This window comes from Dreissena polymorpha, chromosome 1, assembly GCF_020536995.1.
Source record: "Dreissena polymorpha isolate Duluth1 chromosome 1, UMN_Dpol_1.0, whole genome shotgun sequence".
Lineage (NCBI taxonomy): Eukaryota > Metazoa > Mollusca > Bivalvia > Myida > Dreissenidae > Dreissena > Dreissena polymorpha.
This window is the reverse complement of record NC_068355.1, coordinates 134,453,699-134,723,673: the sequence shown is the minus strand read 5'-3', so window position 1 is coordinate 134,723,673 and position 269,975 is coordinate 134,453,699. Positions and strand designations below refer to the sequence as shown.

At 35.3% G+C, this 269,975-nt stretch overlaps 2 protein-coding genes across 2 annotated transcripts; one reads left to right on the top strand and one right to left on the bottom strand.

The window, feature by feature from the left end:
• Positions 1-65,416: 65,416 nt before the first annotated feature.
• On the bottom strand, positions 65,417-202,838 carry LOC127850870 (MAP kinase-activating death domain protein-like). The gene is made up of 38 exons (XM_052384223.1): positions 202,707-202,838; positions 200,463-201,253; positions 180,056-180,197; positions 174,884-175,042; positions 167,356-167,487; positions 163,830-163,943; positions 153,187-153,273; positions 150,751-150,921; positions 149,043-149,201; positions 148,462-148,509; positions 144,468-144,684; positions 143,313-143,423; positions 141,883-142,115; positions 138,664-138,728; positions 133,760-133,939; positions 133,083-133,320; positions 130,465-130,606; positions 127,185-127,205; positions 125,228-125,444; positions 124,334-124,520; positions 123,132-123,326; positions 121,904-122,012; positions 120,608-120,718; positions 117,251-117,504; positions 116,906-116,998; positions 116,385-116,513; positions 110,636-110,795; positions 109,972-110,092; positions 108,620-108,836; positions 105,868-105,975; positions 104,752-104,916; positions 99,658-99,730; positions 95,591-95,614; positions 89,824-89,930; positions 81,825-81,897; positions 77,380-77,426; positions 73,940-74,042; positions 65,417-69,300 (listed from the first exon to the last, which is right to left on the bottom strand). The coding sequence occupies exons 2-38, from the start codon at positions 201,110-201,112 to the stop codon at positions 69,296-69,298; spliced, it is 5,367 nt and encodes a 1,788-aa protein (XP_052240183.1). The 5' UTR covers positions 201,113-201,253; positions 202,707-202,838; the 3' UTR covers positions 65,417-69,295.
• An 8,213-nt stretch (positions 202,839-211,051) lies between these two features.
• Positions 211,052-229,869, top strand: LOC127850865 (transmembrane protein 237-like). Its single transcript, XM_052384208.1, has 6 exons — positions 211,052-211,348; positions 212,495-212,852; positions 218,628-218,913; positions 220,243-220,558; positions 221,487-221,661; positions 225,558-229,869. The coding sequence occupies exons 2-6, from the start codon at positions 212,526-212,528 to the stop codon at positions 225,753-225,755; spliced, it is 1,302 nt and encodes a 433-aa protein (XP_052240168.1). The 5' UTR covers positions 211,052-211,348; positions 212,495-212,525; the 3' UTR covers positions 225,756-229,869.
• The last annotated feature ends 40,106 nt before the right edge of the window (positions 229,870-269,975 follow it).

Genomic DNA, 269,975 nt, shown 5'->3' with positions numbered 1-269,975 from the left:
TGGAATCCTAATAATACTTTCTTATTTTTACATAAATGAAATTCAATTTAATGGTCTTATGAACAATACTGGGTATAACTTGGTATCTGTGTTTTATCTGATTTACATTTTATTAACAAAAATATTATTTTTCTAAAAATATGATATATGTAACAAAATGGTATTTATGCAGAAAAAGGGAAATAGGTAGAGACATGAGGGATTATACATGCTTTGTTAGCGTTTCCGATCGCCAAAGGCGATTGAATCTTGCAGCTGGCGATTAAAGTTTAAAATAAGAATGAAAATGGCGATTGCAAAAAAACCTGATATTTCTCTATAAGTATATAATATTCCCTGCTTTTAAAGAGAACTCGGTACCGATATCCAAATGTAATCACCATAAAAGCTCCAGGTGGTCATAGATAGTCCATTGATAAGAGATAACCGGATGCCCGTATTGTATATTCAAGCCACATAACACAGTCATGTATGCTGACAGATGCATCACGGGAAATTTTCGGGTAACTTTCCAGTCGCCAAACTGTGATATTTAACGTCCAATCGGTTACGAGAATGCTTATGGAGGCGGAGTTATATAGCGATTATTATTTTTGATTGACGTGTGTCACAGAGTAAGCGTTTATCGCAGGTTTATTAACAATGAATCACAGTTGTAGCATTAATACGTGATATAAAACCGGTAAATAAAGCTTTACATTAAAGGCGGTTTCGGGCATCATCATCACAATTATTAACCGTACTGTATAAAACAATCATTAATTATGAGAAGTTAATTTCAATTGGTGAGCAGTGTAAAATTACTTACGGCGAGTAAGTTGTTAAAAACAAAACCCGTTAATAATTTAATGCGGTTACAAATTAAATCCAGTGCATGTATATTTTATCATGTCTATTTGTAAAACTGATTTACACAGTTTTTCTACAGCCACGTGATAATAACTATTCACTATGCACTAATACCGGTATGCCATGTAAAACCCGTGTTATAAGAAAGAGCGCGAAATTATTGCTGTCGTCTGCAATGCAAAGCATGCTTTTTTAATAACAGACGATGTGTAACTAAATATAGCCTAGCCGCTCAGTACATGCAGTATTTAAGACTTACAAATTTACCGGTACGTTTGAATAAATTATCTATTGCAACTTTGGAAAAATATGTCAATTCAACAATACATTGCAGTAAATGTATGTTTCAAGAATCAAGAAGCACCAGACTACGGCAAAAATTATTAGGAGAAGGGGGGAGGGGGGTGGCGAATAGGAGTTACGCAAGACCCACGCAATCAAAGACCGGGGCATATCTGAAAGTTCTAACATTGTATACCGTTTATGCCAGTGCATGAAAATAAATATAAATGAAAAATAAAAAAAACATGAAATTATTTGATTTCAGGTAACAAATGATTTATTTAAATGTGACTTCATTGATAATTTAATACAGTCATTGTTGATACCTATAGATTCATGATAATGATTTTGTCGTTCATTGAGCAAATAAGGTTATAATGTGGGTCGTTATCGTAGTGCTGAAATTTGGCTACTATTTTTTTTCCTTAGCGCCAACCTAGTACATGTAATATATATTTTTGTTATCATTCAAATAATTAAGTTGATCTTATGTTGCATTAAGACTCATGCCCCAATTTAGTGTTTTAAATCATTGACGCAGTTTTGTATCATTTATGAAACACAGTTTGTAAAACTAAACAGTAACACTGGGCCACTTAGATAAACATTGGACCTATTTGGGCCACATTAGGGCCAGACAAAGACCCTCTAACTGTTTATTAGGGGCCATAAAAGATACACAGACTAGTGCCAATTAGAGCCCTCCCATAAATTGTGAAAACATGCTTTGATTGCTACAGTAAGTGACAGATTCCTGTTAATTGTGTTTCAATATAAATAAGTATTTCTTCAATGATCCCTCATTATCAATTCTGACTTTAAAGTTTAATGATATTGTAATTAATGAACTTTGAAGTCTGCAGTAAAATTTTATATATCATACAGTGACAATATGTTTTATTATTAAGAATTATTTCTTATAGCTTTAAAGATTTTTTTTACAATAAATTACTTTAAAAAAACGCATCAATTACAGAATAATGAATGATTTAATATCGTATTTAATTAAAATCTTCTTTTGTGATGTTTAAATGCTATAATGTTCAAACAACCAGTATTGATCAGTAATACCCAGTATGTGACCGGAAGATTTTTGATGCCTGGAGTAAGTATGAGGCCAAAGAGCTCACTGCATCGGGACTCTTGAGATTAGTGAGTAGGTTGTACGGTGCGGCTGAATATAAAGTATAGAAATTGTCTAGAATTGTGAAAACTCACTAGCAGGACGTGTATATACTGTTCAAAGTGAGATGGGATTTCTTGGCAATATTATTTTAGTTTTCTTTTTAATCAATCATAATTTGTATTTTATTTTCAAAGTTATTTCTGTCTGTATATTTCTGAAAAAAGTATTAATGATTTACATGCATATTATTACATTTTGGTGAAATAAAAAGAAATGTATAAATTTAAGATTGTGTTTTGTATATTCTACATGTAAATATTTTTTTTATTTATCATTATTTTTATTTTATTTTCAAAGTTATTTCTGTCTGTATATCCCTGAAAAAAAGTATTAATGATTTAGATGCATATTATTACATTTTGGTGAAATAAAAAGAAATGTATAAATTTAAGATTGTGTTTTGTTTATTCTATAAAAAAAAATATTTATCATTATTTTTAATTTTTTTTTTAAGTTTTTTCTGTCTGTATATTCTTGAAAAAAGTATTTATGATTAAGATGCATATTATAACATTATGGTGAAATAAAAATAAATGTATATGAATTAAGATTGTGTTTTGTTTATTCTAATAATTATTGTATTTATCATTATTTTATTTTGTTTTCAAAGTTTTTTCTGTCTGTATATTCTTGAAAAAAATATTTATGATTTAGATGCTTATTATTACATAATGGTGAAATGAAAATAAATGTATATGAATTAAGATTGTGTTTTGTTTATTCTAAATATTTATTTTATTTATCTTTATTTATATTTCTTCAAGTTTTTTCTGTCTGTATATTCTTGAAAAAAAGTATTTATGATTTAGATGCATATTGTTACAGTCATTCTGGTGAAATAAAAATTAATGTTTTAAATGATGGCTGCTCAATTAAATCATTTGAGCAACCATTAATCTCATCAGTGTCATCTTACATGACAAATCCAATTAGTGGTTCATAAGTTGATTACACCTTAGTTTCTAATCTAATCAATATCTTGGTGGGTGTAATGTCAAGGCTTAGAGGGTGTAAAGACCAGGGGTGTAACGTCCAGGGGGTGTAATGACTGGACACCTGTGTGGGTATACGTCAGGTCAGTGACAAAGCTCTAGTTTATTTGGGGTTGGGTCGGTTATATTGCGTTTTCGACGTATCGCTCAGAATAATGGTGTGTTTCTCTGTTCATTTTGATGTAATTTTTAAACTTAAATTTACTTAATATAAAATGTTCTTAAATAATTTTTAAACTAGTGCAACACTATCTCACAGTTCAAATAAATCAGCAAACATGTATATGCAGAAAATGCACACGACAACAGTGTTCATTTGGTCAAGAAAGCCTGTGGCTGATGCAGTTGCTTGCTTTGGTAACCAGAAGACCTGTTTTCGAGACACTCGCTCCGATTGCACGGATGTCGATGGCAGGGCCAAAAGCTTCCGGGCCACATGCGCAATTGTTGGTAAACGTTGTTTATTTTCACACCACTATGTAAACAGGTCATCATCGGGTCGACAATGCACGCGAATGTGTTAACGTACTGTTTAAAGCACTTGCACAAATACAATATATATATTTTTTTAAATAACTTTTTCATTGATGTTTATTAATTAAATGAGTTTAATTGCTTTCTTAAATAAAACTTGCAGCAGACAGGCGTGGTTGCATCATTGGTGATGTAAATTACTACGTATCGTATTAATTTCTGATAAAACAAATATGAGATTAACTCCATACGTTTTAAACTACAAATTCAATTATTGATACAATTGTTTTTCAAATACTTTATTTTCGTGAGCAATCAGTGTTGAGTATTATTAACAAAACTTCAAAATAAGCCGTCCAATGCCTCAACTGATTTTTATCGCGAGTTAGATAGATGTGTCACTTACATGTACGTCTTCGCTAAAAGCCCCCACTCCCCACAGTTCGATAGCTAAATTATCGCAATTAAATACAAAAAATAGCGCTAATTATCAAAACGTACCCCTTGTTTGAAAACACAGAGTACTGATTTATTGCTGCATGACTTTGTTTGTGGACCCGTTAATACACGTTATTTATTAACGTTAATGGTGCTGCATGTTGTTCTAGCTAGTCGGTAGTGCACAGAAAGTCCGAAACTATCAATATAAAATTGCAGTATTTGTGTGCAAGTACTTCACAACTCAAGGATATTTACTAAGTTAGCCTTAATAAAAATGTAATTGGTGTAAAATGGTTATGTTATATGTTTATCATTTTATTAAAGATGGTTCAACATGATCATGAATCATGTATAAATTAACAACATGTTCATAACAATTAAAAAACTGTATACAAACTATTGAAATAAATCAGGTAGTTAAATAAAATACTGATCTAGAGTGATAAGGCATTCACTCTATAGTAACACATATTAAGAACCTTAAGTGTTAATTGTCTTTTGTGACACTAAAATAATATTCACACCAAAAGAACGAGTTATATGTTAGTGCTCAAATAGTCATTAGCTAACCTGAGCACATTGTGCTCATGGTGAGCTTTTCTGATTGCCTTTTTTCTGGCGTGCGGCATCAACAGTTGTCTTGTTAACACTCTATTTGCCATATCTGTTGTCCGATCTTCATGAAACTTTGTCACAAGATTTGTCTCAAATATATCATGGACAAGTTTGAAAAAGGTTTCGGTGAGTTGATAAACATGGCCGCCAGGGGGTAAGGGATTTTTCGAAAATCGCTATTATTAAAGCTTGTTTACCTTCTAGGGGCCACATTTATGTCCGATCTTCATGAAACTTGCTTAAAACATTCATCCTAATGGTATCTTTGACAAGTTTGAAAATGGTTCCGTTTGGTATAAAATCATGGCCACCAGGGGATGGGGAATTTTCCCATATATGGCCGAAGTAAAACCCTGTTCACACTATAGAGGCATTATTTATTGTCCGATCTACATAAAACATGGTCAGAACATTTTTCCATTTATGGCTGTAGTAAAACCTTGTTCACTATGGCTATAGTAAAAATTTGTTAACACTCACAAATTTTTTATAATATAATCCTATCTTTTTTAAACTAAGTCAGAAGATTTGTCCCAACAATACCATGGATCAGTTAAAAAATGGCTTCGGTTGGTTGAAAAACTTGTCCCCAAGGGAACTTAAAAAATGTCCATATATGGCTGCAGTAAAACCTTGTTCACACGCTAGAGACAACATTTATTTCCGATCTTCATAAAACTTGGTAAAACATTTATCTGAATGATATCCTTAAATGGCTACTGTAAAACCTTGTATAAATCACATTGAATATACAATCTACATGAAACTTTGTCAGAACATTTGTTCTAATGACATCGTGAATGAGTTTGAAAATTGTTCCAGGTTTTTGAAACCATGGTCGATAGGTGGGGGTATTATTCTTATATGGCTTAAGTAAAACCTTGCAAACACTTTAAACGTCAAATGCATATTCTAGTCTTAATTGAAATTGGTTTGAACATTTTTTGTAATTATATCTTGGGTTAGTTCGAAAATGGCTTTCGTCGGTTGAAAAGCTAAGCCGCAATGGGATGCGGCATTTTTCCTACTATCGCTATAGTACAAACTCGTTAACACTCTAAAAGTCAATTTTTTAGTTCAATCGTCATGAAACTTGATCCGAACATTTGTTCTAATATCTTGGGCTGCACATAACAGGTCAGTTCTTTTGTATCTCAGGTGAGCGACTTTGGGCCTTTCAGGTCCTCTTGTTTAAATATAGTATACTATTTTTTATGAATGTTATGTTCTGCTTTGAAATAAAATAATGTTTACAAAACTTTTGTTTTGTTGTCTGAAAATTACTCAATACCTTTGGACCGTTCAACACAGAAATGTGCTTGTATTTGATTCGGCAGTCATAATTTACACATTTTATATTTAGTCAAAGGTAAATTTGCAGATTTGACAATTGACTGACTATGAACTTAACTGTGATCCTATATTTCCATTCCTGTCCCCTACCGGTGAAACCGGAGGGGACTTATGGTTTGCGCTCTGTCTTTCAGTCTGTCTGTCACACTTTTCTGGATCCTGCGATAACTTTAAAAGTTCTTCATATTTTTTCATGAAACTTGAAACATGGATAAATGGCAACATGGAGATTATGCACGTCATTGCATTTTGTTCCTACGTCCAGAATTCTGGTTGCTATGGCAACAAATAGTCTAGAAATATTGCTGAAAATAGAAATATTGCTGAAAATGGTTGATCCTTCGATAACTTTAAAAGTTCTTCATATTTTTTCATGAAACATGAAACATGTATAGATTGCAATATGGATATTATGCACGTCATTTCATTTTTGTCCTACGTCAAAACATCTAGTTGCTATGGCAACAAATATTTTTTTTAATGACAATGGTGGAGTTTCACCGGTAGGAAACCATATTTCTTGACAATCTCTTGTTTAATATATATCACAAATTTAACTGCTTTTCTTGAAGTCTGACGACAGTAATCATCTGAAATTTAACGTCGGTAGACCAGTCTGAATGTCGTTTTACCAGTTTGTTTCCGATCCACAACTCGTCAACGAATTGACCGATTAGCTTGATACTTCACATGTTCGTTGGCCTAAGACAGTAGATGACCACTATTGAAATTGAGGTCACTAGGTCATAAGTCAATGTCACTATCACATTAAGTTTGATTATTGTTTCCGATCAATAACTCGTCAATGAATCGATGGGTTGGTTTGATACTTCAAATGTGAATTTACCTTAGACAGTAGATGACCCCTACTTAAATTGGGGTCACTAGGTCAAAGGTCAGGGTCACTATCACACTTAGTGTTAAAAGCGTTTCCGATGAATAACTCGTCCACAAATTCACCGATTGGCTTGATACTTCACATTTGCATTGGCCTTGGAAAGTAGATGACCCCTATTGATATTGGGCTGACTAGGTCAAAGGTCAAGGTTACTATCACACTAAGTTTGAAAATCGTTTCCGATGAATAACTCGTCAACAATTTACAGATTGGCTTGATACTTCGCATGTGCATTGGCCTTAGACAGTAGATGACCCCTTTTGAAATTTAGGTCACTGTATCAAATGTCAAGGTCACAATCACTCTAAGTGGTTTCCATTCAATAACTCGCCAACGAATTGACCGATAAACTTGATACTTCACATGCGGATTGGCCTTGGAGGTAGATGACCCCTAAACAAATTGAGGTCACTAATTCAAAGCTCAAGGTCACTTTCACTCTTAGTGTGAAAATCTTTTCCGATCAATTTCTCGTCAACCAATGGACCGATTGGTTTGATACTGCACATGTGCTTTCGCCTTGGAAAGTAGATGACCCCTATCGAAATTAGGGTCACTAGGTCAAAGGTCAAGGTGTCTATCAAACTAAGTTTGAAAATCGTTTCTGATCAATAACTCGTCAACGAATCGACCGTTTGGTTTGATACTTCACATGTGCATAGGCCTTGGATAGTAGAATAACCCTATTGAAATTGGGGTCACTAGGTCAAAAGTCAAGTTCACTATCACACTAAGTGTGAAAATTGTTCCATTCAATAATGTGTCAACCAATGACCGATTGGCTTGATACTTCACATGTGTATTGGCCTTTAAAGGGGCATATCAACTGTAGTAATTGTAATTCTTGACATTTGAGAAAATTATTTCTGTATGTGAATACAAACGTAGATTTTAATTTTACTGAAAACGCTAATAATTCATAAAGTGTATCGAGGTCATTTAATAGTAGGTTAATACAGTATCCAGCTAAAACAGAGATGTGTATCATACACTTAAAAGGTATATCAACGGTATGTATTTTTTCTGAACATGACTCGGCAAATTCACGGAATGCGTGATCCGACATTTTTGTATAAACATATTTATTTGCAAAAACATATTACTGGAATGAGTAAGAAAATGTAACCGGTTTACGAAAAACAATTATATACGCACAGACAATAAAAGAAAGATACAAACATCATGCAACAAAAGTAATTTATTTTCATGAAAACTTATACAAACCGGTACTTCAAAAACGTGTGCATGAGAAAACAGATACTGCAGATGACAAAGCCGACATATATGTTTAACATTTAATCACTACATATGTGAACTTCGTTATATATGATTAGTTTTTGGAAAGTATAATAGTCTATTATTTTGTGATACGCCTCTGTTTGTATATAAATAAATAAATCTTGAAATTTTAAATATATATTGACTCACATTTTTAGACGTTTTAATAAGTTTTTAGTATTTGTTTGTTACTCATAGGATATTAAAATCGTTGGTTATTTGCTATAGCTCAATGTTACCGCTACTAAAATTAAACACAATCGAGGATCGTCAATGTTGTTTATCTGTCATTGGGATTTATATAATAAGACTATTTCAATTTGTGGGTTTCTTATTTTCAAGTAAGATTTGCTTATAAGTCCTCTACCTGTGGAACCGGAGAGGGACTAATGGTTTGCGCTCTGTGTGTCTGTCAATTTGTCACAATTTTCTGGACCTTGCGATAACTTTAAGAGTTCTTCATATTTTTTTATGATACTCGAACATGGACAGATGGAGATTATGCTGGTAATTTCATTTTGTTCCTACGTAAAAAATTCTGGTTTGTATGGCAATAAATAGACTAGAAATATTGCTGAAAATGGTGGATCCTGCGATAACTTTAATTCTTCATATTTTTTCATGAAATTATAAACATTGATAGATGGCTATATGGAGATTATGCACATCATTTCATTTTGTTCCTACGTCAAGAATTTTGGTTGATATGGCAACAAATAAACTACAAATATTGCTGAAAATAGTGGATCCTGCGTAGGTAGGGGACTTTGATTGATTAGTAATAGTCTTGTTCAGTATAGTCGTATTCGATAAGAGGGTATAATGCCCCAATTGTCTCGATAAATCTAAACGAGGGCATATGTCTTCGTCATTATATATGATGTGCACATTGTAAGTAAACATCGCAACACAGAAGAAATCGCAGGTTCGTATGTAATTTCAGGTCAATATCGTTATTTATCATAACATATTAACTTTCGGTTTAAAACATACTATTCGGATACAGTGCTATTTCAAGTTATGCTAGGTGGGGCATTGTTATTGTAGATAATGTTTACTTTCCTTTGTAAAAATATTAATTACTTCTTGGAAGGAAAATAAATCATTAACGCACCTAAGCAGAATGTGACTGACTCTTGACACTTCTTTCATAAGACGGAAGTGTTCAATGGGTCTTAATTGAATAATTGTCATAAATCTAAATCCCCCAAACAGTGGAGTGAAATATACCGTTAAACGATAAACTCGTATATGATTCCGTAAATTAAAAAGCATTGTAAAGAGTGTTGTAGTGTTGTTTTTTTTTCTAGTCCTTTTTGTTGTTAAAACGATTGCAATAATTTTGTAAGTATTTACACAGCTAATAAAAAATCTTTATTAGAGTTACAATTATCAGTATATATATTATGTATATCAAATAGTGGTTGCATGGTTCAAAATTATTTCATATATTTGAAATCGCTACTTAAAGCTCTGGTACTGACGATTTGCACTTTATAACTTTTCATAAGAGCGAAATTCTCGATACATTTTCAGAAGGAAATACTTGTTTACATCCGCTTATCTTTTAATCAATGTAACGGATCAACTGCTTATTTAATCCATGACAACACAAAGTTTACACTCTTTGGGTAGTACTAAAAAACTGAATTCGAAACTTGGGTTTTTCCAAGGACACAAGCGGATGTGACGCCGCTCAGAATTTGTAATGATTCGCCACATACCGATTCACCTTAGTTAATAACGATTCGTCACAGGCTGGTAAAAATGTGTCACAAGCGTTGATAATAAAGAAAACATATGTCTTACATTTTTTGATAAAAACACTATGAAACTTCGATCTCGTTCTTAATTTTGTCAAGATAAACGTTCTAACCGAATTTCATATTAAGCGTTTTCTCCCATAAAATCTATTAATTATCGATTACAGCGACGAGTAAGTCGCTTCAGGTTTGACCACTCATGTATTAATGTATTCATACGCTAGTTTATAAAACAGCTGATTCGCTCGTTTTGGGTCACAGTAGTGTTTGACACGATACATCTATTTTTGATCAGAAATGTTTGTAGACAGTTTGCGGTCTTAGCTGTGTGCATTTTGAAAATTGCTGAGTGTATTGAATTTAATTTTTCTTTGAATTTATGGACTAAAATTTAAAGGACTATTTTGGAGTTTCCCAGTGGGGGAATTCTGCGTTTGTGCGTCGATTTCAAGTGATTCGTAATAGCTCTACATGCCAGCTAAAGAGACATCTTCGAGGAAGTACATAGACTATAAAAAATGGCTTCAACGGGTTTTAGCGGCGGCATCGCAGAGAAAGATGCGGGAACTGGTGACGGGTCGAATACGGCTGATCCCGCTGGAGCCCCAGCGACACCGGCGAAATCTGATAAGGTGAAAAGTGAGGTGACACCGGGTAAAAGTGGCACAATTTCGGATGATGTTGTAAAAATGGAAAAGAGGAAAAGAAACTGTAAATTTATCAGTGGGTGGAGTCAGATAAGAAGGAAGAGCGTTTTTAGGGAGCAAAAAGAGCTGCAGATCTTACGTAAACAGGTGCAGGAGCGTGAGACGCATATTCGTGACCTGGAGAAGGATATCTCCGAAACGGCGACGAGCTCGAGTAGTGTCAGTTAATCAGTTTCAAATTCAAAGAGTGCACATAAAGGGGAGTCCAAGTCACAGAAGACGAAGATAAGGTTGAAAGCTAATCTGGTAGGTCCAGTGACACCATCTACTCCTGGTGCCAGTCAGGGAAAGATGACAGCTTCAGCACCGGCCGGGGAAACAGGTATGCCTTTGTTAGAAATTAACGCTATGCGGCATATGAACGACTTAAGAAAAAAGGCAAAGAAAGAACTATCAAAAATTGGTTAGTCATAGCCGATTCGTCCGACACAGATTCCTCATCTGATTCAGATTTTTCATCACAGGAAAGTAGTGATACTGATAGTGCGTCTGGAGGTTCGAAAGTGCATGATCGTGTTAAAAGAGCAAAGACACTTTAGAAACATAAAACTAAATCTGGAAATAAATCTAAATCATCTGACTCTGTTGAGAATAAACAAATATATCCGCATGCAAATCTGAGGTCTTTTACTTTGTGAGTAAGAACATTTTGTTTGATAACATATAATTCAATATGTTCATAGAGGGAGAATTAGAGATTATTATGTCTACAAAAACTGGAAAAAAAGGAAGCTAGGTTACACTTGTTAAAAAAAACTTATGTATATGATCAGTTCATATGATTGTGTGGTCATTAAAGCTTTATATGATGCCATTTAAAGAGAAATAGAGTTTTGTTGTGGTAGATGGGGCGACGATTTCCACTATGATGAATAAACTGTTTTGGCAAGGCACAACGTCCGTTATTCCAAGAACGAGTCCGTACAGTTGCCCCCAAAGCCCACTTTTGACATCCCCCAGGAAAGAGTGAGTACTGGTTATAATGAAGAGGTCAAGGTGTGGTTTTGCAGTAAATTACCGAGAAATAAATGCTCGAATACTTCATCTCATGCTGTGGCAGCAAAAGGGGTACAACTCGTTTTGCAAAACCCATTTGTGCTACGTGTTGGCAGACAGATAAGAAAGAGTTAACTCATCCCGAATGCTCAAGTGCCTATCCTCATGTCAATTCATGACCCTTTAGGAATTAAGGGGTTCAACAGGATAGGTAAAATTCAAGGTAGTGGATATTTTTTTGCCAGAATTCTGTAAGAAAAACATGGTTAATTCTTCGGTTATCACATTCATTAAGGAAAACATAGAAGTTAGTCGCAAGGTTAAAGCTTCTAGGAAATACAATTTTTAGTGATGTAGAATTCTATTGAATGAGCGGATATATACTGAGTGTATGCATAGGATGCTTAGTGGTTATTGTGACACTTCAGTGTGTGATTTACTGAAGTTTGGTTTTCCTTTTTAAATAGAGTTAAGAGACTAAAGAGTTTTTGTTTTACAAGTCCTTCAGTATTTAAAATCATTACGGAGCTCTTGCCTCTCCGGAGCATATGTTGAAATATTTACAGAAGGAGGCATTACATGAAGCCATCATTCGTCCTTTTGCTTCATAACCTTTTGAAAGGGGAATGGTCATTTCAACTTTGAATACGGTTCCCAAGTCAAAACCTGAGGAGAGAAGGGTTATCCTAGATTTAAGCTTCCCAAAAGATGGCACTGGCGTTAATGATTTTGTTTCCAAAGATACATATTTGGGCATTAAGGTAGATTTAATCTTTGCAAGGATTGATGATTTTGTGGCTCTAATTAAGGCTTAGGGACCAGGATGTATGATTTAACTTGATCTGAGGCGTGCATATAGACAGATTAGTATTTGCCCTTCCAGTTGGTTGGTTTCAATTGGAAAAGTCACATATTTGTTTAACTGTTTTGGACATGGATTTAAGATCATCAGCTCAATTTTTTCAAAGGGTTACGAATGCCTTTATGATGTTTAAGTGTGGGTTTTGTGTGTGTAATAATCTTGACGATTTTTGTGGGTTGAGAAGTAAGATATGGCTAATTATGCTTTCATGTTGATGAGGGAACTGTTCGTTAGAAGTTTATCGAGGAGGCTTTAGAGAAAGCTTGTCCACTTTCAGAAGTAATGGTTGTCTTGGGTGTTTTGTTTAATAGTCATACGATGGCAATGGAGGTCACAAAAGAGAGACTTGATGAGATCAAATTGTTGGTTACTTCCTGGTTAGATAGAGATATGGCATCATTGAAGGAGATTCAACAGTTATTAGGAAAGTTAAATTTTGTAGGGGCATGCGTTAGATCTAGACGGATTTCCGTTAACCAAATTCTTAACTGGTTGCGATAACGTTATGCTGACACTGGAAATTGTTTTATGATTCCACTTGAGGTTAGGAAAGATCTTTACTGGTGGCATTCATTTTGCCTTCATTTCAGGGTAGAGCTTTGATAGATTACGGAGACTGGTTACCAGTGGATTCGGTATTCAGTTCTGATAGCTGTTAAACTGGTTGTGGAGGTATTTGAAGAAATAAATTTTTCCCAGTACCTTTCCAGGATTTTTTCTAGATCAGAACGTGAGTATTACACGTTTGTAAATGCTTACAGTAGTAGTGTCTTTGAAGATATGGAGTAAGGAATTAAAAGGTAAAAGGGATGTTATATTTGGTGATAATCAAGAGTTTGTATAGTCATTAATTCAGGGTAGGCTGGTATTGTTACAGCAATAGTTACGTGAAATATGTTTCATTGCTGCTGTCAATGAGTTCCAGATCAAGGCTGAGCACCTTAGTTCGATTGACAATCGTATTTCAGATTGCTTAACCAAGTGGGATTTGGATGTGATGTATAGAAGGGAGTTTTTTTATCAGGTCTCTTATGTCTCTCCTCTGGTGGATGTAACTGTCTCTGAAGATGTGTTTAGATTACATGCTGACTGGTAGTTTAATATTTTTCAGAGTCACAGTTGGGCGTATTAAGACAGGAGCTCACCAAAGCTGTTGCTGATGGAACAAACCAGAATTTGCGAATACAGTAGAAGACTTATTTTATTCTGTCTATATTTTAAATTTTGTTTTTTACCGGCGTCCACTGCAACCTTACAGCTGTACTGTAAATTTCTCAGCAGATCATTCAAGTCAATTGATAGTATAAGGAGTTATGTCAGTGGATTGAAAACAATGCATTTGTATCTAGGATATAATATTGATCAAATTAATGGTTATTTACTTTATTTATCATTTAGGGGTTTATCTAGATTAAATCCTTGGACCGTGAAACGTGCTAAACCTATGACGCTAGAGATTTTATTACGTATATTTATCTAATCTAGTCCCAACTTCCTCATCTGATATTGAATCGGGGAATTTTTTAAGCTCGGTGAGTATTCAGTTTCATGAAGATAACATTTTAGTACATTGATTTTAACTGGTCAAAGACTATTCAGTTTGGTGAAAGGGAGATAATTACTCCTTTTCTGAGATTAGAAGATAAAAGATCGAGTCACAGATATGGCCCCTAGATTGTAAAATTGATTTTTATAAGATGATACACTGGTTACATTGTCTTTGACTTGCGTAACCCAGACACTGCAATGAAGCCTCTTGTGTGGTTACAAAGTCTTTCTTAGATTTGGACTGGTGACCGACTATTTGAACGCACGTGACCTACATTCGAACTAAGCCTAGACAATGTCAAGAAAACCAATCAGACCAGGTTTCATATTGATTGACTAACAAAGGTGGCTTCTATAGTGATTTTAAGGTATCACCTGGTGACTTTGATTTTTTAAGGATCTTGACTCAGATTCAAACTCGGCATATATATTGTTCATATAAACAAAGTTTCATCAAGATTGAATAAAAAGTGGCTTCTAGAGTAGTAACAAGCTAAACATGACGACACACACCGCCTACTGCACGACGCCGAACGCCGAACATAGTGTGATCAGAATAGATCAGCTCCATTACTTCCTTCCAAGGTGAGCTGACAAAAACAAAAACACTGAGGAAAAGCAACATATTGACCAAACATCAGGCAAATTAAAACTCAGATTTGGAAAACGAAAAATCAACGAATTCAATACGCTTATAAATGAAAATGTTCTCACTTACAACTTATTATTTGATGAAAATTAGTATGATTACCGAATACCTACCAAAATCAATTTAATTTGTATTCAGTTAAATCATACAAGAAACGAAAATAAAAGCCGAGCAGTACAAAACAGAGTGTAAAATCGCAAAAGCAGAGTTTAACCATGGTAAAACAGTTTCACAGATTAACCAAAGTATATAAGATCAACTTTTATTTACATATAAAAAATAGCATTCGCCGAAAAGTGACAAAACAAAAGGATAGACATTTTGAATGGTATTGCCAAAAGACAGCCACGAAAGTTTTGCAAAACAACAAATACAGAAAACCATGCATTAACGATACGGTATATGCACGATCACTTGAATAATATGTTTAACAATTATAACAAGATATACGCGCCTATACGCTCATGGACACGTTTGAAAATATAATCCCTAATTTAACAAATGATACACCTGTCCGCACAGCATACTGGAAAATCATGAGGACCTGATAATATAACCACTGAAATAACGAAAAGTGCATATACAGAGAATATGGCCTGATAATGGGCCGGGCAAATATTTCGTAAAAACACTTAATTTTGCTGTTTGAACTTCATAACTTCTATTCAAGCATCCACATATCAACTATATAGTGAGGTACTGCCCTTATCAAAACAGTTGAAGCTGATACCAAGCTATACTGTATGAAAATCAGTTATTCATCAGTAGCCAATAAAACACGTTGGGTGTGTCTGTATTTACAATAACATTGACAAATGAGAGGGGACAACTGATTGGATCTTTGTTTTTAAGTGTTTGGTATTACAATGGAAGGGGGAGGAATCGCTATCATAACTAACATATGGACCTTTTTATACGAATTCAAACGTAGAAATAATGTGTTTTTATCAATGTAAAAGAAACCAATCACCAGATTTGACAATTGTATCCTATATATAGAAAAATAGAGATTACATGAACACACTATTTTAAAATATGCAAAACATTAAACGAGTTCGAAAGCTTAATGCAAACCTTAATAAAAGAGACGCTTTAAACAAAGGAAAACATATTTTAAACGCAAATAAAATACGAAACATTTAATATTATGTGAAATCATCAAATCATTCATAAAATATGTATTTTTTCCGGGTTTGTTAACTTCTATCTTTACAATCATATATCTTTAGATATTACGTAATATGTAAATAATACAATATCATGTGGCACACAAGTATTGTATCTTTCGTATGTGCTGATAAATTTTCCTGTTGTTTGCCCTGTGTGTAGATTGATTAGCATTTTCTTCCGTTATGATTGAAAACGATGTAAAAAAAACAACGAAATGAAATTCTTACGTCTCTCTTTAACCTCGTTTACATGAAAAACGCATTTTATCCGTGGTTTCGAGCATATTGATACACATCAGTCAGCGCCAATAAACAATCGTACAAACACCTATGTATAGTTGTTTTACACCGTGTTAGATCATAATGAACCTATCAAGAATCGCAATCCAACTGTAGCGAAATGTTATTTGGCGGATCATAATAGTGGCGAATCGTTTTAAACCGACGGTCTCGAATCACTAGTTCCAACAAAAATGAAAATCAAGCTCTTGCAATCGGTTTAAATGTGTCCTCACACCACGGAAAGTATAAACACACAGTTTGCTGTAAGAGTTCTCCGTAATCACTTGGTCCGAATAAACGTTGACATGCTCGTCAACATGTTGTGAAGTGTGGATTAAAGTCTCTATCATGTATGCGGTACATGCTTTCTTTTCTTTGGCGAATATGAAGAAATACTTTAGATACGTCCATGGTCTGATAAGATTATTGATTGTGCTCTGGTCTGACACGGACAGTCTTTCACATATTTTTGTACAAAACAGGTTTGCCTTATTAAGTTATTATGTACATGCATCATGGGCCTATAACCGATCAAATTTACTTATAATTACACGTAATAGAGACACTACGACCTTACACTAGTACAGTATGGTAATCATTTAACAACAAATTAGGTATAGATCGCTTGCGCTAGTCCATTTTTAGCATAGGTGCGTTTACGCACCTATGCTTATGGTATATACCACATTTCAAAAATCCACATCGCTCGGTTACCCATTATGAAGCCTTACCTGATCAAAAATCAGACGAAATATCTATTTAATTTAGTATATGGTCATTCTTACAAAAAAAAATTGGAAACGTTTTTCTAACGTTTTCTTCCAAGAATATTGCTGACACCGTTTTTAGTGAATTTTTCTAAGACCGTTTTATGTCAAAAAATCTTATAACCTAAAACAAATTTCGTTCGTAAAACAATTCTATATGCACTATAAATCTCAATCTCCTACGCAGTGGCCTCCCTTATACTAGAAGTTACTGACCGGGCGAAGCAAGGGAAGTAACTGCTTTGAGGAGTTTCTATAAAAATCTGCATTCAGAAATCTGTATTCAGAACTCAATCTGTTGTGCACCTCTGCATCTAACGCTAAGTTTTACGACAAATTCTTGACGCAGACGAATAGGGTAGCGTCTATTTTCATTTGTGAAAAGATACAGATCTGTCCGTGCTTAAATTTTGAAAGGCTTGGGTAATTATTTTTCATAAGCGTTTCAAACACTGATGTTAATGGAAAGATTATCTATTTAAATAGTCGGTAATTGTTTGAAATTATTGATTTGAGAAATTCGCGGATGGCGATATCGAACTACATTATACCACGTGACGCCATTCTTCCCTGTATCTTGCACCTATGCTTTTAACGCCATCGGCGCTCTCGTTTAGACTTGTTTTCAAGATGTGTGTCTTTATAAAGACTTGTTTTCAAGATGTGTGTTGCTTATCTTTCTGTTCAGTTTCGTTGTTAGATGGTGAGAGGCTCAGCGCTTCACTCCACATCGCTACTAAATCAATTCACTTCTAAACTGGTGTATGTTTCAAGTAAATAGTTAAGTCATTCAAATGACTTAGTAAAGGCACATGTGTGCAATTATTTGAATAAATATTAGTATATGTTTACTTAACTTGACAATGTAGTTGAAAACTCAGTCAGGTAAGAATCAGAATTGTCTGGCATATGGTCGCGCAGAGCACTTTTGGGGGAGGTGTAAGAGATGTAAGAGCTCCGCCTCTCGTGTGATACGTCATCACACAAGCCACTCGAGTGATACAAACTCTTGGAACAATTGACTAGCGTAATATTCAGTATGTATTTAATATTACTTACAGTCACAGGACATGAAGTTCGACTTTTAAACGTAGGCCAATCGAACAGCCACGAAAAATGCAAACACTAATGTCATTTACTTTTAATTGTCTACAGTATTGAGATTTTACAAAAACATCAAGGAGGAAATTGACATTGATTTACAATCTCTCATTATTTTATACAGTATTCACAGAAAATCCGCTTTTGATTACAAAGATGTAAAAAGATATTCAACGTATATCTACGTCGGCGCTAGGAAAAAAAGTAGTAGCCATTTTTCAGCGTTACGATGACGACCCATTTCATAAGCTAATTTGCTCTATGCATGAGTGTACCTGTGTCGCTTGGTGTGAGTTTAACAAAGAATGAACCACAACATGATTAGAAAATTAAATGTATCGGTATCAACGAGCATTGTATTTAATTCGTAAGCAAACCACATTCAAAATATTAAATTATTTGTCGCCTGAAATAAAATGGTCAATTTAATTTATTTCCATTTCATTTTCATTCATTTTCATGTACTGACAGTTACGTGTTACTCCTTTACTCTCCCCCCCCCCCCCAAGCCTGAAAATGAGGTATATGTTCAAAAGTTTTACTGTGTCAGTACTTTCTAATCGTGTGCATTTATAATGCCCCCCTTCGAAGAAGAGGGGGTATATTGCTTTGCTCATGTCGGTCTGTCTGTCGGTCCGTCCACCAGGTGGTTTCCGGATGATAACTCAAGAACGCTTGGGCCTAGGATCATGAAACTTCATAGGTACATTGATCATGACTCGCAGATGACCCCTATTGATTTTGAGGTCACTAGGTCAAAGGTCACAGGTGAAGGGTATATTGCTTTGCTCATGTCGGTCTGTCTGTCTGTCTGTCGGTCCGTCCACCAGGTGGTTTCCGGATGATAACTCAAGAACGCTTGGGCCTAGGATCATGAAACTTCATAGGTACATTGATCATGACGTGCAGATGACCCCTATTGATTTTGAGGTCACTAGGTCAAAGGTCAAGGTCACAGGTGAAGGTCACAGTTACTGGAAATAGGCATTTTAAGGATTTAGCATGGTTCAAACAAGGGAAACAACTACCGTATTTGCATGTTCTTTTTGTTACAGCATTTGCCTCCCTTGTAATATATTTAAATTTTACCAAATGTAAGGCTAACTGCATTTTTGTAATGCATACTACTGCTACTACTACTACTGCTGCTGCTGCTGCTGCTGCTGCTGCTACTTCTACTTCTGCTACTACTACTACTACTACTGCTACTACTACTACAACTACTACTACTACTACTACTACTACTACTACTACTACTACTACTACTACTACTACTACTACTACTACTTCTACACCACCACCACCACCACCACCGTTCACAGTGACAAAAAACGTATTCACACAATGGCTGCTACTACAACTTATAGCCCATATAGGGGGGCATGCATGTTTTACAAACAGCCCTTGTTACGATGTAAAATTTGCATCCTAAAATACTTCATGTACTGAGTGGCACGTAACGTTTTGTTATAGCATCTGGTCTGTTGCGATACGCAAGCTTTTCATGCGTGGAACATTGACAGACGACTGCAACAACTTTTCGCTCTTATTAAAACACAGGTTTTACATGTCTTACATGTATAGTGAATGGTGTACCCTGTAGATGCATACGAAGGGACTTAAATTGCTACCGCGCAAATTGTTTAAAGATTATTTCTTTCAGAACTTACTATCCATAAGGATTCCATTGCTCACCATTTGCTTTTAGTTTTTCATAAGTACTTATTGTTTACAGTTGAAAGGTATTAAGATGATTCCCGATATTGCCTTCAATAAATTGTATTAATTACCGTATTAAATTACGAAAATAGTACAACTGTACTAATTTGTTAATCTATCTGCGGTAAACGCTTACTTCGTTGGCCGAGGTCAATCAAAAATAATAGTCGCCAGTTAACCCCTCCCTCATATGCATTTTCCAAACCGATTCGACGGCGAACGTCAAAGGTTAGCGACTAGAAAGTTATCTGAGCATTTCTCGTGACGCATCTGTGTCAGCACAAATGACTGTGTAATGTTGCTTGAATATTCTTTTGGCAGGTCATGCTATCTCTTATCAGTGGACTATATATAACCCCATGGAATGTTTATGAAGATTACTCGTTAAAAAATGTACATAGTGATCCTTTAAAGTGTGTGTGTAATTCGGAAGTTCATTTATAGTTCATTGCCGAGTCTTTTCGACGACATTATGTGCAGACCTGCCCCTGTAATCTTTCAGGGTAAAATATTTCATTTTGAGCCAAAGTAGGTCAAATTTACCCGGGCTGTCCGTGTATTCGCCAAAGAAATAAATTTGATCCATGAAGACCAGTGCACGGTGGCCAATGAGACCTTAATGTGCACTGTTAGACAATTAACAGACAACTCATGTCGGGTTGCCTGTAGTGCTGAACATAATAAATTATTACAATGTTATGTTATGTATAGCCAAACGTATTGTATTACCATATTTTAAAGTGTATTTCACTTTTTGAAAAATACACATTTCCAGAAAACTAGTATGCTTGGTTGCATTTAAAAAGTATTTTTTCGAATTCATCACCGATAATGCACTTTTTGTAAAAAAAAAAACAAAAGAAGAAAAAAAGTACAGAAAAATTTAATTACAACATTAAATACAGTGTTGTAGGCATATTATTGCCTATAGGTATTTATGAGCAATTTAAACTAGTAATATGCTGTTTTACTTAGTGTATGTATACATTTAGACAAAATATATGTAAAAAATACACTAGCATATACAAATTAATTTAACATAAACACTAGATGTTTAATTGGATTTTTTAAATCCTCAACAAAAGAAACCACGTCAATGTGTTCATGAAGTTTACAAATGCAATCATAATGCCAAAACATGAAAAAGTCACGAAAACAGCTTATTGTCCTACAAGTATAGACAGATATTACAAAATACTTTCAAAACACAAATTGTAAAGTTTTGTTTTAGGAAATGGCCGAAACTTAAGCGTAAGGCATTGTCAAATTCCAGTCAATATTATATTTGTTCTTGCACCTTGATGAAGAAAGCATGTTAAGCTGGGTTCCCACTGCCGATCCGATCAACTCGATCAAGCCCGACCAAGCGGTCGGGTACTGGTCTGGTTCTGTCGGCATGAGTGGTCGGGTAGGTCGGCATTTGTCGGGCTTCCTACCCGATATTTTTTTACATGTCAAAAAATATCTAGTACCGGTCGAGTAGGAAATGGATCGAGAAGCGCTCGAGCAGTGGTCGTGTATTAGTCGAGTAGAAGATCGAGTCGATCGTGAAGCAATCTTGTGGCGATCGGATTGACATCTTTTACACGATCTGTACCCGATCCGCTCGACCTCTACCCGAGTTATTTTAGATCGCAACACGATCCACTCGACCTCTATTCGATTTGATGTACAGATTTACTAGACTGCTACCTGACGGCTTCTCGACCGTACACGTTCACTTCCCGATTGCTATTCGACCATACACGAGCTCTGTGACCGATCCGCTCGACCTCTACCCGAGTTATTTTATATCGCTTTGTACGACTGTAGTACGACCATCACGATCTGGTCGTGTAAAGATCTGGTGGCGATCGAGCTGAGGTCCACTTGGTCGAGCTGAGATCGTATAGGGCTCGCGTATAGGTCGAGATGATCGAGCGGAAATCGGATAGATGGTTGAGTGGACGTCGTGAATGAGTCGTGTGGGGGTCGTGTGTTATCGACGAGAGGTCGAGAAGAAGTCGTGTATAACCTTTTTAGTCGAGCTTGGTCGGGTTTGGTTGGGAAATTTCGGTGGTCGGGATGATTGAGTTGATCGGATTGGCAGTGGGAACCCACCTTTTCGTTCTTATCACGCTTGAATTGTCATATTTTCAAACCTGAATGCCACCTATTATAGATCAAATGCATGATGCGCCTTAAAAACAATGGAATGTACAAAATATGCGTTATTAAACCTAAAATGTATATATAATATACTCAATAACAACACCTGTCGGATCAAAATACATCTTATCGCTTCACCGTATTATAATTTTTAAAAATGTGTTTCAGAAAAATGATCTGAAGACAGTGTCAACAACGCAAATTGCTATGGCGGGGAACTTGGAAAACAATGCTGACATATTGAGTAAGTATCCGAATATTTGTAACATGTTAACATTGTATACATAACTTTTATTTCATAGTGGACAAATACAATATTTTGATAGCTTATTATTCGTGTTAATATGCCCATCCATCGTGCATTTGTTTAGGAAGTACTGAAAATTCTTAAAACAAACTGACTGTTTATAAAATTAAAATTAATGAAAGATCAAGAGAAAATTAGCTGACCGGTCAACACACACATATGTTTATGTGACTTCACTTGCATTAATTATGACCAAACATACATGGCCAAATTATTTTTATCTTTGATCTATTTAAACAAATAAGTATTTTTTCAGTAAAGTGCAACCGCGCGTTTTAACGTTTAGAAAAATGTCGGATCAGTGTGAGGAAATTATATTACAAACGCGCGGTTGTACTTTACTGAAAAAATACTTATTTGTTTGAAAAGATCATGATACCTATAGAACACTCTCTCGAATGAGCAGGCTCTCCACTCTATCCCATTAAAAAAGTTGAAATATTTACAAAGACATCATTAAAAATGTTAACAGGGTCGCGTTTTATTCTCCCAACAAAGATCTTAAAAAGTCACGGAGTATAGACACCGTGTTGTTCGCTACGAACAAACTCTCGATTGTTGACTCTTGGTTTCAAATAAAATTGCAAACTGCATAATTGTTTCTATAAGATGTCATTTTTATTTTCCCATAACTTCAACGCTTTTTGTATTATACCAAATCAAATCAGAAGCATACAGTTGTCTAGAGTTCACCGAAGAAATAATATAAAAGCATACTGCCCGTTTAATTTAGTTTATCGAGTATATTTAGTATAAAACGCTGATCTTTTCCCTTAGCCCATAAAAAGCTTCTATGGTTGGATTGAAGCTGTGTTGAAAGAAATCAATGTAGCGGAAGCGCAAAAGACAATAAAAATGGGAGCAGCTAGAAATGTATGTGTATACTTTGTCTTAACCTTTCTTTCGAATTAATTACACACCATCGAGAATATTGTTATTAATACATATATAATACAAATGCATTTACGAGCATATCATTGCTTGAAATACTGGATTATGCATAGAGAAAAATGTTAATGGACATTGTAGTTAGTGTTGGAAAGATTGTCATGAAACTTTGTTTTTTATTAGCATCTAGCTAAACGGTAATATTTTTTTCAATCGGCATAACGCACATAACCGACTTTAAATAACAATTGTACAATGTTATATTGCCCGTGTATACCACTAATTAACCAATTGATAACTGGTTAGACGGACTGATGCATTGGATGATTAAAACTGAATTTGTTATATTGTCATTCATTTAAAGACGTCATAGATAAGACTGTCTATTTAAGTGATGAGTTTATATTTCATAGGAAATTATAGCTTCACGACTTTTGCACTTCGCTATCGTTCCCCTCTTGGAATTTCACAACGAGGGCAGGTAAATATTGATTCATGTTTGTTTCGCTTAAAGTAACACGCAAGAGTCTGCGTGTTTTTTTTTTCACGAAGATGTAACATAAAAATCATTATCATAAATAAAATATATAGAGGATATTTGTTCATGTCAGTGTGAGGTCGTTTGTTATCTCACGAGTGCTCATGGAAAATATATTTTTACGAGTGGCGCAGCCAAGAGTGAAAATGTTATGTTTCTATGATCACGAGTGAAATAACAAACGATCTTACACTTACATGAACACATTTTCTGTTTGTTTTATGCCCATTTTTCAAGAAAATAATTAACATCTGTTTCCCTTTCGCTGAAAAGTTATCCTTTCTCCCGTGGCGTGCCTCAATACACAAAATGACGTCATTATTCCAGCGAAATTCTCCAGTTAAGCTCTTTTACAATGTAAATTAACGGTGTAAAAAGCATTAAATAACAAGAAACGTTGTTGGATTTGGTGGAATACCGATTTTAATTCACTCGTGATCATAAACAAAATATGATAATCTTGATATTATAATCTAAAAAAAGTATTTCCGAAATTTATTTTCACTGCTGTTATTCCACTGCAGAAATGTCATATTTCATCATTAGGTATAAAATAAATCTCAATTTTAATACAATAAATGGAAGTGCTTAAGTTTTGCATGGATTATATTGTTTAAATTATCTGTCCTAGTCTCAAGAATAAAATTGTCTGTCTGTTGGTCTGTGTGTCGGTCCGTATTAAGTGTCCGCTCTGTAATTCAAGTTGTTTTCATCTGATCTCCACCAAACTTGGTCAGATGTTGTATCTAGATGATGTCTAGGTCAAGTTCGAATATGGATCATTCCGTGTCAAAAACTGTTTCACTGGGTCATTTAGTGCGTTTAAACATTGAGAATGGTGTCCGCTCTCTAATTCAAGTAGTTTTCAACCGAGCTTCACCACACTTAATCATAGGTTGTATCTAGATGATGTGTAAGTCAAGTTCGAACATGGGCCATGCCGGGTCAAAAACTATGTCACGGGGTCACTTTGTGCGTTTTAAATATTGAGCATGGTGTCCGCTTTTTTTGTGAAGACAGCGTGCAAAATATTCTGTGTCAATGCGGCATGTGGGGGTATTCATCACGTCTGTGACAAAGCTCTAGTTATATGATCTGCTATATTCATTACATTCAATCGTAATCATTTTCACCTTTAATGAAATCATAGCAAATTGAAAATTATCATGTATGTCAGTTAAATTCCCAAATCATACTTTAAATATAAAAAACGTAAATGTTAATTTAGATGTAATAATGTTTCTTATAAATGCTCTATTTATTCTTAGAAGCGTCGGTATATTTGTTAAATAGATACAATTATGTTCCTTTGATATGCGTTTTCAACTTAACATGTCATCGATAAACAAGTGATGTGCAAGTTAAAAGTTCGGTTGAATTTATTTTAACGATTAAAAAGGTCATAACGAATTTGTTATGATTAAAAGGTTTTTAAGTTTACAATTCAAAACTTGAACAATGTGAACTTGTATTAGTATGGCTAGATGACAGAATAAACGTATTGGAGTCAAGGTATTTTACATATTGTAGACCATATCCATCAATCAAACCGCAACTTTTAAGGGTACCTATCCCAATTGGAAGCTCCTAATCTTTGTATAGTGTATGGTGTGCATTTTAATGTCATAAATACGTTACCTGCTATATAATAGCTACTTCCTCCGAAGGTTGGGAATATCATCCGGAAAAATTCTGGAGATGGGAGCAAGCACCTACATACGTAAATTAGACTAGGTCGGAGCATAGTGTAATGTAACCCAGACCAGACGCATGATTTCGAAATCGCCATACGAACCCCAATCGTGATACATCGGCTATCTCGGATTCCTCCGTAAGATAGGCCTCGTGGCTAACGGTCGCCATATTGCCTTGTATTACTACTTTACTACCCAAAAGGTTGTCAGTCTATTGTTACGAGGCTGTATACGATGCGCGTTGAACTAGCGCCAAACTTTTTACCGAAACTTTGATATAAATAGCACTATTAACGTTCATTTGTGTTGCATTTTGACCTATTATCCAAGTGATTTACTTTTCCATTATTATTTAATCACCCTATCATCTAATTTTTAAGATGAAATTACGTTGTTTACAAAACCAACCAAACCGAAAGTGAAACTAGATGCATTCCGTTTCGCGATGTTATCATTAAATATTTGTTCAGTTTGAGGTAGCGAATCGATAATAGACGTTGGAATATGTATGCAATACAGACTATCATTGCCGATTGTAGTACTGGCTAAAAAATACCTTTTATGTATACCTATTAGCCCTAGGCCTAATGGTTATGGACAAGATTTTTTTTAAGCTATCACAAAATAGGCATTATATAAGCATATGTTCAATTTTGTGACCCCCGGGGCAGGGTCAAATTTGACCCAAGGGATTAAATTTGAACAAATTTGGTAGAGGACTATTAGATGTCACTATATACCAAATTTGATAGCCCTAGGCCGGATTGTTATGGACAAGAATTTTTTTGAAGTTTTCACAAAATAGGCCTTATATAAGTTTATGTTCAATTTTGTGACCCTCGGGTAGGGTCAAACTTGACCCCAGGGGCATAATTTGAACAAATTTGGTAGAGGACTATAAGATGCCACTACATACCAAATTTGGTAGCCCTAGGCCCAATGGTTATGGACGAGAAGATTTGTAAAGTTTTCACAAAATATACCCTATATAAGCATATGTTCAATTTTGTGACCCCCGGGGCAGGGTCAAATTTGTCCCCAGGGGTATAATTTGAACAAATTTGGTAGAGGACTATTAGATGTGTCTACATACCAAATTTGATAGCCCTAGGCCCAATGGTTATGGACGGGAGATTTTGAAAGTTTTCACAAAATAGGCCTTATTTATGCAAATTTTCAATTTTGTGACCCCCAGGGCAGAGTCAAATTTGACCCCAGGGGCATAATTTGAACAAATTTGAAAGAGGTTCACCCCAGGAACATTCTTAAGAAATTTCATCAGAATTGGACCAGTAGTTTAGGAGAAGATGTTTAAAGGAAAAGTTTATGCATGGATGCACGATGGACACAGGACCTTTGGCCAGTGGAGCTAAAAATCAAATTAAACATTTAGTTTTGATGTAAAATCAGTTTTTATATGCAAGTGTCTATTTCACTTATAAATTAAAACAGCATATTATTCATTATTGAAAAGATTATTCCAAGCTTGATGTCATATTTCAACTTTGCATAGTGTAGTTAATTGAACATTGTATTGAACTGTATGGGCAGCTATATTTTTTAATTTATGTATGTTGTATTATACAAAATGCATTATTTCTACCACAAGTAGACCATATAAGGCCTACTGCTACTAAATAGGCACTGGTATGAATTTGACACTGTTTTTGATGCTCATACAAAACTTTAATTATTACTACACTTTAGTATATTAAATATGTTCAAGTTTTGGTCAACATTTTTTGCAAAAGAAAAGAGTGTCTTAATGCATTTGAAAATATACTTAAAACAAACTAAAAATGCATTTTAACATACCTTTTTCCTGGTAAAGTGTATTTGGGATGATAAAAAATACACTTGAAGAGTATTAATGCTGGAAAAATGCAGAAAAAAATACATTTGTTTCTGTTAGAAGTGTGTCTTGTCTGCATTTTTAAGTGTATTAATGCACATCAAATGCATACAATGCCAATACTGTTACATGTATTGTAATGGACATAAAATGCACTTGTTCTTGTAATTAAATGATTTAGTGAATTGAAATAACCTTTTATAACGTTTTAACAATTGATAATACCTTTTTATATAAATTTTCTTTTGAAATGTGACACTTAAATGATTTTTGCACCACTAGTAAGAGGTATAATTTGTGCTCATAATGCTTTATCATTACACTATATAATATCATTTGTTGTATGAAAATTGCCCGTAAAATTCATGTGAAAGCTCAAGAGATCAATAGCAGCGTGCTATACCCAGCTCCTTTTTACATGACTTGATGGTATTTAGTCCCCAATTCTACATGGCTAAGGGAAAATTAATGTGCAGATTTGACAAATAAGTCTTAACTGGGATCCAATAGGCAGACTTTCATATTACTTGTATTTAATTTAAATCATGATCTGAATTGCTCTTTGGCAAATCTTTGTTGGTCAAAGTATTCAACTGAATTTTGTTCACTTTGTAGTGATTATATTTTCTATATTTATCAGACAACATCTTTCTTCAAAAGTTTAACATGATTGCTTGGTTAATTTAGAAACAAGATCAATGCATCATAACATAAAATGAAAATATGTGTTATAGATAAAATGGCAGCAAAAAAGCACTAGATTATCTGCCTTAAATCTGAGACGATATGTTGATGTATTGGAATTTCTCATAAATAATGTGTTCCATAGTTGTATAATTGTATAGTCGCATGCATGAGTGGTGTCAATGTCACAATACCAATTAAAGCCTATAATTTACTAAAACAATTTGAAGTTTGATGTGTGTTTTTTTCAAGATCTGTTATATATAATTATATATACATGTATATATATATTGTTGAAAAGTTAACATGCAATAAGTTTACTGTAATTAAGTGACAAATAGTTTTACTGATTTGGTTGGATGCATATATGCAGATATATCATGGTTAATGTGCAGAGGACAGTAGCAAAAACAAGAGCTGTCTCCGTAGGATGACATATGCCCTGATAAACGCTTTAATAGAAGTTATGAGCATTTTTCAAAACCTAAACGCCGACCCTAAGTTCAAGGTCAAAGGGGTCAAAATTTGTGTGTGTATGGGAAGGCCTTGTCCATATACACATGCATACCAAATATGAATGTTACATCTGAAGCAACATAGAAGTTATGAGCATTTTTTCGAAACCTAAATGCAAAGTGTGACGGATAGACAGACGGACAGTGCGATCACTATATGCCCTCCTTTGGGGGCATAAAAATGTGTTTCTCATTGTTTTGGTAAATTAGTAATGTAGTTAAAAGAACAGAATCATCAATTATAAAGTTATTGATTATAAAGTGTTGCTGGCATATTTGATGCATTCATCTAGCTATAAGGAGGTCCCTGTTTTATCCCCACTGGCACCGAGTGAGGGTTCTCAAAATCTTTAAACAATATGAATAACTACATATAGGGTCAAAAGCCTTGTTGATATGGGGGCTAAACACCTGAAATCAAAGCGACCCAGGTTAAAGGCCGAGGCCAAATAAATAAACCAGAGGCCGCATGAGCCTGCTATACTCTAAACAAGTATTGTTTCTTCTCAGAAAACTGGCTTAAGTGTCTTACTAAGCTTTAGACTTTGAGTTTCAGTGCAATCAATCTAAAATAAATTGGTCAAATTAAATAATAATTTGCAAAAAATAAACATTCTGCACAAATTCAATTATTTACTTTACCTGTATGCATGAATCCTTTCAGTCTTGATGGTTAGTGAACTATGTCAAAAGCACCATATCTATGAAACACTTGTATTTTGAATAGTGCAATGTTCCACAGAAATGATGCTGATGATAATTCTACACGATGATGAATTATTAGATATATTTCTACTCCTATAAATATGAGGTCGATTTACATCGACCTCATATCGTTTAACGTTATTTTGCAATAGCATCGTTCCGACATGAATTCATGTCGGAAGCTTTAACGGCATCAAATTCATATAACAGCACAGAATAATCATGCAATAAATTATTAAACATAAAATATAAACATTATTTTACTAATTGCATTAGAAAAATGTTTATACAAACTTACAAGTTATGATAGTCCAGACCTTAAAACACTACCACTGTTCAAATTCCATATTGTTGCCATATAGCACTGTGTAAATTGAAAGTTGCATAATGTTACCTCATTGGTCGGTTATAAATACATTGTTTCTCTATATATAGTATTCGATTTAGACGAAAATAATAATTTACGTGGAATGTCATGTTAGTTTTCCATTAAAACTTTGATCTTGCCGTGTGTGTTTATGGACGTTATTAATTATGTTATACTTATTTTTGTATTTCATTAAGAATTAGAACGTGAAGCCCTTTTTGTTAACTGTTTTTAGGAAACCATTCGCGGCTTAATAAGACACGGAAAATAGTTAAAGCGACACTTTCATTTAAAGGTTTAATGTGAACATTATTAAATGAAACCTTTTTTTGGTATTAATATATTTTATTGACATGTTAACTTCGATACTTGAAAAGGTGTTTAGTCTTTAAAAAGATGTCGCTGATATTGTTAATTTCAATAACTGTTAATATGCTTAATGTTGTATAAGAAATTGAATAGTTTCACTGAGTTGTATTCCCGCCTAAAATACGATATCGTAAAACGCGCAACGGTTAAGAATAAGGTCTGAATAAGTTTAGATATTCAGATCCGAATATCAGCAGCTGTGCCAGCTGGGAAGCCCCGTTTTGGCTTTAACAACCGCAAGCGAAACAACATACTTTTTTAAGTCTTGCACTAAGACTCCATGATCACAAGTATAGGTCCCTGCTGTGGCGTATGACACCATAGTGTTTTTCGGCGTTAGCTGAATAAGCCAGCTTTTCACCCTGACTTGACCTTTGTAAGTGTCCAATAATACTCAAATAAAATTTCCCGCGGCTAGGTACGAATGAATACACTTCATTTATTCCATTGGCTGATTTGAGTATAACACAAGAACATTGGAAACATATCCGCGTCTTTGTTACACTGTTTTACTGCATGAAACAATTTTATCTCTAATGAAAAGGCTCAATAGATAGAACAGTTTTACAATCAATTTTCGACATAAATACAGTTTGTGCGTTCACCTTTTATTTTCAGAGAATTACCAGCGCAAAAGCGTTTATACTAGTAGCTATGTTGTCATATTTAGTACTTACTTGCATTGCATTTCAACCCGCGAGGTTTCGGGTCAACTCCCGGCCATTTGTGAAAGTCAGAGTTTATATACAGTTCATCACCGGAGTTCGCAGAAGGGGTTGCGATCATTGTGTTACACCGGTCTTACTGACAATAACGTACTGACTGTAATGCATTGCATTCCAATCCGCAAGGTATCAAGGTCAGTTTGCGGTCAGTTGCAGAAATCTTTATATAAACGCCGTCTCGTAAACTTTGTGCACTTGAAGTCTGTTTTGATCAGAAAGATACTAAATAAAGATATTCGGCGATATTATTGTGGTATGTCAATCATCGATTTTTAATATGGTTTTAACATTTGCATGATAAGGACCAATTTTATAAAAATAATTAGAAATATTTATCCATTTAGACCAGTTTATTAAGCGTGAGCACAATAATTCACTATACTATAATTATGCAATTAAATAAGATTCGAGTATTGCCGGCTGACCTATATGCAATCGTTTATTTTCATGTTTCTTGTGTTTTTCTATTCTGTAAATATAGATATCTGAGTAATAATATCACATAAAGCAAAATAAGCCACGAAATCTGGCGCAACACCCCGTAATTGATTTGCTTATGATGTAGCTAAGAACTGCGCAGAAAAAAGGCATCCGCTACTTTTATCTCATAGAGATAACTTTTGATCGTTCATAAACATCGACCACAATCAACGCCGTATATCTTTTTAAAAGATATTTCTTGTTTAGTATTGGTCGGCACAGTATCGGATCATAAAGAGATAATTGGTTTGTGCTGAACACAGGGGCAATAAAACCACAGATCTATCAATAAACAAGATTATTGAGATATCTTTTATTGAACACCGCGATAAAAATGCTCAAACCACGGACTCTAGATTACACGGATAAGAAACATGGCAACATTCTCAGAATCAATACTGCTATATGCGTAATCACCTAACAATTCGTCTAAAAATAATTTATATATTTGAGTTGAAGACGATGTACTGTTGTATAAGTCTGAATAAACTATCTGTCTGCCTGTCTAAATCTAAGCCGTCATCGTCCCAGTGAAAAAAAATCTGATTTTGAATAGTTGGACATGATGCCCTGATGTCAAAATACGAAATGACCCGCGTAACACCGATCGTGATTTTCAAGAATCTTTAATTAATTGATAATTTAAGGTAAATAACATTTCATATAATTATACAAAATTCCCTCGTTGATAATTAACAGCAAACGATGAATGTTTTTGACACCCATTTTATTTCAAGTATGCATTCAAAGCCGAATAAAATCGAGAGGGTCCGCTATATACGCTGTTTCATCATAAATTTATCACCCTTTCTGTGTTATAAACAAGAGCTGAAATCGTTAATTTATTAAGATTTATTTATAATAAGCTTTATTGATATGTTTCGTGAACAAAATACCACAATATATTCCATAAAAAATATAATAATCATGGCAAAGGAAATTCAATGGCCGGTTTCTAAACAAAAGCATAATCGCCAAGACCGTAGCATCAGTTCAGTGCGTTAAGAACGCGCGCTACTGTCTTCCGCCTTCATTCCTTAATTACTTTCGTTTTTAAACAATTTTTTTCTATCGTATACAGAATTCTATTCTACTAAGCAAGATGTAATTTTTAAAACTGAACTCCAAATATAAACGCTACAAATTGGTATTAAGTACGAACATGTCAACCGTAAATCTAGATTCTAAAACTCCAAAACGGTATAATATTTGCAAAAGTTAAAGTTATAACTCGCCGGGCTGTCGAAATCAGAAGAACGCTACAAATTGGCATTAAGTACGAACATGTCAACCGTAAATCTAGATTCTAAAACTCCAATACGGTATGATATTTGCAAAAGTTAAAGTTATAACTCGCCGGGCTGTCGAAATCAGAAGAAAAACTTAATATATGTTTATATATCTGTTTACTTCGTAACGTAAGCTTTCTAATGATATATAATTTGTCAAAATCGGCCGAGAAATGAAACTTTAATTCAACAAAAGACGTGAGTGGGTACATCAAAATGTATAACCTCGGCGCTTCGCTGTACGCTAATTGTACAAGATCGATAGCCACAACACGGTAAAACGTGCCGTGGTAAAACATAAAATGTGTATTTCTTGTGTTTATCTCGCTATAAATCCATTAATAACAACGGGAGTATACTAAAACGTATATTTTTTGAAAGAGGAATTAATAAGCAACAAGATAACGTATAAACCAATAAAATCGGATGAATAGTTTTTGCATAAGATTGAATTTACTACAGTAAGGGTCAAATACTCGATTCATCTCCTATCAATATACACTCCGTGTTACAACTGGTAGTTTTAACACACACATATAGGTTTCATTTAATTAAAAAGTACAGAAAGCTAAAAAGTGATGTTGTTTGTTGTACAACAACAATTGGTTATGTGTAACCTATTCAAAAAATAATTTCGTTCAAGATAATTCAATGTAATTCTATAAACGTCAAACACACTTCGTGTGTTGTGTATGTTTATTTTTAAAAATGTACATAAGTGGTTTAAAAGCACAATTTTTACACATTTAAGAGGTAATCGCTCACACTTATGTCTAATTAATGATAATTTTATGCATTAGCAAAGATTTAACGAGAAAAACTGAAGTTTAAGTTGAACTCAATTTGCTATAGGAAAACGACGGTAGCCGTTTAGACGTAAGCGGGGTAGCTTACGTCTAATTATTTGGACTAATATATTTCTAAATTCCATTTCCACCAACAATTCGGTTATTCCACTACCAGTTCACATGCTTCATACACAGTTGAAAATAACACTATTTCACTCAACAACCGTGACACATGTACTCAATTTTTTAACATTTCGCAATTAAACTTGTCTTCTACTGTTATTGTTGTTGTTGTACTTTTTAAATTAGTTCGAAAGATGGCGACCATTAACCCAGAGATTGATTTATGAAATAAATCGTCTGCTGATCCAGAGTGATACGAACCCATGCGTCAATCTCCACGCAGAGTTGTCGTTCCTTGCTCTCACATACACTGTAACCGTCGTGCAAGAGATTGCCCATGCGTATGATGAAAATTTGTGCAGTACGCAGGGCACCTTGAGGCCGACGCGCACTCATCTCACGGTCGACTTTCGTTTGTTGATTTAAAAAAACGAATGGTTTTTTTAAGCTAACATACGATTCTTTTAAATCAATACAAATCAATAACAAAACTATTGCAAATACGCTACAACAATAAGACTCACATTTTAAAATAACTTAAGATAGTAATGCGCAATAGTCGTTATGTTTAAAGGAGAAACACAAATGACTCAACAATGTAAAGCGTGTATTTATACTATTTTTGAGTGACCTCGAACAGTGAAATAGCTTTTTAATAACACTATATTATTCACAAGGTTTTAATGAAGATTATTAAATTGGGTTAAGGCAGGTTGGAGGAATCGAACAAACAGATTTCCGTAAATAACTTTCTATTTTTTGTACCAACGTTGATGAAAACAATTTATAAAGCAAGCTTGGATTCAAACCTATCTGAGGCTTGCATTTTGGGCTTAAACACTACATACTGAAGTTTGATAAACCTTGTTCCGTTCAATTACTTTTGCTTGGATTGATGTATTGCGGTACAATTGTATGTGCAGGAAGTTTTAAGCGTGTGTGCTGGGGATGGCACAATTATGTTAATGAAATTAATAACTACAACTTTGATAATCGGTTTTTGTGGCGTTGCATTGATGTTTGAAGATCGAAGGAAGACAGTGAATGGTTCCACATCGTTATTCCACTGAAATGTTAACGCAATAATAATTATAATCAGTAAATGAGCATTTTCACGCTCTTTTGTTGCTGTTTGTGCTGTTGTTAAAAGTGTGCGTTATATGAGAATATGATAATTATATCGTTTTACTCTTTTTTCAGTGAAGTTTAAATTCTAATTTGTTGTCCATAGTAAGTACTATCTGTTAACGCCTCATCTGGAGAACGGTGACCTGCATGAGGCCATCAAAGATGACTTTAAATTTATGTCAGGAAAAGACCTTACTAAGTTGAAAATGAATTGCAATACAAGAGTTAAAGTAATGTATCTCAATGCGTCAGCTATCGATTACATGCATAATGGGAACACATACAGGTACGGTGATGTAATTTTATTTAAATAAGTCGTATCTGGTGTGGTCTATATTTAGACAAAGACAGGGTTTTCAGCAATTATCATATTAATATATTCTATACATAAGCGATGACGTATTACAAATTAATTATACATCTCGCTCAAAAACTGACGCAATAGGATCAATATTACATTATTTATTTTCGTTCACCAGGAGACGAATATTGCACCAGGATATTAAATCGAAGAACATAGTTCTTGACCAACACTTCAATGCAAGGTTGATTGATTTTGGTCTGGCAAGGGAGTTGAAAGAAAATAAAACTTTATTAAAGACCACAACCTCGGAAACGATCCGAACGACGCTAGACGATTATTGCCAATTTCGAAAAGGCAAGTGTAATTACTCTAGTTAACAGTTAATCCGTTAGGTTATATGCCCTCGGTATACGTTTGCAAAAAATACTTTTGCCTGAATGAAGTGCAAGTTGCACAGATCGGTCATTTTGTTTTAACCTAGTCCAGTTCTTAAAGATGTGTAAATGCTTGTTCACTTAAAGCTGATAATTAAAAACAAATGTATGTTATGAAACAAACCTATATTTATTTTTGTTAGTGTTACTCGAGTTGATAGTCAATGAATATTATACTCCTCAAAAGATAACACATGCTGAAGAATACAAAGAATACATAACTGATGACCTTTTATTGGAAAACATTCAGGTAAAAGCAGTTTTTCTTTGAAGATTGAATATAAATATACGTATAAATAGATAATGTTATATCAAATACAATTATGAAACATTTAATCTTCTGTATAATTTGAATTAAAACCAATACACTTTTTGCCAACCAGCTTGCATTTCTATGTTCCAATATTACAGACATGTGTTTTATGGTGATCATAATATACCTGACACATTATTAGCTTTATTTTGTTGTAAGATAACTTATGCAACATGTTCCTTTTAGAGAATTAAAAACATGAGGTGTTTGTAATCGCAGTACGGTAACGGTTTTGAATAGTTCAATTCATAAGCAAGAGTCAAAATTTGCCAGCCTTTATTTGGAAAAAAAATAACGTTAATGAATTAGTTTAAATAAAAGTTTTCTTTAAGGCAACTTAATATTATAGCGAGTTTTGTTTAATTCTGGTAATACTGTTAAATTATATAGTGTATGGGTTGTTCTCTTATTCCCTGACATTATTTCTTATTCGTTAATTGATGCAAGTAATTGTTTTCTTATTTAGGAAGACGTCTGGAACAACTCCGATATCAAAGACATAGGGGGCATCGCTCTAAAGTGTATTAAACATATGCATTTAGACTACTCCGACTCATCTGAGGGACTCGTTACGAAGTTCAAGGTTAATTAATATTACCTTATTTACCCAAATTACGTTATAAAATTTTTTGCTTTTCTTTAGTGATGAAAGAATGCAATTGTTTAAGTTGTTGTAAAACAATAAACGTTTCGGATTAATTAAATCAGTCTTAAAACATGTTTTTAACCAACATTGACACTAAATATTGACTTATAATAGATTTATATGTAGTATGACGTTAATAGCGCAACTCGCATGTATAAACAGAAATATGGTTATATTGTGTGATGGTTTTCTGAATCCGGCCTTCTTGCTCAGTTGGTAGAACAATGGACTGCCAATTCAATAAGTTGTGTCCGATTTCCCGGCCCGATCACATAATTTGAATTGGGATTTGCATGAAATCATTTCTACAATCACTTTCCCCCTACCGCTGGTTCATGTTGGGCAGTTTTCAATAACTGGAATGTACCTTTTAGTAGTCTCACTCGCAATCCGATTTGCCCGGTATTCAAAAGCATTGCTGCTATATTGAATTTTCACAGCCACTTTCTTTTGCTTCCATTAATTGGAAAGCTTTGTTTACACTTATGAACATTTTTATCCAGCCCAAAGTGAGGAAATGTTCGGCGCTGTGGAAACCTGTCTGCGATAAGAAATGTGAAATATGTTTAGTGAATGATCAATTAGATGGTAAGTTGTTGTTGTTTTTCAAATACTATCATACTTATGTATGATTGTATGTGTTTTGTTATCTCCCCTAAGCAAAACGTGCTCATGTTGAGCTTTTGTTAATACCTTAATTCCTTTCGTTGTTGCAAGTCGTCAAACTCTAGAGGCTGCATTTATTGTCCTTCGTTAAACTTGGTTAGAACTTTTTTCCCAATGATATCTGACATATAATATATGAAGTGAAAAAAGGTCACTGAGTCTTATTAAACAAACAACTTATTAACACTCTAGAAGTAGCAATTATAGTGCAATCTTCATGAAACTTGGTCAAAATAGTTGTTCTTAAAATACCTCAGTTCAAAAATGGGACCGGTCCGTTGTAAAACATGGCGAGACAGTTTTGCTTATTTGGCTTTAGTGACACCTAGGTTGTCCAATCTGCATATTTTTTTTAATCAGAACATTGGTTCTAATGATATCTTGGCTGCGTTTGAAAATGGTTTTGGTTCCTGAAAAACATGGCCGCTGGAAGCGGGTCAGTTTTCCCTTATATGGCTATTATAAAACCTTGTATATACTGTAAATCAAATTTTAAGTCTTATCTTCATGCAAATTGGTCAGCACATTAGTTCTATGGATATCTGAGCAGAGTTCGAAAATGATTCCTGTCCATTGAAAAACATGGCCGCCAATGGGCGGTACAGGTTTCCTAATATGGTTTTAATAAAACATTGATAACACTCTTAAAGCTACATTTCATTTTTTCTAATAGTATCTTGGCTGAATTTTAAAAAAAGGTTCCGGTTCCTTAAAAAATTGCACGCCAGGGGGCGGTGCAATTTTCTTATATGGCTATATCGAAACCTTTTTTTACGCTCCCATGTATTGGTACATCTTCATGAAACGTGGTCAAAACATTTACCCAATGAAATCTCGGGTCACGTGAGCTCCAAAAATAGGTAACTAGGTCAAATACAAAAATGCGTATACTCATAGAAGCCATTTTCTTTGTTAAACTTCAATGAAGCTCGGTCAACATTTGTTCTAATCATATTGTAGCCGAGTTCAAAAGTAAAAATAGGTATGCTTCATGAAGTACTTTCATTATTTTGAACTTCACCTTGTCAGAATAGTTAAATTCCTTAGTGTCTCGGGTGAGCGCCTTAGGTCCTATTGTTCCCTGTTATTGATACATCAATGTCTTCCCCTTGGTAATCACTGCTTTAAACAGTTATCAATAAGAACAATATCAAATATATTAGCTGGTTCATTGTAAACACGATTTTTTTCTGGTTTGGTATAAATCAAGTAAATACAAGACATCGTCAACGATGCCAGACTCAACATTTGTTCAATGACGTCATTTTTGGGGGATCATGACGTTCATAATTTCACAATACATGTATTTCCAGTTAAACCCTTTATAATGCTAGCATTAATTTAAAAAAAAACTAGTTGATTTCCGTAGATTACCAAACAATACACCAATGATAACATACATAGTCACCCATGAATTAAATCGATAATATACCGAATGTAAAACAAAACCACTATCAAAAGTACATTAAATGAATATTTAAAACAAAAGTATAAAGCATAAATATGTACTTGTATTACACTTTACCATTAGAAATAAAAATTGATTCGACATTACTTTAGTTAACTCTAAATAATTTAATATTTCAGGTAGAGTCGATTGTCATGATGTTCACTGCTCATTACAACGACATTGCTCAGAAAAAAAATCAAAATATGTTGCACATGTATGAGAAACTCGTACATCAATCCAATCATACGCTCACATGTGGAGAGACTATCAAACCATTCATAAGTAGGATTTTTTTGTGTTTTTATTTCGATTTTTAGAATTTAATATTGGTGCTGATTTGTTTGAAACGTCTCATATGTAGAATAATAGATCTATTAAATCGCTATGTTTACGTATAACCAATTTATTTAGTCACGCTTGCACCACATCTTGTATAGCCTGATTATCAATCTTCAACGTTGTAATATGTCTTTATTTATATGTATATATATGTGAATGAAAACCAAAATATTGCATTCAGACTCCGATTTTGGTGCCATTTTGGTCGCTGACTATGAAAAAACCACAGAAAGTGTGTTCAAAAAAGATATCATGAAATTCAAAGAAATTATAACGTCAAAAGTCCTTCCTACGATGTGTCTAAGGTATCCACATTATTTCAATAGTTTTTTATTGAAATATCGGCAAAACGCCTTTGACTATGTACCTACAAACTAATTAAAATCAAAGTGCATCCGTACAATACAAAAACAAAAATGTTCATAAACATAAATGGCAATGAAGTGTTCAAACTTAATGTAAACAAGTTAGTGTATTAACATCACGGTAAAAAGAAACACGTAATAAATAGTCAACTTTTGTATGGCCCCATACAATATTAATTTAAGAAGCAGAAAATTCTTCTATTTTTTCCCATGGAGTTTTATTTCATCACTGACGAATGTGGAAAAATTGTTTATTTCTATAGTATTTTGACAATATAGTATGTGTTTAAATTTAACTTTGTTGGGCCAGTTCGAATACAAAATTAAATATTATCCGGATGCCATTGTTATTTTTTTTACCATTTTGTTGCATGAATGCATGTATAGGCAAGCGTATACAATCACAAATTGAGCAATGTCAGCATTATAGTTACCAAACATAAGTAGTCGTAGATAAACCGTAATTTTTGAATTGCAATAGTATTTATTTCAGCCCAGAAAATGTGATAGTTGTTGCAGAAACAGGAATTGCAGAATATAACTCACCTGTTAAACAGTTAGATGAAGCATTTGAAAATCTTGCCATAAAGAAAATAAAGACTTTGTTGTTTGTTAACTCAGGTAATAAAGGCAAGATGCAAGGATGTCATATTGGTAAAACTCTATTTTTCACCATTGATAACCTCGGAAAAGCAATTGAAAAGTGCAAAATGAAACATTAAAGAAAGTGATTGTCTTTCTTGATTGTTGCAAACCAGATTACTTGTATCTGGATGAAAAAAAAATGTCTCTAAAGCTAATTCAGTTAAATTCTACTGGACCAAGCAAAGAAGCACGTGCATCTTAAGACGGAAGTCAGTTTCTGAAATATGTAATGCACGCATTCACCTCACGTGCTAATGGAGGAACATGCAAAGATCTTTACTATAAATGTGGTGATCTGCATAACGGCGATTTTATTACCATTTATGACTTGTGCATTTATTTAAACACACACACACCAAGAGCAACTGCTTGGAAGGTACTTCGCTGCATCAGAAATCACACGACATTAACGACGAAGATATAATTTTATATTTCAACTACAAACATCCAGTGAAATTTGAATTCACGCTGGCGTGGTCCGGTAGTTTGGAACTTTCAGTCACTGCCGTGTTTCCAGAGGAATTCAAAGGCGACTTCGCTCAATTGAAACGCGTGTTGACTACAACATTTATGGGTGAGACTTTTTTATACATTAATACGCTAATGATGTATTTTCTTTTAACACTCTGTTTATATATGACATTATTTCCTATGCATGGACAAAACATATGAACTACTCCTCGCAATTCATTGCAGTGTCTGAAATTTACGATTATTTCTCTGAGTTGATATTGGTTTGTATTTTTGTTTTACAACGCCATCTTTTTATACTTTTTATACGACAAATGAAATGCATAGTAATTTTACGGAATTATAATGTAATTATCGTATGGCAGTTGAAGAACGCATTTCTAGCATTCGGTCAAGCGACAAAAATTGCGATATCATCGATGCTACAATGTGCATAGAGACCAATACTGTGCCAAAGGAACGGGACGTCGAAGAGATTAATGACCTTCCGGGAATGTTGTTCGCATGGAACTCGAAGCGACTGTTGTGATACAAACCTCGTCTTGTTAGCAACAACGAGGAGAACAAGCTAGTAGGATGGTGGTTTAGGAATAACGACTCGGCTTTTCATAAAGAATGCAACATACACGTAATTAAACAATCAAATAAATATTATAATTATGCATGACGAACACGCATGTTCTTGTACTCTTATTGTATTTAATATTAAATATGATTAGAATACCAAGATATATAAAAAACTTAGTCGAAGTTACTCAATACAAAGAAATATCAGTGGTGACTGAGATGTGAAATTGTACATATCAACTTGGATTAAGTAAGTATATGAATTGCGCAAAAATAACATGGTTGCTGCTGTTGTTTATATGAGACATAGAGTTGTAAAATGGTAAATACATAGAATATATATTATCTTATTATAAACCGCAAACGAAGTTAGATAGTGGTTATGTTTGAGTCACGCTGTCGGTTGGTCGGTTTGTTTTCCGGACGTAGTTGGTCTGTCTGTCCGAATACATTATTCTAAGCTCATGGAGCAAACTACTTCTACATCTTTCAATCAATCGGAATGAAACTTAATATGTCTTCAATTAGATGTGTAGATTTGCAAGGCACAATTGTATGCAACACACAATGTTTTAGCGCAGTGATTAATTTATTTCCGAGTTATGTGACAATGGCATTGTTGCATATTTTTTTCGAAAGTTCACATTTAATGATAGTTGTTGTTGTTGTATTTCTTTTGACATTGCGGTCAAGGATAACCCATAAAAGTGCAAGCACTTATTTCCAATGGGGTCCTTTGGTTATTTTATTTTTTTGCTGAAGAGACAGCAAGCAGAAGAGACAGTATTGAGATACAAGGAATCCGGGTGCGATACCCTAGCTCTTTGCGAATAGATCCCTTGGTTCTTTTACGTGCTCAGTGTATAGCACCGATACACGCGAGAATTACCTGGGTTTCATACCAGTACATCTCTAGTTGGGTGGGAAACACTTGAAGCATTTCTGAAATTTCCAGTGCCCCGGCCAGGAATTGAACCAGGGACCTCTGGAATGGTAGACCAGTGTGTTACCACTAGACCGCCGTACCACCAACTAGACCACCGCACCACCATAGTCATGCATGTAATTGTGTTTCATGTTCTAAACCAATTCACATACTGATATTCTTGTCGTATTAATACATCTGAATCAATATTTTTACCATTAAGCAAATGGAATTTCTCTCTTAAATATACCGTCTTCATCAGTTAGAATTTTATAGAAACAACGATATTGTTTTTATTGTATATGTCGTTTTAGTGTACTGCCACTTATTTGTCTTTGTTTAAAGCTAACGCCAAATACCGAATTACTGAAAGCAATATTACTGAAAATACTGGATGACAATAGACAATTAAAAGAAGAACTACGAAAATATCTCCGAACAGAAGGCGTGCATGTGTTGATCGGAAAGGTTAAAGCGAACGAGGTTCGTTGTTAATAATAGTAATAAAAAATATAATAATAATAATACAAAAATCTATGTAGGTTTATTGTAAGTTGTGTTATCTGATTTATGGGAATATATATTATAAGTTCACACCCGGTTTTAAAGGAGGGAATCATAGGTTTATCATCCGTTCGTCCGTCCGTCACCAAAATATTTGTCCGAAAACTTTGGTCGCTCGAGTTCTCAGAAAGTACTAGAGTTGACTAGATGAAACCTGTTATTCTTATTTAGAGAACTATGATGATAATGCACCACCACTTGTACGCAAAGGTAAAAGGCCAGGTCGCTGTTACTAATAATACAACAAAGGTTCAAATTGTATTAACCCAACTAGTACAAAAGATAGTATACACATTCAGGTTGAGGCTTTCCATAGGACGATGCCTTCTCTTTTCATCCATCCAATTGTTTGTCAGTTCGCAAAATTGAAATCAGAGGAAAAGTACATATATCTACATTCCTAAAAAATTGTCTCAGAAAATAGTAAGGAATCATGGAAGTAACTTGACATGCTTATAAATACCATGCAAAGCATTCCAGTTTTCAAGAGCGGTCAACTGTCATGTCAATGTGCCCGAAAAAGTACAAAACTAAATAGTATGATCACACAAAAACAATATACAATATGATTATGCATTGGGTATACAAATGAGGTTATATGTGTGCCTGTTGTCGGGTTGTATTCCCTATTTCTGTTCACCCATTTTTCCGTCCGAACAAATAATTCAATCAGAACATACAAAATGATCAAGAAACTTACTAAACATAAAACGAAATTATTAGAATATTATGCGTGTCCATTAATTGCTGCAGATGTCAAATGGTAGGTGAATTTTAATTCCATAGAATTTCTGAAAATAATGCAATTTAAGGAAACACACATGTGTGCGTGCGTGCGTGTGTCCGTAGACAGTAGAGGTCACAGTTTTCATCCAATCTTTATGAAATTTGGTCAGAATGTTTATCTTGATAAAATCTGGGTTGGGATTGTATTTGGGTCATCTGGGGGTCAAAAACTTTGTCACTAGGTCAAATAATTGAAAAACCTTGTGTAAACAATAGAGGTCACATATTTCATCCAATCTTTATGAAATTTGGTCAGAATGTTTATCTTGATGAAATCTGGGTTGGGATTGTTTTTGGGTCATCTGGGGTCAAAAACTAGGTCACTAGGTCAAATAATAGAAAAACCTTGTGTAGACAATAGAGGTCACAGTTTTCATTCAATCTTTATGAAATTTGGTCAGAATGTGTATCTTGATGAAATCTGGGTTGGGATTGTATTTGGGTCATTTGGGGTCAAAAACTTGGTTACTAGGTCTAATAATAGAAAAGCCTTGTGAAGACAATAGAGGTCACAGTTTTCATCCAGTCTTTATAAAATTTAGTCAGAATGTTTATCTTGATGAATTTTGGGTTGAGATTGTATTTGGGTCATCTGGGATCAAAAACTAGGTCACTAGGTCAAATAATAGAAAAATCTTGTGTAGACAAAAGAGGTCACAGTTTTCATTCAATGTTTATGAAATTTTGTCAGAATGTTAATCTTGATGAAATCTGGGTTGGGATTGTATTTTGGTCATCTTGGGCCAAAAACTAGGTCAGTAGGTCAAATAAAAGAAAAACCTTGTGTAGACAATAGAGGTCACATATTTCATCCGATCTTAAAGAACTTTGGTCAGAATGTTTATCTTGATGTAATTTGGGTTGGGAGTGTATTCGGGTTATCTGGGATTAACAACTAGGTCACTAGGTCAAATAAAAGAAAAAAACTTGTGTAGACAATAGAGGTCACAGTTTTCATTCAATCTTTATGAAATTTGGTCAAAATGTTTATCTTGATGAAATCTGGGTTGGGATTGTATTTAGGTCATCTGGGTTCAAAAACTAGGCCACAAGGTCAAATAATAGAAAAACCGTCAACAATTGTTTGTGTGGACAGTAGAGGTCACAGTTTTCATCTAATCTTTATGAAATTTGGTCAGAATGTGTATCTTGATAAAATCTGGGTTGGGATTGTATTTTGGTCATCTGGGATCAAAAACTAGGCCACTAGGTCAAAAACTAGGTCACTAGGTCACATAATAGAAAAACCTTGTATAGACAATAGAGGTCACAGTTTTCATCCAATCTTTATGAAATTTGGTCAAAATGTTTATCTTGAATAAATCTGTGATGGGATTGTATTCTGGTCATCTGGGGTCAAAAACTAGGTCACTAGGTCAAATAATAGAAAAACCTTGTGTAGACAATAGATGTCACAGTTTTCATCCAATCTTTATAAAATTTAGTCAGAATGTTTATCTTGATGAAATTTGGGTTGAGATTGTATTTTGGGTCATCTGGGATCAAAAACTAGGTCACTAGGTCATATAATAGAAAAACCTTGTGTAGACAAAAGAGGTCACAGTTTCTATCCAATCTTTATGAAATTTGGTCAGAATGTTTATCTTGGTGAAATCTGGGTTGGTATTGTATTTGGATCATCTTGGGTTCAAAAACTAGGTCACTAGGTCAAATAATAGAAAAACCTTGTGTAGACAATAGAGGTCACAGTTTTCATCCAATCTTTATAAAATTTAGTCAGAATGTTTATCTTGATGAAATTTGGGTTGAGATTGTATTTTGGGTCATCTGGGATCAAAAACTAGGTCACTAGGTCATATAATTGAAAAACCTTGTGTAGACAAAAGAGGTCACAGTTTCTATCCAATCTTTATGAAATTTGGTCAGAATGTTTATCTTGATAAAATCTGGGTTGAAATTGTATTTTGGTCATCTGGGGTCAAAAACTAGGTCACTAGGTCAAATAAAAGAAAAACCTTGTGTAGACAATAGAGGTCACATATTTCATCCAATCTTAAAGAACCTGGTCAGAATGTTTATCTTGATGTAATTTGGGTTCGGATTGTATTAGGGTTATCTAGGATCAACAACTAGGTCAATAGGTCAAATAAAAGAAAAAAAACTTGTGTAGACAATAGAGGTCACAGTTTTCATCCAATCTTTATGAAATTTGGTCAGAATGTTAATCTTAATGAAATTTGGGTTGGGATTGTATTAGAGTCATCTGGGGTCAAAAACTAGGTCACTAAGTCAAATAATAGGAAAAAAAACTTGTGTAGACAATATAGGTCACAGTCTTTATCCAATCTTTATGAAATTTGGTCAGAATGTATATCTTGATGAAATCTGGATTGGGATTGTATTTGGGTCATCTGGGGTTAAAATCTAGATCACTAGATCAAGTAATAGAAAAACCTTGTGTAGATTAAAGAGGTCACAGTTTTCATCAAATCTTTATGAAATTTGGTCAAAATGTTTATCTTGATGAAATCTGGGTTGGTTGGGATTGTTTTTGGGTCAACTGGGGTCAAAACCTAGGTCACTAGGTTAAATAATAGAAAACCCTTGTGTAGACAATAGAGGTCACAGTTTTCATCCAATCTTTATGAAATTTGGTCAGAATGTTTATCTTGATACGAAATCTGGGTACGGATAGTATTTGGTCCATCTTAGGTCAAAACCTAGGTCACTAGGTCAAATAATTGACAAAACCTTGTGTAGACAATAGAGGTCACAGTTTTCATCAGATCTTAATGAAATATGGTCAGAATGTTTGTCTTGTTAAAATCTGGGTTAGTATTGAATTTGGGTCATCTAAGGTCAAAAACCAGGTCACTATATCAAGGTTTAAAAAGACTTTTGTAGACAGTAGATGTCGCAGTTTTCATCCAATCTTTTTGATGTTTGGCCAAAATGTTAATCTTGATAAAATCTGGAATGTGATTGTATTTGGGTCATCTGGGGTCAAAAACTAGGTCACTAGGTCAAGTCATAGAAAAACCTTGTGTAGACAATAGAGGTCATAGTTTTTATCTGATCTTAATGAAATTTGGTCAGAATGTTTATCTTGATAATATCTGATTTCGGATCGTGTATGGGTCATCTGGGGTGAAAAATTAGGTCACCGGGCCAATTCTAGTAAAACCTTGTGTAGATGAAAGAGGTCACAGTTTTCATCACGTCTTAATGAAATTTTGACAGAATTTATTAATTAATGAAAGCTGGCTTGGGATTGTATATGGGTCTGATAGAATTTAAGTTGATGTAGCAAGATAAATCAGGTGAGCGATTCAGGACATCATGGCCCTCTTGTTTCTTAGAAGCGTCTGTATATTCGTTACAATACATAAAATGTATGTTCCCTATGTATGCGTGTTCAACTTAACATTTCATAAATAAACAAGTGATGTGCAAGTTTAAATTTCGGTTCATTTTTTACCAATTATAAAGGAATTATAAACGAATTTGTTATGATTAAAAGGTTCTTAAGTTTTCAATTCAAAACTTGAACAATGTGAACTTGCACCAGTATGGCTAGATTACAGAATTAACGTATTAGAGTCAAAGTATTTTACATATTGTAGACCGTATCCATAAATAAAACCGCAACTATTTAGGGTACCTTTCCCTATTGGAGGCTCCTAATGGCTTTATAGTGTATGGTGTGCATTTTAAAGTCGCATTAACAACCCGTTGCTTTCGTCACAGACCGAAGACCAGACACATTATTTTGAAATCGCCATACGAACCCATGCGTATGAAATAAATGTGTGCAGTACGCAATGGCACCTTAAGGCCGACGCGCACTCACCTCACGGTTGACTTTCGTTAATTCATTTTAAAAACGAATCGATTGTTAAAGATATCATATGATTCTATAAAATCAATAAAATAAGCATGGAGTCAAAACTATTGCAAATACGCTACAACAATATATAAGACCAACATTTTAAAATAACTTAAACTAGTAATTCGCAATAGTCTTTATGTTTACAAGGAGTAATACCAATGACTCAACATTGTAAAGCGTGTATTAATACTATTTTGAGTGACCTCGAGCAGTAAAATAGCTTTTGAATAACACTATATTATTCACCAGGTTTCAATGAAGATTATTAAATTGCGTTAAAACAGGCGCGGGGAATCGAACAAATGGATTCGAGTAAACAACTTTTCTTTTTTTGGACCAACTTTGATGAAAACAATTTATAAAGCATGCTGGGAGTCAAACCTATCTGAGACTTGTATTTCGGGCTTAAACTATTTACTTAAGTTAGATAAACCTTGTCCCGTTCAATTTCTTTTGTTTGGATGGATGTTTTGCGGTAAAGTTGTGTGTGCATGAAGCTTTAAGCGTGTCTGGCTGGGGATGGCACAATTATTTTAAATAAATTAGTAACTTAAATTTTGATAATCAAGTTTTGTGGCGTTGCATACATGTTTTAAGATCGAATGAAGAAAATGAATGGTTTTACATCGTTATTCCACTGAAATGTCAACGCAATAATAATTATAATCAATAGATGAGCACTTTCATGCATTTATGTTGCTGTGTGTGCTGTTGTTCAAATCGTGCGTTATATGAGAATATGATAATTATATATTTTTACTCTTTGACAGTGAAGTTTAAACTGTATTTTTTTGTCCACAGTAAGTACTATCTGTTAACGCCATATCTGAAGAACGGTGACCTGCATGAGTCCATCAAAGATGACTTTAAATGTATGTCAGAATGATACCTTACTAAGTTGAAAATGAATTGCGATACAAGAATTAAAGTAATGTATCACATTGCGTCAGCTATCGACTACATGCAAACTGGGAACAAATACAGGTACGGTGATGTAATTTTATTTTAATAAGTTGTATTCGATGTTGTGTATTTTTTGGCGAAGACAAGCTATTAAGCAATTATCATATTTATATATTATATACATTAACGTTTACGTATAACAAATCAATTATACAACTCGCTCAAAAACTGTCGCCATAGGATCAATATAACATTTTTATTTTTGTTCATCAGGAGACGAATATTGCACCAGGATATTAAATCAAAGAACATAGTTCATGACCAACACTCCAATGCAAGGTTGGTTGAATTTGGACTGGCACGGGAATTGAAAGAAAATGAAACTTCATACAAGACCAAAACCTCGGAAACGATCCAAACGACGCAAGACGATTATTGTCGATTTGGAGAAGGCAAGTGTAATTAATCTAGTTAACAGTTAATCCGTTAGGTTATATGCCCTCGGTATACGTTTGAAAATACATTTGCCGGAATGTAGTGCAAGTTGCACAGATCGGTCATTTTGTTTAAACCTAGTCCAGTTCTTAACGATATGTTAATGCTTGTTCACTTAAAGCTAATTATTACAAACAAATGTATGTTATGAAACAAACCTATATTTATTTTGGTTAGTGTTACTCGAGTTGATAGTCATTGAAGATTGTACTGCTCAAAAGAGAACACTTGCTAAATAATAAATAACTGAGGACTTTTTATTGGAAAACATTCAGGTAAAAGCATTTTTACTTTGAAGATTGAATATAAATATACGTATTAATAGATAGTGTTATATCAAATACAATTATGAAGAATGTAATCTTCTGAACTATTTGAATAAAAACCAATGCACTTTTTGCCAAACAGCTTACATTTCTTTGTACAATTAGATACAGTGTAAAACCCGTACGAAGTTAAGAATTATTCTATTGACTGTATTTGATCGTAAAGTCAGCAAACAAGTAGGTTATATATATTTATTTTTTTTTGGTATGATAATTTAAGTTGTGTACATATGATTCAAATTTATTGAAAAGGTTTATGCCTAGCTTGTGTGTTCTTGACGTATAATATCATTGTCATTTTGTTTATTTATTGATGGCATTTGTATTATGTCTAATATTAGTAATATGCGTTTAATGTTGCTCATGATATATCTGACACATTATTAGCTTTATTTTGTTTGTAACATAACTTATGCAACATGATCCTTTTAGAGAATTAAAAACATGATGCGTTTTTAATCGCATTACCGTAACGGTTTTGAATTTATATTGTAAGCAAGAGTCAAAATTTTCCAGCCTTTGTTTGGAAAGAAAATAACGTGAATGACTAAGTTTAAATAAAGGTTTTCTTTTTGGCAACTAAATACTATAGCGAGTTTTGTTTAATGATGGTTTAATATAAAATAATATAGTGTTTGGGTTGTTCTCTAGTCTCCCTGACATAATTTCTTTTTCGTCAATTGATGCAAATAATTATTTAAAGTATTTTCTTATTAAGGAAGACGTCTGGAACACCTCCGATATCAAAGACACAGTAGGCATCGCTCATAAGTGTATTTAACAGCCTGTAGACCACTCCGACTCATCTGAAGGACTCGTTACGAAATTCAAGGTTCATACATGTTCATTAATTTACCCAACTTACGTAATAACTCTTGTTTGCTTTTCTTTCGTGATGAAAGAATGCAATCGTTTAAGCTTTTGTAAAACAATAAACATTTCGGATTAATTAAATCAGTTTTAAAACAAGTTCTTAAACAACAAAGGCACCAAATATTAACTGATAATACATTTATGTTATAACGTTAAAAGCCCAACTCGCATGTATGAACAGAAATAGGATTATATTTTGTGATGGTATTCTGAATTCGGTCTTCTTGCTCAGTTGGTAGAACGATGAACTTCCATTTTAAATAAATTGTGTTTTATTCCCGGCCCGGTAACATAATTTGGATTGGAATTTTGCATGAAATCATTTCTACGATCACTTTCCTCCACCTCTGATGCATGTGGGGCAGTTTTCAATTACTGGAATATATCATTTGTTAGTCACATTAGCAATCCAATTTGCTCGGTATTCAAAAGCATCGCTGCTATATTAAATTTTCACGGCAACTTCCATTGGCTTCCATTTATTGAAGAGCTTTGCATACACTTATTAACATTTATTTTCCCAGCTCAAAGCTAGAAAAAGTTCGGCGCTGTGGAATCCTGTTTGCGATAAGAAATGTGAAATATGTTTAGTGAATGATCAATTAGATGGTAAGTTGTTGTTTATTATTGATTATAAACAAAATTTGTTGATTTCCGTAGATTACCGATCTTCTATACACCCATAATGGCATGTGTAGTCAGTCACTCATGAATTAAATCAATAATATACCGACTGTATAACAAAACGACTATTTAATGTACCTTAAATAAATATTTATAACAAAAGTGTCAAGCATAAATGCTGTACTTGTAGTACTCTTTACCATAAGACATAAACAGTGATCAGACATTACTACAGTTAAATTTAAATAATTTAATATTTCAGATACAGTCGATTGTCATGATGTTGACTGCTTACCACAGCGAGTTTGCTCAGACAAAATCAAAATATGTTGCCAATGTATGAGAAACTCGTACATCAATCCAATCATATGCCACACATGTGGATGGAATATCAAACCATTCATGAGTATGATTTTTTTCATTTTCATTTCGATTTTTTTAGAAGTTAGTAGTGTTGCTGATATGTTTGAAACGTCGCCTTTGAAAAATACTATATATAATGAATCGCTGTGTGTTTACGTATAAACAATTAACTTAGTCACGATTTTACCACATCTTTCATATCCTGATTCTTAATCTTGACAGTGTTAATATGTCTTTATTTATATTTATCTATGTGAATGAAAACAAATACTTTGCATTTAGACTCGGATTTTTGTGCCATTTTGGTCGCTGGCTATGAAAATCCCACAGAAAGTGTATTCAAAGAAGATATCAGAAAATTCAAAGAAGTTGCAACGTCAAAAATCCTACCTACAATGTGTCTAAGGTATCCACATGATTTCAATAGTGATTTTTTTTAATTGAAACATCGGCAAAACGTCTTGACTATTTACATACAGATTAACTAATTCAAGTCAAAGTGCATCCGTACAAAACAAAAACAAAAATGTTCATAAACATAAATTACAATGAAGTATTCAAACATAATGTACTAAAGTTAGTGTATTAACATCACGTTAAGAAGAAACACGTATTAAATAGACAATGTTTGTAGGGTTCCATACAATATTAATTTAAGAAGCAGCACATTCTTCTTTTTTTTCTCACGGAGTTTCATTTAATCAGTAATGAATCACCAAATATTGTTAAATTCAATAGTATTTTGACAATATAGCATGTTTTTAAATTAAACTTGGTTTGGCCAGTTGGGTCGAATACAATATTTTTACAAGATCTTTATAAATTGAGCAAGTTAAAACTAAATGTTATTCGGATGCCACTGTTAATTGTATTACCATTTGGTTGCAATAGTGCATGTATAGGCAAGAGTATAAACTAACAAATTGTGTAATGTCAGCATTTTAATTACCCAACAAAAGTAGTCGTAGATATGCCGATTCGCCAATAAATGATGATGATAAACCGTAATTTTTAAATTGCAATAGTATTTCTTTCAGCCCATAAATTGTGATAGTTGTTGCAGAAACAGGCAATGCAGAAAATAACTCAGCTGTTAAACAGTTAGATGAAGCATTTAAACATCTTACCAGAAAAAAAATAAAGACTTTGTTGTTCGTTTACTCTGGTCATAAAAGTGAGAAGCAAGGATGTCATATTGGTAAAGACGAATTTTTCACAATTGATTACCTCGGGGAAAAAAATGGAAAATGTTAAGCACAAAATGAAACATTGAACAAGGTGATTATCTTTCTTGATTGTTGCTATCCAGAGTACGTGCATCTGGATTAAACTTTGTCTCTAAAGCTAATTCAGTAACACGTAAAGCGAGGAAGCACGCGCATTTATCAGCGGAAGTCAGTTTCTGAAATATGTTATGCAGGCATTCACCTTACGTGCTAATGGAGGAAAATGCAAAGATCTAAACTCTAAATGTGGTGAGCTGCTTAACGGCGATTTTATTACCCTTGATGACTTGCGCAGTTATATTTACACACATATCAAGAGCAAAAGATTGGCAGGCACGCTGCTGCATCAGAAATAACACGACGTAACGAAAAAGATATAATTTTATGTTTCAACTTCAAACATCCAGTGAAATTTGAATTAACGCTGGCATGGTCAGGTAGTTTGGAACTTACAGTCACAAGCGTTTTTTCCAGAGGAATTCAAAGGCGACTTCACTCAATTGAAACGTTCGTTGACTTCAATACTTATGGGTGAGACTATTTTAGACATTAATAAGCTAATGTATTATCTTTAAACACTCTTTTTACATTATTTCCTAATGTATTTATGGGAAAAATGTATGAACTACTTCTCGCAATTAAATTCAGTCTCTGAAATGTACGATTATTGCTCTGAATCGATATCGATTTATATTTTTGTTTTGCAAAGCCATCTATTTATACGATGAATCAAAGGCATATTACGGTCTTATAATTAAATTATGGTAGTTGCAGAACGCGCTTCGAGCATTAGACCAAGCGACAAAGATCGCGATATCATCGCTGCTACAATGTGTATTGAAACCAATACTGGACCAAAGGAAGGGGACGTCGAAGAGATTAATGACCTTACGGAAATGTTGTTAGCGTGAAACTCGAAGCGACTGCTGCGATTTAAACCACGTTTTGTAAGCAACATCGAGGAGAACAAGCCAGTAGGATGGTGGTTTAGGAATATCGAATCGGCCTTATATCCAGGAAGCAAAATACATGTAATTAAACAATCACATACATATTATAATTATGCACGACGTAAACGCATTTTCTTGTTCTTGTATTGTATTGAATATTTAATATGATTCGAATACCAATTTATGGAAATAAAGTAGTCTAAGCTCAATACAAGGCAACATCAGTGTTGACTATGATGTGAAATTGTATATATCATCTGAAATGAATTACGTTTATGACTTGCGCAAAATAACGGTTGCTGCTGTTGTTTATATGAGACATAGAATTGTTAAAAGGGTAAATACATTGAATATGTATTAGTTAGACAGTTGGTATGCTGGAGACGCGCTGTCGGTTGGTTTACTGGACGATTAGTCGGTCCGTCTGTCCGAATTAATTAATCTAAGCTCATGGAGCAAACTTCTTCTACAGCTCTCAAGCAATTGGAATGAAACTTAAATATGTCATCAATTTGAAGTGTAGATGTGCAAGGCACAATTGTGTGCAAGACACACACTTTTTTAAGCGCAGTGATTAGTTTATTTTTGAGTTATGTGATATTGAGTTTGGTTGCATAAAAGTACACATTTAATGATGCTCTTGCATGTAATTGTGTTTTATTTTTTTAAACAATTCACATAAAGAAAGATATTCTTGTCGTATGTATAAATGTGATTCCATATCCTTCCCATTAAGCAAATGGAAATTCTGTCTTAAATAAATTGTGTTCACTAGTTTGATTTTTTTTATTGTATGTGTCGTTTTAGTATACTGTAAGTATACTTATTTGATATCTTGTTTGTAAGCTTTCGTAACATACTGAATCAATGAAAAAGAGCTACAGAATATACTGACAAACAATAGACTAGTTAAAGATCATTTAAGAAAATATCTCCAAACAGAGGTGCATGTGTTGATCGGAAAGGTTCAAATGAACAAGGTTCGTTGTTAATAATAGTAATAAAAGTCATAATAATAAAAATATAATCTATGTCAGTTTATTGTAAGATTTGCTGTCTGATTTATTGGAATATACATTAAAAGTCCACGCCCGGTTTCAAAGGAGGTGATTACAGGTTTATTCTTCGTTCGTTCGTCCGTCATCAATATATTCGTCCGTAATATTTTTTGGTCCTTCGAGTTCTCAAAAAGTACTATAGTTGACTGCATGAAACTTGGTATTCTTATGTAGAGAATGGTGATTATGCACCAATCCTTTTTAGCATGCATAAAGTACATGTATGTACATTTCCTGAAAAAAAATGTCTCAGAAAAAAGTAAGGAATCACGGACGTAATTTGACCTGCTTATATAACCATGCAAAGCATTTCATTTTTCAAAAGAGGTGAAATGTCAGGTCACTGTACCTAAAAAAGTAAACATCTAAATAGTATAATCACACAAAAACTATATACAATATATATATATATATACAAATTAGGCTATATGTGTGCCTTTTGTCTGGTTTTATTCCCTTATTCTGTTCACCCATTTTTCCGTCCGAACAAATAATTCAATCAGAACATACAAAATGATAATGAAACGTCTTACTAAATAAATAAACTTTACGAGAATGTTATGTGTGCCCTTTAATTGCTGCAAATGTCAAACGGTAGGTGAAATTTAATTCCATAGAATTTCTGAAAATAATGCAATTTATCGAAACAGACATAAGAAACAAGACTTTGGCAATATTGAACGTAGTTGAAAGCCACTATCGATTAAAAATTGGCATTTACTTTATATAATCCTGTATCCATACACTTGTAATGTTTCAAAATTAAGATGTTTGTGTCAACGTTGACAGATAATTGACCTGTCATAAGATGATCATGGTTTATAATGTGTATACCGGATTCATTATTATAATATGGACATGACGGACGGAGGATAAACGTAAAGTGTCCTCCGATTTACCTCTTCGCAGAAAAATAAAAATAATTAGAACTTCTGTACACATCAAAAACAGTGTGACGGTTATATGCACAACCAATATTCATAAGAGACTTATCGCTTGGTCATGGCAAAATTAATATTGCTGTGTTAATTTTTATAATTGACGCTATTGTATTCCCTAAAAAAGTTAAATTTAACTTAAGACCTTTGTTTCTAGATTCAAGTTTTAAATGCTCAATTTTCAACCCTAAGATACTAACGAGCAGGGAACAGCATAAACCTGAACAGACTGCGAGTTACTTTTAGACTGTTCTGGTTTTATGCTGTTTTTACATAGCCATTTTCACTTTACTTCTGAGTGGGAAAGAAATAAAGCAAACAATACAGCATTATTTCATCCAATGCCACTATGTATGACATATGATAATATATTTAATTTCAAAATCTAAATACATGTACATTATTTTGTGTACATATATCATGTATTATTAACAATAGGGCGTTCGCTTCAAGAAGGTAAGCACATATAACATACAAAATAATATATCATCATATGTTAAAAATAGTCTTCAAATATAAAAGCTTGCAGTGAAACTAGATCTATATATATATATATATATATATATATATATATATATATATATATATATATATATATATATATATATATATATATATATATATATATATATTTATTTATTTCTTATATAATCAAATAGAACTAATAATCAAATATATTTTATTAATATCATATAATCAAATTATATAAATTATATAATCAAATAGAATTTAATATATATAATATATATATACTAGATATATATATATATATATATATATATATATATATATATATATATATATATATATATATATATATATATATATATATATATATATATATAATCAAATAGATGTATTATTGTGTTTCCTGTTAAAGTTTGCTATACTGATGCGCTTCCTATAAGACTTTAGTTTGGTTTATATTGAAATATGATCAGACTATGTGAATGAATGTAATGGACGACCCTCGTGCATTATTCTAACCATTACCCGATTATCTTGAACCATTTGTTTTTGTTTTTTACAGAAATGTGTTTGGAAATAAAGTTCTTCAATCTCACTCCAGATGTTAAGGTTTGTTATTTCAATTTGGTACCAACAGGCGGAATACAGGAAACGAGATAAAAATGATAAAATAAAATACAAAAGCGACGGAAATGCGTTTTTTCGTCAAATGTTGGTCAAACACATTTACATGGAATCGATCGGAAAATTGTGTGCACGGTATCACGCAAATACTTTGTGAATAAATCTATATATATAATCATGTATTTTATGACAATTGTTCGTTTTGGAAATGCGGTGTACTTGATATTAAGTCATTCACATGTATATTAATGTATTACTGTTTCTTAAATTGCGTTGGAAGTTATCGATAAATAGAGTTTCCACAACTGCATGCATTTTAAGATGACTCAAGATCTCTAACCTGAGTAAAGTTTTAAAGATAGACAGATAATAATTATTTTTTCCTTAAAGTTTATATAAACCATGTGAACCCAGGGATGACAGTTTTGACCCAAGGGACAATATTTGAGCCATATTTGGAAAGGCCTCAAAATAGTGTATGCCAAAAATGAAGCTAGTTTCCATGCAGATACAAACATGTCCATTTGGATGTTAATATACTTATAAGGGTCTATTGTACGTATGATCCACGGGGCCGTGGTCAGTGTTAACCCCAAGAGAGTATGGCTTACCAGGTTTAAACCCCCAATGCTTTGCATTGACCGTTCCAAGGCGGTGACCCCAGCTCTATTCATATTTTGTGTTTATGTTGGTTTGTATTGTGCTGTATTGTGCTGTTTTGTACTGTTTGGGCAATCGGTCACTTGCCTTAAATAAAGGACCAACTAATTGTTTTTAATAAAAATTCAATACTGCTCCAGCAGCTGGAGTTTCACTTCTTTATATTGTTCAATTATGTAGATTACTTTTGATGTAATGACCCGCATATCAAAGTCATGGGCAAAGTGTGTTCAGGAGAACTATTTTTAAATTGTTTGGGTTTTTGATGCAAATAGTTTTTTTGAAAAGTTACAAAACTAATATTGTAAATAATGAAGTGAAACGCACTCGGTTGAAAAACAGGTTATCGCTACATACCTTGATTTATTGATTATCATGAAAGATAAAATTTCAAAGCAGGTGTTTGTAATGTTGTAACCGTTTGGTATTTCTTGTATGATTTTTAGTTAATGATATTAAATGTAATGTTCAATTCGATTTTGGACAAGTCTTATTATGTTAACTCAAGTATATTTCTTCTTAATTGATATTTGACGATAAATGTAATGTTTATATAGAGTTTATCTGTGTAGGTATATTATTCCATGTAAAGGTATTTTAGCCACCGCGTTGTCCGTCCGTTATGGACGGCCATGTTTGGCCATCTGTTCAATTTCTCAGCAACAATTGAGTGTAAGTTATTGAAACAGTGCTTACTTTTGGATAACAATTAAGAGTAGAAAGATGTTCCACGTCAGAGTAATGTGACGTCTTGTTCAATTATGAAAGAGAACAACAATTCTTAACTTGGTCTCCTAAACTCGTCTCTCAGTCTCGACCATTGCAGTTTTGCAAAGTAAGTGTAAAGTAAATTTATGAAGGAAACTTTACAAAATATTACTGGAAACCTCAGCATATACATCTTCATACTCAGCAAAATGTTTGATTGGATTGAAGTTACCTTTTATATGCTGTATTGCTGAGAGAATATTTTCATATTCTCAAAACGGTCTGGTCCAGTGATTATCTACTATTATATATAACTCGCATAATTATACAATGTTTGCAATGTTGTGGTGCTGATACTCAGCAAATACTTGTCGTAAGTCGTTAAAATTTTGGTAGCTTCGTTAAAATTTAAACACATGCGTTTTCCTTGGATACTCTGCTTTTAAAGAATTCGGAAGTCACTGTTTGAAGGAAATTTGAAAACCTTCAAATAGAGCTTCATTATCAAGCGAAGTTTTGCATAATGCCCGAGCGGATTATGGCAGTGTTAATTTTTATAGGGATCGAAATACTTCAATTGTGTCATATATACCCCATGGGGTATGTAAAACGTTCAGTTTATTATCCTATAACTTCGATATTTATCATTTCCATTGTTATCGACATATTTATATATTGTTGTTGTTTTTTGCGCACAGTTTAAATGTCATATACTGTCCTTTAGTTTTAGCTTTTAATCGATTTTGTTAGTTCCTTTTCTCATTACATTTGCTTGGCGTAGTTTATTGGGAAGCATCTCCAAATGTTGAACTGATAATCATCCGTAGAAATGTTCGTCTATGAATATATATGTTTACAATCGTGTATACTGTTTTGCATGTGTTTTCCGTAATAAGCATACTTAAATAAAAGTTAAGAAATAGTTTCTTTAAGGATTCTTTATGTAAATAAGGCTTTTAATTATCATTAGATTTTCTTTTTATTATTTACCATGTTCACTGTTTCAAGCATATTTTTCTATTAAATGATTCTTATTGAGTAGTTCAAAACATCAATAAAATTGATATAAACCAGTAAAGAACGTTTAAGTAAGCATAAGTGAATACGAATTTGGAATGGATTTAAAACCTTTTTTATTTATACTTATATGTAAGTCACATTTCCACATTCTTGAATTAAAACTTGATTTAAAAATAAAAGTGTTTACATGTTGATAAAATGATTGTTTGCTTTGAAAAAATGTTTCAATTCGATTTATTTCTGTGTGTTTTTAATTAAAAAATGTTATGGTCATTTTTATCATAATTAAGCCCAAACCTGTATTCAGGAACAGATAGCAGAAAATGATTTTAAAAATCTACTTGATACCAAATCTAAGCAAAATTAAATGACACAAAAGTCAAACATTTTAAAGGTAAGCAAACTTGACTATGCATTATAAAGAAACAATGAAAATATAGAAGATGTGTTTTCCTCTAGTATTTTATTTGAGGCAAATAAACAACTTCCTGTACAATAAAGTACAATTTTTACGATACGCACTTAACATACAAGAATTATTAAAGCTGGGGCCACCCCCTTGTAACCGTACATGCAAATATTCAGGTAACATGCACATATTATTCTGTATAATTCGTCGCCCTCCAATGGCAGAGGTGTGGTCTGCGGATGTCCTTTTCGGATGTCTGCGCTTTTCCATTGCTATCTAATTTTAAGCCGGATTTAAAGCAAAGACCAAACGTCTGGGCGATGGTGCATGCAGGTGGGCTCTTGGGCGGGCGGGCGAGCGTGTGGGCGTCGTTAATAAATTTGTTTTTTAATTTAATAGCTGCTATATTTTCTTAAGCTTTCTATTATCCTTTAAAAATTAATTAAACGTTGGAGAGTCCATTTCCAAACATTCGCATATGGTTCTTCATTGCACAATACGGCTGCCATTTTGCTTACCTATGTTTAGATTTATGAATAATTTCAAGCAAATGTTTGTTAGGTGGACCGCCTCTATACTTATTGAAAACGTTTCAATCTATTGCACACAAAATGGCCAAGTGAGCAAAAAATGAATTGTGCATTTAAGTTGTTTTCATTTGACACATGTTCTAAATTCTAGTGCAATCTTTGAGAAAATTTACACGAATTTTAAATTTTATACCTAAGATGAACATATGGTTCCGCTTCACTGAACGATATGGCCGCAAGAAAATGTACACACAGATTTTTTTAATACAAATATTTCATAGGTGCTGGTCTGCAAGAGTCATTGATGGGTTCCGCTTCATTGCGCAAAATGGCCATTTGTTATAAGAATACAACTCGCGTTGAAGTTTTGTATATTTGGCATATTTTAGCAAGTTCTTGGCTACTCTCCATGAAAATGTACACAAATATTCTTTGGATGGCATTTAACATAACTTTGTGCGCATCGTTCCGCTTCATTGTAAAAGATGGCCACCGTTGTTAAAAATAGAAAATCGAATGGAAGACATTTTCTTTTACATATGTACCCTTATAAGCAACATAAAAATACTTTAATGCTGTTCTTCATTTTTCGTGTTAATTAATAGTAAATCAAACATGAAACACTTACGACATCTCCATCCTGTGTTATGCGAATTTTAGTTGTAGTTTATGTCATTTCTATGTTGGTGTGAGTACAATAAATACGGATTTCGTATGCAATTATTCTATGTTTAACAATGTATTGGACATGTATGGTTACTCGTTGACAGATATATAGTTTTTGTGGATATTTTTGCATTATTCGCACGTGTGTGATTTTTTTAAAATTATTCACACATGTAAATCTTATTTTTTCACGTTTTCTGTTAAGTCTGTAGCTCGATTATTCACCGAAAAGTCCGAGCTATACTACTCACTCGAATGTTAGCGTCGGCATATGTTTTATGCTCTGGTTAAGCTAAATGTGACCTTCAATTTAGCTACATTTCACCTTTTTTGTTCTGCAAAATGGTTGAGGTTTTCATGGCTCAGTTTCCGTTAAAGTTCTTTAACTGAAACTTCACACGTGTGTTACGGGTCATTGAGTGAGATAAGGTAATAAGAGCAATCAACTCTGACCAGCAATTATGTAGAACTATGCACCATTTTATGATTAAATAAAATAATCCGTTCAAACACGTTACTTTTGTTTATTAAATCTAGAAAGTTCATGCAAAGAAACATTTTGGATACATAAATTAACAAGAGCACCGCATAACGGGTGCCAACGCTCGGCTGCGGGTGCAGTTTTGAATAAATGAAAGCTTGTCAGAAGTTTTTTAAGAGGTCACAGTGACCTTGACCTTTGACCTAGTAACCCAAACATGGGTGTGGCGTGTAGAACTCATTAAGGTGCATCTACATATGAAGTTTCAAAGTTGTAGGTGGAAGCACTGTGATTTAAGAGCCTATGTTAAAGTTTTATATTAGAGGTCACAGTGATCTTGACCTTTGACCTAGTGACCCAAAAATGGTAATGGTTTGTAGAACTCATCAAAGTGCATGTACATATGAAGTTTCAAAGTTGTAGGTGGAAGCACTTTGATTTTAGAGCGAATGTTAAGGTTTACGTTAAAGTTTTATATTAGAGGTCACAGTGACCTTAACCTTTGACCTAGTGACCCAAAAAAATGGTGTGGCGTGTATACTCATCAAGGTACATGCTCATATGAAGTTTCAAAGATGTAATTGGAAGCACTTTGATTTTAGAGCGAATGTTAAGGTTCTGTCTAAGTTTTATATTAGAGGTCACAGTGACCTTGACCTTTGACCTAGTGACCCAAAAATGGTAGTGGCGTGTAGAACTCATCACGGTGCATCTACATATGAAGTTTCAATGTTGTAGGTGGAAGCACTTTGATTTGAGAGCCTATGTTAAATTTTTTATTAGAGGTCACAGTGACCTTGACCTTTGACATAGAGACCCAAAAATGGGTGTGGCGTGTAGAACTTGTCAAGGTGCATGTACATATGAAGTTTCAAATTTGTAGGTGGAAGCACTTTGATTTTAGAGCTAATGATAAGGTTTATGTTAAGTTTTATATTAGAGGTCATAGTGACCTTGACCTTTGACCTAGTGACCACAAAATGGGTGTGGCGTGTAGATCTCATCAAGGTGCATCAACGTATAAAGTTTAAAAGTTGTAGGTGGAAGCACTTTAATTTTAGAGCCTATGTTAAAGTTTTATATTAGAGGTCACAGTGACCTTGACCTTTGACCTAGTAACCCAAAAATGTGTGTGGCGTATAGAACTCATCAAGGTGCATCTACATACTAAGTTTCAATGTTGTAGGTGGAAGCACTTATATGTTCAAAACCTTAACAAAATGTTAAGGTTTAAGCAGACGACAACGGACACGACGACGGACACGATCAGCTGGCTATGACAATACCTCGGGTTTTCTCCAAAAGCAGCCGAGCTAAAAACTATTAGTCCTAACAGTCTTAATAATAAACTGCTTTATTACATATAGAACATAAGCATAATTCACATATACATTTGATGTTTGCCTATTACAATGTCTTTATCCATTTTATAATTATTTTTAAAGCGATTTCCGTTTAACGCTTGTGTGTAACTTCTTGATAAATTTATATCCGCAACTGATATTAAAATAAAACTTTAAATTTGTGTCCAGTGTCTTTATGCACATTCACTGACGAAGACTGGTTATCAGAACCTGCTTTTTGTAAGTGTATGTCCTCATCTGTAAATCTAAAAATCCGTTAAAGGTTTGCTTGCAAGATCAAATGTAGATTAAGGTTTGCGTTCAACAAGTACATATACATGTAACAACTACAGATATTCAATTGAAAATTCACTCATGTTTTGTTGGTACCCATACGGTATTCCAGCGATCTGCAAATGGTAGTTGCCGACCTCTAGAACAATACAGCTTCTGTTCGAAAGGACCACTTAAACTTTGGTATACATGTACATACGCATTATCATTGAATGATCAAGTAGATACCATAACAACTCGAGTATATACTATTTTATTATAAACACATCTTAACAATATTGCACAAGGCTATATACATGTCAATAAACTAACCCTTGTGGCTTTCTACAAAGGAACAAAACTCCTCGTCAACACCAAAACATAAAATACACGATGTAAAGACAAAGGATTTCGAACTCTAAAGCAATATCGACATTAATTTCATTAAAAATCAAGATGCCTTCTAAATAACCTCTTGTAAGTTATTGAAGTGCTTTCAAAAATAAATGGCAGTAAATTATTTAAAGAAAAACAAGCCAGTGACTTAATTAAGTTTTGATTGTGTTTAATGTCACAATAAATTTACTTATTTTATACATCATCAAGTATTCTTTTACGTAAACGGTAACTCATTTGTTTGCGGTCAACAAGACTGACTATAAGAAATGTGCTTTTATATTCTAATCAGTTTTATAATCTAAATAATTATTGTTAATATCTTATATAATAACGATTTACCCTATTAAAAGAAAAAGAACCAATTATTGTACCATTCTTTAACAAGAGTTCCGCGGTCGGAGATGACCGCATTGAAGCCGGATTTTTGATTTAAATGACAGGAAAGTACCTTTCGTGTTTTTGTCAATGCAATACTTAAATTACTGAAATATTGTTCAAAGGTCAAAATGAAATGTAAGTACTTTTCAAGGCATGAGCAAACCTTGTGTTTTGTTTTGAATGCATGCATAAACATGAACAACAATAACATTTAAGGTCACAAATATGAACTTGAATTGACAATTAGGAAAGTTTGATCTCAATTTTTTTATTAGCAAATTAGTAACATATTGTTTGAAGTTTCCATCAATTTCATTATCAAATGTAAGAAAATAAACTTAGATGAAATAATACTATTTATTGTTTTGCTTTCACATACCTACACAGAAATCCAGACATTTTTACATTCAAGGTCACAGTGACCTTGACCTTAGAATGAATGACCTTGAAATGACCAGTGGTCATCTAAGTGTGCTTGCAAACCTTCATGTCAAGTTTGAAGACTCTATGTCCAAGCATACCAAAGTTATAACAATTTTAACATTTTAACATTTAAGGTCACAGTGACCTTGACCTTCAAATGAATGACATTGAAATGACCAGTGGTCATCTTCTAGTACTGGCCAATCTTTATTTCAAGTTTGAAGACTCTAGGTACAAGCATACCAAAGTTATAACATGAAATAAGAACTTTAACATTTTTACATTCAAGGTCACAGTGACCTTGACCTTCAAATGAATGACCTTGAAATGTCCAGTGGTTACTTACTAGTTCTGGCCAACCTTCATGTCAAGTTTCAAGACTCTAGGTCCAAGCATACCAAAGTTATAACAACTTTAACATTTTTACATTCAAGGTCACAGTGACCTTGACCTTCAAATGAATGACCTTGAAATGTCCAGTGGTTACTTACTAGTTCTGGCCAACCTTCATGTCAAGTTTCAAGACTCTAGGTCCAAGCATACCAAAGTTATAACAACTTTAACATTTTTATATTGAAGGTCACAGTGACCTTCACCTTCAAATGAATGACCTTGAAATGACCAGTGGTCATCTGTTAATCCTGGCCAACCTTCATGTCAAGTTTGAAGACTCTAGGTCCAAGCATACCAAAGTTATACCATGAAATAAGAACTTTAACATTTTTACATTCAAGGTCACAGTGACCTTGACCTTCAAATGAATGACCTTGAAATGACCAGTGGTTACTAACTAGTTATGGCCAACCTTCATGTCAAGTTTCAAGACTCTAGGTCCAAGCATACCAAAGTTATAACAACTTTAACATTTTTTATATTGAAGGTCACAGTGACCTTGACCTTCAAATGAATGACCTTGAAATGACCAGTGGTCATCTGTTAATCCTGGCCAACCTTCATGTCAAGTTTGAAGACTCTAGGTCCAAGCATACCAAAGTTATACCATGAAATAAGAACTTTAACATTTTCGAGCACGCCGCCCGCCCGCCCCCCCCGCCCGCCCGCCCGCCCGCCCGACAACATCAATCTATAAGCCGAGATTTTTTCGAAAAAAATCCGGCTAATTAACCAGCGCATGCATTTACTAAGATTACTATGTTCACAAACGAATTGCGTAGTATTGTGTAGTCTTTATTGCACTTTTCAATAGTGTAAAATAATGTTTTAAACCTCAGTAAGCATACGCATGCCTGCAAAATAACTATAATAACTTTAGCATGAATACTAAATAATCGTTGCAATAAATGATTTAATACACATTCAAAAATGTCAGATCATAAACATAATGTTTACACAACAAAGTTCAAATTGTACATAATTAAAACTAATTGTGTATTATTTCAATGCTATGGATTTCGTATTTAAAGAGATTCTGCGTAAAACGCAACAATAAAATTACCAATATTGCCGAACACAACTGCAAAAGCAGTTATAAAAACACATAAAGCAACAAACATGTAAGTACATGAATAATAGGAATGTGGATTCGAAATTATAACAACTAGTTCTTAAGACCAAACACTTAATGATATCATTATAATAATTTTACTAAACAAAACTAACAAAATTTAATGTCAACTTATTTATGAATACCTCTTGATGTCGAATGTTGTAAAATGCAGCTAGTGGTTTGTTGAAAAAGGGGCATACTTTCTGCAAGTTTGTAACCTGGTATTATTAAAATTGCAGAGTATGGGAGTTGTATTGCACACGTTGTCTTGTCATGGGGAATAATAGTCTTGAATATTGAAATCATCCCATCCTTTCACCCTTTATCAATTAGATACATATTTTGACCTAATTGTAGTCCCTAAAAAAGTTAAATTCTATTAAAGACGTTTCTTAATAGATTCAAGTTTTTAAGGCTTCATCTCCAACCATTACATACTGATGAGCAGCAAACAGCATAAAACCTGAACAGGCTGTGAGTTACTTGCAGGCTGTTCTGATTTTATGCTGTTTGCATATAGCCATTTTCACTTTGCTTCTGAGAGGGAAAAAGAGTTAGCAAAGATGTGTTCGTCAGAAACACAATGCCCCCTATTGCGCCGCTTTGATTTTTTATAAAAAAAATGTTTACCTTTGACCTTGAAGGATGACCTTGACCTTGAACTTCCACCACTCAAAATGTGCAGCTTCATGAGAACGCTGCTTTGAATTTAAAAAAAAATAAATTGACCTTTGACCTTGAAGGATGACCTTGACCTTGAACTTCCACCACTCAAAATGTGCGGCTTCATGAGAACGCCGCTTTGATTTTATTTTTTTTACCTTTGAACTTGAAGGATGACCTTGACCTTGAACTTCCACCACTCAAAATGTGCAGCTTCATGAGAATGCCACTTTGAAATTTAAAAAAAAAATGACCTTTGACCTTGAAGGATAACCTTGACCTTGAACTTCCACCACTCAAAATGTGCAGCTTCATGAGATACACATGCATGCCAAATATCAAGTTGCTATCTTCAATATTGAAAATGTTATGGCCAATGTTAAAGTTTTCGGACGGACAGACGCAATATATTTGACATTTGACCTTGAAGGATTATCTTGACCTTCACCTTTCACCACTCAAAATGTTCAGCTCCATGAGATACACATGCATGCCAAATATCAAGTTGCTATCTTCAATAGTGAAAAAGTTATGGCCAATGTTAATGTTTTTGGACGGACATACAGACGCCATATATTAGACATTTGACCTTGAAGGATGACCTTCACCTTTCACCACTCAAAATGTTTAGCGCCATGAGTTACACATGCATGCCAAATATCAAGTTGCTATCTTCAAAAGTGAAAAATGTATGGCCGCCATGAGATACACATGCATGCCAAATATCAAGTTGCTATCTTCAATAGTGAAAAATGTATGGCCAATGTTAAAGTTTTTTTCGGACGGACGTACAGACTGACTGACGGACAGTTCAACTACTATATGCCATCCTACAGGGGGGCATAAAAAGTTACAGGACAGAAACGAATAATTCATAGCAAAGGAGCCCGGGCATTGTACACATTGTATGTTCATGAGAAAGATGAATGAAAAAAAATATTACTCAATATATTAAAATCATCATAGGCATTAATAAACAGAGCAGAAACAAAAACTGGATGGACGAAACGCAAAATACGGCGTGACTACTACAATGCCATCCTTTCAGAGCAATATCTAAAATACATTCTATAATGAAACACATAAACAAGGGCTGTTCGTAAAACATGCATGCCCCCCATATGGGCTTTCCGTTGTAGTGGCAGCCATTGTGTGAATACGATTTTTGTCACTGTGACCTTGACCTTTGACCTAGTGACCTGAAAATCAATAGGGGTCATCTGCGAGTCACAATCAATGTACCTATGAAGTGTCATGATCCTAGGCAAAAGCGTTCTTGAGTTATCATCGAAAATCATTTTACTATTTCGGGTCACCGTGACCTTGACCTTTGACCTTGTGACCTCAAAATCAATAGGGGTCATCTGCAAGTCATGATCTATCTACCTATGAAGGTTCATGTACCTAGGCTTATGCGTTCTTGAGTTATCATCCGAAAACCATTTTTCTATTTCGGGTCACCGTGACATTGACCTTTGACCTAGTGACCTCAAAATCAATAGGGGTCATCTGCGAGTCATGATCAATCTACCCATGAAGTTTCATGATCCTAGGCGTATACGTTCTTGAGTTATCATCCGGAAACCACTTTACTATTTCGGGTCACCGTGACCTTGACCTTTGACCTAGTGACCTCAAAATCAATAGGGGTCATCTGCAAGTCATGATCAATCTACCCATGAAGTTTCATGATCCTAGGCGTATGCGTTCTTGAGTTATCATTCAAAAACCATTTTACTATTTCTGGTCACTGTGACCTTGACCTTTGACCTAGTGACCTCAAAATCAATAGGGGTCATCTGCGAGTCATGATCAATGTACCTATGAAGTTTCATGATCCTAGGCCCAAGCATTCTTGAGTTATCATCTGACAACCACCTGGTGGACGGACCGACCGACAGACCGACCGACCGACAGACCGACATGAGCAAAGCAATATACCCCCTCTTCTTCGAGGGGGGCATAAAAATGCAGCATAACATTAATAAACTCAATAATCTCTTGTACATAAAACATGCAATATGTTCAACTTTTAACTCTTTAAAACATTTGCCTAATAATCATTTGTCAAAAAACATGGTGTAAGTCTTAATAGATTATGAGAACTCTTATAAATAATAGTAAGTCAAGAAAATTTTCTACATAAAAATGTGTTGTTTACATCAAATAACACAACCGTGGACTTGACTATGCATACAGTTCTAAATGCAAAAACAACCACACTCCCTTGCCCAACCTTAGTAATTTCATAATATATACATTGAAACTGTATAAAACATGCAAGATTATTATTAACTTTTCAGGAACAGTTGTTTATTTTGAGCGCTATGAGCACGTAACAATCAAGTCGATACCTTTTTGGTTATGTGTGATGATAAACAGATAGAGGGATTATGATTTGTCAACAACAGTTTACGTGAAAATAATAGCTGGCATGCATGAAAACGTTTCTGCAATAATACATAAAATGGCATAGAATACTGATAACACACAACTTACATGACAATATTGTAATATGCACAAATGACCAACAATGACAAACTGGGCTAGTTTGGATATCAAAAACAAGACCACATGGCATCCATTAGCGCCCAACTCAAAGGTGTTCTGTTTTGGCAAAATCATCTTGTGTAGAAACAACTGTAGTGTTTGTTTCTTTCTGTTGTGGCGCAAGATATTCTTTAGATGGTTTCTGTTGCTTTCTGTTGTACCTCAAGATATCCACTAGATGGTGTGTTTTCAAACTTGACCAGAATGGATCTCCAACAAAAAATAAAACACTTGATCTAGAGAATTGTGTATCAAAACAGCCAAACAAAACAATTACAAAACAACTGCACCATTTATAACATGCTTATACTACTTAAATATATGAGTCATTACATTATTTAACTTAATTATTTAATTTCATCATGTTAATTATGGCAATTATTTACTTTTACAGTAAATACCTGCAGACCTGCTCACCAACTGATACATTAAACAAACACAAAGATACAACATATCATGTCACATTTTATATATTATTGAATTGATCTACCTTAATATATTTTTAATTACCCATACAGATAGCCCTAATCCACTCATAATTTTTTTATAACTATTTTGCAGAATAAATTCCAATGTATAGTTAATAACCAATTAAAAAACTAGTACCAAAAGAAGCATTGAGTTCATTGATATAAAATCAATTCAGATAATATCATATATTAAAGACAGCTTGTGCTGCCTCTACAGTAAATTGAGTGCACACAACATTCATACTAAACATTAAGTTAACTATATATTCCATTTGACCAACCACTTAAAAAATAGTTAACAGTGAAATAATGGTGAAATAATTTTTATTTTCCTTCATTACAGTGGTTACCTTTTCAGGATTGATTGATTTTTTTATGGACAGGGGCTATAAGAGATGGACCATAAACATCAAGATTTTTACTCAAATTACATTATTCTTTCACAGAAAAAAAAAGAATGCCAAGTAAAACAATAATGAGAAAAGATAGCAATTATCGGATCACTCACCATGAAAGACACATAAATTAGATACAGATAACATCTCTCTATAATAGACTATGAAAATAGAATAACATACATATTAATCTGATAAAGCAGAGCAGTGTGAAAAAATATATGCTTTGTAGTCAACAAAAATATTTCACATACATATATATATTAATCTATATACAAATGCTAATTAGAGGTTTATTTTTCAAAGCACCATTTAAAATAATACTTATGAGCTGCCCATTGTTTAGAAATAATTCCCTCAATTTATTGAGGATTTGATCATATATTTATTGAATTTATTTTACTTTAGATCCGCTTTCTTTTACTTAAAACAAGCAGCACAAATTCTTTGCAGAATGGCAACAAATACAAGTGCCATAATAAGTTAATGAAATTGAATGTTTGTCATTGTTTCATATGGGTGAATGATAAGATATATGAGAACAAACCCTTAGGTCGAAAAAAAAATTTTTACAGAGATAATGGACAGCTCATTAACATAAAAGAAACAAGCAGTTTGAATTCCATTCTGGTCAAGTTTGCTTTCTCTGAGGTTCAGTGAGTTCATGTCCCGCAGCTACGTATGAGAACACACACAGCACCGCATAACAGATCTGGTCAGCCTACAATGCAGAGAAATAACACATGACAGTCAAGTCTCCCTCTAGGAAAGCGATTCTAAATGCATGAGGATAAAGTGTCTTCCCAGATTAGCCAGTGCAGTCCACACAGGCTCATAAGAGACAACACTTTTGGCTTTTGTGGAATTTTTGGTTTAAAGGAATTCTCTTCTTAGTAAAAATGCAGATAAAATGGAAGTGTCATTTCTAATTTGCCTGTTGGGTCTGTACAGGCTAATCTTGGACAACATTTCAAGCAAACGAATTAAGCCTGTTTACCAGATCAAGGCTTATTTATATATTAATTATACACTCAGTATTTATTTTTAAATAACAGTGAAACCTAAAAGTTGTGTTTGATGGTTTTCTTGTAGTATTTTCATTATTTTTTATTACAGGTGATATAAGACTATGTTAATTTCTGAATTGTAAATGCGTGTAATATATTACTTTGTTTGGTACTTCAGTGTATGGATCAGTGGTCAAACACCTATACACCAACTAAAGTAATACTAGTAATTAAAGTAATAATTATTTTATGCCTTCCATTTTTTTTATTATAGAAATATCCTTGAATTAAAACTGATAATTCACTGTTTCAAACAGTAAAAATTAACAGTGATCTGTTATACTGTGAAATGACATCGTTTTCATGACCTAACAACTTATTTATTTCAGTAAAAATACAATAGTATAATCAGTAACTGTTGTAAGCATTAAATAAAAAGATTTTTTTTTTGGATTGGGTAGGATATCGTTTTCAGTTCACTTGTGATCAAAGAAAAAAATCTTAGATTACTCATGAGTTAAAATCCATATTCCACCCAAACCAACAAATATCTTCTATATAATATTAACTGCAAGGTCATTTTATTCATACAAAAACAGAAAATAACAGTAACTGATTTTGAGGCAGACAAAGTTGTATGCGAATATATTAAAGTTTATTGCTACAAATTGGCCAAGAAAACAATTTTCAATCCTCAAGCGTTTCATTAGCACATGACTGTATGCAAAATACAAAGCATTTTTACAAAATACCAAATTTCTCTTCCTGACATGAACATTTTCATAGATGAGTTCAAATTTTGTAAATCAAATTTACATTTCATTGTTAACATTGTATATGAAATCTTTTCACACAAATGTACAGGACTGGAACATGTACATAAAGTCTATTAGTACAAGTAGAATTTTAAAAAAACACATATTTAAGTTATAATTTTAAGAACCAAATCAATGTCTTCTCAGACTTAATTAAGCCAATTTATATTTCACTACAATTTACAATAGTTTAACAGGGAAAAAGCAAATGCTTAGTGTTATTTCAATTTTGTTAACAACTTTGTCCAAGCAAAGAAACTTTCTTCATTTATTTATTAATTTCCCAATCATTATCATTTTATATTTCAGTTGTTACAGAACAATGATTCTGAGAAGTATTAAGGTATTTTTGCTGTATCACATGATAGACAATGTTTGCTAAACATATAAATCTAAATTAAATTACATTATACTATTCTTTTGTGGTAAATATAGAAGCAATTTAAGCGTAAAAGCCAACATTTTTATATGGAATCCTATATTTATTGGATGGTATATACATATACTAAAGCACAAATAAAAATATTTAAAAAAATAAAATAAATAAAACCGCACTGATGTACATTAAATTATTTCATAACCAATTTCCCCACACTGAAATGATGTGGCAGGGTTTGGATTCAAACTTGTGCCTACAAAAGTTGATATTCTTCTGCTCTGGTGCATATTAAAACATTAGGTAATTATAATGCGATTTTTTATTCAAACAACAACAATATTCTTAATTTGTATTTACACATGTTTGTTAGATATCAGTCTGGACTAAGAATGCGGTTCCATCTGTCATTCAACCCATTGAAACCCCAATTCTGATTGACAATTCAAATCCGTTTAAACCCCATTCTGATAGAAGATTCAAAGGAAGTAAGACCTCAGCTTTAACCCTTTATCACTCAAAAACGCACTTTGAAGTAGTCCTTTAGAAAATCAAATTAAATTACAGACCTTTCTTTCTAGATTCAAGTTTTAAAGGCTTAATTTTCAACCCTAAGATACTGATGAGTAGCAAACAGCATAAAACCTTGCAGTTACTTGCAGGCTGTTCTGGTTTTATGCTGTTTGCTCATAGCCATTTCACTTTGATTCTGAGTGGGAAAAGGTAAACCATATTTATGCTTTATACATGTGATGTTGTACGTCTTGAATGGTATAAGCTTTTGGTCACTTACCTTACATTTAATAATAGCGCTGGAATAGTAAGAATTTCTCTCCTGTTCATGTTTCTGCATGGAGTTTAATTATTCATATATATATTCACTAATTCCAGAGTAAACGTCAAATGCTCTGCCATCTTAGCTACCTGAGGTCCTAGTTTATTAGAATATTCTTACAAGTCTGTTTTAACAGGATTAACTGTATCCCCGTTCTATCTCATTGCAATGAGTTTGTGTTAAAATTTGAATGTAAAAAACACTTAAAGCGTTAAAATCAGAATTGATGTGAAATCAACAACATAAATACTGTTTTGTACATAAGCATCAACTTCATAATCAAAATAGTCAGAGAAATAAAAGACATAAAATAAGAGACTGAGAACACAATTCTAATATGGGACATAAGATTTTCAGAGAACTTTCGGCCTGGATCATACCTGGTTGATGTGCAAGTAGAATTGTACAGTGCTTTAACCTTTTCCCACTCAGAGGCATAGTGAAAATGGCAACATGCAAATACCACCAGCATACAACCTGAACAGCCTGTGAGTTACTTGCAGGCTATTCAGATTTATGATGTTCGCAGCTCATCAGTATCTTAGGGTTGGAAATAAGAGTCTTTAAAACTTGATTTTTTTTGGAAAGGTCCTATAAATTAAGTGCATTTTCTAAAGAAATTCAAACATGTCAAGATGCATATCTGAGTGGTGAAGGATTAAATGTGGTAACAAACAAGAGGGCCTGAAAGGCCCAAAGTTGCTCACCTGAGATAACAAGATATTATTGGGACAAATCTTCTGACCAAGTTTCACGAAGATCGGAAAATATATGTGGCCTCTAGAGTGTTAACAAGTTTTTTCTATAGCCATATAAGTAAAAAATGCCCCGCCCCCTAGCAGCCATGTTTTTCAACCAACCGGCATCATTTTTGAATCATCCAAGATATTATCGGGATAAATCTTCTGACCAAGTTTCATGAAAATCAGACAATAAATGTGGCCTCTAGAGTGTTAACAAGATTTTACTCTAGCCATATATAGCCATATAAGGAAAAATGCCCCGCCCCTTGGCAACCATGTTTTTCAAGCAAAGGTTACCATTTTTGAACTCATCAAAGATATCAGTGGGAAAAATCTTCTGAGCAAGTTTCATGAAGATTGGAAAATAAATTAATGTGGCCTCTAGAGTGTTAACAAGGTTTTACTATAGCCAAATGAGGAAAAATGGCCCACCCCCTGGCGGCCATGTTTTTCAATCAACCGGCATCATTTTCGAACTCGTCCAAGATATTATTGGGATGAATCTTCTGACCAAGTTTCATGAAGATCGGAAAATAAATGTGGCCTCTAGAGTGTTAACAAGATTTTACTATAGCCATATAAGGAACAAGATGCGTTTGTGAAACACAATGTCCCCCTATATGATGTTTGACCTTGAAGGATAACCTTGACCTTGTGAAGGATGACCTTGACCTTTCACCACTCAAAATGTGCAGCTCCATGAGATACACATGCATGCCAAATATCAAGTTACTATCTTCAATATTGCAAAAGAATTCATAAAATAAGCGATTTTGGCCACATATATTTGACCTCTGACCTTGAAGGATGACCTTGACCTTGACATTTCACCACTCAAATTGTGCAGCTCCATGAGATGCACATGCATGCCAAATATCAAGTTGCTATCTTCAATATTGCAAAAGTATTTATAAAATAAGCGATTTGGGCCACATATATTTGACCTCTGACCTTGAAGGATGACCTTGACCTTTCACCACTCAAAATGTGCAGCTCCATGAGATACACATGCATGCCAAATATCAAGTTGCTATCTTCAATATTGCAAAAGTATTCATAAAATGAGCGATTTTGGCCACATATATTTGACCTCTGACCTTGAAGGATGACCTTGACCTTGACCTTTCACCACTCAAAATGTGCAGCTTCATGAGATACATATGCATGCCAAATATGAAGTTGCTATCTTCAATATAGCAAAAGTTATTGCAAAATGTTAAAGTTGGCGCAAACAGACCAACAGACCAACGGACCAACAGACCAACAGACAGACAGGGCAAAAACAATATGTCCCCCACTACTATAGTGGGGGACATAAAAATGCCCCGCCCCTTGGCAGCCATGTTTTTCAAGCAAACTTAACCATTTTCGAACTCGTCCAAGATATCATTCAAACCAATCTTCTGACCAAATTTCATGAAAATTGGACAATAAATGTGGCCTCTAGAGAGTGAACAAGGCAAATGTTGACGTTGCACAACGGACAAGGCACGACGGACAACGGACAAAAGGCGATCACAAAAGCTCGCCATGAGCACGTTGTGCTCAGGTGAGCTAAAAACAATGTGCTGTTAGATGACATACGCTCTTGGTTGCCCATAATCTCCTGTTGGTGTCGAATCTGTTGCTCTATTTTAGCTACCTGCACGGTTATAACACGGTGCACACACATTCCTATTGCATTGGCCTAAACAACAGAAAAGAACAGAAATACCTCATGCAAACTTGACAACAAAGGCACTCCAAAACAAATGGGTTCTGTTGGCACTCCAAAACAAACAGGTATTGTAGGTGGGGATATACATAAATTCAACAAAAATTGTTATTTTTAAAACAAAACCATTGCTAACAACAGATCAAGCTCAAATTTTAGAGGAACTAATCAAATTGTTCAAAATATTTGTTATTACTTCCTAAAAGCTTACCGGTAGCACAAAAGCTATAACACTAGGTACCAAAATCCAACACCAACTTTGTCACAGACAAAACAGCAGTCCCCTTCATAGAACATGTTGGCAGACTAAGAACATGATCTCAATAAGTCTCAGTAACCTTTAACTTGCTTAAATACTTTTAGTTATGGAAAATTGCAAATTTAATTATTTTCAAATATTTCTCAAACCATAGCAACCACTATTTTTGTGTAACGAAATAACTGAAATAACTTGCATATATCCCTCATAAGGTTCTTTATCCACATTTCAAGTTTCATCTAGTACAAACATTTTTTATTGCAGGATCAAAATTTAAGTTCTCAATAATTTATCTATCCATGTTATCAATAGCCATAGCAAATACAATTTTTGACAGAAGACAAAACTGAAAAGTTTTTTCCTTCTTTGCACATACCAAGTTTCATTTACCAAGCTTTAGTTGTACTGTACTTTGTAAGTAACCACAGAATCCAGATTCAAGTTTTCAATTATTTTCATAATCAACAACAATTATTGTCTGGGATTGTCTGCATATTCTGAATAAGTTCGTCTATGATCATACCAAGTTTCATACACCTAGCTTAGGTACATATAAGTTATCACAAGATGATAATAGGGCAAACAATGACAGACAGACAAGAGATTAACCTCTCTAGTTACACTGGCAAGGGACTAAAACAAGAATTTGATATTACCTCATATATAGTGGTTATAAAAGAAAAGTTCCATAAATAAAATCAGTTTGTGGTTCATAAGGTTCATGCAAGGGGAAACAAATAAAAATTAATTTCAGGTTTTTAAAAACTTAAAACAATATAAGAAAACCTCAAATAATTGAAATCAGTAATACAAACAAGTCACCAATTTAACAAAGTTATAAAAAAAATAATAGAATACACACACTTAAAAAGGATTTTATAAACAAGAGGGCCAGAAAGGCCCAATAGCTCACCTGAGATAACAAGATATTATTGGGATAAATCTTCTGACCAAGTTTCATGAAGATCGGAAAATAAATGTGGCCTCTAGAGTGTTAACAAGGTTTTACTATAGCCATATAAGGAAAAATGCCTCACCCCCTGGCAGCCATGTTTTGCAGCCAACCAGCATCTTTTTTAACTCGTCCAAGATATTATCGGAATGAATCTTCTGACCAAGTTTCATGAAGATCCGACAGTAAATGTGGCCTCTAGAATGTTAACATGATTTTACTATAGCCATATAAGGAAAAATGCCCCGCCCCTTGGAAGACATTTTTTTCAAGCAAACATAATTATTTTCAAATTCATCCAAGTTATCATTAAGACCTTTCTTCAGACCAAATTTCATTAAGATTAGACAATAAATGTGGCCTTTCGAACTCATCCAAGATATCATTGGGACAAATTTTCTGACCAAGTTTCATGATGATTGAAAAATAAATGTGACCTCTAGAGTGTTAACAAGGTTTTACTATAGCCATATAAGAAAAATAGCCCCACCCCCGTGGTGGCAATGTTTTTCAACCAACCGGCATCATTTCTGAACTATTCCAAGATTTTATTGGGATGAATCTTCTGACCGAGTTTCATGAAGATCGGACTATAAATGTGGCCTCTAGAGTGTTAACAAGATTTTACTATAGCCTTTTATAGCCATATAAGGAAAAATGCCCCGCCCCTTGGCGGCCATGTTTTTCAAGCAAACGTAACCATTTTCAAACTCATTCAAGATATTATTAAGACAAATCTTCTGACCAAATTTCATCAAGATTGGACAATAAATGTGGCCTCTAGAGTGTTAACAAGGTTTTACCATAGCCATATTAGGAAAAATGCCCCACCCCCTGGCGACCATGTTTTTCAACCAACCGGCATCATTTTCAAACTAGTCCAAGATATTATTGGGATGAATCTTCTGACCAAGTTTTATGAAGATTGGACAATAAATGTGGCCTCTAGAGTGTTGACAAGATTTTACAATAGTCATATATAGCCATATAAGGAAAAATGCCCCGCCCCTTGGCAGCCATGTTTTTCAAGCAAAGATTACCATTTCTAAACTCATCCAAGATATCATTAAGAAAAATCTTCTGAGCAAGTTTCATGAAGATCGGAAAATAAATGTGGCCTCTTAGAGTGTTAATAAGGTTTTACTATAGCCATATAAGGAAAAATGCCCCGCCCCCTGGCGGCCATGTTTTTCAACCAACCGGCATCATTTTCAAACTCGTCCAAAATATTATTGGGAGTGTTAACAAGGTTTTACTATAGCCATATAAGGAAAATGCCCTGCCCCTTGGAAGCCATGTTTTTCAAGCAAACGTAACCATTTTTAAACTCATCCAAGCTATCATTAAGACCAATCTTCTGACCAAATTTCATGAAGATTGGACAATAAATGTGGCCTCTAGAGTGTTAACAAGGCAAATGTTGACGCCGGACGACGCACGACGGATGACAGACAAAAGGCGATCACAAAAGCTCACCAAGAGCACGTTGAGCTCAGGTGAGCTAAAAACATGATATTAAATTTGGCAACACAGGTTGTAACATGAGTAACATTAGTATTATGGCTCCCATGGTAACACTGTGCTGGTAGGCAACATGGCCAATGGATTTGTAGGTTGCAAAACAATTCATTTTTGTGTATGTTTACTCAAAATCAGCTAAAGAATGCTAATTACATGAGCAATAAAACAGCCAGTTTTTTTGCAATGTTTACTCAAAATCAGCCAAAGAATTCTGATTAATAGCAATAAAATAGCCATAAATTAAATTAAATTCAATTAATTCTATTAAATTGAAACACATTTGCATATTAATGCACTCTTGCCTCAGTTTACAATGTTCCTACTAAGTTTCTCTTTAAAACCAACCCATAGTACAATTGAAAACCATGTTCTCTGGAATGCATTCATGGAAAAAAACAACTCACATTTAGAAAACAAAATTGCAAAGCAGCTAAAATGTCATTGGAAGCCATAATAGTCACTTAATATTCAGTAAAGCATTGGTTGAGGACATTAAACCAGTAATGGCACACCATATTTAGTGTTCTAGAACTGGTAACAACATCAAGGGTTACTTCACAACTTGCTATGTTTCTCACCATTGTGGACTTGAAGCGATGTTGAATCACTTGTTTGTTTTTGACATCTGAAAAAATATGATAATAAAATAACAAATTGTTTTTAGAAAGAAGTCATTTAGTCATTTTAGCGTTATTTTTATTAATATTATTGTAATGTTCCTATTTGGTTAAAAAACCCGTAGATATTTGTAAAAAAAATACAAAAATATGATGTGCTAAATAAGTAAATATGCTCCCAGTAGATTCCTTGTCAGTTTTATTTATAATTGGCCCATTTAAATAAGTATAAATCAAAATGCAGGTCAATTTCAAGTTCAAAATGAGGTAATATGGGCAAAATCAGAGTTTTCACAGATAACAACAATACAAGTATAAAGGCTTTTGAGCTTTAAAACCATCATTTGGGGTAAACTCATTATTAATAAGTCCAAAGCTAGGTCAATGTCCTGGCCAAAAGGAGGTCAGATGATATGGGTGTGTAGATACTGTTGACCTTCTGAATTAGTTTTAGTCTAAAAGTAGGTCAATATAAGTCCAAGAGAGAAATAGGTATGTGGATGTGTTAATAGTGTTCAAAAACATCATCAAAAATATCATAGGAAATGTTATGTATGTTAGATGAAAGGCATCATTTTGTGTTAACTAAGAATTGTAACCTTTTGAACTAGTCTTAGCCCAAATGTTGCTAAATGTCATATTCAAAATGAGGTCCGGTGATGCAGGTGTGTTGAAAGTTGTCACTTAAAACCAAAGTTGCACCATTTTGTGATATAGTAAAACTACAATAAGCTTTAACAGGCAAAACAGTCTTTACATGTATCATAAACTGAACATTAAAAAGCATAAGTTATAACAAATCATAAAGTAAAAAAATCTGTTTACATACATCCATGTTATATCAAAACTTTTCTAAGATTGAAAATATTTTATTTTTTTTACTTTTCACAAGTTTTTAACAGTTTATCAAGCCATAGGCAAAACTGAAACTAATATTGTTACAACAATGTTTTACTTTATAAGTGCTAAGTTAACCCCACAGTAAGGAATACAACATTCTAGCATATTGGTGAATGAAGCTACATACATCTCTAGAATCTGGTCAGAGCAATATTATTACAATGCAATCCTATTCTACACAATGCATTAGGATATTAGCACATCCAGTAGAACGACCACTGAATTTTTGAATCAGCCAATGACATACTGACTATTTGAATCAGCCAATCACCTACTGACTATTTGAATCAGCCCATCAGAACCATGCCTTCATATTGTTGACTAAGAAAGTAAAATTACATGGGAAACAAATCTTCAGTTATTAAAGATTTTAATTTGTACAATGTAAACTTTATTTCAGAGGCAATTTGTATGATATAAGCAATATAGAAATGGTTTGTGATAGCAATCAGCATGATGTTTGACATTCCTTCGTTATAAAGTCACAATATGTGACCTAATGGTAAACTGCAGAAAATCAAAAAAGAATCTATACCTTTCACAAAAGAAGTAGTCTGATTGACTGAGATATAATAAGCTTATTTTTCAATTCAAGTTTTTTAGAACTTTTGTCCATGGGCTAATCTCAATCAATTATCATGTAAACAATTATAATAATGTATCAATTATCTACTTTGGGGCTTGGGTAATGTTATATTTTCACAAAAACCAAGTGTTAAGTGTATGGAAATATTGGGTTTTTCTCTGCTAGACAATTCTCAATTTCGGATACATATCATTTTGCAAAATCATTTGCTTCCTCTATCTGAAATGTTACTAATGTCTTTCATAAGTGTGGTCATTTCAAAATTGACCTACTGGGTGGCAGCTGAGCCAACAAACTGTAGTAAAACAATTAAGTCCCATTTCATATAAAACACTTGAGATATTTGTTTGTTTCAATATAAGCCTGACCCTATTGAATGACAGGAATAATCATATTATACAAGGATTTAAATATCTTTAATTAAATCATAACATAGAAAACTAGCAGGAAGGCAGGAATTTGTGTTAAGAAATAATGGATACTTCCTATGTCATTAAAGATTCCAGCAATGCCAATCAAATAAATGCCAATTTAATCAAATCAATGCTTAACCCAGTGAACTGACTGATGTGTCACATGTTGAACATTGTATACAAGAACATGTGGTCAAGCTTAATATGATCTTGTCTTGACTAGGAATGCAAATTATTACATGAACAATATCTGGGATGTCTTTATTAATCTTTTCAGGAATATAAAGACATGAAAAGGTAGTGATTGGTCAGGTGTATCAAAACCTCCTTAAACAAAGTGGAACAAACTAGTTTCAGATCACTTGAATTATATACCTTTCCAAAGACGCACAATCATGAATAGTTGTTCCTACAAATATGGATGATATACTTGTTTTTAGGACAAATTGAAGTCACCAACAAAGTCTTATCATTTTGCTTTTGGTTAAGTCCACAAAAGAATACATGTTTTGAACAATCAGTACCGTATACTTTCGCTTGTAAGACGCCCTCGCTTATAAGACGCACCCCGACTTGGGACTTTATAATGGGTGGATTTGAGACTGACCCGCGTTTAAGACGCGGTCAAATTTTGCCGTTTTCATCATCCGAATGGCCGAAAAATGGCAGAATGTTGAAGAAAATCATCAATTAGTAACACATTCAGAATTTTTCAAACTCGCACTGCATACAATTAGTAATTCACGCAAGTCTGAAAAATAAAACAATCAAACAACAAAGTAAATAATATTTGTTTATTTTATGATATATTAGTGGGTTTTAATTTATTTTCAAGTATTATTCATGAAAAAAAAATAATTATCAAATTAACAAAATTTCTAACATTTGCGTATTTCATCATTTGCCCTAACAATTGCAAACTATTGCAAACATATAACGTTTGTAATATCAATGCACAAGCAAAATTGATCGTATCAGTCATCTTAATTGTATTGTTTGACAGGTATTGAAAACTAATAGGCAGATATTTTGAAAGTGTTTAGTTTTATTACCTAAATTATGCAAATTTTACACCCATTGTCTATCAACAAAAGGTAACACCTACTTTCATAAAATTAGCCAATCGCGTGATAGAGTGATAGACTCCGTAGCGCAGATCGAAATCACGTGTCAAGAAGAAAGCTTTATGCGGATAATTGCATGCGGTTGCTCTTTGCTCCCGTCGTTGTTGGCCCCTAATAAATAAGGTGTCATCGGCATTAGGAGGTCGTCTGAATAAACGTGTTTATTTAACAATTGACAGTTGCAAACTGGAAACTTATTTCAGAGGATACCCTAATTGCCATTATGTCTTAATTGACAATTAACGACGTGGAACAAAGACGATCAGGTGATACAAACTTGTCGAGTAGCATTTGTAATCGGCAGCGTGTTTATTTAACAATTGACAGTTTCAAACTGAGAATTGATTTTGCTGTTGTTTTTAGCATGTTGGCATTGTGTCGCCGCTTACACACGTATACTATAGTGGCCAATTTATATGACATTTAACGACATCGCGCGCAGACAATCAGGTGATACAAACTTTTCAAGAATAATCACGGACAATATAACGTATTACACCCCAAAAATAACAAAATTTAAATTAAAAATAATAGACAACAAAATCAGTAACAATACATTTTATTACAAATAAATCGGTAACTGAACATAGCGTTCAGATACACAGTACGGGCCAATACAGACTTTAGAGAAAATGCAAATGGCTGCCACAATGATTCAAAACAACTGACATCAAGTGTCCAACTTGGCTAGCATAAGCCCAGTTAACTCGATATTTTGAAATTTTTTGTTTATTTTCACCAGTATCTCGCTTATAAGACGCGACCCCAACTGTAACTTATTAATTTGAGTCTTAAAAATGCGTCTTAAAAGCGGAAGTATACGGTAATTGCATTTAAAAAAAAAGTTGTGCTTTCTTTTATTGATATTACATCTTATTAATATTATTACAACATCTCATTATTTATATGAATTATGTGAGTTACACAACAACACTGAATAAAAACACAATTTCTTTCCCAAAACCTATAACAACAATCATTGAAATAAAAAATAGAGATCTGTTAAGGAGTTGTGCAGCTGACAATTATGTTAATCACAAACACAGACACACACACAAACAAACAATGGTAACCGATCCAATAAGATGACAATTTGATTAACAGTTTAGGATTTTTTCATTATGATTCACAAACAATTTATTTAAAATTTCAACTTTAAAACCGTCTCAAATACACATCAAAATTTGATAATTTTTTTACAGAAATGCTGGATCGTTTACCAGTAAATCACATCTACTATAATGAAAATGGTGCGACATTGGAAAACCAATATATACCCATGGTTCTAACTAGTGGAATATGATGCTTTAAGTTTCAATCTTGAAATCTAAAATAGAAAAAATACGAGAATAAAAATAAGAAACAAATGCTGGAGATTCTTACCGAATTCTTCAAGAATAAATATCTCGCCCTTCAAGGTAAAACACTTCTTGATACGATTTAGCTCTATAAAAGACTGAAATAAATCAAAAGCAAATAACTAGGCTGTAAAGTGAAATCTACCATACCACTTGTGTGTTATCAACTTTCATCTAAATGAGAGCAAATATGGCTGGTATGTCTTCTGTATGTAAAATATATCAGGCCCCATTTTGGCAAACATCTCTAAGGATTAAGAAAATACATGAATTACTCCTACTAATATTCTCAAATCTTGTTTTTGCCACTCATGTTAGTATCACAATTTTACAACATAAAGCTTAAGCTGGGCCATTCACCAAAGGTAAGATATAAAAATTGGAAGAAAAGCAAAATAGTTTTTTTCCATATAAAAATGTCCTTGCCAGCTACAAAAGAGAAAGAAACAAGGTTATATTTATTTCATGAGAAAATAGTTTGGCTGCCCATGTCCAAAATATAGTCTGCCAGTTGACAAAAATATATATATAAAAAAACACAAGTGGTATTGTATGAAAAACTAGTCACGGACAACACATATGAAAAAGTACATCCAGCAGGAACCAAATAAAATTGCAAACCAAAATAAATAAAGCGCAGGCTAGCATTCTATAGAAATAAAAGAGAAAGTAAAAAAGGCGTTTGGGTAAAGCACAAAGACAGACAAACCATGTGGTCGCAAGGTCACATGACTAGTTCACATAACCTTTAATGACCGCATGGGTGATACCAAAAAACACGTTAATAGCATTACCTCAGACTCCTGTACCACAGAGGTTGGCAATAGGGAAAAAAAGAAGAAGAGAAAAGTTAAAAATGCCATAACAAGACAAAACCTACAGCCAAGAAATGCTTATTAAACCCTTAACTTCTTAGATGCGCATTTTGACAAATGTGTTGTCCCTTAGAAAATTATAGGCCTCATTTCCAACCCTTCACATACTGATATGGAGCAAACAGCTTTATCAATACACTTTGCCTCTGAGAGGGAAAGGGTTTATAGAGGTGGAAACCTTTTTCAGGGTGTAGTGTACACCTTTTGTTAAAACTATTTCTGCCTGAAACATGGCAACTGCCACACATTTGTAAGCAGGTCTTGGCAGAATACAATTATAAATAATACAAGGGTAGTTATTAATATTTATTGTACATGATTAAAAATATGACTGGCTAAACTGTTCAAGTAAGAATTTATAAGAAGTGTTAACTTTGTGAGACTGCTAAATAGCCTTCATAAGTGCATATGTGTATAACTAAATATGTCATTAAACAACATTTACTCTACACAGTTCTAAACCCACAAAACATTACAAATTATCTTCTGTTTTTAAAAACTAAGAAATATACTTGCTTACAATAATATAAGATTTCAACAAACATCTCTCTTGAAAACTGCAGGCAAGGTGAAAGTGGAACTACCCTAATATTATTTATCTACTCTATTCCAAGCTTCATGCAAATAGACACATTGATAAACATGTATTTTATACTAGCATATCAATTTAAAAAAGTTTGAATTGTAAGTTTGTTCATTAAAATATTATAACAAAAAGAAAAGAAAAAAGACGGGTGATGCTCCCCAAAGATTTTTTTGTTGTCACAATATTGCACTATATATTCAGATAAAAGGAAGCGTCTTGAGGGCACAGTGGTTGGGGGGACAAGAATTTTTTATATAAAATTTCAAAGGGCCATAACTCTGTGAAAAATCATCCGACCAGAACCCACTGTTAATATGCACATCTCCTTTTGGTAGTGAAGCTTCCCATAAAGTTTCATTGAATTCCGGTCATTAGTTGCTGAGAAATAGCCCGGACGAGAAATTGCACTATATGTACAGTTAATGGAAAATTTCAAAGGGCCATAACTCTGTGAAAAATCATCCGACCAGAACCCGCTGATAATATGCACATCTCCTCTTGGTAGTGAAGCTTCCCATAAAGTTTCATTGAATTCCTGTCATTAGTTGCTGAGAAATAGCCCAGACAAAAATTGCACTATATGTAAAGTTAATTGAAATTTCAAAGGGCCATAACTCTGTGAAAAATCATCCGACCAGAACCCGCTGATAATATGCACATCTCCTCTTGGTAGTGAAGCTTCCCATAAAGTTTCATTAAATTCCAGTCATTAGTTGCTGAGAAATAGTCCGGACAAAAATTGTTCACGGACTGACACACGGACCCACGGACGGACAGACGAAGCGGCGTCTATATGCTCCCCCCAAAATGTTTCGGGGGAGCATAAAAATTATTTTGACATTTGTTTAAGGTTAACAAGCCATATATTAGAATGGTTCATTCCTACAATTTAAGATATCCCAATTATTGTATAAAAAGCATATCACAAGTTTTAATATAATATGACTTGTAGTTGCCTATTTAATTTTCATTTGTTTATATTAAAGCTATGTCATTTCATCATAGACTAAAAAGTAGTCACTGTCCTTTATTGTTCATTTTTTTAATGGGTTTAGTAAACTTTAAAGTACAAAAGTGATTATTTGAACATGAGTATACAAAGATTACAACAGTTACTATTTAACTACAAATGTCTAAATATTAATTCAGTTAATTTAAATTAATAACTGAAAATCCAATTATATAGTTTATGGTAATAGTTTACTGGATCATTTTAGAGCATTATGATTTTTAGGAATAAGGAGTATTACATGTATTTGACAATCTCATTTGAAGGCAATATTATTGTATGAAAGTACAATTTTTTTAATATAATAAATTCTATATTTTAGACAGTTTCATGAAGATTGTACAAACAAATGTTACTCACAGAGATTCATTAATTGTCAACTATAGCCATATAAGAGAAACTGCCCTGCCCTCTAGCAGCCATGTTTCCCAAAAGTCCGGAACAATTTTAAAACTCAGCCAAGATATTCTTGGACCAAAGGTGCTGAGTATGATTCATGAAGATTTGACTTAAAGTGCAACTTCTTGGGTATAAGCAGGTGTCAGTAAGGTTATGTAAGAAAACTGCCTGGCCCTATGGTGGTCATGTTTTTCAACCAGAAACATTGTTGAACTCAGCTGAGGTATCATTAGATCAAATGTTCTGAGCAAATTTCATGTAGACAGGACAACAAAATGTGATTTCTAGAGTGTTCACAAAGTTTCACAGTAGCTATTAAATAAATTTAAAAAATGCCTCCCCATACCTTGGAGCAATTTTTTATGGCCATTTTGAAGCTCAGAATTCATGAGGAAATAAATGTTCTGGGTAAGTTTCATGAAGAATGGACATACACTGTGAGTTTGAAAGTGTTCACAAGGATATACTAGAGCCATACAAGGAAAACTACCCTCCTGACGGCAAATTTTTTTTTCAACAGGCCCAAACAATTTTGAAACTCCTCCAAGATATCATTACAAAAACTGTTTTGATTAAGTTTCAGTTAGATTTGGAAAAAATGACTGCAAGAATGACTTAAGCTTTTTCTATAATTTGACTTAATAACCTAGCTTTTGAACAAAAGTAACCCAGTTTAAAGTTCAATTAAGATTATATAGAAGTGGGACAAATGTTCTTGACCAAGTTCTAGAAAGATTGGGCAAGACTTTCAGCCTCTAGAGTTTGAACAAGATAAATTTTGATGACACACAACAAATGGACCAAGAGCAACGGAAAAAAGGTGATCACAAAAGCTCGCAAGGAGCAGAATGTGCATGCTCATGTGAGCTTAAAAGCAAAAGTGAAAGTAAGTTTATATAGTCAAGTGGCTTGTAATTGCTAAAATTAATACAAGTATTTTTTACTGAAATATAAAAAAATTTGACAGATAATAGGTACATGCTTATCTAAGGTAAACCTAAGGTGCTTTAATACACAGGATAAAAGAACTTTTGGTCCAAAGTAAGACATGAAAAAAACACAAGTTGCCATCTTTCATCATTTCACGTGCTTTCATTATTTCCCACAATGGACTATCTGTGGCTTTTTCCCAATGTTGGCTTTAACCCGGGCTTAGATAAATCTACAAAATCACATTTTTTCCTGTATCAATTTTTTTTCTCTCCTCCAATCAGAACCTTACAGGAGAAAAAGTCAGCAAATAATTGTTTTTCACAAACTAGCACAAGTTAAATAAAAGTGCAAAAAACCCAATTATTTTACAATTCATTATAATTACAATTTTCTCTGTGCAAATGCCCAAATGTTCTATTAAAGGCCTCAACATTCATTGGTGAGTAATGGTTAGTTCACACCAACGGCGAATGCCGGGCTTTAAATCAGCGAGCAAAGCGCGGTCATTTTTGTTTACTTTTTAAAAAATATCACGATTTTTTACACTTTGATAAGCTCTGATACACTCTGATACGAATTGGTTGCAGCTATGGGGACGAAATATTTCCCAACTTGTTACGATTCCTCACGCTTTGATCCCGCTTTGATCAAGCTTTGTTACGTTTGAAATCACGCTTTGATAAGATTTATTACGCTTTGAGGCGATAATGACGCTTTAAATCAGGCTCTGATACGACTATCAAGCTCTGGTGTGCATTTTACGCTCTGATACCTATTAGAATCCGTCGAGATCGCCGATTTTATGCCGCTCTTGATCCAGAGCCTAACTAAAGATGCAGCAGATCCACAAAGTCATTGCGTCTTTAACTCCAGAACACGATGACAGAACAACAAGAACCAGAAGTTCCAGATGTACCAGAGCATGATCTATCACAAGAAGACATGACGTTTGTCTCCCTGTTGTATAACTATATCCTAGCCCTTCCTAGGCGGATGAGAGGGAGGAAGAACAGCAAAGACAAGGGGAGGTTGACCTACCAGCAGGAGGGAGAAGACCATTTATCAAAAGCTGCTGGACAAGGCCATGGCTCACTGAAGAAAGAAGACAGAAACATGGTCATTACACTAGCCTCCTGGACACACAACTCAGATTAGAAGACCCTGCTGGCTGCTGCCTTCAGCAACTTCACCAGATTAAACCCTGAGGTGTTCGATTATATCCTGGAAAGAGTGGCACCAGTCATCCAGAAGCAGCAGACTAACTACAGGCACCCCTGTCAGCAGTGCTGTCATCAAGCTGGAAAACACCTTGGACATCTGGCCACTGGGGACAACTACAGGTCACTGGTATATGGATTCAGATGTGGTATGTCCACCATATCAGAGCTGATTCCAGAAGTGTGCACGGCCATTGTTCAGGTGTATAAAGATTAGTTTTTCAACGCACATATGACCCCTGAAGCACGGAAACGCCTTGCCCAGCAGTTTGAACAGAGGTGGAATGTCCCCCATGCAGTAGGTGCCTTGGATGGAAAGCGCATTGCCATCAAGAAGCCAGCAAACACAGGCAGTTTCTACCGCAACTACAAGGGGTTCTTCTCCATACCAATTCTGGCCCTTGTAGATGCAGAATACAAGTTCATCTGGATTGAGCTTGGAGGTAAAGGAAACATGTCGGACTCCCAGATATTTACAGACTCTGAGCTCTTTGAATGCCTAGAAGATGGATAGGGCTGCCCCCATCATGCCCTCCCCCTAGGAAAACTGAGCCAGATATTCAAACTTCATCCTGGGTGATGATGCTTTTGGCCCGAAGAGCTACATGATGAAGCCATACAGTAGAAGAGGGATAACAGATGAGCAGAGAAACTGCAACTACAGGATCTCAAGGGGTAGAATAGTGGTGGAGAATGCCTTTGGCATCCTGGCCAACAGGTTCAGGTGCCTGCTGGGAACACTGGAACAGAAGGTAGTGAACGTCAGAAATTTGGTGGAGACTGCTGTGGTGCTGCACAATATGTTGAGGCATAGGGTGGTGATGGCAGCCAATGAGGTGGACCACGAGGATGAAGAACACAACGTTGTACCAGGGGCCTAGAGACATGGACCTCACTGGGAAGATGATCCACAGCCACATGCAAGGGGAACCTCGCCACTGTGGATGCCAGACATCAAAGCGATCATCTCAGAACTGCTTTATCTTTCTGTAGGGTGTTGTTGACTGGCATCAAAGAACGACTGGTGTTGTACTTCCTGCTGCAGTTGAAGAGAGGAATGGGCCAGAGGCTAATTTATAGGGATGACGACAGAGTGTGGGTATTGTAGGAGATCGTGAAAGAGCGTGAGAGAGCGTGAGGAAGCTTGCCGAGTGTAACAAAGTTTAACAAAACGTGTCAAATCCTTTATCAAAGCGCCTCAATTCGTGGGAAAGCGGGAGAGTCCTTCATGAAAACGTAACAAAAAGTAACAAAGCGTAACAAAGCGTGTCAGGTTTTGATTAAAGCGTCTGACCTCGTGTCAGATCTTCATGCCAGATCGTAGCAAATCTTGATTCATCTTAACGAAGCGTGTCAAGTGGTGACATTCCGTGAAGACTGGGGTTCCCGCTTTGAACAAAGCTCTGTTAAACTTACCTACGATTTGAGTCAAGCTTTGCTGCGTTTTGTTACGTTTTGTTAAGCTTTGATACGCTCTCGGCGCTTTAAAAACAATTCGTGACAGAGCGCCCAAAATTGTTAAACAGTTAAAAAAATGTTGGCGTTCTTGCCGGATGTCCCGCTTTACTTCAAGCTTTCCCACGATCTATTACGACACTGACGCATTAAGCTTTGTTACGCTTTAGTGCCCCTTTGCATGCCGCTTTAAAGCGCCATCAAAGCGCCGTTGGTGTGAACCATGTATAAAGGAATTTGCAATATGTTGCTATGTAATCCATTTGCTTGTATCCTTTCAACAGGTTGCCAACTGTGATATCATTATAGGACCAAATGTACACTTACTTGGCTTAAACTGTTAACTCAGTCATAACAATTGAAACATCAAACAAGTTTACTCAATAGACAGTAAACAATTGAGCCTTGCTCTATGATAAGGGGGTTTAATGTAAGTGCGTAAAGTGTCATCCAAAATTAGCCAGTGCAGTCCGCACAGGCAAATATGGGACGACATTTTCCGCCTAAACTTAAGAAGTGAGAAGAAGAGACTTTCTTGAAACGAAAAATATAATTAAAGCAAAAAGTGCCTTCCCTGAATAGCCTGTGCATCTGCACAGACTAACCTGAGACGACACTTTACGCACATATATTAAACCCCTTTTTCATAGAGCACGGTCCAATTTGTTTTGAGAGACTTTGTTATTAAAAGAAATTCACTACTTAATGATTTGAACAGAATAAGTTATTAAAATAGTATTATTACTATTAATGTGGTCAGAGAAACATAATGGTATAAAGAAAATGTCTTCCAGGAGCATACCAATCTTGACATATACTTAAACTGTTACTAATATTGAGTTTTTTGTTTGAATTTTATAATTTAGCTTAGACTACTACCATTTCGGCATTATGTTGTGTACTTTTCACATGTCCAGATGGCAACATGCTGTAGTGAGAAAGAAGCCAGGGTACTTACGTATGAATTTTTTATGGGAAAACTGGGCTTGATGCATGAGTGTAAAGCGTTGTCCCAGATAAGCCTGTGCAATCTGCACAGGCTAATAATGGATGACACTTTCGACTATTTACAACAAAATTTAAGGACGTCTCTTCTTAGCAAAAATCCATTTAAGGGCCAAAGTGTGGTCCAAAATAAGCCTGTGTGGACTCCCCAGGCTAAGCTGGAACGACACTTGTACACACATGCATCAAGCCCAGCTGTCCCACAGAGAGGCACATGTGTGAAATGACAATATGCGGAACACAGAAGCCATGCAGACAGATAATATAGTGAGGCCCTGGGAAAAATGGACATCATGCAGGTGCGTAAAGTGTCCTTCCAGATTAGCCTGTGTGGTCGTCACAGGCTCATCAGGAACAACACTCTCCGGCAAAACTTGATTATTGCTAAGGAGAAAAATCCTTTAAACGAAAAATACTATAAAAGCAGAAATTTTCGTCCCTGATTACCAGGCTAATCTGGGACGGCACTTTATGCACACACATTAAGCCCAGTTTTCCCAGACTTAGACTCATACACAGACACCCTGAAGGAGTTAGGAGCCTACCTTGCTGTTTGCCAGAAGCAAACCTATTCCCTCCATGCACACTTGTAGCAGGCCCCCCTGACCCGACTTCACATCGTGCACTGGAAACTCGCCCCCAAGCTCCGGGCCTGAAAATACCGCATCATGTACGTCAATGCCTCTCTCTGCTTTTTCTGTCCTGGTTTCTGTTGTTTTGTGTTGTTTATTTCTTAAGGGCTAAACCTTTCAGCAAGATGTACTCTACATTTTTACTGTTTCATTTAACATCATTACTGTCTGTTTGTTTGTTTCCTGTTTGTTCTTTAGTTTTAGTGACAACAAAACAATAATAGTCAATGGGATGAAATTAAATTTGACATGTATTTATTCCATTTATCAAGTTGAACAGAAGTGAATACCTTTTGATATTATTTTTGTATGTTGTCAACAGACAGTTTTAAAGCACATTATATTTTGATTGCTGAAAGGTTCCAGGGGATTTCCATATCCCTGCAGTCCCTTGTCAACATTTTAAACACATAAATAAGAAAGAGCTGAAAGCATGCAGCGATATCAAATATCAAGGAAAACATGTCTTATTTCAAATAATTTCAATTGCAAAATGAGTATCTATTAAACCAGTATGAGTAATTTTCATATGAAATATTATATGAACATTTTTTGTAATGTTTTTTAATAATAGTGACATTTAATATTGCAAGGTTTGGCATGCTTTATATCTGGGCTTTTTTAATAATCAGACTATATGTTGTGGATTGGAAGTGGAAAGAACAACACCGGAACAGGTGCATATGCTATGGGAACTGGATACTGGATGCTATTTCTCTGTAAATTTGAGCAGTCTTCTGGATAAACGGGCCTTAATGCATGTACGTAAAGTGCAGATTGCACCGGCTTATCAGGGACGACACTTGCCGCCTCAACTGGCTTATTGCTAAGAAAAGACATCTATTAAACAAAAAATAACATTTAAGCTGAAACTTGTGTGGGACGACACTTAACTCACATGCATTAAGCCTGGTTATCCAAGCAAGAGACTTAAATATATAATTACCTGATTATATAGAGTCAATCTTGTGGATGCTACCACTTGAATTAAGCGCATTGTCTTATGCGACCACTTTGAATTCCCCCTGAGCGATTCACTCTGTATTAATCAACTTTTGTCTTAAGCGACCAGAGACCTCTGATTTTTTGTGTAATTTGATGTCCAAATATTGGATTAGCAAATACTTACGGGTAAATTCGGAAAATCTGTTATTGTCAGTTTGACGCCATCAAAAGAAAGCCGCTTCCTTTCAAGAGGCCATAAAACATAACTTTCTCAATGATAAAAGGCTTTCTTTGACTAGCAATCAACATGCTTAACCAATCATGAAAAGCATGTGCATAGCTCCGCCTCTCGAATCTTTTACAGAGAACGAAGGTGTAGTAATTGGTTAAGTGCCCTACTGGATGCTCTGATATTGAACACGTGATTCATGCATGCTCAGTCCCTATTTGTAATCATAATTACTCAGCCTAGGCTTGGAAACCATTTCAGCAAAAGGCAGAGAAGTTGCGATATACCAACTTCCTGTACATTAAAAAAAAACGCAAATGTTTGAATGCATTTATGCAATTCTTAAACATATTTATCATGAATAATGGGAACAGCATTTTGTAGGATTATTACTAGTTTATAATATCAAAATGCAAGGTAATGATTAATGATACTTGTGTCACAGAAAAATTGACGAATTTGATAGTGACAAATATTTTACTTTTTATCCAGAATGGTCTTTTTTTATGACCATGTTATTAAGAGACCACTTTAGGTTACTCTGTTGCTTGGTTGCTTAGTACAAGATTGACTGCAGAAGGTTTTAATAATAACACTGTTTGAACCATTTTTATCTTACATGGATAGATATTTTCCTTTTAGTGAAGAAATAAGTCTGGTATGTTTATTTAAACATGTTTAAATATTAATTTGAAAACTATACATATATGTTCCAATGAAATGTTTCCCTTCTATATTTGACTTGCTAGTATTTGGTCGTTATATTGTGTTTTGAAAAAGTCGAAGGCAAACATTGTATACTTAAGGCCATAACTAGGTGAGTGTGTTTTGTTTTTAATTATTTACACGATGAAATAAACAAGAGGGCAAAGAATGTCCTAGTTCGCTCACCTGAGAGGAGTCAGTTCATTCAATCTTTACCAAATGTCAAACTTTACCTAGATATTGTCCAGACATACATCCTGGTCAAGTTTCATCATTATTTCATCTGCGAGTCATGATCAATGTACCTATGAAGTTTCATGATCCTAGGCGTAAGCATTCTAGAGTCATCATCCGGAAACCATTTTTCTAAGTTTAGTCACCATGACCTTGACAGCCATTGTGTGAATACGTTTTTTCGCACTGTGACCTTGACCTTTGACCTAGTGACCTGATAATCAATAGGGGCCATCTGCGAGTCATGATCAATATATCTATGAAGTTTCACGAACCGAGGCATAAGTATTCTTGAGTTATCATCCAGAAACCATTTTACTATTTAAGGTCACCGTGACCTTTGACCTATTGACCTGAAAATCAATAGGGGTCATCTGCGAGTCATGATCATTGTACCTATGAAGTTCCATGATCCTAGGCATAAGCGTTCTTGAGTTATCATCCAGAAACCATTTTACTATTTCAGGTCAACGTGACCTTGACCTTTGACCTAGTGACCTGAAAATCAATAGGGGTCATCTTCGAGTCATGATCAATGTACCTATGAAGTCTCATAATCCTAGGCATAAGCGTTCTTGAGTTATCATCTTGAAACCATTTTACTATTTCGGGTCACCGTGACCTTGACCTTTGACCTGAAAATCAATAGGGGTCATCTTTGAGTCATGATCAATGTACCTATAACGTTTCATGATCCTAGGCCTAAGTGTTCTTGAGTTATCATCCGGTAACCATTTTACTATTTCGGGTCATCGTGACCTTGACCTGTGACCTGAAAATCAATAGAGCTTATCTGCGAGTCATGATAAATGTATCTATGAAGTTTCATGATCATAGGCCTAAGCGTTCTTGAGTTATCATCAGAAAACCATTTTACTGCTTTGGGTCACCATGACCTTGACCTTTGACCTAGTGATCTGAAAATCATCCGGAAGCCATTTTACTATTTCAGGTCATCGTGACCTTGACCTTTGACCTAGGGACCTAAAATCAATAGGGGTCATCTGCGAGTCATGATCAATGTACCTATGAAGTTTCATGATTCTTGGCATAAGCGCTCTTGAGTTATCATCCGAAAACCATCTGGTGGACGGACGGACGGACCGACCGACATGAGCAAAACAATATACCCCTTCTTCTTTGAAGGAGGGCATAATAAGTCACACTAGGTTAGTGAGTAAACAATGTCCTGGACGACCCCATCCTGCCACAGGTGTTCCCAAACAGGAACAGGGGGGCAGAGAAAACTGCCCCCCTCCCAGCAGCCATGTTATTCAACTGACCGGAACCATTTTTGAACTCAAACTCTCGTATCAAGGAAACAAATGTTCTGAGCAAATTTCATGAAAATTGGGCCAAAAAATGTGACTTCTACTGTGTTCACATGTTTTCACTATATACATATAGAAAAAAATGCCCCGCCCACTGGCGGACATGTTTTTTCACCGATCCAGACCATTTTCAAACTCTCCCGAGATATCAATAAAACCAATGTTTTGACCAACTTTCATGATGATTGGGCAAAAATTGTGTCTTCTTGAATGTTTACAAGGTTTCTCTTTAGCCAAATAGGGAAAACTGCCACTAAATACATATAGAGAAAAATGCCCCGCCCACTGGCGGCCATGTTTTTTCACTGATCTCGACCATTTTCGAACTCGTCCGAGACATCAATTGAACAAATAATTTGACCAACTTTCATGATGATTGAGAAAAAATTGTGACTTCTAGAGTATTTACAAGGTTTCTCTATAGCCAAATAAGGAAAACTTCCCCCTAGCACTTGCGGCCATGTTTTTCAACGGATCGGAACCACTTTTGATGTCAACCAAGATATCATTAAGACAAACATTTTGAAAAAGTTACATGAAGATTGGACATGAAATGTGACTTCTACAGTGTTTACAAGGTTTTCTTTTTTTTGACCTAGTGACCTAGTTTTTGACCCGGCACAACCCAGTTTTGAACTCAGCTGAGATTTCATTGGGACAAAGCTTCTGACCAAGTTTCATGAAGATGGGACAAGAAATGTGGCCTCTAGAGTGTTTACGAGCAAATGTAAACGGACGGACGGACAGACATACGACGGACAAAGACCGGTCACAAAAGCTCACCTGAGCAATCAGGTGAGCTAAAAAAACATGATGTCAACAGTGCAATATTCTTGGTAAGTAAAAAATGGAGTATTTGGAACCTTCAACATATTTAAATGCCTTTTACTAGACATTACTGCAGATCTTACTATGCTATAGACAGTTATCCATCAGAGAGAATGACAACACGAAGTAATAAGAAATGTTTTCACTTGATCCTACTAATGAAGCAAATGTGCAAAGCATGTTTACATCAAACAAGAAATAACCGACAATAAAACAGCTCTGAACTAAAATAATAGGTGTAAAATAAGTGAACAAAATGGCAAAACGAGATGGAGCATTGTTACATTGTATTTGCACTGAGCATTTCAGCATGGGTCTGTAAAAAGGCTTATAATGCATGTGCGTCCAGTGTTGTCCCAGATTAGCCTGTGAAGAATGCGTAGGCTAATCTGGGATGACACTTAATGAAAATACAAAAAGCAACATTTTCCAAGAGTGAGGTTTGTTTGTTTTGTTCTAGAATCTCTATAGTTCTTTAAAATTTGTTAAAATACTGTCATATTTCATTGAAATACCACATACAAAGTAAAATAAAATAAAACAATCATTTAACTAACTATAAATGTAAAAATTATTTTTGACGTTCCTTCACTTTTTCAGGACATTTTTTAACATAATACAAGAGCGCTGGTAACAGAATAAGCGTGTTTTTTTTTTTTATGATCTATACTTAACCAAAAATGAAATGTTCCTTCAGTTTGATTGAAGATTATTGTTGAACACTGAAAGTCAATTTGACTGAAAAATCTGTTTCTTAGAAGTGTTTTATCTTATGCATGAATTTAGGATTTACTTGTGCATTAAGCAAATTAGAAATATTTTACAATAACCTTTATTTACATGAGCCAATTTGGCATACAGTTATGGGAAGTTTCTTTTATGGCTGAGTGCTATTTTCACTTTCATTTTATCAAAATAATACCCACAAAATGTAATGTGGACGTTTTTGTACTCAACAAATAATACAATTGTAATTTTTAAAATATATAATTTCTTGAACACTGTTCTCACAAATTATTTAAAAAAACATAACAAAAAAAGCTTAAAATAGTTAGTCACAAAAACACTAACTAAAAACAAAACAAACTTTCAATTTTTAGTCAATATTGTCATGTCTATAAAATATTGTTTATACCAATGAAAGTGATGAGTTCCAAACTGTGTTTGGCATACTAGCTTGTCTTACAATGCCAAGCAAAAAAGTGCCCTAGGAAAATCAAACAATTTTGTTGATATTGGTACATGTGAGTATTGTTATTCTTCTCCAGCCTTGAACTTCAAATCACAAATAATACTAAATACAGCAAAGCTCTAAGCCTTGAATAAAGGTAAGACAAAAATCAGCATGTTCATAAGCAAGGAGTCTATAAACACGACCAAAAATCACAAGACGCGACAAACGACTTACCTTTTTTGGGTTTTCCCCAATCAGCTAATACAACAAGTCACAATTTTAACATTTCTTATCTGTTTTAGAAGGCATGGAGTTAATAGAGATCATCTTAAGTACATCTGAGCCTGGTTCTGGTAAAACTGGGATTAAGATATGTATATTTATGGAATTTTTAGTTTTAAAGGAAGTCTCTTTTAGGGCAAATCCAGTGTAAGCCAAAAGTGTTGTCCCTGATTTGCCTATGCAAACAGCACTTGCATTAAGACCAAGTTTTCCCAAAGGACGGCTCATTTTTTGTTATTTAAAAATTAAATTAATATTAATTAATTGCAGATGAAAGAAGGCTTTTTATTCTGCAGAATGATTACTGACACACTCCATTATATTTCGGATGAATCTTTAAATATTTATTAGGCTAAACAGATTACAATACAATGTATCTGAACTGTGAGTTGTATGAAGTGCAATCTGGACAAATAATTAAAACACAGTTATGTTGTCTATTGAAGAAATAGTATATTAATGCAAGTATGCTAAACACCTCAAAAGCTTAACAACTAAATATTAAGCAGAGATTTAATATATAAATATACATACATTATATGTAAAAGAAAGTACATGACTTATAGGCAATATAAACATACAAATAAAAAACATATTTAAATGTTAATTCTTTAAGTAAGAGACCTTTACTAATATTCAAGATTTACTAAAAAAATCTAAATAATAATGACAATCCCTAAAACCTAATAACTTTATGTAATGAGGTAGAGTTGTGTCACACACAAGACCAATACCCCTGAACAGTTGCATTGCCAGCTTTCAAGGACACATAACTCAGGAATGTGTTGATCATTGGAGTCGCGTTCTGAGAAAAATGGGCATAATGCATGGGTGTAAAGCGTCGTCCCAGATTAGCCTGTGAAGTTTGCAAAGGCTAATCTGGGACAACACTTTACGCACATGCATTATGCCCAGTTTTCTCTGAATGCGACTCATTGGAATAATGAGTCCTTCACATATACTCTAAATGGTAAGCACATCAATTTTTGTTCTACTTATATTGCTATAGAAATGTGAAAGAAGTTGGATCCACCAACATATCATATTCTATGGGGACAAACTGAACTATGGAGTGACAACAATATACCCCTTCTTTAACTACCTTTGTTAAGTATAACTACAAAGTTAGTGTTTTATTAAAATTCTAAGACCATTTAAAGTTGTTGTTTTCAAATCTAACAACACATGGGCCATGCTCTGCGAAAAAAAGGGTTTTGCATGTGCGTAAAGTGTCGTCTCAGATTAGCCTGTGCAGTCTGTACAAGTTAATAAAGGACAACACTCTTAGCTTCTATTATATTTTTCGTTTCAAGAAAGTCTCTTGTTAGCAAAAAAAAAAAATTGGGGCGGAAAGTGTCATCCCTGATTAGCCAGTGCGGACTGAACAGGCTAATCTGGGACGACACTTTACGCACATGTATTAAGCCCCTTTTCACAGAGACCAGCTTATGTGTGACCATAGGGTAAGGATGCTTTAACATTCCACTTTTGTCTCAGAACTCCATCTATATAGAAACAAATGGTCCTCTGGCCAGATTTGATTTTTACAATCTGAGAGTGCCTAAAACTTTAATGCAGGGTGACAGGTGAAACAAGTGACATGCTGTCACCTACTAATGGCGATTTGTGTGTTGTTGTTTTGTATTTTCAACTTGCATAATAAATGACAAATTTTAGGTTCAGAAACACAAGCGCTTGATGGCAATGACTCAATGATCGACTATCCATTGTGACGCAAATTTAGTGACCCGTTATTTATTGTAATACATACATATACTAAATCAATAAAAATCTTCAGACAAAACGTCTTCTTAAAAAAAAAGATGTCACTGTGTATATAGATATTGACAAGGTAAATCTCTAGCCATTTTCTCAAGCAACAAAAGTGCGTCATTACCAATAATTAAATCGCTGTCAACCCACTCGCTTATTGAAATGCGCGCGCAGGCTGGGACTTTTGACCTCAAAGTGTGACCTTGAGCATTCAGGTAGTGTTAAATGCGGCACATCATTTCATTATGTTTAAGATCTTTGCAAAGTTAAGTTAGAATCCGTCAAAATGGCTGATAAAGGAGGCAGGCAATTTAATTAAGACTGACATCCAGACACTCATTCAGAAGGACACAGTGACTGCTAAATGCCGCCTTCTTCAAAGGGGTAATGAAGATTTAACCAAATAATTATTATAATAGTAAATATTATCACTAGCTTAAAATAGTAAAATAAGGAATAACTGTAAAACTGTGTACAGTATAACAGGAGAAACAGAAGCTCTCTAGAACAATCAGCCTCGGCAATGGAGCGAGGGTGACAAAGGGGGTAACTGCCGTAAGCAGTGTGTCACAAGACGATACATACAGACGCAACATGAGAAGAACCAGAACAATGTTATACAGTGGAAAAACAAAAACAATATAAAAGGAATCATGAAAGTGAATCAGTACTTGAAGATACTTATACATTATTTATACTAAAAAGCTTTTTGGAGTGTTATGATTGACAATTTTAGTTGCAGATCATACTTCTGAATATTAAATAGTGTTGAAGAAAATAAATTGAGCAGCTGTGAATTACTTTAGATAAAAAGAGAAACAATAATGGCTGCAAACTTAGCGGAAAGTTAAATAAGGTTTGTAAAGTTTGAAGTTAAGAGAAATATCAGTCAGTAAACAGCTGATCATGAAAAGTTTATTATATATGGGGCAATTAATAAAGCAGCAAATCATGATAGCTTTAAGCACAAACCTAAGTATAAAAAATAGAGAGAATGCTCCAGTCTTTAAAGGTCATTTGCTAGAAAAATTATGAGTGCCAAAGGTCTGCATAATATCTATGCGATTAATGGAATTTCTTAGAAACTAAACATACTTGCAGATCATTCATGTCCTAAAATGAGCTATACAAGTCATGAGCTATTCTTTGGACGTTCTACAAATTTTGGAATCAATATAGAAAGTCAGATTCTGTATACTTTGCCAACAATAAACAAGATGCGTTTGTGAAACACAATGTCCCCCTATATGACGTTTGACCTTGTAGGATGACCTTGACCTTGACCCTTCACCACTCAAAATGTGAAGCTCCATGAGATACACATGCATTTCAAATATAAAATTGCTAGCTTCAATATTGCAGAAGTGACATTACATGAGCAATTTTGACCCATATATTTGACCTTGAAGGATGACCTTGACCTTTCACCACTCAATATGTGCAGCTCCATGAGATACACATTCATGCCAAATATCAAGTTGCTATCTTCAATATTGCAAAAGTATTCATAAAATAAGCGATTTGGCCACATATAGTTGACCTCTGACCTTGAAGAATTACCTTGACCTTGACCTTTCACCACTCAAAATGTGCAACTCCATGAGATACACATGCATGCCAAATATCAAGTTGCTATCTTCAATATTGCAAACATACTCATAAAATAAGCGATTTGGGCCACATATATTTGACCTCTGACCTTGAAGAATGACCTTGACCTTTCACCACTCAAAATGTGCAGCTCCATGAGATACACATGCATGCCAAATATCAAGTTGCTATCTTGAATATTGAAATACTGCAAAAGTGTACATTAAATTAGCGATTTTGACCCATATATTTGACCTTTGACCTTGAAGGATGACCTTGACCTTGAGCTTTCACCACTCAAAATGTGCAGCTCCGTGAGATACATATGCATGCCAAATATCAAGTTGCTATCTTCAATATTGCAAAAGTTATTGCAAATGTTAAAGTTGGCGCAAACAGACAGACAGACAGACAGACAGACAGACCAACCAACCAACAGACAGGGCAAAAACAATATGTCCCCCACTACTATAGTGGGGGACATAAAAATTCAAATTGCTAATATATTGTTGAATTTGAGGTTTCAAAAACTAAAATGCCTATAATAAAAAATAAAAATCTCCAAACCGCTCTGTGAAAAATGTCAGAATATATCTATCAACTATTAGAAGTTAGGGCAGTATAACACCAAGCCAAAGCTATACAAAAGCAAGTACCTGGTATCTTGCTGTTGTTGCGTGCCGCTGCCTTCTCCATGGCCTCTTTCACGCAGTAGTACAGCTCTCGACACTGAGCAGTGAAAAATAAAGAGACTGAATCTCTGTCTGAGAAAATGGAGCTTAATGCAAGTGGGTTAAGTGTTGTCTTGCACAGGCTTATCAGGGAGACTTTGTTACTTTTATGGTATTTTTCTTTTAAAGAAAGTCTCTTCTTAGCAAAAATCAAGGCAAGGTGGAAAGTATCGTCTCTTATTGAACTGACTGCACAATCTTGTCTGGGACAACACTTGACGCCTATGCACTAATCCTTATTTTCCTAGAGCACAGCACAAATGAAACTGAACCTCTCTCTTGATGCTCTATGCAAGTGCGTAAAGTGTTTTCCCGCACAGGCTAACCAGGGCATACCTGTAGCCAGGGGAAATGCGTTGGGTGCGTTTGTACTCAACATTTTTTGACGAGTCTGTTAAAGCTGTAACTTTTATTGATATTATAACGTAATGATAACGCCTTCTGAATGTGGGTTAAAATCGCAGTACAATAATGTTTTTCGACAATCATCTAAATGGCTGGAAAAACAATTAAATTAACTTGAATAAATAATGTTATAAAAAAATAAGTGCGTTTAAAATGATAATAGATTATTAACAGAATGTTATGCCAGCTTCCAAAAATGACTGATATCAAAGGACAACCTGTTGACTATTGCCCAAGACTAATGAGTCACTGGTTAATAAATTTGCATTATACCACGATTTATAACAATTACACATAGTGCACAGCATTTTCGACAGACTGAGTGTCTTTTTGTAATATCCCTTTTAGGATCACCTAAAGGGTTTTCCAGCTGAAAAAATCACCTATGCTCAAGACAGGATAATTTGTTTGTTGTATGGCAAAAAAAAATCATTTCTACAAAGCAATATAGCTTTTTTTGTAGTTTACCAACACTTAAAGGGATCTTTTCACGTTTTGGTAAATTGACAAAATTTAAAAAAATTGTTTCAGATTCGCAAATTTTCGTTTTAGTTATGATATTTGTGAGGAAACAGTTATACTGAACATTTACCTTGGTCTAATATAGCCATTATATGCATCTTTTGATGATTTAAAAACCTGAAGATGATAAAGCGTTGCAACGCGAAACTATTGAATAATTTGGTGAGTTCTTTTGCTGTCGTTTAATTTTGTGAAACTACGAAGATTGCTTATATAGAGTATAAAATACGCCGTTCGTACATACTTGGCAGGATAGCAGAGCGGTCTAATTGGTTTTTACTCCAGGACTCCGGGGATCACTAGTTCAAGCCCTGATGCGGTCTACTTTTTTTTCCTTTTTTTAAATTTTATTTTTGATTTTTTTCTGGAGCTTTTTAGATCTAATGTTTACATTTATCAATATAAAGCATTTATTGACAAACTTCAAAACATGCCAAAATCTGTGAAAAGGCCCCTTTAATTGCATCTGTTCTGCTCCACATAAAGAATTTTCCACAATGTTTTAATTATGTCGAACTTGACACTAGGAAATATGTCCTACTCTTAAACAGTTGTTATAATGAATTTTAAACATTAAAACATATGATCAGGTGGAAGTTAACGTTTAATGTTCATTAACTGTGACGATTCTTGAGCATAATGGGCAAATAAGTCCATCTTTTTTCTTCAACGTCCTAGTATACATTGTTAAGGACCTTGAGACCATAGGGCCAGTAGTTTGTGCTTATAAGGCTTTTAATAAGAATTCGTTTAGAAAAAGATAACTTATCTGTTAAAAAAACCATTATACCATTTTGATTTCTGTGGTATTGATGCAGATTAGAGAAGACCTAGTTTTGTTAATCAGTGTTTGTTGTACAATACACTATAAGCATGTTTAGAGCAATGCTAGGCCTCTGGTACTATCCATAGTAGCATACAAGCAATTGTTTTGAAAAAAAGTCACATATTTCCTTTTTATTTGCTTGATTTATGAATGGTAGAATTTTGGAATGGTAAAATGCACCAATTTTATCTAGATTCCAATATACAATGATCAGGGATCATATTTTTTTCGGTTTTGTCGGTCCTAGACCGATTGGGGTCATGAAAGACCGATTGAAAATCCCAAAGAGTCGGTCCGATTCTGTTTGCTAAAATTCCCATGTCATGAAATCGATTACGCAGTGCACATGCTAGCATACCCTAATTACATTCTTATCTCGAAGGTGTGATAAACCATTCACTGCAGTCTCTAAACCGGTCAGGACCAGTATATTGCTCGTCAGCCGACTAGTATCAGCGTATGACCCCAAACAACGAACGCGGTTGTGTATTAGTCAAGCGTGAATAACCCAGTGTGAATATCAATCAATAATTTCACTGGCTTATACCTAGCACATTAATCGGTCCGTAATGTGTGCTCGTCCACGATAAAATCGTTGACAGTTACTTCGGAGATTAAAACCGCGATGTTATCCTCGTGGAAATTGTGCATTTCATGCATGATACAGTCAGTAAACTTTCATATAAACAAAGAAGAAAATTGGATATTCTGCAATAATTGTGGGCGGACCTTATACACTGAAATAACGCCCTGTAACTAAACAAAACATGCCGATACATTTTCCACCAGCGTAATAATCCGGCAAACCAAAGACCAATAGATTATCTATAGGTCTTTGGGCAAACAATGAATGAAAGTTGCGGTTTTGATTGACAGAACAGCCGAAAGTTATTTTTATGGGCGGAACTTCACATAAAATAGTACACAAGAAAAATAATATAGATTGCATAAATCTTTAGTAAAAATCGTGTTAGAATCGGAATAATTCGTATACTTTATTGTTTGTTGTTGAATAACCCAAGACCGGAAGTTAAGATGCGTGGTTTCTAATCACTCGTGCTACGCATCTTAACTATCGGCCGTGGTTTATTCGACAACAAACTATAACGTACACGATTCGTTTTTCAACTATTTGGTTTTATTATTGCCAGTAGCCAACCTTCGCACAGACATTTGTTTGGTTCAGTGCATGTTTGTAAGCTAGTATCGAGTCGACAACGATTTAAAACATCGGTATAGACTTACACAGATTAATAATATTGACAACGATGAAAAGTCAGATAAAACAATTACCGAAACAACAATGAACAAGGGACAAAATTGTCACAAAACCAGGTTTTCATTGTGAAAAAAAATCTGATAAAGGGAGAAAACTCAAACTGAACTTTTGAAATGAACAAACAAAATTAACCCCCTTTGTAAGTTTGTTTTTAAAAAAAAATCTATTTTTAGTCGTGGCGACCTTGACATTGGAGATATTGACGTGATTCTTTCGTGCGACACACCGTACCATGATGGTGAACAAATGTGCCAAATGATTTTAAAATCTCACAATGAATGACATAGTTATGGCCAGGACAAGCTCATTTATGGCCTTTTTTGACCTTTGAACTCAAAGTGTGACCTTGACCTTGGAGATATCGACGTAATTATTTCGCGCGACACACCGTCCAATGATGGTGAACAAATGTGCCAAATGATTTTAAAATCTGACAATGAACGACATAGTTATGGCCCGGACAAGCTTGTTCCGCCCGCCCGCCAGCCCACCAGCCAGCCCGCCAGCCAGCCAGCCCGCCCGCATTCGCCAATCTAATAACCAGTTTTTTCCTTCGGAAAACCTGGTTAAAAAACCTGGTTAAAAAGCTAATGATAAAACCAATTGAGAAAACTCGTATGTTCCATTTAAAAAATGCTTAAGGCAATTTAACTTGTACATTATTATACCCTCTTCATGAATGGCAAAATCAATGGTATATATTTTAATGTAATTTGTCATAATTTCGGATAAAAAATTTCGGACACTTTTCCCCATTTAAATCAGGACCGATTGATGTTGCTGGAAAATATGATCCCTGACAATGATATTTTATACCGTTCTTATTGTTGATTTTACATTCTATAAATTTGTTGTTGCATATGTAAACAAAGTGTGTGTGCGCAAACTAGTGTCTAGTTAACACTGTATAAAATAATGTATTACTGTGACTGATCGAAAAAGGTGGTTTTTGAAAAATAGAAGTCGGGACTACATGTATGTTATATGATATTCATGTCGATCAGTCACTGAGTATGGTCAATGAAAGTAAAATTTCATATAAAAATGCTCTATAACTTCAGTGTCAAAATACAGATAAAAAGTCACCAAGGATTTAAAAATTCATTTTTAAAATTTTCTAAGGGGCGGACCTCCCGATTGCAGGAGGGGGACACCCCTTCCCGCACCTACCCCCTTCGCCACTTCGTTGCTCAATAACAATCGTTGATGGGAAATTTCGCACCCCCTTTTCAAAACCCTGGCTAACGACCTGCAGGGAAAACACTTTTCAGCATATATGGTATTTTTCTTTTAAAGAAAGTCTCGTCTTAGCAACAAGAGCTGTCACCATAGGATGACATGTGCCCCCTATAAACGCTTTGATAGAAGTTATGAGCATTTTTTGAAACCTAAATACTAAATCCTTGAAAAGCACTAAGTGACCCCGTTACCTAGTTTTTGACCCGGCATGACCCATATTCGAACTTGACCTAGATATTGTCTAGATTCAACTTCTGACCAAGTTTGGTAAAGATCGGATGAAAACTATTTGAATTAGAGAGCGGACACGAAAAGTGTGACAGACAGACTGACGGACAGTGCGAAAACTATATACCCCCTTTACTTCGAAAGGGGGCATAAAAATCAAGTTTAGGCAGAAAGTGTCATCTCTTAAGCTGTGCAGACATGAACATGCATTTAGACCTCTTTTCCCAGAGCATGTCTAATTTTTGTTGGGATGGTTCTATAATAAAGGCAGAACGAGTCGTCCCTGATTAGCCTGTGCAGTCTGCACAAGCTTATCAGGGACAACACTGTCCACTTTTTATAGCATTAATCATGAATGCTCTACCCTCTTGGTGTAGGACTGGTTAAGCTGCACCTTCATAAATTATTGTTTTTTGAATGCTAAGAGAAAACAACAATTTTTATTATTATTATAATTATTAAATTTAAAAAAAATAAAAAATTGGGGGAGGGGGGTGGATGAGGCTGATGACTGCTTTACCTTCTTGGTGTAGAACTGATTGAGTTGCACCTTGTCCCCCATCTTCCTCCAGAGACACAGAACCTTGGTCTTTGGACAGTATGTCATGTTAACCAGCTTCTCGTACCACCATCGATCACAGATGGCGCCTGTCACACTGCGCAGGATGATGCAGTCATCGCAGACCTACGGCATAATGTGCATCAACAATGCAATTATAGATCCATTATTCATTGTCGGCTCGGGTACTACTTTAAAGCATATTTGGTAATCTTAAGTATACTACAAAGTATGTGGTGTATGGAAAATATCCAAACAAGAACTGTGTTTGTAAAAAACACCCTAATGAACTTTGAAGCAGCACAGCAGTTCTTTTCGAGAAAATTTCAAAGGCCTATAACTTTGTCAAAAATCAATGGACCAAAAGAAAAGTATTTTCCTTTACAAACGTTGAACATTGATTGTACCAGGCATATAGTTCAAGGGCACATACCTCAGGAATGTGAGGATTACTGGGCAGGAAAAAAGTCCTTGTCACATGTACATTTTATGGTGATGACTTATTTCATGTTTCTATTTAATCAGTTGAAAAAATGAAGTCACAAACTTTATTATTTTATGCAGATTGACTTACAAACTGACTTACAGAGTGACTCCTCTAAATATGCGCCTCTGAAACTTTTGTTTAAGGAGCTATACAAATATTCCCTTAAAACTTCCTTCTTTTAAACATGTTACTACATTATAATACAAGATTTTTTGTTGTTTAAACACTGCAATCATCTGCAGATCTAAAAACAAACAAAAACAACAAGCAACTTCAGATCTCGTTTTCAACTATGAAACAGCTTTTTTAAAATAAATTATACGATTTCAAATTTTGAACATCCACCCAATAAATTATACAATAATATAATAACTATGCAGTCATTTAAACACTTTCTGGAGATGAAAGTCCATTATGTTTGTAATGCTTATTATAAAGAGATGTGAGTCTCATGCTGGAAAACAAGGCATTATGCAAGTGCGTACAGTGATGCTCCAGATGAGACCGCGCAGTCCGCACAGGCCAATGTGGGGAAACACTTTATGCACATGCATTAAGCCCAGTTTTCCCAGAATGCCGCTCCATCGTACCTCCATGAACAACATATCTCCCTTGTTATCGCTGCCCCAGTGTACTGTAAAGGACTGCTTCTGCATGAACCGACTTCCCATTGGGCGAAGGTCAATGTCGTTGCCGTGCTGATGGGACATACACAAAAGGAGGTTAATATTTTGCAAGGAAGTGGGCTCCTATTTTTCAATGGGGCTCCTATTTCTCAAGAATTCATAAGTCTGTTAAAATCACCAATTTCATATAATTGCAATAAAACTAAAAATGTATAAAAAAATGTTACTAACATTGAGTAAATAGACTTGTGGGCCAAATAATAACAGGAATTGAAATTGAGTTGTTATATCATAAATATCACATCCACGGAGGGTGATAAATAATGTTGTCAACCCCAGAATGGTAATTTCAACAAATGTGTAAGCAAAGATTGACAACCGTTTCAATGGTTAAATTTACTATGTATCACACTTTAACGGATGTGATATATATTTTACATACCAAACAAGTACAGGATAACTTTATCAACCAAATAACTCATGTGTATATATTTTACATACCAAACAAGTACAGGATAACTTTATCAACCAAATAACTCATGTGTATATATTTTACATACCAAACAAGTACAAGATAACTTTATCAACCAAATATCTCATGTGTATATATTTTAAATACCAAACAAGTACAGGATAACTTTATCAACCAAATAACTACTCATGTGTTAAAGCTTTTAAATAACAAGTGTTGTCCTATTGTCATCAGCAGCTTTGACATATTATTTTTATCATGTTGGGCCTTCATAATTCACCAATTTTTAATCTCGATGTAAAAGGGCAGAATCAGCTTTTTGTAATTTTCAATTGAGCCCTTACAGCTGTATAGATGTGTCATGTTTAAAAGATGTGCTTTGATGGAAAGTTCCTACACTGTTTTAGTTTCAATCAGTAATGAACAAGGCATTATAAATACAAATAGAACTTCTTTGAGGGTGATAGTGCATTTAGTCAATCTGTGACAACCCTGTCGACTGAGGATTTAGCCAAAGTGGACAGTGTTTGTTAAGGGTTGACAGAACAAAAGTCAACCTCAAAGAAGTAAATGTTTGTTTTATTATACAAATAACATTAATTTATTTGTAAACTACTTTAATCAGCCTTCCTGAGTTTTCAGTACCGGTTTTACCTTTGAGCGGTAAAACATATAGTTTTGTGAATGGGAAAGGGAAATTCAAATACAGTCTACTCTTGTTATCTCGACATCGGATATCTCGATTTTCTCGAAATGTCAAGGTAAGCTCAGTGTCTCAACTTTTTTCCTTCTTTATCTATATTAATATATATTGTATATCTCAATTTTCATTATGTAGAATAATTTGATATCTCGATATAATAATTTGTCCCGAGTCCCGATTTTACATGTATTTACTGTGGTTTATCTCGAAGTGCTAATAACTGTCCCAGTGTCGGCAAAGGTGAGAAATTGTTTCTTTGATACTTCACCATCCCGCTTCGCCCGGCTGCTCCGGACACTGTGCGGTAGATAATTGATCCGTTAATTGCATCAGTGACCACATGTGTGTAATGTTGTTAGTAAGGCCTGTCACTTTAACTGCAATTAACTGCAATTAATACACAGCCAGCCGAAAGGCCGAATGACTAATTGTGTTTACAAACATTCCAAAATGCATTGAGTTTTATTTTTGCGTATATAAACAGGGGCAATTTTGAACAATGTTGTTCTATCCTTCATTATCATGGCTAACTTGAAAATCTTATCAATTGAACTTTGCATTTCAAACAACAAAATGTACATGTACAGTTTAGTATTCCAGGTAAGCTCAATGTCCCAACTTTTTTCCTTCTTTATCTATATTAATAAATATTGTATATCTCGATTTTTGTTATGTTTTCGCAAAACTATAAATCTGACAGGAACGTGATTTATGCATGCTCAGATGGAAAACCTGCATCGTGATTGGACGTCAATTGCATCATAACTTTAAATAGCAACATTACCGGATGTTTACTAGGAAGTTTAGAAAAATAATAATCGCATGTGTTCATGCAATTCTATAACACTTTAAACGTCATTTTAAACATTTAAATAGCAAATTTAATTGTGCCTCGTAAAAACGTGTATAAAGATCTATCAGGATAAAGATAGGGTAGAGGGTATTATGCCACACGGTGACGGCTTTAGTTAGACCACTTAGCAGGTACTAGTATTTGGAGGTTAAAAACAAGGTAAATTTTGAAAACGCCTATTCGGATAACTCGAACTCTTGTATCTCAATATTTTTTCTTGTTCCCGCCGACTTCAAGCTAATGAGAGTAGACTGTACTTCTTGCAGGATGTTTTAGACATTTTTGCAAAAACAGTGAATCAAGGTTATCATCCTTAAACAAAAAAATTAAGTTTCTCATTTCATTCATTTCTGAAGTATCTGTGAAGTCAAGATACGCTTACAACCTGTAGTCAAGGTTTGACTCTTGGTAAATCTGTCAGACATACAAGCTTATTTATTTTTTATGCTATATGTTGTGTAATGTATTGTAATTGGTGGACTGCACAGGACAATACGGGACCACCCTTTACGCACATGCATTAAACCGTTTTCCCAGATCAAAGCTAATATTTTTTAACCAGCCCCATACCTAAATTAATACATAAAGAATAAATAAATGCTTTAAAACTAACTTAATATGTTTTAACCAGCCCCATACCTAAATAAATACATAAAGAATAAATAAATGCTTTAAAACTAACACCTACGAGAGTCTCAATCTTATCCAGCAGATTGTTGATCTCCTGGCTGTGTGCGAGCCCGATGTGGGACTTGCCGACTAGCCTGCGTATCTTCTTCTTCACCTCGGTCTTGTGGACCCGCACCATGACCATGAAGCTGACAAGGTTATAGAGCAGAACGGAGAGCAGCCGGTCCTCGTCGTGCTCCAGGCGCTTGCGGTCCCCCGGGCCCAGAGAGTTGTACCTGCAAAACAGACGGGGATAGGAATTGTACCACCTTCCATATTCAACCCTTTACCACTTTGATAAGTATTTTTATGCATTTGTAGTCCCTTAAAAAGTTACATTTAATTAAAGACCTTTGTTACTTTGTCACATACTTCATGGAGAACACAATAATATAAACCTACATTTCATATTTCTTTGCGTTTTGTTTTTGCTTATTTAGTTTCAACACAATGTTTTCAGATGTTTGTGAAATACAAGATAAAAGCAAGCCCTTCCAGGCTCGCAACACAAAAGTTGTGTTTCCGCTATGCCCATTAGAGTTTGTGAGACTCCATCTTTACTAAGGTCAAAATACAGATATAAACAACGAAACAGTCGATTGTAAAGCATGCAAATTCTGAGGGGCCGTGTGCAAAGTCATGTACAATGTAAATATGACATAAGCAACGGACACATTACAAATACATACGGAATTGACAATACAAAGACTAGTGTTCCGTACTTATTGACGTTTTATACGCAATGCAATGAAATGTTGATCTAGGCCTGACTGCCTTTTTATGAAATTTGGTATATTGCGTTGATACAAATTTTGATTATATTAATATTATATTAATTGAATAATGCCCTTAATATTGTCACGTAACAACTTAAAGGCTTCATAACCAACACTTAGATACTGATGTGCAGCAAACAGCATAAAACCTGAACAGACTGTGAGTTACTTGCAGTTACTTGAGTTACTTGCAGGCTGCTCTGGTTTTATGCTGTTTGCACATAGCCATTTTCACTTTGCTTCTCAGTGGGAAAGGGTTAATATGTGTTCCTGTTGTACCTGACAATTAGATGGTGATATGAATTGTACCTAAACAGGTCGTCTAGGCCCTGTGACTTGTACAGTTATACAAATTGGATGTGCTTTTACAAGTTTAAAATTCTGTAAATTCTGAGAAAACTGAGCTTAATGCATGTGTGTAAAGTGCTGTCCCAGATTTGCCGTTGCAGTCTGCACAAGCTTATCAGGGAAAACACTTTACACTTTTATGGAAATGTTCGTTTAAAGAAGTCTCTTGTTAACACAAATCCAGTGTAATCAGAAAGTGTGGTCTCAGGTTAGCCTGTGCGCACTGCAATAGCAAAAGTCAGGGTACCTGTCCATCATCTCTGCAGGCCCCTGGTCCATGCCTATGATGTCCCGTTCCTGAGCCACTGCGTCCAGATAGACATCTTCCCAGAACTGCATCTGGTCCCAGAGGCGACTCCTCTCCTTGCCTGCAGTAAACAAACACCACATTATGTGCTGCAATATAGGAAAACTCGGCTTACATGAGTAATTAAAGGTGGGGCACATGATTCTTCACAAACGATAATAATGAGCCCTGCTCTCGGAGAACTGGGATTAATGAATATAAGTATAGTCATCCTTGATGAACCTCTGCAGTTTGCCTAGGATAATCAAGAAGGACACTTTTTGCTTGAATGATATTTATTGTTTAAAGCAAATCTCTTCTTAGTGAAAATTCAGTTAAGGGGGAAAGTGTCATTCCCTCACAATTGAAAACACCCATCAACTAAAGATTTTGCTTACATTCCTAATAATGACCCTTTTAAAAACACACATAATTCGGATAATTAAATCAAATCTATAGAAAATTAGTTTCAAAAGTTTATTTTTTTAAGGTCATTAAATGCGTGATCTCTGAAAAATGTTGCTTATCCATCTAACATTCTCGCCAGTAAAACAGTAATCAGGATCTGAACATACTATATTATCCTTGCTTACAACTAATAAAACAAAATATATGCCCGACTCACCTATAAGCCCCTCAAACAGGTAAGTCTTGCAGGTGTCTGGGCTGCCAGGTATGGGAGAGGTAGAGATCATCTGCCCGTCCCGATACCTTGAGCCTGTGCTGAGGCTGCTCTTGTTGCTGTACACGCTGGATGAGCGACCCTTCTTGTGGCTGCCCTTGCCCTGCATAACCATGGAAATATAAACAATACAATAAAATACTAGTAGACAAGTGCAACCATGGAAATTAATTGGGATTGAATACTGGTAGACAAGTAAAACCATGGGAAACAATCGAGTTGAAATACTAGAAGAAAAGTGTAACCATGTAAATAATTGGGATTGAATACTAGTAGACAAGTAAAACCACGGGAAACAATTGTGTTGAACTATTAGATGAAAGCAATTGGGTTGAGACACTAGGTAATGAGTGTAACCCTGGGAACAAATGGGTTTAAATAAAAGTTGATATGTGCAACCATGGAAACAAATGGGTTAAAATACTAGTTGATGAGTGTAACCATGGAAACAAATGGGTTGAAATAATAGTTGGTAAGTGTAACCATGAAAACATTTGGGTTGCAACACTATTTAACAAGTGTAACCTTGGAAACATAAGGTTTGAACAGTGGTAGGCAAGTGTAACCTAAGTGGTAAAAATAATACACAAGGGACAAAATTGTCACAAAACCAGTTTTTCAGTTTGAAAAAAAGTATGATAAAGGGAGACAACTCAAACTGAACTGATTGTTCATAGTTACCCCCCTTCTTTCAAAATAAATATATTTTTAGTTGTGGCGACCTTGTCCTTGGAGATATTGACCTAATTCTTGTGTGTGACACACCATCTAATGATGGTGTACAAATGTGCCAAATGATTTTAAAATCTCACAATGAACGACAAAGTTATGGCCCAGACAAGCTTGTTCCGCCTGCCCGCCAGCCTGCCGACATTCGCCAATCTAATAACCAGTTTTTTCTTAAGAACCAATATTATTTGTCTGCATGAAATTTGTGGCTTAAAATAAGACTATTTTGTTAACACTTGAATTGGTTGATTTGCAATTTATGTGAATAATTTAAATGAGACATGGAGAAATTATTAATTATATCAATCATTTTGTTTTTGAAACACACAAGAAGGTTTAAATGTAAATTCTTGCTGACCCCTAAATAGTTATGAACAAGTATTAAACAGCAGTTATCAACAGGCACTTGCACTCAACTTTTTCTATAAAACAAAATATCGTTATGATGTTTTAACGACAAATACTGTTTTTTATCGTTATTAGAATTGATAACAAAATGCATGTGTAACATATTTTTTTTTTAAAGTTGCATTATTAGGCAAAAATGATTTAAAATGTTACTTGTTCATATTGATAAGCAACAATATACATGTATAACATTCATAGATAATTAAACCAACACCAATATACAAGTTTGGTCTTGTAACAGATACACATTCCTTCTATATAAAGAAGAAGAATATGTGTATTTCAGAGAAATAAATAGACATCAGCAAATTTTAACTTGAGGACTTGCATTATTTTTAATAATTGCAAAGCAATTATTCACAGAATTTTGTGTTTTTGAAAATAAGCATTAAATGTATTTATTAACTGAGATTTTTTTTATAAAACAAACATTATACATGCTGGGTTTCAAGCCCAGAACGTTAAGCAGCAAATCTAACATGCTCCAGTCTGCTTAACCCTTTACCACTTAGATACGTTTTTAACCCTTTACCACTTGTATAGGTATTTAACCCTTAACCACTTTGATACATATTTAACACTTTACCACAGCGTGTTAGTTATACACATATTATTGCTTAACCTTTACCACTTTGAGACGTATTTATCCCTTTACCACTCAGATAGGTATTTAACTCTTTACCACATAGATACATATTTTACCCTTTACCACTTAAATACGTATTTAACACTTTACAACTTATATACTAACAGCGTGTTAGTTATACATATATTTTTGAAACTGTCAAAGAATATTGTTTTTAACGGTATATTTAACTGATTACATTAAAAAAAAATTAACAAACCAATATATGTTATAATATGCTCATAAATACATTAGTTTTGGAATCGAAAATTGTATTTTTTTCCAATCTGTGAAATAGTCTTTTTAAATCCTCAACATATCAAATTATATTTTTAAAATGATTTTAACATGACAAATAATGGCTGTTAATAACTTTATTATTAATAATAACCAACATTTGCTGTCAATATCTATATTATTAATAATAACCAACATTACACACATTCATTAAGCCTGTTTTGTCCAAAACACGTCTTATTGGTAATTGCAAGACCTGACATTAGAATCTTAAATGCTGTTTTTAATATTTCACTTGTTGCACCTCATTTACTATATTAAATGCAAAACTGATGCCCTTTTTATTACTATCAAACACAAAAGTCTTGATTATTTATGATCATAAAAGACATATTTTTAATAAGATTGTTACGAAAAAATGGGAAAAAGATTAAAAGTTGTCAATGTTGGTTTTAATATTTGCATAATAATCTAAAGAGCATGAACTTTATTAATCACATTCCATAATTTTTGGCTGGACTTCTCAGGCAGAAAACTTTGCAGGTTATAAAAATATGATTATAAATTTGATCAATGTTTAAAAGAAACATCAATGTCAAGAAATTATGAAACAAAAGCGCCTGAAAGGCCCTAAGTCGCTCACCTGAGATTCAAAGGAACTGACCTGTTCTGTGCAGCCCAAGATGTCATTAGAACAATATGTTCTTACCAACTTTCATGACTAATGAACACCCTGGCAGCCACATTTTTCAACAGACCAGAACCATTTTCATACACATCCAAGATATCATTTAAACAAATATACTGACAAAGTTTCATGAAGATTCATAAGTCCATATAAAGAAAAATGCCCCGCTCACTGGTGGCCATGTTTTTCAAGCAAATGGAACCACTTTCGAACTTGTCCAAAAAATCATTGGGACAAATCTTCTGACAAAGTTTCATGATGATCGTACAATAAATATGGCTTCCAGAGTGTTAACAAGGTTTAACTATAGCTATATATGGAAAAATGCCACGCCCCCTTGGCAGCCATGTTTTTCCACCAACCGGAACCATTTTCGAACTCATCCAAGATATCATTGGGACAAATCATCTGACCAAGTTTCATGATGATCGGACAATAAATGTGGCCTCTAAAGTGTTAATAAGGTTTTACTAAAGCATGATATATAGCCATATTACGAAAAATGCCCCGCCCCATAGTGGCCATGTTTTTTAAGCAACCTTAACCATTTTTGAACTCATCCAAGATATCATTAGGACAAATCTTCTGACCAAGTTTCATGATGATCGGAAAATAAATGTGGCCTCAAGAGTGTTAACAAGGTTTTACTATAGCCATATTAGGAAAAATGCCCTGCCCCCTGGACGCCATGTTTTTCAACCAACCAGCATCATTTTTGAACTCGTCCAAGATATCATTGAGGTGAATCTTTTTACCAAGTTTCATGAAGATCGGACAATAAATGTGGCCTCTAGAGTGTTAACAAGGTTTTACTAAAGCATGATATATAGCCATATTAGGAAAAATGCCCCGCCCCCTAGTGGCTATGTTTTTTAAGCAACCTAAACCATTTTCGAACTCATCCAAGATATCATTAGGACAAATCTTCTGACCAAGTTTCATGAAGATCGGACAATGAATGTGGCCTCTAGAGTGTTAACAAGATTTTACTATAGCCATATAAGGAAAAATGCCCCGCCCCTTGGCAGCCATGTTTTTCAAGCAAACGTAACCATTTTCGAACTCATTCAAGATATCATTGAGACCAATCTTCTGACCAAATTTCATGAAGATTGGACAATAAATGTGCCCTCTAAAGTGTTCACAAGGTTTTACTATAGCCATATAAGGAAAAATGCCCCGCCCCTTGGCAGCCATGTTTTTCAAGCAAACGTAACCATTTTCGAACTCATCCAATATATAATTGAGACCTATCTTCGGACCAAATTTCATGAAGATTAGACAATAAATGTGGCCTCTAGAGTGTTAACAAGGTTTTCTATAGCCATATAAGAAAAACTTCCCCGCCCCCTGGCGGCCATGTTTTTTCACCAATCTGGACCATTTTCAAACTCGTCCGAGAAATCAATGAAACCAATGTTTTGACCAAGTTTCATGATGATTGGGCAAAAATTGTTACTTCTAGAGTGTTCACAAGGTTTCTCTATAGCCATTTAAGGAATACTGCCCCGCCCCCTGGCGGCCATGTTTTATAACGGACCGGAACCATTTTTGAACTCAACCAACATATCATTTAGAAAAACATTTTGACAAAGTAACAGGAAGATTGGGCATCAAATGTGACTTCTACAGTGTTCACAAGGTTTTTCTTTTTTTTACCTAGTGACCTAGTTTTTGACCCAGCATGACCTAGTTTCGAACTCAGTTGAAGCATCAATGGGACAAATGTTCTGACCAAATTTCATGAAGATCAGACAATAAATGTGGCCTCTAGATGTTCACAAGGCAAAATGTTGACGACGAATGACGCATGACGGATGACGCACGACAGATGACGCACGACGGACGACGGACAAAAAGCGATCACAAAAGCTCTCCATGAGCACAACCCATGAGCACATTGTGCTCAGGTGAGCTAAAAAGTGCAATAGAAAAAGATAATGACAACTAAAAGTTTTTTGTTAAGAAAAGCAATAAGAAATATGAAGACGTTAGAATAAAAATTTCAGATATTGATCACAGAATGTTTTGAATATCCTTTAGAGAATAATTCAAAGGAAGTTCTTCTGATCAATGCATTTTCTACTACCCATCATTCCTCTACATGTGCTTTCTAACACTTCATTATTGTAACATGATGGATAACATTTTGAATTTCCCAAGCTTTGGCTGAAAAGGTAAGATTTTGTTTTGATATAATTTTGTACCACTATAAAAATGTGACACACATTCCTACCCTTTACCACTTAGAAGCTTGGTGACACACACATTCCTCAACCCTTTACCACTTAGAACACATTCCTTAACACTTTACCACTTAGAAGTGTGACACACACATTCCTCAAACCTTTACCACTTAGAAGTGTGACACACACATGCCTCAACCCTTTACCACTTAGAAGTGTGACACACACATTCCTCAACCCTTTACCACTTAGAAGCCACACATTCCTTAACCCTTTACCACTTAGAAGCTAGGTGACACTCATTCCTTAACCCTTTACCACTTAGAAGCTAGGTGACACACATTCATCAACCCTTTACCACTTAGAAGCTAGGTGACACACATTCCTCAACCCTTTACCACTAAAAAGCTAGGTGACATTCCTCAACCCTTTACCACTTAGAAGCTAGGTGACACATATTCCTTAACCCTTTACCACTTAGAAGCTAGGTGAAAATGGCTATGTGAAAACAGCATAAAACCAGAACAGCCTGCCAGTAACTCGCAGTCTGTTCAGGTTTTATGCTGTTTGCTGCTCATCAGTATCAAAGGGTTGGAACCAAAAACTTGGGTCTAGTAAGAAAGGCCTTTAATTTAATATAACTTTCTAAGGGACTACAAACACGTCAAAATACATATCTAAGTGGTAAAGGGTTAAACAGAGCTGCATCATAATGTATTGACCAGGAAAACCACAATATCTCATGCGAGCTGGGAACAAAACACCGGGCTGTGTGTCTGGGTATGGGTATGGGTATGGGAGAAGAAAAAATCAACGAACCGAGACTATTTCACTTTCTGAGTCAGAAACAAAGCCCCGAATAGAGTGGTGGTTTATTGCGGACCGCCTTCTCTCCCCGCCACAGCGCACGACACTTTTGTCAGAGGCGACGCTTTTGAGGGTACTTGCCTGCTTAGAAGCAAAGTTTAAACCGCATTTGCAAACAGCATAAAACTAAAACAGCCTGCAAGTCACTCACAGGCTCTTCAGGTCTTATGGTGTATACTGTTCATCAATATTTTAGGGTTGGAAGTGAAGCCTTTAAAAGTTTATACATGTAAGAAAGGTCTTAAATTAAATTTGAATTTAAAGGGACTAAAAATGCATCAAACAGCTCATCTTAGGGGTAAAGGGTAAAGCTCTAGTTGGTCTCGTGCAAAATTTCGAGGAGTGACTCCTGTGCATCGCCAGAAGGGCAGAAAGTGTAAAACCTGATTTGCCAGTATGAACTGCACAGGCAAATCTGGGATGACACATTACGCAAATGCATAAAGCCCAGTTAAATGGTTATAAGTACTTGCCTCGGAAATCTCTGAATCAATGCTGCTGACTCGCTGGTCAATTTTACTCGTCTTCATGAGGCCCTTGTTCTTCACCATCTCCAGCATCACGTCCTGGTCAAATATTAACACAAAATTATGAGAAGTCAAATATTAACACAAAATTATAATAAGTCAAATATTAACACAAAATTATGATAAGTTAAATATTAACATAAAATAATCATGTATTTGATTTAAATTTGAAGAAATCATTGAAGAAAGAACTCTTATATATATATATATATAAAATACGAAAGAAGTCAATAGTACATCATAAAAATACCTCACTACTCATTCTTAAAAGATTACAAATAAACTAATTACCTGGTCAGCCGGTGGGGACTCTATGTGTAAGGGAGGCAACCCCTCGCTGCAGTGGTTCTTGTTGTCGTCAACAGAGCCCGTGATGACAATGTCACACTTGTGGGGGTGTGCGACAAGATTTCGGTTCATGTCTGGGGCGTGGTGGGTGGGGAAGGTGGCATTCCAAGGAAGCTTGTAGGGATTGTCATCCGCCACTGTGTTTCCCACCATCTCGATGTTTTCAAATTCGTCACCATTGACAATTACTGTTGAGCCTTAGGTCAAAACATTTAAGTTTAATAATATATATCTTTATCTTCAGCTTTTATATGAAAAGGACAGATCTACAATAATAATAATAATTTCTTATAAATAATCTATTTGGGCAGTGCTCTGTGAAAAGGGGGTTTAATGCACCAGGGTAAAGTCCGCACAGGCTAAACACAGATGACACTTTCCGCCTAAATTCGATTTTTGCCAAGAAAAGATTATATATATAATACCATACAAGAGGAAAGTGTAGTCTGTCTGCACAGGCTAATCTGCAGCCACACTTTACACACATGCATTAATCTCCTTTTTTACAGAGCATGGCCCAATTATTTAAAACGATACAAGAGGGATCATGTGTCAATGTCTAATTCAGTGTACCACTTGAAAAAGCAATATATGAAATTTTAATATTAACTAATGTAGTAAATTGCATTAATAACTTAACATGAATGACACGAGCAGTTTAATAAACAGGCTTTCTTTGCTTCAAGAGAAAGCAAACCTTTTACAATATTTTTAATGATAGAAAGCAGTGCAAAAAATTGACCAACATAAGTAGAAGTTTACTACAGGCAAACAAGCTAACAGATAAGCAACAAACTAAGCAGAACAAATCAAGCAATACATAACATTCACATGGGAAGAGAGAGTTATGAACATAAAATGCACACAGAATGTACTGGTCCACATTAAAAAATAGTGATGCCATTTATGTGTAAACAATCAAATTATAATAACACTGATGAAATTGAAGAAATTCAATAACATCATAATAAATGTTATAATCTTTAAAATGACTTTAACTAGAAATGTATCACAGACACAGATGCCCCATGACACAAGTTTAGACAAAGATGAATCTACTATGTATTCTACAGTTGACAAAACGACAAAGACATCATTAAGCCAAAGCTGGTTGCATCCAAAACTCCTTTCATTAAGATCATCAACACACAAAGGTTATTCAACTGTTAAAAGTATGAATAAAATCAACCATGCAGGTAAACACAAGTTCCATTCACAAAATTGGGAACTTTATATTTCATAGTGAAACAATGGTATAAATAGTAAAAAAAACACAGAAAAAAGGCCATAATCTAAAACAAAGCTAGTTGCAGCTTTAAAAGTTTGAACAAACAAGGGCTGTTTGTAAAACATGCATGCCCCCATATGGGCAGTCAGTTGTAGTGGCAGCCATTGTGTGATAACGTTTTTTGTCACTGTGACCTTGACCTTTGACCTAGTGACCTGAAAATCAATAGGGGTCATCTGCCAGTCATGATCAATGTACTTATGAAGTTTCATGATCCTAGGCGTGAGCATTCTTGAGTTATCATTCGGAAACCATTTTACTCTTTCGAGTCACTGTGACCTTGACCTTTGACCTAGTGACCTGAAAATCTATAGGGGTCATCTGCCAGTCATGATCAATGTCCCTATGAAGTTTCATGATCCTAGGCGTAAGCATTCTTGAGTTATCATCCGGACACCATTTTACTGTTTCAAGTCACTATGACCTTGACCTTTGACCTAGTGACCTGAAAATCTATAGGTGTCATCTGCCAGTCATGATCAATGTACCTATGAAGTTTCATCATCTTAGGCGTAAGCGTTCTTGAGTTATCATCCGGAAACCATTTTACAATTTCGATTCACTGTGACCTTGACCTTTGACCTAGTGACCTGAAAATCAATAGGGGTCATTTGCCAGTCATGATCAATGAACCTATGAAGTTTCATGACCCTAGGCGTAATTAGTCTTGAGTTATCATCCGGAAACCATCTGATGGGGACGGAGACCCCAGGACAACAGTACATAATATAATCTGCAAACGTGGTCCTAAACTGCATCCAAGAACGAGTCACTGAGACCTTGACCTTTGACCAAGTGACTTCAAAATCAATAGGGGTCATCTGCCAGTCATGATCAATGTACCTATGAAGTTTCATGATCCTAGGCCTAAGCGTTCTTGAGTTATCATCCGGTGGACGAACATACGGACGGACATACGGACGGACTGACGTGCAAAACAATATACCCCCTCTTCTTCGAAGGGGGGCATAAATATACCTAGCATGTATATTCCATAGTGGACCAAGAGATGTGTTTGTCAGAAGCGCAATGCCTCCTGTTGCGCCGCTTTGAAGCCATAAATTTTACCTTTGACCTTGAACGATGACCTTGACCTTTCACCACTCAAAATGTGCAGCTCCAGTAGATACAAATGCATGCCAAATATCAAGTTGCTATCTTCAATATTCAAAAGGTTATGACCAAACTTTAATGAAGATTAAAGTTTTAGGACAGAAAAATACAATGATATTTGACCTTTGACCTTGGAAGGATGACCTTGACCTTGACTTTTCACCACTCAAAATGTGCAGCTCAGTGAGATACACATGCATGCCAAATATGAAGTTGCTCTTTTCAATATTGCGTAAGTTATCAAACTTTAACCAAGGTTAAAGTTTTGGGACACACACAATGAATGAATGAATGAATGACAGACAGACAGACAGGCCAAAAACAATATACCCCCAATCGTTCGATCCGGGGGCATAAAAACAGACACAAGGCCAGAATTGTGCAAAAACTTGGTGCATTTAAAGTTCCTTCCTTAATATATAAGCCTTTTGGTGATTTAACTGTGAAAGTTTGAGCACGATTCATCCAGTAGTTGAAGAGGAGTTAAAAACAAGCAATTTCAGAAATCCCCAGTTTATGTTCAATAGTTAAAAAATTACAAAGAGCCAAAAGTCCACACATTAAGACTGTGAAGGTTGGAGTCAGATCCCCCCAAGAGTTAGAGATTGGAAAACACAAGCATAGGTATATACATTCGAACCAACAGACAGACTAGTGTTATGCTTACTGCCTCCCTATCCTTTTGGGGAAAAAAACAACACTTTTTAAAATTTATATTTCCTTTGGTATTTCAATGCTCCCAAAACTTGCAGCAAAACTCAATAATACCTCATTCAAAGATCAAAAAGAAAAAATATGCAAACCAAAACAATATTATTTCAAATGGATACGAGCATAAAAACTAGCATAAACAAATTAAAAGACCCTCTTTAATGATGCTTCATGTGTAGCAAGGTTACCTGCGTTTGCCCCAACGGATGGGTGTATGCTAGGATTATGTGGACCTCCATTGCAGGAAGAGTTGGTGATGTGAAACCCATTGAGAGAGGAGCTAACTGGCTGGGCGGATCCTGTGGGTTTGATTGACATATAATGCAGGATTGGTGACACACCCACAAAAAGGCAAAGCAACACACATTTTTGTTATGATTTTGGAGGTAAGAACTTATTTGATAATAGTGTGATGCACATGTGAGTATATTCAGTGTTTACATGCTGGTTTTTTTGAAGGTTTTATGTCAGGTTTTCCAACTTTACAAAAGCTACTGTAGTAACAGTAAAGAATTGAATTAAATAAATCTATCTTAGATAAAGGCAGTATATAATTTACTGATCATACCTCATGACGTTAACTATGTGTTCACCTATTTAACCATTTACCATGTAGATATGTATTTTGGCGTGTTTGTAGTCCCTTAGAAAGTTAAATTTAATTGATGACCTTTCTTACTAGATTCAAGTTTTAAAGGCTTTATTTCCAACCCTAATATACTGATGAGCAGCAAACAGCATAAAACCTGAACAGACTGTGAGTTACTTGCAGGCTGTTCAGGTTTTATGCTGTTTGCACATTGCAATTTTTACTTTGCCTCTGAGTGGGAAAGGGTTAAATTAGTAATACTGTATTATCTTAGCTTTTTCTACAGTCTTTAACTGACCATTGTGTGAAATTTTACAGAGGACAGTTTGTTCAAATTGTTAAGAGCACAAATCACAAAGGCTCAAGCAAAAATCTAGCTATAGCAACTGAAGCGTATTATCAAAGATTAGTAGTGGATCTTTTTTTTTATACAACTGGATATGATTTCTAATAACAACATGAAAAGGAAACAAAAAGAAAAGAAAAACAAAGAAAAAAGGAGAACATTTGTTTTGACATTAAGACAGAAGTTAAACACTTACTAAGAATTAAAAGTACTGATGTCATACATCTTATCTATGATTCGCGCAAGATTAAAAGTAGACTTCTTCGAAACATTCATAAGCAGTTATGGCAGAATCTAAACACATAGATAATAAAGCAATATGTTTTTAATCTTTTACGTACTAGTATTTAATAAAATACCATGTTAAATCAATAAAACATGAGTTAAGAATATACTTATCTTAAAATTCTCACGTTAGTCCCAATTATGCGAAAAATAAAAATGGGAAATTCACAAACTTTTGACAAATGTTTAAGCAGCAACAAAATAAAAACACAAACAAAAACTTACTAACTAAACAAGTCACAAGTTCACATTATAATTATTTACCAAGGGCAGCAACCATGTGTTCCTCATTCAAACTTTGGGATTCTGGATTCCTGGGTGAGTGCTCTCCCTTGATGGACAAGCTTTCCTGACTCCCGTACGGAGAGTTGAGCTACAAGGAGTTAGTCATCACATGCAAGGATGCAGAGCTCATTCACATACATACATTCTTTATTGTTATGTTTTCCCAACATCTGTCATATGTTTTTCAAAATAGACCCCAAGGAGGTACATTTTATTTCAACATTGCAGGAATAATATTGTCACACACAGAAGAATGACATCATATTCTTTATTTCATGACATCATCTAATTTTCTGCAATTTTCATGTGTATGTTAACCAAATCATGAAACAAAATAGGTTTAGAATTGGCATGAAAAGACAACCTGATGAATGCCAAAAATCAATGTTCAGGTTTTCTAAGCCTTGTTAAATTAACCTATCTGTGTTCAACACTAACCTATTATGAACTATTTACCTGGACCCGTATTCACCAACAAATTCTTTGACTTAAGTCTAAAATTAAAGAATAGTCTTGAAACTTTTTTGTCCCATGGCATAATACAGTTCAAAATTCCACTAATGACAAAATTATTCATTCTTTAAAATTATTTATGCAATAAGCAAAATTTTAAGCATGTATATATTGAAAACGCTTAATGTATTTTCTTGGTTCTAAGTCTATTCTTTACTCTTAAGTCTAAGATTTGGATGTTGAATACAACGCTTGTTTCTTTTAAAAGAGTGGCGTGCAAGCTTTGCAATCATGTAAGGCTGGGTTATAACAATAATGCACTCGTACCATTCAGTCCAGACTCGAGCAACCATTCTAAGTACAAATGCAGAATATTTGCATGCAATTAAGTCAATTATCTTAATGTCTGATTATAGTGTCAGTACAATCATCTAGCAAAAAAACAATTAAAGAAACAACCAATGTTTTCTTATATTTTTTACAAAATAATACCATTTGAGCTGCGTTCTTGGATAACTGGGCTTATAGCATGTGAGTAAAGTCTTGTGCCAGATTAGACTGTGCAGTTCACACAGGCTAATCAAGACAACACTTTCCAGCTTTATAGAATCATCCTTCTAAAGGAAATCTCTCCTAAACGAAAATCCAGTCAAGGCAGATAGTGTCATATGAGATCTGAAAGGACACTTCACAAACATGCATTAAGCCCAGTTTTCGCAGAATGCGGCTCATTTGTTTATTTCTTGGACCGTACCTCAGGAGTGATGGATGCATCGCTCTTGTTACTGCTTGAGTTTTCCCTGGCCCAGTGGTGCGTGTGAGCTATCTCAAGGACCATGAAGGCGCTGGCCATTCCTCCGATACCATAGTTCTGGAATGTGGTCTCTAGGCCATGCACGTACGCTTTCAGCAAAGACAGCATACCCTTATATACAGCTTTAGAGATTGGCTGAAAATGCATGGCAATGACAGCTAAGGAATTTATTAGTGGCTGAAACGACATATGTATGTTATTCATTTGAGATTGGCTGAAAAAGCAAGTTATAGCTTAGGCCTATTAGCTTAGCTTTCAATATTGTCTGAAACTTAAATTATATGACCATTCCACACATGAAAATCTGGGATAACTCTTTCTGCCTAGACAGGTTTTTGTTTTGAAGACTTCCTTAAAATTTGATAATGAATAACAGCAAAAGGTGTTGTCCCTGATTAAGAAAGAATTCTCTATGATTAGCCTGTCCAGGTAACACAGGCTAATGTGGAACAATATTTTAAGCACATTCATTAAGCCCTGTTTCCCACATTGGGACTCATAAGTGGTGGCATTTGAGAGCTTTATAAAAGGCTTTGAATTTGAAGCACAGATTGGTTCAAAATAAAACACCTAAATTTGATTTTGATTTATTAAGTGCAAATTGTGCGGATTAAAACTCACAGTTATAAACGAATAAAAAACAGTCACTTATAAATATAAAATAACATAGAAGTCAACACTTCATCATAAAAATCCCTCGCTCAATTCTTAAAGATTACAAATAACCAAAACTTAGGAACAGAAAGAGTAATCTTCCATATCCCCCCATCAATAAGTCAAAATTCATAAAGAAACAGTTAGTGCACTAATATTTTCAATACCTTAATCATCACAAAGTAAGAGTTATTGCCCTTATCACATCCTCAATAGTTATACCAATCATCATCAACACAAAGTAAAAGTAGAAAATCAATACGCCAATCATCATAAAAAATTAATAAAGTATAATTTCCCTCACCAAATAATTTATTCGCCAATTATCATAATTAATGTACTAGTGTAATTTCCCTCTCACATAATTAATACGCCAATCACAATAAAACATGTAAAAGTGTAATTGCCATTAAGACATATTCAATATGCTTATCATTATGAAAAAATGTTTAAGTAAAGTATCATTAAATATATGTAATTGCCCTAACCACGTCTTCAATATGGGAATCATCATCGCACAGCTTCTTATCCAGGTTCTTGTTGAGCCTGGACACCATGAAGTTCCGATAGTTCTCGTCCTCCAGCAGTTTCTTGACCCGCCCCATCTTGAGCCAGCTGATGCCCTGTCCATCCAGGACACTGGCAACCACCTCCTTCAAGAACTGCTGGTTCTCACTGAAATTGGCATGTGAGTAAGGTGTTGTCCCAGATTAGCCTGTGCAGTACACACAGGCTAATCTGGGACAACACTATACACTTAAACTGTAAGATTACTGTTAAGTGTAAATTCAATTGATGTGAAATGATGGGAAAATATCAGGTTGTTCAAAATACATTCATTGTCAATTGACTTCAATAGCTAGATTTCAAATGTGCAAGTGGCACTGGAACTCTTATTATCAAATCTGTTGCCAAAAGGGGCATAACTCAAAGCGTATTAAAAACAACAATGCTGAAAACAAAACTTAACCTTTCTTGAATACCTATAAATACTCCCCTAATATTTTATAATGACATCATGCAAAGTAATGAAGTCATCAAGTTATTATCTGCACAAATATATTACACTGGTGTTGTGCCTTAACAAAAAGTAATTCCTATATGTCACCATCACATGAATTCTTTACTTTATAAGTTTAAACAAATCGTGTTCTGGGAAAACAGTGCTTAGTGCATGAGCAAAAAGGCTTATCAGGGATAACACTTTCCGCTTTTCTTGTTGTTTTTTATTTAAAGGAAGTCTTTTCTTAGCAAAAATCCTGAAAGTGTCATCAACTATTAGCCTGTGTGGACTTCACAGGCTAATCTGGGACAACCCTTTTTGCATGCATTAAGACCAGTTTTCCTACAATGCAGCATAGTAAGTAGAAATGTTAACTCACGCCGACCTGTTGGACAACCCCTTGCTCTCAGTTTTCTTTTCCTTCTCTTTGCTCGGTTTGCGATGGGTCGAGTGTTTTACAAGCCCAGATTTCTCCACAAGGGCTTTCCTGTTACCCAGGGGGGCAAAGGGCTTGGGGGAGGGCTTCTGATGGGACTGGGGCCCAGGGTTGGTAGGGACTGGTGGGCTGGGGTTTGGCGCCGCACTGGTCTTAGACCCTTAAATTGGAAAACGGTCAATAGATTCGGAATGTCTCTTTTTATAATCTTATTTATGACAATAGTCCAAACACCAGATTTAAATTGGATCAATTTCAAGATCAAGGCTGTTAAAACCTTTATGTCTTCAAAATATATAGTTTTGTCAAATGTGAAAAACATTTAAACAATCTTTAATTATGCTTAGTTTTGTTTTATATAATCATAAAATCTAAAGAATGTGAAATAACCTATTGGTCACTTGTTAATATTCTCTTACAATAAATCACTGGTTAAAAATACTCATCACAGGTATCTTTATTATGTGTTTGCCAAGATTTTTAGAAAAGCACCAAAGTACAAATTTTGAGCCAGAAAAAAAAACGATCTAAAGCAATAGCAATAAATACCATAAAGCAACCAATACACAGAAATTCAACACCATTTATGAGTATATCAGCACAATTAAAGTAATTAAAGATCACTTATATGAGTGATGAATGAAGAATAAACAAAAAACAATAGAAGTATACAAAATCAACATATTCAAACTAAATGTAACCAAAACCAACAAAAATAAAAAAAAATATATAAAAAAAAACAACAACACAAACTTTAAATCTTTCATTGACATAAAATAAAGTTTTAATTAATGACAGAGCCAAACACTTTTCTATGGTATATGTATGTGTTCAGCAAACAACGTTGTAAAACAATTCCATAAAAGAACATTAATCTATCCCATCAACAAGCCTGCATTGTCAAAATAAAACCCTAAAATATAAACATTAAAGCATAATTTCAGAATTGCTGGGATAAAGCTGTCAAGCACAGCATAATGAGGTCATTTTGTTTGTTTTCATGACATCGCTGTTATTGTCTGCTATTATGTTGTTCATTTTTAAAATGAACTCAGAAAAATCTTCAATTGCCCTTTGTTTATTTTGAAAATAAACACATTACAATACATGTATCTATAGGGCGCAAATGCTCCCGAAATCCAGTTATGTCTCAAAACATTCTTTTGTCAAAAACAAATTGCTCAATGCCAAATTTTACTTCTGACCTGTAAGAGCGACCGTGACCTTTGAGGTCATGTAACAATGAAAGTCATTAATGGTAATTTGTTTTTAAAATGCATGACCAATGACAAAAATACAAAAGAGACAATCTTTTTTATAGCCACATTTGACCTGTGATCTCTAGATGTGACCTTGACTTCTGAGGTAGAAAGACAGATTTAAAGTATGAAATGCTCTTTTCTCATGGCGGTAATTTGTTGTTAGTACTTTTAAAAAGCATGATGAAGGACAAATTTACGGTGTTGACATGCTGTTTTACTGACAAATTTGACCTTTAAACTCTAAAAGCAACATTGACCTGTAAAGAAGGGAGAAAAGTGGTACATGCAACAAAGATGGATTGCATTTTTGCAACGTCATTTTCAAATCCATCAATATATATGGCAAAGTTATGAACGAGACAGCAAATTTCAATCTGCTTTATGGCCAAACTTGACATTTGACCTCTTAGTGTGACCTTGATCTTGAGCCGCTGTTTCTGTAGTAATAGTTGCAAATCACTCCTTAGTCCTACTGAACATTTAAATATTGTTTTTTTTGTTTAAAAAACCTAAAAACATTGAGTTGAACTAAAACAAAATGCAATAAAACAATGCATGTTTCTGAGTATTGGCTTCTTTATAACGTTTGAAAGTTACTCAACCCACGCAGAGTTCTAACAATTATTAAGCTACTTTACCTGAGGGCTTACTTGCAAAACCTAGAACAAATGGTCAAACAAAAGCAACCATTGATTTAGTCATTTATGTTTGAAATATTCCTGTAGGTAGTGAACATCTATATTATATATATTTAGTGTTTTAAAAATGGTAGTTATTGATTTGTATCTTAATATACTTAATAATAACTATACAATAAAAGAAATACTCAAACAACCAGATAACAATAATTGGGTTTATTAAGTTATTCAACTTATATTGTATTAGGAAAAGAAAGTTTCATCTATCATGGCCTTATGTTTTATTGCACAGTAATCTTAATGTCCAAATCAATTTAAGATAGCATTGTCTTAATGACAAAATACAAATAAAATGTGTTTTAAAGATATAGTCAAGGCAGATTTGAATGAATGAAAAGCTGAAAACATGCTAAACCATACATGCCAGAATTGTTCAGGTCCAAATCAGGATATTCCATTAAAAAATGTTGAGACATTTGACCAAAAAGCAGGACAACTTTATAATGATAAATCATGCTACCTTTACTGTAGTCAGTAATCAGTATATAACTTGCAAAAACTTAAAATTTCTAGCCAATATTGGTGATAAATGTGTTTAAGAATTTCATTAACACAAACTTTCTCCATTTTCTGGAAGTAAACATACATGTGTACTAAATGGATGACTTCATAAAGTGAAATGTTGGGTATGCCTCTATTTGACAGCCAATCAGGACAGAGGCCCAAATTGTGTAAATCGTTTAATGCCATGTGCGGTTATCAATCACTGATTTTATTCAACCAATCGTGGATTAACTTTAAAATCACTAAGATGCATCTATCTATAGCAATAAGTGACCCTTATCATAAAAACACAATGGTTTGAATGCCTAATAAATTCAATAATTTGCCAATAAATTGCTGATAAGTTGTCAAAAACAACACTGGTGCACTTGAGTTGTAGAAAGCGTTTGTTAATAGTTTGCAATAAAGGGATAATCGATAGTATTTAAGCCAGACAGAGTTAGAATAGTCAATTTTAATGGGATCCTATAGAACATAAGGCGTTTTTTACCATGTCGGGACAAATTTTCTCATATAACAAACACCCAAAAACTGGGACTGTCTCCCCGAAATCAGTACGTCTGGCATGTATGGCTAAACAATAAATTTCCCAAACAGTGACATATTTGCTGAATGCAATATTAAAAGGACCTTTTCACATTTTGGTTACCGGACAAAACAAAAACAAAAAGATCAGGTTCGAAAATCTTCGTTGTAGTTATAATATTTGTGAGGAAACAGTAATACTCAACATTTACCATGTTCTAAAATATCCATTATTTGCATCTATTGACGATTTAAAAACCTGAAAATTATAAAGCGTTTCAACGCGAAACGATTGAATAATTTGGAGAGTTCTGTTGTTATATTTTGTGACACTACAAGGATTGCTTATATAAAGTATAAAATATATCACTTATTGTATGAGCATGGATGGCCGAGTGGTCTAAGCGTTAGACTATTACTCCAGAGGTCAGTGGTTCGAGCCCAGTTGAGGGTTACTTTGTTTTCTTTGATTAATTTTATTCTTGTTTTGTACTGAAGCTTTTTAGATCCAATGTTTACATTTATCAATATAAAGCATTTAATAACCAACTTCAATATCTGAAAAAATCTGTGAAAAGGTCCCTTTAATTACTCTTAAATAAAAACCTTTCTCAACCTTTGTTGCTGCAAACATTTAAAACATTACTTAAATTCTTGTTCATCATTTATTTAAATATATAAATTTTCAGAGAGAGAGGGTGCATTGTTACAGCTTATATGGTAAATCTGTAGCAATAAAGCTTCTGAGAAGTTTACAACAAAGGACCATCATTGCTACCCATGTTTTTCCGATGTCACTACATTTTATACTGTCAAAACTGGCAGATACAATTATGATTTCATTATAATTAATAAGCCAACTAAGGACCAATGAAATTACACTTCTATTATAATTTCTCAAAGTCTGGAAAGCACCAATTATCATAGGGAAAGATCAAGAGTGAAATTATAAGCAATGTTTTGTATATAATACAGTAGATATTAAACACATAGTTCATGCCTGCAGTTGTTTAAGCCATTCAAACGTTTCTGTTGGGGTTTAGCATGCGGTTAAGACCTGCAGGTCAATAAATGAAAGCAGCAAAAGCATTGGTAAATTTTGTATTGAAACAAACTTATTTTTAATGATAATAGCCAATAACCGAGCATCAAACTGTTAAATATAACTGCCTTTTTTGAGGTTAGATGGAAAAGCAATTATTAAATACTGTAATCGGTAACATGGCAACCATGTAACAAAATACCAAGCATCACAGTGAGACACTCACTTTTTTTTTCCAACTGTTGAAACTTAAGAAAAATTATTCTGTAGTCATAATTAAATTGTATGAAAAGGTTAATGAATCTGGATAATTTGATTAGTCAATGCTTTATTATGGTTGGCATTTGGTTCCATGATATAACAGGAACTTGCAAACCTTTTCAGTTTTCAGATGCAATGATTGTCTACAACAGACTGACTGATTTTTTTGTGTTTTTTAACTCCAAATAACCTTTTTAAATGTCTGACCAAAACCAGTTCCTTCATTACCATCATGCATTTTGGTAACAGAATAAACATTCAAAAGAATCTGAAAAGGTCGTTATATTCAATACCAGTGGTGATGATTTGTATACCTTCATCTGAAAATGGCAGATATCAACATTTATTGTTTCTTTTAAAATCACAACTTTCTTGACATGTTCATTACAACAAATCAAACCTTTGTTAGAACAAAACATTAAGAATCTTATTCGTCTTAAATTTTCATTATAAAATCACAACATTCTTCACACGTTCCTTTCAACAAAACAAACTTGTGTTAGAATAAAACATTTAGAATCTCACTCATCTATCATTAACTCTTTGTTTAAAATCTGTCGTTTGAAAACACTTTCAAAATGTGCATGATGAATCTCTGAACAAAAGGCTACAAATAACACAAATGTTTTGTTACCCTTACTTTTTATAGAGATACAAAATAAGCCTGGAATATTTGTGAAATCTGTACAATCTTCTTTATTCTCCTCATTTTGATCTACAAGGTCTTAAGAGATTGTTTTTCTGACAATTAGTTTTGCAATTTTTCCCTAAACATTAATATTCCTTCAAAAGGGTGACAGAAATGTACTGTGCAACAAAAACAAAACTTCCATACTCCACAACATAGATGCCACAAATAAAAGCTAGACACTTTTAGACATGACCTACCAAAGAACTCTGAGAGGGTGTTTGAAGCGCTGTGAGCAAAGTCCGTGATGTCATTGCTAAGAGTGGATATCAAGGAGGACGGACTATTAACACGGTTGTCTGTTGTTGGAATCCTGTTGTCAGACGGATCTGACTGCATTGTCTGGAATATTGGAAAAGGACAATGTATTGTCTGGAATATTGGAAAATGACAAACAATGATTTGTCTGGAATATTTGGAAAATGACAAACAAGGTATTGTCTGGAATATTGGGAAAATGACAAACAAAATATTGTCTGGAATATTGGAAAATGACAAACAATGCATTGTCTGGAATATTTGGAAAATGAAAAACAAGGTATTGTCTGGAATATTTGGAAAATGACAAACAAGGCATTGTCTGGCATGTTTGGAAAATGACAAACAATGTATTGTCTGGAATATTTGGAAAATGACAAACAATGGATTGTCTGGAATATTTGGAAAATGACAAACAAGAATTGTCTGGAGTTTCATAAAATGTTTGGAATATTGGAAAATGACATACCAATTGATTAGCTGGACTATCAAAATATGATTGGAAGATTGTACAATTATTGGAATATAAGAAAATGGCTGGAATATTAGAAAATGGCTGGAATATTGGGAAATGACTGGAATATTGGAAAATGACTGGATTATTGGAAAACAACAAATAATGCAGTGTCTGTAATGTGAAGTAAATTGGAATATTGGGTAAGGACTGGAATCTTAGAAAATGGCTGGAATATTAGAAAATGACAAACAAGTCATTAGGTGAAAAGTATTTGAGCCCCTCTGGGAAAACAGGATATATTGCAAGTGTATTGCTGGTGCAGTCTGGGAAAACAGGATATATTGCAAGTGTATTGCTGGTGCAGTCTGGGAAAACAGGATATATTGCAAGTGTATTGCTGGTGCAGTCTGGGAAAACAGGATATATTGCAAGTGTATTGCTGGTGCAGTCTGGGAAAACAGGATATATTGCAAGTGTATTGCTGGTGCAGTCTGTGAAAACAGGATATATTGCAAGTGTATTGCTGGTGCAGTCTGGGAAAACAGGATATATTGCAAGTGTATTGCTGGTGCAGTCTGGGAAAACAGGATATATTGCAAGTGTATTGCTGGTGCAGTCTGGGAAAACAGGATATATTGCAAGTGTATTGCTGGTGCAGTCTGGGAAAACAGGATATATTGCAAGTGTATTGCTGGTGCAGTCTGGGAAAACAGGATATATTGCAAGTGTATTGCTGGTGCAGTCTGCAAAGGGAAAACAGGATATATTGCATGTTTATTGCTGGTGCAGTCTGTGAAAACAGGATATATTGCAAGTGTATTGCTGGTGCAGTCTGCATGGGAAAACAGGATATATTGCAAGTGTATTGCTGGTGCAGTATGCATGGGAAAACAGGATATATTGCAAGTGTATTGCTGGTGAAGTCTGGGAAAACAGGATATATTGCAAGTGTATTGCTGGTGCAGTCTGCATGGGAAAACAGGATATATTGCAAGTGTATTGCTGGTGCAGTCTGCATGGGAAAACAGGATATATTGCAAGTGTATTGCTGGTGCAGTCTGGGAAAACAGGATATATTGCAAGTGTATTGCTGGTGCAGTCTGCATGAGAAAACAGGATATATTGCAAGTGTATTGCTGGTGCAGTCTGCATGGGAAAACAGGATATATTGCAAGTGTATTGCTGGTGCAGTCTGGGAAAACAGGATATATTTCAAGTGTATTGCTGGTGCAGTCTGCAAAGGCTATCAGGGACAGCATTTTCCACTTGTTTGTATTTTTTTTTAAAGGAACTCTCTTCTTAGACAAAATTCATATAAGGTGGAAAATATTTCCCTGACAAGCCTGCGCGGATACTGATACTAATCTTGGATGACACTTTAAAAATGTAAACCCAGTTTTCCTACAGCGAGGGTAATTTATTTTGCAGAACATTTAAGGTTATATATTAAGTTAAAAATTACCTTAGTTTAAACAACATTCATTCAGAAAAAGAATTTTAATAATAGATTCGCACAATTCTGTTGTAGCTTTTTTGGCATAAATATAACCTTTAGACCAATTTAAAAATATTGTAAATTAAGTGTCATATTATATTTTTATAGCATGGAGGAACCACAAAATGTGTGCATGTGAATAACATGAATAATCTGACCTGACAAACAACAAGTATGGAGAAAAAAACTGCAACAATTGCATCTTAAATTTAAATGTTTTTATGCACAAGTATAGAATTCCCTTAATCCATTGGGGGTGACTTTGGAACCCCCTCAAGGGAGAAAAATCCCCTTTGCCCTTTACATGGCCCAGCAAATCTATTCACCACTACAGGATTCTAGCAAAGCAAAGAAGCATTTAAGCCTCATGCAGAGCAAAAAGGGTTAATGCATTTGTGCTTTAAGTGTATTTTCGATAAAATGGAAAATCTTGTTCTGACAAAAAATATTGTCGCTGATTAGCCTATGCACAATGCCTAAGCTAATCTGGTTAAAAAAATTCAAACACATGCATTAAACCCCATTTTCCAATACCACCGCACATTTGTAAGACTATTATAGCACGGAGCACATCAGCCAAATAGAAGGGTCACACAGCAGCGTCCTACCCGGAATCCAGGTCTGATATTCAGCATGTTGGGTGACTTAGGGGCCCCATGCACTCCCTTGACACTGTCCTGACTGCTACCCTGACTACCCGTGGACCCGAACCTCTCCCTACTCATGTTGGGGCTAGGCGGTGGCACTCGAGGCAGGCGAGGGCTGGGAGGATCAATGTCACCTGGACTGGTCGGGGCTCGATCTCGGTGGTCCGGATTCGACATAATTCGTAAACCTGTTGATAACCTGGGGTTCAGAAAAAGACATGGCATAAGCCTCATGCTTTTTTCTCAATTCTGTCAAATTGTTCTTTTCAGTTTTAATGCTAAGCAATTAACAAATGTCTACCTGCTTTGGCATATTTTGTCAACAAAAGTAGTATATATGTTTGTATTGCTTTGCTTAACACTTTCCCTCTAAGAAGCCAAGTGAAAATGGCTATGTGCAAACAGCATAAAACCAGAACAGCCAGCGAGTAACTTGCAGTCTGTTCAGGTTTTATGCTGTTTGCTGCTCATCAGTATCTAAGGGTTGGAAATGAAGCCTTTTAAACTTGAATCTAGTAAGAAAGGTATTTAATTAAATTTAACTTTTTAAGGGACTACAAATGCGTTAAGATACGCATCTAAGTGATAAAGGGTTAAAAGTATTTATGAATAACAAAATAAATATTTGTTTAATCAACCTGGGGCTCAATGGGGGCTGGTTCTTGTCTTTAGGACTTGATGGAGGGGCGAATCTGTCTCTAGGGCTGGGTGGCGTCTCGTAGGGTTCAAAGGCAGAGTTAATGCTCTTGTTGAGGGGTTGCAATGGCTGGCGGTTGTGTCGCATTATTGGAGGACTGTTGGAGCCTGTGCTGTCATTCCTGTGTAGAAAGGGGACACATGAGCCGTTATCTAGGAAACCCCGGCAAAATTGATGTGCATAAAGTGTTATCACAGATCAGCCAGTGCAGTCCGCACAGGCTGATCAGGGACGACACTTAAAGCTTTAAGGGCATGTTGAAAAGGGAGTCTCTTCTTAGCAACAAGATGCGTTTGTGAAACACAATGTCCCCCTATATGACGTTTGACCTTGTAGGATTACCTTGACCTTGACCCTTCACCACTCAAAATGTGCAGCTCCATGAGATACACATGCATTTCAAATATAAAATTGCTAGCTTCAATATTGCAGAAGTGACATTACATGAGCAATTTTGACCCATATATTTGACCTTGAAGGATGACCTTGACCTTGACCTTTCACCACTAAAATGTGCAGCTCCATGAGATACACATGCATGCCAAATATCAAGTTGCTATCTTCAATATTGCAAAAGTATTCATAAAATAAGCGATTTGGGCCACATATATTTGACCTCTGACCTTGAAGGATGACCTTGACCTTGACCTTTCACCACTCAAAATATGCAGCTCCATGAGATACACATGCATGCCAAATATCAAGTTGCTATCTTCAATATTGCAAAAGTACTCATAAAATGAGTGACTTAGGCCACATATATTTGACATCTGAACTTGAAGGATGACCTTGACCTTTCACCACTCAAAATGTGCAGCTCCATGAGATACACATGCATGCCAAATATCAAGTTGCTATCTTGAATATTGAAATACTGCAAAAGTGTACATTGAATGAGCGATTTTGACCCATATATTTGAATTTTGACCTTGAAGGATGACCTTAACCTTGACCTTTCACCACTCAAAATGTGCAGCTCCATGAGAAACATATGTATGCCAAATATCAAGTTGCTATCTTCAATATTGCAAAAGTTATTGCAAATGTTAAAAGTTGGCGCAAACCAACCAACCAAAAGACCAACCAACCAACAGACAGGGCAAAAACAATATGTCCCCCACTACTATAGTGGGGGACATAATAATCAAGTTTAGAAGAAAGGTCTCATCTTTATGCACATGTATTAAGCCCTGTTTTCCAAGAGTATTCTTCTATTGGATGCAAAACCCTCAGCATGTATGAAAACCAGTGAAAAGTAAGCATTGCACAGAGCATCTTCTCACTTCCAGAAATATTGGAAGGAATTTTTATGCGCTATACCATATCAGGGGAAAATTTAAAAATATTTTAAATTTACAAATAATAATGTATAATAAGTTGATTTAAATAAGTTATCCTTATTGGAAAAAGAAGCAGCCCATGATATAATCGCATTATTTCTGCAGGCAATTGTTTTATTTAAATAAAAATAAAACCGTTGTTTTTAAAGGAGAATTTTTTTTCTATTGAAAGAAAATGTATACCTTTAATTTGGGGAAATGTGGCCTAACAATTTACCAAAATATGCCCTCTTCCAGAGAATATGTACTTGCATCGCAAGAGAAGAAATAATTATAAATATTATAACATTTTGAAAAAAATATATTGTTCCTACCAACTGCCAAGCATTTATGTAAAAATACATTAAAATTCAAGTAAGAATTTGAAATTAAAATTTTGTTTAAATGAAGCCCTCATAAATCCTCATGCAGATGGAGTTTTTTACCTTTCATTAATAAACCAGCACTCAATGGATTCAAAAATAAATAAACATCACACTCATTTATCTCTTTTAAAAATGCACTTGAATCCCACAAATTTTTGGTTGCTTATTTATTCAAATAATAAAGCCAGTCTTTAAATTAATTGAACAACTCATGTACACATCTTCTATTGTCTCACTTGTTTTCCATTGGGTTATTCACACGTACAATTGAAGTCATATAAAATGCATTTTGTCTGGGTCAAAGGGACAGAAGAAGACAGATGTGTTTTTAAAGCTCAGTCATGAGTACGCTGTGAAAGAGCATTATCCAACTTGTCTGCTTAAAGTTCTCAGAACACAATAAGAGCAGAATATTCTATATTCAATGTTCAATGTCTGAACACCCAGTAAGCAACCAGCCAATCATGCCAATTGCAAAACTTAAATATCTCTAGTTTTATAAAGTTGTCTTCGAATATTGATTGTAGACCATCTAAAACATTAAGAAAATACAACACTGTATTCAACAGAACTGATATTAGATCTTGCAGTCAGTTAGATATTGATTACCTGATATTAGATCTTCCAGTCAGTGTGATATTGATTACCTGATATTAGATCTTCCAGTCGGTGTGATATTGATTACCTGATATTAGATCTTCCAGTCGGTGTAATATTGATTACCTGATATAAGATCTTCCAGTCGGTGTGATATTGATTACCTGATATTAGATCTTTCAGTCGGTGTGATATTGATTACCTGATATTAGATCTTCCAGTTGGTGTGATATTGATTACCTGACATTAGATCTTCCAGTCCTTGTGATATTGTTTACCTGATATTAGATCTTCCAGTCAGTGTGATATTGATTACCTGATATTACATCTTCCAGTCAGTGTGATATTGATTACCTGATATTAGATCTTCCAGTCGGTGTGATATTGATTTCCTGATATAAGATCTTTCAGTCTGTGTGATATTACCTCATATCAAATCTTCCAGTTGGTGTGATATTGATTACCTGATATAAGATCTTCCAGTTGGTGTGATATTGATTACCTGATATTAAATCTTCCAGTTGGTGTGATATTAATTACCTGATATTAGATCTTCCAGTCGGTGTGATATTGATTACCTGATATAAAATCTTCCAGTCAATGAATATTGATTACCTGATATTAGATCTTCCAGTCGGTGTAATATTGATTACCTGATATTAGATCTTTCAGTCTGTGTGATATTGATTACCTGATATTAGATCTTCCAGTTGGTGTGATATTGATTACCTGATATTAGATCTTCCAGTCAGTGTGATATTGATAACCTGATATTAGATCTTCCAGTCGGTGTGATATTGATTACCTGATATTAGATCTTCCAGTCAGTGTGATATTGATTACCTGATATTAGATCTTCCAGTCAGTGTGATATTGATTACCTGATATTAGATCTTCCAGTCGGTGTGATATTGATTACCTGATATTAGATCTTCCAGTCAGTGTGATATTGATTACCTGATATAAGATCTTCCAGTCGGTGTGATATTACCTGATATTAGATCTTCCAGTCGGTGTGATATTGATTACCTGATATTAGATCTTCCAGTCAGTGTAATATTGATTACCTGATATTAGATCTTCCAGTCGGTGTGATATTGATTACCTGATATTAGATCTTTCAGTCCGTGTGATATTGATTACCTGATATTAGATCTTCCAGTCGGTGTGATATTGATTACCTTATATAAGATCTTCCAGTCAGTGTGATATTGATTACCTGATATTAGATCTTCCAGTCGGTGTGATATTGATTACCTGATATTAGATCTTCCAGTCAGTGTGATATTGATTACCTGATATTAGATCTTCCAGTCAGTGTGATATTGATTACCTGATATAAGATCTTCCAGTCGGTGTGATATTACCTGATATTAGATCTTCCAGTCGGTGTGATATTGATTACCTGATATTAGATCTTCCAGTCAGTGTAATATTGATTACCTGATATTAGATCTTCCAGTCGGTGTGATATTGATTACCTGATATAAGATCTTTCAGTCCATGTGATATTGATTACCTGATATTAGATCTTCCAGTCGGTGTGATATTGATTACCTTATATAAGATCTTCCAGTCAGTGTGATATTGATTACCTGATATTAGATCTTCCAGTCGGTGTGATATTGATTACCTGATATTAGATCTTCCAGTCAGTGTGATATTGATTACCTGATATTAGATCTTCCAGTCGGTGTGATATTGATTACCTGATATTAGATCTTCCAGTCGGTGTGATATTGATTACCTGATATTAGATCTTCCAGTCAGTGTGATATTGATTACCTGATATTAGATCTTCCAGTCAGTGTAATATTGATTACCTGATATTAGATCTTCCAGTCGGTGTGATATTGATTACCTGATATTAGATCTTCCAGTCAGTGTAATATTGATTACCTGATATTAGATCTTCCAGTCGGTGTGATATTGATTACCTGATATTAGATCTTTCAGTCCGTGTGATATTGATTACCTTATATTAGATCTTCCAGTCGGTGTGATATTGATTACCTTATATAAGATCTTCCAGTCAGTGTGATATTGATTACCTGATATTAGATCTTCCAGTCGGTGTGATATTGATTACCTGATATTAGATCTTCCAGTCAGTGTGATATTGATTACCTGGTATTAGATCTTCCAGTCGGTGTGATATTGATTACCTGATATTAGATCTTCCAGTTGGTGTGATATTGATTACCTGATATTAGATCTTTCAGTCAGTGTGATATTGATTACCTGATATAAGATCTTCCAGTCGGTGTGATATTACCTGATATTAGATCTTCCAGTTGGTGTGATATTAATTACCTGATATTAGATCTTCCAGTTGGTGTGATATTGATTAGCTGATATTAAATCTTCCAGTCAGTGTGATATTGATAACCTGATATTAGATCTTCCAGTCGGTGTGATATTGATTACCTGATATTAGATCTTCCAGTCGTTGTGTGATATTGATTACCTGATATTAGATCTTCCAGTCAGTATGATATTGATTACCTGATAGTAGATCTTCCAGTTGGTGTGATATTGATTACCTGATATTAGATCTTCCAGTCGGTGTGATATTTCCAGAGTCATACCGGAACTCCCTGGATACATCCTGCAGTAACATGTAAGATATTATAGGGCCTCTTTATACATCCTGCAGAAACATATAAGATATTATAGGGCCTCGTTATACATCCTGCAGTAACATGCAAGATATTAGAGGGCCTCATTATACATCCTGCAGTATCATGTAAGATATTATAGGGCCTTGTGTTACATCCTGCAGTATCATGTAAGAAAGTATAGGGCCTTGATACATCCTGCAGTAACATGTAAGAAATTATAGGGCCTCATTAAACATCTTGCAGTAACATGTAAGATATTATAGGGCCTTGTTATACATCCTGCAGTATCATGTAAGATATTATAGGGCCGTGTTATACATCCTGTAGAAACATGTAAGATTTTATAGGGCCTCGTTATACATCCTGCTGAAACATGTAGGATATTACAGGGCCTCATTATACATCCTGCAGTAACATGCAAGATATTAAAGGGCCTCATCATACATCCTGCAGTATCATGTAAGATATTATAGGGCCTCATTATACATCCTGAAGTATCATGTAAGAAAGTATAGGGCCTCGTTATACATCCTGCTGTAACATGTAAGAAATTATAGGGCCTCTTTAAACATCTTGCAGTAACATGTAAGATATTTTAGGGCCTCGTTATACATTCTGCAGTATCATGTAAGATATTATAGGGCCTTGTTATACATCCTGTAGAAACATATAAGATTTTATAGGGCCTTGTTATAAATCCTGCAGAAACATGTAGGATATTATAGAGCCTTGTTATACATTCTGCAGGAACATGTAAGATACTATAGGGCCTCTATACATCCTGCATGAACATGTAAGATATTATAGGGCCTCATTATACATCCTGCAGTAACATGTAAGATATTATAGGGCCTCGTTATATATCCTGCAGAAACATTGAAGATATTATAGGGACTCGTTATACATCCTGCAGTAACATGTAAGATATGATAGGACCTTGTTAAATATCCTATAGTAACATCTCCGATATTATAGGGCCTCATTATACATCCTGCAGTAACATGTAAGATATTATAGGGTCTTATTATACATCCTGCAGTAACATGTAAGATATTATAGGGCCTCATTATACATCCTGTAGTAACATGTAAGATATTATAGGGCCTCATTATACATCCTGAAGTAACATGTAAGATATTATAGGGCCTCCTTATACATCCTGCAGTTACATGTAAGATATTATAGGGCCTCGTTATACATCCTGTAGTAACATGTAAGATATTATAGGGCCTCGTTAAACATCCTGTAGTAACATGTAAGCAGGGATCATATTTTCCCGCAACATCAATCGGTCTGGATATAAATGGGGAAAAAGTATCCTAAATTTTACATCAGAAATCATGACAAATTACGTTAAAATATATGCCATTGGTTTTGCCATTCATGAAGGTGGTATAATAAATCACGGAGCGTAAATTGACAATTCCGTAAATAAATGTACAAGTACAATTCCCTTGGGCATATTTTTTTTAAACGGAACATACGAGTTTTTTCAACTGGTTTTACCATTTGCTATTTAATTGTTGTTTCTTGTTGTTGTTTCGTGTGCTGTTTTATCAGACTTTTTTCAGCGTTGTCAATATTATTAATCTGTGTAAGTCTATACAGATGTTTTAAATCGTTGTCAACTCGATAATAGCTTGCAAACATGCACTGAACCAAACAAATGTCTGTGCATAGGTTGGCTACTGACAAATAACAAAACCAAACAATTAAGAAATCGTTCGTGTACGTTATAGTTTGTTGCCAAATAACCCATGGCCTATAGTTTAGATGCGTAGGGATTAAATCATGAGTGCGAACCACAAGTGTTTTGAAACCACGCATCTAAATTTCCGGTCGTGGGTTATTTAACAACAAACTATAACGTAATTGAATTATTTCGATTCTAACACGGTTTTTACTAAAGATTTATACAATATATATTATTTTTCTTGTGTACTATTTTATGTGAAGTTCTGCCCATAAAAAATAACTTTCGGCTGTTCTGTCGATCAGATCCGCAACTTTCATTCATAATTTTATTACCGGATTATTACGCTAGTGGAAAATGTATCGGCATGTTTTGTTAAGTTACAGCGCGTGCTCGACCACCTTCATTAATTTTGGATGCGTCTTTAATCTGCTGTCCACAAGTTTTTTATTCTTGGTCTGACGTGCAATAAACCGGTCCTGACCGGTTTAGAGACTGCAGCAAATGGTTTATCACACCAAATCGAGATAAGAATGTCATTAGGGTGTGTTAGCATGTGCACTGTGTAATCGATTTCATGACATGGGAATTTTAGCAAACAGAATCCGACCATCTGTTTCGGATTTTCAATCGGTCTTTCATGACCTCAATAGGTCTAGGACCTACAAAACCGAAAAAAATATTATCCCTACATGTAAGATATTATAGGGCCTCGTTATACATCCTGCAGTAACATATAAGATATTAAAGGGCCTCGTTATACATCCTGCAAAGACCTTTCTTGCTTGATTCAAGTTTTTAAGGCTTCATTTCCAACCCTTACAGCATAAAACCTGAACAGACTGCGAGTTACTCTGTTCAGGTTGTATGCTGTTTGCTGCTAATCAGTAAGCTTGGAAATAAAGCCATTAAACTTGAATTTAGTAAGAAAGGTCTTTAATTAAATTAAACTTTCTACGGGACTACAAATGCGTCAAAATACCTATCTAAGTGGTAAAGATTTATAGTCACAGTGACCTTCACCTTTACCCAACATGCCCAAAATACAATCTGAAGCTAGGACTCCTTGCAACCATAATATATCCAACGGACATCCTACATCATACATTCTACAAAAAATGATAACTTGCAACAAATGATTACTAAATGAGTAACTTGCAGGCTGTTCAGGTTTTATGCTGTTTGCGGCTCATCAGTGTATTAAATTGGAAATGTAGCTTTTAAAACTTAATTCTTTAAGAAAGGTCTTTAATTTAATCTCATATTCTTAAGGACATTACATGCGTCAAAGTAAAAATCTGAGTGGTAAAGGCTTAATCATTCAAAGGTTAAGTCCTTTAACTGCTATACAAACCAGGTTTGGATTAACAACAAACACTTTAAAATGCATATCTGAGTGGTAAAGTGTTAAACCTACATAAGCTTAGCCTACCAACTGCAATACGCACCAGGTTTGGATTAGACACAGACACTGAGTCCGGTTCCGGTGCATATCTCGGTGGACTGCTGGACGCAGAGGAGTCCGAGCTGTCAGCAGCGTCATCATCATCATCGCTGTCATCGTTCTGGGAGTTGGCAGAGTCTGTAAGGCCTGTGTTGGGTTCCGGGAGTTGGAGCCGGTCAGGGGGGCAGTAGACCTTGGACTCGTCGACCGCTAACACTTGGTTCTCCGGGAGGAAACCTGGAGAAATGAATGGAAAAAATGTAACAAATATCTGGTATTAGGAAAACTGGGCTTAATGCAAGTTAAGTGTCATCCAAGCAGTGCGCACATGTTAATCAGGGAAGACACTTTCTACCTAGACTGGATTTTTTTTTTAAGAGACTTTTTTTAAACAAAAAATTTCATAAAAGTGGAAAGTGTCTTTCTTAATTAGCCTGTGTACACTGCACAGGCTGATCTGAGACGACAATGTATGCACATGCATTTTCCAGTTACCCCAGAACAACGCTCAAATTATTTAAAAAAAACTTTCAAAACCATGCAATATGGCTTTTATTATATTTTACTAAACAAATCGGAAGTAGGTCAAAGAACAAACTACTCATACCTGGCCTAGCATTAAAAAATCAAGCACTTATCAAAAAGCTGTTTTTCTTCTTCATTTTACTATATGCGCATTATTAATAAAATAAGAACCAGCTGTCCACTAGAGTTATCACAATGAAAGGGATTGAAATTTGCATAACATAATCATATCAGTTGCAAGTAGAGAATTCTTAAAAACTATAAGACTGATGTTAACTTAAATCCATCTATAGATAAACAGGGTTTAATGAGTACGCACAAAGATGGCCAAAAACAATAGAAAAAAGAAGCAACCTTTGAATCTGGCTGTTGACCATCACTGGTGTTTGCCTGAATTTAGCAAATAAGTGTTCAAGTACATGACCTATTTAATAGGAATATGAAATGGAATATAAACGGTACAAAAGGTATCTCCGTCACATAAATCATTTGCAAGTAACTAGATACAAAGTTTACACAAAAGCATGCAAAGGTAAATAAACCATATGGGGCATTCTTGTCCATCTTTCTGTTCACCATTTGCAGTCTGCAAAGGCTAATCAGGGACAACACTTTCCGCAAAAACTAGATTTTCGCTAAGAAGAGACATCCTTTAAACAAAAAGTAAAATAAAAGCAGAAAGTGTCGTGGCTGATTAGCTTATTCCTGGCAGACTGCACGGGCTAATCAGTAACGGCAGGCTGTTCAGGTTTTATTCTGTCTGCTGCTCATCAGTATCTAAGAATTGGAAATGAAGCCTGTAAAATGTGAATCTAGTATGAAAGGTCTTTAATTGAATCAACTTTCTGATGGACTACAAATGCGTCATCTAAGTGGTAAAAGGTTAACTAGATAGTACAGCAAACATACAGGGTGTGTCTCCGTCGATCTCGCTGTTGACCATGTCCGTGACAAAGTCGCTGAGAGAGGAGTAGGAGGAGGAGGTAGACTCTGCGCCGTCGCTGTCACTGCCACTCTCGTCTGAAAATACACAATACATGTGCATAAAGTGTCGTCCCAGATAAGACTGTGCAGTCCGCACAGGCCAATCTAGGTTACCTAACGCACATTCATTTGTCCAGATTGCCCATAACGCGGTTTATTTGTTCATCTTTTTGTGCAGTTTATGGGACCTTCACAGGACAGAAATAGTATAGTAATTTTTTGCAAGTGTATAGCTTAAATTAAATGTCAATGTTTGTGTCACTCTCTATGAAAAGAAGCATTATAGCGAAGCAGGTAGTTATCAACTGACATGAATATTATTCAGAAAATCAACATACTAATAATTCCTAAGCCCCATTGGCTGAAGTTAGATGAATGGCATTGAAACCAGTATCGAATTCTTTCAATTTAAACTCATTTGTTTTATGCTTTTATAGTGACATTGCTTATTATTCAGTCATTAACGTCTGAAGGGGCCTATAACATGTGTTAAACCCATTTTCCAGGCATTTGCCACTGTTAGGGACTTTATAAGGTTCATAATACCTGTATTGTAACAGATACAGCACATTTTTAAGACAATCATTAATCGTTACGCAAATAGAAAATCAGATTAAAGTTTAAGAATCCCAGAGTTATCCAAAACAGTTCTTCTTTTTAATAGTCCTCTAGTACTACAAACACACATTTGTCTGCCGGTGATTAATTTATGCACTGCTCAACTAGGAAAGGTTCAACTCCTGTTCCAGAGGCATGTGAGCTTAGTTGGAGGTCACAATACTGGCCATGTGCCACCCTCCCCCCCAATAACACAAGACCTCACCAAAATGTAAAATCATTCAGTAATAAAGTAATACTTGGATATTGCAGATATAGTTTAAATTTTGACACAACTTGAGCGAATCAAGAAGGTCAATAAGGTAGAAGGGCTGGAACACGCTTTGGGTCTATATATAATGCAGCCTCAGGCGCTGAAGGACCTCATAAACTTTAAAATACACAAACACACAATTCAACACCAAAATGTCCAGCTTTCAAAGTCCAACATTTTACCGCAGGCTGTCTGTACTTGCCACCTACCTGTCGGGAACTCGTCACTGACGGCCTCTGATGCTGAGGTCAATGCGGCCCCGAGCGTAGAAGCCTCGTCATAAACGCAGAATTTGATTGGCTGGAGCTGATGGGCGTACCACTTAGGCTTATCCCCAATCAGCAGAGGGTCAAACACGGATGTTTGGACCCGTAGGAAAGCAACGTTCTGGGGGCATAGGGCCCACTCAGCAAAAAACTCCACGGCCTGAAATAACAAGACAAATTAATGCAGAAATACAAATGTAGATGCTTTGTTAGCATTACAAGTAGCCAAAATAGTCAATGGCTTCTGAAATCTCATAATAGCTACTAAATTCTTAAATTGGCTACAAAAATTTATGTTAATTAATTAAAATAAAGCATATTTCCATACTTTCTCAGCTAACATAAAAAAATAGAATCAATTTTGCTACACATTCAGATTTCTTAGCACCAACCTATACACATGGCTAGAATAACATTACGGTTTGTTATTACCAAGTATTTAATTGTTCTTTTTAATGAGTTTTAAATAATGTTTTATTGCAGTTTTTATATATTTTGATTGTAAGGAACACATTTATTTCTTAGTAGTTCTTATAATTATGTCAACCATTTACCACTTAGATACATATTTTCATGCATTGGTAGTCCTTTAGAAAGTTACATTCAATTAAAGACTTTTCTTATTAGATTCAAGTTTTAAACGCATCATAAAAACTCTTTGATACTGATGAGCAGCAAACAGCATAAAACCCGAACAGACTGCGAGTTACTCGCAGGTTGTTCTGGTTTTATGCTGTTTGCACATATAGCCATTTTCACTTTGCTTCTAAGTGGAAAATGGGTTAAGAACGTTCATTCTTCTTCTGAAGAGGGCAAAACAAGCAGCTCATATCTAAGAAAAATTATTGTTTAATGTATATAAAATGTTATTTAAGAAAATCTATGTATTTACTGTTAGTTCAAAGCTACTACACTCTAACATGCCAAATGCCAGCATTGTTACACTGTTATGGGTTAATAAGCAGTCTGCAGAAACACTTGCTTAGAAATGTCCCCATGCATGTAAGAAAGAAATGTTGTGATGCAATGCATATTGCTCTGCAAATGTATGAACACCATTATGTTCATTGCCAACAGCATGAAGGTATAGTGATGTAGAACTCCCCGGTCATTATGATAATTTCTTTTTGAATGTTGACAACTATTTTACAAAAAAAGTTCATTGAAATCTTACAATTATTTAAACAAATATTAATATTCACCAGAAAAAAGTTTCATCCAACTTTTTTTAGATTGTTCAGATCAAACATGTTGGTTGTTCCTGGAAGTTAAAATACTGTTAAAATTTAGCCCAACAGAGTGCAAGTAAAACAAGAGCTTGTCACAGTAGTGCCAAATCCCCGCCGAAATGTGTTTGCTTGTATGACAACATTTGTTTTGGGAGTTGAATAATATTTGTAAAAACAAATAAAGGGAGATAATTCATTATGCTCCGGACAAACATTTACTTTGAAATTAAATAAAGGGATATAATACAAACACTAAGGTACTAGAAGATAGAGTTATGGTTCTTAGTCACTGCACTCCTCCTACTTGCCATCTGTTTAAGTTTCAAGTTTCAAGTAAATCCCTTCAGTAGATTAAGAGTAATGCTTCGGACAAATATTCACTTTAAAATTATATAAAAGGGGAGATAATTCAAAAACTAAGGTAGATAGAGTTGTGGTTCTTGGTCACTGCACTTCTCCTAGTTGCCATCTGTTTATATTTCAAGTTTTTAGTAAATCCCTTAAGTATATTTAGAGTTATGCTCCGGACAAAAATTATATTTAAAGTTATATAAAAGGGGAGATAATTAAAAAACTAAGGTAGATAGAGTTATGGTTCTTGGTCACTGCACTTCTCCTAGTTGCCATCTGTTTATATTCTAAGATTAAAGTAAATCTATTAAATAGATTTGGAGTTATGCTCTGGACAAAATTTACTTTAAAGTTATATAAAAAGGGAGAATAATTCAAAAACTAAGGTAGATAGAGTTATGGTTCTTAGTCACTGCACTTTTCCTACTTGCCATCTGTTTATATTTCAAGTTTCACGTAAATCCCTTCAGTACATTTAGAGTTATGCTCCGGACAAATATTTACTTTAAAATTATATAAAATGGGTATAATTCAAAAACTAAGGTAGATAGAGTTGTGGTTCTTGGTCACTGCACTTCTCCTAGTTGCCATCTGTTTATATTTCAAGTTTCAAGTAAATCCCTTCAGTAGATTAAGAGTTATGCTCCGGACAAAAAAATATTTTAAAATTATATAAAAGGGTAGATAATTCTAAAACTAAGGTAGATAGAGTTGTGGTTCTTGGTCACTGCACTTCTCCTAGTTGCCATCTGTTTATATTTCAAGTTTCAAGTAAATCCCTTAAGTTCATTTAGAGTTATGCTCCGGACAAAATTTACTTTAAAGTTATATAAAAGGGGAGATTATTCAAAAACCAAGGTAGATAGAGTTATGGTTTTTGGTCACTGCACTTCTCCTAGTTGCCATCTGTTTATATTCTAAGTTTAAAGTAAATCCATTGAATAGATTTGGAGTTATGCTCTGTACAAAGTTTCAGCCGGACGGACAGACGGACAGGACCAATTACTATATCCCCTTGAAAAAAAATTCGGCGGGGATAATTATGCTTTGCAATGCATTATTGAAATGGTCTGTATTGAAGCGTTATGCTCTGTAGAACATGCAAATGCACTTGTTGCAAAATGTCCAAAATTTAATTGATAATGATGTTCCAGTACACATCCACGTTCAAGAACAAATAGCATATTTGTGCACATTAAGGAGGATACATTAATCTATCTTACAGAAGAACAACTTCTAACAAATATAGTTGAAGCTGCATACAGAATAAGAGCCTTACAGATAAATTAGTCAACTGAGTTAATGGTTAGTTTCAAGCCATGTTAAAACTCAAAATAAAGCCATTCCATTTTATTGAATAGCGAGTTTGTCACAGCCAAATATTCGATTATCCTGAGTATTCATATAATAATATTCAGAGTCATTGATATTCTTAACAATTTGACAATAATTGTGATAGATACTGGTCTTATTTGTTGTAAAAGTATAGGATACTGGTCTTATTTGTTGTAAAAGTATATAATATATTATCAAACTATTACATAACAATATTTTTGTTAAAATAATTTATACACATACAAAAAGTGTCCTTTTGTTTTCTATTAAACGTAAATGTAAATAGTGCATCTGAAAATTTGAAAAGTTATTTATTTGTGAAAAAGACTCACAGGTATACTTTGTATTCAAAGATGAATGTTTTTGATTTAAATAAATGTACTTCTCAATAAAACTGAAATTTATTTTACAAATGTTTCAGGAAAAGCATAAACAAATGAATTACATATTTACAGCATTTTTAACAAATCACACAAACAAAACAACTACAAAGCTAAATCATAAATCACTTGTTGAATCCAGTTGATAAATTAGGTCATTCTTATTTTTTCAAAACAGCTACTTTTTTCACTAGCTTTTGAATATGTAATTTAACTTTTGCACTGCACATGTCCTGCATTTTACATCTGTTTGTCACATGACGTTAAACAGACTTTGACAGATGTTGCATACATGTGTGGTGAGAAATAATAACAAGGGTGGTCATTGGAACGTGTCTGTTACATCTGTAGATACAATAGGTATCCATTATCCAGTGGTTTTCAAGTTCAAACTGGCTATTCAATTAACCGGGTGATAATATATTCCTATCAGGTTAGGCATTGTTTTGATATTGGTTATTATGGTAAACACAGATCTTTTGTCCAAAATACTCAAACTGTTGATTAATAATGTATTGGGTACAGTTATTATCAAATAGAGTATTGAGCATGAAACAAGTGCATCTGACATATTTAAAATATTCAGCAGTCACACTAGTTTCAGGCTTATCCCTCAAAGCGCATTGGTTACATGGGTCTCACCTGCGTTACAGCTAGCCTGCATGTGAAGGATGTGTTTGCCGCATGGAACTTGAGGGAAAAAAGGGTTGGATATATCAGGGACTGGTCTCATCAAATATCTTACAACATGACCAAATGAACCTCATTCTGGAAAAACTGGCATGTGCAGAAGTGTTTCCCCAGATAAGCCTGTGCAGTTCACATGGCTTATCAGAGACGAGGCATTTTGTTTTTACAGAATTTTTCCTACAGAGAAAATAAACTTAAATCCAGTCTGAGCAGAAAGTGTCGTCCCTTACTTGTACTGACTGCACACTGTGCACAGGCTTATCAGGGACGCTACTTTAAGCGCACGCATTAAGCCCTGTGTTCCAAAAGCGCAGTTCATATCGAAGTATACCGATGATGATGCATATAACGCTTTTATTGTTCTTGGAAAATAGCATTGTTATGTAAAAATGTTGTAAGGTCTTTGATAACACTAGCCGGCATGTTGTGCAGATTGTAACAAAAAATAAAAAAACACTGCAAAAAAGAGCCAATTTCAGTGGAAAATCAAAGTAGCACATCAAACAATTATTACAAAACTGGCATAAGCTCACCTGAGTGCGGGCCAGCCTGCGTGTGAAGTGTGTATTGATTGGACGGGACTTGAGGAAACTGTAGAGCTGGAATGCCACGACTGGTCTGGGGTAGAGCCGTAGAGTACGAGTGTGCTCCGTGAAGTTGCCCAGAGTATTCGACGAGTTGAAGAAACGAACCTAACAAATAAGGTGAGTCTTGTTCTGGAAAAACTGGGCTTAATACATGTGTGTAAAGTGTTGTCCCAGATTAGCCTGTGCAATCTACAAAGGCTAATCAGGGAAAACACTTTCCACCTAAAGTGAATTTTTGCTCAGAAGAGGCTATCTTTTAAACAAATAATCCCATATAAGCGGAAAGGGTCGTCCCTGATTAGCTTGTGAAGACTGCACAGACTAATCAGGGAGGAAACTCTACTCACATGCATTTAGGCCAGTCTTCCCAGAACCAGGCTCATACATAGACCTGAGGTTGTATTTTTCTTCATACAATTTTATTTTAAATTTCTCTGCAAACTTGTACATATTGACCTGGCATAAGACCTTTATGCAATATAAATCAACCTTTAGCCCTTTCCTGCATAAGAAGCAAAGTGAAAATGGCTTTTGCAACCAGCATAAAACCAGAACAGCCTGCGAGTAACACGCAGTCTGTACAGATTTATGCTGTTTGCTGATCATCAGTATCTAAGGGTTGGAAATGAAGCCTTTAAAACTTGAATTTAGTAAGAAAGGTCTTAAATTAAATGTATTTTATAAGGGACTACAAATGCGTCAAACTACGTATCTAAGTGGTAAAGGTTAAGATGAAAATAAAACTTTCCTGTCCTTTTTTTTTAATGAAAGGAGCTTGTCATCAATTCAATCTGTATCTTGATGTAACTGCTGGGAAGGCAACCCACAATTTAAGAACATGCCCATTTGAAGCTCAAACCTTTGACCTCCCACTCTATAGTCAAACACCCTATCCACAAAGTCTTAATACTTGACTTAGATCTCCTAAAGAAATCAGGGTTTTGTTCATACTTAAGACATAAGTGAATATACAGTAACACATTAAGGATATAAATTGAGCGGGTTATTTATGATAATAGAGGTCAGGAATATCAGGGTAATATTGATAAATTATATCATCTCTAACTGTTCATATGAGGCTTTCATTCCAAAACGGATTTTACAATGTATGTGGCCGGGATAGCTCCAGACCAGCCTGCGCAGTCTTGCAAGAGGGTACCCTTTACACTTTTAAGTCACACAAGGTTTCACAGTCTCATTAAGACTCCTCCTCCAACAATACAGATGTATAGTATCTGGAGCTACACTGTTCTGATAAGTCCTATTTACACACAATGCGGCTCAATTACAGATAAAATTTGTTTGCTTTGTTGTTATACCATGCAATATTGTCTCAGTAAAGGAAGGCAATTTATATTTCCAAATGGAATCTTTTTTTAATTAAATGCTGTTGAGTATTTCCTTCATAGTACTTGTGCAAAGTTGTAACTTGTGATTGATATCTACCATTATTCAACAACACCCATTCTATATATGTACATACCCAGGGCACAAGCACTTCAAAATAATCATAATCTACCAGAAAAAAGCATGACTTGCAAGTTGTCTTTATAGAATAGATTCTACAAAATCCTGTATTAAAATTCCATTCCCTGATTTATATTTTCCAGCCCCAAACCCAGGAAACTGCAAATTGTATGCCAACAATGCGCACCATTGCAACCCTGGTTGCCACGTCGACAGAATCAACATCATTTCCATAGATTAGAGGGTTGAATCCTGTGTTGTTGGAGAAACTCTCGCGCCGAGTCCATATGTCCGGATTCTGGGCAAGGGCATCGAGGTTCTTGATTGGCTGAGGGGTCATACTCATGCTCGTCAGGGCCTGACAGGAATTTATATTAGATATGACAGGAAATAGTATTGGATATGACAGGAAATCACATTGAATATGACAGGAAATGATAGACATCAATGACATGAACTGACCATGGGTATGACATACATCCATGACAGGTAATGACATTGAATATGACATACATCAATGACAGAAAAGACATCGGATATGACAGTCATCAATGAAAGGAATTGACATTTAATATAACAGACATCAATAACAGGAAATGACATTGAATATGACAGTCCTCAATGACAGAAAATTACATTGGATATGACAGTCCTCAATGACAGGAAATTACATTGGATATGACAGTAATCAATGACAGGAAATGACATTGAATATGACATACATCAATGACAGAAAATTACATAGGATATGACAGTCATCAATGACAGGAAATGACATTGGATATGACAGTAATCAATGAAAGGAAATGACATTGGATATGACAGTTATCAATGACAGGAAATGACATTGGATATGACAGTAACCAATGACAGGAAATGACATTTGATATGACAGTAATCAATGACAGGAAATGACATTGAATATGACATACATCAATGACAGAAAATTACATTGGATATGACAGTTATCAATGACAGGAAATTCGATTTAATATGAAAGTTATCAATGACATGTACTGACATTGGATATGACAGTCATCCATGACAGGAAATGACATTGGAAAATATGACAGTCATCACTGACAGGAAATTAAATTGGAAAATATGACAGTCAACAATGACAGTATATCAAGAATATGACAGCCAGTATTGACAAGTAATGTCAAGGCATATGAAAGCAAACAAATTAAAAGCAATAGCAAGGACAACTGATTGTTTGTTACACTTTGTTCAAACTCAAACAATAGCAATTGTAAGTATTAACTTAATATAAATTATAATTAATCAAAATACAACAGATGATCAACTGAAATGGACAGCAACGCTGATAACAATTTCTCTGTCTGCAATTGATAAAAAAAATCCCATTTATAATGGTCTATTTTCTTTTAGTCCAAATTTAGCAAGTTCAGGATGTGGCAAATTCATTAATTCGCCACAATATGGGACCAGAAGTTTGTATTCATTCTTCTTTTCAGATTTTAAAATGAGAGGAATTGGGAAGTGTCTCCATAATTGTCAAGCTTTGAGGAAATCAAGCAAAAAATAAACTTAATTTCAGTAAAAATTTAACTGATGTTCAATGCATTGTTAGAAAACTGAAACAAAAGACGTTTGTCAGAAACACAATACCCCTACTGCGCCGCTTTGAATTAAAACAAGGAAAAAAATAGTCACAAAACCAGGTTTTCAATGTGAAAAAAAGTCTGCTAAATCGAGACAACTCAAACTGAACTGATTGTTTATAATTAACCCCCTTTGTTTCAAAATAAATCTATTTTTAGTCATGGCGACCTTGACCTTGTAGATATTGACGTAATTCTTTCGTGCGACACACTGTCGCATGATGGTGAACAAATGAGCCAAATGATTTTAACATATCACGATGAACAACAAAGTTATGGCCCGGACAAGCTTCCGGCCGCCAGCCCGCCCGCCCACCCGCCGACATTCGCCAATCTAATAACCAGTTTTTTCCTTCGGAAAACCTGGTAAAAAAATTGACCTTTGACCTTGAAGAATGACCTTAATCTTGGCCTTTCATCACTCAAAATGCGCAGCTCCATGAGATACACATGCATGCCAAATATCAAGTTGCTATATTCAATATTGCAAAAGTTATGGCCAATGTTAAAGTTTTCGGACGGACCCACAGACTGACAGACAGACAGACAGACAGACGGGTTGACGGACAGTTCAACTGCTATATGCCTTCCTACCGGGGGCATAAAAATACCCAGGGGAAAAAGCGCACATATGGATGTGGCACACTGTTGTATTTTGTTGGCGTTTTTTCACTAATTTGTGAATGGGGCTGGGGACCTTTGCATTAAGAAAATCTAATTGTTTTGATTCATATTTGGAAAATGGTGAATTTGTATAGTTTGCTCACAAATACTTTAAAATTACATATAAGTGTTTTCAGTATTATATTTACAAAGGTTTACATGAGCTGCATAGGGGAATAAACTAAATGTTGCATTTATTTTTTTTAATCTTTTTTTGAAAACCTTTAATTGGAAATTTTAGGCAGTCATCTGCAAAAAGTATATACTTTTTGACATTGGGAATGGGACCTAATAAGGCTCCAAATTTGACCAAAACAAACCACTATAGTATTCACCTGTTTCAGATGGTTCCTGAGAATAGATCCTTCCGGTTCAGGCATGGGAGGTAATTCTGTGTTGCCTGACTGGGAGGGCGGACTTATCTGAAATGGGGAAATATAATAATAAATGTTGTGTATTGCGACTCCATGTTCCATTAGTGGCAGCAGGAGTTAATTAAAATGTATATACAGAATATAAATGAGCCTCATTCTGGGAAAACAAGGCTTAATGCAAGTGCATAAAGTGTTGATAGAGACTGTGCGGACTGCTGCAAGTGCATAAAGTGTTGATTAGACTGTGCGGACTGCTGCAAGTGCATAAAGTGTTGATTAGACTGTGTGGACTGCTGCAAGTGCATAAAGTGTTGATTAGACTGTGTGGACTGCTGCAAGTGCATAAAGTGTTGATTAGACTGTGTGGACTGCTGCAAGTGCATAAAGTGTTGATTAGACTGTGCGGACTGCTGCAAGTGCATTAAGTGTTGATTAGACTGTGCAGACTGCTGCAAGTGCATTAAGTGTTGATTAGACTGTGTGGACTGCTGCAAGTGCATAAAGTGTTGATTAGACTGTGCAGACTGCTGCAAGTGCATTAAGTGTTGATTAGACTGTGCCGACTGCAAAGCATAAAGTGTTGATTAGACTGTGCGGACTGCTGCAAGTGCATAAAATGTTGATTAGACTGTGCGGACTGCTGCAAGTGCATAAAGTGTTGATTAGACTGTGCTGACTGCTGCAAGTGCATAAAGTGTTGATTAGACTGTGCGGACTGCTGCAAGTGCATTAAGTGTTGATTAGACTGTGCCGACTGCAAGTGCATTAAGTGTTGATTAGACTGTGCGGACTGCTGCAAGTGCATTTAGTGTTGATTAGACTGTGCCGACTGCAAGTGCATTAAGTGTTGATTAGACTGTGCCGACTGCTGCAAGTGCATAAAATGTTGATTAGACTGTGCGGACTGTGAAGTGCATTAAGTGTTGATTAGACTGTGCCGACTGCAAGCGCATTAAGTGTTGATTAGACTGTGCGGACTGTTGAAGTGCATTAAGTGTTGATTAGACTGTGCCGACTGCAAGTGCATTAAGTGTTGATTAGACTGTGCGGACTGTTGAAGTGCATTTAGTGTTGATTAGACTGTGCCGACTGCAAATGCATAAAGTGTTGATTAGACTGTGCAGACTGTTGAAGTGCATTAAGTGTTGATTAGACTGTGCCGACTGCAAGTGCATAAAATGTTGATTAGACTGTGCGGACTGTTGAAGTGCATTTAGTGTTGATTAGACTGTGCGGACTGCAAGTGCATAAAGTGTTGATTAGACTGTGCAGACTGCTGCAAATGCATAAAGTGTTGATTAGACTGTGCCGACTGGTGCAAGTGCATAAAGTGTTGATTAGACTGTGCGGACTGCTGCAAATGCATAAAGTGTTGGTTAGACTGTGCGGACTGCTGCAAATGCATAAAGTGTTGATTAGACTGTGCTGACTGCTGCAAGTGCATTAAGTGTTGATTAGACTGTGCGGACTGCTGCAAGTGCATTAAGTGTTGATTAGACTGTGCTGACTGCTGCAAGTGCATTAAGTGTTGATTAGACTGTGCGGACTGCTGCAAGTGCATAAAGTGTTGATTAGACTGTGCGGACTGCTGCAAGTGCATAAAGTGTTGATTAGACTGTGCAGACTGGTGCAAGTGCATTAATGGTTGATTAGACTGTGCGGACTGCTGCAAGTGCATTAAGTGTTGATTAGACTGTGCGGACTGCTGCAAGTGCATAAAGTGTTGATTAGACTGTGCGGACTGCTGCAAGTGCATTAAGTGTTGATTAGACTGTGCAGACTGCTGCAAATGCATTAAGTGTTGATTAGACTGTGCCGACTGGTGCAAATGCATAAAGTGTTGATTAGACTGTGCCGACTGGTGCAAATGCATAAAGTGTTGATTAGACTGTGCCGACTGGTGCAAATACATAAAGTGTTGATTAGACTGTGCAGACTGGTGCAAGTGCATAAAGTGTTGATTAGACTGTGCGGACTGCTGCAAGTGCGTTAAGTGTTGATTAGACTGTGCGGACTGCTGCAAGTGCATTAAGTGTTGATTAGACTGTGCAGACTGCTGCAAGTGCATTAAGTGTTGATTAGACTGTGCAGACTGCTGCAAATGCATTAAGTGTTGATTAGACTGTGCCGACTGGTGCAAATGCATTAAGTGTTGATTAGACTGTGCAGACTGCTGCAAGTGCATAAAGTGTTGATTAGACTGTGCAGACTGCTGCAAATGCATAAAGTGTTGATTAGACTGTGCAGACTGCTGCAAATGCATAAAGTGTTGATTAGACTGTGCAGACTGCTGCAAATGCATAAAGTGTTGATTAGACTGTGCCGACTGGTGCAAATGCATAAAGTGTTGATTAGACTGTGCCGACTGGTGCAAATGCATAAAGTGTTGATTAGACTGTGCCGACTGGTGCAAATGCGTTAAGTGTTGATTAGACTGTGCAGACTGCTGCAAGTGCATTAAGTGTTGATTAGACTGTGCGGACTGCTGCAAGTGCATTAAGTGTTGATTAGACTGTGCAGACTGCTGCAAATGCATAAAGTGTTGATTAGACTGTGCCGACTGGTGCAAATGCATAAAGTGTTGATTAGACTGTGCAGACTGCTGCAAGTGCATAAAGTGTTGATTAGACTGTGCGGACTGCTGCAAGTGCATAAAGTGTTGATTAGACTGTGCGGACTGCTGCAAATGCATAAAGTGTTGATTAGACTGTGCCGACTGGTGCAAGTGCATTAAGTGTTGATTAGACTGTGCTGACTGCTGCAAGTGCATAAAGTGTTGATTAGACTGTGCGGACTGCTGCAAGTGCGTTAAGTGTTGATTAGACTGTGCTGACTGCAAGTGCATTAAGTGTTGATTAGACTGTGCGGACTGCTGCAAGTGCATAAAGTGTTGATTAGACTGTGCTGACTGCTGCAAGTGCATTAAGTGTTGATTAGACTGTGCTGACTGCTGCAAGTGCATTAAGTGTTGATTAGACTGTGCGGACTCCTGCAAGTGCATTAAGTGTTGATTAGACTGTGCGGACTGCTCACGCTAAACTGGGACGACACTTAGCACAAATGCATTGAGCTAATTTTTCCCAGAGTGAGACCCAAATATTATATGAAAGAGAATTCTATGTTTCATACTATAATATAGGAAATAAATCAGTTTATAATACTCTTGAAATGAACAATCAATCTAAATGTGTAATGCAAAACAAATATGATGATAAGCCAACATTATCGCGATCATAGAAATATAATATTTTCACTTGTGACTGCGCTTTCCACACATGTATTAAGCCCCTTTTTCCCAGGGTGCGGTTCATTTATAATGTAAATCGATCTGATAACGTGTTTTTGCTACCTAAAATATACCAGTGATGAGTCAAATAATATTTTGTATTAAAAAAAAAAGAATATAACAAATACTTCTGAGCGTTTCTTAGGGAAACATTCGATAATGAGGCAGTCAAAACGGAACAAAAAGAGGTATTAGCATTTATATAGGCCTGAGGAAATAAAATCTTTTTTATGGAACTTAACAGTGGAAATCAGGCAAAATGTAGTGCTTTGAAATCAGCCTATAGGACTTGAAGGGAAACAGGGACTATTACAGCACTGTAATGCCTGCCATGAGATTGCAGATTAATAGCCTGCCTCATCAATTATTCTGGTCCAAACCACCATTGTGCCCTTCAGTATGGTAATAAATGGGCGTAGAAGCCACATAGCAAGATTTGTCTCTCCAACTTGATATTTGGAGACTACTTTACTTCTTTTGAAGGTTTGCAGACCTAAAAAATCAGTCAACAGTTGAAACTGTTACAACAGTTTATCTGGTAGTCAAATATGGCAACAGAGTAATTTAAGCATTCAATGCTGTTGTTTGGATATGAAAACACAAATCATATCTTTATTTAACAGTTCCATACACAATCCCAACCGAGATTTCATCGAGATAAACATTCTGACCAAATTTCATAAAGATTAAATGAAAACTGTGACCTCTATTGTCTACACAAGGTTTTTCTATTATTTGACCTAGTGACCTAGTTTTTAACCGGTGGTGAGCCAAATACAATCCCAACCCAGATTTCATCAAGATGAACATTCTGATCAAATTTTAAAAAGATTGGATGAAAACTGTGACCTCTATTGTCTACACAAGGTTTTTCTATTATTTGACCTAGTTTTTGACCTAGTGACCTTGTTTTTGACCCAAGATGACCCAAATACAATTCCAACCTAGATATCATCAAGATAAACATTCTGACCAAATTTCATAAAGATTAGATGAAAACTGTGACCTCTATTGCCTATACAAGTTTTTTCTATTATTTGACCTAGTGACCTAGTTTTTGGCCTACTGACCTAGTTTTTGATCCCAGATGACCCAAATACAATCCCAACCCAGATTTCATCAAGATACACATTCTGAAGAATTTCATAAAGATTAGATGAAAACTGTGACCTCTACTGTCCACACAAACAAATTGTTGATGGTTTTTCTATTATTTGACCCAGTGATCTAGTTTTTGACTTCAGATGACCCAAATACAATCCCAACCCAGATTCCATCTAGATAAACATTCTGACAAAATTTCATAAAGATTGGATGAAAACTGCGACCTCTATTGTCAACACAAGGTTTTTCTATTATTTGACCTAGTTTTTGACCTAGGGACCTAGTTTTTGACCCCAGATGACCCAAATACAATCCCAACCCAGATTTTATCAAGATAAACATTCTGACCAAATTTCATAAAGATTGGATAAAAACTGTGACCTCTACTGTCTACACAAGGTTTTTCTACTATTTGACCTAGTTTTTGACCTAGTGACCTAGTTTTGACCCCAGATGACCCAAATACAATCCCAACCCAGATTTCATCAAGATAAACATTCTGACCAAATTTCATAAAGATTGGATGAAAACTGAGACCTCTACTGTCTACACAAGGTTTTTCTATTATTTGACCTAGTTTTTTACCTAGTGACCTAGTTTTTGACCCCAGATGACCCAAATACATGTACAATCCCAACCCAGATCTTATCAAGATAAACATTCTGACCAAATTTCATAAAGATTGGATGAAAACTGCGACCTCTGTTGTCTACACAAGGTTTTTCTATTATTTGACCTATTATGTGACCTAGTTTTTGACCTAGTGACCTAGTTTTTGACCCCAGATGACCCAAATACAATCCCAACCCAGATTTTATCAAGATAAACATTCTGACCAAATTTCATAAAGATTGAATGAAAACTGTGACCTCTACTGTCTACACAAACATATTGTTGACGGAAGCACGCACACACGCACACATGCACACACACACGCACGCACATACGGACGCCGGACATCACACGGTCACATAAGCTCGCCATGTCACTTCGTGACAGGTGAGCTAAAAAAACTATTCAAGTCTTTTTCCAAAAGCTAAAATGTAATGTTATTTTCAAACTAATACTAAAACTAAATAAAATAAATAAAACTAATGTACAAACATTATACGAGATATAAACTCTCATGAAGGTTAAGCTTAAGGAAACGCCAGTCATGTACCCAATGTCTCAAAATAAAATTCATTTCTATGTCTTCTTTCTCAGAATAAATATACTCGGCAAATACCAAAATAAATCCACGCCACAAAATCCTAAAGTACGGCTTCATACTGATAAATCTCCCTGATTCTTTCTTCTGCAAATACATAACCGTCAGCCAAAAATCGACCAGGCAATTTCTATGCAAATTGGTGAAATATTTCGCCGTTTACAACAGGCCATTACTTTTTCTTGAAAAATCTATGCAAAACAAATGTGTACAAAGTGGAAATGTCACACAACTCCTACGCTGGGAGGATGGCTGTCACATGATAATCTATAGACATAAATTTCTCTTACATTTGTCTGAAATTGAGACTTGAGCTTTCAACTCAGGGGACAAAAATGACCTTTCCCCATTACAGGGTTCAACTAAACTCTTTATTTATACATAGATTTAACAAAGTGTATAACTATTTTAAAAATATTTTTTACACTGAAAGGGAGAAAATCAGGCGACAGGAGGAAAAATCACACCCATGCAAGTTCCTACATTTCCCCCAGTGTCATGGTTCGCACTGGCCCCAAAATAGTAGCTGCTCAATGTCGCGACTTTAAACATGTTTTCCCCATTTTGTTGTTGATCATATTAGATTTAATTCAAGGACCATCTTAACAGAATGTTTACGATTAAATAGCATTAACTGTATTCATGTGATTAAATATTGGCATTACAGATAATAACTGTATTAACTAAATTTTTTAGTACACTTAAATGTCAGCAAATTGCATAATGTTGTCAAAATTGTTTATGGTTTGTGTAGGGTCAGCAAAATACCACTTAATCTGCAGAATGCTTTATTCTCCTTCCATATTTAGATCTGTTTTTGCATTACACCGGTCTGTCAGTATAAGGGCAATTTATATTGGCTATTATCCTAAAGGCAAACCTTTATTGACAATATTATTCTCTTTCATAGACTGATAAAATTAATATTGAAATCCTTATGTAGGAAAACCTGGTTCATAAAAATTATATTGATTTGTTCTAAAAACTGTATAAGAATAAAGAGGTGCTTGAAATAACAGTCATAATCAATTCATAATCATTATTTAATTTACTACCTTATCATCATGACATCAAGCTAGGTCAAGCTATTTTTTTCTAGGGCTTAAACTCAGTCTTACAAGATTTCTGACATCATTATATCAAATTGTTGTCCAGAAAAACATGCTCTTAAAGGGGAACATGACGACAATTTAGCTAATTATTTGCCATCTGTTTCACAGATTGTCGGCATATATTAAACGTCCCACGCAAATCACTGTCAATACAAATCCACTAGCTGCTGCAAGTTCACACAAGACTTCTCTCAAATACAAAAATTACATTTATATATAATTATTGTTGACGTAAGTAGAAAGGTGATTCAACTTAAGCTAAAATATAATTATAACAAGTGCATGTCTGAAATATCTAAAAATATGTGCTGCTGTTTAATGTATAATAGGCTAACATTATTGACTTTTTATACTTTTATACAGTGAAAGTGTTGTATTTTTTTATTCAGATGAATTTTAAGTATAAGAAACCCAGATCGCCGATCTGTTCTGCATTTTGGAAAGAATTTGTATTTTTAAGTCAAATAATGACATATACATTTTATCACCAGTACTTCTTCAATAATATATTGTAAAAACTGGAAAACCAGATGCTTCTCCTAATCTTTGTATTGCAAAGATTGTAATTTTAAAACATGACAACAGTATTATTTTGAGAAATCCAAACTTAATTGGACATGAGTACATAGACATACCCACTTAACCCCTCAAGAATAATGCGTCTCAAAAAAAGACTTGTATATAGGGTATACTGGCGATAACAAAAGCAAGATTTGCTATTTTGGAATCCAAGTTTGTCAGCACCTATATCATTAGGCCATGCACTTCACAATCAGAACATCTCTATATTGAATTATTTTGCCATCTAAACAAGCTTATTCTTGTGAATCAATAACGCCTACAAGAGAAATGCAATCAATAAGTGTTGGCTGGTAAATATTCTACCATGGCGATTTGAAATAACGAATGAGCTGCAATCTGTGAAAAAGGGGGTTTAATGCATGTACGTAAAGTGTTGTCCCAGATAAGCCTGTGCAGTCTGCACAGGCTAATCAGGGACAACACTTTCTGCCTAAACTTAATTTTTGTTAAGAAGAGACTTTCTTGAAACAAAAAATACCATAAAAGCAGAAAATGTTGTCCCTGATTAGCCTGTTCAGTCTACACAGGCTAATCAGGGATGACACTTTCTGCTTAGACTAGATTTTTGTTTCAAATAGAATTTCATTACTGGTAAACAGAAAATCCCATAAAAGTGGAGAAACACAAGAGCTGTCTCGATAGGATGACATATGCCCCTGAAAAACGCTTTGATAGAAGTTATGAGCATTTTTCGAAACCTAAACGCAGATTTCGAAACCTAAACGCGAACCCTTAGTTCAAGGTCAAGGTCAAAGGGGTCAAAATTTGTGTGCGTATGGAAAGGCCTTGTCCATATACACATTCATACCAAATATGAAGGTTACATATGAAGTGACATAGAAGTTATGAGCATTTTTTGAAACCTAAACTCAGATTTCGAAACCTAAACACGGACCCTAAGTTCAAGGTCAAGGTCAAAGGGGTCAAAATTTGTGTGCGTATGGAAAGGCCTTGTCCATATACACATACATACCAAATATGAAGGTTACATCTGAAGGGACATAGAAGTTATGAGCATTTTTTTAAAACCTTAACACAAAGTGTGACGGAAAGACAGACGGACAGACAGACGGACAGTGCGATCACTATATGCCCTCTTTCGGGGTCATAACAATTGGCCTACATCCATATCCATTTGAACAGAAGGGTAAACATGAAACACAGTAAATCAAGGGCCTGATCTAATGTCCATTGCAATGAATAAGATGTCATTATTGGATCGTTCCACTGGTGTTTGGCTAGATCAATCTTTTCTGTTGGTAAATTATCCACTATTTTTTCAAAATTGGCATTGAAGAATTTAAGAGCCAACAAATATGTACAGAACATATTAATTGTTCAAGTCTGTACAGGTGAGCTTATTTTCAGATAAACATGTATTGTTGTTTCTAGGTTTTATAAAGTTGTTTGATTGTTTACATTCAAAAATGAGATTCCTTTACTTCTCATCTAAATATTATAATATATGTATCATGTTTGTTTTGCAAATTGTTTAGGCTTTGTACGGATGTGGAAGAATTTTAGGTCAGTGGATCAATGTTCAAACTGGAAAAAGCACTTGTCCAGCAAGTGGTGTATTTAAACAAGAGCACCGCATAACGGGTGCCACGCGCGGCTGCCAAAGCTTGTCAGAATTGGGTTTTTTAGAGGTCACAGTGACCTTGTCCTTTGACCTAGAGACCCAAAAATGGGTGTGGCGCCTAGAACTCATGAAGGTGCAGCTACATATGAAGTTTCAAAGTTGTAGGTGGAAGCACTTTGATTTTAGAGCAAAATGTGAAGGTTTTAGCACGACGCGCACGGCGGATGGCGGACGACGACGAACACAAAGAGCTGGCTATGACAATACCTCGGGTTTTCTCCGAAAACAGCTGAGCTAAAAATGTCACACGCCCACTCTTCAACGTCACAGGCAAATTCGAGCGGACTAGTGTATTTTTTATGCCTAGTGGAACAGTACTAGGTCTGGAAAACACACTTGATTTATTTTAGAATGTTTATTCTGCAAGCTGATCAAACTGTTACAAAATAACATTATTGGAATGTCTTCAAAAAATAGTGTGTGTGTGTTGTCAAACAAAAGCGCAACAAAATGCATGTATGAAAAATATCATAATTTTTTTTATCTGAAATATCACCAAAAAAAATTCCAAGATATTATCAATAATTCATTTGTTTCAAATGTAACGAATTTACATATTTACCATGTTTCTTTTTTGGTTTAGGACTTTTTGCTGAAAACACTATTTTCAATACCAATTAAAAGTAAAAGCACAATCTGGAAATTTAATATATCATTTCAAATGATAAGCAAAAAGGGAAGAACAGACAGCAACAATTTGTAAAGAAAAACATTGCCATCAGGCTTTTCCTAGAGAAGACAACAGATCATTTTCAGCTATTTGATGACATTCAAAATGCCACTCTGTCTATAAAATAATATCTGAAATAGAAGTAGGATGGAGTCTATTAGTGAAATGTTTTCCATAAGGGTTTGTTTTATAATCAACTTATGGAAGGATTGGATGTAGAAGATGGTATTTAGAGGTCTTCTTGTCTGACGTGTTTAAAATAAAATGATTTCCCTGGATTCTCAGTGCATTTAGCCCACTGGCAGTATGCTTGCATTCTGTTAATTTTCAAATACTGTTATAAGTTCCACTACATGAAATAATTCTGCTGGCAGAAGTGCAATTCAAGACGATATCTCTAAACAACATTTGAGTAGATACATTTACTCAGTTGTAAAGGGCTGTAATTGAATTTACCCCTGTTCCCATTAATAAAACACTGTCAATCAACATCAAATGTTAAGTATTATACAATATTTAGTTACATTAGAAATCTTATGTCCATGTTGGTAATTGTGTGTATGAAACAAATAAATACTGTAAGGGAAATTTCTAGGATAAAAGCCACATGTTACTTTCCTGCTAAACAGATGTGCACACTTGCTGTGTTGACCAGCCCCGAGGGGTCTGCAACCTGATTTGTTACCTTATATCCTCATGCTTTGTATATATTTGAGCCTCATTCTGGGAAAATGGGGCTTAATGCATGGGCCCAAAATGTTGTTGCAGATCAGCCTGTGAAGTCAACACAGACTAATCAAGAATAACACTTTCTGTTTTTGTGGATATTATGTTTAAAGGAAGACTCTACTGTACAAAAAATCCAGTTTAGATGGAAATAGCCGTCCCTGATTAGTGTATGTGGAGTGCACAGGCTAATCTGGGACGACACTTTTCGAACATGCATTAAGCCCAGTTTACCCAGAGTGCGGTTCATAATACATTCCAGTATGTTTTACCTTGTTCGAGTCTAGATCTACCAGCCACACATCGTCTGGCAATGTGAAGTCCTTCTTATACAGTAAGAAGCTGGCTGGAACTCCAATCAGATACGGGGTAGGTGCCAACAACAGCTGAAATTCAAACACAGTGTCAAAACATCACTTAAACCTTTCCTGCTCAAAAGCAAACTTTAAAATGGCTTAATGAAACCAGCATAAACCAGAACAGCCTGAGGGTAACTCCAAGGCTGTTCAGGTTGTATGCTGTTTGCTACTCATCATTATCTAAGGGTTGAAAATAAAGCCTTTAAAACTTGCATCTAGTAATGAATGTCTTTGATTAAATTTGATTTTGATGAGACAAATAACATTTTATCAGGTGTATCTCAGTTTTCAAGTTTAAACTGATGTTTTTTGGATGCAGATGCACAATTATAAATTATCTTTGTGACACAAAATAAATGCAGATTCAGAAATATCTTGTCTTCTTCCCAATATCCTTTTTAGATGGTCGCTTTAGCGACCGTCTAATGTGCATGATGTAAAATTCAGGTCGATACGGCCTGGGTATGATTAGCCCAATTCCCGCTTACACTACGCGCGAAGAAAGAGTTGTATAATTTATGCAAGAGGTTTGAGTTCTCCAATTATGTTTATTCACAAATGGAAACATTATATTAATATCGTGTTAAATGCAATAGTTTCGAATGGTGTTTTATAGAAAAGAATTAAAAAAAACAATGATCGTATTGCACGTGTCGCGGAGGAGATTGTTTATGAATGATTAAAATAGTCCACTTTCTGCTGCGTCTGCGTGACGTAGTATTTTCGCTCATCTCATTCATAAATCTGAGGCTGGCGATAAACAAAGGGGAGTCCGGGTGAGTCCGCACTAGTATAAGGTTACGCTTGTTTATATTCACAGGTCTCAATTAATAACACGTTGACCACGAGTTCAACAATTATTACCGGGATACGATAGACAACATAAAAATGATTCATTATCGCTGAAACTGTTAAAAATCATTTAAATATAACAAGAATATTCTCTAAAAAATGTAGTCTCGCTGTTTTGAAATAAGGTTTGGAATTTTGGTTTCTAAATAACTTAATTAAAAACAAAAGTTTAATTATAGTGTTTTTTACTTTTAGTCGCATATTTACCGCATTATAATGTGTGTTATAATAGGCAAACCATACATTAGTAAAATTCAATCTGCCTTCGCACATAGAAGGAATGGGTCAATTATGTGCTGCGTTTCCTTTGCTTACTTCAGTTAGAGGTCAATTCTTTACGTAAAAGCAATCACAAGGCCCCGGCTTCAGAGGAATTGCGGAGCGTTCTTACATAATTAAAGTCGTAGTCGCATGGTATTTGCGTTTAGCGTCCTATTTGGTCACGTGGTTCTTTTTCGCGGGTGTTTTGGCATTCATGATATGAGGCTATTAATAGATGCGCCTGTCGATAAACAAAGGAAAGTTTACGGGCGATAACAACGCAATAGGTTACGCTCTCACATACAACTCAATGACGTAGTACAGGTCGTAAATTGAGAGATTTGGGAAAAAGTTGACGCTTATTTATATTCTCAATATATAAAACGTTGAACATAAGTTCAACAAAAACTGCAGCGATACGATAGACTAAAAAAAAAACATAATCGCTTAACCCGAATATAACAAATAATTTATAATAATAATACGAATGACCTGTTTCATAACCTCGTTGAAGCTACTACATCGGGTATTTCTGGAAAGCGTTCTTGGTTCTCAACACATAGCGGCGATCTTTTGTATTTACGGGTGCTAGCAACGCAATAGTAGAAGCTTAGTAGAAGGTTTAGCTTGTTTATATTCACAGTTCTCAATACATTGACAGTTGGATATGAGTTCATCAATTACTCAGGCATACTATAGGCAACCTCGAAAATGCTTTATAATCGTTAAACCGAAAACAACTAAATATATTATATTAAATATATTTATAACAATACATGTCTTTTAAAAATGTAGTCGGCGTATACGCCGACTTTGAAATAAAGTTAGCAATTTACTTTTCTAAATAATTGAATACAATTAAACAAAAGTTAAACTATTGTGTTGTGTTTTTCACTTGTAAGCTGCATATTCACCGCATGAAATGTGTGTTAGCATTGTCAAACCACACATTAGTGTGAGTAAATAAAAAATATACTACGGGAGAGCACTTCATATGTGTCCTCATATGCCTTGTTATGAGTATCTTTCTTCATTATCGAAATATATCGTATGTTTATATTTGATTTAAACGCAGTTTTCTTTCGTCACATTTAAATCACACGTCAATAGCGCCGTCATGCGAAAATGGGTCTTATGCGTTTCGGCAAGCGTTTGTTAAACCCAACATGTGCTCTTGCGCAGTCAGGCCATAGGCGACGCTGTTCGCTTTAAAATCACTCAATATGTTATGTTTCTCCTTACCAGAAGGAGGGATAGCTGAGTGGGCTATTTATATGAAGGGCGCATATGGAATAAGACCCATTTTCGCATGACGAGGGTCATTACAAATCTCATTGCGAATTGAAAATCCCACATTTAAAAACAATGCTTTTTGATACAAAATTGAATTCAAAATGGCAAACTTGTTAATAATGGCAGCCTATCGACGCATTAAGGAATGATTTCCAGACGTGCTGACCAAGTACGGCAAAAATTGTGGTATGATAATTAAACGATTTTCTCTTATCGTGACACTGTACTATTTCGCTAATGATTGTTTTCTCATCTTGGAGGGGAAATTGAAATTCTGCGAGATGGATTGTAACGCTTAATTGTAACAGGGCCACAATTTGTGTCGTTTGAGCATACAGAGAGTAGTCCGGAATTTCTTACACTGAACAGTGCTACATCCTTTGAATTGAGCACATACGCAGTGATGTAGCAAAAATTCAGAGGTTGTATCTCGAATCAGCTTATTAAATATTCGAAAATCTTCATGTGTGTCTGTTGGCGTTATGTTAAAGTCACTAAGATGAAAACTGAAACAGCTTCGCCTAAAAGCGCATTAGTGCTCTATACCTATGTTTATGTTAGCGTTGTTGACACCGTGTGAACTGCTCGGGTAACAAGTAAAGCATAAACAGCAATGTTTATATACTTTTACTCCTCCATATACAAGATACGAAGATTATTGTATATTTTGAATTTGTATATGGTGTCAAAAATCAAAAGTTAAGTTCTCATTACCATTTTCATCATACTTTCTTTGCTTTCAGAACTTCCAAAAAAGCATGCTGTTTTTTTTTTGTCTTAGTTATTTCTATGAAATAATAAGGATGATAAAAAGTGCACACAAAACTCGACCCGTGCGCTATGACACACACTTTTTTAAGTTGAATGGCGTGTGTTCATTTCAAACTTGCGATTGATTTTGAAAAATGAATTGCGTGTTAAATTATGCAATAGCGAACATCTTCAGTGCCTTCAGCGCTTTGATTCTGAAAATAGATTCCATACTGAGACATAATCAGCCTCAGTTTGGAAACTGTAAAACTAAACTGGTTACCTGTTCTGCTGAGGACATACAGGTGGGCAGAAGTGGTATCACAGGAAACATGTACTCCAGCGGGTACAACATGGAGACAAACGCCATCACACTCATGGTGAGAGCGTTGTAGTCACGGGATTGCATAATCACCTGAAAACATAGGCAGAGTGATGTAGTTATGTGATTGTGAAATCACCTGAAAACATTGACAGCGTGATGTAGTCACGGGATTGCATAATCACCTGAAAACATTGACAGCGTGATGTAGTCACGGGATTGCATAATCACCTGAAAACATAGGCAGCGTGATGTAGTCACGGGATTGCATGATCAACTGAAAACATTGACAGCATGATGTAGTCATGAGATTGCATAATCACCTAAAAACATAGAAAGTGGACTGTAGTCATAAGATTGCATAATCACATGAAAACATTGACAGCGTGATGTAGTCACGGGATTGCATAATCACCTGAAAGCATTGTCAGCGTGATGTAGTCACAGGATTGCATAATCACCTGAAAACTTAGAAAGTGGACTGTAGTCATGAGAATGCATAATCACCTGAAAACATAGAAAGTGTGATGTAGTCATGAGATTGCATAATCACCTGAAAACATAGGCAGCGGGATGTAGTCATGAGATTGCATAATCACCTGAAAACATAGGCACCGTGATGTAGTCACGGGATTGCATAATCACCTGAAAACATTGACAGCGTGATGTAGTCATGAGATTGCATAATCACCTGAAAACATTGACAGCGTGATGTAGTCACGGGATTGCATAATCACCTGAAAACATTGATAGTGTGATGTAGTTATATGATTGCATAATCACCTGAAAACAGACAGTGTGTTTTGTCATGAAATTGCATAATCACCTGAAAACATAGAAAGTGGACTGTAGTTTTGTGATTGCATAATCACCTGAAAACATAGAGGCATTTTGAAGATACAGCATTGCATAATCATCCAAAATCATAGTGACAGCACTGTAGCAATCTCACTGCATAATAACCTGCAGATATAGTTGGCACATGGTAATCAAATGTTTGCATAATCATTTGACATCATAGAACACTGTAGTCAAGGGCTTGTTAAATCATGTGGAAATACAATGTCATTGTCAAAGGACAGCTTTATCATTTACAAATATCAGTAACATAGCCATTGCCAAGAGGGGGTAATCAAGTGACAAACAAGATGACGACGTCCATGCTGAGAAAGGTATTTTTTGCCATTGTATACCCTTCATTATGTTTATTATTTGTTTAAATGCCACTCACTTTCCAGCCATAACAGTGTTTATTGTATATTATATATAAATATTTTATTTAGTTTATATTAAATTTCAAACTTTATCTCAGCTTTACCTTCTGTAAATTTTATTAGTGGAGCTTTCATTAGGTCATCCCGCAACGAAATTTTGCAGCAGGTTAAGTCAATATATAGAGCAAACTTTAATATGAATTAAACGCTAATGACTTTCTTATCGATATGACTGGAAAATGAGCGGCAATTAAATTTTGTATAACAGTAATGAAGGGTTTTAAACGGCAAAAATACCTGTCTCGGCTTGGATGTCTCCATCTTGTTCGTAATGTGATTAATCCCTCTGGCCAATGCTTATGCTTTAAGATTCAAAAGTGTAGTGGATGTGGTGTCAATTGTAAAACTGTAATGTTCCAATCATGAGGAGAACTGCATGCAATCAAGATTTAATAAACAGTATTTAATGATTCCAAAAATAGACCAAAATGTTTTGTATCAAACAGGGAAATAAAATAAATCTAAAATAAACCACATTATTTTACAATGTATCAAGAAAGTAAAGTTATATGGCCAATAATGACACTCCAGACACTGTATCAAGATAGAAATTAGTTTAAACCTATTCATTTTAGCTCAATTGCTTTTAAAGTACATATTACTTATTTGAAACGCTCTTGAGTCCGTTTCCTGGGCCTAGAACTAGTACTTGTTGTCTTTGGGAGGATCTTTAAAAGAATACTCCCACAGTGGGGATCGAATCCATGACCTCCCTGCAGTGGGGGATAGACATTCTTGTTCTTATGCACTACTTGTATAAAAGAACACCAAATGTCAACAAACAAGAGATGTGTTTGTCAGAAACACAATGCCCCCTACTGCGCCGCTTTGATTTATTAATTGTTTTTTATCATTTGGCAGGTACAGATAATTATCTCCCTTTGAAGCTTATTACTTCCCTTGGATTTGTTTTTTTGATATTTGACCTTGAAGGACCTTTCACCACTCAAAATGTGCAGCTCCTTGAGATACAAATGCATGCCAAATATCAAGTTGCTATCTGAAGGGACATAGAAGTTATGAGCATTTTTCAAAACCTAAACGCAAAAACCTAAACGCAAAGTGCGGCAGAAAGACAGACAGACAGACAGACGGACGGTCCGATCACTATATCACCTTTGGGGGCATAAAAATTATACAAACTGGGATCCATAATAAATAATAATAATAATATTGAATATGGTAAGACTTTAATATAAAAGGTATAAGCTTCATTCAATATTATGGTACTCTCTCTGGATTTTTGCCAAATTTGCCAATTTCCTCTCATACATTATATGCAATATGTTGCAATTTGTCCTTAACCTTTCATGATAAAATGCAATACAGTGCACTATGGCAGAAATGTTCAAGCGCATAACAAGTTCACACAATTCTAGTAGTTCCTAAGGCCAATAACCAATAAATATGGCTCACTATCATAAATTGTAAATATTACTACAGACGCAATTATTCTGTTTGATGCCGCATTCGCCACAGGGGCAGAAACAATTGGCATACAAACAAAGGTATGATCGAAAACGTGAGATTGATTATTAGTTGGCCATAATGATGAAGAATGTTTCAAGACTCATTTATCATAGAATAATCTGAATGCATATTCCCTGTGGATATAACTCCAGTACTGTAGAAAATGGAGATCCACTTCGATCATAAGTATGAGAAAATATGTACCAAGTTTAATGGCAGTGTGTTTGATGAGTTTTCAATTAATTAATTCAATTAACTAAGTGAAATCATTTATGGATTACCAAAGGTCTTATCCCAATGGTATAAGGCAATAATAGCATGTCATAAACTGAAAATCTTTCCAAATTGTGAATTGTATGAATTTTTTTAGTGTTCATTATATTACCCCTACCCACATCTTTAATTGAAATTATCCCTGTCTGCTAATGAGACCTTGAAACCTTGCATGACTTCACAGAGGACAGGGAAGCTTCTGACCAGACTGCATACATTTGGGCAGTGCTCTGTGAAAAACTTTTATGATATTTTTCGTTTAAAGAAAAGCTCTTCTTAGAAAAAATCCAGTTTAGGCGTAATGTGTTGTCACTGATTAGCCTGTGCAGACTGCACAGGCTAATCTGGGATGACACTACGCAAATGCATTAAATCCCCTTTTCACAGAGCAAGGCCCATTTGCATATGCCATAACAACCTTATTTTCCAATGACCTGATGTAAATATCATAAAATGAGTCTGGTCAATGAGAATTGGTCACTGTTTACACAGGAAAGCAATATACTTTTATCAACATGCCCCAATATTGGCTACCATAACAATAGCCAATAAAGAGACTCAGATTCTGGTGCTTTAAGTGGACAAACAATGGAATCAATACAAGAACATAAGACTAAGCATATTGGTAGTAATTTCAATCTTGTGGTGGAAAGGACATATTGATATCCATTTATACAGTAATGACACATGCTTCTGACTTTATCCTTCTTGTCTGCAAAATAATGTGCCATTAAAGTTGTAGCAAAAATACTTTTTCAAAATACATTGTTTAACAACCATAGAGGGATCACTGAACTCAAACATGATGGTGTAATTTTCAATACAAGAGGGCCTAAAAGGCCCTAAGTCGCTCACCTGAGATAACAAGATATTATTGGGACAAATCTTCTGACCAAGTTTCACGAAGATCAGAAAATAAATGTGGCCTCTAGAGTGTTAACAAAGTTTTACTATAGCCATATAAGGAAAAATGCCCCGCCCCCTGGCAGCCATGTTTTTCAACCAACCGGCATCATTTTTGAACTCGTCCAAGATATTATCGGGATGAATCTTCCAGCGCCCTGGCACTACTTTAGGGGAAGGGGTCCGCAGCCCTAGGGAGGGGAAATTTTTTGTAAATGGGGGAATTTTTATTAAAAAAACAACAACTGTGTTTTACTGTTATATACATATATTTCTATATGTGACTGTCTATATGACAGAAAGGTGGACTTCTACTCAATCTATTGACTATATAACAGTAATCTAATTTAAATGTGTGTTGGTAGGTAGGCTTTTTTTTCTTACCACAACACTTAATTGAATATTTAACTCAATGAGAATGTCATTATTTTCTGGTATCAGCAGTGTGAAATGCATGACGACATAGTACTAACTTTCAGATATAATTCTTAATAAGAAGGTGTTTGATCCAGATTCTCTTTCTCTGTAAATTATTGTACAAATGAATATTATTTTAAAACTAAAGACTGCATTTTGAATAAAGCATTTATTGACTAGAATAAATGTAAATGAAACAAAACATTAACAAAAATAGCAGTTCTGAACGATTCAGACGCTTTCCGCAATTGCGTAAATTTCGGACATAAAATTCGGACACGGAATTTGTAACAGAAAAAGCTTTTGTCTTTATCTGTAAATTACTGTACAAATAAATATTCTTTGAAAACTGATGACTGCATTTTGAATAAAGCATTTATGAATTAGAATAAATGTCAATGAAACAAAACATTAACAAAAAGAGACATGTTTATCAGAAACACAATGCCCCCTACTGAGCCACATTGAAATAAAATTTCTATTTATCATTTGGCAGGTATAGAAATCATCTCCCTTTAAAGGTTATTACTTCCCTTGAACTTTGTCCAATCCAACAGGGGGTAGGGGGGTGGGGAGGGTCTCACAGTCAATTATGACCATGTCAGACATCACTGACAACCAAGGCCCGTGGTTTAAAAGAGATCATAGCCAGAGTTGATCATGTATCCATAGACATACGTCCACAGGTATGTAATGAACATCAAAGAAATTATAATTATATCACTTAAAAAAAACTCTGACAAATCAATCATTTGGGTTATAAATAATCAAAATAATAAATCTGTACAGTAACTGTGAAAATAGCTTCAATTTTTGGTAAGGTAATATATAATATGAGATTTATAATTATATAAATAACTTCCCTTGAAAATAATTGTCTGTAACAAATGTCTATTTTTAGTAGCAAATAATTTAAAGCCAATACCGTGACTGTATATTCACCACTCAAATTGTGCAGCTCCATGAGATACACATGCATGCCAAATATATAAAGTGGCTATGTTCAATATTGAATAATTTTCTCCCTTTTAAAGCGTATCACTTCTCTTAAATCTGTATTTTTTACCGTAGACCGTAAAGGATGACCTTGACCTTGATCTTGACCTTTTACCACAATGTGTTTGTCAGAAACACAATGCCGCTGACTGCGGCGCTTAAATTTATTTAAAAAAATATATACGTGGGCAGGTCAGATAACTATGTCCATTTAAAGCTTATTACTTCACTTGACTTTGTTTTTTCGACCCTAGACCTTGAAGGATGATGTTCACCTTGAATTTTACCACTCAAAATGTGCATCTCCATGAGATACACATGCATGCCAAATATCAAGGTGCTATCTTCAATATTTAAAAAGTTATGGCCAATGTTAACGTTTTTTTTCGGACGGACGGACAGACACACTGACTGACGGACAGTTCAACTGCTATATGCCACCCTACCGGGAGCATAAAAAATAACAGTTCTGAACGATCCAGACGCTTTCCGCAGTTGCGTAAAATTCGGACATTGAATTCTGATGCGGATTTTATAACTTAAAAAACTTTTGAGTCGACGGTTAAAAAACAGGGTTGTTGGGTAACCGGAAACAAGACCTCTTTTGCGTTAGGACTATATTGGAAAAAGCGATATAACGTACTGTGATATATTGGGAGTCAATTTTTAACTATAAATCAGCATTTCTTTGTTGCTGATTCTTTTTTACATTTTCTGATGGGGAAAAAATCCGTTTTAGGGGGAAAAAATATACTTTTCAGGTGGGGGACTGCAGCCGAAATTCGGCGGCAGATTTGATAGATTGAGGGCCCTGTCTTCTGACCAAGTTTCATGAAGATCGGACAGTAAACGTGGCCTCTAAAGTGTCAACAAGATTTTACTATAGCCATATAAGGAAAAAAGCCCCGCCCCTTGGAAGCCATTTTTTTCAAGCAAACATAATTATTTTCGAACTCATCCAAGATATCATTGAGACCAATCTTCTGACCAAATTTCATGAAGATTGAACACTAAATGTGGCCTCTAGAGTGTTAACAAGGTTTTACTATAGCCATATATAGCTATATAAGGAAAAATGCTCCGCCCCTTGTGGCCATGTTTTTAAAGCAATCAAAACCATTGTCGAACTCATCCAAGGTATCATTGGGACAAATCTTCTGACCAAGTTTCATGATGATCAGAAAATAAATGTGACCTCTAGAGTGTTAACAAGGTTTTACTATAGCCATATTAGGAAAATAGCCCCCCACCCGTGGTGACCATGTTTTTCAACCAACTGGCATCATTTTTGAACTCCTCCAATATTATTAGGATGAATCTTCTGACCAAGTTTCATGAAGATCGGACTATAAATGTGGCCTCTAGAGTTTTAACAAGATTTTAATATAGCCATATAAGGAAAAATGCACCGCCCCTTTGCGGCCATGTTTTTCATGCAAACGTAACCATTTTCGAACTCATCCAAGATATCATTAAGAAAAATCTTTTGACCATTTTTCATCAAGATTGGACAATAAATGTGGCCTCTAGAGTGTTAACAAGGTTTTACTATAGCCATATAAGGAAAAATGCCCCGCCCCCTGGCGGCCATGTTTTTCAACCAACTGGCATCATTTTCGAACTGATCCAAGATATTATTGGGATGAATCTTCTGACCAAGTTTCATGAAGATCAGACAATAAATGTGGCCTCTAGAGTGTGAACAAGATTTTACTATAGCCATATATAGCCATATAAGGAAAAATGCCCCGCCCCTTGGCAGCCATGTTTTTCAAGCAAACGTAACCATTTTGAACTCATCCAAGATATCATTAAAACCAATCTTCTGACCAAATTTCATGAAGATTGGACAATAAATGTGGCCTATAGAGAGTTAACAAGGCAAATGTTGACGCCGCACAACACACAATGCACAACGGACGATGGGCAAAAAGCGATCACAAAAGCTCACCATGAGTACGTTGTGCTCAGGTGAGCTAAAAAATGGAAAGGCCTGTTAATAACTCAATTAAAAACCATAAGTTATACATCTAACCTGATTTCTCCAAAAATGGCTTACATGTAACAAGATAAGCTTTATTACGCTCACTACTAAGCGGACAGCACAGGCTAATCTGGGACAACACTTCACGCCCATGAGTTAAGCAGCTACTCACTTTGAACTCGAGCATAATGGCAGTGAGCACCTTGAGGCACGTCTCCACCCCCAGGAGCTCTAGAGGCAGGTGAAGCGGGAAGTCAACCAGCGAGAAACGAGTGTGATCAGGCAGGGCAAACAGCAAGGGGGGCTGGATCTCGCGCGGCAGAACATGGATCTAGAAAAAATAATAATTATCAAGTAAAATTAAAAATAAATGTTTTAAGTAAGAATATATTGCATAAAACCTCCATTACAGTGCCTACACAATAAATGACTTGGATGGTGGTCACTCTTGTTGAGAGTATAAAAATAAATCTTCCATCTGTGTGTATATACATGAGGCCACAAGGAACATGGACAGAAATTATGTGGCACAGAAAACTTCCATCAATGTTATTCTTGTCATGAGCATTGATTTATCCTCATCCAATGGCAAACAAAACTGATTGAGGGAGACATTTTTTTTATTTTACCGCTGTGGTACAAACGCAAAACACAAGTGTACTGACATCACCTAGAAAAATGGTTTATGTCAATTGATGTTTTCTTGCAATATATAGTGCATTTTTTCTTTCATTTATTTTCTAAATTTTGGCTGAAAATGATTGATTTAAAATATTTATATGTACCAATAAGTATAAACACGAGATGTGTTTGTCAGAAACACAATGCCCCCTATTGCGCCGCTTTAAAGCCATCTATTTGACCTTTGACCTTGAAGGATGAACTTGACCTTGACCTTTCACCACTAAAAATGTGCAGCTACATGAGAAACACATGCATGCCAAATATCAAGTTGCTATCTTCAATATTGCAAAAGTTATCGCAAAACTGGCAGGCCAAAAACAATATTCCCCCGATCATTCGATCCGGGGGGCATACAAATATTACAGATGTTTGTAAAACATGTATGCCTACCAACTTAGCGATGATTGATTCAAAGATCCTTAGACAACTATTTGGAACATATAATTACACTTCAAAACTGAATTAAATATCTATTCCCAGCACGCAAAACAAGTGCATGGCAATTTCTGAAAACATTTTTTCTCTTTGCAACTGCACGCAAACAGTTCCTTATAAAGACTATAGAAAGGCACGAGCACTTATCATGGCTAAATCTAATAGTTGCATGTAAAAGCAATCTTTTTGTTCAATACACGCCAAAGAATCGTTAAGCATTTGGAGTGCCATTCATCACAATGCCCAGAATGTCAACTACAGTTGAAGCAATCAGGGAGTACATTGTGTTCATATTAATCCTGCATTCTGCTCTACAATGAATAGTTTTGAGATACAAAGGGAACATATACAATGAGAAGCAGAGAGAAAGGAACAAGAGCTGTGTTCGTGAAACACAATGCCCCCTACTGCGCCGCTTTGAAGCCATATATTTGACCTTTGACCTTGAAGGATGACCTTGACCTTGACATTTCACCTTTCAAAATGTGCAGCTCCATGAGATACTCATACATGCCAAATATCAAGTTGCTATCTTCAATATTGCAAAATTTGACCTTTGACCTTAACCTTTGACCTTGAAGGATGACCTTGACCTTTCACCACTCAAAAAGTGCAGCTCCATGAGATATGTATGAATGCCAAATATCGAGTTGCTATCTTCAATATTGCTAAATTTGACCTTTGACCTTGAAGAACGACCTTGACCTTCACCTTTCACCACTCAAAATGTGCAGCTCCATGAGATGCAAATGCATGCCAAATATGAAGTTGCTATCTTCAATATTGAAAAAGTTATGGCCAATGTTAAAGTTTTCGGACAGACAGACGCCATATATTTGACATTTGACCTTGACGGATGACCTTCACCTTCACCTTTCACCACTCAAAATGTTCACCTCCATGAGATACACAGGCATGCCAAATATCAAGTTGCTATCTTCAATATTAAAAAGTTATGGCCAATGTTAAAGTTTTCAGACAGACGGACAGACGCCATATATTTGACATTTGACCTCGATGGATGACCTTGACCTTGACCTTTCACCACTCAAAATGTGCAGCTCCGTGAGAGCACATGCATGCCAAATATCAAGTTGCTATCTTCAATATTGAAAAAGTTATGCCCAATGTTAAAGTTTTCGGATGGACAGACGCCATATATTTGACATTTGACCTTGAAGGATGACCTTGACCTTCACTTTTTACCACTCAAAATGTTCAGCTCCATGAAATACACATGCATGCCAAATATCAAGTTGCTACCTTCAATATTGACAATTAAAGTTTTCGGACGGACGGACGGACTGACATACTGACTGACGGACAGTTCAATTGCTATATGCCACCCTACCGGGGGGCATAAAGACTAGAAATACAAGAATGTACATGCAAGAGAGTTACTGTACACTTAAGACAAGAATGTACATGTAAGAGAGTAAATGTACATTTAAGATAATTGTTCATTTCAGACAAGAATGTAAGAGACTTAGTTTACACTCAAGACAACAATGTAAGAAAGTAGATTGTACATTTGAAACAAAAAATGTTAGAGAGTAAATGTACATTTCAGAAAAGAATGTAAGAGAGTAAATATTCGCTCAAGACAAAAATGTAAGAGAATAAAAAATAATAATACAAGATTGTAAGAGAGTAAATTTACACTGAAGACAAGTAAGAAAGTTAGAAAGTAAATGTACAATCAAAACAAGAATGCATGAGAGATTTCAGAAACTGATGTAAGAGAGTATTAATGTACATTTCAGACGTTAAAGTAAGAGAGTTAATATACATTTGTGACAAGAATGTAAAAGAGCATATGAACACTCAAAGACAAAAATGTAATAGAGTAAATGTACACTCAATACACAGTGTGTGTTTTTGTTTCAATTCAGGGCCGGTATTTGGCCCAATTCCCAATGGACAAAAGTATATATTTTTATCAAATGTACATAAAAGTTCCCAATTGAAGGTTTAAAAATTTTTTTTTTAGATCTAAACATTAAGTTTCCATCAAGCTCTATAAGTTGAACCTTAGTAAATATAATATTTAAATATAAATTTAATTCCCAATGTTGATGAATTTGTTAGCAAAATAACAACAACAATAACTTTCCAATTTCAGTCAAAGCGCCGTGATTTTTTCAACATCCAAAGGGACCAAGCCCCATTCCAAAAATGGTGAAAAATACACACACTGATACAAGAATGTAGAAAAGTAATTTTAGAATGTAGCAGAGTACATGTACACTCAAGACAAGAAAGTAGCAGAGTACATGTACACTTTAGAAAAGAATGTAGGAGTGTTAATGTAGAATAAAGTCAAGAATGTAAGAGAGTAAATGTACACTTTAGATAATAATGTAGGAGAGTAAATGTACACTTTAGACAATAATGTAGGAGAGTAAATGTACACTTTAGACAATAATGTAGGAGAGTAAATGTACACTTTAGACAATAATGTAGGAGAGTAAATGTACACTTTAGACAATAATGTAGGAGAGTAAATGTACACTTTAGACAATAATGTAGGAGAGTAAATGTACACTTTAGACAATAATGTAGGAGAGTAAATGTACACTTTAGACAATAATGTAGGAGAGTAAATGTACACTAAATTCAGACAATAATGTAGGAGAGTAAATGTACACTTTTAACAAGAATGTAAGACAGGGTAAATATCTGGTATTCCCATATATGTCACTTAATAGGGTATAAAAGCAGTAAGCAGAATTCATTTGTCCTAGACATGCTTTATTACATTTTGAATCAATCCTTTCCAAATATGCTTGATGCTGCATTTCCCAGATTCATGAATATGTCAACTAGTGTCTTAAACCTTCTGTCATTCTTTTAAGTGTGTGCATTAACTATCAAAGTCAGCTCTCTCTGGCACAGACTGGCGAATGCAAACAAATGTACTAATATTACTTGTAAATCATATAATACATTATATCAAGAACAATTATGCTTAGAATTTCACCCTTAAAATATACATTGAATATATTTCATTCTAATGAAAAAAAGATAATGTATTAAAAATTGAACATTACAGGTGTAGAAAATTGATAGATTTCTGTTCCTAATTCCCAAGGGAATGCTATCAGATCATAAAACAGTATTGACTAGCAGATAATGATTGCAAAACATGATGAGGAAATGATGACAAACACAGTTTTAAAGGTTTTAATTTGATGAGAAATCAAATGTGATACTGAAATTGCCTGCCATGCCAGAAATATGCTCTGGAACATGAAATAAATTATTGCATATTCTAATATGAAACTCACTGGCATTTCTTCAAGAGAAATAGGCCGTTTAACTTAAAATCAAATAAATGAATCAAAATGCTGTTCTGACAGGGACCAAAAACGGGTAAAAATGTGTTATAATAACTTTAAAACTTTACATGTATAATCATGATCAAAATGATTAGTTATGCCTAAGCTTGTGCATTGTGTACTAATCTGATTTCTGAAAATAAATATTCCTTATTTTTGTCTTAAATGTGAGCATAAGATACATACAATCACAAACATAAATGTTGTGTTCTCAAGTTAACTAATATACTGTACTTATGGTATAACAGACACATAACAATCTGCTTACCAATGGCAACAGATGTTGGACATTTCATTTTTTTCCTTGCATTATGTTGACAAACCATTCATCAGTTTTGTATATCATATATCTTTACATTTCCTCTTTAGCTCAGTTATCAACTTCATGTAATCAGATCTATTCAAACAAAAAATGATTACCAAAGCTTTTTTGCACATATAGACAAAGGCTAAGTTTGGCTTTCTTTTACAAAATTACAGAACTAACCAAAAATGACCCTTTTGCATGGGTTATTAAACTAAAATAAGTTTATACATTCATCTGTTTTCTCAAATAGAACCTCAAGTCTTTTTACAAGACTGATTTAAAAAGCTGTGGGGAGTGGCAAGAGTAATACCCAGAAGCATTTGCAGCCAGCCTTGGAAAACAGGGCAACATGCATATTCATAAAGTGTTGTCACAGATAAGCCTATGCCATCCGCACTGGCTAATCATGGACACCACTTTCCGCTTTTATTGTATATTTTTTGTTTAAAACCAGTCTCTAAGTGAAAATCCAGTCTAGTAGGAAATAGTCGTCCCTGATTAGTTTATCTGGGACGACGTTTTACGCACAACATTCAACCCTGTTTTCCCAGAGCCAGACTCATATATTTACTCAACATACCTCCACTTTAGTTTTTCCTGGCACAGGTACAGGGGCACTGAGGAGACGCAGCACCCAAGTCTCCAGCTCACGTATCTCGTGCACAACCAGGCCGGGTATGTTGTCACTGCCCTGGCCAGTCAGCACACCCCACACTGTGTCTCTGAAACAACAACAATATATAAATGAGTGATATATGAACATATGTATATGTGCCTCGTTCTCCCAAAAACTGGGCTTAATGCATGTGCGTAAAGAGTCATCCCAAATTAGCATGTGCAGTCCACACAGGCTAATCAGGGACGACACTTTTCACCGAGACTCCATTTTTGTATAGAAGAAACTTCCTTGCAAAAAAACTTCAATTGAAGCGGAATGCCTCAAGAGCGTAAGACTCAATTATATAGTGACATATAAACATATTTATACACTCAAACATATTTATACACTCAAACATATTTATACACTCAAACAAATCACAACTTTGGTGAAGGTCTGGCATATTATTGTTATTATGTGATTATCACTTCTTCGTCATTTGAGACTCATTCTGGGAAAAATGGGCCTAATGCATGGGTGAAATGTCATCCCAGATTAGCCTTTGTAGTCTGCGCAGGCTAATGAGGGAAACACTTTCCACCTAGACTTCTTTTTGGTCCTTGAAACGAAAAAAAAAATTCATGAAAGCAGAAAGTGCCATCCCAGATTAGCCTAAGCGGACACTTAACGCACATGCATAAAGTCGGGCTATACCCAGCGGTTTATATAATCATCACACCTGACAACTTTTGCCAAGGCATGGCATGGGACTGTTATTATGTGATAATCACTTCTTATTTCATTTGGATCCCTGCTTTCATATTGTCACTGGTAAGACAACGTATGTTTATGTAAGCCTCTATCTGGTCCTCCAGGTAAATGTCTATCAAAGGACCAATATATTCATTAAATGTTTGTCTTGAAAGTTATTAATTTAAATGGCAGGGGTTACACTGGATAAAAAATAGTTGTTGCCAATACAATTTTGCCTTTGAAATAAGTTGAAGCCAATTATGTCCATTATAATAATATTATTTAAAATTATAAAAATAATATATATTGACACATTTCAGAGTCTTAATAAATATCATTGTCACCATAAATTAGCACAAACTCCATTTTTGCATCTAAAATGTAGCATTATAATTGCTCATAATAGGAGATATTTTTTGTATTTACTTAACTCTATTTACAATTTATTTCAACAAGATCTTTATTTGTTCAATGAAACAACTGGCAACCTTATCCTTATTAAAATGTGTCCAGATTCAGGACAGACAGTGTGTTATTGTTCAGAAATAACATCCAAACACAGATACAATACTGTACTTCTGTAAATACTGCCTTATTTTTTTTTGCGGAATAAAAAGATACTAAATTTTTATAATTTTGCATTTAAGATTTGTGATTTCCAATTGACCAGTCTACAGGTCATATATAAAAAAAATTGTGAGAAAAAAGCTTTGACAGTAATTCAGTTCAGTTGAATTATCCGAAGGGATATTAAAAAATTATAACTCTCTGATTATACTCCTTTAATTGACGTTTCGGCATAATGCCTTTATCAAAATATTGGAAATTATATGTTAACTACATTTTTACGTCTTTTGACTGCACAATTTAAATAACAAAGAAAAATGTTTTTAAACGTCAAATGACGTTGTACATGATGACGTCATAAATGGCGTTATATAAAATGGCGCCAAAAAAATGTAAAAATTCGCCAAAAATGAAATGACATTAAACACTTACATATTGTATCTTAATCCTATGTTAAATGTGTGCTTTATATATTTAATAAATTGATATTTTACAATAAAATAATCATCATCATATGTAATTATAATCTACCTTAACTTATTATCATAAATTAAATAGGGTAAACTTATTTAATGACTCTTATTATTTCAATCCATATCTATGTATAATATTCTAATGATATTTGATTAAATAATCATATATACTTGCTATTCTATATATCATATACACATTATGGACAAGATAAATTGCATAAAGTACTATTATTTTTACATTCATTTATGTTGATGATTAATATAAAATGTTTTTCACATATATTTTTTACAAGATAGTTTCCCGTAGCAGGACATCAAGTTGATTTTTTGTATTTAGTTCGTTTGGTGATTGCGTTTGAAACTTCTTTATAAATTCCAATTCTTTAATAAGTCTGTAATAATGGGAACTGTCTCTTATTTGTGTTAACACTGATACACCCATATCCTGCACTCTGTGGCCAGCACCATTGAAATGTTCTGAGATTGGTTTCTCTCTTCGTAGTCGCACGTCAGCCTCGTGTTCTTTGGCACGTTCCTTTAATGATCTGCTTGTCTCTCCGACGTATACCATCTTTTGGCATTTAATACAAAATATATTTTTTTGGCGCCATTTTATATAACGCCATTTATGACGTCATCATGTACAACGTCATTTGACGTTTAAAAACATTTTTCTTTGTTATTTAAATTGTGCAGTCAAAAGACGTAAACATGTAGTTAACATATAATTTCCAATATTTTGATAAAGGCATTATGCCGAAACGTCAATTAAAGGAGTATAATCAGAGAGTAATTCAGTTATTTAAAATATACCTAGTATATCTTAGTAGCTATTTAGTTATTAATTCTTTACCACTTAGATACGTATTTTGAAGCATTTGCAGTCCCTAAGAAAGCTTAATTCAATTAAAGACTTTTCTTACTAGATTCAAATTCAAATTTTCAAGGCTTCATCAAGACAGCATAAAAGAGTTACTCGCAGGCTGTTCTGGTTTTATGCTGTTTGCACATAGCCATTTTCACTTTGTTTTTGAGTGGGAGAGGGTTAAAGGTCTATCTAGTATTAAGAAAGTTATACAGTACAGCCAAAGCGGAACAAACGTATTTCGCGATCCGCGGCGGCAAGGCGAAACGAGTCTATGCCGCGTCAGTCGTTGAAGCCGCGTCAGTATGCGGCGGCAACTTCGCATCTGTCCGCCGAGGCATGCCGCGATCCGCGACATGATGCCGAGTCGATGCGCATCATGAAATAAAAAATCTTTTAAAAATTATTAGCTACATGTAGTTAACAAATTTTGAAAGAACAATTATAATTAAAATCATAATAAATGTTTTGTGCGCGGATTGTATTAGCATATACATGTAAGCATAGTTAATGTGTCTGGCCAATTAAGTTTGTTTTCCACCCGTAGTGTATGTATTTCACACATAAACAAGGTCACGTAATTATGTTTTCGCACAAACAAGTGGTCAAGGCTCCAGCATATGGTGGATTCATAAATTAATTGCATGTTGATTTTGCTATAAAATTTAAGCTGAGAAAATTAGCAGTTTGAAGCCACATCAATAATCAAGACGGTGACGACGTATTTGTTGTTTTGTTAATTATCAGCTTATTATAACTATTGGTTGAATATGCGTTTATAAACACGTTTTATTTTGTGCATATTATACAGTTAATATCGCTACTAATTACCCAATAATCCCGTATATTCCAGTTTTAAAGCAAATGCTGGTAAATATTTACGATACACAAACATTCTCGATATTTCCTTAAGTATCAAATACATTTTGGCATTTGTTACTATTTATAGAGATGATGAAATATACGCCTGACGTGATGTTCATGTACTTATACAACACAAAATACACCCAAACTTTCCAAACGACGTTCTACATGTCTGCATAATTTTCGCGCGCTTTTTATGAAACAAAGGATATTTTAGCACTGTTTATTTCACGCTAGAATTTGCCAAAGGTCGCGTTAGCATTAAAATTCTGAAGTGTGTTTCGGATTACAAATTTAATAATGATAATCGAACGAAACATTAATAGTTGCGCGTAATTAATTCTACGCTACACATACATGTATGTACATGTAGGTGGATATCTTTTCACTCGATCCGCCGCGTAAGTATGCGGCGGATTTACTCCGCGAAAGTAGGCAAGGTTAATACAGACTCGGCGTCGATGCGTGGATCGATGCCGAGTGCCACGCCGCGTGAACACACGATTCGGCCGCCGCGTACTTATAATCTGGCCGTGGCATAGCCGCCGATTATGTTTGTGCCGCGCTGGCTGTACTGTATCAGTTATAATTTTAAATAAAATAAATGCCTCTTTCAAACGCACACTCTTGCCAGTCCCAAGGAAAAACAATTTGCCATGATACACGTACAAGGAAGTTGAATCCACAAACATGAAAGGTAAGGAACAATCACAGGCTTTATGTATATAAATAGTGTTCTCTCTGATAAACATGTGCATCCATTCAAGCCACACACCTTGCCTCTGACTTTGGATGAATTACATGTTAATCAATACATATAGATGCAATTTGAAAGTGTTCAAAATTGTCATTAAATCTATAGCCTAGTAAGTAATTTATTATTTTTCAAATCGTACCACTTTAAAACCGAAAGTAGGATTTCTAAACTTATACGTCCATTCACTTCGACAAACGCGATTATTTTTTAGTTTTAAAGCGCAAAAAATACGGATTTCTACCTTTTAACCTCCAGATATATTCTAATTGGCATAGATAAAATTTAATCTATAGCCTAGTTGGCAAGTAATTTATTATTTTTCAAACCGTACCGCTTTTAAAACCGAAAGCAGGATTTCTAGACGTATACGTTTATTTCGACAAACGCAATTATTTTTAAGTTTTAAATCCCAAAAAGACGGATTTCTACCTTGTAACTACCAGATATATTCTAATTGGCATAGATAAAATAAGTTTCTTATTTATACTTAAATTTACTATGCCAAATAAGGTGTGTGGCTTTAATGGAGGTCTCTTCTTAGCAAAAATCCCTTTAAGGCTGAAAGTATCATTACTGATTAGACTGTGAGGACTGCACAGGCTTATCTGGGACAACACTTGCATAAAGCCCAGTTTTCACACAACAAGACTCATCAAACTTTCCACAAGCATCAAACACAGAGAAAAACATAATCCACTGCCTAAAGGCAATTCATTTTAGCCATTAAATGGCAGCAGCTTTTCTGTCACTCCCAAATGTGACACAAGACCCTTGATATTTACTGGAAAGTATTCAAACTGTCGGATGAAGGCGTAAATGTCTAGCGCTACAAGTTAGGAATAATTGCACCATACATCCATGCCTCCTGTCAGTCCATTAAAGTGACAAACAGCGACTGATGACATTCCTGGGACAGGAAATCATTAGCTGAGAGTTTCTGTCAATGATTCCAACCATTATAATTTCCATGTTATTTTTCTGCAATTCTCTGTACTGTGAATTGGCAGCAATCAGACATCATTTGCATGTTTGATAATTGTATCTCCCTTTCAGATATTTTTTGTTTGCCATTAGTTATTTTATAATTAATCTAAGCACATTTTTCAGAATTATCACAAAATCTCACCTTTAGCATTTCGTGCCCTGGTGTGCTTAAAATGAATGCTAGATCAATAAGGAAAAACTGTTTTATAAACCAAGTCTGTTTGTGACCTGTTACCTACAGCTAGCTATGTTTAAATCACCTGCAAACTGAATACATGTAGCATTCGTTAAAAAAACAACATTTGGGCCGTGCTCTGTGAAAAAGGGGTTTAATGCATATGCGTAAATTTATCCCAGATTAGCCTGTGCAGTCCGCACAGTATAATCAGGGACAACACTTTCCGCCCAAACTGGATTTTTGCTAAGAAGAGACTTTCTGAAAACGAAAAAATACCACACAAGCTGCAAGTGTTGTCCCTGATTAGCCTGTATGGACTGCACAGGCTAATCTGGGACAGCACTTTATGCACATGCATTAAACCCCTTTTTCACAGAGCACAACCAATTTACTCAATATATAATGTAACATGCAATAAAATTAAACTGTGTGATCTATGTAAGACTAGTGTGAAAAATGTAAAACTAGCACATTTACAACTGTGATTGTGTTATACAGGTTTTACTGTTATTATGCATGTTGTTTTCTTTTCTTTTTCTACACATGTTAAACAAAAATTACATCTCAACAAAAGCTTTCAAAATATTTGCTAACAAACAACTGACATGTACCAAAAAACACCTGGTACACACATACACAGTGAACAACAAAATAAATGGGGAAATTTCACAATGTTTCATCACTTCCTATAAATATTGACACGCATTTTGTCAATTATCAACACTTATTGCTATCTTAAAGGATTTCTACACATTCATAGCTTTTCAAATGCCCAATGTTCCTATTACATCATGTATGTGTAAAGATGTTGCATGTTGTTGTTGTTTTTTCGGCATAGCTGTTAAACATCACTTTTGACCTTACCTGACCTGACCGCGGCTAGACACAAATGAATAAACTTCATTTATTCCATTGGCTGATTTGAGCATACCACTAAAACATTGGAAACATGTCCGCGTCTTTGTAACACTGTTTTACGGCGTGTTCAGCATGAAACAATTTTTTCTCCAATGAAAAGGCTTGATAGATAGAACAGTTTTACACTCAACTCTTGACATCAATACTGTTTGTGCATGCACCTTTTATTTTCAGAGGATTGCCAGCGCAATAGCCTTTGTACTAAAAGGCTATGTTCTCATATTTAGTAATTACTTCCATATTCCTGTCTGTGTACTAGTATATTTAAGTTCATAAAAGTATTGTTTTTCCCTATTCTGCTATTCGTTTTGGCCAAATCATTTTAACTTGTTTTTGAAATTAAACATTTAACATGAAAAAGTATCAAGTTTTAAACAAGCCGTCGTTCCAGCAGTGGAAGCGTGGCCTCACTTTAATGCATTGCATTCCAACCCACAAGGTATCAGGGTCAATTCGCGGCCAGTAAAATAATCCTTATATAATATAGACGCTATCGCGCAAACTAGGTGAACTGGAATTTTCTTTAGACCAGGAATATGTTTAATGAAGATATTCAGCGATATAATTATGGTATGTCAATTGAATAGATTCTTAATGTGTTTTCAACAATACCATGATAAATTTTTTTTTTTATTAATTTAAGGGATGTTGCGGCATTTTATTTAACCAAGGATACCTGTATATTCATAGCAACACCGATTATATATAATGCGATTATCACAACTCAATATTTTTGTTATCACAATCATCAGAAATGACTGAGTTGGTACATAATACAATTGTCAGAGGTTCGATCCCAGGTGGGGTTAACTTTTTTTTTAACTTTTTTTTTCTTTCTTTAATTTCATTCTTGTTTTATACTGGAGCTATTTAGTCCTGTTGTTTACATTTATCAATTTAAAGCATGTAATCACAAACTACCAAACATGCCGAAATATGTGAACAAGTTCATGTAAGTTATTAATGATTAAGGTCGAGTTTGATACTTTATGGTCTTATGTTTGTGATTAAATATTGTTTTTTATTAATGTCTTTTGGTAAGCTGTTGTGATCCCAGTTAAGATTGTAAACAATGTCTATTGTTTATGCATATTTCTAACAATCTATGTACTGGTACTTGGGTTTTGCCTCATTTCTTTATTTTATGAAATTTGACGCAGATGGTAGGGATTGTTAAAACAAAAAATCTCTGTTAAAAGTGCGATGACCCCCTTTTTAGATGTGTTTTATAATGACAATACGTAGATGAACAATTATTTGATCAGTTTCGCAGAATTCTAATAAACAGAACAATTTTTTATTCCAATAATGTGGTTACAATAGTAAACAAGAGCACCGCATAACGGGTGCAAACGCTCGGCTGCGAAAGCTTGTCAGAATTTTTTAATTTTTTTTAGAGGTCACAGTGACCTTGACCTTTGACCTAGTGACCCAAAATTCGGTGTGGTGTGTAAAACCTCATCAAGGTGCATCTACATATGAAGTTTCAAAGTTGTAGGTGAAAGCACTTTGATTTTAGAGCCTATGTTAAAGTTTTATTTTAGAGGTCACAGTGACCTTGACCTTTGACCTAGTGACCCAAAAAAGGGTGTGGCGTGTAGAACTCATCAAGGTGAATGTACATTTGAAGTTTCAAAGTTGTAGGTGGAAGCACTTTGATTTTAGAGAGAATGTTAAGGTTTATAATAAAGTTTTATATTAGAGGTAGCAGTGACCTTGACCTTTGACCTAGTGACCGAAAAATGGGTGTGGCGTTTAGAAATCATCAAGGTGCAGTTACATATGAAGTTTTAAAGTTGTAGGTGGAAGCACTTTGATTTTAGAGCGAATGTTAAAATTTTATATTAGAGGTCACAGTGACCTTGACCTTTGACTTATCGACCCAAAAATGCGTGTGGCATGTAGAACTCATCAAGGTGCATCTACATATGAAGTTTCAAAGTTGTAGGTGGAAGCACTTTGATTTTAGAGCCAATGCTAAGGTTTATGTTAAAGTTTTATATTAGCGGTCACAGTGGCCTGGACCTTTGACCTAGTGACCCACAAATGGGTGAGGCGGGTAGAACTCATCAAGGTGCATCTACATATGAAGTTTCAAAGTTGTAGGTGGAAGCACTTTGATTTTAGAGCCTATGTTAAAGTTTTATATTAGAGGTCACAGTATACTTGACCTTTGACCTAGTGACCCAAAAATGGGTTCGGCGTGTAGAACTCATCAAGGTGCATCTACATATGAAGTTTCAAAGTTGTAGGTGGAAGCACTTTGATTTTAGAGCCAATGTAAAGGTTTAAGCACGACGCCTACGGCGGACGGCGGACAACGAGCTGGCTATGACAATACCTCGGGTTTTATCCGAAAACAGCCGAGCTAAAAATTACGTTTTTGGGGTGACATAAAAATTATAAAAAAATAACTTTCTTAACATTTAACCAGTGTACTCCATTTTATTGATAGTGTGTGGTTTAATTAAATAGTATATGATGTATCTTAGCTTATGTAATAGCTACATGTTGCCAATTTCATAAGTTATTTATCATTTTTACGCAATTAGAGATTTTTCAGTTTTATTGAAAACGTACATGTTATATAATGGTGAATAAAATCAATACAAGGCCGGTGACCCTATGTTTTTATTTCATTTTTCATATAGTATTTGTATATATATCTTAAATATAACTTTTGGACAAAAGCGATTAGATGGAAAAAAATCAGCAAAACTGCAGCAACACCCCTTAACAAGAATTATTCCACTATATTGACTAATGTATTAAGCATGAGCGCGATGATTCTCGATACTGCCCGACAAACCACTAATACAGGTTTGTTCGAAGAACGCAAGTATAAATATATTAAAAATATGTATGGATACTTCGCGTGTGGTTGGTTGACTCATATGTTTTTATTTCACTTCCATTCTTTTGGTTTTCAGTTTTGTATCTATAGGTTTATGACCAGCAATATGTAATAATGTAAAATAAGCCGCGAAAACTCTGCGTAACATCCCGTACTGTGTGTGATGCAGCTAGGAACTGCACAGAAAAAGACATTCGCTATCTTTGATCTCATTCATTGAACTCATTACCTTTCACCAACTCCAACCACAATCAACGCTGTATATCTTTTTCAAAAGATATTTCTTGTTTCATTTTATAACGAAAACCATACTGTATTCAAACAGCATTATATTAAGTTGTTGTGTTTTTATGTCCCCCACCACTATAGTGGGGGACATATTGTTTTTGCCCTGTCTGTTGGTTGATTGGTCTGTTGGTTTGCGCCAACTTTAACATTTGCAATAACTTTTGCAATATTGAAGATAGCAACTTGATATTTGGCATGCATGTGTATCTCATGGAGCTGCACATTTTCAGTGGTGAAAGGTCAAGGTCATCCTTCAAGGTCAAAGTTCAAAAAAACTAAATCAAAGCGACGCACAGGGGGACATAGTGTTTCTGACAAACACATTTCTTGTTTTTTCATTAGTAACCTGTTACCATCGGCTAAATTGTTATAATTTAATATAAAGGTGTTAAAAATCAATTCAGCACCATGACAGGAACTACCTCTATTAAATGCAATTGAAGTTCAACAGTTTTGATAAGTTATAGATATGTAGACAATTTAGCTACAGCTTTTTGTAGTCAACTTGTGTCAATCAATATCTACAATCAACAATTAATATGGAAAGTATTGATTTTATCTTCAGTAAAGCTAGGAACCCTTGAAAGGTATTGGATTCAGGAATCTGAAATTCACGATTGTCAATTCATGATATAGGATTCCAATTTAGCCAATAATTGAATGTTTTGTTGTTTTCGTTGGTATTAATTCTGGAAACATGGAGCTCTCTTTCTATAAATTATATATTTATATTATATGTGGCTATATTCAGCAATTGAGCTCATATTATGTGTGAATACTGTTTAAAAGATATAAGTATGGCATCAAAGGGGCAATTCTAGAACTATAAGTAAAGAGCTGATATACTTTGGGTGTAACTGACTGTCTGTACAAGAAACAACTGTAAATGTAATATATGTAATGTTCGGGCAATTTAATGATTCATTATATTCTATTAAAAGTCTATTTCTTAGTCCTTCCTATACCTTCTTTACCGTATATACAATATATAGTAAGGTTTATACATTTGATACATGTATTGCATAAAAGTAAAGATCAGATCTTGCAAACTGAATTCAGTTGCAATCACTTATTGAGAGCATTAAAACCCTAATCCACTGAAATGGAGTGCAATTTGGGTTGTAATGGTTGTCAACAAAATGAATAGAATAAACATATAAATAATTAAATCCAGCCAGTAGAGCGTAAATCAGATTAAGACATATACTGGGTTGCAATTTGCATCCACCTAACAGTGTTTTTTTTACAAGTAGGGGAATGGTGGCGGGGCCCGTCCAAAGGGGAAAAACGCATCGTTTTTTCAGGAAATGGGGACAATTAAAAATTCACTCTTTTATATGTTATGATATTTATTATATGAATACACATGTATGTATGAATGTAATATTCACAGCTGAATTTCTCTGTCCTTTTTCTTAAATATATATCAATGATTTTTTCAACATTAGTTTCAGACAGTTCAGCCTTCATGCACAGTCTCACAGAGCTCCAGATAAGGTTTTGTGAAACTCTTAAATTACTACCAGATTTTCAAAAAGAATTCTTAACTCTGAAATTTTATTCTTAACGTTACTACTTAGTTTTGGAAAATAATTCTTATTTTTTATAAATGACATAAAAATAAATAATAATGGTTATTCTCATGCAAAAAAAATCAAAATAAACATACTAGCAACTTTATTTATACGAGTTCAACAGTGTCTTTTCACTATTATACAATTTTATTTTTCAAATAACTTCATAATTATGCCCTAACTGTGCTTAGATTGCATGCCTTAGATGAATTTTTACATATTTCACAATTTAAACGGGTCTCCCCTTCAATCTTTTTAACGATTAGCCACGGGACTTGTCCCTTCCACTCGTTCAATGTTTTTTTTGTGTTTAAGTTTGGACCCGTCGTGTCGCGTTTTTGTTTAGCTTTTCCGACTGTGTCGAAAACTGAACATACAAATCGTATAATATCTTTTCTATAATGTCTTTCTAAACATTTAACTTCGGCTCACTTTGCGTACAATATGTTAAAAGCGTTTTTTTGGGCGCTTTGCAGTTTTTAGGACGCTCTCTGGGCGCCGCCATTGTTTTTTGACAGATAGACTGTATACGCCGCTTTTATTGGAAAAAATGCCCTTTGTTAAACAACCCCGATAACCATTCTATATAAGCACCGCAAATATCTTTAATACGCGAAAATAACTCAATAAAAAATCGATACGAACCGATGTAAAAATAATATTCGTAACTTGATTTTGTAATTCTTAATGGTACGACAAGATTTTAAAATAAATAAGTAACGGACTTGAAAATAATTCGTAATTACGAAAATACGACCCTTATCTGGAGCTCTGGTCTCAGTTTTCCTAGCCATTTTGAGTCTAATTGGGATTTTTTAATCGATAAAATGGCAAATTTGAGCATTTTGTATCAATGAAATGGACCAAATTGGAATGTTTTTATCAACAAATATTGACACAATATAGATCCATCAGGTCTTTTCCTGGCCATTTTGGAAAAAATGCAATTCATGTGAAAAGTCCACTGCATGATGTGGGAAAAACTAATTTATTAACTCTTTATTATAATTCAAAAACATATTAATTTGTTGTTTACTTCGTTAGTTGTTTATGAAATTAATTTGAGATATATTTATCATTAGAGAGTTCTTTCTAAAAAAAAATAAAAAAAAATGTTTTTGTTTTTTTAACTTCTCGAGGGGATTTTTTCTACAAAATTGGGAAAAATATATACTCTTTTTTGAGGGGAATGGGGACGAATATCGGCCCCGAAATTGGCATAAAAAAACACTGCCTACACATAAACACGTTTCTACGGAGATTTATTGTAATAAACCCTCAAGCCCCCCCCCCCCCCCCATGTGTTCATACACAGTATGATACATTCATTTTATAGACTTAATCATCCTTTCCACTTTCTAAATACAAACCATTCCACACCATAATCTCTTGTTTTGAGGGGGAAAAACTTACTAAGTTGCTCTAATGTTTCAACCTTTATTAGACAACTTTTAAAAAATACTCTGGCAATAAACCTGAGAGAGATAAAATGTCTGTATAAGGACCTGTTCTCAGTTTGGTACATCAACAAAAGTGAGAGATATTGTTCCAGATTTGTGAATATATTTGTTGAAGTTAATGTTACTTGTGAGGAAACAATAATACTGAACATTTACAAGTTCTAAAATATCTTTTCAAAGCATCTTTTGACGATTTTGAAAGCTGAAAATTATAAAGTGTTACAAATGCAAAACGATTGAATAATTTGAAAAGTGCTGTTGTAATTGTTATATTTTGTGACACTACCTCGATTGCTTATACATGTACACATGTTTACAGTATAAAATACATCTTGACAATAACAGCATGAATGGCCAAGTGGTCTAAGCGTTGAGCTTCTAGTCCAATGGTCAGTGGTTTGGCCCAGGTGTGGATAACTTTTTCTTTCTTTTTTTAAATTTTATTTTTGTTTTATACTGGAGCTCTTTGGATCCAATGTTTACATTTATCAATTTAAAGCATAAAATGACAAATTTTAAAACATGCCAAAATCTGTGAACAAGTCCCTTTAAACACGCTTGAGTGATAATAATGGCAATACACTGTAACTCCAATATAGTGCGGTCCGTTATAACGCTGTGTCCAATATAACGCGGGGGGTGCTTGGATCCCGTTTTTTCTCCAACCTTCCATTTCTGATTCAAATCCATGTTATGCAACTTCATGCAGAGCTCCAGATAAGGTTTTGTGAAATTCTTAAATTACTACCGGATTTTCAAAAAGAATTCTTAACTCTGAAATTTTATTCTTAACGTTACTACTACGTCTTGGAAAATAATTCTTATTTTCTATAAATTACCTTAAAATAAATAATAATGGTTATTTTCATGCAAAAAAATCAAAATAAACATACTAGCAACTTTATTTATACAAGTTCAACAGTGTCTTTTCAGTATTATACAATTTTATTTTTCAAATACCTTCATATGCCCAAACTGTGCTTAGATTGCATGCCTTAGATGAATTTTTACATATTTTACAATTAAAACAGGTCTCCCCTTCAATCTTTTCAACGATTAGCCACGGGACTTGTCCCTTCCACTCGTTCAATGTTTTTAGTGTTTAAGTTTGGACCCGTCGTGTCGCGTTTTTGTTTAGCTTTTCCGATTGTGTCGGAAACTGAACATACAACATCGTATAAGATCATTTCTTTCTAAACATTTAACTTCGGCTCACTTTGCGTACAATATGTTAAAAGCGTGTTTTTGGACGCTTTGCTGTTTTTTAAGGACGCTCTCTGGGCGCCGCCATAGTTTTTTGACAGATAGACTGTATACGCCGCTTTCATTGGAAAAAATTGCGGCAAAATAACCCGATAACCATTCTATATAAGCACCGCAAAGATCTTTAATATGCGAAAAGAACTCAATAAAAATCGATACGAACCGATGTAAAAATAATATTCGTAACTTGATTTTGTAATTCTTAATGGTACGACAAGATTTTAAAATAAATACGTAACGGACTTGAAAATAATTCGTAATTACGAAAATACGACCCTTATCTGGAGCTCTGACTTCATGTATTTTCAGAAAATTCAAAGAAGCCGGATATCACAGCTTGATTGCTTTATCCGTCCGTGTAACTGATTTTAATCCATTATGGGTTAAATGACACTCAACAGCTAATTGGTGTTAATCTGTTGTTTAATGTCAAAAAAAGGTGTGAAAACTCGCCAGTCAGTGTTTATTACATGTATTCCCTATATGCGGTTCGTTGCACTAGTTTCGATAACGAACGTGCAAGCGGGATAATTATAAAATTAAAGTTATTCAAAACGATAAAACATTCTTACATTGATATGATTGCAGTTTGACTCTATAAAAAAGGAGCGGCTGTAAAATATACTGCGCATAGTATAAAACAAGTTTTTCTGTCACTTCATTATCATTCTAATATTTAGTCATTTACTTCATTTTGTGTACGAGAAATTAATTAAATAATCCAGACGATTTATTTACATGCTAACGCACTGTAATTGTTAACAGAGATTTACTTTTGCCCAGTATCAGAAAGTCCCCGAAAATCACGTTTTTTGCATGACATCGTATGACGCTATTTGTACATGTATCTCATTGCATTCTATCTAAATTTAGATTCGCTTTTTCCAATGAAAGCTCTGCCCCACATGCACTGTTCTCTTTACACTTCTGAAAAATGGTGCATGCATATTGCGGTGTTTACAAAATTCGTAAACATATTTACCGTCATAAATGTTGAAGATTATTATTTTTGTAAGTGATGTTGCAATTTTATTGGATTATCGGATTAACATGCACGTAATAAAAGCGGTATGTATAATGTTATCGATACGATGCGGTTTATATGCATGTTTTTTCGGATGACAACACAGCTTACACTTTACAGGACCTATATTATAGGCTATACTATTGATGTTGTTATAGCCCCTGCAATAAATGAGCTCAAAACTTATAACGCGGATCCGTTTATTACGCTGTTGATTGGCTTGGACCCCGTCATCCGCGTTATATTGGAGTTACAGTGTATTGTCAATGAACTTTTACTTTTACATCTTAAACAAAAAAAGTTGGTTATCATTTCTTACTCACTATTCCATTTCCATTACCTGCAATTAACTGGACTTAATGAATAAATACATTTATTATCAGGGCTTGACACTAACTTTTTATACCTACTGACCCAAAGGACCACCAGCTTTCAGAAATTAGTGGTCCGACAATATTTCAAGTGGTCCGACAATTTCTCTGTTATTGTCCCCTACCGGTTTCACCGGAGGGGACCTATGGTTTGCGCTCAGTGCTTCTGTGAGTCTGTCACACTTTTCTGGATCCTGCGATAACTTTCAAAGTTCTTCATATTTTTTCATGAAACTTGAAACATGGATAGATGGCAATATGGACATTGTGCACGTCATTTCATTTTGTTCCTTAGGATCAGCAACGTCAAAAATTATGGTTGCTATGGCAACAAATAGACTAGAAATACTGATGAAAATGGTGGTTTTCTGGATCCTGCGATAACTTTAAAAGTTCTTAATATTTTTTCATGAAACTTGCAACATGGATAGATGGCAATATGGACATTATGCACGTCATTTCATTTTGTTCCTACGTCAAAAATTGTGGTTGCTATGGTAACCAAAACAAACAAAAAATCTGAAAATGGTGGAATTTCTGACAATGGTGGAGCCGGTAGGGGACCATATTGCTTGACAATAGCCTTGTTTTACCTAAATTTCGACTTACTTTCCGGACTATCCACAATGTATTGTGCATTTATAAAAAGAAAACTATACTTTCTACTAAACTATCTCCATATCCCTTTCATATTTTCGCTGTACTTCAAGCTTCTCTTCCTTAGTTTTAGGTTTTTTTGGCGTAGGTTCAACCACCCCCGGAATGAAATTCCACATCGTGAAAACTTGTAATCTTGAAAATATGCACGTTTATTCTCCCGCAATATCAAAACATTATTCGGCGCCCTCCAGTACAAATTCTTATGGTAAACAAAGTATATTCTGATGGTATTAAGATCGATAAAATGCTGATTATTGCTGCTTTTACAAAATAATAAATACCATTTTGTTCATTTCTCGATCCGAACGATTAGAATTTTATGCTAATTTGTGTATCGATCACAGCGAAGTCGGGGACATTTGCGGATCGCAAATCGATTTTTTGATGTGACAACAGGTTTTTGTCATCTGGGCATCTAGAAAAATTGAAATTTCCAATATGTTGCTATTTTTATCATGGTCTCGAGTCGGCACATAAAATAATGATGAAATTATCGGTTTATTATGAACATATAAAGTTGTTTTATTGATGAAAATGGCTTTCCACCAGTATTTCACAATAAGCTGGCCAGGATTTTTAACTGACTGTAAAATATCAACAACTTTAAAATTGCATTTCTTATAACAGAATTAGTTTTTTATGTGTGGGTTTTATAGAATGACACGTATTTCTGTGGTTCGTGTATCACAGGATTTTACAAGAGGATAAATTTTATACAGACATTGATACACGGTTTGTTCCATACAAAATGCCTGTATATAGCTGTGTTATAATTTCGTCTCCACCCCAGCAAAATAAATTCCATCATAGTAAAAATCAGGGCTTTTCACCCTTATATAACAGGAAATATAAGGTCATTTTTTCCCCAAATTGATAGAGAAATTTCCCAAATTAAAAAAAAACATTTTTTTTTTTTACTTAGACATATTGGGCATCTCCCAAATTGAAAGCAATGAGCTTTATTATGATTAAGAATGCACCTCAATGTGTCTTTTAATACTTCTGCACCATGAAAAATAACCTGTTTCAAAAACTTTTAAAAAAACACGGTCTTCCCAAAAATTGGCAAAATGAGCAGCTATCGCGCATGAAATTCCCAATTTGATTGAAAGGCTAGGGCCTCTTCCCAATTTCCTGATGAAAAGCCCTGAAAATAATGGCAATATTTTCATCACTATTTATTATTAAATGGGCGATAAAATATGTGTACAAATATCATTATCCCCACGCTTTTTGAAAAAAAGGTGGGGATATTGTGGTTATCTCCGCCGTCCGTCCGTCCGCCTGTCTGTCTGTCTGTCTGTCCGTCCTGGCCACTATCTCCTCCTACACTAAAAGCACTAGAACCTTGAAACTTACACACATGGTAGCTATGAGCATATGTGCGACCCTGCACTATTTGGAATTTTGATCTGACCCCTGGGTCAAAAGTTATAGCGGTTGGGGTGGGGCCGCGTCAGAAATTATCACTCATTTTTTTAGGTTATTTTACATTTACTTCTTTATTTCTACACCGATTCACTTCAAATTGATACTGGACCTCTCTTATGACAATACGGTCAATCTCAACCATGCATGGCCCCATTCCCAACCCTGGGGCGCCCCGCCCACATAGGCCACACCCACCAAATTCCATTTACTATAATTTTTTCATTTCTACACGGATTCACTTCAAATTGATACTGAACTTTTGTTATGACATTAGGGTCAATCTCAACTATGCATGGCCCCAATCCCAACCCTGGGGCGCCCGCCCACAGTAGGCCACACCCACCAAAAAATTCCATTTACTATAATTTTTTCATTTCTACACGGATTCACTTCAAATTGATACTGAACTTCTCTTATGACATTAGGGTCAATCTCAACTATGCATGGCCCCATAACCAACCCTGGGGCCCCGCCCACAAAGACCACACCCACCCAAAATTGCCTTTACTATAATTTCTTCATTTCTACACCGATTCACTTCAAATTGATATTGAACTTATCTTATGACAATACAGTCAATCTCAACTATGCATGGCCCCATTACCAACCCTGGGGCGCCCCGCCCACATAGACCACACCCACCCAAAATTGCCTTTTACTATAATTTCTTCATTTCTACACCGATTCACTTCAAATTGATACTGAACCTCTCTTATGACAATACGGTCAATCTCAACTATGCATGGCCCCATTACCAACCCTGGGGCCCCGCCCACATAGACCACACCCGCCCAAAATTGCCTTTTACTATAATTTCTTCATTTCTACACCGATTCACTTCAAATTGATACTGAACTTCTCTTATGACAATACGGTCAATCTCAACTATGCATGGCACAATTACCAACCCTGGGGCGCCCTGCCCACATATGTCACACCCACCCAAAATTGCCTTTTACTATAACTTCTTCATTTCTACACCAATTCACTTCTAATTGATGATGAACTTCTCTTATGACAATACGGTCAATCTCAGCTATGCATGGCCCCATTACCAACCCTGGGGCACACCTAGGTCAAACATTCGGCGTGGGGATACACGTCGGCCTCTGCCGCGCCATTTCTAGTTAAACTTGCATTGATCCTCACTTTGTAATCGCCTGATTCTCCCCTCACCCCAGTGTTTTTTTCATGGCAATTTCAGGGGCCGATATTCGGCCCCATTCCCCTAAAAAAAGAGTATATATTTTTCCCCCATTTTGTGAAAAAATCCCCTCGAGAAGTTATAAAAAAAAATTTTTTTTTTTTTTTTTTTTAGAAAGAACTGTCGCATAATCATGATAAATATATCTCAAATTTATTTCATAAACAACTAACAAAGTATATAACTATAATTAATATTATTTTGAATTATTTTAAAGAGTTGTATTAAATAGTTTTTCCCAAATCAGTGGACTTTTCACATTAATTGCATTTTTCTCCCAAAATGGCCAAGAACAGGCCTTATGTATCTATATTGTGTCAATATTTGTTGATAAAATCATTCCAATTGGGTCCATTGATAAAAAATGATCAAATTTGCCATTTTATCGATTTAAAAGATCCCAATTAGACTCAAAATGGCTAAGAAAACTGAGACTGTGCATGAAGGCTGAAATGTCTGAAACTAATGTTGAAAATATCATTGATATAATAATATTATATTTTAATTTTAAGAAAAAGAACAAAGACATTCAGCTGTGAATATTATATTCATACAAACATGTGTATTAATATAATAAATATCATTACATATAAACAAGTGAATTTTTAATTTTCCCCTTTTCCTAAAAAACGACGTATTTTTTCCCCTTTGGACGGGCCCCGCCACCATTCCCCTATAAGTGAAAAAAAACACTGCACCCCCAGTGTTCTGCAGTTCACACTCTATATTTCTATATATTGCATTGACTTTCTACAAAGGTATTGATTATCAGAGACGAAAAAAAGACTGCTAGTATAACAAGCAGTCTAAAATAATAATACTAGTCCAATTAAATATAGGCTTCTCCATTCCATAGAAGTGAAAAAAAAAAACTTGCACTTGTAGGTAGTTTATAAATCATCATATACTTTTTAAGTACTGGTATACTTAACTTACACAAATTTACCTGCACAAACAATGCAAACTAGAGCTTTGTCACAGACGTGACGAATACCCCCACATGCCGCATTGACACAGAATATTTGGCATGTGTCTTCACAAAAAATAGCGGACACCATGCTCAATGTTTAAAACGCACTAAGTGACCCCGTGACCTGGTTTTTGACCCTGCATGGCCCATGTTCGAAACTGACCTACACATCATCTAGATACAACTTCTGACCGAGTGTGATGAAGATCGGATGAAAACTACTTGAATTAGAAAGCAGACACCATGCTGAATGTGTAAAACGTACTTTAGTGACCCAGTGACCTAGTTTTTGACCGGCATGACCCATATTAGAACTTGCCCTAGACATCATCTAGATACAACTTCTGACCAAGTTTGGTGAAGCTCTGATAAAAACTACTTGAATTAGAGAGCAGACAACATGCTGAATGTTTAAAACGCACTAAGTGACCCCGTGACCTAGTTTTTGACCCGGCAAGGCCCATGTTCGAACTTGGCCTAGACATCATCTAGATACAACTTCTGACCAAGTTTGGTGAAGATCGGATGAAAACTACTTGAATTAGAGAGCGGACACGGACCGACCGACCAACAGACCGACCAACCGGTATAATGAAAGGCTATTGTGCAAAGCAGCAATGTTCAACTGTCAAACTCAGTACTCTTTGAAAAAATTAAACTGATTTTAAAAAAGTAAATTGATCACTTTTACAGAAAAACAAAGAAAGGTTAACCCTTTCCCACTCAGAAGCTGAGTAAAAATGGCTATATACAACCAGCATAAAACCAGAACTGTCTGCCCGTAACTCGCAGATTTATAACAAACCCTTTCAAATTTGAATCTAGCAAGAAAGGTCTTTAATTTTGTTTGATTTTCTAAGAGACTACACAAGTGTAAAAATTTATAATGGGGTGGTAAAATGATAAAAAAGACTCAAGTTCAGGGACCTACCTGGAGAGGTTTCTGGAGCCTCCGATACGCTTTGAACAACTCCTCTCATGGCAGGCCTCAATTAGACGACGTAATATAAACAAACATTCACGAAATGTGGAGAAAAATGGATGGTGGCTGATGATGCATAGTGACGTAAGAGTATTGCTCCTAACCCGCGAACTATTTTTTGTCCTTTTATTAGTTTGCGGAGAATGTGTCTCGGAATCGTGTGATAATTTCCGGATATTTCTACCAGATTCTGAGTAGCTCCCACTACTGTACTGTCTATCGCTTCCAAAACTACTGCTGAAAGTACTGTGCCGACTGTCAGACCTCCGATCGGGTTTGTATTTTTCTATCGGCCTAAAAAAATTCACACATATTCCAAAGCGGACTTTTCCTGAATCTTTTTCTGTAAGTGTGAAAACGAACGAGGTCGTTTCCCTTAGACTCATCCGTTTTGGACCAACGCTGATGCATCCTTCAGGTTGACAAAAGAATATCACGTCGGTTGGAAGTGGAAAATCAGCATGGTCCTCAAGTGGGTATCTCCGTAACAATTCTGGTGTTTGCGCTACATTGTTGTTATTATGGTGATGCCGACTACCAACTATAACCATATAATCTAAGAGTCGTGGAGAAAAGTATTTTTTGTGATATTCAGCCATGCTGGTTACTTCTTACAGAGGGAATTTACCCAGCAGGTAAAGGTAAATTAACTGGATGAATCCACTTTATGCTAACCACTTGGCTGTGATTGTGACACGATGCTTTGTTTTCCATGTTAAGCAATCTTCACCTACATGGTTCTGAAAAATAAAGTTTATTATGTTATATAATGCAATCTTCACATTAATTGTTATTTATTCCATAAGCCAATATCATTATGCCAGGTAACAGGTGAAATTACCACTAGACCAACTGTATCATGCATAACTGAATCAGGGGTTTTCACACAAAAAATTGAGATGCCCTGCCTGGTCAATTTTTTAAAATACGGATACATTCCCATTCATTCTTGATAAACTTAATAATAAAGATGTGACCCTGTCACCACAAAAATCTCATATATCCTTATAAATAATGTAAATCCAGAGCACAAATGCCTTGATACTGATCCATACAGTGATAAAAAGGCCAAGTCATATGCTTGGCGAAAACAACTGTAGTATGTTTTACTACATGCATAATTGTTAAATTAACTTAATGTTTATACATTCATTACCAATACTACATATTGAACAGAAGGTAAGTTATTTATTTTCTCTTACTTTCAGTTCAGGTATTTCTTGAATGGTTTTAAGTAGTCTTTGACAATGAGGAAGATCTAAAAGCAATATCATTATCATTTTACCTGAGTCTTTAAATACTTTGAAGTAGAATTATGTAATATGATGAATGTTTTGGCATTAATATAGAATGCTTAAAATAGGCTTTTATTTGAAAATATTCATAAATGTACGACATGTGGTTTTTGTTTAGTGTCAGTTCAAAATCAAGCATCGAAGAAAGAAGACCAATACAATTATTTTCTCATTTGTAAATGCCACTTGTAATTTGAGTGATGTTTTAAATGCAAGTTTATACAAAAATAATTAGATCAGTGTGAATATAAATATATTTTAATGTGGAAAAAAACTTGCTTATGCAACCAAAATATATTTTTAAAAAATGTTGGCGGTGCCTAACAACTTTAAAAAGCCTTTTTGCAGATTTTGGCATGTATTTAAGTTTGTCATTTACTGCTTTATATTGATAAATGTAAACATTGGATCTAAAAAGATCCAGTAAAGAAAACCAGAATATAATTAAAGAAAGAAAAAATATGTAACCCTCAACTGGGCTCGAACCACTGGCCCCTGAAGTAAAAGTCTATCGCTTAGACCACTTAGCCATCCGTGCAAATACAATGATTTGATTTATTTTATACTTTATATAAGCGATCCTAGTAGTGTCCCAAAATATAACGACAACAACAGAACTTTCCAAATTATTCAATCGTTTCGCTTTGCAATGCTTTATAATTTTCAGGTTTTTAAATCATCAAAAAATGCATAAAAAGGATATTCTAGAGCATGGTTAATTTTCAGTATTACTGTTTACTCACATACATCATTTCTACAACGAAAATTTGCAAATCTTAAACTTTTTTTTTAATTTTGTCAGTTACCAAAACGTGAAAAGGCCCCTTTAACAAGTGTCGAGTAATTAAATCAAAACACAGCCTGTCTTTTGGTTGAAATCTGCATAAAAGTGACTTACAATGTTTCACACACACAAAATCACATCACAAACACAATTTCCAGCATCTTCTCGTTCGCCGGTCGATATTCCAAATAATTATTGCAAATGTTGATGCTGTGTGTTGACGTCAATGGTTAGCGCCATCTGTCAACATGGATGGAACTTGGATCAGTACGGGACAGAGAAACAACTCAGAGACAGAACGGCCAAAATAAAATAAAAATGCCGTTCATCGTACGTATACAACATCAACAAGGCATAGCATCAACGATTGATGTTATATACATACGATTGGTCAGCGCTAGAGGGAGAATTAGCATAACAAAGGAGAGTGGACAGGTGGACAGGTGAAGATAAATATAGATGTTAGTTTACCTGATACTGTATATGTCTACCTACGCCTACGTACATCTACGAATACGATGAACTTGACGGACGGACCTGAACTGTATGAATTAGGTGATGTAAAGTAAAACAAAATCATTTCAAGCATTTATACATTTTATTTATAAATAATTTAATTATCGACCTGTAACATAAGTACCTAAAGAGATATTATGTGTTTTGACAAAGACCTATAAAATACATTCTATAGGTCTTTGGTTCCGAGCATAGCTGAGTAATTCTTCAAACCGTAAACCAATAGGTAAAATAGAACCACTCAAACAAATATCATCATTAATCATTATTACAATAACATAAGCATGGAATAACCAGCAAGCTTCGAACTGGAAAACACCAAGTAGATAACATCCTACTGGACTTTTCTAAAGCGTTCGACAAGGTGCCACACGAACGACTACTACACAAACTTCATTTTTATGGGTGAGAAACAATACTCTTCGCTGGACAAGGGCCTTCCTCAGCTACAGGAAGCAGCAGGTTCTCCTGGATGGTACCACATCCTCACAAGCAGACGTCCTATCTGGGGTCCCTCAGGGTACAGTACTCGGACCACTATTGTTCCTCGAATTCATCGATGACATGCCAAAGGTAACAACATCAGAGACACGTCTGTTTGCAGACGATGGACTCCTCTACAGAGAGATCAGGACAAAGGCTGATTCAGATGAGTTACAGAGAGACCTGGATGCCCTAGGAGAGTGGGAAACAAGATGGCAGATGCACTTTAATCCCGAGAAACTGCCAGGTCCTACACATGTGTACCAACAAGCGGTTCCGTACAAAACACTCGTACAACCTTCATGGACACATTCTCGAGGACGTTGACAGTGCTAAATACCTGGGAGTGACACTTACCGAAGACCTCTCATGGAAACAGTATGTCGACAACACTGCAGCCAAGGCCTCAAAGACACTGGGATTCCTGAGGAGGAACCTGTACAACTGCACCAAAAAAGCTCGAGAACGAACCTACCACTCCCTTGTTGTACCAACCCTCAACTATGCAGCAGCTGCATGGGACCCTTACCAGGCCAGAGACACCAATCAGCTGGAACAAGCCCAAAGAAGAGCTGCGAGGTTTGTTCACAACAACCACTGGGATAGATCACCAGGCTGTGTGTCACATATGCTCAAGGATCTTGGATGGCGGCCACTACAGGAGATGAGACAAGACCATCGTCTGACCCTCCTTTTCAAGATCCAACATCACCTTGTAGATGTAGATCCCGGATCTATCCTATCACGGAGCGACTCAAGAACCAGGGGAAAATCAAGATTGCAGCAGGCAACCCCACAATCCACTGTCTACAATAACTCGTTCTATCCCAGAACGATAAGCCAGTAGAACCAGCTGCCGACCCGTGTCACTGACTCCACCTGCCTAGAAGGGTTTAAAACTGCTCTGGCCCAGCTCAGAGCCTCACCCTCTAGGACAGCGTAACCAGCCAACGCCTGTACATAGTTTTAACCATCTTTTAGATTTTTAAATGGCTGTCTCATCCCTCAGTTAGGTCAACCATACAGTCTATCAAGACTCCTGACCTTTACCGTAAGAAGAAGAAGAAGAGCATGACTTTAATAACTATGTTTCGTCAATTAAGACAATCATTCGCAACACAGAACATAAAAAATAAAGAAACTCTTCCAACTTACAAGTATATAACGATCTGATCATGGATAGTGTTCATGCGACACTGTACGCTTATATATTTGCTTTGCACATTTTTACGATTTTTACTCAATCTCGGATTTAACTGTCTGTACCTACACACTGAATTCGACCATGAGTCAAATTAACGTACCCTTGATAAGGAAGGACACATATTTTACTTCGTTGTGTTATTCATCCCCTATATGTATAACAATTCAAACAACCACAATCTGTATTGAATTTCGACATAATTACTTTTCTTCATTTCGACTGAAATACTGTTTAACACCTACAAATTATATGATCACCTTCAGTCTAGTCAAACAACAATTATTTGTAGCATTGGGGTTGATGAAGAAAATACGCAAATACTATTACAAAAATGTGATGCTTGTTGTTTGTGTGCAAGATTATTTTATATAGTTATGAAAGCGAAATAGATGTACATACGTTAAATAGTTATGAAAGCGAAAAAAATAGAATATCTGTGTTAACTTAAATATTTCGTTTCTGAGAGTTTTACGGATCTAAATACCTTACGAAGTTTTGCGTGAAAAAAATATTTCGCATATCGACTATGAAATGGTCAATTGTATGTTTAAACCTACAGTGACCTAGCGAGAACGAGTAAATGGGCTATCGCTCTCAATAAACTTTATCACTCTGTTTAAAGGTAACATGTTTCAGACGCAGTTTGTAATGGTACTATGTACTTACCGTACAGTTTTAGTCAAAATCGTTTAGCACTGAAAAAGGTCTGTTCCTTGCCATAAACAAAGGATAGAGTTTAAAAAATAGTTTTTCTATTTTTAGATGCAGCTGATGTCTCTCATTAAATTTACTACCGATTTTAATTGTGCATCTCTCAGGAGGTAAATTAAGGTTCATCACAGCGACAAATTGCGTTAAATGACTGTTTACACAATTTTATAAATAGGATATATAAAATAGAAGGACATGATGAAAATAACGTTTTATAATAATGCAATAAGAAAATTCTTTCAAAATGGACTCATTGGTAAAAATGGTCATTTAAAGCTTTGCTGACTGTAATCATTTATCACGCAAATTTGAAATGGCAAAGGTAAAATTCGCAATAACACAGCATGTTCTTGACCTTTATGGACGAACAACAAAAAGGGCCATGATGTTTATGAAGCACTCAAGATTCACCAAATGTCATTATTGGCCTCAAAATTTTCCAAGATAAACATTCTGATCAAATTTACTAAATTATAAATTAGGGATGGGAACGAATACTTGAAACGATATTCGAATATTCGTTTGTCATTATTCTAATATATTCGAATATTCGATTTTTAAACCTTATATTGAAATTAAAATGTCCGAATTTATGACCGTCCGGAGCAATTTATTCCTGATTGCCACGAATGCCACTATCAATCGTATCTTATGTGCAGCTTTGAAAAACAGGATCGAGTAATAATTTTTTTAAAGATCATTGATTATTATGCTCTTTTTAAAATAAATACTGTTTAGTTTCATTGGACGTAATATATTTCAGAAAAGCACATAACCGTAATTCTAATTTATTTCAATACTTATAATTGATCTGGATTACTTTCCATCGATAATATTTATGCTTTTGGTTTCGCTATTTTTTCTAGAATAAACAACCATTTAAGAACGATTTAATTGCTTTAGATTTGAGAAACTAAATTCTGAGTAGATAATCATTGATTTGCATATATGGTTAAAGGAATTAAAACATACATGTCAGATCTCGACGGGACAGTCCAACCAGTTTGGTGATTGTTCCAGGGTCCCGATATGAGACAATTTGTCCATATATTCGTTAAAACGTTCTATAAATTCACAATAAAATTCGTTATTCAGGCTCTGTCTGGCTAAAAGTTGCCATCGCTATATATATAATCCCGTATTGCCCCCTATTGACAACCAACTTCTACTTCTCGAGTGCAACATTACCGGTATGTTAGGCGTAGACAGCTCTGTTAGACTGCATTTAAGATTAAAGGTTAACCAATCGCGCGAAAAAATCAGCATTTTCAAAGTTTAAACAATGTTCTGTTTTCTGTACTCTTCAACATGCATAAGGTACAATAGGCTTAGTGAACAAAGCAATAAGTAGACTTATCAACTATGTAAGAATTAAATTAAATAAAGCTTAATTGAAGCATAATTTAAGTGATGTTACGTATATTAATTCGGTAACTTGAAACGAATGAAGTTTTCATTTTAAGTCCACAATATTTAATGCTTAATGTCATGAACATAAAATACATATTAGCTATTTAAATACAAACTTCAGTTAATTTTATACTCAATGCAAGAATTATTTTATGTCTATTTTACTCATGTCATATTTCAAATATAGATTTTATCTCTCAAAACGCAGTGTTGCGAAACGGATACGTTTATTGCTTCAAACTTTATACAGCCGGGATTCGATCATAAATTTCGTGAAATTATGTACAAAAGCATGAAACTGTATTCACACGGGACTCGATGATAAATCCTTGTAACAAAATATTTTAAAAATTATGTGTTCGTTTCGTTGTTTTGCTTCGTTACACCCTACTTCGGTCCATGTGAATTACTGTGTCGCTAATGTAGACTAACCACAATAGTTACTATCACCCCGATAAATTAATGAGTTTGCGATTCCATGCGTACACATCAAAGCCCCATTAACACTCAAAATCCAACGAATATTTCGTAAACTATGTCGTAAAATAAAGTAAACCCATACAAAATCAGTGTTCCGTATATAACAGCCATAATTTCACAGCTATATATGGTCTGGTAACTTGTAAATGTATTATATTAAATCTATGTTACCAGACCACATATAGCGTTAATATTTTGGCTGATGCTTTAAGGAACAGTAATTTTGTATGGGTCAACTTTATTGTACGAAATATTTTACGAAATATTCGTTGATTTTGAGTGTTTATGGGGCTTTAAATAATGTATTGTATCAAGTTTCTGACTACAACGAGTTAGTTATTAGGTAACGAGTGGCCGCTTTGCTTTGCTTTGAGTTTATGAAGATTTTCTTTCATTAAGTTCTTAAAACGTTCACCTCTCGGTCACTATACGGTTTAGCCCGTTTTTCGCTTATTTCTTTTGTTACAGAGTCAGAGGCCATATTGGACAATGTTCATCTGACAAATTGCGCGAAAACGACGTCATCTTCAGGGTTGCATTGTTGGTAATTTTACTGTCGTAAGTTAACAAATGTCAATGGTTAGGTTACAACGAAGTAACCATCGTTTATACAAATACAATTATATTGCATTGCGGTAACATAACCATGTAAATAACTGCGCTAATCAAGTTATTAAAGTTAATATTAACCACTGTTTATACAATTGACCGCTGAGTTTAAAAAACCTGTCAAAACACCAATTTTTAAATGTTTTTTTTTCAATATACGTAAATGCTTTACATAAATTAACTTTCATTTTCGACTGATTTTCAGAAAATAGTTTGTACATATTGCATAACTATGAATTGATAGTAATTCGACGATTGGTCCTTCTCCTTATACCATCCCGTCGGCCAATTATCATCTCGTTCATTGATGGAAGCTGTTATCAAAGCAATGACTTATAATGGAAACCAAAACTGCGACTTTGTACATGTACTTATAACTTTTTGGAAGTATATTTGCATATAAATAGAATATTCGAATATGAATTTTGGGCCGATTTTCAAATATTCGAATATTCGGTCCCATCCCTAATATAAATCCCAAATATGTCTTCTCGAGTGATAACAATTTTTTAAATAGGATTTTACCTAGTTACATAGGACATGAACGCACTTGACTTACTCAGTCTAGATATTATCAAGATAACCATTCCGAGGAACTTACATCCAGATCGAGTAATAAATGATACCTCTAGAGCGATGACAATGTTGTTGTTGTTCATAAAGATTTGACTCGGTCACCAAGCGTTATAATACACGTTATCCAGATTCAAACTTGGCCAAGATATTGTAAAGATAGACATTCTGACTAAGTTTCATTTATATTGAGTCCCCTGGAGCGGTTAGCACGATTTTTCTAGGATTTTAACTGTTGACGTAGTTTGACGCAATTGACTTACATTGAAACTCGGCCTCGATATTGTTCACATCAACATTTTGAACAAGTATCATTGAGACTGAGTCATGCATTTGGCTTCTCGAGTTATAAAAAGTTGATTTTTAGATTTGACTCGGTGACCTAGATTTGGGACGCATGTTACCCAGATTTAAACTTGGCCTAGATATTCGAAACATAAACATTCTGTCGAAGCTTCATCGGGATTTGATTTTTCAAAATAAGGCCTTCCGTTTAATATTGTGCTAAAGGTTGGCGAACGAAAACAGACAACTCACGAAGACGGTAGCCAGGTTTTGTGCTCATGTAAGCTAATAATTAACAAGAGATGTGTTTGTCAGAAACACAATGCCCACTATTGCGCCGCTTTGAAATTATATTTCAATATATCATTCGGCAGGTTTAGAAATTATCTCCCTTTTAAAGCTTATTACTTTCCCTTGGATTTTATTTTTTACTTTTGACCTTGAAGGATGGCCTTGCCCTTTCACCACTCAAAATGTGCAGCTTCATGAGATACACATGCATGCCAAATATCAAGTTGCTATCTTGAATATTGCAAAAGTTATGGCCAATGTTAAAGTTTTGGACGGACGGACAGACTGACGGACAGTTCAACTGCTATATTCCACCCTACCGGAGGCATAAAAAGAACTATTATGGCATTTAATTGCCCGTTGAATGGATGTACACATGTATCTTGGGGGCGTCCGTGACTTTGACACATCTAGAATTCTGAACATAAATATAAATACATGTATTTAACTTTCGTTCTTGTCCGTCCTGCACAACTTTTAAGTTTGGACATTCCATGTTGTCCATATATCTATCTATCTATCTATCTATCTATCTATCTATCTATCTATCTATCTATCTATCTGTCCATATATCTATTTATCTATCCATCTATCTATCTATCTATCGATCTATCTATCTATCTATCTATCTATCTATCTATCTATCTATCTATCTATCTATCGAGCGAGCGAGCTATCATCTATCTATTCGAGTCTATAGAGCGATCTATGCGAGCAGCGAGCTATGCTATCGAGGACTAGCTATCTATCTAGCTATCTATCTCTCTCTCGCGCTATGCGTGCTATATCTCTCGTCTCTCTCTCTGTCCGCTCCCTCATCCTCTCTCTCCTCTCTATCTTATGTATCTATCTATCTATCTAGCTATCGATCAGATATCTTATCTCTATCTACTCGATCCAAATGGATCTAGCTATCTATCTATCTCTCTATATCTCTCTATTTATGTATCTATCTATCTATCTATCTCTATCTATATCTATATATATATAAATATATACGACACAACACATTATCGATTTATTACATTTTCAACTTAAAGCAGCTGATGATAAAGGAGATTCACGTTTTATAAGATCAAGTAAATTCGTATAATCAGGTAGACCCCACATGTTTTTCTTTGAAGTCGTAGCATTGTATACACACATCAATGGCAAATCTAGCAAACATGTATAAATCCATTAGCATCATAAATCGTATGCATCGGAACTCACAACCGTCTGTATTAACTGCAATAAAAAAACGGATGTCAATTACAACATTTATTAAATGTCTTGTTCTGATAAAACTGGGCATAATACATGTGCGTAAAGTGTCGTCCCATATTAGCCTGTGCAGTCCGCACAGGCTAATCAGGGACGACACTTTCCGCCTAAACTTGATTTTCGGTAAGGAGGAATTTCCTTGAAACTAATTATACCATTAGAGCGGAAAGTGTCGTCCCTGATTAGCCTGTGCAGACTGCACAGGCTAATCTGGGACGACACTTTACGCACATGAATTATGCCCCGTTTTCTCAGAACAAGACACATATATAAAGCCACCCTTCCCCCCCAATTGGTTAACGGTTATCCCTGAAAACACATGGAAGATAATAACACATCCGTTTCTTATTTGTCCAACTTAGTGTAAGTTTCTTAACAACATGACTTTTTTATTTATCATCTAAAGTGAAAATGAGGAAAAAATGATGATAAATAAAACTCTATTGAAACCATGGAAAATTACTACAAGCTTTCACTGAAATATGGTATGAATGATGCTCGGGAAAAGGTTGTTTCAATAAAACATGGCCGATTTGAACACAACTATCACCGCCTTTACTCTGGGGCAGTTTAGTAAATATAGCGGAAAGATAACCATGTAGCCAGTAAGGTTAAACTCTGCAGCGTGAATCAAATTAGATATATGGTTTCTTACATTCTGACAATATTTACTGACAATTTAATGTATAAGCAAATCATGCAGGATGAAAATATGATTATGTGACATCAACACATGAAACAAGAATTGTTTGATTTAACTTCATGTAGAGTAAACAAGATTGGATAAATTGATATTGAATTTACCAAAGCCATTATAAAAATTTGACATGGGTTTTGAACATATAATTAATTCCAGTATTTTTTAATACGTACATTTGTGTATTTTTGTCTCTCCCGGACGCTACGTGCCTGCACATTGTCTATACATATGGTAACTCAGTGCGGAACTTGTTTAAGACTGTGATTTATACTCAACACGGTTAAATATAGTTGAAAAAACTCAGTTAAGCTCATGAGACATGTTAGTTAACATTATGTGGTATTTATTTAGTGCGGTTGCTGGTGTAGACTGTTTTGATTCACAAAGCTAACTCTTGTAAAAGATATTCTAGTTGTACGAGTCTTTGCTATTTTGTTAATGTCACATCTAAACATGTTATTTAAGCTACTTGTGGCAAAATACGATAAGTTGCTTGATGTTTAGATTAATATTTATGATTGAACATTTCTTTATAGTAAACCACATAGCGTATGTTGGAGCCTAATTTTCTTTGCAGGTCCAGGTAACATATAAAATCTAGGGGCTATAACAATATGTTATTGGCAACAGAATGCAATTTACAATTATTAAATAATGTTATGTCATTTGTCGGTTCAATATACATATTATTCATGTTGTATTACTCACTAGACATCGAGCCGATGTCCCGACGGTCAATGTTAGAATGCATTCTCAAAACTACCCCCGCCCCCCCCCCCCCCCCCCCTACTGTCAAAACTACCCCCCCCCCCACCCACACACACTAGCTCATATGAACAAATATATGACTTATGACTTCAAAGTCGGGACGATACCTGCTTTACATCCGCTTATACCATCATCCAGTCGACAGCATGTAAGTTCCGTAATGTTTGCTGCGAACGGGCGGAGAACGGCAAATCCATACCTGAAAGTTACATACAAAAAACGCACTACTGAAAAATTGTACACAACCTTACATCGACACATTCTCAAAAATATAAAGTATATATGCATTTTGTACAGATTTTTTAGCAATACGAATATGACTCAAAGAAGGTTAACAAACTACAGAAAACATGTTTGAAAAATACTTAATTGGAATTATTTACAATACATGATGTATTATGCATATATCGTGTTTTGTATTTATATTTTCATTAAACTTTATTTGATTTCATTTGATTTTTTGTCAAATTATTTTAATGGCAAAAAAGACTTCGTGTAACACGTTATCGTTTTTTTATTATATTAATTTACTTCACAAATCCATCTTGAATAGTACAATGTAACCATTTCTGTCTTATATATTTTATTTGGGTTAAACATGTCGCTTAGATCATTCGGAACGTAAATAAGGGATACAAAAATGGAGGAAACCAAAGCTACGACTAGAAAAACAAAATTACCTCCGCTTTCGTCCGATAATACCGAACCCGCCGACAAACCTAAGAAAAAAGTTGTAAGGAAGAAGAAAAAGGCACCAGAGGAACCTCCAGCAGATGGTGAAAACCAGCCGAAACCAACTCCGCGACGAAAGAAAAAGGCCGCTGCAAGTGCAGACTCGACAACTGCCACTGAAAATGGTGTGGGTGGGGAAGTGAAAACGCCTAAAAAGAAGAAAAAGGTTGTGAAAAAGACTGACACTACAGAGGTCGACCCGACCACAGCAAGAAGTGCTACAAGTCAAGGAGAAGTGTGTATCAATTTTATCATTTCAAAGATTCTTGTTTAAGAACTTAAATAAGTGAGAATTTGGACAAACATTAAGGGTTATCTTTTCATATAAACAATCAAATAAATTTTATTTTGTGTCGGCAAGACATATAACAAGTAACATAAGCTGCAAAGCTTTTGAACCTACTAAACAACAAATGCAGGGCTTTTTTTCCTGACTTTGTGAAGCAGCCCTGGCCCCTCACTTTGTGAAAAAATGAGTCGCAAACCTGTCAAAATTGTGAAAAATTCAGTCACGAACTGTTCAAATTGTGAAAAAATGAGTCGCGAAGTTCTTAAAATTGTGAAAAAACTGAGGCGCGAACTTCTTAAAATTGTGAAATTCTAAGTTCAATGCATAAGTATAGTTAACGCATGTTAAACACTTGAATATTATCAAAATTTCCTTAAATAATGCAATCAAGGCATATTTTCATTCTATGAATACTGTATTTGATACAATAACAACACATATATACATATATCTGATTTGCAAAACATTCATGTACCAAATGCAACTAAAATACTTGGTCCCAACATTTCTTTACCACAGGAATAACATTTATAAACATAGAACTTTTCAAGGGCACATAACTCAGACATGTTCTGGACTTTACAGCTTTAGAACTCTGTTCTTTTTACTCTTGAAAATGTCAATAATTCTCTCAATATCTGATGAGGAAAATTCCTTCTTCATGATAATTTTCATGTTCTGTTAGCCTGACCCTCGCCAGTGCAAGATGATCTCCCTGGGAGGTTGTCATTTGATCTGAAACATTAGGTATACATTGAACAACAGTACTTTTGTAAGAAATGTAAAAGAGTTATATATTTTTCACATTTTTTCACAAAGCATAAATAGACTAGTACTACACACAAAGTTTGAATCATGAATATGCATTTAAATTAAAAAAATATATATGAAGGGACCACATTATTACTTTAACCAAGATTTACAATCGTAAACAGATACGAATAACAAATTTTCTTCATGTAGTAACGAGCGTTTTGCGTTGGCATTTTTTTATAGTGACGTTGTCAGGCAGAGCTTTTACTATTTACACCGGTTACACAACACTTTCAAATCGATTAAAACAAGCAAACATCGGTAACGCGAGTCGACAATTTCTCGAGATTTCGGAATTAAAAACGAGGTTATGAAAATTATATTTCTGTTCGGAAATGGCTGTTTTTGACAGTTTTGAGCACGAAAAGTCCGTTTTTCACGATTTAAAACGGCCGTTTTTGTAAATATTCACCGCCATGTCAGGTTTGTGAATTGGCCGTGTCAAAATTGTGAAATGTCCGTCCACGGCCATTCGCAAAGAAGGAAAAAAGCCCTGAAATGTAAACAGTAAAACATGAGTAAAACAGCTAGAAAGAAAAGTCATATACATGTTTAAGGGTGAAACACAGATTAGGACAATAATTACATGCAACATTGAACTTAATTTGACAATATTTGACTTTCCTGCTAGTATTGCATATGTGGGGGCAGAGAAAGACTGTGGCATGCATATAGGGGCTAATTGGTTTCTCTAAACAATAATGCACAAAAAAGCTGGACCAGCAGCAGAGTCAGTGAATGACATAATATAATTTCAATAGAATACAAAAGCATATAAAAAATCTTATCAAAGCATAAATAAAACAGAATAAAATAGGAGGCAATTAAAAACTGTGTAGGAAGCTGCTGATCTAGACCTGCAAGTAGGTCTAAGAATTGCAATAAGACGGCAACGTAAGAAACTGAATTCAAAAAGAAACACAAAAGTGCGACAGATAAAAAAGTGCTAAAGACTAATTAGTATTATCACCTCAAATCAGATTCAAGATGAACTGATCAGCAGCTTTCTCACAACAAAAACAGAATAAAAGCATAAAACAAACTATTATAAGCAAGCAACAAAATAGAAGCAAGAAACAACTAGATGCAAACTACAATCAAACTAGAAGCAAGCACATGCAATCAAAATAAAATTATTAAAAATACATAAGCAAAGCAAAAACAGCAAAGCAACTTATCACAGTGTAGCATGCAGCTCCAGAAAAAATTGTTCCTAAGTAACTTAGTAGGCAGAACATTTACATTCTTTGCCATTCCAGTGCATCAAAAAGCTTTTGAATTGGTTAAAATTACTAGCTTTTCTGTAGATTTCTGGTAAGGCATTCCATAGAGCTGGAGCTACATGCCGGAAACTTTTAATACCATACTTAGTAGTCTTGACTTGGGGAATCTCAAGAAGATTGGTATATCTGAAATGATTACGAGATTCACGTTTGAAAACCAGGTCATTTAGAACAGGTAAAGATATACTATTTATAATTTTGAATGTTTCAAGGGCCATAACTCTGATTTTTTTAATATATACATGTAGACTAGGCAAATTAGCTTTTGTCAGTAATTAGTCATACAAACTGTTGTAATCGTCGTATACAGAGCGAAGAGCTCTCTCTTGTATTTTTTCAATTTGTCTGTGTTGCTTTTAGAGCAGAAATGCCACGTTAGAACTTAGATGGCAGAAACTGAAATTTGAGAGGATAAATGAATAGAAAATGGTCAATCTACTGAGACCACAGAGGTTTTTCCCTATTCTTTTCAGAATGTTAAGCTGTTGAGCTACCTTACTACAGATGCTACTTATGTGGCTATCAAAATTTAGGTTTGAGTCTAAGTTTACTCCAAGAAGTTTGACAACATCGTCACATTTAATGTTTGTGTTTCTTATATAGAAAGAGGGGTTTTGAGAAGTAGTTCTTTTTCCAATAGCTATAGCTTGAAACTTGTCGGGATTAGCTCAGGGTGTCATTTTTTCGGCTTAGCTGTCTAAGCCAGCTTTTCACCTTACCTGACCTTTGTAAGTGTCCAATAAAATTCAAATAAAATTTCCTGTGGCTAGATCAGAATTAATACACTTCATTTATTCCATTGGCTGAATTGAGCATAATTCCCCAGAACACAACCGCGTCTTTGTAACGATGTTAAATGCGTGTTAAGCATGAATCTACTTTATATCTTGAGGGATAGAACAGTTTCACACTCAACTCACAACATCAATACAGTTTGTGTTTGCGACTTTACATTAAGAAGATTGTCAGCGCCATAGCGTTTGTAATTAAAAGCTGTGTTCTCATATTTAGTTATTAATACCGTATTGCATCATGTGATCACGTATATTTTAGATCATATATATATTGTTGTTCCCTATCCTGATACTCGTTATTATCAAAACATGTTAAATTGATGTCGAAACACCGAAAAAACATGTAAAAGTATAAAGCTTTAAACAAACCGTCATTCCAGCAGTGGAATAGTGACCTCACTTTAATGCATTGCATTTAATCTCGCAATGTATAAAGTTCTTTTTGCGGTCAGTACAAGCCTCATTATATAAACTGTATAGCGTTAATCCAGTGAACCAATGTATTAAACATGAGCACGATGATTCACGCTTCTATTAACAATCGAATCAAATACATGTAACTATGTCCGAAAAACCACTACATCATGTCTGTTCGAAGAACGCCTGTATTAATATTTCAAATATGTATGGTATATTCGTGTGTGGCCATTGACACTTATATTGTCATTTAATTTCCATTCTTCTTGTGTATTTCTGTTCTATATCTATAGAAATGTGGTCAGTAATATCTAATACATGTAATGCGAAATAAACCACGGAATCTGACGCAACGTAAGTGATTTGCATGTGATGCTGCTAAGAACTGCGCAGAAAAAGGCATTTGCTATCTCATTAATATAACTCTTTATCTTTCATCAACCACAACCAAAATCAACGCCGTATATCTTTGTATGTCCCCCACGACTATAGTGTGGGACATATTGTTTTTGCCCTGTCTGTTGGTTTGTTTGTTGGATTGTTTGTTTGCCCCAACTTTAACATTTGCCATAACTTTTACAATATTGAAGATAGCAACTTGATGTTTAGCATGCATGTGTATCTCATGGAGCTGCACATTTTGATTGTTGAAAGGTCAAGGTCATCCTTCAAGGTCAAATATATGGGTCAAAATTGCTCATTTAATGTCACTTGCAATATTGAAGCTAGCAACTTGATATTTGACATGCATGGAGCTGCACATTTTGAGTGGCGAAAGGTCAAGGTCATCCTTCAAGGTCAAAGGTCATATATATGGGGACATAGTGTTTCACGAACACATCGCTATTTTAAAGATATTTCTTGTTAGTTATTAACTTTATGGGTTTTGAGTTAATTTTGGTGTGTCTACATCTACATCGGTTCGTTGACCAGTCAAACTTGACAATTACAATTGTATTTTTATAACAAAAGATATACTCTTTATTTGTCTACAGATTATATATGCAAATACTAAGCACAACTTGCAATGAAACGTAGGGTCATCGGCCTTGTTTTGATTTTATTTGCAACAATATGTGGTTTTGCTTAAAAAAACTTCATAATTCCTGCTTCTGTTAAAACAAACTATTATCAGTGATAAAAGTTGAAACTGGCACATGTTTGGTAGTTTGAAAACTTCAGTACAATAATGAATATGGAATTAAAGCAAACATCACAAATATTTTAAAAAATGAAGCTGCGCGCATCGAACACTGTTTTAATAGACCCCTGTTTTTATTCAACCAATTGTTAGTTTACTCTTAATTTAGATTAATGCAATATGTAATGACTATTTTATGAAAATCAGTCGTAAAATGAAAGTGAATTTATGTAAAACATCAATATGTATCGGTCAGCACTCAATTTGTCATACACAATGGGTGCTTTTGGAGGTTGTTAGCCTCTGATGGTATATCACGCAGAATATCGTGTAATAGTATCTTAAGACTTGATTTGGCCATGAAATATAAAAGCAATTGTATTTTATTTCACTACAATGTCTATCTATAGCAATAAGCAACCCCTATCATTAAAACACCACTGTGTGAATGCCTGATAAAATAAATAATTTTCCGATAAATCAATGATACGGTGTCAAAAACAACACAAAGGTGCACTTGAGTAGTAGAAGTGGTTTGTTAATCGGGGGCAGTAAAGGGATAAGCAATGGTGAATATAAGCCAGACAGAGCTTGAATAGCAAATTTTGTTGTGAACTTATAAAATTTAATTTTTTTACGAATGACTGAACCAATTGTCTCATATTGGCAAGCAAGGACAATCTCCTGAAAAGCAGGAATGTCCTGCCGAGATTGGGACGTCTAATGGGCCTGGCATGTATGCTTCATACACATCATATTTTATATCCTGAGACTTAGGTGCTAAATTTCAAGAATTAATTTACACACTTTATGATAACATTAGTATTTTAAGAAAATTCATGAAAACATTGTTTGTTTTTGTTTGGATTTGAGACATTACAGGATTATCAGTGTCAATTATTTGAGACGTGCTCCGTGAAAAGGGGTTAATGCATGTGCGTAAAGTGTAATCCCAGATTAGCCTGTGAAGTCTGCACAGGCTAATCAGGTAACATACTTTCCGCCCAAACTAGATTTAAGAAGAGACTTTTTAAAACGAAAAATATCATAAAAGCAGAAAGTGTCGTCCCTGATTAGCCTGTGCAGACCCCTGTGAAAAGGGGGTTTATTGCATATGCCTTAAGTCTGGGGCAACACTTCATGCATATGCATTAAACCCCCTTTTAACAGAGCACGGCTTATTCATACTACATCTATAGTAATCGATGATATTATTGGAAAGACAGTCACACAACATGTTGCTCTGTCTAATGCATATATATGTATATAACAGGATGTTGACGGGAGCAAAGCAAGTTTGATCAAGACGCCAAAAGATGGTACGCCAAGAAAAAAGAAAGTCAAGAAGAAGGTGAAGAAGCCGACAGACACCGTTGAACCGGAGGGTGCCTTTGACAACACACTGGTGGCTGAGCTGACAGATCTGCAAGATGACATTGTGACACACGATAGCAAGAAGGATGACGATGATGATGAAGAGGAATATAAGAAACCTTACTCGACCGCGTCTCATGCAATGAAGTCTCAACCCACAGAGAAATTCTACATTGAAACTGATGGTATTAAAGAGGGATAACTTGATCTATATAATTAAGCCCTGTTCTTGGAAAACATTTCTTCTCAGCAAAAATCCAATTAATGTGTTAATTGTTTCCCCTGATTAGTCTGTGCTGAGTGCACATGCTTATCTGGGTTGACACTTGACACAGATGCATAAGACCCCATAATGAGAGGTAAAAGCCTTACTTGACTGGGTCTCACATTCTCAAGTTTCCACACATTCTACATTGAAACTGATGGTAAGACGACCTGTGTCATTATAACTTAACCTTCGAAGTTTGTGTTACTTGATAAACATCATGATTACATGTTCATATTTAGTTGAAACCCCTATTTTTAAGATTACCAAGGTGGACTGATTGTAGCTATTATTGAATCTTATCACCAATTTTTAACCAGGTTTTTCGAAGGAAAAAACTGGCTATTAGATTGGCAAATGTCGGCGGGCGGGCGGAACAAGTTTCCGGGCCCTAACTTTGTCGTTCATTGTGAGATTTTAAAATCATTTGGCACATTTGTTTACCATCATTGGACGGTGTGTCGCGCGAAAGAATTACGTCGGTATCTCCAAGGTCAAGGTTGCCATGACTAAAAATAGATTGATTTTGAAACAAGGGGGGGTAACTATGAACATGTAACAATGGACATTTTGTGTTGTCTCCCTTTATCAGACTTTTTTTTCATATTCAAATCAAGGTTGCCACGAGTAAAACTAGATTGATTTTGAAACAAGGGGGGTAACAATGCGCATTTTGAATTGTCTCCCTTCATCAGACTTTTTTTAATTGAAAACCTGGTTTGGTGACAATTTTGTCATTGTTGTTTTTGGTTCAGGAGATGAAAAGTATATTTTAATATCATTTTATTTAATGTGCACAAAATAAATATTATTGTCCGTGTCAGTTTTAGGTCATATTCTGAAAACTATTACAAACATTGAGAATGGAGCATACAATAATTTGAACAGTACTTTTTTGCCATTTGGGGAATTGGGCTGAGCCCGTTGAATAGGGAAGTATCACCTTGTTTTGTCTTTAACGGGGAAATTTTTGGTGTTGTTATTTTGTTAACAAAAACTTTAATTGAGAGTAAAAGTTGTTGATATTATATTTACTAATGTTCAACTTGAAAAACTGGATAAGTAAAACAAGTAAATGTTGCAATCTATTTAAAAAAAAGATATTTCTTTAATTTTGGAAACCTTCAATTGGGAATTTTAGGCAGTCCTTACGGAAAGATATATAAGACCGATGTATACAGTTAAAGAATAGTGATCAATATCAGCCCGAATAGGACCAAACAAAACACTGTTGAAATATGATTTGCAGGAGGATTCAAGGGAGAGAACAAGAGTAGGTTCATCAAACGTCAAGCCGAAGTGGAAAAAGAAAAAGCAGTGGTGCGAGAAGAACCGAAAAACACGACAATCGAATTTGCTATCAATACGCAGGCAGTTATTCGGACATTCAGCCTCTTCTGCCATGGTCTCTTGGCAGGTTTGGCGGTCTGGCACATCGTTATGGCATATATTTTGTTAGATTTCCCGTTGGAAGATTTTATTCTACATTATGGAAGGTTGGCTCTGCCAGTGCAGTGTATATTCTTTATACTGCTGGTGATTTGCACCGTTTCAGCTCTTGACAGGTAACTGATTTCTAACAACATCATTTAACCCTTCACCACTCAGATACACATTTGTTACCCATTTGTAGTCCCTTAGAAAATCAAAGTAAATTGAAGACTTTTCGTATAAGATTATGATTTAAAGGCTTCATCTCCAACCCTAAGATACAGATGAGCAGCAAACAGCATAGAATCTGATACATGCTGATGATACATTGATATAGATGCTGATGAAACATTGATACATGCTGATGAAACATTGATACATGCTGATGATACATTGGTATATGCTGATGATACATTGGTACATGCTGATGTGAATTGATACATGCTGATGATACATTGATACATGCTGATGATACATTGGTACATGCTGATGAAACATTGATACATGCTGATGATACATTGATACATGCTGATGATACATTGGTACATGCTGATGATACATTGGTACATGCTGATGATAGATTGATACATGCTGATGATAGATTGATACATGCTGATGATAGATTGATACATGCTGATGATACATTGATACATGCTGATGATAATTGGTACATGCTGATGATACATTGGTACATGCTGATGATAGATTGATACATGCTGATGATAGATTGATACATGCTGATGATACATTGATACATGCTGATGATACATTGGTACATGCTGATGAAACATTGATACATGCTGATGATACATTGGTACATGCTGATGATAGATTGATACATGCTGATGATACATTGATACATGCTGATGATACATTGGTATATGCTGATGATATATTGGTACATGCTGATGATACATTGATACATGCTGATGATACATTGATACATGCTGATGATACATTGGTACATGCTGATGATATATTGGTACATGCTGATGATACATTGATACATGCTGATGATTCATTGATACATGCTTATGATATATTGATAAAATCTGCCTGCAGGTTTGACATTGCCAATCCCAGACAGGGTTTCATACTGAAGGCGTTGACCCTACAGAACGGCACTGTGTCTGTAGTGTTCTACTTTGCCGCGCTGATTGTAAGTCTCGCTAATCACGCCCTTGAAGACCAGATGCACCTGTATGACCAGCAGACACGCAACTTCACCAACTCTGCAGTATGGGCGGCTAGTTTTACCCTTTACCACTAAGATAAATATTTAACCCTTTAGATATGTATAACCCTTTTCCACTTAGATATGTATTTAATCCTTTACCACATTAATGTATTTTGATGCAATGTATTATCCCTTGGAAAGCTAAATTAAATTAAAGACCTTTGTTACTAGATTCAAGCTTTAAAGGCTTCATTTCCAATCCTTAGATACTGTTTAGCAGCAAACAGCATTAAACCTGGACAGACTGTGAGTTGTTCACAGGCTATTGTGGTTTTATGCTGTTTGCATATTTCCTTTTTCACTTTTGCTTCTGAGTGGGAAAGGGTTAATGCATGTGCTTAAAGTGTCGCACAGTCCAAGTAGGCTTATCAGGGACAACACTTTCTGCCTTCACAGAATTTTCGTTATAAAGAGACTACAATAAAAATAATTATGCTAAAAAAGCGGAAAGTGTTTGTTCCAGGGGCTAATCAACACTTTATGCACATGCATTTAGTTAAGTGATTAAGTCTGGTTTTCATAGAGAAAAGAGCATAGTAAACACGTCAAAGATAAAGATATGCACACACTTTAAGATTTTCTGGTTAGCGGTTTTCGCAGAAACATCTTATGGAATCCAAGAAGACTGGGTTTAGCCTTCTGTCCAGTATATTGATCCCCTTAAGAGCTGAACTAAGTTTTTATTCCCCCTTAGAAGGGGCCTTTGTATGCTTTGCACCTGTCAAGTCAGTTAATATGTTGGCATGTACATCCATTGACCTATTGCTTCTGTGCCATACCTAAAAATGCTTTGCTTATATCCATGCAAATCAGTATGATGTTGACTTTGAAGGAAATGGTGACGCCTATCAATTTTGTGGCTTCAAGGTCAAGGTCACTGGGGATTGTAACAGTTTTCATTTCAACACGATATCTTGAGAATGCTTTGACCATGCAAACTGGTATAATGGTTATATATGCAAAAGGGTTATGCTTCAATCTTAAAGAAACCTTTTAAATCTTTACATAAACAATATCTAGGCCATGCTTGGAATTGGGTCAAGTATAGTTTAACAGTTCATCACGAGGTCAAATACTGTTTACCATGCTAGAATCAACATTTATTATAAAATCTTGATGAATTTCGCAGATATTGTTTAAAAACATTTAAGCTCGTCCAATACTGTAGGAGGTAGGAGGTGAGTTGAACATTGTTTTGAAAAATAAGAATCAGTAGTTTTAAACATGAGATACTCCAAAAGAATAACGAAAATGTTAACTTCTTTACTTAATATATTTAGCTCACTTGAGCACAACGTGCTCATGGTGAGCTTTTGTGATCGCCTTTTGTCTGTCGTCAGTTGTCCGTCGTCCATCGTCAACATTTTGCCTTGTGAACACTCCAGAGGCCACATTTATTGTCTGATCTTCATGAAACAAGGTCAGAACATTTGTCTTATTGATACCTCGACTGAGTTTGAAACTGGGTAATGCTGGGTCAAAAACTAGGTCACTAGGTCAAAAAAAGAAAAACCTTGTGAAGACTGTAGAAGTCACATTTGATGCCCCATCTTCATGTAACTTTGTCAAAATGTTTGTCTAATTGATATGTTGGTTGAGTTTTAAAATGGTTCCGGTCCATTGAAAAACATGGCCGCCAGGGGGCGGGCCAGTATTCCTTATATGGCTATAGAGAAACCTTGTGAACACTCTAGAAGTCACAATTATTGCCCAATCATCAAAAAACTAGGTTGAAATATTGGTTTCATTGATATCTCGGACGAGTTCGAAAATGGTCCAGATCGGTAAAACAACATGGCTGCCAGGGGGCGGGGTAGTTTTCTCTATATGTATATAGTGAAAACATGTGAACACTCTAGAAGTCACATTTTTGGTTCAATCTTCATGAAATTTGGTAAGAACATGTTTTTCTGGATATAACGGTTTAGTTCGAACATGGTTCGGATCGGTAAAAAAACATGGCCGCCAGAGGATGGGTCATTTTCCTTATATTTATATAGAAAAAAAGCTTGTGAACACTCTAGAAGTCACATTATTTGGCTAATCATCATAAAAAAAATTCTAAACATTGATTTTATAGATATCTCGGACGAGTTTGAAAATGCTCATGATGGGTGGAAAAACATGGCCGCCAGGGAGTGGGGCAGTTTTCTCTATTTGTATATAGTGAAAACATGTGAACAGTCTATTAGACACATTTTTGCCCAATCTTCATGAAATTTGGTCAGAACCTTTGTTTCCTGTGTAGTAAAGTTTGGTTTTATTATGTCATTATTATGTAACATTAACTGTATTATGTAAATTTTACATAACACAGTATTTTCATAATTAACATAACTGTTTTAGTCATTAGCACTTATGATAAGCCTATCAACTAAGAGATAGCTGAAAGAAAGACAACATGTACATAATTTTGCAGTATTTATCTCCCTTGTTTAACCTGGTTCAGTAATCTATTTTTAGTTCTGCTCTGGAATTTGGGAAGATATTGATCATTGATAAATGGACTTTTCTGAGGGAAAATAGACTCTTCTGCCAGTGCTCTCAGAACTGTATAAAATAAGCCGTTTTGGCTGATTTAATCACCTCTTGATGCTTTCTTGAAAAGGTAACAGCTCTTGAAAAAGGTTGGAATTTTTAAATAATTAAACTCTAAATTATTGTAACACCAGCATCAAAACATTTTGGCATTATTTTCCAAATTATTCTTATTATTTAGATTATTTTTATTTGGTATTTTCTAAATTAGAAAGGCTCTATTTTATTTCAATAACTTTAGTAAATTCTTCTTATTTTTACATTTGATTCACTGAAGTTTCCTAATCTCCATCAATTGTGTTCTTTAGATTAAGTTAGACCTTTTTTCTAAACTAGATTTTTGAAGCAACTTTTAGACTTACAGTAACTTATATTTATATCAGTTTTTTGACAGATTGTGAACTTCTTTTAACATTCATTAAGGTATTTGCTGTATTTTGTTCATTTTTGTAACAATACTTAGATTCTTTAGACTTGGCTTGTACGTGTTCTTAACTCTCTGTCATTGTTCTTCATTTTCCGAGTTCTTGGAATAAAAGTTAGTTATTTTTGTTAAAGCTGCTTTGGTTTTCAACCATAGATTAAATCTTTGAGTGTTTTCAGGTGTATCTGACTGGACGCCTATAGTTAATTGAATTACAACCAGTCAGTGGTGTCATCCTGACTGGAAATAAGCGTCAAATAAATATTTCCGCATTACATAAGTGCTCACAAAGTTACATAACTCGTAACCGTCCTGTGACCGGTTCACTTGCGTAATTGAACGAGACCGCACTACCACACCTGGATAAGACAGTTGAGTTCGAAAATGGTTTGGACCGGTAAAAAAACATGGCCGCCAGGGGGGGGGTCTTTTTCCTTATATTTATATAGTAAAAAAGCTTGTGAACACTCTAGAAGTCACATTTTTTGCCTGATCATCATGAATTTTTGTCAAAACATTAGTTATGTGGATGTCTCGGACCAGTTTGAAAATGGTCGTGATCAGTGAAAAAACATGGCCGCCAGAGGGTGAGGCAGTTTTCTTTATATGTATATAGTGAAAACATGTGAACAGTCTAGAAGACACATCTTCATGAAATTTGGACATATCTTGGAAGAGTTCAAAAATGGTTCAGGTCTGTTAAAAAACATGGCCGCCAGGGGGCCATTTGTTGTTCATTCTTCATGAAACTTGGTTAGAACATTTGTTCAATTTATATCTTGGGCTGAAGGAATAGGTCATTTCTTTTTATCTCATGTGAGAGACTTTGGGCCTTTCAGGCCCTCTTGTTCTTTCATTCAAAAACTAAATCCTTGCTACGTGTATGAGTATTTCAATTCTTTTTTAACCAAAATCAATGCTTGTACTATTTCAGGAAAAGGTGACCGTCAAAGATTCAGACCTGACATTGTGGCGTAACTTGAACACGTCTCGAAACATTCTCACCATAATTGGCTGGTTCATCATCTCCATCACACCTCTCACGGACAGACTCACGGACAATCTCAAGCAGACAGAGGAAGAAGATCTGTTGGGAGTAGAAGTGGACAAGCCAAAGTCAGCCATTGCTTAAGTAGAAGTGGACAAGCCAAAGTCAGCCATTGCTTGAGAAGAAGTGGACAAGTCAAAGTCAGCCATTGCTTGAGTAGAAGTGGACAAGCCAAAGTCAGTCATTGCTTGAATGGGTGTCAAACTTTTTGTAGAAGTATTTGCTAGGCATGTAAGTCTTCTGAACAAGAATCTGAGTCATATTTCTCTGTATGCCCCAATTATTGTTTTAAATATTCCACTTGTCTGTCCATCCGTACGCACATCATGAAGCTTGTGATTTCAATTTTTTTTTAGCTCACCTGAGCACAACGTGCTCATGGTGAGCTTTTGTGATCGCCTTTTGTCCGTCGTGCGCCGTCAACATTTGCCTTGTGAACACTCTAGAGGCCACATTTATTGTCTGATCTTCATGAAATTTGGTCAGAACATTTGTCCCATTCATACCTTGATTGAGTTCGAAACTGGGTCTTGCTGGGTCAAAAACTAGGTCACTAGGTCAAAAAAAAGAAAAACCTTGTGAACACTGTAGAAGTCACATTTGATGCCCAATCTTTATGTTACTTTGTCAAAATGATTGTCTAAATGATATGATGGTTGAGTTCAAAAATGGTTCCGGTCCATTGAAAAACATGGCCGCCAGGGGGCGGGGCAGTATTCCTTATATGGCTTTAGAGAAACCTTGTGAACACTCTAGAAGTCACAATTTTTGCCCAATCATCATGAAACTTGGTCAGAACATTGGTTTCATTGATATCTCGGACGAGTTCGAAAATGGTCCAGATCGGTAAAATAACATGGCCGCAAGGGGGCGCGGCAGTTTTCCTTATATGGCTATAGTAAAACCTTGTTAACACTCTAGAGGCCACATTTATTGTCAAAACTTCATGAAATGTGGTCAGAAGATTTGTCTGAATGATTTCTTGGATGAGTTCGAAAATGGTTATGTTTTTTTTTTAAAACGTGGCTGCCAAGGGGCAGGGCATTTTTCCTTATATGGCTATATATGGCTATAGTAAAACCTTGTGAACACTCTAGAGGCCACATTTATTGTCCAATCTTCATGAAATTTGGTCAGAAGATTGGTCTCAATGATATCTTGGATGACTAGGAAAATGGTTACGTTTGTTTGAAAAACATGGCTGCCAAGGGGCGGGGCATTTTTCCTTATATGGCTATATTAAAATCTTGTTAACAATCTAGAGGCCACATTAATTGTCCGATCTTCATGAAACTTGGTCAGAAGATTCATCCCAATAATATTGTGGACGAGTTAAAAAAATGATGCTGGTTGGTTGAAAAACATGGCCGCCAGGGGGCGGGGCATTTTCCTTATATGGCTTTTGTAAAACCTTGTCAACACTCTAGAGGTCACATTTATTTTCCGATTATCATGAAACTTGCTCAGAAGATTTGTCCCAATGATATCTTGGATGAGTTCAAAAATGGTAACCTTTGCTTGAAAAACATGGCTGCCAAGGGGCGGGGCATTTTTCCGTATATGGCTATATATGACTATAGTAAAATCTTGTTAACACTAGAGGCCACATTTATTGTTCGATCTTTATGAAACTTAGTCAGAAGATTCATCCCATTAATTGGTTGAAAAACATGGCCGCCAGGGGGCGGGGCATTTTTTCTTATATGACTATAGTAAAACCTTGTCAACACTCTAGTTATGTTATAAAGATCTGCTTTAATGTATTTTTACAATGAAGACAATGTTAAGTTAATATCCCTTCTATTTTGCATATTAAACTTGCAATAATGTATAGATTTTTAAAATAAAATATCACCATTTATTCATAACGTCTTAATTTTTTAAAATTTAATTCAGTTGTCGAATCTTAATGAAATTTGGTCAGAACATTTGTTTCCTGTGTAGTAAAGTTTGGTTTTATTATGTCATTATTATGTACCCTTAACTGTTTTATTTAATTTTTCATAACACAGAATTTTCATAATTAACAACTGTTTTAGTCATTATTACTTATGGTAAGCCTATCAACTAAGAGATAGCTGAAAGAAAGACAACATGTACACAATTTTCCGTATCTATCTCCCTTGTTTAACCTGCTGAGTCATATTCCCCAATCTATTTTAGTTCTGCTCTAGAATTTGTTAGACCCCAGATATTGATCATTGCAGTGTGTAACTATTTACCACTCAGTTTACTGACCCTCTCACTGTGCTGTATGCCAGATGTTAATATTAGTGGTCAGTAATAAAAGCTGGTTGAACTATTTGATATATTTTATTTCACAGTGGGAGTATTTAATGCATGTTTTAACAATTAACAAAAAATGTGTAATTTAAATGGGAACTTCATATCAAAACAAGATTCCATAATGATTCACTCTATATAATCATATTTAAGATATGTTAACAAATATCAAATGGATACTCTATGAAAACAATAAAGAAATAATTTCAATTATAAGTTTCTGGAGATAAAAAACAGAATCATAATAACCTTCAAAATCAAGATTTACCTTTCTTATTTGCCGAGTTCATTTATCAAGATTAATCATTTTCAGGCTTTATGTATTTAAACAATGTCAGAAAATTGAAAATAAAACCGTAATGAATGATACACAATAATAATGAAATGAAATATAAAATTGATACATTTTCATATTTCTAAATTGTTAAGTGTAAAACAGCCTACTGTTGAATAATATGTTTATAAAATGATTCAAGTAAACGGCAATACCTTTACTTAATTGAATAACAACCAGTCAGCAGTGTCATCCTGACCTGAAATATTTCCGCATTACATAAGTGCTCACAAAGTTACATAACTCGTAACCATCCCGTGACCAGTTCACCGTGTAAAAAACGAGACCGCACTACCACACCTGGATATGACAGTTGAGTTCGAAAATGGTTTGGATCTATAAAAAAAATATGGCCGGTAGGGGGGGGGGGGTCTTTTTTCTTATATTTATATAAATAAAAAGCTTGTGAACACTCTAGAAGTCAAAACATTAGTTATGTGGATGTCTCGGACAAATTTGAAAATGGTCGTGATAACATGGGCACCAGGCAGTGGGGCAGTTTTCTTTATATGTATATAGTGAAAACATGTGAACAGTCTAGAAGACATTATCTTCATGAAATTTGGACATATCTTGGAAGAGTTCAAAAATGGTTCAGCTCTGATAAAAAAAAACATGGCCGCCAGGGGGCCATTTGTTGTTCATTCTTCATGAAACTTGGTTAGAACATATGTTTCATTGATATCTTGGGCTGCAAAGAACAGGTCATTTCTTTTTATCTCAGGTGAGCGACTTTGGGCCTTTCAGGCCCTCTTGTTAATTTTTTTGTGGATCCCTCTCAAAATTTTGAAGTATAATGAAAAAGGTGTATTTCAAGACATGTTTTTGTCATTCATTATTGCAAGTATTAAAAAACGTTTAAGATATTTGAACAAAATGATTTTTTAATGCACATTTATCACATGTATTTTATGGTCAGCAATATTTTAGTATATAAAAGTTACAATAAAGTTTCTTCTTGAGATGAATAAATAATATTATGTAATCAATTAATGAAAACAAATTACAAGATTTCTTCTAAAATCCATCTTTAAGTCTGTCTATTTGCTGAATAGAAAATCTAGCAACTGCTTTAGTACTTTGGAAAAAAAAGAAATCAAAAACCAAATCAAAAATAATTTGTATCTGTTAATCTTGATAAAAAAAACAGTAGACACTATTTGACAACCACAAATATGATAGGTGGTTTGAACTTGTTTATGTAAAATTCTGTGATATTGTCATCATTATGAAGGACTACAATTGAATGTTATTATTTGTAAAATAGTATGTATTTATCATGACTTTGAATTTATAGTTTATGTATTTAGACACTGAACCATTTAGTTTATTTTACACATTTGTGCATTATTTGTTTTGTTTTAAATAGAAATATTGGACATTTTGAAGGTTTAAAAAAGTATGAATGCATCAGAGTGCTTTTAAGTGCTTTTGAATACATTTAATAAAAAATCTGATTTTTAGGATTTGAAAAAAATGTCTGTCCACATAATGTATTTATTTACTGCATCATGTAGATGTTTGAATTGAAAATAATTGTAGCGATCATATTTAATTTAAAATAAATTAATGTCATTTGAATTGATTTGTGTTGTCAAGAAAATATTGAATGCTACTTATTCACAGTATTTCTGTTTGCGTGGTATCATTCTTAATTTTGTGCATGGTTTATTGATATCTAATTTGCATATGTATACTGTAGATTACAATTCTTCATTTCAACATCATTCAGTACATTAAACTGAACTAAATCTGGTGAATTAAGAGCCACCCAGTAAATGAGGGTTCAATTTCGTTATCAGTAGCTTATTTAATGCCAAATACATGTATCAATATCAGTAGGTAAATAAAGGTTTAATCTCTACTAGGATAATTGGGGTGCAATATCTAAATAAAGGTTCAATCTCTACATCACTAGGATAATTGGGGTGCAATATCTACATTGAGGTTCAATCTCTACATCACTAGGATAATTGGGGTGCAATATCTAAATAAAGGTTCAATCTCTACATCACTAGGATAATTGGGGTGCAATATCTAAATAAAGGTTCAATCTCTACATCACTAGGATAATTGGGGTGCAATATCTACATTGAGGTTCAATCTCTACATCACTAGGATAATTGGGGTGCAATATCTACATTGAGGTTCAATCTCTACATCACTAGGATAATTGGGGTGCAATATCTACATTGCAAGGTAAAATGGGGTTCAATCTCTACATCACTAGGATAATTGGGGTGCAATATCTACATTGCAAGGTAAATTGTGTTTCAATCTATTCATCATGAGGTAAATTGAAGTTCAATCTATATATCGCTTGGTAAATTGAGATTCTATGTTTACATCACTAGGTTAATTGGGGTTCAATTTCTAAATTATTAGGTAAATGGGGGTTCAATCTATGCATCATTAGGTAAATTGAGGTTCAATCTCTGCATAAGTAGGTAAATTGGGGTTCATTCAACATCACTTTGTATATTGTGGTCAAATCTCTACGTCACAAGATTCATTGAGTGTCAATCTTTACATCACAAGGTAAATTGGATCATGAAGTAAATTTAGGTTCATTTATGCATAACAAGATCAATTAAGGTTCAATATCTACATCATTAGATAAATTGAGGATCAATCTATACATTGCAAGGTAAATTGATGTTCCATCTGTACATTGCTAGGTACATGTAATTGAGGTTAATTAAATTGCTAGATAAATATAGGTTCAATATATAAATCATTAGCTTATTTGAGGTTTAGTATCTACATCACTAGGTTAATTACAGTTCTATATATGCATCACTAGGTAAATTGTGCTTCTACATCTTATCTATATATTTTTTAATTAAGTTACAATCTTTAAATAACTATGTCAATTTTGGTTCAATCTTTACATCACTAGGTTTATTTTGGTTCCATCTTTGCATCACTATTGAAATTTGTGTTCAATCTCTATGTCTCTAAATAACTTTTGGTTCAATATCTACATCACTAGGTAAATAGAGGTTCCATCTCTGCATCACAAGAAAATTAGGGTTCCATCTCTATATCTCTAGGTAAATTGAGGTTCAATCTCTACATCACTAGGTTATTTGATGTTCATTCTTTAAAACATTCAATAAATAAGGGTTTAATCTCCACATCTCTAGGTAAATTGGGGGTCAATCTATATATCAATAGCTAAATTGAGGTTCAATGTTTACATCACGAGGTAAATGTATGTTAAATGTCTTCATCACTAGGTAAATTGGCATTTAATCTAAACATGGATAGGTAAAATGGGCTTCAATCTCTAAATCACTATGTTAATTGAAATCCAATCTCTACATCACTAGGTAAATTAAGGATCAGTCTCTACATAACTTGGTTCATCGAGGTTTAATCTTCATTACTATGTAAATTGGGGTTCATTCTATGCAGCACTAGGTAGATTAGAGTTGAATCTACATCACTAGGTAAATTTGTGTTCAAATTCTACATCATAAGGTTAGTTTGGGTACATTCTATACATCACTAAGTACTTTGAGGTTCAATCTCTACATCACTATGTATAGTAAGTTAAATCTCAACATCACTTGAAAAATGTAGGTTCAATTTCTTTATCACTAGGGAAAATGAGTTTAAATCTTTAACTCACTAGGGAAATTTGGGCTCAATGTCTACATCACTATGAAAAATTGGGAACACTATCTAAATCACTTGGTAAATTGGGAACGCTTTCTACATCATTATGTACATTTGGGTACAATCTCTGCATCACTAGGTAAATTTGAGTTCAATCTCTTTATCACTAAGTAAATTGATGTTCAACATCTATATCAACAGGTAAATTAGTATTAAATCCCTACATCACTAGGAAAATTTAGGTTCAATCTATACATCACTAGGTAAATTGAGGATCAATATATACATCACTAGGTAAATTAAAGTTCAATATCTACATCACTAGATAAATAGAGGTTAAATCTACACATTGCTATGCAAATTGAAGTTCAATATACAGTATAAGAAATCACTAGGTCAATTGAGGTTCAATATCTACATCACACTATTAATTTAGATCCAAACTCTACAAGGGAGGAAAATTTAGGTTCAATATCTACATCACAAGTTTAATTAAGGTCCAATACATACATCACTAAGTTAATTGAAACTTTATCTGTACATGACTAGGAAATGTGAGGTTCTTTCATTGCATCACAAGGTAAATTTGGGTTAAATTGCTACATCAGTATGTAAATTTATGTCCAATCTCCACATAACTTGGTACACTGAGGTTTAATATCTACATTACTTGTTAAATTGGGGTTCTCTAAGCAGTAGGTAAACTAAGTTTCAATCTCTTTAGTACGAGGTAAATTGAGGTTAAACCTCTACAAAACTAGGTAAATTGTGGTTCAATCTATGCATCATGAAATTAATTGGAGTTGAATCTCCAAAGTAATTGGGGTTCAATTTCTACTTCACTAGATAAAATTGGGGTTTAACTTCAAAAGCACTACATACAATTTAGGATTCAATCTCTACATCACTATGTTAAGGGAGGTTCAATATATACATCGCTAGGCAGAGCTCTAGATAAGAGGCGTATCTGCGTATTTACATATTGAAAAAATAAAAAAACGCATTAAAAATCGGTCCAGTACGTAACAAAACGCTTTACAAATCTTGGTATTTTAAATCGATTTAAGTGCGTAACCGGTTTAACAATAATCCAGTTAAGTTTTTAGTGTAAGGTAACCTTTGAATCAAAAGTAAGTCAATCAAAATAAGTTTGTAATAAAAATGGCGGCCCATCATGTTTGTGGATCGAAAAGGGACGTTTTAAGCAACTTGCGGGAAGATTTTTTAAAGAAAGACTGTTCATATCGTCTTTTTAAATATATTCTGTTTGCATTTGAAAATATACATAACAAATAATAATACTATTTCTAGATTAAACACGCCTTTTACCTTTTCCGTTTTCTATGGAAATGGAAAATACCCCTACATATTCCTAACCCTTTATGGCTGAAACAAAGGAGTAAAATACGCATTGACAATAATATCAGGGGGTGAAATACCCTTTAGACTAAATCCTTATCTGGAGCTCTGTCGCTAGGTAAATTAAGGCTAAATATATGCATAAGGAAAATTTGGATTTAATCTATACATCACTAGGTAAATTGAGGTTCAGTCCCATCATCCTAAAGTAAATGGAGTTTCAATCTATAGACTTCTAGGTAAATTGGGGTTTAATCTATACATCACCAGGTAAATTGGGGTTCAATCCCTACATCACTAGGTTAAATGAGGTTCAATCTATACATGACTTTGTTAATTGTCTGCATCACAAGGTAAATCGAGGCTCAATCTCTACATCACTAGGTTAATTGAGATTAAATCTCTAAATCACTTGCTAAATTGAGGCTCAATCTTTACATCACCACATACATTTGGATACAATCTATACATCACGAGGTAAATTGAGGTTTAGTCTTTGTAATCACTTGGTCAGTCTCTACATTACTAGGTAACTTGTGTAATAATCCCTAATTCCCTAGGTCACTTGAGGTCCTATCTCTACATCACTTAGTAAGTTGCGGTTGAATTGCTACATCATTAAGTAAATTCTGGATCAATCTCTTCATCACTAGGTAAGTTGAGGTTTAGTGTCTGCATCACTAGAAAAAGTATGTTAAACTCTTTCCATCACTATGTAAATTGGGGTCCAATCTCAACATCATTAGGTAAATTAAGGTTCAATCCTTACATTACTAGGCAAATTGAGGTTCAATCTATACATCACTATGTTATTTGGTGTTCAATCTTTACATACCTATGTAAATTGGTATTCAAATGCTATATATCTTGGTAAATTGATGTTAAATATCTATATAACAAGTCAAATTTCAATATGTACATCACTAAGTAAATGGGCATTCAATCTAAACATCAATATGTATAATGGGTTTCAATCTCTACATTACAAGGTTAATTGGGGTTCAATCTACAGATAACTAGGTAAATCAAGGTTCAATTGCTGCATCACTTGGTCAATTTGGGTTTAATCTATACATCACTAGGTAAAGTGTTCAGTCTCATCATCATAATGTAAATATTGAGGTTTGAAATCTACATTACATGTACTAGGTAAGGTGTGGTTCAACCTATCATCAGTAGGTAAATTGATGTTTAATCTCTACATAAGACTGTAAATTTGGGTTTAATTTCTGCATCACTAGGTATGGTGGGTTTCTCTGCATAACTACGTAAAGTGAGACTCAGTCTGTACTTCGCTAGATACATTTATATCCAATCTTCATATCAAAAGGTAAATGTTGGTTCCATCTATACATCTCTAAGTAAATTGGGGTTTCATCTATACATCTCTATCTAAATTTGGGTTCCATCTACAAGTATATATCTTAATGTACATTGGGGTTCAATCTTTACATCACTGGGTAATTTGGTGTTCAATCTATACATAGCTATGCAATTTCAATTTGGTATCCAATCTCTACATCATTAAGTAAATTGGGATTCAATCGCTACATCACTCGGTAAATTGAGGTTCAATTTCTATATATCAAGGTAAATGAATTTTCAATCTCGTCATCACTTAGTAAATGGGCCTTCAATCTAAACATCAATATGTATATTGGGTTTCAATCGCTACATCACTGGGTAAATTAGGGTTCAGTCTATAGATCACTTAGTAAATTAAGGTTTAATGCCTACATCACTGGGTTGACTGGGGTTCAATCTAAACATCACTAGGTAAAGGGAGATTCAGTCTCGTCATCATAATGTAACTTGAGGTTTAATCTCTGCATTACTAGGTAAGTTGTGGTTCCATCTATGAATCAGTAGGTGTGTTAGTCTCACGCATAAGGCGAAAGTTGCACTCATATATTGAGCAATTAGCTAATTCTGTGGGTCGTCATCGTTACTCGAAATTTGGCTACTAGAACTGTTTTCCTTAGCGCCAGTCCAGTCTATGCCATAAGCGATGGTTTAAGCCAGATTTAAATTTCTTAAGCTGAAGAAAAATAGAATAAGTTCACAAAATGGTGTCAAAAGGTGACAATTCTCGTCGGTGTGATTTTGCGCGTTTCATGATGGCTATGCTCTTCTTTCAAGATTGATGAAAGCACTCCACGGAGAATTATTCCGTAACGTTTATTACCATTTATATATGCAGGGGTTTCATTTATTATTATTTTGGGCCGCAATAATTTAGGGCCTCAATAATGAAAAACAACACATGGCTTCTTTTTTTAATCATAAATAAAATAAGACCTTTTTTTCCCTTTCCGTCCTTAAAACTAAATGACATCCCTAAATATTAACACAAACGATATAACACAGTTGTTATAATAAAATACAAATAGTTTAACTATTGGAAATTATTTATTGTGTACGTTTATATTGGTCATTAATAGAGGGTTTGACGTGAAACGGCTCACGTTTACAATAATGAGACATATTTTCTGTGGGGCTTAAAGAACTACCGAACTTGTTAACAAAGCTTTATAAATAAATTTAAGAGCTACATTACTTGCTTCAAATGTAACGTTCAGTTATATGGGCTCTGGGAAAACGGGGCTTCATTCGTAAAGTGTCGCCGTAGATTACCCTGTTGTGTCCGCAAAGGCTAATCACGGCTGAAACTTTTCGCTTTTTGGGGTTAAATTTTGTGTTTAAATGAAGTCCCTTCAGAGCGAAAATCCTTTTGAGCCGGATATTGTCGCCCCGTATGAGCCTGTGTGAATGTTTATCTGAGACGATACATTACGCAAAGTGACATGCATTAAACCCCTTTTCCCCCAGAGCGCAACCTATTTTCACAAACGAAACGCGCTCCTGACTCGGTCTTGTTAGAGTGATCTCCCTTACACCACTTCATTGCATGTCGCAGCTACCGAGAGAACAATCTATTTGAGACTCGCTCATGAGAAATGTAATGCTTGTCCGTAAAGTGTCATCCCATATCAGCATGTGTAGTCCGCACAGGCTAATTAGGGACGACACTTTCTGCCTAGTCTGAAGTTTTGTTTCAAAGAGACTTCCTTTCAATAAAAATAACCCATGAAAGCTAAAACAACCTGGGACGATACTTGACGCACATGTATTAAAGGGGCCTTTTCACGTTTTGGCAATATTTAAAAAAAATCGTTTCAGATTGTCACATTTTCTTTGTAGTTATGATATTTGTGAGGAAACAGCAATACTGAACATTTGCCATGTTCCAAAAAGTCCCTTTATATGCGTCTTTTGACGATTTAAAATTCTGAACATTATAAAGCGTAGCAACGCGAAACGATTTAATAATTTGGAGAGTTCTGTTGTTGTCGTTAAGTTTTGTGACACTACGATAATTGCTTATATAAAGTATAAAAAACACCATTAATTGCATGAGCACGAATGGCCGAATGGTCTAAGCGTTAGACTTTTATTTCAGGGATCAGTGGTTCGAGCCCGGATGAGGGTTTCTTTATTTCTTTTTTTTAAATTGTATTTTTGTTTTTTTACTGTACCTTTTTAGATCTAATGTTTACATTTATCAATATAAAGCATTTTATGAAAACTTCAATACATGCCAACATTTGTGAAAAGGCGCCTTTAAGCACCGTTTACCAAGAGCGGGGTTCATTTGAGTCCTGTTTTGAGAAAACTGGGCATAATGCATGTGCGTAAAGTGTCGTCCCAGATAAGCCTGTGCAGTCCGATGAAGTCTCTTCTTAGAAAATTACAATAAAGGCGGAAAGTGTCGTCCCTGATTTGCCTGTGAGGACAGCACTGGTTAAACTTGGACGACACTTTTACGTACATGCATTATGCCCAGTTTTCTCAGAATACGACTCATTTGAATGGCGTCATGGTTCCATTGCGTTTTGGTGCAATACAAAAAATATATCATAATTGTTGAAATGTTTTGGTAATTTCTTTCCCTACTGCGGCTTCGCTTAAGATATACATACACACGCAAGCTTTGTACAGCCGTATGACCTGATAATTAAATAATATTATGTATTTTTAAGCTTTTTTTTTAAATTAAATACATGTGTAGTTTATACTCGTTTTGATGTCATTTCATCGTGCCTCAGAAAAAAAGCTACGTTTCTAGTGCTTTGGGTTTAATACAGACAATGAGAAGTTACATGGCAATTCAATGTCTTTTATTTTATTCTATTTTATTTGAATCGCAGTGATATGGGGTTAATTTTTATTCACGCCAATGCGATGAATTCAGTTTAAGTCATTTTTGGCCTGGGGCGTAGCCATAAGGCCATAGCAATGATACAAATTTCTGAGACAGTCAGAATTGGCTGGCTGTCAAACCCCACGAATGAACGAATTCCCAAAAGTCCGATTTACCACTTGGCGGTAATTCATGCGCAATCAAAGAAGTTCTTTGCAGATCTCAATAACCCGCCTTGTAAATACAGAACATCACTATATTACATGACAGTGTCGTAAAACGTATAAAAAAATATTATTGAAGCGAAATTGCTAAGCATTGGCTTCGACACAGTTTTTATTACTGTTTGCATATTCATGCGAGAATAAGTTCCTCACTTGACGGTCTAGGCCGAAGAGATACGAGTGTCTACGGAGACAGTAAGAATAATTTTTTCTGATACATTTTTTGAAGACATTACATTTGGTATTCATAAACATATTTGAAGATATTGGTTTTTTATTTTGCGTTAACGAGACATTCAAAAAAAAAGAAAATGAAAAAAACAACAACAAATATTCATGATCATTCTCGGAAATATACGAAGTTACCGGATCTGATATTTCACTGCGCAGATCGAGCGCGCAAATCGAGCGCGAAAAGTTCTACGTGAGACAACGTACACAGTCTGTACACCGTTCTTTATCAGGGTAAAGGCCCAGTCTCACTATGATGCCGGCGGAGCCCCTTTGCGTGATCCGGCATCTACCGGGATGAACCGGGGCTCTACCGGGATGAACCGGGGCTCCATCGGGGACGACCGGGATGGACCGGGGAAAACCGGGGCTTCACCGGGAAAGTATTAAAATGTTTAATACCTCCGGGATGAACCGGGAGTCACCGCGAAGGACCGGCAACGACCGGCGCGGCACCGTGAACAACCGGGACGGCACCGGGAACAAACGGGACGGCACCGTAGCTCCACCGGGGCCCGTACAGACCCCGGCAGAGCTACAGCAACGCCCCGGTGAATGCCGTTAGAGTCCCGGTTTAGCTACGGTATATAAGAAAACAGGCGCTCTGCCGGAACGCCACCGGCATTCACCGGGGCTCCGCCGGGGCATTACCGTCGACGACCAGGGTAAAACCGAAGCGTAGCCGTAGCTCTGCCGGGGTGTGATGCCGGTATAGACACGGTGAGTGCCGGCGATGTTATGGTATACCGGGGCTCTGCCGGCTTGCACCGGGGCACTACCGGCGACAACCGGGGCTATGCCGGGACGCTGCCGGCTTTCACCAGGGCACTACCGGCGACAACCGGGGCTTCACCGGGATAAACCGTAGCCAGTCCGGGTTGACCGGAACTCTGCCGGGCTGTTGACCGGCTTCAACCGGGGCGGCACCGGGAAATAGTGTGACTGCGTTAAAACAAATCCACGAATCATCCCGGTTCTTGCCGGTCGACCGGCGTTAGCAAACCGGAATGGACCGGGGCCATACCGGCAAAATTGAGACTTGGGCTAAATGGATTTTCTTTTGTATACACATTACAAAGGAAGTATGACTATTTGCCTGATCTGTTAATTATGTTAGGCTATTGAAAGTGATTTATTTGACGCCAACAATAACAGTTTTTTGCGGCCATGTTGTTGTTGTTGTATATCTTCACCGCCTATGTAGACGAACCTCTACCAGGTCTGTACAGTTGAACAAAATGTTATCGTTCCCACAACCAGTATCGTGTTGTCCTCCACCGTCTATGTACACTGTAGTATATACACAACTATTGTCTTGTCTCACAGTCTGTGAGCTTCAGCACTCAACCGCTAGGGTCAATCCGTATAAATTCGGACAAAGGGAGAAATTCGGACAAAACATCTTAAATGCATTTTACGTCAGACTAAACCTAGCCCCAGACCTTCAGCGCCTACAGCGCTTTGATTTTGTCTGTTCTTTTTACGAGTGTCTTACCTACTACAATTCATTAGAGACTCATTGTTTGAAAATAGGTCCCTTGCCATAAATTAAGGACCACGAAGTATATAATAAGGCTTCTAGCTTGCTATTACAGCTCCATGATCAATGCCCATACAGACCCCGGCAGAGCTACGGCAACGCCCCGGTGAATGCCATTAGAGTCCCGGTTTAGCTACGGTATATAAGAAAACAGGCGCTCTTCCGGAACGCCACCGGCATTCACCGGGGCTCTGCCCGGGGCATTATCGGCGGCGACCAGGGTAAAACCGAGCCGTTGCCGTAGCTCTGCCGGGGTCTGATGCCGGTATAGACACGGTGAGTGCCGGCGGTGTTATGGTATACCGGTGCTCTGCCGGCTTTCACCGGGGCACTACCGGCGACAACAGGGGCTCTGCCGGGACGCTTCCGGCTTTCACCGGGGCACTACCGGCGACAACCGGGGCTCTTCCGGGGCTTCACCGGGATAAACCGTAGCCAATCCGGGTTGACCGGGACTCTGCCGGGCTGTTGACCGGTTTCAACCGGGGCGGCACCGGGAAATAGTGTGACTGCGTTAAAAAAAATCCACGAATCATCCCGGTTCTCGCCGGTCGACCGGCGTTAGCAAACCGGGATGAACCGGGGCTCTTCCGGCAAAAGTGAGACTTGGGCTTAATGGATTTTCTTTTGTATACACATTACAAAGTAAGTTTGACTGTTTTCCTGATCTGTAAATTATGTTAGGCTATTGAAAGTGATTTATTTGATGCCAACAATAACAGTTTTTTTGCGGCCATGTTGTTGTTGTTGTATATCTTCACCGCCTATGTAGACGAACATCTACCAGATCTGTAGAGTTGAACAAAATGTTATCGTTCCCACAACCAGTATCGTGTTGTCCTCCACTGTCTATGTACACTGTAGTATATACACAACTATTTTCTTGTCTTACAGTCTCTGAGCTTCTGCACTCAACCGCTAGGGTCAATCCGTATACATTCGGACAAAGGGAGAAATTCGGACAAAACATCTTAAATGCATTTTACGTCACACTAAACCTAGCCCCAGGCCTTCAGCGCCTACAGCGCTTTGATTGTGTATGTTCTTTTCCCGAGTGTCGTACCTACTACAATTCATTAGAGACTCATTGTTTGACAATAGGTCCCTTGCCATAAATTAAGGACCGCGAAGTATATAATAAGGCTCCTATCTTGCTATTACAGCTCCATGATCAATGCTTATATGATCCTTGTTCTGTCAAAAGGGAGTTTAATACATGTGCGTAAAGTGTCATCCCAGATTAGCCTGTGCAGTCCACACAGGCTAATCAGGAACGACACTTCCGTCTTAAAGGGGTCTTTTCACAGATTTTGGCATATTTTGAAGTTTGTCATTAAATGCTTTATATTGATAAATGTAAACATTGGATCTTAAAAGCTCCAGTAAAAAATCAAGAATAAAATTAAAACAAGGAAATAAAAAGTAGCCGGTACCAGGGCTCGAACCAGATACCCCCGGAGTCCTAGAGTTAGTCTGAAGTAAAAACGCATTAGCTCTCTCAGCTATTCCGCTGAGTATACACGGAATAAGTATTTTATACGTTATGTAAGCATTCTTCGTAGTTCCGTAAATTTAAACGACAACAACAGAACTCTCCAAATTATTCAATCGTTTCGCGTTGCAACGCTTTATAATTTTTAGGTTTTCAAATCGTCAAAAGATACATATAATGGCTATATTAGACTATGGTAAATGTTCAGTAATACTGTTTCCTCACAAATATCATAACTAAAACGAAAATTTGCGAATGTGAAACAACTTTTTTCAATTTTGTCAATTTACCAAACCGTGAAAAGATCCCTTTAACTGGATTTTTTCTAAGAAGAGCATGTCTAAGCACTAGGTAAACTAAGTTTCAATCTCTTTAGTACGAGGTAAATTGAGGTTAAACCTCTACAAAACTAGGTAAATTGTGGTTCAATCTATGCATCATGAAATTAATTGGAGTTGAATCTCCACAGCTATTAGGGTTCAATTTTTACTTCACTAGATAAAATTGAGGTTTAACTTCAAAAGCACTACATACAATTTGGGATTCAATCTCTACATCACTATGTTAAGGGAGGTTGAATATATACATCGCTAGGTAAATTAAGGCTAAATATATGCATAAGAAAAATTTGGATTTAATCGATACATCACTAGGTAAATTGAGGTTCAGTCCCATCATCCTAAAGTAAATGGAGTTTCAATCTATAGACTTCTAGGTAAATTGGGGTTTAATCTATACATCACCAGGAAAATTGGGGTTCAATCCCTACATCACTAGGTTAAATTAGGTTCAATCTATACATGACTTTGTTAATTGAGATTAAATGTGTGCATCACAAGGTAAATCGAGGCTCAATCTCTACATCACTAGGTTAATTGAGATTTAATCTCTAAATCACTTGCTAAATTGAGACTCAATCTATACATCACCACATACATTTGGATTCAATCTACACACCACCAGGTAAATTGAGGTTTATTCTTGCAATCACTTGGTCAATCTCTACATTACTAGGTAAATTGTGTAATAATCTCTAATTCCCTAGGTCACTTGAGGTCCTATCTCTACATCACTTAGTAAGTTGCGGTTGAATTGCTACATCATTAAGTAAATTCTGGATCAATCTCTTCATCACTAGGTAAGTTGAGGTTTAGTGTCTGCATCACTAGAAAAAGTATGTTAAACTCTTTCCATCACTATGTAAATTGGGGTCCAATCTCAACATCATTAGGTAAATTAAGGTTCAATCCTTACATTAGGCAAATTGAGGTTCAATCTATACATCACTATGTTATTTGGTGTTCAATTTTAACATAACTATGTAAATTGGTATTCAAATGCTATATATCTTGGTAAATTGATGTTAAATATCTATATAACAAGTCAAATTTCAATATGTACATCACTAAGTAAATGGGCATTCAATCTAAACATCAATATGTATAATGGGTTTCAATCTCTACATTACTAGGTTAATTGGGGTTCAATCTACAGATAACAAGGTAAATCAAGATTCAATTGCTGCATCACTTGGTCAATTTGGGTTTAATCTATACATCACTAGGTAAAGTGTTCAGTCTTATCATCATAATGTAAATTGAGGTTTGAAATCTACATTACTAGGTAAGGTGTGGTTAAGTCTATGCATCAGTAGGCAAATTGATGTTTAATCTCTATATACGATTGTAAATTGGGGTCTAATTTCTGCATCACTAGGTATGGTGGGTTTCTCTGCATAACTACGTGAAGTGAGACTCAGTCTGTACTTCGCTAGGTAAATTTATATCCAATCTCTATATCATCTACAAGTATATATCTTAATGTACATTATGGTTCAATCTTTACATCACTGGGTAATTTGGTGTTCAATCTATACATAGCTATGCAATTTTAATTTGGTATCCAATCTTACATCATTAAGTAAATTGGGATTCAATCGCTACATCACTAGGTAAATTGAGGTTCAATTTCTATATAACAAGGTAAATGAATTTTCAATCTCGTCATTACTTAGTAAATGGGCCTTCAATCTAAACATCAATAGGTATATTGGGTTTCAATCGCTACATCAATAGGTAAATTAGGGTTCAGTCTATAGATCACTTAGTAAATTAAGGTTTAATGCCTACATCACTGGGTTGACTGGGGTTCAATCTATACATCACTAGGTTAAGGGAGTCTCGTCATCGTAATGTAACGTGAGGTTTAATCTCACTACTACAGCATTACTAGGTAAGTTGTGGTTCCATCTATGCATCAGTAGATGTGTTAGTCTCACGCATAATGCGAAAGTTGCACTCATATATTGAGCAATTAGCTAATAGAGGGTTTGACGTGAAACGGCTCACGTTTACAATAATGAGACATATTTTCTGTGGGGCTTAAAGAACTACCGAACTTGTTAACAAAGCTTTTTAATTAAATTTAAGAGCTACATTACTTGCTTCAAATGTAACGTTCAGTTATATGGGCTCTGGGAAAACGGGGCTTCATTCGTAAAGTGTCGCCGTAGATTACCCTGTTGTGTCCGCAAAGGCTAATCACGGCTGAAACTTTTCGCTTTTTGGGGTTAAATTTTGTGTTTAAATGAAGTCCCTTCAGAGCGAAAATCCTTTTGAGCCGGATATTGTCGCCCCGTATGAGCCTGTGCGAATGTTTATCTGGGACGATACATTACGCAAAGTGGCATGCATTAAACCCCTTTTCCCCCAGAGCGCGACCTATTTTTACAAACGAAACGCGCTCCTGACTCGGTCTTGTTAGAGTGATCTCCCTTATACCACTTCATTGCATGTCGCAGCTACCGAGAGAACAATCTATTTGAGACCCGCTCATGAGAAATGTAATGCTTGTCCGTAAAGTGTCATCCCATATCAGCATGTGTAGTCCGCACAGGCTAATTAGGGACGACACTTTCTGCCTAGTCTGAAGTTTTGTTTCAAAGAGACTTCCTTTCAATAAAAATAACCCATGAAAGCTAAAACAACCTGGGACGATACTTTACGCACATGTATTAAAGGGGCCTTTTCACGTTTTGGCAATATTTAAAAAAAATCGTTTCAGATTGTCACAATTTCTTTGTAGTTATGATATTTGTGAGGAAACAGCATTACTGAACATTTACCAGGCTCTAAAATATCCTTTATAAGCATCTTTTAACGATTTAAAATTCTGAACATTATAAAGCGTAGCAACGCGAAACGATTTAATAATTTGAAGAGTTCTGTTGTTGTCGTTAAGTTTTGTGACACTACGATAATTGCTTATATAAAGTATAAAATACATTATTAATTGCATGAGCACGAATGGCCAAGTGGTCTAAGCGTTAGACTTTTACTCCAGGGATCAGTGGTTCGAGCACAGATGAGGGTTTCTTTTTTTAAATTGTATTCATGTTTTTTTACTGGACCTTTTTAGATATAATGTTTACATTTATCAATATAAAGCATTTTATGAAAACTTCAATACATGCCAACATTTGTGAAAAGGCGCCGTAAAGCACCGTTTACCAAGAGCGGGGTTCATTTGAGTCCTGTTTTGAGAAAACTGGGCATAATGCATGTGCGTAAAGTGTCGTCCCAGATTAGCCTGTGCAGTCCGAAGAAGTCTCTTCTTAGAAAATTCCAATTAAGGCGGAAAGTGTCGTCCCTGATTTGCCTGTGAGGACAGCACTGGTTAAACTTGGACGACACTTTTACGTACATGCATTATGCCCAGTTTTCTCAGAATACGACTCATTTGAATGGCGTCATGGTTCCATTGCATTTTGGTGCAATACAAAACATATATATTAATTGTTGAAATGTTTTGGTAATTTCTTTCCCTACTGCGGCTTCGCTTAAGATAGACATACACACGCAAGCTTTGTACAGCCGTATGACCTGATAATTAAATAATATTATGTATTCTAAAGCTTTTTTTTAAATTAAATACATGTGTAGTTTTTATCCCATCATCAGACGTGCATTGTCGAAATAAACCACTGTGAAATAAATTTACCTTTATTTCAGCAGTGCTGAAATATAGCTGTCACGCGCGGCGAAGAATGTTCATATTACTCGGAATCAACTATAAAGTAATCAGTTTTAGTAAAATCGAATCAGATTCAACAAAACAAACAATTTGATACCAAGATGTAATATAGTTTTTACACATAATGCAACTCAAAAAGCAAATAAACATTATTTACAAATATTAAGTGCGCGTACTCGTGACGTCATTATTGATACGTCATACGACACAATGCATGTTGTTTCACGCTAAAGATGCAGTTGTTTAGTGTCTTTTTTTCATTATTTCTTAAAAATTGGGGACGTAAAGGTATGATAAACGAAAAACAGGTTGGTTACTGATCTTTTTGTAATGTATTAGGCTCGACACGATTAAAATAATGAAACAATGTTTGCTTAAAATATCTTTGGGATTTTCCGTCTAGTTCGATTTTCCTATTCTATGTTTAAAGAAATAATTTACGACTAAGAAAATTGATGGGATAAATCGAATACTAGGTCGGTGCCGAATAAAGCAAAGTTTATCTTGCTCGGCACGAAAATCTGAACCACTCGCCAAGGCTCGTGGTTTAGATTTTCTAAGCCTCGCAAAATAAACTTTGCTTTATTCGGCACCGACCTAGTATTCTCTATTTATACTCGTTTTGATGTCATTTCATCGTGCCTCAGAAAAAAAGCTACGTTTCTAGTGCTTTGGGTTTAATACAGACAATGAGAAGTTACATGGCAATTCAATGTCTTTTATTTATTCACGCCAATGCGATGAATTCAGTCTAAGTCATTTTTGGCCTGAGGCGTAGCCATAAGGCCATAGCAATGATACAAATTTCTGAGACAGTCAGAATTGGCTGGCTGTCAAACCCCACGAATGAATGAATTCCCAAAAGTCCGATTTACCACTTGGCGGTAATTCATGCGCAATCAAAGAAGTTCTTCGCAGATCTCAATAACCCGCCTTGTAAATACAGAACATCACTATATAACATGACAGTGTCGTAAAACGTATAAAAAAATATTATTGAAGCGAAATTGCTAAGCATTGGCTTCGACATAGTTTTTATTACTGTTTGTATATTCATGCGAGAATAAGTCCCTCACTTGACGGTCTAGGCCGAAGAGATACGAGTGTCTACGGAGACAGTAAGAATAATTTTTTCTGATACATTTTTTGAAGACATTACATCTGGTATTCATAAACATATTTGAAGATATTGTTTTTTTATTTTGCGTTAACGAGACATTCAAGAAAAAAGAAAATGAAAAAAACAACTACAAATATTCATGATAATTCTCGGAAATATACGAAGTTACCGGATATGATATTTCACTGCGCAGATCGAGCGCGCAAATCGAGCGCGAAAAGTTCTTCGTGAGACAACGTACACAGTCTGTACACCGTTCTTGATCAGGGTAAAGGCCCAGGCTCACTATGATGCCGGCGGAGCCCCTTTGCGTGATCCGGGATCTACCGGGATGAACCGGGGCTCTACCGGGATGAACCGGGGCTCCATCGGGGACGACCGGGATGGACCGGGGAAAACCGGGGCTTCACCGGGAAAGTATTAAAATGTTAAATACCTCCGAGATGACCGGGAGTCACCGCGAAGGACCGGCAACGACCGGCGCGGCACCGGGAACAACCGGGACGGCACCGGGAACAAACGGGACGGCACCGTAGCTCCGGCCCGTACAGACCCCGGCAGAGCTACAGCAACGCCCCGGTGAATGCCGTTAGAGTCCCGGTTTAGCTACGGTATAAGAAAACAGGCGCTCTGCCGGAACGCCACCGACATTCACCGGGGCTCCGCCGGGGCATTACCGGCGACAACCAGGGTAAAACCGAAGCGTAGCCGTAGCTCTGCCGGGGTGTGATGCCGGTATAGACACGGTGAGTGCCGGCGATGTTATGGTATACCGGGGCTCTGCCGGCTTTCACCGGGGCACTACCGGCGACAACCGGGGCTATGCCGGGACGCTGCCGGCTTTCACCAGGGCACTACCGGCGACAACCGGGGCTTCACCGGGATAAACCGTAGCCAGTCCGGGTTGACCGGAACTCTGCCGGGCTGTTGACCGGCTTCAACCGGGGCGGCACCGGGAAATAGTGTGACTGCGTTAAAACAAATCCACGAATCATCCCGGTTCTTGTCGGTCGACCGGCGTTAGAAAACCGGAATGGACCGGGGCCATACCGGCAAAATTGAGACTTGGGCTAAATGGATTTTCTTTTGTATACACATTACAAAGGAAGTATGACTGTTTGCCTGATCTGTTAATTATGTTAGGCTATTGAAAGTGATTTATTTGACGCCAACAAACCAGTTTTTTTTTCGGCCATGTTGTTGTTGTTGTATATCTTCACCGCCTATGTAGACGAACCTCTACCAGATCTGTTGAACAAAATGTTATCGTTCCCACAACCAGTATCGTGTTGTCCTCCACCGTCTATGTACACTGTAGTATATACACAACTATTGTCTTGTCTCACAGTCTCTGAGCTTCAGCACTCAACCGCTAGGGTCAATCCGTATAAATTCGGACAAAGGGAGAAATTCGGACAAAACATCGTAAATGCATTTTACGTCACACTAAACCTAGCCACAGGCCTTCAGCGCCTACAGCGCTTTGATTGTGTATGTTTTTTTTACGAGTGTCGTACCTACTACAATTCATTAGAGACTCATTGTTTGACAATAGGTCCCTTGCCATAAATTAAGGACCGCGAAGTATATAATAAGGCTTCTATCTTGCTATTACAGCTCCATGATCAATGCTTATATGAGCCTTGTTCTGTCAAAAAGGAGTTTAATACATGTGCGTAAAGTGTCATCCCAGATAAGCCTGTGCAGTCCACACAGGCTTATCAGGAACGACACTTTCCGTCTTAACAGGATTTTTGCTAAGAAGAGCATCTCTAAGCACTAGGTAAACTAAGTTTCAATCTCTTTAGTACGAGGTAAATTGAGGTTAAACCTCTACAAAACTAGGTAAATTGTGGTTCAATCTATGCATCATGAAATTAATTGGAGTTGAATCTCCAAAGTAATTGGGGTTCAATTTCTACTTCACTAGATAAAATTGAGGTTTAACTTCAAAGGCACTACATACAATTTGGGATTCAATCTCTACATCATTATATTAAGGGAGGTTCAATATAAACATCGCTAGGTAAATTAAGGCTAAATATATGCATAAGGAAAATTTGGATTTAATCAATACATCACTAGGTAAATTGAGGTTCAGTCCCATCATCCTAAAGTAAATGGAGTTTCAATCTATAGACTTCTAGGTAAATTGGGGTTTAATCTATACATCACCAGGTAAATTGGGGTTCAATCCCTACATCACTAGGTTAAATGAGGTTCAATCTATACATGACTATGTTAATTGAGATTAAATGTCTGCATCACAATGTAAATCGAGGCTCAATCTCTACATCACTAGGTTAATTGAGATTTAATCTCTAAATCACTTGCTAAATTGAGGCTCAATCTTTACATCACCACATACATTTGGATACAATCTATACATCACCGGGTAAATTGAGGTTTAGTCTTTGTAATCACGTGGTCAGTCTCTACATTACTAGGTAACTTGTGTAATAATCCCTAATTCCCTAGGTCACTTGAGGTCCTATCTCTACATCACTTAGTAAGTTGCGTTTGAATTGCTACATCATTAAGTAAATTCTGGATCAATCTCTTCATCACTAGGTAAGTTGAGGTTTAGTCTCTGCATCACTAGAAAAAATAGGTTAAACTCTTTCCATCACTATGTAAATTGGGGTCCAATCTCAACATCATTAGGTAAATTAAGGTTCAATCCTTACATTACTAGGCAAATTGAGGTTCAATCTATACATCACTATGTTATTTGGTGTTCAATCTTTACATAACTGTGTAAATTGGAATTCAAATGCTATATATCTTGGTAAATTGATGTTAAATATCTATATAACAAGTCAAATTTCAATATGTACATCACTAAGTAAATGGGCATTCATTTTAAACATCAATATGTATAATGGGTTTCAATCTCTACATTACTAGGTAAATTGGGGTTCAATCTACAGATAACTAGGTAAATCAAGGTTCAATTGCTGCATGACTTGGTCAATTAGGGTTTAATCTATACATCACTAGGTAAAGTGTTCAGTCTAATCATCATAATGTAAATTGAGGTTTGAAATCTATATTACTAGGTAATGTGTGGTTCAATCTATGCATCAGTAGGTAAATTGATGCTTAATCTCTACATAAGATTGTAAATTGGGGTTTAATTTCTGCATCACTAGGTATGGTGGGTTTCTCTGCATAACTACGTAAAGTGAGACTCAGTCTGTACTTCGCTAGATAAATTTATATCCAATCTTCATATCAAAAGGTAAATGTTGGTTCCATCTATACATCTCTAGGTAAATTGGGGTTCCATCTATACATCTCTCTCTAAATTTGGGTTTCATCTACAAGTATATATATTAATGTACATTGGGGTTCAATCTTTACATCACTGGGTAATTTGGTGTTCAATCTATACATAGCTATGCAATTTCAATTTGGTATCCAATCTCTACATCATTAAGTAAATTGGGATTCAATCGCTACATCACTAGGTAAATTGAGGTTCAATTTCTATATAACAAGGTAAATGAATTTTCAATCTCGTCATCACTTAGTAAATGGGCCTTCAATCTAAACATCAATAGGTATATTGGGTTTCAATCGCTACATCACTAGGTAAATTAGGGTTCAGTATATAGATCACTTAGTAAATTAAGGTTTAATGCCTACATCACTGGGTTGACTGGGGTTCAATCTATACATCACTAGGTAAAGGGAGATTCAGTATCGTCATCATAATGTAACTTGAGGTTTATCTCTACATTACTAGGTAAGTTGTGGCTCCATCTATGCATCAGTAGGTGTGTTAGTCTCACGCATAAGGCGAAAGTTTCACACATATATTGAGCAATTAGCTAATTCTGTAGGTCGTCATCGTTACTCGAAATTTGGCTACTAGTACTGTTTTCCTTAGCGCCAGTCCAGTCTATGCCATAAGCGATGGTTTAAGCCAGATTTAAATTTCTTAAGCTGAAGAAAAATACAATAAGTTCACAAAATGGTGTCAAAAGGTGACAATTCTCGTCGCCGCAATATTTTGGGGCCTCAATAATGAAAAACAACACATGACTTCTACAATACCACAGTAATACTAAGGACACATGACTTCTTTTTTTAATCATAAGTAAAATAAGACCATTTTTTCCCTTTCCGTCCTTAAAACTAAATGACATCCCTAAATATTAACACAAACGATATAACACAGTTGTTATAATAAAATACAAATACTTTTACTATTGGAAATTATTTATTGTGTACGTTTATATTGGTCATTAATAGAGGGTTTGACGTGAAACGGCTCACGTTTACAATAATGAGACAAATTTTCTGTGGGGCTTAAAGAACTACCGAACTTGTTAACAAAGCTTTATAAATAAATTTAAGAGCTACATTACTTGCTTCAAATGTAACGTTCAGTAATATGGGCTCTGGGAAAACGGGGCTTCATTCGTAAAGTATCGCCGTAGATTACCCTGTGCTGTCCGCAAAGGCTTATCACGGCTGAAACTTTTCGCTTTTTGAGGGTATTTTTGTGTTTCAATGAAGTCCCTTCAAAGCGAAAATCCTTTTGAGCCGGATATTGTCGCCCCGTATGAGCCTGTGCGAATGTTTATCTGGGACGATACATTACGCAAAGTGACATGCATTAAACCCCTTTTCCCCCAGAGCGCGACCTATTTTCACAAACGAAACGCGCTCCTGACTCGGTCTTGTTAGAGTGAGCTCCCTTACACCACTTCATTGCATGTCGCAGCTACCGAGAGAACAATCTATTTGAGACTCGCACATGACAAATGTAATGCTTGTCCGTAAAGTGTCGTCCCATATCAGCATGTGTAGTCCTCACAGGCTAATTAGGGACGACACTTTCTGCCTAGTCTGAAGTTTTGTTTCAAAGAGACTTCCTTTCAATAAAAATAACCCATGAAAGCTAAAACAACCTGGGACGATACTTTACGCACATGTATTAAAGGGGCCTTTTCACGTTTTGGTTAAATTGACAATATTTTACAAAAAATCGTCTCAGACTGTCACATTTTCTTTGTACTTATGATATTTGTGAGGAAACAGCAATACTGAACATTTACCATGCTCTAAAATTACCTTTATATGCATCTGTTGACGATTTAAAATTCTGAACATTATAAAGCGTTGCAACGCAAAACGATTTAATAATTTGGAGAGTTCTGTTGTTGTCTTTAAGTTTTGTGACACTACGATAATTGCTTATATAAAGTATGAAATACATCATTAATTGCATGAGCACGAATGTTCGAGTGGTCTAAGCGTTAGACTTTTACTCCAGTGATCAGTGGTTCGAGCCCAGATGAGGGTTTCTTTTTTCTTTTCTTTTTTAAATTGTATTCTTGGTTTTTACTGGACCTTTTTAGATCTAATGTTTACATTTATCAATATAAAGCATTTTATGAAAACTTTAATACATGCCAACATTTGTGAAAAAGGCGCCTTTAAGCACCGTGCACCAAGAGTGGGGTTTCATTTGAGTCCTGTTTTGAGAAAACTGGGCATAATGCATGTGCGTAAAGTGTCGTCCCAGATTAGCCTGTGCAGTCCGATGAAGTCTCTTCTTAGAAAATTCCAATTTAGGCGGAAAGTGTCGTCCCTGATTTGCCTGTGAGGACAGCACAGGCTAATCTGGGACGACACTTATACGCACATGCATTATGCCCAGTTTTCTCAGAACACGACTCATTTGAATGGCGTCATGGTTCCATTGCATTTTGGTGCAATACAAAAATATATCATAATTGTTGAAATGTTTTGGTAATTTCTTTCCCTACTGCGGCTTCGCTTAAGATAGACATACACACGCAAGCTTTGTACAGCCGTTTGACCTGATAAGTATATTATATTATGTATTCTAAAGCTTTTTTTTAAATTAAATACAGGTGTAGTTGATACTCGTTTTGATGTCATTTCATCGTGCCTCAGAAAAAAAGTTCTATTTTATTTGAATCGCAGTGATATGGGGTTAATTTTTATTCACGCCAATGCGATGAATTCAGTTTTAGTCATTTTTGGCCTGGGGCGTAGCCCTAAGGCCATAGCAATGATACAAATTTCTGAGACAGTCAGAATTGGCTGGCTGTCAAAACCCAAGTATGAATGAATTCCCAAAATTCCGATTTACCACTTGGCGGTAATTCTTGCGCAATCAAAGAAGTTCTTCGCAGATCTCAATAACCCGCCTTGTAAATATAGAACATCACTATATAACATGACAGTGTCGTAAAACGTATAAAAAATTATTATTGAAGCTAAATTGCTAAGCATTGGCTACGACATAGTTTTTATTATTGTTTGCATATTCATGCGAGAATAAGTTCCGCACTTGACGGTCTAGGCCGAAGAGAAACGAGTGTCTACGGAGACAGAAAGAATATTTTTTTCTGATACATTTTTTGAAGACATTACATTTAGTATTTATAAACATATTTGAAGATATTGTTATTTTATTTTGCGTTAACGAGACATTCAAGAAAAAAGAAAATGAAAAAAAACAACAACAAATATTCATGATCATTCTCGGAAATATACGAAGTTACCGGATATGATATTTCACTGCGCAGAACGAGCGCGCAAATCGAGCGCGAAAAGTTCTACGTGAGACAACGTACACAGTCTGTACACCGTTCTTTATCAGGGTAAAGGCCCAGTCTCACTATAATGCCGGCGAAGCCCCTTTGCTTGATCCGGGATCTACCGGGGTGAACCGGGGCTCTACCGGGATGAACCGGGGCTCCATCGGGGACGACCGGGATGAACCGGGGCTCCACCGGGAAAGTATTAAAATGTTTAATACTTCCGGGATAAACCGGGAGTCACCGCGAAGGACCGGCAACGACCGGCGCGGCACCGGGAACAACCGGGACGGCACCAGGAACAAACGGGACGGCACCGTAGCTCCACCGGGGCCCAAACAGATCCCGGCAGAGCTGCGGCAACGCCCCGGTGAATGCCGTTAGAGTCACTGTTTAGCTACGGTATATAAGAAAACAGGCGCTCTGCCGGAACGCCACCGGCATTCACCGGTGCTCCGCCCGGTCATTACCGGCGACGACCAGGGTAAAACCGGGGCGTAGCCGTAGCTCTGCCGGGGTCTGATGCCGGTATAGACACGGTGAGTGCCGGCGGTGTTATGGTATACCGGGGCTCTGCCGGCTTTCACCGGGGCACTACCGGCGACAACCGGCGACAATCGGGGCTCTGCCGGGGCTTCACCGGGATAAACCGTAGCCAGTCCGGGTTGACCGGGACTCTGCCCGGCTGTTGACCGGCTTCAACCGGGGCGGCACCGGGAAATAGTGTGACTGCGTTTAAAAAAAATCCACGAATCTTCCGGGTTCTCGCCGGTCGACCGGCGTTAGCAAACCGGGATGGACCGGGGCTCTACCGGCAAAAGTGAGACTTGGGCTAAATGGATTTTCTTTTGTATACATATTACAAAGGAAGTTTGACTGTTTTCCTGATCTGTTAATTATGTTAGGCTATTGAAAGTGATTTATTTGACGCCAACAATAACAGTTTTTGCGGCCATGTTGTTGTTGTATATCTTCACCGCCTATGTAGACGAACCTCTACCAGATCTGTAGAGTTGAACAAAATGTTATCGTTCTCACAACCAGTATCGTGTTGTCCTCCACCGTCTATGTACACTGTAGTATATACACAACTATTGTCTTGTCTTACAGTCTCTGAGCTTCTGCACTCAACCGCTAGGGTCAATCCGTTTACATTCGGACAAAGGGAAAAATTCGGGACAAAACATCGTAAATGCATTTTACGTCACACTAAACCTAGCCCCAGACCTTCAGCGCCTACAGCGCTTTGATTGTGTCTGTTCTTTTCCCGAGTGTCGTACCTACTACAATTCATTAGAGAATCATTGTTTGACAATAGGTCCCTTGCCATAAATTAAGGACCGCGAAGTATATAATAATATCTTACTGTTGTGGATTGCACAGGCTAATCTGGGATGACACTTCAATCACATGCATTTTTTCATAGCATGCCTCATATTTAATGTGGTGCCTGAATAACATCATACATCAGTTATATATTTTTTTAAACAATGATTGTTGTAATTGTTGTTGTATTTCTTCTAATTAACAACATATCTTTCTAAGCCATGTACACGCGAACCGCGCCAGCAATATACTCAATTATTTCCATACGTCATGACAGTTCTGCGACTGCACCAAAATAGCACGTTTTACTAATCAGTCAAAACCGCTATTTATAAAAAGGATGACCGATTTCAATGGAGATTTTTGTGTTTGCATCGTCGTTTTAATTAGTAATTCCCAACTACGGAAGAAAACGAAATACACGCAGTTACAGCACTGTTGTGTATCACTATCAATTTTTATTTAGGTTTCAGAACTGTGATATGACATTTTGATTTTCTGTCGTCTCTTCGCATATTTCTATTGTGATCGTATTCTACATCCCAGGGCTTTTTTTCCTGTTTTTGTGAAGCGGTCCTGGCTCAACCCCCACCCCACCCCCACCCCATTTTGTGAAAAAATGAGTCTCGAACTGTTCAAAATTGTGAAAAAATTAGTCGCGAACTTTCTAAAATTGTGAAAATTTGAGTCGCGAACTTCTTGAAATTGTGAAAATTTGAGTCACGAACTTCTAGCAATTGTGAAAGTTTGAGTCATGAATTTCCCTAAAATTGTGAAATACGGCCATTCTCACACAAGGGAAAAAAGCCCTGCATCAACTATTGGGATTAGTACCTTGTTTTGATTTCAATCAAATATTCTTAGTTTTACGCACAAACTCGGAAAACGTTCGAAGTGACGCAAGACGATTTGAAGTTCATTTCTGGTTTAACTTACAGTGATAACGCGTTATGGTTAATGATATAAGGCAAAAAGCTATTTTAAATATACATAATATTTGCTCAATCAAAGCGACGTATGTTGTACGTTTTTTTTTCAAATTGTACTTTCGTTCAAGCACTAGTGATATATTCTGAAGAGTTCATTATTTATTATCTATTTCCTTCTACGCAAACACTTCTACAGCTTTACAGAATACATTAGCACATATGTATTCAGAGCAAAGGAAAATGCGCGCATTTAACGTCGATAACTTAGTACCGGCATGTCGTCACCAACATTCGGTAGAGCAACTTTTTAGTTGAGTCAGTAGTTAAAGCCGCGCATCATGGAAATCCACTTTGCTTAACTTAACTTTTCCCTCAGTACATATCCTATTTGCTAATGTGACTTCAAAGTTGTAAAACAATACGTTCTTTTTAGCTGTACACGAACGTTATTATTATTATTTTTATTTTTTTATAATTATTATAATTATTATAATTATTATTATTATTATTATTATTATTATTATTATTATTATTATTATTATTAATTTCCGAGTTGTTATTAAAAAATTGTTACGGAATCGGGGGGACGGAGCCATTTCAGACATGGCCTCTGGGTTTAATTGTCTCAAGAACATAACGAGCTTGTTGGAAGCTTGTTTAGGAATTGTCTTTAAATTGATTTAGTCTTGCAAATCCTGTTGGGGGATAGTGTCTAATGAAATGGAAATCCACGAGGGATGCAATCATTAGCAATAATCAAATCGAGTCGCGATTACGCGCTTGGCGGCCACCGCGCAATTGGATTCCTTGGCGATGCCTCGACGTGTTTTGACAGTTCGGAATCTTATAAATAGAAATGGAAATATATTCCGACCCTGTGCCAGTCGACCAGAAATGGAAATTCATGAAGACGAATTTGTTTTCCGTGGCTGGGCACAGTTCTCTGGTAATTTTCCCCCTCCTGTGAAATCTCACCTCATTAGAGGGTCAACTTCAATTCGAACAAAAACTCGCTCAGCCGTTCTCGCGGTTTCTCGCCAATTCTGAGACGTCCGTTAAGGCGACGAGAATCGACCATAGCAACCCTCTGTGTTACTGCTGGAATGATACGTTGATAAATAACCAATTGTCCACTCATAGGAAGTAACTGGAGCTATCCAATGACCGTCGGTATCGTAAGGAGTCCCTCCATCCTCATAATTTATATCGCTTCGATGGCGTTAAAATACGTTTGTTTCAGTTTTCCCGACCTACCATAAAAATGTCAGCACCGTAGAGCAATTTGTCGGTCTTTACCCATTGTTTTTATTCAACGGCTTTTCCGATTTTTTATATATTGTTTTTTTTATAAAAGACAATTAAATCGAAATTTTAAGAATATCTATAAAATGTGTTTAATATTTTCATCTAGTTAAAGAATGATCAAGTTTGCAATTTACTAGAAAACAAAAACATACCCTTGTATTGTATAGACTCTGTGACCGGAGGCAAACATAAGCATGGTTTCAGTTATCATTTGTATTCCTTAAAAATTTTACCCCTGATCTAATGTAACACTTAGCTATTGAATCACTTAATTATTATATAATTTATTCAATGCATCCTTAGCTATTTCATCTTTAGCTATTGAACCATTAGCTATTACATCCTTAGCTATTGCGTCTTAGCTATAACGTACATTAGCTATTGCGTCATTTAGATACTATGTCCTTTAGGTATTGCTTCCTTAGCTATTGCATCATTATATATTGCACCTTATCTATTGCATCCTTAGCTATTGTATCCCTTATCTATTGAGTACCTTAGCTTTTGCCGTCATTAGCTATTGCATAATAATATATTGCACCTTATCTATTGCATCCTTAGCTATGTATCCTTAGCTATTGCGTACCTTAGCTTTTGCGGTCATTAGCTATTGTATCCTGAGCTATTTATCCTTAGCTATTGCATCCTTAGCTATTGAATCTCTTTACTGTTGAATCCCGTATATTTTGTAACAATTGTTACAATTGTTTATCTTTGTATAAATAGCTATTTCATCCTAGCTAATGTATCCCTTATCTAGTGCATCCTTTATCTAGTGCATCCCATATATATATTGCATCATAAGCTTGCGTATCCCTTAGCTATTGTATCCTTAGCTACTGCATCCCTTAGCTATTGTATCCCTTAGCTATTACATCCTTTATCTATTGCATCCCTTATCTATTGTATCCATTATCTTTTTCTTTTTTTTTTAAATCAATGTAACCTTTTTCAAAGGATTTAATTTTAAATACCAGAAGATATACATTTATTAATTTAATTTGCGTAGTCACTCATTAAAAATTGCATTGTACACGTATTTCCCCTTATCGCAAATCATTTTTACGACAACCCACGTTACACCGTGTCGTCGTTCCCCTCGCTCCGTAAATTAATCAGTTACGCTGATTCAATATGACCGCTCCTAGATTCGCACTTGAGACCAAACAACGATTGCTCGAAATATCGCAATGCGGCGGGACGAAACCGGGAGGGAGAAATCACACTTCGTCTGAACGATAACGCAGAACGATTGAACGGAATCGCAATGTATCGGGACGAAAATGCGTTATTGGCTTCTTGCAAATCAAATAGTAAACAACCATTTTATGTATAGCCCTATTGGAAGTCATTGTAGAAAGCGTGTGTGTAGTGCTGCAAACTGAACCGATCTTCACATATCACCTTTTTCTGAGCCATCTATCAAACCAAAAACACAATGTTTACTTCTAATATAAAATTTCCCAAGATCACGGCACATGAAATCTTTTTTTTACTGCCGACTGCAATTGGCGAGTCTTTTCAACGGGTTCGTAACGTAGGCGTCATTCTAACAAGCCACTCTCCAGAATATAACCGTTGACAATGTCGCAATTTACGTGGATAGCCGAATGACAGAGGAATGTTTTTTCGTTATATAATGGCCACTCGAGAGTATCGTTAAGACCTCTAGTGTCGGGCACTTAACAGATTATCACTAACATGATTGGCACTCTTAGCCGGGGATTAAGTCCATAACTATATTTTAGTAGCCATCAAAGACTGACCACTAGGCGGACAATGGTCAGTTAAGTCCAGCGGCGACGCAGTGTCTGGGCCATGTGTTATAAACTGTCGACAATCAGTGAAACAATAAAATTAGATTCTATTTCTGTTTTCTTAAGACATTCCCCTATGCCGGGTAAATCGTTCACACCGCTGTTGAGAAATATGAAATAAAGACAGCTGAAGAATTCTATTACTTCGCTGTTATTATTGTTAAGAATAGCGCTGGTGGGTTTATTATTTTAATACTCGACTATATATCTATATTGAAATGGACAAATGAACTTACGAAAACGTAGAAGGACAATTGAAGTAGTGTAGATTAAGTTGTAGAAGAAGAAGTTGTAGGAGTAGTAGTGAAAGAAGAAATAGTAGTAGAAGAAGTAGTTATTGTTGTTGTAGTTGTAGTAGAACTAGTAAACTTTGTTGTTGTTATTTTACCAGCAGCTTAAGCAGCAGCTTCCCATAGGAACAGCAGCAGCATTTGTAATAGAAGTAAAAACTTTCATATTCAACAATCGTACGAAAATGTCATTTTTTTAAAGTTGTGTTGAGTCGCTCGTGGTAGTGGTCAATGGCTAGGATAAGTGAATTTCACGCACACGTCTCTTTTAAAGACGAACATGTTTAAAAAGCATCGAAAATCATTTAACAAAAAATTCAAAAAGCAAACTGCAGACGAAATGTAGGCGAAATGTATATGCAATCGATGTTAAAGCCTTGTCCAAACCCTTTCGAAGAACCGGTGGCGATTTTAGGCAGAGGGGGTCACAAAATTACAGCTCCCGTTAAAGTGATATAAGACGCATTTTTCACTATGAGTTGAGCTGAAAAGAGTTAACAGGTCAAAAGAGTTAGTTAAAATGTGGTAACTGACCAATTATCTGCAACTAATCTTGCTACCAGTTGTTTATAAAACATTATATTATATGCGATATTTTACATGACTGTCCCAATCCTCTAAGCCGAGCGAACTGTCTTTTTATTAGGATCGGAGTTACTGAGCGTGTGTCGTTGAATAGATATCGTTGCAGGAAATTAAAATGATCCGTAAAACAAAATTGTGTCTTTGTGTCGTATGAACGAATCTGCACTAAAACTAAATTTAGATTCACATCGTACATGCATGATCAGTTGTCAAACGAAAGTACGGTTGATATTCAAATGCATTATTTTTCTCTTTCCGGGATATTGTTTTAGTATGTTGATGCTCCATTAACAAATATAAGTGTATATGAAGTGAAAACACCAAAAATAAACAACGGTTGCGATAGACACATATACACATAGCAGATGCGTCAAATGTCACTTTAAGAAAATTCGCAGCGAGTAAAGTCGAGACAAAGAGCAAATATTAATACGAAAATAAAACGCCTATCACTTTCTTGCTGATGCGGCTGATATGTGAGCGGCATTTAAACATTAATACAAGTAATAAAGGCTATAAGACGGCGAAAATACCTGTCTCTGAATGGACTCGCCATATTGTTTATCACGTTATAACCCACTCTGTTAGTAAAGATCTCAAAGTCGGCGATTAGTTTTGGCGTAAGCAAATGATCCAAACTGACCGCCTGGAGTTGAATGCAAGGCTGCACATTTTGAATGGGTTCTACATGGGACAATCCGATTGTTTCTATATGAGGTCACTCTGTCTTCAGACTGGCCAGTGATATGTACAGCGATCACGATGACCGAAAAATAAGAACGGCCTATTAGAACTCGATGTTTGGTCAACAATGGTTCATCTAAAATAGAGATCAATGTATTTTGATAACATTTTAATAGCTATTTAGCGTAGTATTTAGAGTACTTAAAAACCCTACAAAAACTAGTGTTTGTAGTAACCTTGCTGAATTGGTATCTCAATGTTTTCAATTTGAATATTAAATGATACGCTTCCTCTCTTATTTCAGTATTTCTTCTTTAGAACTCTTCATTGTGAAATTCTTACGATTTGTATAAAAACAGTACGCATTTGCATATTGTTAGTATTGCTTGAACGTGATTATAAGTCTATACTGAATACTTACGTGTCAGAGTTGAAGGCGAATATGGACTTCAGACTATAAACGTTGTTAAAAACGAGAACTTTTCACAAAACAGTTACACAAAGATACTCATTACTTTAGGTGTACACCTGCACTGTAATAAACTTCCATATTATCGCAACTAAATGACAGAGTACTTAAACAAGCTCGCTCGAACTATGGCGTCTTCAACAAAAAAACACCATCACTAACACACTACATCGGTTATCTCCCCCTGTCCCATGCGCTTACCCACTGCAATCATAAGTTGACCCCTCCCAGATCCATAAGGATTATCGGTTTGTAAATACTAGTATCTCTATTTTAAACAAGATAAGTATTGATGCAAAGCATCAAAGGGCGTCGGGAATTTCAGTGTAAAAGGCACTCAACGAAGCTACATGGAACGATTTTTTTTTCTACTGTAAATATTAATATATTGGCTGATTATTTTAATTAAAATAGAAAAATATACTGGTATAACCATTATCTATGATGTTGTGTTATAACCCCCAAACAACCATTATCTATGATTTTGTGTTGTAACCCCAAAATATTTCATAGTTCATTTTATTTACATCGGTTTCCTTTTTTTACTGGCATCCGTGTGCAGTTTTCATTAATGGAACAGAACTGTGTAGGTTTTAAAAAATCTGCTTCATCTTGTAAGCTTAATTTCATTTTTTTCTCAACTTCAAGGGGAGATGATTCTGAACTTATTCTTACGTTGCTCATTTACGATAGGGTTGAGTACTCATTGATATGAAATCACTGTAACAGTTTTAATGTGTTTACGACCCCCCCCCCCCCCCCTCTCACACATATATTTCATGGGCATAATAAAAAACAAAAAATGGTTTAAACTAAAATGTCTACATCAAAACAAAAAGTTAACATAGAACACAAATACAATAATTTGATTCTACTAGGGGCTCGAACCTTGGGCCTCTCACATGTGAAGCGAGCGTGTAACCACTTCACTACGGAAGCGCTTGAAAATCACCTTCTAACTAAGATATTAATAAGCTATAAATAGTCGGTTTAAATGTAAACCCGGAAGTTAAAACGCTGTATAGTGAGCGGAGTTAAAGGTCCATACCAAAGGGTCCATACCACTGGCAAGATACGGGTCAGTTCTGCGGCCTTCTATATGTGGTTCTTACAAAAAAAGCCTGTAGGAGGACTTGATAGTTATGAGACTGGGGTGCTGTGATGGTGCTCCTCATTGATAAGCGGCTGCTTCCTTTATCGAGACTCATTATTACAATTAATAATACGTGTCGCGCTTCGCGCTCTATAGCGCCTTCATTAGTAACTAGGTAGTTGCTAGGATAGTGGAACAAAGAAGTTTTGTTTTTATACAAAACCAGAAAGTTTCACCGGTTCGCGTATTTGCCCAGTCCCTGTGATCTTTTATTATTGCCCAGTCCTTGTGATCAGTTATTAATTAAAACAATTAGCTTTGCATTATTGGCAATAAATGTTGTAGTAAATGTAATAGGCAAAAATGCAGTACTTTTTTACACTAATTTACACAAAAAATCACCACTATGCAAGGTATTCTGACAACAAAAATATATACATTGATCCGTAAAAATAACTTCTCCCATAAGCGAAAAAAAAACGTATTACATACTAGTCGTCGCACTTCAGTGCGATGCCAACATTATGTGTATTCTCCTTTACAAATTAAAATTGGATCAATGGTGTACGACCAACCATGAACAAAATAGGAAATCAAAAACATACATTATACCAATAATACTTGTTAATGTCTAATATTATTGTACCAACCATCGCCACGTGTTGAGTGATGGCGACTGGGATTGGGTGTGAGCAATGCTCGGAACCAGGTCAAATTCTGCGTATTGGTTAAAAGCTGTGCTCGGAACCAGTCACAGAATTTGTCTAAGATGCCGGAAAAGCTACCCAAGGACAAAACGGCAAATGCAAAAGGAAAGTATGTTAGCTGAAGTGTAAACGTACACTGATTACCGGTAATCCAATTTCTCTCGAAAGTTCAGCCACGCGAGCTGAAGCAGTACATTCGAAGCCGGAAAAGTATTTAATCAAGTGGCGATAAACGTATTAAATCATTTCGGATCCGCGCAACAATCGGATATTATGTATATAAAGATCAACGTGTTCCGATCTGTAAAGCATACGGAAGTAATATTAAAGGTTCACGAAAATATCCGCCCTACACCACTTAGAAATAGGTTTGCACAGGGCTTATAATAAAAACATTCAATGCGTGGAGTTTAGTACAATATGGGGAATGGGTTAAGCTATGTTAGGCTACTGAAGATGTAGAATTTTGAAAACGCGCATAGGTTCTGGCATTCACAATACTTTTGTTATTCAATATTGAAACACGCAAATTACCTGGCTTGCATATATCTCTTATACCTGGGCATAACATTTATTAAAATTTATAATAGCAAACGTTTTGAGTCTTTATCGACCTCTTGTTCGATATGTACTATTTATTATATAAAAGTGATTGTTAGCTTCTACAAAGTACCGAGCGTGGATCGAGCTGGACTAGAACACGTTTTTAGTTGGTTATTCTTAGATTTAAATTATTTATGCCCAGAGGAATCTCCCATCCTTCTAAATTGGATCAATTTATTTCGAAAATTAGGGATGTCTGGTATACTTATTTCTATATTTAGAATATTTATTACTGAAAATCCATTTAGCAAACAGCGCAGACCCAGATGAGACGCCGCATCATGCGGCGTCTCATCTGGGTCTACGCTGTATGCAATGTCCTTTTTTCAGGACGCTAGGCATACATGGGTTAATGTTAAATAACATAATTTTTTGTAAGAATTAGGTTTTTCTTGGTAAATATGCTGCTGCCATATGTCGCTTATTCAATACTGATATTTTGATATTAAAAAACCATTTTTGTTAGGTATAAAATGCTAGCATAATAGTATACCAAGCCCATACAAACTTTGCAATACGATTCTTTAAAACAGCCTTTTCGGAACATATCATTTCAAGAAAATATCAGTCCTTGTCTAAAATGCACTGGCAAATATATTCGCAAAATCTACTTATAAAATATCATTTACTGGCTACTAAACCCCCGTTTAAAAGCAACATTCCCACATCATCCGTGCTTTATTGCCTTAACATCGCCACATTTGTACTTCAAGGGCATATTTTCATACTTTCATTTGATTTGGTTAATGGTATTTTGTGAAATCCAAACTGTCATGATACGTAAAAATGGCGTTTTATTATTTGTCAAAAACCCATATTCACCACAATGTGTGTGCCAATTCTTACAAAATATTAAAATACTAAACATATGTAGCATTTTTGAAAATTAAAACATAAAAGTGTATGAAAATCTAAGAAGAATATACTTGAGACTTATGTAATTTTGCAGTTTCAAATATTTCCGTTTTTGCTAAGGAGTCTTGTCAGTACGGGCCCCCTGCGTCCACTGTCCTCATTTTATCCCACGTCATGCCGATATGTAACTGCCGGGGGGTTAGTAGACTTTGATATAACATTTTTATTGCGGTTAATTTTAATGCCAATGTCGCCGAAAAGTCTCTGTGTGGAATTAAACTCCGACGGGGATCTTGTCAACTATGCTTTGGATTACAATTGAAGAAAAAATAATCTTTAATATTTTCTTAACTGTTTGTGATAATCTTAATGCGGCAGTTATGAATACAATCACTTATATTTATATGATTGAAACACCTTCAGATAACTTTCGCACATTGGTATGTAATTTTTGTCTAAAAGTTGACTGTCAATGTAGTATTCACAGCACATTTACGGATATTCTTTTTTATGCTTCCTTCTGATTTAATGAGAAATATTGATGATTTTAACTGAGTGTTCACTGTATCAGACAGTGAATATACCATTGAAAATTATCGATATCACATACACATCATAGGCAGTTAGATTCATAATAAATTAAGTCGTGTTCTAAGAAAACTGGGCATAATGCATGTGCGTAAAGTGTCGTCCCAGATTAGCCTGTGCAGTTCGCACAGGCTGATCAGGGACGACACTTTCCGCCTTAATTGGATTTTTGCTAAGAAGAGACTTCATGTAAACGAAAAATGTCATAAAAGCGGAAAGTGTCGTCCCTGATTAGCCTGTGCGGACTGCACAGGCTAATCTGGGACGACACTTTACACACAAGCATCATGCCCAGTTTTTACAAAACGCGGCTCAATTATCAAACTCGAGAAGAACAATGCGTACCCTGAGCGAGGCCACTCTCCGAGGGGGCGTTGGGGGCAATATTAAGTATACCATAACTACGCTTATCATATCTTTTTTATTAAACCGAACAAAAAATGCTGTATTCAAAGAACAGCCAGTCTTACGAACGGATATTATGGAAAAATCAAGCGCTCATCAACAATGATTTGATATATACTTTAATTAACGCCCAACGACAATAACTTATCGTAAATACTCGGCTCGTCTCTGAGCAAACCAAGGTCAACCTCGTTCATCGGACTTCGAAATATGTCTTTTTTGTCCCGGCAAGCCATGAAAACTTATCACAACTGGGAACTATTTCGTGCATGATATTAACAAACTGAAACAAGACAACTACAGTTGGTCAAATAGATAAATGACTGCAAAGACTACCTACGTACCCTCTGTTTTGGTAGATGTTAGCTGCAACAAATGACTATTTGCCTACCTTCAGTTGCCCTGTAGTGAACATTTCTAATACGGGTTTTCTTTTTTTTTCGGCATAGCTGTTTAACGTCACTTTTGACCTTAGATGACCTTCATTCATGATAGGTCCCACATGAATAAATCCGAATTGTGCATTGGCTAATAATACAAAAATCACAGTAAACATTGGATATATATCATTTGAACTGAAATATGAATATATTGTAAATTGCATGTAAATTACAATAAATTAAAAACTGTCATAACACAAAACATCCTCTAAACATTACATCGAAACGTTTCTGCTTAGTTTACGAAGCAGTATAGCATTAATCACATGTCTCTACAATTAAAAGAAGCTATTGTTTACATGCCGTAGCGGTCACACTAAACACTACAAACACAGGCTAGATTGCACTTTACCGGTACGCAGTTGTTTACCACTACCGACAAAGCGAGAGTTTGGGGGCGGTAGACCCGATACTAAGGAAATATATAGTTGTTGGAAATATATCTGTCTTTGATTTATTCTAATCCATATTTACGTTTATAAGTGTAAATATGTTTCTTTGTACTTTTTTTGTTCATTTTTTATATAAAGTTCTGTCTTTCTGCAAAATAATTCATATCACTATGATGCTTGCAATATTGAGTCTGTTATGTTTACATTCTACTAACATCTTTACACATTATAACACATTATCTTTTATTTCATTCCAACATCATGTTCATAGTATTTCAAGGGCGAATATGTTTTTTTTACCTATTTAAACAAATGTATTACTCGTTCAATTATTAAAACCTGGACATTACACTACTTATTGACAATAAAACATACAATTTCACCTCTTCTTGTTCTTCATTTCTTTTTGTTAATACAGTAAAATATATTATCTTATTATCACTCACTACCTTTATTAAAATACATGGTCGCTTCATTCCACCTCCTTTCACTGGTCGCAAACATTACAACATCAACGCCGTATATCTTTTTAAAGATATTTCTTGTTTCATTTCTATTGAACTTAAATGTATTGAAAACGTGACACACTAACTTATATATTTTTTGTATTAAGACGATGCAATTATCTAATAGTCTATATAAAATGTATTTTCTGTTCAATACCTTTCTATCACACATCCAATGATTTAACTTTATAAAAGAGTATAATGCACACACCATTTATTTCCCTTTAAACTTCTAACTTTAAACACTACACGAAACGGCCCAAAAATGTACGTATTAAATCTAAATTTAAATGTCATTTTGATTGTGTTCGATATGTATTTGTGCCATGCCTGTCTAACGGGAGAAAAATGTTTTGATAGTTCATATCAATTAACACGTATGTAACTGCCAAAAATTTAAAACATTTTATAAGTTATGACTTGGCCTGTCTTGTAGGCAAACGTTTTGGAAGTATGTGCATAGTAAACAAGCAATTCTATAGAATTTCATGTATAATAATTATTTATGCATGTACAACTCAAATTGTCACAGATTCGAATCCAACAGTAAGTATAAATAATTAAGCAATCAAATTAAAATATCAATTATTTGTCTTGCCTGTTCTATATTGTAAAACGCTATTTTATTGGAACAACATATGAATCGCTTTATGCGATATGGGTCATAATTATGGCACATGCGACCAGCGTAGCCCCAGACCAGCCTGCTCTCAAAAGCGGACTTGATAGCTCCTGACCAGACTGCGCGCAAGCTGTGCTGGAGCTTCTCTGGCCGGATATGGCATATGATGCATTTCCCTACGATGTGACTCGTATTGTTTAACTATACAGATTTTTCTCTAGCCGTCAGTAATTCATGACAAAACGCGTTGGTCAATTATTTTGTCGAGTTCATTCAACTTGTAAATAAAATTGCCAAACATGAATTGCAACACACCAACACAGTATTAAAGAGGATTTACAAGAATGGAAATCACTCAAACCAATATTATTTTGATAATTAGTCGGCATACAGTGGACGGTCGCGAAATGTAATGTGATATATTGAATAAACGGTTTATTCCGGGTATTGATCACTAAGACACTTATGACGGCTGATCAATGTATGGGCCGTGAAAGTCAAGTGCCGACACGATCTCAAGTGATATTATTACACCTCTGATGGCATATATCCGCTGGCCGTCGACACTTTAAGTGCAGACCTGCGTTGTATTTGTGAACTTAGACGTCTTCCAAGCATTCCGGTATATACGGAGCGTGTTACTTTTATGTCAAACCCGACCATCAGCAACTACTTACAAAACTTACCAAGAACAAAATCACATCATCATCATCATCATCATCATCATCATCATCATCATCATCATCATCATCATCATCATCATCATCATCATCATCATCATCATCATCATCATCATCATCATCATCGTCATCATCACCGTCATCGTCATCGTCGTCATCATCATCATCATCATCATCATCATCATCATCATCATCATCATCATCATCATCATCATCATCATCATCATCATCATCATCCTCACCATCATCATCATTATCATCATCATCATCATCATCATCATCATCATCATCGTCATATCCGTAAATCTGTGTCACGTTATATTCGGAGATATGTGTAACGTGTGCTAAAACTCTTTATCATAGTTGGAAGGTTACAATATACTAAATAATTTTAGACTGCAATGCTATACTCTCTAAAAACATGAACATCATTTTATAAGAAGACATAATTCTCTGTAGGAACACTTGCCATGACTTTATTTTAGAATGTTTCTTTGTGCATGCGGTAGAGAAAACATTGTTGTTTAACAGAAATTCACTCTTTTGCTTGAAGGTTGGATACTACATGAGACATTGACAGATGGAGGGAAACCCCTTCCACTACACTGGTTCAAAGCCGGTAAATAGATGGCCGTAAAACAGTGACCGTTGATTCCACAGGTGGTTAGCGTGGCTATGATATTAATTAGTGAAAACATCATTTTGAATGAAAAATTATCATATTATAACGAAAAATCAAATTTTCTGGAAAAAAAACACTATCAAATATATATATAACAAGGTATCTAACTCGAAATCATCCGAAAACGGGGTGCATCGTTTTGAACCGCCATTACTTCATCAATTTTGCAGCGATTTTCATGAACCCGGTCTTATGCAACGCAGAAATGAATTTTCTTTCTGGAAATGTATATATCTTGTTATATTTCTACACATGGTGGGTCAAATTTTAGAAAATAACACTTCGCTTGACCTACTTGACAACGATCAGACAGTATTCATGAATGAAATCTCCAGTTGTAAAGACACACCTTCGCATTAGACCAATGAAATCACTCGTTTGTTTAAAATGTCATTTAGTTGAAATGTATGTAAACAAAGGTTTCAAACGGCGCTTGACAGTTAGTTTTGATGCATAATGCAACGGCAAGCACGGTAAATATGTTTTTTCATACGTTTTATTGAATCATGTTATCGAGGTCCGTGAACTTTGCAGGGAAAATGCCCTTTACTCCGTGAAGATTTCAGTCATGACTACTGTCTGATCGATGTTAAGTGGGTCACGCGAGTTGTGTATCGGGTTATTTCTTAAAAGCTGACCAAGTATTTGTAAAAATATTGCAAGACATATGCATTTCCAGAAAGGAAATTCATTTCTGCGTTGAATAAGACCGAGATCGTGAAAATCGCTGCAAAATTGGTGAAGTAATGGCTGTTCAAAGCGATGCACCCCGTTTTCGGGTGATTTCGAGCTTGATACCTTGTTATATATAAAGTTGATAGTGGAATAGTTATTTTTTCAGAAAAGTAGATTTTTCGTTATATTATGATTACTTATCATTCAAAATGATGTTTTTACTAATCAATATCATAGCCACACGCTAACCACCTGTGGTTGATTCGAGTCGAGTTCTTTCTTGCATAATGCATGACCTATCTTTTTTATTGTTTAAATCATTGCGGCTTGGAATGCTCTTCAAGAAAAGTTATGGTTATGGGGGTCTCTATGCGCAAAAGTTTGACTTATTGTTTGTTAAAGTTACTGCTTTTACATTGAATTTGTGTAGGAAATCTTTTAGTATATTGTGACCTGAATGAATAGCAGTTTAGAACTGCCTTCTCGCTGTGTTTAGACTTTAGTATTAATTTGTTTCGGTAATTATCTGCTCTTCAAGGTACGATTGAGTGACCATTACCGTAAAATCACCGTAAACACATTGTCTACACGTGTAGCATCAGTCTATGCTTCAATAATCCTAGTGATTTAACCAGACTGGAAAAAGGCCAAAAGAGAGAGAGAGTTGGTAGTTCATAAAAAAGGCAGGGTGCCCTCTTTTGGGAAAAGTCAAATCGTCGCATGGTAAATGGGCTTGTTGTGTTGTTTCCAATTCGTTATCCGTGTGCAATCATCCACTCAGCATGTATCCCACGAGATATATGAACTTAACAATAATTTCACGATAATATCAAGTTAAACTGTATGTTACTCGATAACATCGTTCATAAATTATACATGTTGAGGGACTTGGTATATACGAGAACAATAACGAATGATATAGGGGCAATGGTTGGGTATACGTTAATAGTAAGAGGGTGGGCGGAGTGCAATGGAAGTGAGGCTAAATGTCATTTTGCTTTAGCTAAATCCATTTGCATAATCTATGAAATAAATGAGAAATCTTCACAGTTACAGAATCATAAACACGTGATTATTAACCGGATTACTTACTAATGAACCTCGTTTTCTGCATCCATTATTCTGCCTCATCAACCTGTATCTTATCTGATCCCCTTATAATTGGCTAAATGGATCAGGTCAGTACATACGCGCCAGAATTTATTTATCAAAAAGCTGTCTACTTGGTCATTATCAACACTTGAGATTACACGAGCCAATGATAAACCACGTGACTTTTTATATACCAATAAGAAATAGGTGTTGAATATGGATTAACTGCATAAGCATCTTCTGTAAACACGTAAAACAAAATTTACTTATAGGTATTATGAGGTAACCGTCAGTCATATTTTTCTGCGGCACAATTGCGAAAGAAAAACAAACCAAGTTATAAGATATGTATTTGTCAATATTTTGTACATTACACATAGCTCAATCACTCTAACATCCCAAGCAGTTTTTTTCCATAGCTAAGACATGAATACAACAATCTTTAGATTTGGTTGGTTTTAATTACACAAATTGTATTTAAGTGCGTTATCAATTTTGACGAACACCTAGAAAATTTATACAGTTGTAAAACAAATAATTT

Excerpts from the sequence above, each read along its gene's own strand:
- LOC127850870 (XM_052384223.1), bottom strand. The coding sequence starts at position 201,112 with ATGGCTGAATATCACAAAAAATACTTTTCTCCACGACTCTTAGATTAT. Across the intron at positions 143,424-144,467 it reads CAGTGACGAGTTCCCGACAG|ACGAGAGTGGCAGTGACAGC; the intron begins GTAGGTGGCAAG and ends GTGTATTTTCAG. Across the intron at positions 120,719-121,903 it reads ACACATGGTTGCTGCCCTTG|GATCCGCCCAGCCAGTTAGC; the intron begins GTAAATAATTAT and ends TCAAACCCACAG.
- LOC127850865 (XM_052384208.1), top strand. The coding sequence starts at position 212,526 with ATGGAGGAAACCAAAGCTACGACTAGAAAAACAAAATTACCTCCGCTT. Across the intron at positions 218,914-220,242 it reads ATTCTACATTGAAACTGATG|GAGGATTCAAGGGAGAGAAC; the intron begins GTATTAAAGAGG and ends TATGATTTGCAG. Across the intron at positions 221,662-225,557 it reads GCAACTTCACCAACTCTGCA|GAAAAGGTGACCGTCAAAGA; the intron begins GTATGGGCGGCT and ends GTACTATTTCAG.